The 288,358-nt window shown below is 40.3% G+C and overlaps 5 protein-coding genes, 1 long non-coding RNA gene, 1 other non-coding gene and 1 pseudogene across 8 annotated transcripts; 2 read left to right on the top strand and 6 right to left on the bottom strand.

The window, feature by feature from the left end:
• Window positions 1–4,666: 4,666 nt before the first annotated feature.
• On the bottom strand, window positions 4,667–6,986 carry LOC127209843 (disintegrin and metalloproteinase domain-containing protein 24-like). The gene is made up of 2 exons (XM_051169477.1): window positions 4,931–6,986; window positions 4,667–4,755 (listed from the first exon to the last, which is right to left on the bottom strand). Exons 1-2 carry the CDS (start codon window positions 6,984–6,986, stop codon window positions 4,667–4,669), a joined length of 2,145 nt encoding a protein of 714 aa, XP_051025434.1.
• Window positions 6,987–53,067: 46,081 nt separating this feature from the next.
• On the top strand, window positions 53,068–134,635 carry Mtmr7 (myotubularin related protein 7). Its single transcript, XM_051169560.1, is given in 15 exon segments — window positions 53,068–53,175; window positions 79,383–79,505; window positions 81,216–81,378; window positions 89,699–89,856; window positions 98,299–98,427; window positions 103,056–103,160; window positions 103,162–103,191; window positions 111,320–111,452; window positions 125,869–125,978; window positions 126,814–126,939; window positions 128,571–128,620; window positions 129,368–129,568; window positions 131,391–131,531; window positions 132,149–132,275; window positions 134,273–134,635. Coding segments are annotated over 15 exon segments (1,983 nt in total). The 5' UTR covers window positions 53,068–53,151.
• LOC127209916 (uncharacterized) lies at window positions 129,390–133,975 on the bottom strand. The gene is made up of 3 exons (XR_007833253.1): window positions 133,800–133,975; window positions 132,025–132,266; window positions 129,390–129,533 (listed from the first exon to the last, which is right to left on the bottom strand). It is a non-coding gene; the product is annotated as an uncharacterized LOC127209916 (long non-coding RNA).
• A 4,707-nt stretch (window positions 134,636–139,342) lies between the features above and the next one.
• Window positions 139,343–173,492, bottom strand: Vps37a (VPS37A subunit of ESCRT-I). The gene is made up of 12 exons (XM_051169518.1): window positions 173,242–173,492; window positions 157,049–157,123; window positions 155,481–155,595; window positions 154,676–154,776; window positions 150,019–150,244; window positions 148,271–148,341; window positions 146,959–147,086; window positions 146,818–146,876; window positions 146,672–146,740; window positions 142,333–142,476; window positions 141,277–141,357; window positions 139,343–139,942 (listed from the first exon to the last, which is right to left on the bottom strand). The coding sequence occupies exons 1-11, from the start codon at window positions 173,364–173,366 to the stop codon at window positions 141,277–141,279; spliced, it is 1,194 nt and encodes a 397-aa protein (XP_051025475.1). The 5' UTR covers window positions 173,367–173,492; the 3' UTR covers window positions 139,343–139,942.
• A 238-nt stretch (window positions 173,493–173,730) lies between these two features.
• Window positions 173,731–192,531, top strand: Cnot7 (CCR4-NOT transcription complex subunit 7). Of its 2 annotated transcripts, none has more exons than XM_051169368.1 (7): window positions 173,731–173,941; window positions 175,283–175,494; window positions 177,446–177,639; window positions 184,237–184,398; window positions 187,139–187,283; window positions 190,064–190,174; window positions 191,830–192,531. In XM_051169368.1, exons 2-7 carry the CDS (start codon window positions 175,378–175,380, stop codon window positions 191,956–191,958), a joined length of 858 nt encoding a protein of 285 aa, XP_051025325.1. In that variant the 5' UTR covers window positions 173,731–173,941; window positions 175,283–175,377; the 3' UTR covers window positions 191,959–192,531. The 2 variants fall into 2 exon arrangements, with proteins under 2 accessions (XP_051025325.1, XP_051025326.1); XM_051169369.1 differs by lacking the exon at window positions 173,731–173,941 and adding an exon at window positions 174,144–174,371.
• Window positions 192,532–202,464: 9,933 nt separating this feature from the next.
• On the bottom strand, window positions 202,465–262,003 carry Zdhhc2 (zinc finger DHHC-type palmitoyltransferase 2). The gene is made up of 13 exons (XM_051169607.1): window positions 261,823–262,003; window positions 233,959–233,985; window positions 232,625–232,719; window positions 223,969–224,089; window positions 222,514–222,583; window positions 221,775–221,807; window positions 216,447–216,567; window positions 214,213–214,345; window positions 211,845–211,971; window positions 211,350–211,442; window positions 206,613–206,725; window positions 204,703–204,775; window positions 202,465–202,904 (listed from the first exon to the last, which is right to left on the bottom strand). The coding sequence occupies exons 1-12, from the start codon at window positions 261,947–261,949 to the stop codon at window positions 204,735–204,737; spliced, it is 1,101 nt and encodes a 366-aa protein (XP_051025564.1). The 5' UTR covers window positions 261,950–262,003; the 3' UTR covers window positions 202,465–202,904; window positions 204,703–204,734.
• Window positions 262,004–264,991: 2,988 nt separating this feature from the next.
• LOC127209842 (peptidyl-prolyl cis-trans isomerase A-like) lies at window positions 264,992–280,141 on the bottom strand (annotated as a pseudogene).
• LOC127210352 (small nucleolar RNA SNORA17) lies at window positions 274,183–274,311 on the bottom strand. The gene has a single exon (XR_007833272.1). It is a non-coding gene; the product is annotated as a small nucleolar RNA SNORA17 (small nucleolar RNA).
• Window positions 280,142–288,358: the final 8,217 nt, after the last annotated feature.

Here is a 288,358-nt window from a genome sequence, read left to right as displayed (position 1 = left end):
AGCATGGTATTGGCACAAAAATAGATATTTAGAGCAAAGGAACAAAACTTAAGACTGAACCATGAGTACACATAACTGCTGCCATCTGATGTTTAACAAAGATGACAAAAGCATATGCTGGAGAAAAGACATATTTTCAAAAATAGTGCTGGGAAATTGGAAAACTAGATGCCCATATGCAGAAAAATAGAATTAGACTTGAAGCTCTCAGTTAACGCAAAAACTGATTCCAAAGGGGTCAAAGACCTCAATGTAAAACCAGAAACACTGAAACTGCTAGAATAAAACTTAAGCAGTGCCTGAGGACAGAGATGCAGAAAGGGACATTCTAAATACAACTCTATTTGCCCATAAGTTAAATAAAGCCAACAATTAACAAGAGGGAACTTCATAAACTGAAAAGTTTCTGCACATCTGGAAGCTCAAGGAATGATAGCTCAGCAGCATCTCTGAAATACACCAAATTCTGCAATTCTAACATAAAGAAAACTAATTGACATAAAAGAAAACTGAGGACCCAAAATATTATGAATTTAGTGTGGAGTAAGTATTTAGAGGAATTGGCTTCTTGTATCTCTGGGCAAGAGTCCTCTTCTCTGTCTGAGCTAAATCCTACTCTCAGCTCACATGCAGTGTCAGTGAGTGTACCAGGGAAATGAGTGGCAGGCAAAACTATTTCAAAATGGTTTCTTATATATAAAATATAAAATATAAGTTAATCTGGTAATCCATTTTATCACAGCTCTCCCCTGCCTTTGCAATACGGTTTTTAAAGTTTGTTTAAAAGGTGGGGATTTTATTTGCAGAGGAAATATTTCTCAAGCTTCTGGACAAATTCAAATTCAAAAGCAAGTAGTGTTCTAATAGTGAAACTAAACGTACTTGATACAGGTGCACTTTTAGTGTGTGCTGTATTTAGGATATGACAAGAATTATGAAAATATTCACTCAAAAGGGGAAATAGAATAGACAGTGGAAGTGGTTGAATAGAGGAACAAAATAAGAGTGGGAGCAAGAGAGAAATGATGGTAGAAATCAGACCGGAACGGGGGTTGGGGAGGGCAGGAGGACAGAGGTATAGGGAGTCTTGTGGAAAAGTAGGGGAATAATCGAAGGACCTGGAAGTGACAGGAGCTCCATAAGAAGACCAATAGAGCCAACAAGCCAGGGCCCAGCTTTTGAAGACTGAAGCAGAGACTTTCTGCATAGACTGGACCTAGGTACCATACACAGATGTAGCCAATGGGCAGCCCAGGCCTCATGTGGGAGTAGTAAGGGGAGTGGAGGATGTCTCTGACATAGACTCTGTTGCCTGTTTTTTTTTTTTTTTTTAATCACTCCCACCTTTCAGGGCTGCCTCGCCAGGCCACAGAGGAAGAGGGCACACTCAGTCCTGATGTAACTTGATGAGGGGGGGTTGGTTTTGGGGAACTACCCTTCTCTGAGAAACAGGGGAGGGAGTATGGGGGAAAGGGAGGAATTGTGATACCTGGAGGAGAGGAGGGAGGGGGCTACAATCAGGATATAAAGTGAATAAATAAACTAATTTTTAAAAGCAGAAAACCACTACTATAGTTAAAATTACATATTGACTCTAACACTGTGATAGTGGGGACTTCAAAACTTTACTCTTGCCAATAGACAAGTCATCCATACAAAAACCAGAGAAATGGTAGAGTCAATTATTGTCTTAAGTCAAATGAACATAACAGAATCTACAGAACATTCCACCCAACATTAAAGAATATACATTGTTCTCAGAAACCCTTGGATCCTTCTTCAAATTTGACTACATATAAATAGATGTAAAGAGATGAAAAAGAAAGCATTGCAATAGACACTGAGAAAATCCAGAGAATTTTAAAGACATACTTTAAAATTCTGCACTCCACTGAACTGAAAATAGATTAATTTCTTTATATACATGATGCACTAATATTAAATAAACAACTTAAATAGACTTATAACCCCTTACTGAAACAGAAGCAGGACACAAAGTCTCAACAGTTATAAAAAAATGAAATAATACTTCGCATTTTATCTGACCATCATGAGTTAAAGCTGGATATTAACAACAATAAAAATAGCTGAGTGTCAGGTGCAGTGCCACACACCCATGATCCCAAACTCAGGGAGGCAGAGGCAGGTAGATCTCTGTGAGTTCAAGGCCAGCTTGGTCTACAAAGCAAGTCCAGGATAGTAAAGGTGAAACAGAGAAACCCTATCTAAAAAACGAACAAACACACAAAACAAATAAAAATAAAAAAAAGAAAAAAGAAATGACAGAAAGTATACAAACTCATAGAGACTGAACAACTAACTACTGAATTAAAAATGAGTCAAGATAGAAATCAATAATAATATTAAAAATATTTTAGAATTGAATGAAAATAAAAACATAACATACTTAAACAAATGGGACACAATGAGAGCAGTTCTAAGAAGCAAGTTTATAGCAGTAAGTGTCAACATAAAACTCTGGAGAAATTTCATTATAATAACTTGAAAGCTTTAGAAAAACAAGAAGAAATGATGCCCAAAAAAAGTAGATGTAAAAAGTCATCAAACTCAGGGCTAAAATAAATGAAATTGAAACAAACAAACAACGGTGATGGCAGCAATAGCAACAACAAAATACAACAAGAAATCTAATGAAATGAAGACTTGATTTTTTTGAGAAAATCAAAAGGATTCACAACTCTTTAGCCAGGTGAACGAAAAGATGGAGAAAGAAGATCCAAATTAATAAAATTAGAGATGGAAAAGGAGGCATACAGACACTGAGGAAATCCAGAGAATTATAGATGCTTTAAAATTCTACAGTCCACCAAACTGGAAAGAGATTCATTTCTTGGTAAATATAATATACAAAAGTAAATAAACAATTCAAATAGACACAACCCCTTGCTGAAACAGAAACAGTAACTAAAAATCTCCCATCACCACCACTACCCACCCCCCCAAAAAAATTCCAGAACCATAAGGATTCAGCACAATTATACAAGACCACTAAAGAAGTAGCGATGCTAATACTCCTCAAATTATCTCACAAAATAAGTGGTATCTTGAGCAATAGGGTCTTACTATTAGAATGTGGAGCACAACCAATAGATTTTGCAATAATAGGCTGTAATACTTTGAAGGCTGTATGGAATCCCCTTTGACAATGACTTAATAAGACTTAACCCATAAAGTTTTTAATTATAAAAGTAAATAAATTAAATGAAAAGTTGAAATAAAGTACCTAAACTTCTTCAGATTATGAAAAGTAAGAATGTGGTAGTTCTTATCTTTATTGAATGATAAAAGTGTATTGTTCTGACCCATTATAGATTGCTGGGATCTTCAATCAGTTGTTCATAAAAGACAGACAATAGAATTTCTCCCACCAGGACACTAAACATTTCTTTTATTTTTGGTTGTAAGCGTAGCCTTTAACGGCTGAGCCATCTCTCCAGCCTGACACTAAACATTTCTATGTGGGAAATTTCATTAAATTTTAAAGATTATTTTCATTAGATTGTTCTATTCTGTGCTAGCTGAAGCTGAAGAAGATGAAGTTGTTGAAATTGAGATGCTACTCTCTTCTTTCTCCTGTGGTGGTTTTACTCTCTTCTTTCTCCTGTGGTGGTTTTACTCTCTTCTTTCTCCTGTGGTGGTTTAGCCTCTTCTTTCTCCTGTGGTGGTTTTAGTCTCTTCTTTCTCCTGTGGTGGTTTTACTCTCTTCTTTCTCCTGTGGTGGTTTAGCCTCTTCTTTCTCCTGTGGTGGTTTTAGTCTCTTCTTTCTCCTGTGGTGGTTTTAGCCTCTTCTTTCTCCTGTGGTGGTTTTAGTCTCTTCTTTCTCCTGAGGTGGTTTTAGCCTCTTCTTTCTCCTGAGGTGGTTTTAGCCTCTTCTTTCTCCTGAGGTGGTTTTAGTCTCTTCTTTCTCCTGAGGTGGTTTTAGCCTCTTCTTTCTCCTGTGGTGGTTTTAGCCTCTTCTTTCTCCTGTGGTGGTTTTAGCCTCTTCTTTCTCCTGTGGTGGTTTTAGTCTCTTCTTTCTCCTATGGTGGTTTTAGCCTCTTCTTTCTCCTGTCGTGGTTTTAGCCTCTTCTTTCTCCTGTGGTGGTTTTACTCTCTTCTTTCTCCTGTGGTGGTTTTACTCTCTTCTTTCTCCTGTGGTGGTTTAGCCTCTTCTTTCTCCTGTGGTGGTTTTACTCTCTTCTTTCTCCTGTGGTGGTTTTAGCCTCTTCTTTCTCCTGAGGTGGTTTTAGCCTCTTCTTTCTCCTGAGGTGGTTTTAGCCTCTTCTTTCTCCTGAGGTGGTTTTAGTCTCTTCTTTCTCCTGAGGTGGTTTTAGCCTCTTCTTTCTCCTGTGGTGGTTTTAGCCTCTTCTTTCTCCTGTGGTGGTTTTAGCCTCTTCTTTCTCCTGTGGTGGTTTTAGTCTCTTCTTTCTCCTATGGTGGTTTTAGCCTCTTCTTTCTCCTGTCGTGGTTTTAGCCTCTTCTTTCTCCTGTCGTGGTTTTACTCTCTTCTTTCTCCTGTGGTGGTTTTAGTCTCTTCTTTCTCCTGTGGTGGTTTTACTCTCTTCTTTCTCCTGTGGTGGTTTTAGTCTCTTCTTTCTCCTGTGGTGGTTTTAGTCTCTTCTTTCTCCTGTGGTGGTTTTAGTCTCTTCTTTCTCCTGTGGTGGTTTTAGTCTCTTCTTTCTCCTGTCGTGGTTTTACTCTCTTCTTTCTCCTGTGGTGGTTTTAGTCTCTTCTTTCTCATGTGATGGTTCAGTGCTTTCAAACAAGCAAAAAAATAAAAGTAAAAGTAAAACTGCAAAAGAAATAGCAAATATCCAACTTATTAAGCTATTTTTCTGTTGCTCCTTCTTCTCCTTCTCATTCCCCATCTCCTTTTCCTTCTCCTTGTCCTTTCTTCCTCCGTCCCACACCTCCACCACATTCTTATTACCCGATTCCTTCTTTTTGTCTCCAGAAGACGGACCACTGTCAATACTCCCTCCATTGCCAGTTACCTTGCAGTATGGTGGGCCCCAGCCAGCATCGCAATGGCAGTGATGCTTATTATTGCAGACTCCTTTCATGTTGCAAGTCTTTGCTGAACAATCACTTTTCCAAATCCTCATATCGACACACTCCCTGTTAATGCACACATGCCCTTGACCACACTCTGTGCCATCTTTTATTTCACCAAGGTCAGGGATGCTCATCCCAATATGGTACTCAATAGTCCAGCAGGGAACACTATTGAAATGAGTCCAATGTGCACTATAATGACCTCTCCAAAAGGGAAGCTTGTTAACTCCTTTACATTGAATTCTTCCACAGAGGATGTTTGAGCTATTACATCTCACATATGCATTGTTTGTGATTCCACAGTTACCAAAACGGTCACCACGCGTGTTCATTTCCTGGTAGCAACTGTCAGATGCTTTGTTGGCATCCTTGCCAAAAACTCTCTGGCAGTGTAAATCACGGCTGTTACATCTTTTATTATAGCAGTAACCTTCATCACGGCAAGAGCTCCCATCCTGCTTAAACACATCTTCAGGGCACTCATTTGAAGTCCCATTGCACCATTCTGGAAGGTCACATTCATTCTCCTTTTGTCTACATAGAGTGCCAGAGGGCAGGATTTTGCACAGGTGGCTGCAGCATCGACCAGTATCACAGTTAGTACCAAACCTCAGAGTACAGTCAGACATACAACAGAGACTGTATTCACAGGCTTCCGAGGATCCACAGTCACACTGCTCGCCTTCATCAACCACCCCATTCCCACAGAGCTTCAGTGGGTGGGTATCCAAAGGGCTGGGCTTACTGTGTAAGCAACCTGTTCTGGCTGTGTTGGCCCACATCACTGCATAACTACAGTTGCTGAATTTTCTTGACGTGTTTGTTGTAGCAGCCATAAAACATGATCCCCCTCCACATGTGCAAAGTTTCCCATCATGCGGTATGCCCAAATTGTGACTTATCTCATGTGCCACAATGTGACCAACGGTAAAGAAACTATCCCCCAAGAGGCTATCAACTCCGCAACCAAATGTCTTATTGCATACAGTTCCCACATAGGCTATGCCAAAATAGTTAGTAAAATTATATTTCACAAAGAGATGTGCAATATCATGCGATACTTGAGACTTAATGTTTTCTCTCTTCCACTTACAAAATGCTGGCAAGAGAGTATATAAATCTTTCACTGGTATGGGGTTTTCCTTAGTCCAGATATAGAGTCCAATTAGAGCCACATTAATATTCACAGGCAATAAAAAGACATTTAGCCCATTCATAATGTTGAATACATCTTTTATCACAAGAGAAGAATTGCTTTTTCGATAAAGGAATTGTTCATGGTCTATAACCAGTGCCAGTTTAATATACCTTCTGTGAGCCCACCAGCCCCCATAGTAGTTTCGCATTAGAGAGGACGTATCATTTTCTTGAAGTCTCAGTTGCCCTGCTATTTCTTCATCTGTTAATCCACATTTCATGGGGAGTAATTGAGTTTCTTCCAAGTCTATCTTGTAAACCAGATGTTCGAATGTGGAAGAAGGGCTCTTGGGTTTGATTTCATAGGTGGTGTCATTTATCTGTAGTGTTCCTTGGAAGCCCCCAAAACAGGTATTAAGAGCTACTATGGATTCTGGGTTTCCATCCACAAAACCAAGGTAGTAACAGTCATTCTGGACAAAAGGTTTGTCCTCAAAGAGGTCGCCTTGGTCATTGTGTGTGAACACAGAGAGCTGTCTGGATATCAAAAAATTACTGGATTTCACGGAGATAATGTGTCTCTGGCCTCCAAAGTACAGGCTATAGGACATCCAGCCTCCAAGACTCTTGTCTCTATTGGAGACAGTGACCCTCAAGGGTGTCACTACTTCTGGAAGGCTTTTGTACTCAACACACCAAATCAGGGGCCATACAGAAGGAAAGAACAGCATCTTCAACCAGATATGCAGGAGAGTCATCTTTGCATGTACCAGGGCCTCACTCATAGCCACCATGTCCTACTGGAGGGAGCAAAGGGAGATGGGATGTGGTACAGCTGCCCATGTACTTCCTTCGTCTTGATCTCATGCAGCACTGACCCTTAACAGTCTGTCTTCTGGAAGAGTGGATCCACCAGAGCAGGAGGACTTTAATAAATAGGAAAAAGAAAGCAGAGATAAGAGTGGGATCATTATGAGTTGACTGAAATAGAAGCCTTTGTATTAATATGGCTTAGCATTTGGATAAAGGCATGACTTCATACTGTGCATTTAATTTGCTTTTTAATTTTGATGAGGTAAAGCCACACACTGGGTGTTCAGAAGCATCATAGTTGGTCCCAGGGTGATAATGTCAGACCTTGATGGACACACGGATTCACTGTATCATTCCCTAAATACATACACACACTGAGACTATATTTATATTAATGTCTAAATCAAAATTATGCTAGTACAAATGTAAGGAATCCACTTGCTTTGTAAAGAGAATTTCTATTTATACCATCAAAAATACTATTTACCCCACTTTTTAGTGATAACTTATATACACTTCTTAGCAAACTTGTATGAAAGAATATTCTGCCATATTAAGTGCATGACCGTTAACATGCACTCCCATATGACACATCAGCACCTGTTCTGTCTTGCTCTAGTTCTATCAAGTTGCAGAGTGAAAGCATTGGAATCTCCCGTGATGAGTATCTTCATGTGATAAACCAATAAACAATAGTACAAAATTAGGTGTGCTGATTTGATGGGTGTTTCTCAAGTGCATTTATATTTGACTCTACTTAGGAAAGGAGTATGTTTTTATTGAAAATAGATTCTTTTCTCACATACTATATCCTAATTATAGTTTCTCTTCCCTTTACTCCTCCCAGTTCTTCCCCTCCTCCCCTCCCCTCCAGATCCAGTCCCTCTCCCTCTCTATATAGAAAAGAACAGGCTTCAAGGAGAAAGCAACCAAACATGAAAAAGTAAAGTATAATAAGATGAAGCAAGAACTTTCATATCAAGGTGGGACGAAGCAGCCCCAATGGAGGAAATGAGTTCTAAGAACAGGCAAAAGAGTCAGGGACCTACTCGTTCTCCCAGTTACGAGTCACATAAAGATACTAAGCTAGTAGCTATAATATCAAAAGCGTACCTGGTACACACTCATGTAAGGCCCCGTGCTTGCTGCTTCAGTCTCTGTGGGCTTATGTGTGCCTTGCTTAGTTGATTCAGAGGGCTGTATTCTCCTGGTGTTCTCCATCCTCTCCGATTCCTAACAATCTTACTGCCTCCTCTTCTGGGGGGGGGGGGGGGGGGTGGCGATTCCCTGAACTCTGAGGGGAAGGATTTTCTGGATAATTCTAATTGAGACTCTCTCTACCCTCCGGCTCTGAGTCTCTGCATCTGCTATTACAGGATGCTTTTCTGATGATGAATGGATAAGGCACTGATCTATGTATACGGCAGAATATCACTCAGAATCATTTTATTGATTTATTATTTTTTCATATCAGTCATGTTTGGTTTTCACCCTAGGTCTCTAGGCTATCTAGTCTCTGGTTCTTGGTCACCCAAGCACTGTTGGGTATGGATTCCTTCTTGTGGAGTGGGCCTTAAGTCAAATCAGACATTGATTGTTTATTCCCATAGGATCGGTGCTACTTTTGCTCTACCATATTTTGCAGGCAGGACAGATTGCTGTTGGTCAAAGGCTTTGTGCCTGGGTTGGTGTCCATATTTCTCTTTTGGTAACCTGCAGAGTACCTTCCTGCACAAAATAGACTATAACATGGGTGTGGCATGCCCCATGTAGGCATCAGCTTAAACCTCCCCATGTTCAATGAGTTGTACCACTATTGTCCTCAGGAATGGGGTCCTTATGTCAGTTTTCCGAGAGCAACCCTTTGTCTTAGCATCAGCTTGAGACCTCCTTGACCAACAACTCGATTGAATTTTACCCAGTCCCTCCACAGAAAGCTTTGCCTGGCTATGAGAGATGGTCAACTGAAATTCCATACTCCCCATTACTAGAAGTCCTCATTAGGATCATGTTCATTGATTGCTCGATTTTCACTGCACTAGGTTTCCTAACGACCTTCAAAGCCCCTCCCAATTCCAGCCATCTCTCCCTCATACTTTCTACTCTGTCTCACCCCTCTCACACATGATTCCTCCCACTCTCATCTCTACCTGCCCCTGGTTCCCTTAAAATCTATTCTACTTCCCCTTCCCAGGGAGATCCATGCATCCCACCTTGAGCCCTCCTGATTACCTAACCACTCTGAGTCTGTGGATTGTAGCTTGATTGTCTTTTACTTAGTGGCTAATACCCACTTACAAGTTAACACATAATGTAATTGTCTTTCTGGGTCTGAGTTACCTCACTTGGGATGATTTTTTCTAGTTCCATCCATTTGCCTACAAATTTCTTGATGTCTTTTTTTTTTTTTTATACTCCACTTAGTAATATTCCATTGTGTAAATGTAACAAATTTTTTATCCATTCTTCAGTTGAGGGCCATCTAAATTGTTTCCAGGTTCTGGCTATTAGGAATAGAGCTACAATGAACATGGCAGAGCAAGTTTCATTTTGGTAGGATGGAATGTCCTTTGAGTATATGCCCAAGAGTTGTATCGCTGGTCTTGAGGTAGTTTTATTCTCAAATTTCTGAGGAACCACCATATTTATTTCCATAGTGACTATACAAGTTTTCACCCCTATCAGCAATGGGGGAGTATTTCACTTCCTCCACAGCCTCACCAGCATGAGATGTCACTTGTGTTATTGATCTTAACCATCTGACAGATGTCGGATGGAATCTCAAAGTAGCTTTAATTTCATTTTTCTAATGGCTAAGGATGTTGAAATTTTCTTTAAGTGTTTCTTAGCTTTTGGTTTTCCTCTATTGAGAGTTCTATGTTTGGGATCTACATTTGGGTTTTTTTAGTTGGATTATTTGGTTTTTTTATATCCAGTTTCTTGAGTTCTTTATATATTTTACATATTTTAATATATTTATATATATTCTATATATGTATTTCTTTTGTGGAGTCAGTAAAAATCATTTTCTCATTCTGTGGTCTGCTTTTTCTTGACTGATTGATTGATGGCATCTTTTGCCTTACAGAAGCTTTTCAGTTTCATGAGGTCCCATTTATTAATTGTTCATCTTAGTACCTGCACTATCAATGATCTGTTCAGAAAGTTTTCTCTTATGTCAATGCATTCAAGATTATTCCCAAATGTCTCTTCTGTTAGGTTCAATGTATCTAGTTTTATGTTGAGGTCTTTGATTCACTTGGACTTGAATTTTGTGCAGAGTAATAAATATTCATCTCTTTCTATTCTGTTACATGTAGACATACAGTTAGACCAGCACCATTTGTTAAAGATTGGGTTTTGGTTTTTTGTTTGTTTGTTTGTTTTTTAGTGTGTATTGTTTAGTGTGTGTTCATAGGTATTAAAATTTATGTCTGAGTCTTCAATTTGATTCCATTGATCAACATGTCTGGTTTTGTGCCAATACCACACGGTTTTTATTACAGTTTTTATTACGATTTGAAATTGGGACAGTGAGACCTCTAGAAGTTCAGGTTGTTATAGCTATTCTGGGTTATTTGTTTTTCCATATGAAGCTGAGAATTGTCCTTTTAGGGTCTGTAAATTGTGTTTGAATTCTTATGGGGATTGCATTGAATGTGTAGAATGCTGTTGGTAGGATGGCTGTTTTCATTATGTAAGTCCTACTGATCCGTGAGCATGGGAAATCTTTCCATCTTCTGATACCCTCTTCAATTTTTCTCTTTAAAGACTTGAAGTTTTTTTTTGTTTGTTTGTTTGTTTTTTAATCACCCACGTCTTTCATTTGTGAGGTGGTTTGAATAGGAACAGCCCTTATAGACTCATGTGTTGACTGCTTGCCCCAGTGAGAGTGGCATTATTAGGAGGTGTAAATCTGTTAGAGGAAGTGTGTCACTGTGAGGGTGGGCTTCGAGGTCCCCTAGCTCAAGCTATGCCTAATGTGACACACAGTCTTCCTCTGCTGCTGTCAGACCAAGATGTAGAACTCTCAGCTCCTTCTCCATCATCATGTCTGTCTGCATAATGCATGTTTCTTACCATAACAATAATAGACTAAACCTCTGAAACTGTAAGGCAGCCCCAACTAAATGTTTTTCTTTATAAGAGTTGCCACAGTCTTGGTGTCTTCTCTTCACAGCAATAGAAAGTCCTAAGACAACGTGCTTGGTTAGAGTTTACCACCCCCCCCCCAAGATATTTTATATTATTTAAGCCAATTGTGAGAGCTATTATTTCCCTCATTATTTCTTTACCAGTCCCTATATCCTCTGTATTTCCACAGTGCCTCTCCACCAAGGGACAGTGATCAAATCTCTGACACTAGAGTTCATGTTGGAGGCAGTCCCTGATCTCTGCACCCCTTCTCCATGTGGAGAATGAGCTTTCCATTGGCTACATCTGAACAAGGGGTCTAGGTTCACTGCTTGCAATGTCTTTGGTTGGTGCATAAGTCTGTGCAGATCCCATGGGTCCAGATCCACCAACCTTGATAGTTTCCTTGTGGAGCTCCTGACAACCCCTCCCCTTCCTTCTATGCCCCGACTCTTTCATACAGCTGACAGGGCTTTGCCCAGAGTCCGGCTATGAGTCCTAGTATCTGTCCCAATCCCCTGCTGGGTAGAGTCTCTCAGAGGACATCTATGTTGGCCTAGCATCCCCATATTTGCCTCGCTTTTAGCAGCTGAATAGTATTGCATTGTGTAAATGTACCACAGTTTCTTTATCCATTCTTCTATTGAGGGACATCTAGGTTGTTTCCAGATTCTGGCTATTACAAATAAAGCAGCTATGAACATACTCGAGCAAATGTCCTTGTTGTATTGTGAAGCATCTTTCAGGCATATGCCCAGGAGTGGTATTGCTGGGTCTTGAGGTAACACTATTCCCAATTTTCTGAGAAAGCACCAGATAGATTTCCAAAGTGGTTGTACCAGTTTGCACTCCCCCCAGCAATGGAGGAGTGTTCCCCTTTGTCCACATCCTCGCCAGCATGTGCTGTCACTTGAGTTTTTTATCTTAGCCGTTCTGATAGGTGTGAGATGGAATCTCAGAGTCATTTTGAACTGCATTTCCCTCATGACTAGAGACGTTGACCATTTCTTTAAGTGTTTCTCAGCCATTCAATATTCTTCTGTTGAGAATTTTCTGTTTAGCTTTGTATTCCACTTTTAAAATTGGGTTATTTGATTTGATGGTGTTTAATTACTTGAGTTCTTTATATACTTTAGACATTAGCCCTTTGTCAGATGTATGGATGGTGAAAATCTTTTCCCCATCTGTAGGCTGTCATTTTGTTCTGTTGACAGTGTCCTTGCCTTACGGAACCTTTTTAGTTTCATGAGGTCCCATTTATTAATTGTTGATCTTAGGTCATGAGCTATTGGTGTTCTGTTCAAGAAATTGTCTCATGTGCCAATTATTTCAAGGCTCTTCTATACTTTTTCTACTAACAGACTTAGTGTATCTGGTTTTATGTTGAGATCTTTAATCCACTTGGACTCCAGTTTTGTGCAGAGTGATAAATATGGATCTATTTGGATTTTTCTACATGTAAGTGTCCAATTAGACCAGCACCATTTGTTGAAAATCGGTATCTTTTGACATCGCGTTGCTTTGTGTCCATAGGTGTGAGGATTCCACTGATCAGCTAGCCTATTTCTATACCAGTCGCATGTTCTTTTTATTACTGTTGCTCTACAGTATGGCTTGAGATCCAGAATGGAATTTCCTCCAGAAGATTGTTTATTGTATAAGAATGTTTTTAGCTATTCTGGGTTTCTTGTTTTTCCATATGAAGTTGAGAATTGATCTTTCAAGATCTATAAAGAACTGTGTAGGTATTTTGATGGAAATTGCATTGAATCTGTAGATTGCTTTTGGTAAGATGGCTGTTTTTACTATGTTGATTCTCCTGATCCATGAGCATGGGAGATCTTTCCATCTTCTGATACGTTCTTCAATTTCTTTTTTTTTTTTCCAGAGACGAAGTTATTTTCATACAAGTCTTTAACTTGCTTGGTTAGAGTTACACCAAGACACTTTATATTATTTGTGTCTATTGTGAAGGGTGTAGTTTCCCTAAATTCTTTCTCAGTCTGTTTATCAATTGTATACTATTGATTTTTTTAGTTGATTTTGTATCCAGCCATTTTGCTGAAGGTGTTTCTTGGTTGTAAGAAAACTCTAGAACAAAGGGAGTAGACAGTAAAAAATAAACCCAGAGCTGAAATCAAATGTTCTATAAATATCTGTTAGGCCCATTTGCTTTATAACATTTGTTAGCTTTAGTATTTATCTACTTAGTTTTTGTCTAGATGACCTTTCTGTTGGCAAGAGTGAGTTTTTAAGTTCTCCACTATCAATATGTGAGGGTCAATGTGTAATTTAAGCTTTAGTAATGTTTCTTTTTATAAATGTCCTTGCCCTTGGGGCATAGAAGTTAAGCATCGAAATATCATATTGGTCTATTTTTTTCTTTGATGAGTATGCTATGTCTTTCCTAAACTATTTTGATTAATTTCTGTTTGGGTCTATTTTGTTAAATATTAAAATGGTTATGTAAGCTTGCTTATTAGGTCCATTTGCTTGATATAATTTTCAACCCTTTACTCTGAGGTAATATCCATCTTTGACAGTCAGGTGTGTATCTTGTATACAATAGAAGGGTGGATCCCATTTTCACATTCATTCTCTTAGTCCGTGTCTTTTTATTGAGGGATTGAGACCATTGATATTAGGAAATATCAACTACCATTGATTGTTGATTCATGTTGTTGTTGTAATTATCATCATCATTATTATTATTTTATTATTACTATTATTATTATTATTATTATTATTATTATTATTATTATTATTATTATTATTTTGGTGGTGCTGGTAATGCTGATGTGTGTGTGTGTGTGTGTGTGTGTGTATGTATGTGAGTGTGTGTTCCCTTATTTTCATTTTGCTGGTGTGAGATTATTTATTTCCTGTTTTTTTGTGGATGTAGTTAATTAGGTTGGAGTTTTTCTAGCATTTTCTTGTAGGGCTGAGTTAGTAGATAGATATTGTTTAAATTTGACTTTAACATGGACTATCTCATTTTCCCCATTTATGGTGATTGAAGTTTTTGCTGGGTATACTAGGCTGCTCTGGCTTTTGTGGCCCCTTAGAGTCTGCAGCACATCTCTCCAGGACTTTGGCCTTTTAGACTCTCCATTGAGGCATCAGGTATAATTCTAATAGGTCTCCCTTTATATGTTACTTACTCCTTTTTCCCTTGCAGCTTTTAGTATTCCTTTTTTGTTCCATATGTTTAGTATTTTTATTATTAGGTTGTGATGGGACTTTCTTTCCTAGCCCAATCTATTTGATCTTCGATATGCTTCTTGAAATTTTATAGGCATCTCCCTCTTTAGGTTAAATTTTTTTCTTCTATTATTTTGTTGAAAATATTTTCTGGACCTTTGACCTGATATTTTTCTCCTTCCTCTATTCCTATTATTCATACACTTGGTTTTTTTCATAGTGTCTGAGATTGCCTAGCTATTTTGTGTCAGGAAATTTTTAGATTCTTTGATACATCCACTTCTTCTAGAATCTCTTTAATGCCTGAGATGCTCTCTTCTATCTCTTGTATTCTGTTGGTGAAGCTCACCTTTGTAGTTCATGTTTAAATTTTGAAATTTTTCATTTCCAGAATTTTCGGTGTTTTCCTTACTGCTTCTATTTCCAGTTTCAGGTCTTCAGCAATTATATTTGTTTCCTTCAACTGTTTGCATTTTCTTTGCTTTATTTAAGGGATTTATTCATTTGTTCCAATTATTTGTTTGTGTTTTCCAATTTTTCTTTGTTTTCTCTTAAGGGCCTCTATTACCTCATATAGTTGGTTTTAAGGTCTTTTCTTGGGCTTCAGCTATGTTGGAATATTCAAGGCCTGCTGTGGTAGGATAGCTGGGCTCTAGTGGAGACAGTATGTGTTGGTGTCTAGGCATATTATGGTGTCTAGACATGTGTGTTTGGGATAATTATAGGTCTAGGTGCTGATTTCTGGGCTTGTCAGTGTTGGGTGAGTGTTTTCTCCCTTGGTTTCTGTTTTCCCTCTGGATTGTCAGAGTGTGATGGCTGCATTTTGTCTGTTTTACTGAACTGGTCAGAGGGTGTGTTCACAGGGAATGCCTCGTGGTGTATGAAGGTGGTGTAAAATGATCAGTGTGGGAGAGGAAGGTTAGGAGATGATGATCTGTTGGATCTATAGGAGACATGGATGGGGAGGGGAGGAGTTGCAGTACTAGGATCAAGACTGAAGGATTCAAAAGGAGTACATGTGAAAGTTCCATTGTCATATAGGATGAAAAAGAACTAAATGACCTGGGAGTTTTATAATTGTACATAAGAAAATACTGAGGAAAACCCATTTTTAGAAATAAAAAGGAAATCAAGGAATTTCAGAAAGAATAAAAGATTCAGGAAGGCAATTTGGTGCCATTGATAACAAAAGATCCACAAATTCCTGACTTACAAGTTAAAAATTCCTAATGATAGAAGATGGTGGCACCTATCACACACTATGATTGATCAGCAGGACAGAAGTGACTGCACAGAAATGAGAGGACCAAACTGAAAGCTCTAAAACACCAGTGCTGGCATTTCCCAGATGACAGGGGACCACACAGATGCGTCTAATCTCAGGTCATCTGGCTAATCCACAGAAAAGTCTCTGGGTCACTGCAGGCATGCGTTCAGTCTCTAGTGTCTAGACACATACCGGGGCACAGCACACAGTGCTCAGTGTCCCAAACTGATCTGGGTCTCTCGGCCAAGTGGCGACCCGATGGAGTGGGTCACAAGTAGAACTGACTCCAGATCACTTGGCTAACTCACGGAAAAGTTTCTGGGTACTGGCAAGCATGCATTCTCCAGTGCCTAGCCACACACCAGCACACATGGGCCCATTGTATCAGACTGAACCGTGAGCCACAAAACACCAGTGTCTGGGGCTGCCAGCCCAGAGGAGATCCACGTTATAGAAAACAAGTGGATCTGACCTCAGGCCACACAGCCAATCCATGGAAAGTCCCTGGGTAGACAAACCCTTAGCCAAATTAACTAAAAGGCAGAGGGAGAGTATTCAAATCAACAAAATCAGAAACAAAAAGGGAGACATGGTAACAGACACTGAGGAAATCCTAAGAAGCATTAGAACTTACTTCAAAAGCTTGTACGCCACAAAATTTGAAAATTTAACTGAAATGGACAATTTTCTTGATAGATGCCATGTACCAAAGTTGAATCAAGATGAGGTAAACAAATTAAATAGTGCTATTTATTCTTATGTGGAAATAGAAACAGTCACCAAAGGTCTCCCAACCAAAAAATGCCCAGGGCCAGGTGGTTTCAATGAAGGATTCTACCAGGCCTTCAAAGAAGAGAATTGTCAACAGAGGAATATTGACTGGCTGAGAAGCACATAAAGAAATGCTCAACGTCCCTAGTCATCAGGGAAATGCAAAGCAAAATGACTCTGAGGTTCTATCTTACACCTATCAGAATGGCTAAGATCAAAAACTCAAGTGACAGCACATGCTGGCGAGGATGTGGAGAAAGGGGAACACTCCTCCATTGCTGGGGGGAGTGTAAACTGGTACAACCACTTTGGAAGTCAATCTGGCGCTTTCTCAGAAAATTGGGAATAGTGTTACCCAGTTATATCACTCCTGGGCATATGCCTGAAAGATGCTCCACCTTACAACAAAGGACATTTTCTCAACTCTGTTCATAGCAGCTTTATTTGTAATAGCCAGAATCTGGAAACAACTTAGATGTCCCTCAATAGAAGAATGGATAAAGAAACTGTGGTACATTTACACAATGGAATGCTACTCAGCTATTAAAAACAAGGAAATCTTGAAATTTTCAAGGAAATGGATGGATCTAGAAATTATCATACTGAGTGTGGTAACCCAGACCCAGAAAGACACACATTGTATATACTCCTTATAAGAGCATATTAGCCCCAAATAGATGTCCTCTGAGAGACTTCATCCAGTGGGGGAATCAGGACAGATTCTGGGACTCGCAGAAGAAGTCTGTGCAGAGTGCTGAGAGTTGTATGGAAGAATGGAGGTATGGAAGGACCCAGAGGTGTCAGGAGCTCCACAAGAAGACCATCAAGGTCAGTGGATCTGGACCGGAGGTGGGGGTGGTGTACAAACTAATGCACCATCCAAGGACAACGCATGCAGAGAACCTAGACCCCTGTTCTGATGTAGCCAATGGAAAGCTCATTTTCTGTGTGTGGTGTGTGTGAGTGAGTGTGTGTGTGTGTGTGTGTGTGTGTGTGTGTGTATGCTGCTTCTGACATGAACTCTAGTACAGGCGATTTGATCACTTCCTTGGTAGGCAGCCTTTTGGGCATACAGAGGAAGAGGATGCAGGCTATACTTTTGAGATTTGATAGGCTACGGTCAGGGGATAGGGGAGAAGGGCCCTTGTCATAACCCTAGAGGAGGGTAATAGGGCAGAAGAGGAAGGGAGAGTGGGAAAGGGAAGATACAAGCAAGGGAATAACAATAGGAATGTAATGTGAATAAATTATAATAAAAATTAAATTTAAAAATTGCCAAAAATCAATTTTAAAATAGACATATCTGATAAGCTTTTAAATTCCTGTACCTATTTCACATATAAATACAAATATTGAAAAATTTACCTCAGCTAGGCATGGTGGTGCACACCTGTAACCCCAGAACTCAGGGAGGCAGAGGCAGGAGGATTTCTGTGAGTTCGAGGACAGCCTGGTCTACAAAGTGAGTCCAGACCAGTGACTAAACAGAGAAACCTGGTCTTAAAAAAAAAAAAAAATCTCCCTCAACAAAACTGGTAATGAGAACCTTGTAGTAGCAGAGTACCTGGCCTCCAATAACAACTAATTGTTTTTTTATTGTAAAACCATGTTAATAATTTCCATAAAATGTAGATAGCACAGTATACACTTGGGATATATAAATGGATGGTATGGGCCTTAATGCTGTAGGTGGCTGAAACAATGATAGTAATAATAATGGTCTGCACTGTGTGTAGAGTTGTAGGAGCAAGATGTATTCAAGCCTTTGTCACTATGCATTGAGTATTGCACATTTAAACTGCCCAATTTTATTGACAAATGAAAACATCTACAAGGTCTGTGAGATCATTACAATGACGAGGCTCAGAATTATTAGTCTGATAGGTTGATCTCCACACACTGGCCACAAGGGCTCGGCTGCACAACTCTTGGAACATGAGGAAGTTGCTCTGGTGTCTACATAGACACCTCCACTCCCGTGTTCTAGTGTCTCTGACATGGAAAGGTACTACTCTGCAGGCTGCCAAAAGACGAAAGTTAAACAGCAACTCAACCGCTAAACCTTTGATCTACAATCTGTTCTGCCTGCAAAATACCCTAGGACAACGGTGGCACAATCTTGTGGGAGTAACCAATCGATATCAGAGGACAACCTGTGGGAGTTGATTCTCTCCTTCCACCACGTGAGCCTACTACGCGCTTCACCTTTCCCCTGATTTTGTGTTTAGCAATTATGTGAACAATCCCTACTGCACCTGCTGTTCCATTTTACTCTTGATACTCATCCTCAAATATCATTAGCTATAGGCTAGTAGTCATGCGCTGTATCATGATATGACCTTCTACAATATTAGCCACATTTTGCCTTGAATTAAAACTTACTCTTCTACTCAGGGAAGTCTACAATAATGGTATTTTTGCCTGACCCATTTTGCAAGTTCTCGTCATTATCCCTTCTGTTCACACATAAAATCTAGGCCCCCATCAGTTCAGTAACCACTTATCAAATCACTCAACCTATGTAGCTTCGTTTATTTTCCAGCTCCTGATGCTTCTATAAAATGCTAACAATCTTTCTGGAAATATGAATCACAAAATCCCCAACTGAGTGGGTTAGGGGAAGATGAGGAAACACAAAATCCCAGTAAGATAGCCAGATTCTTCAGCCCTCAGTTTAAAGTCATAATGGAAGATTTTTCCCCTTTAAGTAGCTTCATAGTAATAACTTCTGATTTATTGTCCGTGGTCTTTCTTTTTCTTCAAGACAGGGTTTCTATGTGTAGCCTTGACTGTCTTGGACTCACTTTGTAGACCAGGCTGGCCTTGAACTCACAGAGATCCTCCTGATTCTGCCTCACTGTGTGCTGGGATTACAGGCATGTACCATCACACTTGGCTCACAGTAGTTATTAAATTTTTGATATTGCACATTTTCTCAACAATATGAAGGACTCCTGTTTGAAAGTCATCATTTTTTCAAAATGTTATTATTGACCTTATACCATAGTGTTTTAAATTTTAAAAAGTAATCATATTTAATATTTAATACCTCCTAAGCTTAAAATGAGATATTTTCTTAGTCTTTGGTTTGTCATTGCACATCAGTGGCAGGATATTTATTTTGGGGAGAACTGATAAATGTAACAAGAATGTTTTCAGTGCTTGGAGAAAATAATCAGGTAGAATAGAAGGCTTCCTTTATGAAACGCTCAGAACACCACATGAGAAAGCAAAATCAATAACAGGAATCTTTGAGGATATTATGTAGAACCTATGAGTAAATTCCAACATGCTGATTCTTTGTTTATGCCTTGATATATATGTGTGCACATATATACATATATATCAATTGTATGTGTATTTTGTTTATATATTTTGTGATGGAAAGATTGATTTACTATATTGTTGATAAGCTTAACCCATACAAAATTATGAGAGTTCATCCCTAAGACCTCATCTTGCAAGCAGGTCACTGGCAAACAAAGCTGAGCCGTTTACTCACATCTTACATTATTTTAGACAGTGAGTAAAGAGGCTGCAGATCCTAAAGAATTGTAATATTTTCAACTAGAACAACTTGCCAGCGAGGCTCAGTGGGTATGAGTGGTTTTGTTTCAAGCTTGATAACCTGCATTTGACCCTGGAAATGTGTAGTAGAAGGAAAGAAGCAATTCTTGAAAGTTGTTCTCTGATTTTCACACCATTCTCAGTCACCCACCCCAACTCTCTCTCTTACACACACACACATGATCATAAGCACATACACACAATGATGATAATGATGTCAATAAATTTATAAAAAAACCTGTAGTGCCATATTAATACAGAACACTCAACACTGTCTCCAGTATCTCCAATATGCAGTTTCATCAAACCCATAAGTATGTGTATCTTAATCATCATCTACCCCTCACCATCATTTATAGTCTAATTCAATATTTTATAAATATGAATAGCAACAACACATTAAAAAACAGTTTATCCCAATCAAATAAACAGAAGGGAATTTGAAATAATCAGTCACTAGTTCTTCCCAAGATCAACTGGAAAAGGTGTGTGTGTGTGTGTGTGTGTGTGTGTGTGTGTGTGTGTGTGTGCGTGCGTGCGTGTGCGCACGCGCACACACGCGCTCACGGGTTTCTGTCCTTTTGACCTAATGTCTTGAGTGACTTACCAGGAGATGTACTAGTGATTTCTTGGTGTAGTTCTAGTCATAATTCATTTGTAAGAACCATTTTATAAGAAAAGATTTCTACTTGAGAACTCACATGACAAATAGAACATAAATCCTTTCTCTCATTGTCTCTCATTGGATTAGCTTCTAGATCCAGTTGCCTAGCAACAAGAGGTTCCAGGCTCTAGGGCCTGGGAGTTGGTCTCCCCAGTGCGCCTCCAATCTCAACCAAATCTTATTTCTTTTTATCACTCAGTCTGAGTAAGTCTGCCTTCCTTACCCACATTTCTTGTGCTCTAGTAGCCTTGTGATATAAACAGATCTTTCTGTTCTGCAAATGTGTATGCCCCTCACTCACAGCATGAACACCTTGCCTTCTGAAATCTTTCTCATATGGATATCCTTATACCAGGTTATTTCTTCAACATTCAGCCATTTCATGGAGCACTTGAAGCACTTTAGGTTCCAATGAAAAGTTTAAACCCTTCTCAAAATTCCTTTAATCCAGACATTAGTAACCATCTGTACCTTCCTTCAATTTGATGAATGATTCAGAGGCATTTTATATTTGCATGTAAATATGCCTTATCTACTATGATAAGATTTTAACCTATCAAAGGAGACAGAATATAGAAGAAGATAGGTGATAGATAAAAATACCATGTAAACAAATTTCATAGTTAAGTATCTGGCAGTTTAAAAAATATCATGAGAATAGAATGCGTTTAATAAGTTGGCTAGAGTCAATCACAAAAACAAAATTAGCTGTTTATTATCTTTGAGCAGCCAGAGTAGGATAGCGTGAGTTTGTTAATATCTGTTTCTTGTCTCCCATGTCTGTTTTTATGTTGTTGTTATTTTTTGTTTTGTTTTTAGGGTTTTTTGTTTGTTTGCTTGCTTGCTTGCTTGCTTCGTTGGTTTGGGTTTTTTTGTTTATTTCTTTGATTTTTGTTTTTGTTTTTGTTTTTGGAGACAGGGTTTCTCTGTGTAGCCTTGGCTGTCCTGGACTCACTTTGTAGACCAGGCTGGCCTTGAACTAACAGCAATCCACCTACCTCTGCCTCCCAAGTGCTGAGATTAAAGGCGTGCACCACCGTGCCCGGCCCCATGTCTGTTGTTACCTTGCACGTCCTTTGTATGTGTAGCTCTGCATCATTTGCCATATTCAACTTTCTTACTTTTCCCAACTTTCAATATGACTTTTTAAAGAAGACTACATTTCAGAGTTTCCAATCTTTCCGTTTCATATGTTTGCTATCACAATGTAACACAAAGTAAATTGCTCAACTATAAATTTATCTCATGACATCTTTAGGGTGTTGGAAATCTGCTATCAGGAACACCACGTTCCCTGAATTTACTAAGGAAAACTTTGTTTAAGATTTCTTTCAGATTCTAGTCATTCCATATTTATAGACGCATACTTGGAATCTTTCTGTTGCTCTTTTAAGTCTATGATTTCCACCCTACAGAAACACTTAAGTGTGTGTGTGTGTGTGTGTGTGTGTGTGTGTGTGTGTGTGTGTGTGTGTTTAAGTTAAATAATGCCACTGTGGGCGATGAAGGTTTTTATGTAATGCTAAAAGTTTATCAGAAAGCGATACAGCTTTGAATCTATGTGCATTAAATTTCAGAACACCCAGGTATGTGAAAAAATGAATGGACTTAAAAGGGAAAACAGGAATATAATAATAGTAGGAAACTTTAATACTCATTTTTACTAGTGGTTCTAATGTCTACATGACTAATATGTAACATGTTTGGCCAACACTCTATTGTAAATAGTTATCAAGCATATATAGAGTGGGCCATACAATAAGAGTAAAGCTTATTTTCTTCCCAACTAGGCACACGTATTCCTCAGTATTGATCATTTTTTTATACCATAGACTTTCAGAAACATTTCAAAAGATTAAAATTGTGCCAAGTATCTCTTCTAAGTTGAAAGTAACTAAACGAAAAATTAGTGACGAGGGAAGTTAGAACCATTCACAAGTGTGTTTAAGACAAACAATAAGCTCTTGAATAGCCAACTGAGCAGATAAGATAAAATAGAAACAAACAAACAAACAGAAACCAGGGCCCAATCAAAAACAAAAGCAAGACATTCCAAAATGAATGGGATTCAAGGAAAATAGTACTAAAGAGGCTATGAACAGCAATAACCAACACAGAACTGAAAAGATAATTAATTAAGCGTACACTGGAGAGATGATGGTTCAGTGTATTACAATGCCTTCCACAGCCACGTCCAGCCTTGAGATGATGGTTTGTGCCTAGTCTTATTGTGTCATGTTATGTTGTGTTCATTTGGTATCACAGAGAGGGGAGGTGGGGAGGAACTGGCAGAAGAGGAGGGAAAGGAAGCTGCAGTCAGGCTCTATTGTAAGAGAGAAGAATAAAGAAAAAGGAAATAATTTGTGCAGAAGGCCTGCTTAAAAAATAAGTGTGGGCCTGGAGAGACTGCTTAATGGTTAAGTGTACTGGCTACTCTTCCAGAGGATCTGGGTTCAATCCCCAGCACCCACAGAGCAGCTCACAACTGTCTGTAACTCCAGTTCCAGGGGATCTGGTACCTTCACAGTCATACCTGCAGGCCAAACACCAGTACGTAAAAAAGAAAATGAAAGTAAAATGTTTAAAAAGGGCCTGCTGCACAAGCCCTAAGCTTTACAGTGAAAGGAGAGATTCAACTCCTGAAAACTGTGTGCTGGTCTCCACACTCACACTCATACCACAGTGTGTTCCCACGTATGAGCATATTCATCACCATCATCATCATCATGAAAGAGAAAACCATGTATTGAAATTGATTTATTATAATTATTAAAGTGTAATAATTATACAAATGAATGGGATTCACCATGATATTCCCATACGTGTGTATATTATGCATTGATCCTGTCCATATCTACCTCTGTCCCCACCTCGCCTTCCCACTACTTGTCTCTTCCCAAGCTAACCACTTGGGATTGGCCAAACTATTAGGGAGATTATCCCTGGAGGCCACAAACTTTCCCTCTCTCTGCCTCTATTGATTGCCAGTAGCTCTTCATCTAGCAGCGGGACCTTGCGAATTTTTTTCCTATTCCATATTGGCGTGCTAAGTCACTATATAGATCTTGTTTAAGCAACTCTACTGTTGAGATTCATGGACACAGCTTCCTGCTACATCTGAAAGACACTATCTGGCTGCAGCCATCTTTGTCTTCTGGCTCTTATAATCTTTCCCCTCCCTCTTTCCATGAGTTCCCTTAAGCTTTAGGTGTAGAGGTTGTGTTACCAGCGTATAAACTGGGGCTGAGAACCCAATGGATGCTTATTCTTTGCACGTTGACGAGTTCCAGCACTCTTTAATAGTCTCTATATTTTGCAAAAAAAAAAAAAAAAGCTTATTTGATGAGGGGTGAGAGATACACTTATCTATGTGTATCAGGATAAATATCTACAGTACAGTTAGAAATTATATTAGTTTGAGAGAATGGTAGTAATAAGTTCTCCTCTACGGATGATGACCTCTCCAGTCACAAGTGGTTGGCTAGGTTTACAATACCAGGCAAGAGTGGCCTTTTATTGAATGGACCCTAGGTACAATTAGACAACTGTTGGTTGCCCCCAAGATAAAAGTGCCACGATTGTATCTCTGAGTCTATCATTGTCGTGGTTCATAGCTGTCTCATCTAAGTAGAACTAGCGATTGATTTTTTTTTTTCTTTTACAGTTGCACAGTACCTTCTAATACCATGAGCTCTTGTCCTCAGGTAGATTTTCCAGGCCACTTCAAGCCTCCTGTGTCTGATGTGTGTGGTGTCTTTAGTAACAGAGTCTTAGATTCAAGTCATTCACTTGAAAGTAATATAAAAAAGACTGAGTAGGAAAGTTAATGGGAACTACTCATATTTTAAGAGTCTGACTAGCTACTCAAGAACAGAAAAATACTGAGAAATCTCTCCAATCTTATCTGGTTCTTACTCTTTTCTATATCCTTAGCATATGCAATCATATTTTCTAGTTATTTGAGTTTTGAAAACACAAACTTCCAAAGGGTCTTAGCTTGGTGTTCTCTCTCTCTCTCTCTCTCTCTCTCTCTCTCTCTCTCTCTCTCTCTCTCTCTCTCTTTCTCTCTCTCACACACACACACACGTTACTAAACAGTCTTCTTTCTTACTTTTTCAATTATTATATGCACTAGTAAAGTCAAAGAGAATAATTTCCAAATAACTGACGATGTCCAATAACTGTTTTAAATATATGGAAAGATTCACCTGTGGTTCTTCTCCAAGAAAAAGAGCAGTTTCAATCGATCCATTCATCAGTGTCATCTCCAGATTTTATTTTTCTTCTTAGTTTTCTAAAATCGTCTACATCTAGAGTTTTTATATACTGTTGATCACTCACAATTTGTTATAATTAGCATGGAAATAATGTTAACACTGACTCTGGACAGTCAGTCTGATTTGATATTGGAGTAAGGTAGAAGATTATGAATTCTACAGCTTCTTCAACATTTAAGGACCCATTAAAAGAGGTGCTTTTTAAAAGTCTTATCCAAGGAAACATGGTTGCACTCAGGCAGTCTTGATGCTGGAAAGGTAGCTGGAAGTTCTGCTTTTGTATCTGCAGATAGCAAGATGAGACATTGAGCCACTAAGCCTGGATTGAACTTCTGGAACCTCAATGCTCACCTCACCAAGGACATTATTCCACCAGCAAAGCCACACTCACTCCAACAAGATTGGACACCTCATAATCTTCCACTCCCTATGGGCCCATGGGGGCCATTTTTATTCAAACCACCACGGTTTCATTGCCAATCTGATGGTTATCTGCAAAGGAAAGATTTGGTTCTGCTTATTTCTACCATCTGTTTCTCTATACAGCCAAACTTCTGTGCACCCTCGAACTTGTCCCAGACTTTAAGGCAGTGGCAGGTGACTAACCATGGAAAAAAAAAACACAGGCTTGGTGGCCAAGTGGCTCACTGGTCAGAAGGCAAATCCATATTCATGCACTTACCATTGAGTGTTGTCCTAACCCTGCCCACCCTAAGTGGTTGAATATTGATCTCTGAAACCTCAACCTGAGAATCTAACAGGTGGTCCTGCCCAGCTACAAGGAATGAAAATTTGTAATAACTTCTTATGACAAGTGACCAAAGAACCCATCCAGACATTCTTTCCAAATGTGCATTATTGCAGAGTGCTGTGCCAGACTGTGTAGCACAGACAGCAATCTCACCACCCAGAACCCCATTAAAAAGCTTTCCCAACTGGACCTTGGTCTAAGAAGGCCTGTCTCTGTGCTCACCACAAACCAGCCTAAACACAGTTCTACACTAAAAAGAAAGGCCCTTCCACTCCCAAGGAATGGCAAAAACTGCTGTAAGGGGTGACCATGTCCTCAAACACTAGGCATACAAAGGCCTTGGGAAATTACCAAAGTGTGAAACAACCAAAATAAATATGTTCTAATAATGAGCTCTGCAAAAGTGGATGTCTATGAAGTGACTGACAAAGAGTTTATAATAAGCCTCAATAAGAAAACATTGACAGAGAAAATGATCAAACAGAAGAAAGAATATGTAAACCCAAAGGGACACTTGACATTACTTAGTCAAAAGAGTGAAATGTAAAATAGTAATAATAGCAATAATGATAATAAAGTCCAATTACAATTATGATATTCCTTTAACCTATGGATTGCTTGTCCCATCTGGCAGCCTGGTGATTAGCAATGTCAGGGGTGTGTGTGGAGGGGTGTGGCTGGCAATCTGTCAGCATTGCTTTCTATCTGGTGTTGACATGAGTGTCAAAAGCCTGTTGTCGAGTTTGATATGTTGGGCAATCTTTGTGATAACTTAGTTCTTAGGCAACCACATGAAAAAACAAACTGCCAATATCTACTGGCTGGTTGGTCTGGAGACTGATAAGAATTTTCTCCTTAACATAAAGGTAGCCAGGGTGAAATAGTGCAATGTAATAGATCTTTCTTGTCAGTGGCCCATCCAGGACACAGTCTTTGTGCCAGATAGTTAATAGGATGTTGATAAAATCCTGAAAAATCAGTGTTAGACTACTAATAAATAATGTCTCTAGGAGCATAAATAAATGTTGTAGTATTCCGACTCTTCATTTACATAGCAAATACCTTAAAGAAAGGAAAGAAGGAAAGAAAGAAGGAAGGAAGATTGAGACTGTGTGTGGTTGGGTAGACCTGTTGCTTTGGGCCTGGAGTGAGGGAAGAGAACATTGTGAAGGCTGGAGTACATGCCAGAATACCAGAGGCTTATCTCATGGCATCCAGGGAGCAGAAAAGAATGATGGGAAGATACAGGGAGGAAGACATATCCATAGAGACCCATTTCCTTCAACTAGGCCCTCCCTTCCATGTCACCTCCCCATAGATATTATGTTCAGATTCTGAATCCATTAATGGATTAAATCGCTGATTAGGTCAGAAGGCCTGTTCTTTGTGCACTAGAAGAATGCCCGCAGGATCTGTGATCAATATATTTTAAGTTGTCGTGATTGAAAATAATATGCCTGTGTAATAGTAATTCCAATATTGGGCTTTTAGAATATTTAAAATATTTTAACTTCTTAGGTTATTGTTTTATAAATGCTAAGTTTGGAAGGACTTTTGTCCTTTGAAGTACTTCTTATCAGTAATTTATTCAGGAGCACAAAGGGACAAACTAACAGGATAGGGTGAACAGTAGGTGGTGCTGGGTTGGCCACATCTTCTAACTTTAGAGAGTCATAGATTGGCCTCCAAGGTAGCTGTATTGCCGATGAAATTGCAGATTTCAGGAGCACTTCCAAATGAAAAATTTATTGCACTTATTACCATGCCTTCAGAAAAATCCCGCTCTGCCCTCCAAGCACGCTCTGCCTCTGAGCAGTGCTTTGAATAGCTGGTCTCACCCTGTTATCTTTTGAGTGCTTACTGGTGGTGACAGGGCTCAGGACTCTATAAAATATGTAATTTTCAGTTCAGCCTTTTTTCTTTTGAAATCTTCCCTAGATGAACCTGGGGGAAGGTTTTATCAGTAGGTTTTTTTTTTTTTCTTAGTTTGACATAAGATAAAAGTGAGATAGAAGAAGAAACCAAATATTTGTAGTTAAAGAGACCCTGCTTTTAAAATGACCTATGAAAACAGCACAACCTCTCTGAACTTCAATTTTTTATTTCAATAGCCACTAAAAAATAGTTTGAGGGTGATAATATGAATTATGTGTGAAAATAAGCATTTCACCTAGCACATAAAACATTCTCAAGAATATTATACTTTCCACTTCCATAATCAGAGGGACATTGATTTTATTATTTCATTACATATTTGTAAGGTACCAACTTTTAGCTGGTTGTCCTCTTGGGGTACCAAGCTGAGTGGGGGAAAGAATTAAATTATTATACAAATGAATGTGCATTTACAAATTCTAAGATAAATGTGAAAGGAGAGCATTGTGCTCACTGTTACTGCTGTACACACGTCTCCTGGTGAGCCACTCTTTTCTAGGCAAGTATCAGGGTTAATAACTACCCAACACATTTGCATCACCCTAGCTGTAGTTTAATGCAATGCTTTCAAGTCATTTTTTACTTTTATGAAATGGGAAAAGACCAGCACTTGTTTTATAAGATGTAGAAAACACACATAAATGCTTATTAAGAAACTGCCAATTTCAATATCAATTGATATGCTAACGCATATCCCACCCTTAGACAAAAAAACTACCACTATTGGCAGACTCTTTCCCAGTGAGGAACATCTCCTGATTAGCCAAAACAAATAGCCTGCCTTGAAATCAAATATGTTATTAGCTACTAATAATTATTACTTATTAATCTTAATCTCTGACTTAATTAGCTTTAACCATCAGCTTAACACAGCCTCGAGTCACCTGAGAAGGCAGTTTCAATTGAAGGACTTCTCCCGTCAGACTGACCTGTGGAGGATTCTCTTGAGTGCTAATTGATGTAGGGAGACGCAGCCTATTGTGGTAGCACCAGAACCATTCTCTGAGAAAGCATTCCCGCACGCGGATGAGCGTGCGTGCACATGCACACGTGTATACACACACACACACACACACACACACACACACATCAGTGAGTGAGGCATCAAGTAGCAGCCTCTTGTTTTCTCTAGCACTGTGTAGACAGTGTGTGAGTTTGTAGGCCGTGTGTGCGTGAGTTCCCGGGTTAAAGACAATGCTTGGTCAAATAGTAGGCTTGCTGTCAAGTCCGCGCTTCAGCTCATACCCTGACTCCCTACAGCGGTGGACAGTGACCTGGAAGTATAAGCTCCCTGCATTTCGATCTTCATGAGCATCTTTGAAGCTGCCTCTTCCGGTCCACAGTGTGATGGCTTCTGCTTTCATCCTGGGAAGTAAGGTCTGGGGCAGAAAAATGCTTCATATTTCCCCAGGCAAAGAGAGCGCACTAAGCTGAAAGGTCACTCAGTGCTTAGTCATTCCTTAAGTCAATATTTCCTAAGCATCTCTGGGGATAAGAACCCAAAGGCCACTAGCTGAAAATGCCAATTCCTTGTCTGTGTCTTTGGAGAGTCTGCTGCTATCATCTCAGGGCGTCATCCGCGGGCTTTCTTGTTTATTTCCTGCTGCCGGGTTGTTATCATTGGGGTATCAGGGAGACTATTGAATGAATATGGGCTTTCACGAGTTGTTCTTCATGAATCACCTTTTTAAAAGTCGAGGTCGTGTGTGTCATGCTCTGCTTCGCCATCGTGGTGGAATCTGGACCGAAATCCGACCATCTCTGACAGCTTGAACATAACTCACTGGCAAAAACATGCTGGGGAGAGAAGCAGCAGAGACTTTCTGTCTGATCTGCCCGGGAGTACCATTTTCTATGTGCCACCGTACCACCCCTCCACCACCTCCACCACCACCCACTCTGTTACATAAGGGTTAGTGTTTGGCTCTGTGAAGAAGCATATTCATGGTGCCCAGTGCTTGTTTATAAATAGACACCAGAGGCAAAGGTCTTGGGACTTGGTGGACCCAAAGAACTCTAGACTTCTGTACAAATCTTATCTGCACAAAGTCCTGGGCTCCACATTCAGATCTGTTGAAACAGGACCTGCAGATTAGTTGTATTTGGTTTGTTTTATTATTATTGGTGGTGATGGTGATAGCCAGGATCTTATATGTTCAAGGGAAGACCTCCACCAATGAGTGGCATCCCTAGCCATCGGCTTATATCTACACCTGTTAACTGTGGGAATTGAACCTGGGTCATTTGGAAGAGCAGCCAATGCTCTTAACCACTGAGTCATCTTTCTAGCCACCTCTGTAGATTTTTTTAAAGGTCTATGAACCCAACGAATGTTTTGTCCTGTACCTGCTACACTGATTTCCAAGCATTGATTCCCTGTAGCCTTTCCTCCCCACATCCCTGATCTCACCACCAGATTGGTCATTAGCCACCCAGAGTATTTTAGTCTCATCCAACCTTAGTGCAGGCACATGCCCTCAAGATATCCTGGCTTCTTTCTATGGAGCAAACAGATCCCCTTTACACCCACCGTGGATGAAGCACTATGCAGGCTGCACAAGTTCAGCTTATGAGGAACAGATTTGTTTTTAAGTGGGTTTTTCTTGTTGTTGTTTACTCTTTCCTTCAGTTCTCTCAATTAGCTGTTGCTTGACTCGTCTTAGTGGAAAACATTTCACAGGGTGGTCTCTGACAACCTGCAGGAAAGAGACAGAGGAAAAAGCAGCAAAATTGAGATACACTCCAAAATTTACCAAACTTCAGATTTGCCCATTGGGATTTAAACACAATTTTCTTTAGCTTTTCTTATGGCAATTGTTATGGTTTGAATTGTCTTTTGAGTTTATATTTGAAATCCTCACCCTACCACCCCACCCCTTGATTTCTGTTTTCTCAAACAGGTAACAGTGACAGAGGTTTTCATGTACAGCCACTACAACAAACAAGAAATGACTTTCCTGTTTGTTTTTTTTTTTTTTTTTTTCTTCATTTGATTGGCTGATGTCTTGGCTAGCAGTAAAATCTCTCTCTCTCTCTCTCTCTCTCTCTCTCTCTCTCTGTCTCTCTCTCTCTCTCTCTCTCTCTCTCTCTCTCACACACACACACACACACACACACACCCTATAGTTTAAATACTGTATCCATGTGTCTGGGAAGTAGGACATTTCACTCATTAAAGGATTAGAATTTATTCTTATAAGAGAAGTCTATATAGCACAATGGAAAATTCTTCAGTAATTTAAAATAGCTTTTTAAGGTATGAAAGAGCCTCAGTTTGGAGGAAATCCCTAGGGAAGGGATGAAAAACACCAACGAGCCTAGAAGAAACCCTGTTATCATTGGATAAGATCAAAGTATTGTTATTACCCCATGATAATTAGAAAACAATTATTTATAATAGTAAAGGGACACACACCATTGAATGTTACTAACAAGATGTACAATCTTCTACAATATAAAATAAAAACCCATTTTATAAAGCAACGTCCTTGTCCCTAGAATTTTCCCCCCAGAAAAAAAGTTAGCCAAGCTGGCTTTCCACATGACTCAACTGGACTTGAATAATCATTGTTGACTTGACTTGAAGTGTCAAACATCTTGTGACACAGGTGTCCTGGAAAGCTTTGTCCCTTGACGCACTTCCAGTGGCCTTGGGTATGGAGATCAATGAGGGAAAACAAACTCTTAAAGTGACTTTCCCTTGGAACACAAGCACCTGACCCTAGACAGGCGAGGTTATACACACAGCAAAGTGATGCACTCCCTCAACAAGAGCGACACATGGGGGTGGGGGGGGGGTAACTCCATGGACGGAGAGGAAATGCACGCTACAGCTGGCTGCAGTGTGGCATCGTCATCAAAGAGGGGTGACTGACGTGCTGCTTGCTAAATGTCATTCTGCGTGACCACACTGTTTTCTGTCACCTGTATCTTTCCTTACGTTGTATATCTGTTTATGCAGAAAACACACCATGCAAAGAAACCTTACCTCTTAATCACAGCATATGGGGGCACCCACTCCAACTAGATGCCATGGGAAATATTGAAACGCTGCATGACATCGTGGCCCTTTGGGTTAAGGAGAAAGAACACCAGGAAGTTGTGAAGCCAGGAGGGCTGGAGAGGGATTCTGGCTCCTGGTATCCATGTTATACATTGTGTTGCATCTTGGAGAGAAACTAAATTGGGACTCTAAAATTATCTTTAAAAACTAGGACTTAGGAGGTGAAAGCTTTAGGAAGTTGCCCTGTTACCTGTCTTGTTTGTTTAAAGGAGAGAGAGGAGGTAGGTGAGAATGTTTGGGAGCATTTTGCCAGTGTAGTGAGTAGGCTTGGTTTCATTTTGTTTTGTTTTTTACATTTTAGGGCATCTCAAATCTCAGGGGATGCAGAGAGTTACACAATGGTGTGCCATGCTTCACGCAGATAAGACCCAGGGATCCCAATAGGCTCATAAATATCTGCGATCCGCCAAAGTTACCTGATAAGATGACTTAGTGGTTCAGAGGACACGTTGCTCTCGGGGAGGATCCAAGTCCAGTTTGTGGCACCCATGTTGGGCAGCTCACAACTGCCTGCCTGTCACTCGGGCACCAGGGAAGCTAACGTATCTTCTGACAGATAGATCTCTAGAACTGAATCAATGGATGCATGTGAGCTCCAGTATGGGTGATGGCAATTGGTCCCAGATCCCTTTGGAAGAACGAACAATGCTCTTATCTTCTAAGCAATCTATATCTCTAGCCCATCCTTTAGTATTCTCAAATCATTGTCTCCATAGGTTTCAAGTAGTTACTAATATCATTTTGTTAATTTGCTTGGCATGTAATTTTAATATAGCTTTCTTTCTGACTATTTTTACATGTGTTCTAGTAAATTCAAATACATGTATGCCCACTCTGGGGCTGGTAACGCCATGAAGGAAACAAACATATGAAAATCCCCTAACTGAAGTCAAATCATTTGTAGAAGAAATAAGATAACAGATAAGAAGAATTTCTGGTGTGGCTATAGATACAGATATTCAAATGTTATATTCTTTTTATGTTTCTGGAGGAAAAAACCAGTAGCATTCTCTATGGGAACATATGCCTTACCTCTATAGGAAATTAGAAAACAAAATTTTAAATGAATATGCTCTCTGAATTAACAGAGGAAAAATAGATATAAAATCTGTCTTCTGTGCTTTTTCCCAGGGAACATCTATTTACTGTAATAAGGAATTGCATATTTTAATACTTGAAGTGTATAGGGAAAATTTGATACTTAAGCAGAAATTTCAAAGCCAGACTCTCTGAGCTCTGAGCCTTTTTCCATTCACTACACTGAGGTTTGACTTCAGGGCACCTATGACTGGCAATTACCAAGCTTTTGGGTTTGAGTTTTACCCAAAGATCTTTCCAGCATTTCTAGTAATCTCTAGTCTCTGACAGGTTAGTGGTTTACTTCCATAAAGGATGGATATCTGCTGTCATTTGCTTCATTTTAAATAGACAGAGAGATAGTGGACAGAGCAAACAGGAAGCCCATGCTGGGGCCTGATGTCACAGCAAGGGTGATTTATCAGAAATGCCAGCAAGAGTTCCCTGAGTAAATAGCTCCGAATTTACCACTGGATTGAAACATGTGAACAGAGCTAATGATATATAAATTAAATTTAAAGATTTGGCATCTTGTACTTGCTGCCCCTTAGTGACGCATGGTGGGCTTGGCTTTAGCCTTAGTCCCTAAAATTCTGAATGTGAGATCCTCATCCCCACTTTTCTGCATGGACACTGGGTGCATATGGGGCATGCACATCCTTGTGGAGGCTAGAGGCTCGCCTCTACCTCCCAGACTAGGATCACAAGTGTTTGGTGTTTGTGCATCAGTTTTTTAAAATGTATGTTCAGGATCAAACTGGGTACATCCTGCTTTCATAGTAAGTATTTTACTAATTAATCTATCCCATCATCCCTTGATGTTTGATATTACATAAGAATAAGAATACTGAGCCAGGTGGTAGTGGCACACACCTTTAATTCCAGGACTTGGGAGGCAAAGGCAATCAAATCTCTGTCAGTTTGAGGCCAGCCTGGCCTACAGATTGAGATCAGGATAGCCAGGATAGCTAGGGTTTCACAGAGAAACCTTGTCATGAAAAACTAAAAAAAAAAAAAAAAAGAAAGAAAAAAGAAAAGAAAAGAAAAGAAAAAAGAATGAAAGAATGAAAGGGGTCTGGAAAGAAAGCTCAGTGGTTAAGAGCACTTACAGAGGACCCAGGTTTGATTCTCAGCACCAGCATGGTAGCCCACAACTGTCTATAACTCCAGTTCCAGGGGAATCTGACACCCTCACACAAATATACATGCAGGAAAAACACCAATGCACATAAAAGTAGATAAACCTTAAGAAAAAAGAATAAGAGAACCACAAAGTGTAAAAACAATTGTAAAGCTAAATCACGCATAGACAACAAAGAACCAAAAAAAAAAAAACCAAAAAACAAAAAACAAAAAAAACTTCACACAAAATAAAAAGACAGACATAAGCAGGTTGTTATTATTATTATTATTATTATTATTATTATTATTATTATTATTATTTTACTTTAAATTAACAGAGCCCAGTGGTTAAAATTTTTCTGAGTTGAATTCTAAATGACTTTCTATGCTTTGAATTTGATGAATAGTAGGTTGTGCTTAATAATCTATTCAACACGTATTAAAGACTTTTAAAAAATAAACACCCATTCTAAACTTAGTTTATTTTCTAAAAGACACAAGGCCTAAAATTATTATTCAAGTAATGATTTCAACTTAGATGTGAATCCAACCTGAGAATGTGTTACCATTAAGGGGGTTGCAGGGATATTCTGGATGGTCACCTGATCAATAGTTGTTAATCGTTGAATAAATCAGAGGCAGACACCAGGATAGGTGATTAGATCTGTAAAATTAGGGGAGGACTTGTAACAGAATACCGTAACACACAATAGCAAGCCTGTGGTAAGAGTCCTGGCTGAGGTCTCCGGGAAAGCATGAGGTCAGGACACAGTGCTGCCTCAGAAAATTGGGAAAGCCTTGGTATGTGAGGAGACTTTGAACTGGGTTTTGAAAGATGAGCAGACAATTTCCCGAGAAGGAAGAACTGGCCATTCCAGCTCTCCTGAGCTACCCCTCCAAGATACAGAGTTCTAATTTGACCGAATCTTTCACTCACAGCTAAGTGTTGAGTATTTCGTGTGGATGTGAATACTCGGTAGGAGACAGACATGTTGGGTTGATTCTCCTAAAGGCTCTCAGAGTTCCCATGATCCTGTGAATTTCAGGGGCGGGAGGGATCTGCTCTTAGTTGGAAGAAAAGAATTCTTGGCTTGAACAGGGTGTGGGACTGCTTCCACAGGAAGATCTTTCAGCTGCCTCTCACAGCTACGTTAAACAGCAAGAGACGCTTTCTTCTATTCTTAGCACGCTTTCTTGGCACGTGCATCCGGGCTTGGAAGGATAAAGACGGTTTACTCCAGTCGTAGATGTTGCCTCTTGGTTTCTTTTACCAGCCCTTCCTCAGCAACCAGAAGGCTTTTTCCCTGTCTCATTCTGTGGCAGAAAAGTGTGTTTTTAAACCAAGCAATGGACTTCTAGGAAAAGACATTCCTGCTTATTGTCTTTTAACTGCAGATAAGCAACATGCCGAAAACCCAAGGCTCACTTCCGCTTAGAGCAGCGGTTCTCAGCCTTCCTAACGCCGCGGCCCTTTAATACAGGCCCTCACGTCGTGGCAACCACCAATCATAGCATTACTTTGTTTCTACTTCATAACTGCAATTTTGCTACTGTTATGAAAGGGAGTGTAAATGTCTGCTATGCGGGCCCTGTGAAAGGGTCGTTCAAACCCTACGGGTTGAGAACAAGTGAAGTGCAGTGCTTGGTACCAAAGCTTCAGAAAACTAAGTGGCCTCTGAGTTACTGGACTGAATCCCATGACTGACTGATAGACAGCCAGTGAGTGAAAGAGAAGCAAAAAAGGCAACTAACTCCACAATACACAGTCTCAACCAAAAACCTAAAAAGCGAAAGATGTAAGCTGGCCTTAGACACAAAGACACACAGGGAGTTCTGATTTTTTAGCGTTGTCACATTGAAAACTCAGTCATGAAGGAAAAAGGTAAGTTGTTGATAATTTAAGTAATTTAGCATTTACTTATAAGCAGTGTTTGGAATTATGCTTTAAACTTTAAATCCTAGTCAAAACTCTAGGAAAACGTAATTGCTCGTCCAAATGTTATTTATTTTTTTAAAGATTTTTTAAAAAATCATTGTGGTGTGTGTGTGCGTGTGTGTGTGTGTGTGTGTGTGTGTAAAACCATGGGAGCTAAACTTCATGCTATCATGTGTGCTTTTAAAGGACAACTAGAGGGAACTAGTTCTTGTCCTGAGTATAAAACCTAGGTCATGAGAGTTGGGGACAGGCACCTTTACCCACACAGCTATCTCACTATCCTTTTGTAGGTTCTTTAGAATGAAGTTTTACTAAGCAGTTAAAAGAAAAATCACAAAAAGAAATGATCAGATTTTTAACTTGCTATTTATTTATTTATTTATTTATTTGGTCTTCAAGGTCTCAGAGAGTCCTTAAGATTTCTTTATTTATTATTTATCAGTGGGATTGGACCCAGGGACCTGCTGGGCAACCATGCCATCCTAAGCTCTGCCTCCAGTCCTCCAACTTGCTGCTTTGATATTTGTAACTAAAGGTCAAATTGCTCTGGTCTAAGCAACTTCATCTCAGACATCCCGTGCATGAACTGGACAACTGGCCTCCCACACAGATAGCTTTCATGTTTCCCTGCTCTGAGTTGTTGAGGGGAGGCCTCCCTCAAACTTTTTTCCATCCATCCAAGGGTTTAGCCACTCTTTAAGGCTAGATTGAGATCATCTTATCCATAAACAATTCACTTGATCAGCTCTCATGGAATGGCGGTTTTCTGCTATGAAACTTTTTGCTTTCTGTTACCCATCATTGAACCCGGCAATTACTTGTCTTTATTACTGCCCCAAACTCTTACATAGTCAGCTTTTGGTGCTCAGATGTCCGTGTTGATTTTCCGCCGTGAGGTCATTGACTCCTGAGAACAAGCCCTTTCCTTCCTGAAGCCTCCATGGAGGTTAGTTCAGCAAATATTTGTTGATTTGAATAATTGGTTAATTCAACAAACATTTACCGGGCAGCCACCATGTGAAATGAACTTACCTAGACCCTGGCTCTTTCCCTATGATTCTCTTAGTGGCTGCCAGCAAACTCCAAGTAACTTAGATTTGAAAATCTTAAGCCTTACTCATGAGGCAATTATTTCTGTAAGCTAATCATTTGAGAATTTTTATTTGGCATAAAGGAAGAGTGGAGGAGAAAGAAAGGGAGAAGACATGGAAACTGTTATGTGATTTTAAAAATTCTGGATATTTGGATGTTTCTCCCTTATTTGATACTCTCCCTATGTTGTAATTTACTACTAACGTCAGCTACTCCTACTGTGACGTAAATCACTATAAATGTTGTCATTTCACGGATGCGAATGATCTCCATGGAGTCAGGACTTGGACACCTCCCTTGGCCCTCTAACAAGTCATGAACCCTTGCCTGAAGAAGTCCAATGAACTACGTGATGGCAATCAGACCGCGTCAGCATGGGCAGTGACACCACGCCCTTACCGACAAGCTGGTGGAAGGACAGGACCTGGCAATTTAAGTTAGATAGCATGGGGTGGTGGTGGCACATACTTTTAATCCAAGCACTCAGGAGGCACAGGCAGACAGAGCTCTGTGAGTTCAAGGCCAGCCTGTTCTTCAGGGAGAGTTCTAGGACAGCTGAGAAACCCTGTCTCAAAAAACCAAGAGAGAGAGAGAGAGAGAGAGAGAGAGAGAGAGAGAGAGAGAGAGAGAGAGAGAGAGGTTAGATGGTGCTTTTCTGAGAGTCATTATGAAAATAGAACATCGGTAAGCTATTTAAGAGTACATAGAGTTACTGATTATGATTACAAATTTCATGTTGCCACTTAGTCCTCCTCAATTCACTTGACAAGTTTTTTAAAATTTATTTTAGAATTATTTATTTTATGTGTATGATGTTTTTGCCTGCACCTTTGTAGACTTTACCAGGTAGGGGAAGTTTTTTCCTCCTGAGTTGCTGAGAGACATTTTTTAAATTAGGAATAAATATTATAGTTTGTGAGATGACTTTTCTGCATCTGTTAAGAAGATGATACCTATTTGTTTTAGCCACTGTATTGCCAATCCTCTATTAGTCTAATACTATGATGAATTGTACCTATATTATGTTCTTTTAAATTAGATGTATTTATTTTATCTTATATGTATGAGTGTTTTGCTTGTGTGCCTATATTTGTTTCATGTATGTCTGATACCTTCAGAGTCAGAAGAAGACATTGGATCCTTCCACTGGGAACTAGAATTATGGATGATTGTGACCTGGGACCTGAGCTTATATCTTCAGCAAGAATAAGGACTCCTGCTTAACTGCTGAGTCACATCTCCAGATCATATAGTTTATTGTTAAACCAACCTGTACTAGTGGCATAAGAAAAAGGTTTTCAATTGAAGTTTATCAAATTGGATTTGAATTTAATATTCCTTACTGCTCAGTGGTAGTTGCTAAAAACAAACAAACAAACAAACAAAAAAAACAAAAAAACCCCACACATTGTTTTTAAAGGTATTTTTTTTAGAAGTAATCAAATTTGTAATGAAATGCTTTAAAAATATACAATTTGAAACAAGAATTAGCTTGTGAGGGTTGAAGGCAACGTGCATGTGACCTTTTTAGTAACAAGAACATATTGAAATGTCTATTTTTTAAGTGGTAAGAACGCTGATATAATAATTGCTTCACTGAGGGCAAGTATTTTGTAATTCTGGCTGTTTATATATTTTCTCCCCTCTTTTGTGAGAACACTGGAAATATCATATGGAACAAATCCCTTGGAAAAGCGTCTCCCCAGAGAACGTTGGGAGCCCATGGTATCCACATGGGGTGGTGAATCTAAAATGTTGGATGGTAACATTGCATAACAATACAGTTCTCAAAGAGATGTGCAGGATTAGAATTTAGTTTAAACTCTGGGCAGGAAATGACTGTTGTCACCAAAGGCCAATTACAAGATTCCCCCAGGCTTCAGCAAGCAGTAAGCAGCTGAGTAGACTGATCAGGGTGCCAAATAAGAAAGCAGATAATTGCCTCTTACTGTACCAGGACAGAGCCAGCCGTCGGTTGTTTCATTAACCAGTGAAATGGGTTAAGCAGATCGGAAGAAATTCAAACCTCCAGATGAAAAGAAAGGGTCAAGAGATAGTGTGCAAGGCTGTTAATAACACATAAGCAAAGGCTTAGAGGATTTGCAAGACAGTGGCCAATATTAAAGCATTTTGAAATAAGGGTACAAACAGCTGAGTTTCTTAGACTCATTACTTATTTTCCGTTCGGTTTTCTTGTTGACCTACTGAATTTTATTAGTAGATAGATGTCTTAGGGTCACTATTGCTGTGATAAAATACCATGACCAAAGCATCTTGGGGAGGAAAGGGTTTATTTCACTCACAGTTCCATGTAACATAACAACTCATTATCAAAAGCAGGATGGATGGGAACTCAAGCAGAGTAGAAACCTGGAGGCAGGTGCTGATGCTGAGGACATGAAGGAGTGCTGCTTGCTGGCTTGACTCTCATGGCTTGCTCAGCAGGCTTTCTTATAGAACCCAGGACCACCAGTCCAGTAACAGCACTACCCATAATGGCTGGGGCTCCCCCATTGATCACTAATTATGCAAATGCCTTACAGCCAGATTTTCTGGAGATTATTTTCTCAATTGAGGCCCCCTCCTCTCTGATGACTCCAGCTTGTGTAAAGCTGACATAAAACTAGCCAGTATAAATGACCCCTTGTCCACATGATACACAAACATCATTTTTCAATAATAATCTCCCTTTCTCATTTATCCCCAAGATGTAAAGTTAATAGAAACATCACCCTATATAAACACATATAACTTTAAAAGTCTCACAGTCCTTACAAAATAAAAAAATAATAAAAGTTCAGTCTCTTTAAAATAATCAATCTCTTTTTTAAAAAATCTAATTAAAAAAAATTTTAAAGACTTTTAGCTGTGGATGACTATAAAAAATAAAAAAAAAATAAGTTAAATGTTTTCTTCAAGAGGATAGAACTAGGGTACAGTCACAATGAAGAAAAAAAACAAACTCCAACTGTAAATAGCTCAGTATCCAATGTCTGAGGTCCACTTGCAGTATTATGGGTTCTTCGAAAGGGCTTGAGTCACTTTTCTGCAGCACACACAGTTTGTCTGGTAGGCTCCAGCTGGCTCTACCCCACTGCCTCTGCTGTTCTTGGTGGCGTTGTGTCTCTTCCCAGCAATAGAAACCCTAACCGAGACAGCAGATAGAAATAAGACGGCCAGCACATTGCTGAGTCACACGTATTAGCAGAAAATGGCACTCTTTGCATGGGTCACTTTTTCTCACTGCTGTGACAAATACCTGAGAAAAGTAGCTTAAGGAAGGGTTCACTGTTTGTGGGTGCAGGCTGTCATGGTAGGCAAGGCATAACAGCAGGCATACATGGCACTGGGTTCCACAGTGAAGAAGAGAAATCAATGCTCTGTGATTTGTCCTCTTTAGTCCAAGATCCCAGTGCATGGGATTGGTGCCACCTACATCAGGATGGGTCCTTCCCTACTCAGTGAAACCTCAGTGAAGGGACTGGAGATATGGCTCATCAGTTAAGAACACTGGTGGCCCTTCCAGAAGCCCTAGGGTCACTTCCTAGCACTAACATGGTGGGTCACAAGAGCCTGTAATTCCAGTTCCTGAGGATCCCACACCCTCCTCTGGCCTCTCTAGGCACTGGATAAATGTGGTGCACACACTCAGCTCACCCTTAAGTCTTTGCAGACATAAAATTGACCATGAAGGGCCGGGTATAGTGGCATATACCTTTAATCCCAGCACTCAGGAGGCAGAGGCAAGCAGATCGCTGTGGGTTCGAGGCCAGCCTTGTCTACAAAGTGAGTCCAGGACAGACAAGGCTAACACAGAGAAACTCTGACTCGAACAAAACAGAACAAACCAAACTAAAACAAACAAAACAAAAACAATTGACCATGAAGATCAACTGCCACACTCATCATAACCCTTAAAGGTTCTAAGAAAGGATGCATTCAGCAGATGCATGTGCCATACTGAAGGTGTAATAGGTTTGCATGCGGACAGAGGAGCAGCTGGAGGAATCTCTAAGGTTAAATGAAGAGAGAAGTAAACACAGGTGAAGAAAAGCTGAATGAGACCAATAAACTCACTTGTGGGTGCGGACAGAAGACCGGCTTTCAACAGTAGGAATATATCAGTTGTGAGTAGATATTGCTGGTGCCTTTCACTCACACTGCATGTTGCAGGAATGGAACATTGAAGTTTCCTTTCTATATAGTTGAAGCTGATTTCAAGTCCTTCCTTTATGTGGTGGTGACAAAGGTAATGTTCTGATTCACAGATCACTCAGGGCTTAATAAAGGTTATCATGCCTATATATATATATGTGTGTGTGTGTGTGTGTGTGTGTGTGTGTGTGTGTGTGTGTGTGTGTGTATACATATATACACACACATATATATATATTCCCCTCAGCATTTCCCTCCCTTCTGCCAAGGAGGTGACACAAGTTTCACAGTGAAGGTAATTTAACTAACATTTAGGTCAGGACAAGATGACACTGGCTCTTGGATTATCTTGAGTTCTTCTCTGGCAGTTTGTAAATCTATCTCTTCAGGCCCCAGGGCTTATGGACTGATACATACCAAGAAATGGCCACAGTCCTCCCGAACCCCCTGATTATTCACCCATTTAAGCGACTCAATTAGGGTTATTACTGATGTGATGAAACACCATGACTGAAAGCTGCCTGGGAAGGAAAGGGTCTACTCAGCTTACACTTCCACACCATAGTCCATCCCTGAAGGAAGCTGGATGCAGGAGCTGATGTGGACGGCCATGAAGATGCAGAGGCCGCGGAGGACTAATGCTTAGTGGCTTGCTCAGCCTTCTTTCTTATAGAGCCCAGGACCACCAGCCCAGAGATGGCACCACCTACAATGGGCTGGGCCCTCCCCCATCAATCACTAATTAAGAACTTGTCCTAAGTCTTGCCCATAGCCCAATCTTTTTCTTTTATTTTTTATTGTTTATATTTTTAATTATTAATTTTTTATTAATTCATTCATATTACATCTCAATTGTTATCCCATCCCTTGTATCCTCCCATTCCTCTCTCCCTCCCACTTTCACCCTATTCCCCTCCCCTATGACTGTGACTGAGGGGGACCTCTTCCCCCTGTATATGCTCATAGGGTATCAAGTCTCTTTTTGGTAGCCTGCTATCCTTCCTCTGAGTGCCACCAGACCTCCCCATCAAGGAGATGTGGTCAAAACCATAGCCCAATCTTATGGAGGATTGGGGCTCCCCCTTGATAGATGAATATAGCCTTTGTCAAGTTAGCATGGAATTTGCCAGCTGGCTACTCTGGGACTCCCCCTCTCCAGGTTTAGACGTCTGAATCTTTAGTGTCCTCCGGCTGTGTTTTCATCCACATCCTTTTAGGATTTATAGAAATGTCCTGCCATTCTCCTTGGTGAGGAGCTTTCTTTGGGCCTGCTTTCTGGATGCCTCTCTTAAAGACTGCTGGCCAGGATGGATGCAGATTTCCTCCAAATCTTACAATATCCTGAAGTAAATCTGGAGAGACAAGGCTTTGCCCATTTTGGCTTTCCAGGTATTTTCTGCACCTGGACTCTTCTAAAGGGGAAGTAAGGCAAGACCCAGAGCCCTCATACATGTTTTTGCTTTCTTCTCCCTCTTGATGTTGTTTTTTTCCTTTATCTTCCTGTGTGGCTAAGCTAAATGAGCTTTTCATTTTTCTCCCTCCCAGAAGAAGTGCATATAAACTCTGGCTTCTTCCCTTACATCCTGGCTCTTAGTAATTAAATCCATGCTGTAGGAATTCAGAAGGCACCGCCTTTCTCAGGTGTCTCATCTCAACGGTTGATGCTCGAGGCTCCCTGGCTACAGTTTATGTCTGGCTTCTTCTTTGTATGAGTGAACGTATCAGAACTGCTGGAGCGGTAGGAGGAAAAATAATGGGAAAAGAAAACCAAGAGGAAGGAACTTCAGTTGGTAATTCAAATATCCATCATGCTAATTGTTTTGTTGTTGTCTGTTTTTCTGTTTTTGTTTTAGATTGGTGATATTTTGTCAGGTGAAGAAACACTTTCACAGAGCCTGAAAGTTTTTAGCACAGTTATTGTGGTCAATTACTTCAAATTTCTTTAACTCAAAGCAATGATTTTGAAAGTCGGACTTGTCAGCTAAACTGAAATGTACTCATTTTTCTCAGTTCTTCAGAAAAAGGAAATACATATATCCATCTAAATTTTTTTCCTATACATTTTCCTAATATCCTTTATGTTCAAAATTTCTAATACCAAACTGAATAAACAAATGCTTATGAATTGAACTTTGAAGTTTAGAAGCAGCTCTCTAATTAAGTAGGTAATTCATCAACACATTAGTGTTATTATTGTATTCTACTTATGGCTATAAAATCATCAGTATATTTTTCTACGTCTTTCGCAGTCTATAAAGATTATGGTATCTAAAAATCTCAGACAGCAGAAAACTAGGATTCCAATTCTGCTATTCATGTTCAAGAATATCTCTGCATGGCTGTGATAGCCTGTGGATGCCGCTGAATCCAAATGCTGATATAGTGGCCCTCAGCAAGTTACATGCATCAAATTCTGATGTTTCTTCACTGCTTTGAAGAGCCTTATTCACTGGTTTTGTTTGTAAAACATCCTCCCTGCCAAAGAATGAAAGGAAGAGTTCTCCTGCAGAGCCAATATTTGGAATGACTCATTAGCTCCCCAAGAAACCCTCCTACAACTCAAGAATAACACTGATAAGAGCTTGTCAGAAATCTCAAAGTGGTATGCTGACAAAAATTCATATTTATACATGGTTCTCAGTTTTTAGCATCTTCAACTAAGTTAAAAGAAGTGTGGGGTTTGGGTAAGACATAATTATATATTAAAAACTTATTTTAGTTATTCCATTTCTTAAATACTAAAGACATTTTGTGTTTGTAAATAAGAGTTGAGGTGATGTGAAATACTTTTTTTAAAATTTTTTATTATTAATTTATTCTTGTTACATCTCAGTGGTTATCCCATCCCTTGTGTCCTCCCATTCTTCCCTCCCTCCCCTTTTCCCCTTATTCCTCTCCCCTATGACTATTCCTGAAGGGGATTACCTCCCCCTGTATATGCTCACAGGGTATCAAGTCTCTTCTTGGCAACCTGCTGTCCTTCCACTGAGTGCCACCAGGTCTCCCCCTCCAGGGGACATGGTCAAATGTGAGGCACCAGAGTACGTGAGAAAGTCATATCCCACTCTCCACTCAAGTGTGGAGACTGTTCTGACCATTGACTAGATCTGGGTAGGGGTTTAAAGTTTACCACCTCTGTTGTCCTTGGCTGGTGTGAAATACTTTTTAATAGAACACTGGTGACAAAACACAATGCAATGTCCCCTCAAACCAGGTTGGATTTTGTAGAATGCTTTTATTAGTTGTAAAAATCATAAGTGACAAGAATAGTAGCATAAAAGCTGAGGACAGCCCTTTTCTTTTTTTTTTTTTTTCTCAGCTATGGTTATGTGCTATAAATATGCCAATAAAACTTGTTGAGTCTGTGACGTGTTTGCTTGTTTTATTGATTTCAGGGCTGACCACCTTGTATTGGATGACCAATTAGGGGGTTCATTCCTAAGAAATAGTAATTCTCCCTCTTTCATCAGTTACTAGATGCCTGCAGTTCTTTTTATAGAGGTGGAACTCCATGAGGTTTCTCTTTGATGCATTAGCATGTCTGTTAGTATCATCATGGTTTAGGTCTTACATAGGCAGCCATATTACTGAGGTATCATGAGGATGGCTTCCACATCATTTCTAGAAGATGCAACCTCAATGGACTCCCTGATCCTCTGGCTCTTAAGATCCCTCCTCCCTTTTTTACTGTTCCCTGAGCCTTGGGTGCAGGGGTTGTGTGGTCAATGGAGTCACTGGGGCTGAGCCCTCCATGATCAGTTGATCTCTGAATTATGACCAGTTGTGGTTTTCTGTAATGGTCTCCATTTGCTGTAAAGACAGGTTTATTTGATGAGACATCAGAGCTACAGCTATCTGTAGGTATAAAGATAAACACTTAAAATGCAGTTAGGAATTATGCTGGTCTATTAAAGTGATAGTGGTAGGTTCTTCTCAAAGACGCATGACCTCATCAGGTCTAGATAGTTGGTAAGTTTCCAGTATCAGGCATGATTAGTCCCTCCTGTTGAGCAGGCCTTAGCTACTGGCTACCATCAAGATGTAAATAAGCCCTATTTATATATACACTATCGTACCTTTAGGGACATACGACCACTGCTGTGGTTCCTAAGTATCACAGCTAGATAGGACTATTGATCTATTTCTTCCCTTGGCAGCTTGCAAGCTTGCATTGCACCTTCTGGTACTATAAAAGCTAGATCACAGGAAGAAGGAAGTTTTCAGGTTACATCTTGCTCAAATTTCCAAGTCCTTTTCAGAAATGTGCTATGTCTTCAGCGATAGAGATTAATCTCCAACCTCCATTAGGCAATCAAGGACAACAGCAATCGCCTATATTATTTTGGGAGCCACTTAGACTAAGCTGAGCAGCAACTCAAATGGAGGTTTCTCATGTCTATAACAGGGATTTCTTTTTGTTAGTCTATGGCTTTTATAAGGAGCATTGTCAGCCCAAGTACTGTAATTTCATCAAGACACACACACACACACACACACACACACACACACACACACACCTTATATGTGTTATGTATAATTTAACCATAAAATAATATGATTCCTTGAGGCTTTATAAAACATCTCCTATGTTGCTTCCCAACTAAAGCACTCCTCCGCATGTGCCCCATTTCTCCTTTCTTATCACACGTGTGCTGCTATTCCCCACTCAAGTCCCAACCACTTTTTTTTTAACCTTTCCTTATTTCTGAGGCTACTCCAGGTTAAACACTCTTATCTCAAGGTAGTTATGAACCACAGATGAGGAAGAACGGGTGGCATTTGTCTTCATGGGTCTGGATTAACCTTTTCAAGTTCCCTCTATTTGCCTGAAATTTTCATGAATTGATTTTTCTTTATAGATGAATAGTATTCCATGTTGTAATGGGTTTAATTACCCATTCACCTGTGGAAGACATTTAAAATGTCTCCATTTCCTAGCTATTGTGAGTAGAGTAGCAATAAACATGGTGCATGCCAAGGAGTAATAGAGCTGGGACATGTGGTAGATATATTTTTAGTTTTTTGAGAGTTATCCACAGTGATTTACACAGAGTGGCTGGAACAGTTTGCAATCCTACCAACAGTGAATGAGGGTTCCCTTTCTTCATATCTTTTCCAGCATTTGCTGTCAGTTATTTTGTTGATCTTAGCTGTTCTGTCTGGGGTGAGATGACAATTCAAAGTTGGTAGCAGTGGCAGTGGTTAACCGTGATAGATAAGAGGTGGTAGGACAGTGACTGAATGAAGCCATTGATTTTATCGTCATCACGGGGTAAGGGAAAAGAAAAGAAAATATGCTTTTGGAATGTGAGAGGCTGGCATTGTTAGATTGGGAAATCCTCTTAAACTCGGTGCAAGTTTGACTTTTTAATCAGACCCTTTGGCAGACTGCAGCTTTCTCAGCATCATGAGCAGCACGTGCCCTGCACATTTTGTCTTATTGGACCTCCCTGCAGCTGAATCAAGAGCCATGAAGCCAGTCAGACTAGTGTGTGCTAGCTTGCATGCTTGTTTCCAGCAAGGAATCTCTGTGAACATGGAGGTACAGGGAGAGGAGATCTGAGTAATATAGTCGCGTGAGCACCTTTGTCCTCGTAAGTTTAGAAACAGTGAAATATTCAGGCTTTTCATAAGCTATATTTATAATAAACATCTCAATCAGATTGGGATGAATATAAGGACCTAAGCCCACTAAATAGTTATACTAGTCAGCTGTCATAACAAAACCCCACAGACTGAGTGTTGGAGTCTGTATGTTCAAGATAAAGGTCTGTTAGAATGTAGCTATTTCTCAGGGCTTTCTTTGTGGGGTTACCGACATGTACTTTCTCTTTGTGAAATGAGAGAGGGAGAAAGAAGGGAGGGAGGGAGAGAGAGAGTGGGAACTTTTGTTCCTTTCTTAGCATAGGGTAGTAGTTATATTTGATTAGGGAATCAGCTTTGTGATTTTATTTAACCTTTATTACTTTCTAGTAGGCCATGCCTTCAGATATAGTCATATTTGGAGTTGGGGGTTTTGACTTCAATATAGGGTTTCATGGGGGAGGGGGAGACACGAACATTCACTCCACAGTAGTGTTTGAAGCTAACAGAATTTAATGCAAAGGGCTTACAAACTTAGCAGAAAAGGAAGAAGAAAAGTAGGAAGAAAGGAAAAAGCAGGTTTACTAAGTGGCATCATAGATGTCCGTGTCCTTGTGGTGGCTAAGAGTGTCACTCCCACTGAAGTGAATACTGTGCAATGACTGTTTTCAAAGGACACAAGTGACTTCGCACTGCGAGCCCGTTCGGAGACACCAAGCCAGAAATATTTTTATTAGCTTTTCGTCACCAGCATCCAGTGTTGTTCCAATTCCCTGACATTTGAGCAAAATGAGGCCACTCACCCAAAACTGGCATCAGTCTGTACATCTGTCATTCATCCTTCAGGGCGCATGAACTTTCCAGAAAACTGCAGGGATTTGCCCAGTGAGAGAATTATCTTTCCTCCACCTTTTGGTTGCACAGCACTGTGAATGTACATGATACCAATGGACTGGACCCTTAAAATGGGGGAAAAAAAGCAAATTTTATGCTATTTTTAAATTATAAATTAAATAAATAAAATCAGCACAAACGCACAACCAACTGTGGAGGGCCATGCCCATAATCTATGGCATTCATAGTTGGGGTTTGCTGGGGCTCCACAGAGTAATATCCGTCTTCTCAGACACCTTGAGAGTATATGAGTCTGTTCAGGTCAAAAGTCTATAGTGCTAGGTTGGTATTCACTACAACCTAAGCACTCTGAAGAGCCTTTTATTGCTCTGGGCCCCACAGGGGGCTGATAACTCCACTGAATAGGTTAGTAATATATTACCTTGGAGAGTGGTAAGAGCACAGTGGGAAACAACTTGCCCTTCTGGTGAAAAAAACTTTTCCCACACATTCCAGACTACTGAAGACCCCTAGAAAATTCACTGTGATGCCAGGAGCCCAGATGACTCTGGAATTTAGCCTTCATTCTGTGGTGCATGTGTGCTTACTTGGGCCTCTCCTACTTCCTGCTTACTAGATACAGTGAAAAAAATATTATTGCTGAGATCCTTGACATAGTCTACTAACCAAGGTCCTGTGGGTAAGCTGTGACAGAGAGAGGCAGACAATTATATTTCTGGATGGAAATAAACTGCTTTTGATGATCTTTCCCTAATTCAAGGAACAAACTCAAGTCACTCTGGAAGAACTACATCTGGCAGATGTTCATAAGAATTTGAAATGACCCTCAATGGGTTTGATAGAGAACCACAGACACAAGCATGTAGAGATAAGCAAACACAAGCTGCAGAAGGGAGTTGGTTGATAATTGATAGAAATCTTTGCTGGGTCCAGTGACTGACCTGACCAAGTTTGTAAGAGACAGCAGTATGAGCCCAGATGAGCCTGGGCCATACAAAACAGAATAAGGAGATGGTCCAGACAACACACCACTTAAAGGTTTTAAGCTGCAGAGTTATAATGATGAGACTCACATTTTATGAAGATTAATTTGGCAGCAGATAGCGGCATCCCAGCCAGGAAGAAATAATAAGGCTCTGAAGTTGAGTAACAACAACAGTGAAAAAAAAAGAAAAAGATGCAATGAAGAAGAGTCTTGATGTGGATCCAGTAAGGGACAAAGCCAAGAACATCTCCAAGCCCACTGGGCTTTAAAAATAAACAAGAGTCACAAGACAGTCAGGGGGTGACTTGGTATTAGGTGAATGGATTAGCTAGGTTTTCACATTGCTTTAACGGAAGACATGCCATAAACACGCAAAAGGAGAGAAATACCTTGGAACGTGGCTTTGGAGGTGTGCACACACAGTTGTTTAGCTCCATGTGTGAGAAGTATGTGGAGCAGAAGCTGTTCACCTCAAGGTTGGCAGGAAGCAGAGTGACAGGAAGAGACTCAGGGCCACGTCTAACCCTCAGAGGCATGCTCCCCAGTGAATCGCTTCTTCCAGCTAGGCCCCCGTCTCCTGGGGTTTCCACCATCTCCCCCAGATAGTCAACACAGAAAGCTGGGGAAAATATTTACTAATCAAATTTATAACATAGAGCTAATATATTAATAAGATATAAATAAAAAATGAAATATATTAAATAATATGTAACATATAAAAACAATAGCTAATGATACTAGACCTTGAAGGCAGGGATTGTGGTTGTTCTCATATATACTATAGTCCTAGGACTTGGAGTAAAATGATCCCTTAATAATGGCATTTTTTGCAAAATGTGTTATGCATTTGAGCTTGTGGAATTTACATGATTACCCTAAAGGAGGTATAATTAAGCCATATTTTCATACTAACTACTTTTTACATTTGACCAACCTTATGCATATATAAAATAGAGAATATTATAATAAGTATACACCACCCACACATACCCATCTGCTCAGCATGATAAAGAGATCTTTGTAATATCTGTCTTACACTGCTTTGGCTTTGGCACTCAAAACTACTATAAACTGAGTGGCCTATAAACAACAGAAATCTGTTTCTCACCAATCTAGAGGCTGGAAAGTTCAAAATAAAGGTATCGGGCCACTTGTGCCTGGTGAAGACCCACTTCCTGGTTCACAGATGGCTGTCTGCCCACTGTAACTTCCTTAATGGGAGAGATGAGGGGTTTCCTAATGGAGCCTGCTCCTATTCGTGACAGTGGCTAGTCAGTCCTAAAGGTTCTGCCTCCTCAAATTCCCACTTCTAATATCACTGCCTCGGGGCTTCAAGTCTTGACTTTGAAGGAGCACAGCTATTCACTCCATTGCATCATCATCATACACTTTTTATAGACAAGAGGCCTGAAACTGGGAGTGGCAAAATAACCTAATCAAGGTTACAGAGCTAATATAGGTAAGAGTTGTGATTTGAATAAAAGCCGGTGTCCTTTAAGCGCCCAAGTACTTAGCCACATCTGGTTTGCGACAAGTGGATTATTAGAGAGAGAGAGAGAGAGAGAGAGAGAGAGAGGGAGAGGGAGAGAGAGGAAGAAGAAGAAGAAGAAGAAGAAGAAGAAGAAGAAGAAGAAGAAGAAGAAGAAGAAGAGAAGAGAGAAGAGAGACCAGAGAGCGATCTCAGGTGTTGTTCCCAAGGAGCCATGCATACTAGTTTTTTGAAATGTGGTCTGTGGCTTACTGCACCAGACCAGGATAGCTGATCAGTGGGCCCCGAGCACCCACTTGTCTCTGCTTTTCCAGTGCTGAGATAGCAAGCATTTCTTTCATCATACTTTTATATAAGCTCTATCCAAACTCAGGCCCTCCTGTAATGTGGCAAGCACTTTACCAACTGAGCTATGCTCCAGCCTGCAAAGGACATCCAAGGGGCTCGCAATGAGGAGGCAAATAGAACTGTATATTGAAGGAGAGAATTCAGGGCTGGAAATACCAAGAGGGAAATGGCATGTATTAAAGTAGTGATTGAAGGGATGGAAGTGAAAATGAATAAGTGATCCAAGTTGTCTGAGGACACAGATTTGGCTTAAGCCCTGCGTCTTCCTGGAGAGAGAACAGAGAGAGAGAGAGAGAGAGAGAGAGAGAGAGAGAGAGAGAGAGAGAGAGAATTTAAAAATAAATCCTGCCTCCTCACAGAGTTAAGTGCTCTTTTTGGCTGCCCTGATGTTTCCCTTCTGGTTTCTGGAAAAAGGACAGAGCTGTCTACAGTCCACTGCGTGTTTTTTCTCTATATCTTTGGTACAGGACAAGCCAAAGAAGACATGATAGTCCACACTATCAACTTTATTTTAACCATGAGGGTGGGAATGTCATTTTTTTCCCGACAAGACAAAACCCCCAAATGTATCTCTGACCTTCTCCTATTGGTGCCTAATAACATTTTCTATCTGGACCTGTTTGGAGACATGTGCAATCTTCTACATGTTGCATGGGCTATTAGGGTCTAATAGTGCTGTGTAGTGGATGTACACATGTTTTTATTTTGATCCCAAGTGTGGGCTTGGTTTTTTTCAGCTGAAACACATCTTAGTACAGACTCTATGAGAATATATATATATATATATATATATACACACACACATACATACATACGTACATATTATTGTTTGGCTGTTCATCATTCCACTTTGAGACTCTCCTAGAGAGAACTGCTCCAGAGAATGCTTTGCTTTGGGGCTCCGGGTTCAGTCTGCTGTTCCACGTTCTAGCAGCAACTTTGGTTGAATCACTGGTCTGTTGAAATCCTGCCGGCTACGCCAGGGTAATCGGTCCCATGAACTGAGTCCAAAAAGGTCTACTCTTCCTGTTCCCATTAACCTCTTTTCTCTCCAATCTACGGTAGGTGGGTCGGAAGGGAGGTGTAAGCATTAAAGAACCTCAAATAAAGTAGGTTTGTAAAGGGTCAGAGCCTACAGTGTTGACTTGGGTTTTATTGAATGTTCTACCATTAGTCACACTAGTCCCCAAGGAAACACTTTTTGGTATCACTGGCAGATCAGAAATTTGAGTTGTCCTGGGAGAAATCTAACTATTCCAGAAAGACTTATAAGTGTTTGGCGTGTTTCCAAATCTCTTCAGGCCACTGAAGTTCACAGGGCATTGGGAAAAGTCCCCAGTTTATATCATTTGTATATAAAAATCCTTCCAGCAACATCAAACTTTAAGAACTAAGTATCCAATTCTAATTATATCCACTGAGTTTTTTGTAAGTAATAGCAAAAAGGGTTGAAGTACAAATTATTTTTTTGTGGGGGGGGGGGGTTCCTTAGGCATTTTCATATGCTTTGAGAGCATCTTAGTGGATTTACTGACACTTGCATGGTGTTAACAATATCACATTTCTAACTTAGTATTCTCATCTGCGTAATCTATCAATCTTTTAGCATCTGCTGTGATACTCTGAGTATGAATTGTTTAAATAATGACAGTGTCTCTTCAGTAGATGATTATTCATCTTTATCCCCTGTGCAGGATGAACTTTAGGCATTTCATGAATAGAGACATACTGAAATTAGGCAATTCAATAATATACATTGTTCCTTCACCTTGCTACTTTAAGCTTCCTTCTACCGAACAAAACCAGAAACTTTTGGTCTCTTCTGTTCTACTTGTTGGTGAGTACTGAAAGCTGTGAGCCTGAGGGACATACAGCAGTATTGTAAGTAGTGGAACGGTCCTGTGGTTACTGATGTTTTGTTTTTTAAGTCTTTAGCTCCTCTCGGAAGCTTAAAGGTACCTCATAATGGAGGCTTTGTGTCTCTAGCTTCTGTTTAGTTAGAGCTAGGTAACGAGGGCCAATGTGTACTTAGCACAGGGTAAAAAGGGCTTTCACATCCCTACTAAAGAGAGTTCCAACAGTGAAGTCGCTTGGAGATGTGAGATGTCTTGACTTGACAGCAAACTTATTAAGGCACAAACAGTGTTGGTATTAATCTCATTTTCATTCCAAATACTCTGCTAGCTGAGCGTGTGCCAGAATACAGCCAGAACCCAGCCAGAACCCACTAGCATCAAGGTGCTTGTGCAGTCATTTTTTCCACCTAGCACCACGCTGAAACGCCACCTATCCTGGGATGCTCTGGAATATGCAGCCAATGAGGGTGTAAAGCTGCCTTTACTCATTCGCATCTCTCCAAGAAGCCACACCCAATGTAAGGCCCTCTTTGTGCCTAAGGAAACAGCAGTGTCATAGTATTAACATATTATGCTGGCTGCCCCTCTTTGGTTTTGTTTGTTTTGTTTTTTTGTTTGGGATGTCTCTCTCTTGCTGGTTCCAAGCTTGTGCCTCAGACTCCTGAGTGACTGGGATTACAGACAAGCGCCACCAAGACCGGCTTGAGAATGCCCATCTTGAAATACACATAGCGGCTTGGGCAGAGAGATCCCCCTGGGCCTGGGAGGCGAGGCGGGAGGGAAAGCAAAGTCCAAGGGTGAGACCCGCAGGTAGGAGCAGGCGCAGAGCCACGCTCTGAGGTCCGCGCAGGCGCCCAAGGGCGCGCGCATCCCGGCGCACCTGGAGGCGGAGTCAAGCCTGTGGCCCGCCCACGCCCGCTCCCGCCGAAGCCCCCTCCCCGCCCTTCCCATTGCGCCGCACGCGCGCGCAGGTGCGTGAGGCCGCGCCTGCGGGGGACCCTGCAGACGCGGGCCCGCCATGGAGCATATCCGCACGCCCAAGGTTGGTGGCTCGGGCGAGGAGGGAGGGATGCTAAGCGCACCGGGTTGCCCTGGCCGGAGCTGGACCGCCCTGGCTAGAGCTGGACCGCGAGCAAGGGAGGAGCTAGCGGCGTCCTAGCATCTCCCAGAGCCCTGCGAGGCCGGTCTTTCTCTTGCTGGCTCACAGGCCTAGCTGGAGCTAACCTCTTGTCCTTGGGGGGTGCGCAGTGGATGCCGGGATGGGCAGGAGGGAATGAGCCCCAATTGTCTGTTGAGTATCAGGGTGCTGATAAACGGTTTTTCTACTTGCCTAGTTCTAGGCTTTTACAGTTTTCATTGAAAAGAGGTGTCGGTAGCTCTAAGCAGTTGAAAGGGAAGCAAGCTCTTGAACAGCAGGTGCAAAGAAAGCGCATTATAAACAGATGGTTTGAATGAACTTGGAAGCTTGTTGAAACTACGGAATCAGACTCACTCGATGCATCCTTTACCGTTCTGTGATGGGAGCTGCTAGGGACCTTCCGCGGAGCCTAGGATCCATACTTGGTATAACTGAATGATGGCGTATTATTCTGTTTCCACTGTTTGGTTCATCAGGAAGAAAGATTCTGCGTACAGATTTGTCTGTGGGTGTGTGTTAAACACAACGGCGTTTGCTACTGAACTGTTTCCCGATTATCCAGTTAAATAAGCCTTGGCCATTGTACCAAACCTTAACACTCTTTCTTGTAATTTAGAGTGAAAATAATGATCGAAGTTCCTATCTGATTTTTGAAAACCCTGGGAGGAGATACTTTTAAAAATCCTGTTGTTTATCTCTTGTTGCCACAGTATTTTCAGAATCTTCTTGTATTTAAAATCTAGGCCCCTGACAGACTTAGGTCAAAATTATATCTGAGTGAACACAACTCACATGGTCCCAGGGATATTATCATATCATGGGAACATAAATGTAGTTACTTTGCTGTTTATCTAGCAAGAGTTTATTCCTACATTCTGAAATGGTTGCCCATACCTCTTAGTAAAAGCCTCTTTAATATGTTAGTGGAAGAATCAGTCTTCTACCTTGCTGGAGAACGTCAGTTTCAATGGTAAATTTAAATTGTATTGATGTTGCACTGTGGAGTTAAATTGTTGCTTTACAACCAGGAAATTGTAAACTTAGAAGACAGTGCCATAAACCACAAGATAGGTGGCCCAAGGCTTTCAGGGCTTAAGTGCTATTAAATAATTTATTTGAGAATGATGTATTTGACCCATGGATGCTTCACTTTGTCTCTTGTCAAGGGCGTTCTTGTACCATTATGAAGAGGCCCTTTATAACAGGTAGTGCCTTACGTTGATGTCCACAGCACGGATGGTGGAATCTTTGCAGTTTCTCTTACTTAGTGTGAACTTGCTAGAGTGAAGTTGTTTTCTGAACCTTACTCTGTTTCACCACAGGGGGAAAAAAAAGCCATATATCTAAACCTGACCAACGAAAAGCATTCTTTAAATTGCTTTTCATCAGCACTGCACAGGCAGTGTAGTTCTTCAAGTTAGATTCCTCTGTCTAGAAATGGAAAGAAATTGGCGGTTGGGATAGAGAAGTCACTGAGTTGTCTTTGTGGTACAGGTCCCCTAGCCTTAGAGGAACAAGTTGTAGCAATAAAGCAAACAAAACTCTGAACTTACACAGAGAAGGCAGATGAGACTCGTTTATCTGTTTCATTCCACAAGCATTTAAGAGTTATTTATAATGCTCATGGTGAAATGCATGGAGTACCATACACGCAGGAAGGAACTCATATCCTGCATGGGGTGCCAGTTGTGAGCATGGCCTTATAGGACTGAGACGTAGGCTTGCAAAGTGGGGAGTTGATGGAGTGTGAGTCACTACATAGTCCTGTGGGTTTCTCTACCCACTGTGTTATGTGTGTATTGCCATGAGAAGATGAGAAAAGCCTTTTTTTTTTTTTTTTTTAAAGCAGAGTTGACTGTTACCGTAGACTGAGTTGATGCTCAGGAGCATTTGAGGCAGCTGTCACACAATTCTTTAAATTTACATAGTAGCTATTGGTTGTGACCTCAAAGAATCTGAAAACCATGATGCTGCTGAAAGAGAACAGTTGCATGAGAAGAAAAATAGCATCCTTTGTCTTAACATTTTTAAGTTCAAAATTAACTTTCACCGTTCAGGGGTGTCCAACCCATAGCCATGGGCCTATGTGCCTACGGGTAGTTGAGAATTTAGCCCAACACAAAAGAGTAAACAGTATGAGATGAAATAACTCATTTGCAAGATACAAGATGACGAAGTCATGGTAGTAGCATCAAAAGGTTGAATATGTTGTGCTCAGGAGATGGCTCAGGGAGTAAAGTGATTGTTGCACAAGTATGGGGGGGGCTGAGTCCTGATCCCCAGCATCCGTGTAAAAGCTGGGTGTGATGGCACACACCTGTAACCCCAGCACTGAGGGGTGGGTGGAGAAAACAAGATTGCCAGTGCTCACCGGCCAGCCAGTCTAGTCAAAACAGCAAGCTCCAGGTTTCGTTAGAGAGACCCTGTATCAAAAATAAGGTGGACAGTGGTAGAACAATGGAAGGGGCCCCCCAGTGTCCAGCTCTAGCCTCTAGGGGTGCATACACCACACACACACACACACACACACACACACACACACACACTCACACACACACTGTAAACAGTGAAGGTTGCATATGCCCGAAGGAAAGATGTACAGGTACTTCTACTCTGTCACCTGTGTGTGGTTGTTAGCTGTCATATTCATGCTTATACTTGATGCTTCTGTTATAGTCTCAGGAAACGGAACGGGGAGTTCTTCCTTGATTTCATAGTTTTACGTCTTGGGTTTTTATATACAAAGTTTGCTTAACCAACCCACTGTTCGTTTGGTGCAGTATTTACCAGGATGTAAATGGATTTGTTTTGAGGCAGATAAGTGAATGCATGTATGATATGTAGGTGCTTCCTTGTTGACAATATGTCACTGATTTGCTCAATGAAAATTGTAATATTTGTCGCAGCCCATGCTCTGGAGGGCAGTTGAAGAAGATACATATGAATACTTAGGTGTGCCTTGTATATATTTCTTTTTCTTATGTGTGTGCACCGTGTGTACACTTTACTAAAGCTTTTAATCGAGGCTCTGCTAAACAGAATGCAGAATATTCCCCCGCAAGGAAGAAAATACTCTTAAGAACAAGCAGCTTTGCAGCTGAGTGGAAGGAGGCCACTCAGTATGACTCGTACTCCTCACAGTGGAGATCGGGGTTTCTGCTTCGCTGTTGGCCTTCTTTTACCACCCAGAAAACTCTCCAGTGAGAAGTTGTGCTTTTGGAAGCTTAGTAATTACTTGATCTCAAGTAATACTTATACCAAAAGGCTTCCAAGTTCCTAGAAACAGCTTGAATTGTTGGTAGGATTTCATTTGGTTGACTGGGGTCTGGCCGAGTAATCTTCAGAATGGCATCTCTTCCACATCTGTAAATTTGAGTTATTAATGGAATATGTGATCATCTCTAATACAGACCTTGAAATGCTTCCTCTTCCTTGTGACTCCCACTCCTTAGTCTGAGCCGTTATTGTAAAGCCTCCTCATGGTCTGTTTTCTTCTTTCCTGGCTAATTCTGTTACGACAGAGTATGGTCACACATTACTTGTTTTAATTTTCTTACAGCGGCCGCCAAATACGCGGCAAAAGCAACTCAAGGTGGGCACAGTTTACTTTGGCTCACAGTTTGAGGGGTTACAGTCCATCATGGAGGGAAGGCCATGATGGTGGAAGACTTGGTCCTTGGTGCTCACTAGAAGGCAGAGAAAGGAGAATGACGTGGCTGAGTTATTTCCCCCTCTTTCCCATTTTTCATCTAGTTTGGGATCCCAATCCTTGGGCTGGTGCTGCCCATACTCATGGTGACATTTTCCTCCTTGGTTAAAACTCTGTGGAAACCTTCACATGGACACACCCCAACTGTTCCTCATTAATAAGTCCTAGGGGTTTTGTTTTGTTCTTAGTCAATCAATTGAAATCAGCCATCCTACTTTGTCAAAGTTTTTGAGTGAATTTTTTTTCTGAACCTAGATACAAAACAAGTATCCCCAGAGATTCTAGGGCTTTGTGCAACTGACCTGTCCTACCTACCCTTACCCCCACCCCCAGTTTTATTTAGTGATCATTTCCTGACCAGGGCACTGGCCTTGGTAAGCTTATCAAGTATGACAGGTCCTTTTGTATCTCAGAACTTGTGCACTGTCATGCCACTGTAGGAAGTATGGGGAAACAACCCACGCTAATCTTTTCTTCACCAGGCTAAATTTCTTACAGTTTCAATGTAAATGTAATCTCAGGCTATTGCCCATGCCCTTCATCTAAATTAAACTTAAACACACACACGTGTGTGTGTGTGTGTGTGTGTGTGTGTGTGTGTGTGTGTGTGTTTTTAAAAGAACCACTTGTTTTTATTTTATGTTCCTCATTATGACTATTGCATTCATTTGAGTGGTATTTGTTGAATGTTAAGCTTCCTTTCTTAACTGGGAGTCTCATGGATGAAGTCACCCCTCATCCGCAACACTTCACGCAATGCTTGGTACCAAGTAGGCATGCATTAAATACATGATAACTGAAGCAATGATAAATGATAAATGATAAATGATAAATGAAGCAATGAAGTTCTTTAGTTCAGAACTTCATTTTTTAGACTAGACGTTAGTAATCCAGGTATCATAAGCATTATACCTATAACTTGATTGTATTGTTGGTCCTCATAGATGCTATATAAATATATATGTAGTGCACAGTGATTACATTTAGTGGAGAGAAGAGGCGCAGACCCCTTTGCTTCTCCCAGATGGTTGGGATTCTTTTGGGCAGTACTAATCTCTATCAACAGCAAACACGTGGCAAGCTGTTTCCTCTGAGCTGCTGTGTTGAAATGTTTCTCTCCGTCTACCTCCAAGCTGCCACACTGTCCCTCTCTGGTCTCTCCCAACTGCTGCTACATGTCACACTTCCTCCAGGCTCTCCTATTTTTCTTCCCCAAAGTCCTAGACCACGCCCCTCCCCTCCCCTTTACCAGCTGCCAAAGACCACACCCTGTATGAGACAGTTATCAGCGGTGGACAAACTAAAGCCCACACTAAAATCCCACACTTGGGATTAAAACAAAAACCCATCTACATAACATAACCGAGTTCATGAAGAAACCAAAACTTCCATTACAGTGAAGTGTTGTGCAAGCTTCATCGTTATTCCGTTCCAGAACATGTTCATCATGTCCGGAGAAATCACTGGTTAGCTTTGGTTCATAATATCTTGAACTTACATGAATCATTTTTCTTGTTGTTTTTGTTGTTTGCTTGTTTTCCATTGAATTTAGCCTTTTGCTTTGGATCCTTACATTCATCTTCTTGTACTCTCAGTTTGGTACCATGTACTATATATTGTGCTTAGTTTTTACCTTGTTCCTCATCCAAGATAAGCTAGGGTGTATGCCTTCTTCGCAGTTGACGCTGTTTGCTTATTTCTTAGGGCCTTGACCTTTGTAACTTCACTAGGTCTTTTAGCCCATCCTCCGTCACTCCTCTAAATAGTTCATCCGAGAAAGAAGGGAAGTACAGCCTCTTGAAATGGTGACTGAGGGAATCTTGATGTTCCCGATGACTGATGGTTTCCTTTTTTAGGCTGAAACAGAGTTCCATTAAGTAACTAATTTTAGAATCTTGCCTAGAATTAATGTCAAGCTGACCAATTTGACTGCATCCTCCTCTTGGGAATAGTAATCTCACTTGCCAGTTCTCTGTTCGACGTTGCGATTTGGGATCTTCTCTCTCTTTGCCATCATCATCGTGTCATTGGCACTGGGGCTTTCTCTTTTATTTAGTGAATTTTCTAGAAATTCTAGAAATACGGCTCCGTGGGTTTTTAAACTTGATTTCTAGATTTGCCCAAGATGTAGTGTTACTGCTTTCTGGCTAATGTTAAATACTTCCACTATGAGCTTGTGTGTATGGATGTTTAATGTATCCCCATGTTTCAGTTTTCTTAAGAATCTCTTTTCTCTAAGAGTAGAATTGCTAAATTATTAGAAACTTTGCTTAGCATGTTAAGGACTTTTCTAAATTGTCTAAAGTGGCTGTACCACGTATACGCCCCACCAACAATGTCTACTACTGCAGGTTTTGTTTCTTCACCAACTTCTACTAGCTATCTTTTTTGTTTTAGTCTCCTGTGTTGGTTAATATGACAGCGTATCAGAGGATGGGCTACTTTTGGCTCACAGTTTCAGAGGGCTTGGTTCGTCATTGCTTGGCCTAGCTTGGTTGGGTTGAACATCATGGCAGTGGGCACATGAGATAGAGGAGGTTCCTCATGGTGGATAGGAAACAGGAGTCTGAGTGGGTGTAATCTTCACACCCATGCCCCCAGTGACCTGCTTCCTTTTAGGACCCACTTCTAAAGTTCCCAGCACCTCCCCACATAGTGCTGCCAGAAGGAGCCCAAGTGTTTAACACATGAATTAAGTGCTGACCTGGTTGGTGTAAAGTGGGTTCTCTTCTGTGTTTTTCCAGTTGTATCCCCTAGTGACCAAAGGTGTTAAGTGTTTTCTCATGCGCTTATTAACCATTTATGTATTTTCTTTGGATAACTCTATTTAAATTCATTGCTTATTTTGAAATTGAATTTTACCATATTTTTTCAGACAATAAGACACACTTTTCCCCCAAAAGTAGGGGGAGGGGGAATTAGGGTGCGCCTTATGGTCCAATCGCTGTTTTAACTGTTTTTCTTGTTTTACTGCTCTAAAAACTGGGTGCGTCTTATGGTCAGTTGCATCTTATAGTCCGAAAAATACGGTAATGTCTTTTCCCAGATTCTTTAAAGAAAAAAATTTTTTGAAGTTACAATGCATGTTAATAGTACCCACTAATGGATATCACTGTGAAGTTTACATGGACATGTGTGTCCTGCTGTGGTCATGTCCTCCTGCCCATGCATCTTCTCCTAGTCTCTCTTTCCTCCCGTCCCCCTCTTATCTTTTTATTTGTTGAGTTGTGAGAGTTCTGGATATACATTTCCAGTCAGATGTCTCAGTTGTCAGTGTTGTCTCCCGTTCTGGAGACTGTTCTTTCATTGTTTTGATAGTGATTTTTGTTTTGCATTTTTGGCTTTGAGACAGTCCTGTGTATCTCAGGCTGGCCTTGAACTTGCCCTGTAGGCAAGATGACCTTAAATATCTGATCTTACCTGCTCCACCTTCTAAATGCTGGGATGATGGGCACATGCCACCATGCCCGGTTTAAGTGATGCTGGCCAGTGGGGATCCAAACCAGGGCTTCTTGCATTGCCAGGAGGTGCAAGCCAAGTCAGTGTAGTGCAGTGTCAGCCTCCCACCCGAGCTGCATCTCCAGCCTTTGTGAGTATCATTTGACACACAAGAGGTTTAATGTTATTGACCCAGGTGTTCATAGTTGGTTTGTTTGTTTGTTTCTTTTTTTGGGGGAGGGGGAGGCAATTATGGTTTTGGTGTGACGTCTGTATTTTTTAAAGTTGTTGTTTCCAAGTATCAAGGTAATGTCAGACAGTTAGTTGGAAAAGCAGAACGAGAACAAAATGATAACCTCACCACCCGGGGAGAGGGTAGGGGAACTACCTCTATGTATAATAATATCATCCTTTTCTTTGTGTTGAGTAGAAATGAAATTTAAAACATAATTGGGTCTACATCCTCTCTGTTTGCATGTTCTTTTTTATTGAATATTCTTCTAAAAATGGCTTTTAATAACCTTGTAGACTATAATTATAGTCTGTGGTTAAACCCTGAGTTATTTAGGGAGACGGTACTCTTGGGAGTTTGCATTTCATGCTTTGGTTCTGCACTATCTGAAGGGTGCTGTGTAGTGAACAGCTTAGTTTTTCTCTCTCTATCTCTATCTCTCTTTCTTCTGAAAGGCATTTCTATCTAAGTGACTTGATTCTTCCCCCACCATTAGAAATACAGTGTTTTCCTTGGAGGCAAAAGCTCCTCAAGTTTGCTGGCAGCCTACTTAATATGACTTGATGCTTTTATAAATTCTGAGCTTGAAAGCTCCCTGACTGTGACACAGATCTTACTCTGTACATTGACTGTGTGGACAGCTCGATATTGGCTCCTGGACACAGTGAGGAGGCAGGCTGAGGAGCCGGTGGTGTGATTGTGAGCTCGTGGTGTGAATGTGAGCCCGTGGTGTGATCGTGAGCCTGTGGTGTGAATGTGAGCTCGTGGTGTGAATGTGAGCTCGTGGTGTGATCGTGAGCTCGTGGTGTGAACGTGAGCTCGTGGTGTGATCGTGAGCCCGTGGTGTGATCGTGAGCCCGTGGTGTGAACGTGAGCTCGTGGTGTGAACATGAGCTCACGGTGTGCAGGGAACAACAACGCCTTGTGTTTCTCATCCAGAAGTCTTGTATCTATAGGAAATCCTGGGAGGTCGCTTGTTACGTTGTAAGCAGTCAAAAGTCTCAGGGACTTAATCATTCTTAGGATAAACATGTAATATCTAATTTATCCCCATTTTGTCACTAATAAATAACCACAGTAAACATCAGTATATTTAAAATCATTGTGCAGAGGTTTTTGTTTTTAAACATTTTCTTCTTGAATTTTGTGTAGCAGATTTTTTTTTTTAAATTAATCCTTGGTGACATGTGATTTATTGATTTGTGCAGATTTTTAAAAATTAAATCTTGGTGGCATGTGATTTGTTGATTTATGTTTCTTTGCTTACTGGTCAGATTTAGCTTATCTTGTGGCTGTTTCTAAGTGCACTAATTCAATAGTCTGATGACAGCCGCCCTGTAGAGCACTGTGGCCTTTGTACTGAGTGCTGTTCTACAGCTGTCCACGTGATACTCACTTAGTGGATTTAAATCAGTCTCACTTTCAGGTGAATGCCATTGTCAGCCCTACTGTAAAACAAAGGAAACTGAGATGAAACAGGGCTTTCAGCTAACAGAGGCAGAATGAGGTTCAGAGTGAGGCAGAATGTGACTCCAAATTTTACATGCTTTACAGGTACACTAATTTTCATTGTAGTTTTGAGAATGAAGTGAAAGGGCAGCTTGGGAGCTGGGTGCTAGGTAGGCCTCCCGCTGCCTGATTGTAGCTCTACCCGGGCACATGGTTAGCAATTTGCATTCGTATGATTAAACATATGGCCACTTTTCCTTTATATTGCAACTTGATTTTACCAAAAGAGCCAGTGCAACATTGTGTTTTCATCTAGATATGCACAGCGTTTCCCTTTGTTCTACACAGCTTCAGAGTAGATACTCTGTGGAATCACACGTGGTCTCTCATGCCTCAGAGGCCAGGTGGGTTCATTTGTTGAGATGAATCCATCCACTTTAAAAAAGTATAACTGTCACAAGTGACATTTTCTTTCGTTTTCAGAAAGGCAAGTCCTCACAGAAGATGTATTAAACGTTCCTCTTTTTTGTTCTTGTTTTTGTTTTTTTGTTTTGTTTTGTTTTTGAGACAGGATTTCTCCGTGTAGCCTTGGCTGTACTGGACTCAGCTTTGTAGACCAGGCTGGCCTTGAACTCACAGAAATCCATCTGCCTCTGCCTCCTGAGTGCTGGGGTTATAGGCATGCACCACCACGCCCGGCATTCCTCAAAAATCCTCCGCACTTAAGGCTGGAGAGATGGCCCAGTGGTGAGTGTTCTCTGCCTCAAGCATGAGGCCCTGAATCCCATCCAAAGCTCCCATGTGAAACGCAGGGGCCGGTTGCAAGTGAGGGTGGGGCGGGATGGGGGTGGGGGTTGGGGGTGGATTGTGAGACAGCAGGATCACCAGTTCCTGGTTCAGTGTTAGACCCTATCTCAAGAGAATAAGGCACAGAGTGATGGAAGAGGGCGTCTGATGTCCTCATATGACACACACACACTCGCACGCACACGCACGCGCGCAGTGCATGCACAGGAATACGTGTTTATTGAAATCCTCCCTTTTAATATGTTTAGCAATACTTGGATGAGGTCTTGCTGTCCTGTGCCAGCCTTTACTATTTACGGCACGTGGTCTGTCATAGAGCTAAATAAATTCTTCATTCTTGAATTGTATTTTTATTCGTTTATATAGTGTAGAGTGCAGCTAGTTGCCAATACCTTTTTAAGTAGCTGGATAAAGACTGTGTGACTATGTTGGCATGTGTGCATGTTGTGGGAGAACTCTGAGAAGACAGATGGCTGGGAGTCAGTTATATTATTCTTCATACATGACAGTAATGTCTTCCAGGTAAAATGACTGTACAGAAACCTAATTTTCAAACAGTTTTAAACCCAAGCATGTCCCAAAATGAAACTTTGTGTATGTTAGCGGTTATTTTCCCCCATTGTCTCTCCCTTTGATACAGACATCGTCTATTCTGCTTTCTGTCTTACAAATTTGCTTTTTCTGGACATCTTCTAGAAATGGCATTATATGTTATTAATTGTGCCTAACTTCTTTCAGTTAGTGTAATGTTTTAGGGGTCATATAATTTTTTAGCATATATTGCTAAATAATATTCTTGTTTTGAGACAGGGTTCCTGCCTCAAATTGGCATATACTGGCTAAGAGAATGATCGTGAACTTCCTTCTGCTGATGCCTTCTCAGTGCGGGCATTACAAGCACACCCCTCCACACACGGTTTTCCTAGTTGCAGGCTTGAGCCTATGTCCTGAGCTACACCTAGTAGCTATTGCCTGTTAATATGGTATTGTGGGTGTATCCAAGGCTGTTTGCCCATTTATTAATTGATGGGTAGTTGGGTTATTTCTAAGTTTTTCATTTATGAGTAGTGCTTCCTTAAACATTTATGTCCAAGTGTTCTTGGGAACCCATGTTTTCCAGATCTCTTGAGTGTATAATCAGGAGTCTCTTGGCTCATAAGTTTTTCAGAGATACTGCACCATTTTACATTCCTAATAAAGATGATCATTTTAATTGTACTGCTTCCTCTGTAAAGGGCAGGGAGCAGTTCCTCCTGAGGGTGGGTCCCTCTTCCCTGAGAGATAAATTATCTTGACTACTTTTCTTATGTGTGTTGACTATATCTCATCTGGATACATATCTGTTTAAACCATTTGCTTGTTTTTGCTTGTTGTCTGCCTTTCCTTTGTGAGCTCTAAGTGATCTTCATAGATTGTGCTCATGACCCTGATGTCTTCCATCCCATGAGATGTCTTTTCTCTTTCTTGGTGTTGACCTTTGACACATTAAAGTTTTTAGTTTTGATGGGAGTCCAGATTACTATGTTTTCTTAGTGCTTTCCCTGCTGCTTTGTTCTCTGTAAACCATTTTGTCTAACATAAGCTCACAGAAACTTAGATGTTTAGGTTTCCAATCCACTCGGAATCAAGCTTTGTATGTTGTGTGAGGTAGAAGGCTTTGGCTGTGGGATCGCAGCTGTCCTGACCCAGCTTGGTCCAATCTGCTTCAGCACAGATGTGTGGGCTTTCTCCACTCAGGTCTGTTCCTTTAATCTTTGCGCCCTTCTGTGGTCCAGACTACCACTAGGTATACGGTCTCCAGGAGTCCCTGAGAGCTCTCCAAACTTGGCTTCCTAGTCTTTGCCTTTTACAGACCAGACAGAGAATATATTTGCAACACTTAACAATAAGGCTGGTGGTATTTCTTAGCACTTTTTATTGTTTTTATTACTCTCATTGCAAAAGAAGTTTGACGCCAGGTTTGTATGCTGAGAAAACGTCCATGCAATGTGAGAATAAAAGAAATTTTCTCGACCCAGTTGTTTAATTTGACTCACTCACTCACTTCCACAGCTCACAATGGGTTTAAATATTTTCTCTCCTGGAGGCAATCTACAAAGAGTGACTTTGTGTAACCTAACTCTAGTTCACACCCATGCTTTCAGAGCTTGTTCTTCCTCAATAAAAACATTAATCTCTGCAAGCTCATAGATTTTAGGAAAGGATCCAGTTTTGCTCAGGGAGCTTCTGCAGAAAGGCCTGTGTGGTAAAGCCCAGATTCCTGAGGGAGGGTCTTTTTGGAGTGGATGGGTGGAAGAGAAAAAGGAGGACATAACTCTGTGGTGAAGAAAAGTACCATTTTCTGCACGGGAAAGGAATTCAGTTTGAGCACTTGTTATGTATATAGATGCATTTGCATGCTTGACTGATGGAGACAGGGAACTCCGGCAGCCTTTGCTGTCTTTCCTTACTTCTTGGTAAATTTTAGTCTTTTCTCAGTGGAGTCACATGAGTTTTCATCGCTTCTGCCCATCTCTACAGCCACAGCAGTGTCTGGGATGCTTCATTTTACAGATCAGATTTGCATAGGTTTTTCTCATCCTGACGTGACTTTAAACTTATTTTTATTGTTGCTTTTTCCACTTTGAATAGGACAAGCTGTGAAAGTATGTATGAAATTAAACCTCTTGACCGGACACCCAAAATCCCGTGACCGCATGTGCTGGCTCAGCTTTGTGCTCTTGCTCTGTACTCAGAGGGCCTGCGAGCAGCTCATTTTGTACCATATTTCTTAGGCCAGGAACAGTCGAAACTTAGAATTTTTTTTCTAGTGCCCTTTCCCCTGGTGGACAGCTAGTTGAAGCCTTTGGGAATAAGAGTACTTCCCAGGACATAGACCCAACCCTTCCTCCCACAGCCATTTAAAATAGCTTAAAAATAGCATTCACTTAAAGCTTCGTGTCAGGCCATGACAACTTCATAAAAATTGTATATTTACTTTTCTCCTCATTTCTGCTTATTAAAATGCGCTTATCACAGATTCCCGGAGAAATAAATTTATTGCCAAGCTATGAAAGAAAGAAAGTTGTATTCCTCTGGGCATCCTGCTAAGCACAAGTTATTTAGAATGTTCGAGGTACATACGGTTCAACCAGCTTGAGCAGTGATGGTTTAAGAAAGGGAATCCTGCCTTTTAAGCTAAGCAGCTGGCTTGAAGAGCCTGTGTATGCATTTGTTTGTTGACTTGCATGCTTCCTGGATGGTAGATCCGTGCAAAGGCCTGGATCTCCGCTGGATTAACAAGACTGACAGCCTAGTTTCATGGAATTTACATTGTCATTTGGAATTAGACAAGCATATTGTAGTTGTTTTATACACCATATTTGAGGTCTCTGTATGGAAAACCTTTTCATTTCTAGACGTTTTCTTTCCCAGGCCCTGTTCCCTTTCCCCTGTAATCTTTCTGGTGGCTCTTCACCACACTCAGTGTCAAAAGTGAATTTATATCGTGGTCTGTCTCTGTACCCTATGGCACCTCCTGTTCCTCCTCACCTTGACTTGCTCTGAGGAGCCATTCCCACAGCCTGAGTGTTTATAGCTACTCTGCCTCTGTATTTTCTTCCCCCTTCTTACAGTGTTCCTTACCCGCGTCCTGCCTCACTTCATTGGTTCGCTCTTGAAACAGCTCACCATTTTACTAGAGAAGCGTTTCCTGAGCAGACCACCGTCTCCACCAGTGTGTTTCTCTGCTTTAGTTTCCTCCCTCAGATCTTGGATGGTCTAACATAAACGTGAGTGCGCATGCATGTTGTTTTATTTGGCCATCTAATGTAGTGTCTGTTTCTTGCCCACACATCCCCAAGTAGAATGCAGGCAGGGACTTTACCTCGACTGTTTATGTATCCTCAGTATCCAAGACACTGTCTGGCACTAGGGTGCGGAGCCCACAGACTGTTGAATGAATGGAGAATAGGGTTTCATGTAGCTTTGTGTCCAGCGTCAAGGCCTTTCAGTGGCCTTGTTTCTTATTACCGTCCTTCAGGATTGTCTAGTTTTAGCTATAGGACTTGAGTTCTCTTCTCATTTATTATTCTTGTTCTTTGTTCCCTCTACTCCTAATGTAGCCCATAATAGAATAGTCCTCTTTAGCTTGTCTGAAAACTCAGATTCAGTAAAAAGCACCTTCTCCTTAATCATACCCAGCTCTACCTACAAGCTCTCATATTCTTTGTTTTTAACCAAAGTGTTATTAATTTTCATCCATTAGACAAGTATTTTAGCACATCTGCCAGGTGTCAGTGTGCAAAGATGAAAAAAATTGTCATATCCATCCCCAGGGATCCTACAGTTGAGGGTGGTTGAGCTGCACTTGTTACAGTTTGGTTCTTCAGGAACCCAATAATGTCTGCAGAAAGTGTGTGCTGCAGGATGAAGCACAAGGTAACTGGTGCGTTCCTTGAGGTTAGAGTCTAAGCAGCACTGCAAGAATAGCCTGCATTAAGGCAGTGCATGGTCAGTATAAAGTACGTGTCAATTACCAGAGGTAGCATAGCATCTTAAAGGATAGAATGGCCACTACGTGGAGTGCTTGAGTAGGAAGGTGTTAATGGGTGGGCCTGGTTATTAGGATGTGCTGAGCATGCCACCACACTGTGATGGGGAACTCAGAAGAGGCCTCCTATTTTTGTGCCTGTGGGATGTTTAGCTTTACACTCATTTCATAGAAAGGGCTCAGTGCGTCTCTTGAGGGCTCCACTGTAAGAGGAGGGACAGAACGTGGTATGATTGTGCAGTCTGTCTTTCAGGGCTTCAGCACCAGGACTACAGCATGGGTGTACACCTGGAGTGTAGACACGTGCAGCCTGGCTTTCCTCTGAATGGATGGCCTCTACTCTTCCATCTCTAGGAGCTGGTGGGAGGGGCTAAGGCTTGCCTTCAGTGCTGAGACTGTCTCTTCTCCTTGAACCACAGTAAGTTCCATTTGGTTCAGGTTGGCCTTGGAAAAAAATTTTTTTTCATAGTTTCCAAAGAACTTTGTAAGTAAAGATTTTATTTAGTCTTTTATTGACTAATTAATGCTCTTGTCAGAAATATATTGAATTCAGACAGATTTTAGAAAAGTAGAAATATTTATTAGAAGAATGCATCATTATCATAAAACAACCCTTAGCATTCTGTACTGATTAACTGCAAGGTCTTGTGAGATTCCAGTTGGCTTGGCTAGCCATCTTAACAATAGCGTTGGTCCCCTAGGCTCCATCTCCACCCTGCCCTCTTTACTGGCTCCATCCCTCCCTACTTGGAATTTACTACCTCAGACCCCCATTCACCTAAAATGTCACCTATTGTTAGCCTAACCACAGTTGCTGAGTTCGCTTCTGTAAAGGGTATTTAAATCCTCTGCTTTTACAGAACGAGGTCTTCCATTTCCTCGGAGGTTGGTGGACCCTGGCTTGTCAGCTTAATAAAATTCCTTTGCTTTTGCATCGACTCTGGACTCTGTCTCTCATTCGGGTTTCCAGGGATAGACTTAGACCACCTGAGTCTAGCAGTCTTTTTCTTTTAAAACGACTTAATTTAAAAAAAAAAATGACTTTATTCTTTTTAACCCATTTGTCATTAATAGATTGCTCCAAACACTTAGTATTTGAATTATATCAGGCCCAGCATCTGTTCTTAATTTATTTTCTTTTTAACATTTAACATCTCTTTCTCTTAGTTATGCTTGCAGAATATGGTGTTTTTGGTTGAGGTTATTTTAAGATGGCACTGAAATAAATCCAGGGCCTGTTCTTTTGTTCAGCGGCACATGTTCCTTTGAGGCTACGTATCCAGGGTCATCCTAGCAAATTAACTCCTATAGCCCCACGTAAATCTCTCAAGTGTTGGCGGTGTACGCGGGCCAGCTTCTGGGCTCCTGGCAGGATGTCCGCGTGAGCCCCCAGCCACACACAGGGCCTTCCTCCTGCCTTTCCCCAGAGTTCCCGGCACCCTTGCTTCTTCAGCTGCCGTTGCTCTGTGTCACCATTTTAACTTCATTATCTACCTCAGAGGAATTTTAAAATTTGGTTAAATGTCAGTCAAATCTGATCTCTTAGTGAGTAAACAGTTAGATTGAGCAGCGCCCCGGCTAGTGTGTAAAACATCCGAGTCTACTCACAATTGTCAAGCTACTTTCCTTGTTTTGACCTAAGTCAGGTAGGAGAGTTTTAATACAGAGGATGGGGGTCTGTTTTATTTATTTATTTTTCCTCTCATTTTAAAAGAAAAATTCTCAACTCCTTGTTTTCACAGATGGACTATGACTACACAATTATTTGAGAATGTGTATGTAGCTCACAAATCTTGAGAAATGTGCGCATCCAGTTCCAGTTTCACATGTGTTAGAAGGACTTAAAAATTCCCAGCAAACTGAGAAATGCGTTGCTTATTTACTTTGAAATGTGATCCACTAAAAGAATCCTAACATGCATGAAATTCAAGATCTTAACATCTTTTGTGAATGTAGCCAGGCCAGACTGTACCTTTCTGCCCTTCTCCTGGGAGTTTTGGAAAACGTATTAAGATTACAGAGGTGGATTTCTCCTGTCTAGTGTGGGTCTGTCTAATCGCCAGACTGTAGGTCTGCTTCTGACCAGCGTGTGGACTCTCCCAATCTAAGCCCCCTACTTCAGCTAATGCTGATGGACCCAGCCTTGTCCAGAGAAAAGTTTGTGTTTAAGGAGGTGAAGTTGAAAACTTGGGCTAAATAGCTCTTGCTAGAAAAGGAAGAGGCTGAAAGGCTTGGCTTTGACTATCCATGAAAGGAAGGATGTGTTGAGCAGACGAGGTAGGGCTGCATTGTGGAAAGCCCAGCAGCAGTAGCAGAGGGAAGCCCGTATGGCTCAGAGTGACCCCATGGTGGTGCGTAGATGGATGACTGTTTCAGTAGAAGTTGGGGAAGATTTTTCTGTTAGGTGTGTACTGATTCATTGTCGTCGGTCTCCTTGGCTCTGAAGATGTTTGCTCAGTTTGTATGCAGATTGGGTGTCCTGCACCACCAAACCTTGCTCTCAGATTGCGTTATCATGTGGCCCAGGGAACTGCAGTGCTGATGGAGTGTCTGATAACTTCACTGTCCCTGGATGAGGTTGATGGTAAGGCTGGAGCTGCTGCAGTGGTCAGGAGCAGAGAACCCAGGGCACGCAGGGAGGATGTGCCCAGAAGTTGGTATAGGAGGACTGGATGTCCTGAGTCGCTTGCCAGCCCGAAGCCAGGGTTACCAGTGACCTTTGTAGATACATGATGTAGTAACTTCTCTCTGGTCTGTACTATGCGAGGATGAGATTCTTTTTTCTTGTGGAAGGTCTGTAACAGAGGTAGATGGAGTCAAATAATCTGTGCCTACTTACTCTTTGGGAACCTTTGATAAACTGTCTGGGTCCCTGGCACACAATAGGCATTCAACAAGTTAGCATAACTAAATAATAAGCTTATAAATTGAAAAAAATTATTGGAGACCGACTTCGATGATACCACAGGGTAAACTGAGTCAGGGTGCAGAGCTATGGCTGGCTGGTCACCCTGCAGACTTTCTCCAAGGGCTACTTCCCAGGCGGGAACTGATTGTTACCAGCAGTGGCTTCCATTAATAGTGCAACTTGAGGGGCCAGGATTAAATAGCTCTCTGGCATGGGCTTAGACCTACTATGGTAAGTGTGGGCTAGAGTTGTTGGTTCCTATTGGGGGGGTGGTTTCCACTGGTAGTGGCAAAGCATCTAAAAAAGAAAGGGAAGGAGAGGAAAGGAGCACACACACAGGGACTCCAAAAAGCTTTTCTACAAACTTCTCTAACTTTACTCCTAGACATACATACATGCATGCATACACACACATATGTACATTCATACATACATACGCACTTGTACACACATTCACATTTTGGGTGGAAGGAAACAGATTCCAACAACCTTGCACACATGCGTGTTCATACACACACATCCTAGTGTATGGAGCAAGCTTTGTAGAGCGAGTTCCAACAACTTTATTCATTTTCCCACATTTTATATATTCTACCAGCATCTTTCAAGTAGTACAAAATTTACAGTGTGGTTACATTCTATTATTCTTTAAGTGAATGATTACAATGAGTTACGTAAGAAAAACATGTTCCTCAGTACTTTCACATGATCAAATGTTTTACATATTATGGGTGAGAAACAAATGTGAAAAACAAGTTATTCCCAAGAACTGGTATACATTTGTAACTAAGCAATTTGTTATGTATTAACAGAGTATGAACAAGCAAGGTAACTTCTCAGCCAGTTTCTCTTTTATTGGCAGGCTGCAGTTTGTGACTACAAAGATGGAATCAGTTATCTTAAAAAGTAATATAATAAAAAAATCTTAAAAGAACCACAAGTCTAAACTACTATATAAAAAATAAGCAGCCATTTCTACTTTAAATCCTAAAGGTACGCATCTGTTCATTAGTATTTTTTATTAAATCATATCAGGAAGCTGAGGGTAAAAAGAGAATAAGGAAATCAATTGTCATCTCAGCCACTGGTCCAGATTGAAAGAATCATGTCAAGCATTGTTACTATGGACCATTGTTCTTGGTCACACCAACCTCAAAGAGTCCCTCGCTTTGCTGTTAAGTTCTTGTTCTTTCTTTACTTCAAATTATTCTCTAAGATTTTCTGCATTAGAGCCAATAGCAAAAAACATCTTTACCTAACTTTGCTAAGCAACTTATTTTTCGCTAAAATTTTCTGCATCAGAGCCACTGACAAAAGCATCTTAACCTGACCTTACTAAACTATCTTTCCCAAATTCTTTCTGAGGGTAATAATGGTCATTGTCAGCAGTGTACATCTGCAGATTCTTTAAAAGGATGATGGTTGAATCTTTAATCTGCTCCAGCAGCAATGCTCGAAAGAGATCAGGCATTGTTACTGTGAGTGCCATATACACTGCCCAGTGAGGGGCTGGAAGCCCCCTTAGAGTTCTCATACAGCTCATTCATATGTTATGAGGGATGTGGTGACTGCAAGGACAGCAAGCAGAGCTGTGCTCCATAACAGCATGGAGTCCTCAGGACATGGAGACCTCGGGTTATACCTTTCTGAGGCACCCATCGTGGTTATGGTAACCAGTGGGCCGCATTCCATGAGGTCTGGAGCTGTTTTGCTGTTCCTCCTGCACAACCCTTGACAAAAATCTTAAACTGATAGGGCTCTGCTGTCTAATTTTCAATGAGTTCATTCGCAGGTGCCATGCCTATTAACTGTGCTTTTGAAATAATTTAGTTGCACAGCAGTGTGTATTTTCAAGAGTTGGCTTTTAAAGGCCCTTCTCATGCAGGCCGTTAAGGGTTTCCTGAAGGGCAGAATCTTCTTTTGGTTACATGGCGTGTGTTTCCTTGGACTGTGCTTTGTGATTTTTGCCCTTCCTTTAGTTCTTCTTCTGTCGCTGACCTTTGAATAAAATGGTCCTGGGAACAGACTTTCATTGGTTTTATAGTTTTGAACAGTTTAAATCTGCCTTTGGGGAAAGGATTGATGTTCATGAGTTTTCTACCAAAAGGCTAGACTGGGAAACCCTTGAAACTTTGTGATTACTGCTCTTTTTTTTTTTTTTTTGGTTATGCAATCTTATATAAGAAGGAAAAAAAAAGAGCTTCCTTTTTAAATTAGAAAAATTTACCCTCCCCTTCCCCATAATTATAAGATTATAGCAATCCTGAATGGTCTGAAGAATTTGTTTTTGCTTCAGTTCTTCTTCTTATGTGTCAGGGTGCTGCTTTGCCAACTATAATTGAGTATATCTTGGGTACCACTTCTTTAACAAGGGAACTAACTGTGTTATAGTATAGATGTGAGTGCTCAGGCAGAGGAAGAAGTGAAACGTTAGTCTCTGTTATGGGTTAACTTAATAATGGTTACTGTTGTTGCGAACCGCTGAGAAGTACACCATGCTCGTTGCACTCCTTTCTCTCTCTCTCTCTCTCTCTCTCTCTCTCTCTCTCCTCTTCATCTCCCTCCATCTCTACGTTCTCTCCCCCATCTCTCTCACTCACCCCATCTGTCTCACTACTCTGAGTGGAACTATTGATAATTCAGCTTTGGACTACCTGAAACATCATAGCAGCTGTTATGCAGATAGTGACAGCTTCCATAAACAAAACCACTCTGGGATTTCCAGTTATCTGGACCAATTAAGCATCACAACTAGTGGATGATTATTAATTGCCAACCTGACGGACTCTAGAGTCCCTTGGAGACAGGTCTCTGAGCATGGCTGTGAGGGGCTAATTGATGTGTTGAGACCCATCTTTTTAGTTACAAAATGTTTTCATGTATATGGGTGTTTTGCCTATATGTATATCTGTGTACCATATGTATGCTTGGTGTCCACAGAGGCCGCAAAAAGTTGTTGGATCCTTCCGGAACTAGATAGAGTGAGTGATGGTTGTGAGCTGCCATGTGGGTGCTGGGAGTTGAGTTCCAGCTGTCTGGAAGAGCATCTAATGATTTTATAAACACTGGGCCATTTCTGGGCAGAACCATTTCCTGGGAAGGGAAATCCTGGATTGTGTACAGTAGACAAAGTAAGCCGGGCATGCATTTGTCTCTCTCTGTTTCTTGACTGTACACGCAATGTGACCAGCTCACGGATGCTCCCAACACTCTGAATCACGTGCTCTGGAACTGTGAACTGGAGGAACCCTTTCTTTAAGTTGTTTTTGTCAGAGTATTTCCTACCATAGCAACAAGAAAAGATACTAAGATGGAAGTATTAAGACTTGGCTCATGAAATATCTCTCCTTGGTTGTAGGAGAGCCTCCCAGCTCATGGTGGGATATGCACCATTGCAGACCTCAAGACATTGCCATGGACCACAGGACAATCAGGAAGTTAGGCCATTCAGATTGGACATGGGGAACATGGGGGGTTGCCCTGTCAAGCAAGAGAGCAGATGAGTCTCAGATGGCTGGCCAACCTGCTTGTCACTTCTCCAGCTTCATCAGGCCTTTTCACATGTGCATAGAGTCTGATTGGAGTTTCCAGGAAACTGGAGGTTGGAGTTTTGATCCCTGATGCTTTCCTGGTTTTACAATATTAGAGTCCTGTGATTGAACTCACATCTTTTCTACTGACCTTGCTTTATTTTTAATAAGACCATCAATTCAGACTAAAAACCAACTTATAATTATGGTAGGTAGAAATAACTTTGGAAACCTTTCAAATCCTCTAGCATTTGGCCAGTCTTTTCCTAACTTACCAAGAAAGGAAAATGCGAGAAGGTTGTAAGGGAGGGAGGTGGTCAGCCTGAAGACTAGGAAGGTGTGTGTGGCTGTGTGTGGGGTGTTCATGGCTTCACTTTGTGTGTAAGAAGTTGTGATGAGCGGTGCAGCTTCTCCACTGGGTCAGGTATTGCTGTAGCAGAGGCCGTACCTTGCTTTCCTGAGAAAGCTGGAAAAGTTTGCTGTTGGCACGTGGATGAGTTTATGGAAGTTTCAATACTCAGCGACTACCATGCACACTTTTTACAGTGGCCGTCTTGTGTTCTGGGCAGTCTCTAAAGTACCATCAAGGCAGAGCTAGAGCATCCTAGAGTGGAGGGAGATGTTAGGGACCCTTAGGTTCTTCCTGCAGGTTAGAAGCAGAGAGTTCAACTGACTCTGCTCAGCAGTCCCATTTCAGAACCAGCTCCAGAGCCTAGGCCTCTTGACTTGTGAATACTTTTCTTTTCATGTTGGTAGAGTCAGAAAATGTCACGATACCAAATTTAGCATAGTGAACTATTTACTTAGCTGCTTTTCTTAGATTAGAACATAAACTTGTCTTAGGTTTTGGCTGCTGCAGACATTTTTATTTCTCTCTGTTCAAAAGTCTCTGGATCTCTTCCCCTGTGTGATTGACAGTGACCTTTAGCCTAGTTTATGTAGCATCGAAGACTTGGTATTTTGCCAGGAGTACTTGGTGGCCACTGCTATTGGTCCTTCTTCCATCCTTTTCAGTGAACGGTAACTCTACCTGTGAATTCCTTGTCCTGCAGGACAGCTGTAGTCTTATGATTCTGGAACCCAGGACGTTCACGAGTCCCATATCTGACCTGCAGGGTGAAAAGCAACATCCGCTTAGAGTGTGATTAGCAGATGGCAGCGTGGTGAGAATTGCTGGAGAGAGGTCTTGTCTCTTGGTGATTTATATGCTCCACCTCCTGACTCCCAGGCAGCCATTGAAAGAGGAAGGATGCTCTTATGCAGCCAGGGTGTCTGCTTTCAGAACTGGCAGTGGGAGCTGGAGCCCTGCTGTTCTCAGCAAGCTTTGTAGCTCTGTCTTAGAAAAGCTCAAACAAACAAACAAACAAACCAACAACAAAACCCCTTTATTCCCCTCAGCCTGGACCCAGCAGAGAAGGGATGGGAATGCAAAGGGATGTTAAACTGTTGTAGTCCTTCGCATTGAATCTGTAATGGCTGGAGGACTCTGGCTGTCATACCCAGTTTGTTTTTCCTTAGCACCTAGGGCAGTGCTGCATGCCAGCAGCTTGTTGAGTACAATCACATGTTTACTGTTTGCTGTTCTATTAGTTCTGAGGATCCTGAAAGTCTGTCTGGGCCAGCGTTCAGCCTCTTGTTTACGATTGCCAAGTGTCTGTCTTTGGATTTATCTCAAAGAATAATGTCTGGATGGTGTTTGTGAATATAGTTTTTCAGTGTAATTTTACCTAAATAAATCACGTTGTTTACAGAACCCCAAGAGGGTTAAGTGAGGTCGGATATGCAAAGTGATAGTACACAGTGCAATACAAGAACACATCTCAAAGGGTTTGTTTTTTGTTTTTTTCCTTTATCACTGGTGGTTATTTTGGTCATTTTTATAAGGACCATGACAGCTTGGGTTGGGGCTAATATGTGAGATGTTTCCAGGGTTACTTAATACCTCTGTCCTTTGGAAATCTGAAGCTGTCCTGAGAATGCCTGCCAGCTTCCATGAGGTCTAGACTTTCTTTCTTCTCTCAGCTATTTCCAGTTGTTTTAGCATCTATTATTCATCTTTACTCCCTGATGCAGCTATACATGGGAACTCCCTCTTCCTTAATGGCACTCCAGGTCTCCAAAATATCAAGGCGTGTATGTCTGGACAGTTTTGGCTAAGGCTGGGTTGATGCTGCAGTGAAGCAGACAGGCTGGGTTCCTTCCTACCGGCTTTGCTGGGAATTTTTCCTCCAGCACCTCTGTACCTAGTAAAAACCACTTACCGACGAGGCGGCAGAGATGTTTCCCACAGTACGCTAAGAGGATAACACTGCTTGTGCTTGGGTTATGCTTCTAGGCATGACTTCTTCCACACTGCAGGATTGTTAGAAACATTACATGAATCAGTATCATAAATAAGTCCTGCTCTGTGATCCCTGTGACCTTTTCTAGTCCTTTAAAGTGTATGACCCCAGCAGCCTCACAAACACCTCCCAATGGATTCAGTTAACACCTGTGTCACAAGCACTGGGCTCTTGTGGGCAGTAGATGGTTTGCCGAGGCGGACTGTAAGTCTCAAGCAATGGACAACTTCATTCCAAGCACTGGCAATTTGTACTCTTGAGGGTTAAGAAATGTCACCCAAGTCGAGTGCACAGTCACAGTGACAAGCTCCATGGGGCTAAGACAAGTTTTTCCACAGAGGCCTATGAATAACAACCCTTGAAGTAAACTCACCCCTACCCGGTACACCTGGAGGAGTTCGAAAGCACATTTCAAGAACAGTTCTGAATTGTTGAAGAAACTGGGGTCACAGTTTCTTGGAACTTTCTCACAAACACTCAGAATTCCCCTCGCAGAGAGTAGATGCTGTTCTTTAAAATGTCCTTGGCTGTCTGTCTTTGAGGTGGAGTCTGGATGATTAGCACTGCCTCCGGCCTCTGTCTCATCATACCCTCACTTTCGTGTGAGCAGAGGTTTTGCGTCTTTAGCACTTATGAGCTCATGCCTCTGGCAGCTTTGTATAGCTTCCAGTCTCCGAGTACCCACCCAGCCTCATCTTCCTAGAGGACTAGTGTCCACCATGTTACAGACTCGAGTTCTGCCCTATTCGTGTCCCAACAGCAGCTTTGCTTCCTGACAGTAAAATGTATTACTTAACGGCATCCTACCTGACGGTTCCTGTGTGTACTTTCCACGCTGTTCTCTCTGAGAACTTTAAACATAGTTATTTCCTCAGATGTCTTCTTTCCCCGTGTGACATACTCTGCAGGGCTACCCTCTTCCAGTCCCATGACGTCAACATTTCATATAATGTCAGAGTCTACAAATTTACTGCGTTTGAGCAAATCTCAGACATCAGTAATAAGAGGCATCACAATTTTACATCTCACAAAGGGAGAGAAGAATGACACCAAGTAAATAACACCGGTGTGCTATCCGTTAATCATATAGATGGATCTCATTTCAAAAATGTCAGATTTGTGGTAAATGCACAACCCGGAATTAATGATTATAATTTCTTAGCAGACATTAAAAGCTGTTTCCAGAGTATGAACCCACGTGTATCATAAGTAGCCTTCTCAGGAACAGGCAAAACAAGTTGGGATAACTTTGTTCAAGAAGTGAGTAGGTTCCCAAGTTCCTATCTTCAGTTATGAGAAGCCTCACTGCTGTGTAGATGAAATAGCCTTGAGTTAACTGAGCAATGAAGCAGACCTACTAGGTCGTCAGGACGGTGCCAGGATTTGGAGGATTTACTGCGTTTCAGCTTGCTCCAGCTACTGTGAAGTGGCCCCTGAACATTGTTGTTTTCACACACTTTGCCCAATGATAGAATTGTCATGTTCATTACCCACTTCTTGTATTGTTAAATGTGCCGGTAAATCATTTTGGTGTTTTTCTCTTGTTTATTTTCTTCTTCTTTTTCTTTTCCTTCTCCTTCTCCTCCTTCTCCTTCTCCTTCTTCTTCTTCTTCCTCCTCCTCCTCCTCCTCCTCCTCCTCCTCTTCCTCCTCCTCTCCCTCCTCTCCTCCTCCTCCTTCTGCTTCAGCTTCAGAATTGCTTTTGACAGCTCGGGGACCTGTAAGAGTGACTGCCAGACTTTGAAATGTAGTGTTCCTGCAGCACCATCCAAAGTTAACAAAAAGAAATGGGAATAATTCCATTAAGTCTTCCCATCTGCCAACATCTATGTACCCCACTCTGTTCTTTTGGGATTTCTAAAAATACTTTTAAGTGGTATAGCTCCTTTCATTTCTATGGGGAGAATATTCCATACTGAATATTTTTACCTTAAAATATTATTAGTTCAATATGGTAGAATAAAGTTGAGTTTAACTAGGCCTAAAGGCAGAAAAATGATTTGTATTTCATTTTTACATATTGTTAATTAGTATACTGACCATACATAATTTACCTATTATATACCTTTAAACAGCCAAATTATTTTTCCCAGAGAAATGCTATAAAAATAATGTCTTTATTTTTCTCCTTCCATAGCTGTTTCATGATCTTTCTTAAACTTAGTTCAAAATAGAATGTTTGATAAGTTAGGTACAACCGTATGATAAAATATGTTCCTTAAATTAGTTTTGAGTCAAAGAGGTAAAACCTACAATGCTAGACTTAATTTAGTGGAAAAAGGGAGCTGTGTTTCATGAAGTTAAAGAGAGCTTAGCACCTAAAAGTGTATTCTTCCCTTTCCAAGGTCTTGTGGCTCACATCAACTTGTAAATTCAGCTCCAGGATACCCAGTGCCCTCTTCTTGCCTGCTAGGCACATGCACTTAGATGCACAAGCCACACACTTACACATGACTGAACACACAACAAACCTTAACATAAGGAGGGGCTGTTTCACTGAAGAGGTCACTGTGCTTTGGTCTCCACAGAGCTGGGACAGGTTGTTTTCACCCTTCCTGTGGTATGTCATGTGACAAGACCCGCTGCACTACTCCTGAAATTGCTCTGCATAAAAATAAACAAATACTTGATAAAACTTACCAGAGAATGAGTGTAGGTCCCAGCCTTTAGGGCTTCCTTATCTACTTTCTCTGATACCTTTTCTTCCCGTTTGCATCTTTATGTTACTCACTATAGTAGCTTATGTGAAAAAAAAATTCATATGCCATGTCTTCAGCTCTACAAACACATGGAAAAGCGTAGTGGTTTTTGTTTTTGATTTTGTTTTTTTTTTGATAGAAGATAGTTCATAGTCATACACAGTCATTATGTAAATGCAGGGCTTTAATGCATATATGTGCTGGCATAATGTGAAATTTTGTATAGCTGCAATGAAGTAAAAACACTGACCTGTTCAAAATTCAAGGAAAGAATACAGCCTGTGTTTTGAGGCACATTTAAAGTCATATTTTCATAATTGGTATTTTATTATTTAATATACATTATCATAGTCTTCCCTGAATTGAGGGGCGTATTTGGTTTAATTATTGGAGACATTCTGAAATGTAAGTTTTAGAGTAAATATAAGGTGGTTGAATATTTTGTTTTTTTTATCAAATTTCTCTAGGTTGAAAATGTCCGCTTGGTAGATCGAGTGTCTTGTAAGAAAGCATCACTGGGAACTTTATATCTGACGGCCACTCATGTCATATTCGTGGAAAATGCACCGGACACAAGGAAGGAAACCTGGGTATGGTGTCCACATTTTTGGCCTTAGGTTGGGACACATGGACTATCTCGGGCACTTTGGAGACAATTTCTGGGGTGTGTTAGAAAAGGAATGTCTGTCTGAAATCACGGTCATATCTACTTGATGTGCTTACATACTAAACACTGATTATTTAGATATCATCAAAGATAGACCTAGCAGTGGCCTGGAGCTGCTGGAGCTTCATGCATAGCTATGAAGAAGAGCTTCAGCCATGCCAGTTGTAGCATGCTCTGGTGCCTGATTTGGCAGAACTATTATTTGCAGGTTGTTTTGAAAGTTTTATACATTCATACAATGCGTATTGATCATATGCATCCTCCACTTCTAGGCCCCATCCTCTCTCACCATCATTTCCTCATTTTTGTTATTAATAATGCCCTGAGTCCAGTTAGGACTGTCTGGATGCACATGGTTACAGCGTTACCCACTGGGTCCATGTCCTCAAAGGAGAGTGCCTCTCCCTTGCTCAACAGCTCTCAATGACCATAGCTTCTCCAATAAGGGCCCCTCTCTTTTGCAGGATCTTATAAATTATCTGTTCTATTAATTTATTATGTTGAAGAGAACAGGAAAGCTAGAGAGCTGTCCCATCATCAGGTATTTTGTGCATAGTCATTAAACCATTAGACATTTCTGACATCCACCAGCACAAACGTGACTTTATAACCCACAGCCAACATCTTGACTTGTAGATTCCAGTCACATACCCCAGAGAGGGCTACACTTAGCAGAAGGTAGCCAGTACCACACAGTGGACAGGAACTTTATGGAGGGATGCCTTTAAGGACAGAACGTAGATCTCTTCACAGACCAGGGAGACACAGTCCAGAAAGGTTTATTTTCTTATCAGCCTGTTTTCTTAGTGGAATGACGGTTGCAGAGGCTGTAGATGAGGCAAGGAGGAAGGGAACAGGGAGTTACCGATCAGAGGTACAGCATTTCAGAAAGACCACAGGACTAGGCTTTGAGACAGAGCTATGATATACATCATAATGGATTACATATTTCAAAATATCTTTAGTAAATTTCAAGTGTATCTATCACCATAAAAATGATAGCTCAGGAAGTTGATGACATATATCATATATAGTATATATTAGCTTGATTTAATCATTGCACATTATATGTGTGTGTGTGTGTGTGTGTGTGTGTGTGTGTGTGTGTGTGTATCAGAACAACATACTGCACTAGGATCTGCCCATTAAAATAACCAACAGTGAGAAAGTGAAATATTTTCTTCTGCAGACTGCCTGACCACCAACAGCTTAGAGAACAAGTGGCCATTGAACTTGAGCGTCCCATGTGGAGTTAAGGAGCATGGTGGCACCTCCCAGTGGAGCTGGCTCTAACTTTTGTTGATTGCAAACGTTTATTTTACTAGCTTCCCATGACCTTACTTAATTTTAGCTATTAAATGCATCCAGCATTTGACTCCCCAAATGTTTCCTACCTGGAGCTGTGTAAATGCAATAATTGTGGAAATCAGAAAGTTTGGTAAGGAAAACTAAAGTTGCAGATTTTTATAGTTGATTCTTACTTAGAACCTCCCAGTGTTTGTAACCAGAGTACAGGTGTTAAAATGAGACAAGTTTTGAGGAGTGTTTCTTTGTCTGTGTGGCTCAGCCTCGCCTGTCCTTGTCATTTTTGTTTCTTACTCATATTTACCGTACGCATTAACTTCGGCCCTAGATTCTTCACAGTCAGATCTCCACCATTGAAAAGCAGGCAACAACCGCGACCGGCTGTCCTCTCCTTATTCGCTGCAAGAACTTTCAGATCGTCCAACTTGTCATCCCACAGGAGAGAGACTGCCACGATGTGTACATCTCTCTGATACGCCTTGCACGGCCAGGTAGGCAAAAAACGAGAGGCATCTGCTGTGTGACTTCGGAGGGAAGGCACAAACCATGGTAAAGAATTTGTATTATGCTTAGGAATGAGAAAATGCTTTTCTTTTGTTGCTTTGAGAGAGGGTTTCACTACGTAGCCTTGAGTGGCCTAAAATTCACAGAGATGTCCCTGTCACTGCTTCCCTAGGGCCGGAATTACCTTCTTGACTCACTGTGAGGCTTGTGTGAACTTGCTTCAAGGAAGCACACTTCCAGGTTTTTATAGTAAATAGACATCATCAAGCTAGAACTCAAGTGCCCTATGGAAGGCATCAGTAAGGAGAATAGAATATGTGCTTATAGTTTCTTAGCCAAATGATGAGAAGTTTGTGATCTTTGCAAGACACTGGGTTGGGTTCTGACTTCCCGACCACAGGACTATAGCATTTGGCTTCCAGCCAGTGTTACTTAATGGAGACGATGCCTGGGAATTCTCACAGTCTTGGTTTTGACTTTGCTTTGTTCTTCTTTCAAGGCATTTGGTTGAGACCTTTCCCCACCTCCGAGCGTGTTAAGAATAACTGCAGAGTAAGCCAGAAGAGCGGTTGAACTTTTTGGAGGGTGCTCTATAATTGGAGCAGCGGTTCTGGGAAGATGTAGGCTAGGCCGCATGCAGCAGAGCTTGCAAGAGGGGTTCTGTGCCAGCAATTTCTGTGTCACTGACTAATGGATGTGCATGGTAATAAATGTGCTCTGACCGGATTAATGGGATTTAGGAATAGCTGGAGAGCTGGGAAGGGCTGATTAGCTGTGAGAGCAGCTCCAAGGGCGAGGAAGGCTGTGGTGGGAGCAGAAAGTGCTAGGACTTATTGTGAGGGTATGGTTAAAAATGAGTGTTTTTTTTTAAAAAGGTGACATTTTGGTCATTAGATATTAGATGGAGCCAAAGACCCAATTGACCTCCTTTTCCCTAAAAGAAAACATAGTAATTAATTGAATCAAAACTATCACCTGAGTGGATTTAAAATGTCTCTAGCGTTTTTGAAACACTGGCTTTAGAGATGTCAAGTTATATAACACACAGTGTTTTAATAAGTGTGGGAAGACAGGACAAACCCCAGGCAGTCCTAAAGCATGCTGCTAAATGCAGTCCTGAACTTATGTCCCGGTGCCGGCTATCATCCTGAAGGCGGGACTGGAATCAGGAAGGGCAAGAAGAAGTAGAGGGCTTCACACGCAAAGCAGTGGCACTGTACCGGGAGCAGGCATGGTCACTGCGGATGACAATGCATCATCATTCCCCCACAGTCGTCAGGGTAAGGAGGGAAGGGAGAGAGCACCCTGGGTGAAGGAAATGCTCAGGGCGGGGCCCTTCATCAGCTTAGGTTTTTCTGGTCACCAACATGGATCACGCATTTCATCTCTATGGATAAAGCTAATTGCAAAGTGCTACAGAGTCTTTTTAAAGAAAATTTTTTTTAAACAAAGGAAATAATGTTTGGGAGTTCAAGACCTATGAAGGAGGTAGTTTCTTTTTTTAAATTTTGTTTTATTAATTTATTCATATTACATCTCAATTGTTAGCCCCTGAAAGAGATAATTTCTAAGCTTCGTAGGTCCTTAGGACTTCTGGGACTACTAAGAATTGGAAGAGATTTTATTGGTATGTACTTCATGTAAACTAAGATGGATAATAAAAGGTCCCAGCATAAGACAATTCACTTAAGAGAAAGGTTGGACCCAGATGAGAAAATACATTAACTGGGTGGGTCTGAAATTCTCTGATTAAAAATGCCGGTTTCTCAGACAGTTCTGCTTTCCCATGTGCTCTCCTTATCCTGTCTTCTAATTTGCCTCTGCTATTTATTTTTGTATCAGTTATCTTGTGTACTGTAGTGTTTATGTGTTCTTCAATACTTAAATGACTTCTCATGCTTATTTTCCCTTTTTTTAAAAACCAAACTTCAGCCATTTAAGGTCATCCTAATTCCCAGTTCTTCTGTCTATTTTTCCCTTTTGGTGGTGGAAATTGAACCTAGGATCTTACCCGCATAAAGCACTGACTTCCACTGAGCTACACCCTCAGCTTTCTATATTTACTATGGTTTTCAAAAATCTTATGATTGAGGTTGTCTCATTGGCTTAATTTGAATCTTTTAAGTTGTCTAATACATCATTAATGGTTGAGCAAGCTTTCACTGGCGTTTATTTTTGTCTGTGTAGGTATATATATTCGTGTGTGTGTGTGTGTGTGTGTGTGTGTGTGTGGTTGCACATGTGTTTATGTGTGTGGAGGCTAGAGAACATCTTCAAGTATTGTTCGAGAGCGCACCTTTAAACTTTTAGAAAAATTTTAGTTTGTATTTTATTGTTTTATGTGTATGAGTATTTGTGTCTGCACCACATGTATGCAATTCCTGAAGAAGCCAGACGAGGGCATCAGATCACCTGGGACTGGAGTTACAAGCTGCATGTGGTGCTGGTAATCGAACCTGTTCTCTGGAAGAGCAGCCATTGCTTTTAACCACTGGGGCATCTCTCCGGACAGCATCTTGTGTTTTGAGAGGAAGTCTCTTCCCTGCCTGAATCACAGTAAGCAGGCATGGGTGATAGGCCAGCATTGCTTCCAGTGCAGAGATTACAAGTGTGAGCCCCACCATGCCTGGCTGGTTCTTAATGCCAGTACCAGGACTTGAACTTAGGCCCTCATGTTTTCAAGGTAACTGCTTTCTCAACTCTTCCATTTCCTCACCCTGATAATTGCTTTTTTTTAAATTGATGATAACTCATCTGACTCTGTGGTCCTCTTCCATGACATTAGCTTCCACAGTCCTAATCTTTAAACTTTGACTTGTGTAGCATACACACCGAAGATGAGACACCCGTATCGTTTTATTTTAGGAGCGCAAATCTGGTAACAGGCGGTGCTATCTCCTTACTGTTCTCTGATGGGCTGTCCATGCCATTTACTTTGAGTTGTCTAAATTCAGTGGAATGTCAAAGGCCGTTGGCTTTCAGTACTCAACTTCTGGTCCTAAAACTCCACAGTTCCGTACCCTGAGGGTAGCTGGTGGCCTTCTCACGCCTTTCATTTTTCTTTGAATTTTAAAAAAGTACTTCTAACATTAAACTACCCTCTGTTTACTCCAACTAACTCTACAATAGGGTCAAATCTCTTCTTCTTCTTCTTCTTTTTTTTTTTTTCCCTAAATACTCTCTTCTTAAAACTTCTGCTGATTGCTGCAAAACAAGTTATTTTCCTTCTTCCCCAGTGTTTCCCTTGTAACCCTCAGCTCTGAATGTCAGCCAGGTGAGAGATGACACCCCCTTCTCAGATGTGAGAGAGCAAAGGGTCAGTGACAGGTTCCACACTGGGGCCTTTACACGTGATGAAGTCGTGCTTCTTCTAGGAAATTCAGTTTCCTGAGAAAGAAGACAATGGGGAGAGAAGGAAGTTGAGCTGGTATGGCGTGACCCCTTCTTCCCAGTGAACAATAGTACTACAATAGTGAACGCTCACTTCTCTCAGAGCTGTGGAGATCAGTGAGCTATAGAGCCAAACACTGAAACCATACCTCTATGTTCCATTTTTATTATGCTTTTGCCTGAAATACCAGTCAGGCTTTCCAGAAGTATTCATGCTTAACTAATTTCATATAATGTTTTATGAATTCTCAGTTTGCTTTTCTGGATAGAAAAACATTCACGTCTGCCTTTGTTAAGCTAATTATGTCTCAGTAGGTAGGATGCCATAATGTATTAACAGAGTTTGTAACTTTCTGTGATTTAAAAGCAAGTTTTAAAATTACACGCGCATCTTGGGTTACCCCTGTAGTTCAGAAGCTCAGTTTTGTTAATTTGCTTTTCATTGTTGTTGTTTTGTTTTGCTTTTGCTTTTCATAGGAACAGGTCCAGTGTGCCCTCCTAGTAAGGACACCGAGGATGAGGCCCTCGCTACCCATCACTGCAGCAAAAGTTGTTTCGTTGCATGTGGTGGCACAGACTTACAGATAGGAAAAGTCTGAGGAATATTCATTATGCCTGTTTTAAAAGAGGTGACTCAGCCGAGGGAGGTGGCTGATGGTTCAAAGTTAAAGTTTTCTGTATGGTGCAAAGCCTATGTACAACAGAAGAAATAGGTCATGGCCTGCATATTGATGGGATTTGTAACACCTTCATCTGATAAGGGGTTGATTTCAAACTGTGTAAGGAACTTACATTCTCTGTGAAGAAAACTCACAACCCAGGTAAGAACAACAAGGATCAACTAGACACTTCTAAATAGAAGATCTGAGTGGGGAGCAGGGGAGAAGCTCAGCGTCACAAATCATTAGGGAGATTAAAAAACAAAACAGAACACATTGAATACTGCTTCTCACCCCTTAGGGTGGCTAGCTAACGTGGAAAGGAAAAAAAGACTTTCAGATCAGAAAGGATATATGAAAAAGAACTCCTGTGTACTGTGAGAATATAAGTGAGTACAGCTGATATTAAAAACACTTTGGACATTCCTAAAAAACAAAACAAAAACAAAAACAAAAAAAAAAACCCAAAAAACAAAGCACGGAGCTACTGTCCAATTCATTACATTGAAGAGGCGTCCCCTTCCGTGTTCACTGTACCAGTATCCACAGTAACACAGCTGTCAGCCTGTGTGCCTGTCAGCTGATGGGTGGATGAAGAAAACCTTCGATGTGTACAGGTGTTAGTTACTTTTCTATTGCTTGGATTAAGATATTAGCAAAGGCAGCTTATAGGAAAGAAGTGTTTATTTGGGTTTGGAGCTGCAGGTGGTGGGAGTCCAGAAGACAGCTGGCACTGGACGCTTCGCTCTCACATCTTCAGCCACACCCAGAAAGCCGCAAGAACAAATCTGAAGTGGGTTGAGGCTTTAACACTCTCAAAGCCCTCCCTAGATGTGCGCTTCCTCCAGCAGAGCTCTACATCCCATAGATGCCACGACGTCAAGTAGCACCAATAGGAGAGCAAGCATTTAAATACACAAGCTTGTGGCAGCCACCTCACATTCATTCCAATCCCTGCAGTACACAGTGAATTACTTTTAAGCTTTGAAAATGAAAAAAAAAAAAAAAAAAGTCTTTCATTTGCAGAAGTATGGATGCAAATAGAGAACCATGTGCTAAATAAGTTAAAGGAAGATCTGCTCTGCATACATGTGCTGAGATGTGGACTCCTAGAAGTGGAAAGGGAATGATGGACAAGCAAGAGTGAGAGTAGAGGGGCAGGAAGGTGTTACCTAGGAGTCCAAAGCCCCGTTAGGAAGAATAAGCCAGATTTCATTTTATTTGTTTTTTTAGTCTGTTCCACAGCATGACAAGCCTAGCTGTTAATGAGTATCATACCTTGCAGTGCTGCTAAGACTTAAAACACTCTCGTTACAAAACTGTTTATTATTTCAAGTTAATTACCTTGATTTATTCTTTCCATATTGTATTTAAAAAAAATTTTAACAGGACTTGCAGTGTCACCCAGCCGTTTAAATTGCTTGCTGTGCAAGCTTGATGCCCTGAGTCTGATCTTCAGATCCCATTGCGGAAGGAATCAACACCTGAAAGTTGTTGTCAAACCACCATGCCTGTGCCATGGCGTGCGCACGCGCGCGCGCACACACACACACACACACACACACACACACACTCACACACACACACAAATAGTCTCAAACACCACATTGAACCTCATAAATAGATTAACACCTAGAATTTGTCAATATACAAATTAAAAAAAAATGTAAACAGAATACTCCTAAACATTTCCTTTGTTTTTTTTTTTTTGTTTTTTTTTTTTAATGTTACTTCCATGGTGACTGTTAAAATTTGTGCCATATTTTATGATACGCATTGGAGTGGGAAGAAGAAAACAATTATAAAATGGGAGTTATCCTGTGAAATTTACGTCTGTGCTATGGTACTTTTTAATTTGTCAAATTATGCAGTCCCCAGTGCACAGTGTAGCCTGGCTTCTGAGTAAAAGGCTTACCCACAGTACATTAGCAAGATCCAGGTTTGGCCAACAATAACAACAAAGTGGAGGCTTTCTTACCCTCTTATAGAAATGTGCTTAAAATTGGGCCTGAGGATTAATCATTCCTTTTTATAAAAATATCCGAAAGAAAATAATGTTATAATTTCAATGTAGGCCCAGTGTAATGTCCTCCAACCCCACGACGGGCTTCCTGTCCACTGTGCTTTGTCCCGGACAGTTTGGCTGTTCCACATCAGCGCGCATACAGACAGCTGCCAGGCAAGGAGTGGTTTGCTCTTCCTGCCTTTAAACCTATTTGTAAACACTTAACATGGAAGCTTAACTTCCATTATCACCCCCAGGGAGCTGAAGGCTTCTCAAGAGATCCTTTTGGCATCTCCGACAGATTGCATTTGCGGTTATCGTTATTGTAGCAGAAGTCTGAGTCATGAAAATGGTCCCCAGTAATGGAAAAGATAGGTCAGTGTTGAACCAGCTGTTCCCAGAGCAGGAGCTCAATCTTCTGAGCTTTCCCCATTAGCTCATATGTCAGACACCGCTTTTACTGGTCGTGTCTGGTCTGTGTGAGTGTGCCTGTGTATCTTTCCTACCTGATCCACAGCCAGTGTCCTGTTGTAAAGTTTAGAAAGCTGATACCAAGAAGACCGAAGTGGAACACAATCTGTGTAGTTGTGCCTCTTACACGTCCCCTGAAAAGATGTAGTCCTTGCAAATGCCCTTATCTTTCTTCAGAACAGGACCAGTCTCTTTCTTCTTTCATGTGGGTGAGTCATCTTAATAGCAGTCAAAACAAGCTTACAGCTGAGTTTTCCTTGGCTTCTTGCTGGTGGCCAGATCCTTTATACGGCCTCCTCCAATCATGCGTAGAAGCATTAAATTGTCTGCATAGAGGGCTGTTAGCGAGCTGAGCACTAAGGGCGGGCCCGGGAAAACTGAGGATGTAGGCGCACATTGGAGAGAGACAGGGTGATTATCATGAAAGAAGGGAAGAGCTGAGAGCTACTATGAGGAGCTTGGGGCACAGTGGTGCTGTGCGCCTGTAGCCAGTCTGTCTCTCTGTCTAGATCCCCCCCTTTACCAGCTGCACAACCCTGTGTGAGCGCTGTTCCTCAGCCGCCTTTGCCCCCACTTTTCTCATCTTTGAAGTGAGGATCAGCATTGGTGCATATGAGCTGGATGGATCGGTTTGTTAGAAAAAAACAAGAACTCATTTTTTCTGAGGAATAGGGGAGTGGGGAGGGGGAAGGGAGGGTAGGACTGGGAGGAGAGGAGGGAGGGGGCTATGACTGGGATATGAAGTGAGTAAATAAATTAATTAAAAAATAAAATTCTTAAGTCTTCTACTTCCAGTATGGTAGCCACTGGCCACAGTTGCCCACCCAGCACTTTGAAATGTAGCTGCCTCTGAACTGAGCTGTAATGCATGTGGTGTCCCCAAATTGGATTAAACTATTACTAAATCAATTCCACTGTTTCCTTTCCTTTTTTAATGTGGCAACAGGAACTTTTGTAATGACCATGTAGCTTAGCACTACATTTCTGTTGGCTAGTGCTGAATTGTATACTTTCCTTATATGGCAAGACCAGAGCAAAAAGAGGCAAATGTTGCATTTTATTGGGAAAAGGGAAAGAGTGAGGCTCTGAGGCGTGAGATCACAAGCCTGAAGGATAAAAATGTCCTGGCAGAGCTGAAGGCAGCTTTCATGGTATATCCCATGGTTTGGGCTCCATGCACGGGCTGCTGTGTGTTATGAACTGATTTTTATTAACTATTCCTATAAATATCTTAAGAATACTACGGTCGTCTTATGCACGTAGTTGTTAAAAATACATGTTTTTAGCTGGAACATACAACATAATCTGTAGCTTTTGCAACTATTTTGTTTTTGATCTCTTAATATTGTGAGCATCAAATTATGTCTTTGGTAGAATCCATTCAAAATCCAAACAACCATAGATGTCTGATGGATCCCTGCATTATTAATTACTTTTGTGCTCTGTATTTTATGTGTTTTGGAACACACATTCACTTTTAAGTGGTACTTACAACAAATCTGCTAGTAACAAGGAACACCCCGCTTTCTATAGGGAAGGAGGCTCTTGCACAGTTGCGTCCGGATGCTCCAAGGTCTTGTCATTGCAGGGAGGGATTTGTGTGACACTGTCCATAGCAACAGGGTGCCCTCGTCCCAGTGCCAGGGTTGGGAGGCCGGGGTGGTGAACTCCAGCTGGGACAGAATGTTTTGGGGCCAGTTTGGCTTTGGCTTTGGCTTCGTTTGATTTGGCGTTGTTCTCTCTCTCTCTCTCTCTCTCTCTCTCTCTCTCTCTCTCTTTCAGTGAAATACGAGGAGTTATACTGCTTTTCCTTCAATCCCAAGCTGGATAAGGAAGAACGAGAGCAGGGCTGGTTGCTGATTGATCTCAGGGAAGAATACAAGCGAATGGGCCTCCCTGACAACCATTGGCAGCTCAGCGACGTCAATAGAGACTACAGAGTGAGTGGTGCCATTTTAGTGGAATTCAAACACGCAGTGACAGTTAGCGTGGGATAGCTTTGATCTCCTCCAAATTCTGCAGCTCTCTGTAGATGAAGTCTGAGGATTCCCAAGTCTCTTTCCAGTTGCTGGTTTCCTGCCCACTCCAGTACTAGGCATTGAACCCAGGATTTTGTGCGTGCTACACACGTGGCCAGCCACTGGAACTGTATCCCCAGCTCATTTTGGCTTTCTTTTTTTAACTGCGCCTAGAACTAGCCCCTCAAGACCATCCCTGCATATCCTTCTTTTAAGGAAGGCCCAGCGGAGACTCTGTGGCCAGACAGTTGATGGGAGAGCTGGCTGGGACCTCATTCTCCCATCACGTCTTTTTATAGAACAGGGGACGATTCGTGTGGCAATCAGAGGGACCTTGATGGCAGTTTGGCACCAGCCTCTTGATGTGCTCACTGGATTTTCAATTGGTACATAAGGTCACCAAGAGGCTCCCTAGGGATATGTGAAAAAAAAAAATGTGCCTATACTTCCAGAAAGGAGTATGGAGAAAGAGAAGAGAGCCAAGTGAACCTCTTGTCCCCTCCAGTGATGAGCTCATATATCAGTATTGGCTTCAATATTAATTCCTGGTGCTCCAGGGAGTTAGCAAGAGATGAGGGCGGGGTGGGGGGTGGGGGGGGTGGGAGGAGAGAGAGAGAGAGAGAGAGAGAGAGAGAGAGAGAGAGAGAGAGAGAGAGAGAGAGAGAGAGAGAGAGAGAGAGAGAGGGGTATCATTTCTTTGGTTTAACTCTTGTGGGTATGTATGCAGAAGCTTAAAATGCCATACCACTGAGATATACTCCAAGCTCACTCTTCTATCTTATTTTTTTTTCTTTGTTCATAATTACATACTTACATAACCTCTTTTCTTATTTCAGTAGTGCTTGTGTTTATTGGCCATTCCTAGTGACTCCTTGAATTGCCTTGTAACTAGACCTTTTCACTGTTTATTGGGTTCTTTTTCCTACCTCCCTACACTACCCCATCCCTTCCTACCCCCAACACTAGGTGGGCGAGAAAGAAGGTTAGAGAGGTTAGATACTTCCTGCTGATTTGGGATGTGGGGTGTCAAGTTCCTTGAGGAAAATTTGATCTTGCTCATCAGAATATCTCCAGCCAGCAGTCAGCAAACAACAAACAGTAACAGCAGCAGGGGGAGTAGCCACCCCCTCCCCCAATCTCAGGGCTCTAGCATTTAAATACCCTCTGAAGAGTCCCCAAGATTCCAAATGTAAACTATCTGTAGCTGGCAAAATCGTGCCTCTGCTAGGGCACGCGACAGATCATCGCCTGCCTCTGTGGTCCGTCTGAAGCAGCCCCATATCCCACACCTGGGATATAAACAAAAACACATTCCCGTTACATTTCTATGTTTTCTCCTCATTATTTTATTTATACATTACTGTGGGTTTTTCTTTTTAAACAAACTAAGATTTTCACTACATTGCCTCTTGCATTCTAGAATATTGCCTTGGTGTATATTTACAGATATTGTTTTGCTTTGCATAATTGTTATCATTCCTGTACCTATTACAGATAACTTTCAGCATGTTTCCTGGTCTTCAGAACTTGTGATTCATGGGTGGTTTTATTTTTGTTTTGTTTTTGAGACAGTCTCAAGCTCACCGTATAGCTAAGGATGCTATACTCTTGAACCTCCTGCCTCTGCATGTAAAGTGCTGCGGGATAGATTATGCTTCTATGCATGATTTATGGAATTTGAACCCAGAACTTCTTGCATGCTAGGCTAACACTCTACCGTCTGAGCTACATCTCAGATCTAATTGCTATTTATGCTTTCATATATTGTTAATATTTGTCCAAATTTGACAGTGTGTAAGATCTACAACTACAATTAACATTTTTACTATGATTGTTATAGTTTGATACTAAATCTTTTCCTAAAATTGGGTGGTTCTGCACTATTGTCTAGAATATCTCGATATAGAGATGACTTTAGATATAGTCAGTTACTTATGATACTGAATCTTCTTTATAATTATGCTTAAATTCAGTAATGATATCTTACTTAATCTTTGTGAAGAATTGGGTTAATATAATTAGACCAGATTATCCTCTTACTAAAGTCAACTTTTGCACCAAATGTTTTAGTCTAAAGATGAGAAAATGAAGGGAAACCCAACTTTAGTAAAGGAAGTTGGATGTCTTTATTTTTAAAATAGTTGTCTAACTGTCCTTGAGCAAGGAAGAAAATAAAGTGAACCATATCCAGTGAGTATTTTTTGAAAATACGGTTCTTTTTTCTTTTTGATGATTTTCTCACAAAAATATGACTCAGACATATTAAGCGGTGTCCTGCATTACACAGACTAAAAAGCATGTATCACTCATTTTCTTTTCCAGAATAACACATAGCAAAACAAGCCTGGCCATTCAAAGAATGACGTGACAGAAAAGGTGAAAACCTCGGGGATTTTCTGATTTGAGAAATATCACGGAAATATCTTTATTTACTGCAGTGTAGAAATAGAACAAAAATTGTCTAACATAGTAAGGTCTAACTAGTCATCTACTCAGAAATTTTCTTCTTAATCCACTTCTTACGAAATTGAATTTATGACAGAGAAATATACATATCTTTTCCTCTTGCCTTTGAGTTAGTTTATACTCCTTTTGAGTGGGTGGGGTGAAAGAAACTTGCCAGCGGCAGAGAAGATGTCAGGTGAGTTTGTGTGGTTGTGGACAGGTTACTAGTTGTCACTGAGACATCAGTTAGGACACCTGTTGCTAATGGCAGACAACTGTCTCAGCTTGTGCCTCATTTTATACACAATCCTGAGATTACCTCTGTTCAGATAAAGTAGCTGGTGACTGTTACAAGGGTAACATTTCACTGTGCTCTGTGATAGCACACTTGACTAGCACTCAGGGCCCAGGTTCAGTCCCTGGAAATGGGAAAAATTGCTCAGTCTTTATTGCAATGTAACTTAAAATATGATCAAAACCATGTGTTTAATTAGACTTGTTTTTTAATTTAGATTTTAAATTTAATTTGAACTTCAGTTCCTACAGCTACATCTTCCCATATTATATTTTATAAATTGCTTTACATTGCTCATATCCTCATTGTCATAAATTCCTTGAAATGAGTTCTAGGACCTAAATATTTAAAAATGATGTTTTTGTGTAGATGTATCTCAGTTCCTGTAAATACATTACTGGAAGGTCCTACCCAGGGCAGCAGAGAGTAGTTTTGCCTGGTCTAACGTCTTCATAGCCTCCATCTCTGCTACTGATTGCTGCCCATGGTCCAACAGCAATTCCTGTAATAAAGTAAGGACTTGCTAACAGCTTACTGAATGAGTGCAGGGATTAATAAGGTTCCTGAGAGCAGTACCCCACCAAGACACATGAGCCTTTAGGGCAGGCTAATTTATTGAGTGAGGACAAAAAGTAATATTTTTAAGTTCATAAACAATAGCCAGTTACTTTCATTACAAAGCCAAATGAGAAGGAAAAAGCAACAGAAAAATGTTTTTCACTGTTGTGAGTGCTTCCCATTCTCTCTGAGTTTTCCCTTTTGATTTTCAAAATGAGACAAAAATCTCCGGTGGTTCCTGAGGAATTGGAAAATGTAGTAGCATAAATTACATTGTGTGGCGCATTCTTCCTTACCAGGATTTTGGTCACAAGCCCATGAACTAGTTATGAAAGAGACAGCAGTGGGGTTTTTAAGATTGGCGCATTTCTTTTCTTTTGATTGGCGTAACCCGCTTAAACCATATAGTCTTTCCATGAAGACCTGCTTCTGTTCCTAGCATGACTGCGGCTCCTCTGCCAACACCAGCTGCCACTCTTAGCACATCCGAAGCCATTTTGCCTCCAAATCTCCATTTTGATCATAAGATGAAATTAAGTTCATGTTCTCAGACTCTACCTGCCTGGGAGCTTGAACAGCCTTTTACTCACAATTCAATACTTGTTGAACATTCTGCTTGAATTAATGATTTATGTTCTACTTAAACACACAATCCCCTGCTATGCTCCTTTCTCCTGGAACAGTGGGGAACTGGAAGTCCCCAAGCCTATATCCTAGCCAATCAGCCTAAATTGCTTTGTCTAGCTACCTGGACATTGTGGTCACAACAAAATCGATTCTTCTTGTGTTTAGCTAATCAAAATGATGTAATGCCGCCCTCCCCCTTGCTCCCCACCTGGCTACCTAGTTGTTACCTGGTTACAATTTTTCTTATAAAAAGACTGGCTCTTGGGCCCAGATTATGCCTTTGGCCACGGTCAGTCTTGGGGTTCTAATAAACCATCAATATCTCACTGAGATTGGTGCTCCTGTGGTTTTTGTGCCTATTCTTATATTGTAACATGATAAAAATACAGAACCAAATTTGATGTCTTCATCATTTTTAAGTGTGTGGGGTTTAGAATAATTCACTATGCCGCATTGCTGTGCAATTGAACTCTAGAACTCCTCTTGCAAAGCTGAAACTTTGTGTCCATTAAACAGTCATTCTCCCCCTTTCCCCTTATGCTCAGCCTGGTATTAGCATTCAACTTTCTGTTTCTGTGAATTAGACTCCTTCAGATACTGCGTATAAATACAGTTGTGCAATGCTGTCTCATTCTGCAGAACTTACTTTCATTTTCAGGGTGAATAATATCCCGGTGTGAATCGAAAGCACTGTGTTCATTCCTAGGGGGATGGTGTTTGTTTTGTTTCTTGGCTGTCAGGAACAGTACTACATCTAGCAAGGCTGTGTGAATACCTCTTTGCAAGTCCACTTACTCTTGTGGTGATTTACCCAGACTGAGGTTCCTGGATCAGGTAGTAATTGTATTTTAGAAGCTGTGAAGGACTTTTGTACTGTTTTCCACTGTGCGTGCGTTGCTTCACGGTCTCACCAGCATGCAGAAGGTTCTGGTTTCTCTGCGTCTTTGCCAACCCTTGTTTTTGGCTTTGTTTTCATGGTGACCAGCCTAACAGCTGTGAGATGATTTCTTAGTGTAGTTAATTCTCATTTCACTGACAGTTTAGTGATGCTGAACTTCTTTTCATGTGTGTGCCGACTGTGAACATGTTTGGGGATATTCAAGTCTTTGTTTTCTGTCAAGCTATTTGCTTTTGTTGACGTGATGTTCTTTATGTATTCTAGATAGTAAATGCATAAAGAACAAGTGATTTGAAAATAATGTTCTTCCATTTTTAGGTACCTTTACATTCTTTTAGTTGCTCCTTGGGTACATAAAAGTTACGTTCAATATAGCCTCATTCTTTTTTCCAACACTTGTACATTTGACATTGTCCGTAAGAAATCAAAGCCAGAATTAATATGAAGCTTTTCCTCGTGTATTTTTGGGAGGTTGCATCCTTCATTTACAGCTTTAACCCACACTGAGTTAATCTTTGTGTAGGGTCTAAGGATTCACCTTTTCCCTTTGGGTGTGGATTTCCAGTTTTCTCAGTAACTAGGTAAGATCCATCCTTTTCCAAGAGCAGGTTTGGTACCTAAGCTGGGGTTACTCAGCTGCACGTAGGTTTATCTGTGGACTCTCCATTCTGTTGGTCTGTTTGTCTTTATGTCAGTGTCACTCTTTGGTTACACATGGCCTAGGTAACGTGCCTTGAAATTAGGACGTATGAATCCCCAACTTTGTTCTTTAGGGAAAAAATGTTTTGAGTATATGGAGTCACTTGAGAATTCATACTAGTTTTCAGATAAATTTTGTATTTCTGGAAAAATGGCCACTGAGACTTTGATAGGATTTGCCTTGAGTCTGTTGGTTGCTTTGAGTAGGGAACATGGTAGCCATATTGGATCGCTCCATTTCTTTCTCCTTCAGTCTCTTCAAAAGTATTTGTGGGTTTCAGGGTAGGACTCCTAGTTTTCTTGTTTGTTTTGCTTTTCAAAACAGTTTCTCTATGTAACAGTCCTGACTATCCTGGGAACTCGCTCTGTAGACCAGGCTGGCTTCCCAAGTGCTGGGATTAAAGACGTGCACCACCACCGCCCAGTGGATTCCTAGTTTTCACTCGAGAGTGTTGCCTACTTTGAAAGGAGGATAAATGTCAATATTTCAGCTCCACAAACAGCTGTTTACTAGAACTCAAGTTAAATGACGCTGCGCGCCGGAAGGTGTAATCGTTATCATCATTATCAGCATTAATGGATTTAACAGGTGCTTCAGCTTCTTAGCGACTCTACTGGAAGATGCTCAGAGTGAGTGCCATATACTTCAGCCTTGGCTGGTCGGCTGGGCTCAGTGCTCTGAAGAAGCAGGAGCCCTTTAATAGAGTTGTATTCAAGAGAGAAGGCCGTGCCAGCCAGCCCGCAAGCCTGAGCATTGTTATCTGGGCCCGGGTAGGGGAGCTTTGGCCTCTGCGTTGGCTGAGCCATGAAGGTCCCTATTCTCCTCTGGAGAGTGATAAGTCTGGTGTTACAGAAGGTAGCGACTGTCTTTCACAGAGGTGAGTGACGAGGGCTGTGTGTGCAGAGACATCAGTACAGCCTCTGAGTTGGGCTTTGAGTGTGAAAGAGGCTTCCAAATATTTTCCCTTCTCTACTCTCATTTCAGTCATGGTATACACAATGGTGTGGCCTGGACCACGCTGGCCGCTTTCTGGCCTTGGGAAACTCTCAGAGGGCCTGGCAGAAGCTGCAGAATCCTTTATTTTTCTCTTAATTTTCAGAAGCTTACGGGCAGTATTTTGGAAAGTCTTCCCTAGTACAGATTGGTATTTCACTTAGCCGTAAAACATTTCAGTTTCTTTGTCTTGCTGTTATCAGGAGCGGTATAGGCAATCCTCAGTTTACTTCCTTCAAGAGCTGCCTATTTTCAGCACATGCAATCTGGTGCAGTGACCACGTGTCTTTGACCCTTGGGCCTGTAGGAGTGGTGTGTGTGTGTGTGTGTGTGTGTGTGTGTGTGTGTGTGTGTTAATGTTCTAGTAATTTGCTTGCTTGAGACAGATTCAGACACAGGGCTGCAATCAGGAAGGAAGTGCAGTGTCATGGGGCCTCGTTCTGGCTGTCTGGGTCCAAGTGAGCTGGGCTCTGCGCTCCTGGAACAGGAGTTCCCTTCAGCGTCCCCAAGCCCACAAGAGACCGCAGCTATGCTTTGGGCCTGTAATCATCTCTTCTATGGCCTTTTCCTCTCTTGCTCCATGATTTTTAGCAGTCTTGTTAGGGGAGGCAGGCAGAGAGGGAGAGCACTATGGCAAAACTATTTGCAGACAGGAGGCTTGTGGTTTCTTGTTCCCTTCAGTGGCAACTTGCAGTGTGGTAAGGTTGGGTGGAGATGGCCAAAGAATAAATATTACCCCCCTATTGCTACACCCATGTGGATTCTGTTGCTATGACCCCACAGATGCTTGACTTCCAGGAAATAAACAGTTGTTTAATGAAGTCCAGGAAACTGCCGTCTGATGGATTGACTGATGGGCAGCCAGCAGCAGTCACCGTTGCCAAGGGCTGGCATTTCTTTTGCCTCTGATGGTTTATAAAGTGCTCTGTCATGGGTGTTGTTTGATTTTTTTTTTTTTTCTCTCTCTCTATCCACTCCCTAAAATATTATTACTAAACTGTCAGTTTTGGAGATTAGAAAACCAAAATACGCAGTGTAGTTCGGCTCCCTTGAGGTTGCAGAGCTGCAGACTCCACAGCACGTCTTGAGCAAGCAGCCGGTTTCTGATTCTCACCCTTTAGATCCTCTCAGGGCACCAGGTCTCCCTGCGGCACTTCCTGCCAGAAGGAGCAAATCTTTTCACACTACTTTACAAAATCAACACGGTGGACTCACAGATAAAGCTGGCACATTGTGTGGTAATGGGAGGCCCACCGTGAAATTCTATCTAGAAATCTTCCTGGGGGAGGACCCGGGAGGAGACTTCCTGAGGAAGGTGGGACTGGGCAGGCTGGGGAGGCATGGAAGAAACTGGAGAGACCCAGGGCCAGGGTTGTTCAGAGAAGGCTAAAGAAGTACCCCGTGTGCCAAGGACACAGAGGTGATCTGAGGATGTAAGGACTGTGGTTACATTTTAGGAAATGGTCCCCACATAGGCTGCCAGTCAAACACAGGCAGCTGTTATTTCTTCAGCCACTAGCATGCAGAATTAGTTTTTCCCATTTTGGTAGGAGGAAGACTCAATGGTCACTGTCTTCCCCCACATAAAGAGCCTTTGGAGAGAAGGGACAGCACACAATGACAGGTCGTTAGTGGTTACGGTGCTGTCCTTCAGAACTATGTCACAGAATCTGCAGTGCTTCATTTCTCTGAGTGGCTTCAGGTTCCCTCGAAACAGCCCCACCCTGTAACTTGATCAGGAAAGCTAAGACCCACAACCTTTTAAGTATGTCGAAATGGGATTTCTGGTGGCAAATTGCAGTGTAATGCTTGGTTGCCTCAACATACCTTTGTGTCTTTCGGTGACAGGTTTGTGACTCGTACCCCACAGAACTGTACGTCCCCAAATCGGCCACAGCACACATCATCGTGGGGAGTTCCAAGTTCCGGAGCAGACGGCGATTTCCTGCTCTCTCCTACTACTGTAGAGAAAGTCATGTATGTCTCAAAGCAAGCCTTTGTTTCACACTTCGCTTTTATGTTTTATCCTAAATGCAGATTTTTCTACCCCCTGTGTGTGTGTGTGTGTGTGTGTGTGTGTGTGTGTCTGTGTGTGTGTGTCTGTCTGTCTGTCTTTGTCTTTCTTTTTTCTGTGTATATTAATTTGAATTCTTAATGCCACATATATCCTGTGAATGGTGAGAGACAGTCTAGTTCCATGTAGAAACTCACTTACCTTCTATGTATGTTTGCTAATAACCTAATAGTAGGCTCAGACAGTACCTAAGTGTAATCAGCTGCCGTGCTGTTTTAGAGGCAAAGAATCCAGTGACTCTTTTTTAAAAATAGCATTTAGTAAGGTTGTGAGATTTCCTGGTACTATACTTTAAATCGGGATGCCAGTGAACTCACCCAGCAACTAAGTCTATTATGAAGTTGGTGATCCTCTCTCTGCATTGAGTTTTAGCTGTTCTTGAAAAGGTGTCAGATAGACATGACTTGAAGCATCACTTCATGATATTGTTACTCTAGGGAAACACTGTATGGGCACTTCAGCTCCCATTTTCCCATCTGTGTACACACTGAGATCTGAATTGCAGGTGGAATAATAGTCATATTTGCGTTTTTGTAACAGTATTTGTATTCTGGTATCATGCTTAACTGTATCGGTGCCTCTGGGTGAGGGCACTTCCTTAAGGAAGTATTACTGCTGAACGTGGGTTTCTGTGAGTATGTGGAAATCGGATGACATAGCCTTTTGGTTTCCCATGCTTTTATTGCTCATTTAACCCATCCATAGACTAAGAAGGGCCGTGTTGAGGTTGTAATGGGAGCAGTGAAAACCAGGTACTACGGGAATCAGGCCTTTCATCATGATGAGTGGGAGGTCATCCCTGATCCTGCAGGACCAGGACCCTTACCTGTGGCAGCAGGGTGAGAGAGAGCTTGGATCAGGGCCTCTTGGCTTTACCAGATATCAAGGCACCTGTAACATTAACTTTAAGCCTGTTTCTGTACATGAGCCTTGTTCCCCATCCCCACCCCAACTCCCTTTGGGATCAAACAGCTTTGCAGGTCATGCTTAGAGACTTTTTACCTATGAACAGCGCTCTGGGTATGCTTGTTATTGAGAGGCACTTTATTGTTTATTCTTTGTTATTATGTTAGGTTTTTTTTTTTTTTTAATTGTGTAAAACATGGTCTCCTAGATTCATAGCATACATTGCTAGGGGGAAAACGCCTCGTAAATTATTTCTATTAAGACAGATTTTCTTATACAGTACAGGCTTTTAGTTCTGCTTATCATTTTGTTTATTGAAAAGTCACCAAGGTTCTGCATAGTTCTAGGACTGTTATAGGATTGTATTCCATTAATTTTAATTACTACCAGTAATACTCATTTAATTATTACTTTTATACATGAAGAAGCTGAGATGCTGAGAAGGTACGTAATTGACTCCGGATCATATAGTGCAAGAAAACTAAGATTCAAGTCAGATTTTCTCAAATACTACTCCTAGAGATGTGTCATACTGCCTGACTTCCTGTTGATTCAGGGCCTGGATGTGTGAGAGTCTGTAAATCACTCTCCTACCATGCACAATGCCCAGGGTTCAGTCCCCTGTACTGAATAAACCAACTGGGTATGGTGTTGTACCCTGAAATCCTAGCATTCTGGAGGCTCAAAAATTCAAGGTCATCCTTAGTTATACTGTGAGTTTGAGACCAGCCTGAGTTATATGAGACCTTGTCTCAAAACCAAAACAAACAAGAAAACGAGAGGCGTCTCTGTTAGTGAGGTGCTGCCAGTTAGTGGCGAGATTCTCTCCAGGATCTGACACTCAGGGTTGCGTGTAGGACCCACAGAAATATGCACAGACTACTTTGCTTCCATTCAAAATGGAGCAAAACTGGGGACAAAAGCATGAGTGAGTGAAGAGTTTCATTTGGATCACTTCGTTGAACAATAGAATAACAACATCTAGTCTAAATGTGTGGCTTAGTGGCCACAGTTCATAGTGTATCCCTATAGCAGTCACTCTTAGCTAAGGTTTCTTTAACCTAGATAAAGAAGGTTTTTAAAGCTTAGATAAAGATAGATAAACTGTGAAGACTGTTCCAAAACCCCCTCAGAGCAGAGTGCAGACCCTGGCCCTATACTTATTCGCTTGGTCAGGCCTGAGGATTAGACCTGGGGCTTTATGCATGCTGGGCAGGTGCTTAGCCAGTGCACTCTACCTCCGGTCCTGTTCTGTCTTTTATTTTGAGACAAGGTCTCACCAAGTTGTCTTCAATTCACCTTGTACTTCAGACTAGCCTTGAACTTGTCATCCTCGTGCCCCAACCGCCCAAGTATCTAGAATTTCAGGCCAGTGTACCTACCATGCCTGGCTGCTTATCACTCTTTTAAGACCAAAGGAAGTATTCTCTCCTTAGTCCCTTGTGATGGTTTCTTTGCAATGGGCTCAGTTTACAGCTGCTCCAAACCCTTAGGTCCTTCCTGTCATATCTGCTTGCTTCTGGGTCTGGCTGCAGCTTGCTGTCTCATTTCCCTTTCCTATGCTCTGACCTGCTGGTCCCTTTTTCCTCTCTACCTACTTCCTGTGAATTTGAAGATTGCTTTGCTGAACTGTGCGCCCGGCTATAGGTCCCAGTTTCCTTGAACCCCGTCAGTAATTGCTCATCTGCTCCTGAGCTGTTCTAGAGTCCTCATCTAATTTCCAAGCTCTTCACAGCACAGTTCTGGGTCTTTAGACTCAGAGAGGGGCTGGGTGTGGGGGTGCACGCCTTTAATCTCAGTACTCAGGACGCAAAGGCAGTTGGAGCTCTGTGGCGTCCAGGCTAGTCAGGTTTATAAAGCGAGTTCTAGGCCAGCCGGAGCTATATAGTGAGACTCTGTACCTTCTCCAATGACAGCACTGAAGTGCACATTTTTTTTTCCTGGAGAATTTAGGCCAAGGCCAATTTGTTGGGCTGGTGTCCTTATTTGCTGCTTCTTCTTCTTGTTGTTGGAAAACACTGACCAAAACCAACTTGGGGAGAGAGGTGCTTATATGGTTCATCATTGGGGGAAGCCAAAGCAGGACCCTGGAGGCAGGAACTGAGACAGGCCACAGGGGAAAGCGGTTTCCTGGCTTGCTGCCCATGGTTTGTTGAATTTGCTTTCTTATACAATCCAGGAATACTTGTCCAGGCATGGCACCATGCATAATTCTCCCACATTAATTGTTAATCAAGAAAACGCCCCATAGGCGTGTCCACAGGACAGTCCCTTGAAGGCAGCTCCTCACTTGAGATCCCTCTTCCCCGATATGTCTAGGCTTCTGTCAGGGTGACAGAGGCTAACCAGCATGATTGAGAAGGCAAGAAAGCCGAGTTTGAACTCAGAGATGATTCCCTCAGGTGAGCAGACCCTAAGCAAGTGATAGTACGATGGGACTATTGGTGAGGCCTTCCTTCCCAGCTCACTTAGGGTGGTTCCATCTTCTACTGACTGTGGCTCCTTGCATCCTTCCACCACGCAGGTCACACAGTGATTGGGGTGCTGTTGAGCTTTTCAAGTTGTCTGACATGTGAATTAAATGTCAGCAGCACTATTTTAAAAAAGAACACAAGGGAATAAAAACATAACCTAGGAAGGAGAAAATAGATGACTAGCTCAAGTCAACTTAAAAGCAAACCCGTCGGTCTGCACCTACAGAGTCAGTGTAGGCTTGCTTAGTCATCACACATCTCATCAAGAGATTTATATGTATTTCAATGGTAGAAGCTAAGCCCACAGAAATATTTTTCATGAAAGCCGTGTTTAAAGTCATGCGTTTATCTACCCTCACTTACTTATGGCTATTCTATATATCACCCACGAGTGCGGTATCAAGTCCTCCATGCTGTCCGTGGGGATGGGTCTCAGAGTTCCCCCTAGGAGCCAGTGTCTCCACATGTGCCAGCCCCTCACGTAAAACGGTAGTGTGTGTTTGTACCCGGTTCACATCCTCCTGCATACTTTACATCAACTCTTGATTGCTTAAAATCCCCAATCAAGGCAAATACTTGAAATTATGGGTTATTTGGGGGAAAGGCAACAATAAGAAAAATCTCAGTGTATTCAATACACAGTCAGTACTTTTACTTGAATACCTTTGATCCATGCTTGTTTAAAGCCACAGCTAGTTAAACCCACGGGTGCAGGACCTGGCAAATGGAAATGGAAAGATGGCTCTATGATGTTGGAGGGCAGGAAAATGGCAGGACACACTGAGATGAGGGCTGAAGAAATCCCTTATTTCTAAACACTGTTAACAGAGCAAACCTAGCTGGAACATGGGCTTTCGTTACTGTGGAAATGTGACGCTTGGGTTTGATTTTGGGTGCTCATGATTCTTTTAAATAGAATAGTATAAAAAAATTGACAAAAAACACTAAAATGTTTTCCCTAGTCATGCCATTAGTAGTGCTCTGTAAGTTTCAGGAGGGTAGTATTCTACCTTCAAACACAACTTGATTTCCACAAAACCCAATTCCGTTTTCCTATGTTGGTGCAGGGTGCAGCCTAACCAAAGGCCTGATTCTGGGCAAGTTCCCAAAGGATCTCTGATAGTATGTGATTCTGTGGTCTCTTCCCACAGGCCTCCATCTGCAGGAGCAGCCAGCCCCTTTCTGGCTTCAGTGCTAGGTGCCTGGAGGACGAGCAGATGCTTCAAGCCATCAGGAAAGCCAATCCTGGAAGTGACTTTCATATACGTCGTGGACACAAGGCCTAAAGTAAGTGTCAACGCTTTCATACATGTCTTGTAGGCCTGAGTCCCGAGGCTGGAGAGAACCAAAGCTTAACTGGTAACATTCCTTGCTCTGGTTGCTTCATCTGAAAAGAGCTGTTCTTGGCGTGATCAGCCCACGAGGACACCAAGGGGCAGCTCTCTCCTGACACTCAGCTCCTGGAAAGGCTAAGTGTGTCGAGTACATTGTTTTTAACCTTGTTTTTAACCCTGAGCTGGTTGCACGGTAAATGGGTGATGTCACATTTTACAAGTTGTGTGATGTGTGAATTAAATGTCAGGCAGGCTATCAAAAAAGAACACGGGAATAAAGACATGACATAGGAAAGAGAAAACAAACTAATAGCTCAAGGCAGTTTACAAGTCAAACCATTAAGAATAGGCACTTAGTGGCATAGACATAGGTATTTATAGACATAGTCTTTAGCTGTCTTGCTACATCATACATAATGGGTCTCTGCCTTCCTAGTAAACGTTCAGCTGCACAACACTGATCAAATCTTTAAGCCAGGAATAAAAATATTGTCCAGATGGGAGGTCTGCACTTGAAAGATGTGAAAAAGTCTTTAACTTAAAAAAAAAAAAAAAAAAAAAAAATTTATTTATTTATCCATCCACTTTACATCCAAACTGTAGCCCCCTCCCTCACGGTCCTACCCTCTTTCCCCTATCACCTCTCCCCTGCACCTAAGAAAAGGGGAGCCCCCATTCACCCCAGCATATCAAGTTGCATTAGGACTGAGTGCTTCCTTTTCCCCTGTGTCCTGGTGAGGTGACACCGCCAGGAGGAAGTAATCCAAAAGCAGGCAACAGAGTCTATGCCATAGATAGCCCCTGCACCCCTTACTAGAGGACCCAGATGAAGCCTGAGCTGCCCATTGGGTACATCTTTGTAGGGGGCCTAAGTCCAGTCCATGCATGGTTCTTGGTTGGTGCCTCCGTCTCTGCGAGTACCCCGAAGCCCAGGTTAGTTGGCTCTGTTGATCTTGTGGAGCTCCTGTCACCACAAGGTATTTCTGTCCTTCGTCTCCTCTTTTCCACAAGGCTCCCTGCACCCTGCCCAGCGTTTGACTGTGAGTCTCGGCATTCGTTTTGATCCTCTGCTGGGTGGAGTCTCTCAGAGAACAACTATGCTAGGCTCCCATCTGTAAGCATAACAAGAGTGTTGTTAGTAGTATCAGGTGTTGGGTCATTCCCAATGGGTGGGTCTCAGGTTGGGCCAGGCATTGGTTGGACATTCCCTCCATCCTGAGTGAGGTAACCCAGACCCAGAAAGACACACATGGTATGTACTCACTTATAAGTGGATATTAGCCATATAGTACAGGATGACCATGCTACACTCCACAAACCCAAAGAAGCCAAGTAACAAGGAGGTCCCAAGGGAGGATGCTTGAATCTCACTCAGAAGGGGAAATAGAATGGACAGTGGAAGTGGTTGAAGAGAGGGAGCAGGATAGGAGAGAGAGTGCTGAGGGAAATGAGAGTGGGGACCAGATATGGTGGGAGAGGAGGTGGGGGGGTTGGGAGGTGGAAGGACAGAGGGCTTGCAGAGAGAAGAGAAACTGTGGGCCGGGGCCATCTCTGAGACAACTGGAGACCTACAATAGGGTAGGCTCTTGGAAGGATGCGGGGGTGACTCTAGCTGAGACCCCTAGTAGCGGTGGTCATGGAGACTGAAGTGGCCATCTTCTAACCAGATAGGACTCAGTGGAGGGAGGAGAACACGAACCCACCCACAAAACCGTCAACCCAAAATTTACCCTGCTTATAAGATGTGCAGGGATAAAGGTAGTGTAAAGCCTTACCTTCTGTTGTTGTGTCTGTTTGTGCTTCTGAGCCCCTTTCTTCTGCCCTGCCTGCCCTCCTCCTCCGTGTACCGTTTGTGTAAGGTAGAGCTGTTCTGTATTTTCTGGCAGTTTTGTGCTTTTTACAGGATATTCTGTCTACAGACAAACTCAGATGGGAAGGCAAGACAGGGCTTTACTGAGTGAAGGCTGGAAACCATTTTCCTACCCCACTTTTCTAACAGAGAGCAACCATTGGCCTCCTAATGTAAGAAATAGTGACCCAAGTTGGCTCTGTGTACTGTGAGCCTTCCCTAGAATGTGGCAGCTGCAAGGCCAGGCTAGTCCATGTTTAGAGCCAATTAAGAGTACACTGTGTTTACTCTTAAGTGGTAAGAAGTTTGACTCTGATCCATTAAGTAAAGTGGAGGTCCCTTCTCTCATATTTATCCAGGGCCATTCACGTGGTCTCCAAACTGTTGGCCTGAAGCTTGCTTGCTTGCCTTTTTAAAAAGACCATAATCAGGTTGGTTGGTTTCCCCTACCTCACCCTTCCTAGGTGGCCAGGAAACTAAGTAGATGTTTGTCCTCAGTCCTTGCCCCCTGCAGCCAGATTGACTCCCTAGTACCATTAAAGAGCAAGGCGTAGGAGGCAGCTTGGAGGCTCCTGGTCCTTGGCCTTGAGTCCACACAAGGGCTTCCCAACCTATCCCCTCAGACGACCTTCTGAATTGTTCACGGTATAAGATGAAGGGCCGCAGAGGCGGTGGCATTCCCAAGTACACATTGAGAAAAGTCTGCTTGGTCACACGCTGGTGCTAGAGGTTGATGCATTGAAAAATGACAATGTGTGAGAACAGTGTCTGCTGGGGTCTGAGACAGGGAGTGTCGTCATAGTTCAACCTTGCCTGCAGCTTTATCACATGTTCTGGGACTTGGCTGACCTTGCAAAAATGCTAAGCACTTTCTCGTTTCATTCTTGTAAGAATCCTGCAGGTTAGAGTTTTTTTTTTTTTTCCTTTTTCTGGGTGCAGGTTTAGTTTTAAAGAGTTAAGTAATTTCCACATTGAAATACTGGATTATTTGACCTCAAAGCCAGTATTTTTTCTGTTACCATAAACATCTCTAGGGAACCTTGTCTCCACTTCCAGACTCTAGAAGGTTGATCATACACCCCGTGGATCAACAAAAATCACTTCAAGGCTAAAGGAGCAGGAAGGGCTCTGAGCTATGTGTTGCTATGGAGGGAGTGTGAGTCCTGAAGGCAGGGGTGAAGTGAAGACTGTCACCTGCTTAAGCTATGGAGGGGGTCTGAGTCCTGAAGGCAGGGGTGAGGTTGAGGCTGTCACCTGCATAAGCTATGGAGGGGTTGTGAGTCCTGAAGGCAGGGGTGAGGTTGAGGCTGTCACCTGCATAAGCTATGGAGGGAGTGTGAGTCCTGAAGGCAGGGGTGAGGTTGAGGCTGTCACCTGCATAAGCTATGGAAGGGGTGTGAGTCCTGGAGGCAGGGGTGAGGTTGAGGCTATCACCTGCTTAAGCTATGGAGGGAGTATGAGTCCTGAAGGCAGGGGTGAGTTTGAGGCTGTCACCTGCATAAGCTATGGAGGGGGTGTGAGTCCTGGAGGCAGGGTGGGGTTGAGGCTGTCGCCTGCTTCAGTAGATGACTGGCCCTTGTCATGCTCCAGTTCCAAGGATTGCTTTGTGGTTACGGCCTTAAGATCACAACATCAGTGGTTGTCTCATTGTGTAACAGGAAGTCATGGGGTATGTCTCTTGTTCTCTGGTAATGAGGTAGTATCTGTTCGCTGGGTCCCATGCAGGTGGCATCCTCAAAATACAGCTATGAAGATCCAGGGTGTCTAAAAAGTGGGAACCCGAGATCTTATTTCCTGGTTATACATGCATTAAACTTGCAGGTGGCCATCGGCAGAAGGAGAATGGGAGAGAGACATTTGTGTTTCATGGCAAGCTGGGCGGGGGACAGTCTTCACTGCTGCTCTTTGTCAGTGCAAGCATGGAGAAATATCTTTTGGCTCAGGTTGGACCGGAACAAACTTGATAAAACCTTGCTAACAGCTTATCTACACTGAAGGTTTGTCAGTGACGGGTGTCAGGCAAGTATGTGGCCAAGGCTGCTGGAGTAGGCTCATGCCACATGCGAGCTCCCATGTGAGTGAACCAGACACATTCTACCTCTGGGAGCCTACATGTGTGCCTTAGGAAAGTCACCCTTTAGATACCTATGCAGAGAAGGCGTAGAGACGGTCAATTAGTATTTATCAGAGAAGCCTGTCAGTAAGACAACTGCAATTGCCTAGCTTCCTTCCCTGTGGCCCCTTCTACCAACTACACAGAAGAGCTGAGCCTGGTAGAAACCATAGGAGGGGAAAGTTCTGGAGAAACCGCTCATCAGTCCACACAGCCTGTCGAGAGGGAGAGACCATTGAACACCTTATGTGGATTGAAAATGTAAAATAACCTGGCCTGAGATTTCCTACTAGAATATAATCCTGGTATTCTTAAATATGCGCAAGATGTCTCTAGATGAGGACAGGGAGATTCTGACAGGCCCCTTTGTAGATAGTACTTGTAGGCACTAAGATCATCTAGTGTTCACATGGTGTGCCCGTGGTTAGAGCTCATAGGCCGTAGCAAGATAAGGAGAGGAAGGGACCATCCTTTGACAACCTCTGTTAGGCTCTGGCTCAGTTCTCCTGCTAACGCCAGCTTTGCTGTTCAACACTGTCAGATCAGGCCTTGTCATGATTCATAAAATGTATCTGGTACGATCCTAGATTCCAAGGCCAGGACAGGAACCAGGCCTTCTTTCAGCTTGATCTCAAGACCAACCCTCACTGGGGGTTCATGGGTATGATGGGCCCAGGGGTGGTACAGAACCTGCTTCTGTTTTTTGTAGTCTTGGCTTGATTACCTTGTAGGCTCATTCTTTTATATAGTCATGTGGCCAGTTGGTCAGCTGGTCATTCGTTCTGTGTGTGAACAGCATGGCCATAGGTGAGGTGTAGAGATGTGGCGGTCAGTGACGAGGCTCCTGGGGGCACACACTCTTTCCCTCTTCAGTGCTGATTTTTTTTTTCCAGCGCTGAGCACTGGGACTAGGGCTTCACGCATGGGCAAGTGCTCTACCATGGAGCTGCATCCCTAGTCTCTGTTCACTGTCTGTTTGGGGACTGGGTCTTACTAAGCTGCCAAGGCTGCCCTTGAACTTGTACTGTTGTCCCATTCTCAGCCGGCAGGGTAGCTCGGATTACAGGCCTCTGCCACGAGGCCTGGCTTAGTGATGAATTTTTAAATGTCCACCACTGGCCATGTTCTCCCGTGTAGTCGACCTTCTCTGTCACCAGCTCTAAATCAATATCTACTTTTCCCATTAGAGATAGTCAGAATGACTCAGCAGCTGCTCACCACCACAGAGCTTAAATTCTGTAGTTAGTCAAGGCTGTCTGTAGAGGACCCTAAATGTGTTTGAGCCCCTCTTGGGCCTCTGCCCCTTTTTTCCTTTACTGGTATTACCATAGCAACCTGTCGCTCATCCCCACCCCTACCCCACCCCTAGTAAACCCCAACTGTCGCTCTGTTCTCGCCTGGGGAAGGGACGCTCCAGGTTCCAACTCTTCCAGGTCCTGCTGTTCACTTGGCCCCTCCCAGGCTAGGTGGGGATTACCAGCTCCCATTGGGCACCAGCTCCATGTGTCTCCCTTCCCATATTCAGTCATGTTCCTACGACATCAGGAACACCTTCATCTGTGCATCTGTCCATCCCAGCCAGGGACGCTTTGTTTGTTCTATGGGGGTTTCTGAGTGGATTCTCCAACCCCTGCTTCTCAAGCAGAACTAGAAACTGGGACACACTCATCTTTATGGCTCTGTCTACTTGGGAATTCTTAAAAATTTGAAGCCAGTATCTTTATTTAATTATGAACTGGAGTTCTCAGCCAAAGGACGACCCACATTAGACATGCTAATAAAGCATTCTCTCTCTCTCTCTCTCTCTCTCTCTCTCTCTCTCTCTCTCTCTCTCTCTCTCTCTCTCTCTCTCTCAAAATTATATTTCTGCTTTGACAGTTCAGCTTTTGCCACATAAAATAAGTGGAGCTCCTGAAAGAATTGTCTACATGACTGATAGGTTAAATATTGCCACCTTCTGTTCATTATATGAAGTGCACATCGGCTTTCTGGAAGTTTTCTCCTGTGTGCTTTCAAGGAAAACTGCCAATCAGTTTCCCCACTGTAGCTTCTAAGTCATTTCAAATGCGAGCATATGTTATATGTATAATAACTGTAGTAGTGACTATATTTTGCTTGCTACGTGCTCCACATGGTTAGTGGAGGAGGAGGGGGCATGGTGAGGAGGCTTGCCTTGAAGTCAAATGCAGAATCAGTCCATAATTTGTGTAATAGAAGGCTTTTTGTATAGATCCTGTCAATTTGTTATAGTTTATGAGGCTTATTACAAAGGTTTAGCCACAGCAGACCTTAAAACAATGGTGTGAAGCATTGGTTTTTATAGTACACAGTTCCATGAGAGCAGTACCTATATATAATTTCTGGAAGAAAAAAGACCCCTCAAAATATTAGAATCCTTTAAAGGGTGAACATACAGTATCCTTAAAATATATTATTAAATTTTTTCTTGATCACAGCTAAAGCATTTGTTCTTAAGTCTGGTGACTTGCTTTTGTAGAGTGGGGTCAGTCTCCTGAATTAGTGACAGCTCCCACAGATATCAGAGAAGCTGAGCTGAGGAACAGGAACTGCTTGTTCTTGAAGTGGCTGATCCCGTGCCAGTGGCTTGCTCTTAGCTGCACTGTGTGAATTCTTGATTGTCCCATTCTTATGAGTTATAGTCCAAACTTAATATACACGTCTTGTAACAGTGAAAGGCTACAAGAGTATCTGAAGTAATGTTGATAATACTGTCCTACAACTTATCACTCCCTGTTCTTCTGGTGAAATTGTTATCACATTGGCATAGTCTTCAATAATTTTAATTCTTCTTAATGAATGTAAAGAAATACGGCAGTGTGTTTCTTAACAATGGGTGGTTGCATGAACATGCTCTAGCTTACATATATGTACATATAGATATGTAGAATTTAAACTCTGTGGTGGTGAGTCATTCTGACTATCTCTAATGGGAAAAGTAGATACTGATTTATAGTTGATGACAGAAAAGGTCTACTACATGGGAGAACATGGCAAGTGGTGGACATTTAAATTCCAGGGCATAGCTATGCCATGGTTTATCCTCTTAACGCTCCCATGAGATATTCATAGACTTGCAGCTTTCGTGTTTATAAAAACATTGTGACTAACATTCCTATCTATATGTGTGGGGACCTTTAATTTTGTGAGGTTTCCAGAACTCGAAGATCTAGGCCAAAGTATTTTTAACTTAACAGCTTTTTAAATTTAACTATTTGATGGACTACCTTGTACTATACACTTAAAAGCAACCATCCTCTGCTCCCTACCCCCATACCACCAATTTGGCTACTCTCCAAACTTTGTGGCCTGAGGAAGAGAATGACTAAGTAACAGTCTGCTTAGTTAGGCTACAAGGGAGGAACATCCCCAGCCATATATCCTTGTGATTAATCTGCTTTTCCAGCAAGGCAGGGCTCGTCTGTTGATTGTGCTCTCAGGTCAGAGCAGTTTGACCTTAATGAATTTTGTCAGCATCCATTAGCATTGAACCCAGTTTACACTGAAATTCCGAAGTCTTATCTACAAAATTATGGGTTTGAAAGTGACAAAGCCCCCAGTTAGGCATCTAGATTTGAAGAAGGCAGATGGAAGAAGCGTCTTGAAGCGTGAAGCAGCATTCTCTCTTTAGTGATTCCTGCTGAAGGCTCCATTGGGCAAATTACAAGGAATGTCCCCAACCGAAGACTAGTTTCTTCATGTTATGGTTGAGGCAGATAATGTGACTTACACAGCCTTATGTTGATGGCTCTCTGTGGCTATTCTTCTGCCAGTCACCCAGAATGGTGTTAAACTGGCTCTGCCACACGCTGCCATGTCGGGTCAGCACCGCTGTCAGAACTGGCAGAGGGATCTCCAGGAGGATTAACAGAATGTATCCCACTAAGAAAATGCTACCCAGGCCAGCACGTGTGTGCTGGTGACCGTAAGCTCAGCCTTGTGCTTGCAGCTATGAGCGCTCAGGATGTGTTCCAGGGATGTAAACCACGTTGTGTGTCAACATGTCTTTGCAATGTTTTTATTAAGCGTCCAACAAATGTCTTGGTTGTTCCATGTCCTGAATTGTAACTGATGACCATTTTGTTTCACTGACCACTGCAGCTTAATGCCATGGCAAATCGTGCTGCAGGGAAAGGCTATGAGAATGAAGACAATTATTCCAACATCAAGTTTCAGTTTATCGGGATAGAGAACATTCATGTTATGAGGAACAGTCTTCAGAAAATGCTGGAAGGTAAACCATTTTGTTATGCACACGATTACAAGAATAGTTACGTATTTTGATGCCAAGATGGAATAAGATAGTCTTTTGATTTATTTTTTTTCCCAATGATAATATTAAACAAGTGTGGTAATGGGAAAATATATTTCAGTTGGGAAAATCATCATGTTACAGTGACTCTCTAAACATGTTAACAGCCTTCTGGTTTCAGTCACATAGTGGTATCAAGTGCATTGATCATTTGGCAGTTAGGAGCCAGGTACTCTACATTGGTACTTGAATATCCTAGGTAAAAGTACAGAGGGAGGGGAACTTCCTTCCTTCCTTCTTCCTATCTTTCCTTCCATCCATCCGTCCTTCCATTCTTCACTTTCTTTCGTTCAAGGATATTTGGAGAGAAAGTAGTCCTACCTTTAAAGCAGTAATCCCCAGTGTTCCTGTGTGGAAATCAGGTCCACAAGCTGTCCCCACATTGCTGAGTGGCTGATAGATGGAAGGGTGATGGAATTCAGGGATCCTTATGTCTGCAGGAACTGTGAGAGCGCACATGTACGCACCACCCCCATCCTAACAGAGCAGTGAACGCTGTGGGGATGCACCAGAGCTTACATCCTCGTGTGGAGAGAAATGAAGAGATGGGCATGTGATTTGGAAGAACTGTTCTTGTGTCTTGCATTTCATGCAGAGGTTGCCTCATTACTGCTTATGCTCTTCCTGATCATGAAGTCCCATGGAGGGATCCTGCTGCATCCAGAGGCAACTGAAGAAGAGGAAGATGCCGGGATCACAGTGCCACGTCTTGCCTATGAACCCTAGAATGTCTTTGAGAAGAATGTGGAGGGATGGGGTGGAACCTAGGGAAGTCAGTTGTCTCAGTGGGAACTGTGGAGTCTGAGATGAAGAGAGACAAGGAAGGAGCTGAATTGTTTGGGGGGATGCACCTTTGCCCTCGGTTACTTACCCAGTTCTCTGTTCCATCAGGACAGCACAGTGTGGTCCACCGGGGGACCTAATCTCTCTCTCCTGGACCTCCCAGGTGACCTTAGTCATTGTGGGGCTTTGAACACATTAGTTGTTTCTTTAGGAATCGGGGAAATGAGAGGATTCAATTAATAACTTATCCAGGTTGTGGCAGTTGTGGTGGTTTTTTTTTCCTGCATGGCAGTTTGGTGCCCCTGGTTGTAACAATTTAAAATTGGACTGAAGACTGTGGGTCTAGCTCAGTAATATAAGGCATTGGGTTCGGTTCTCAGCACTGGGCTAGATAAATGAGCAATTAAAGAATTAGAAGAAGCCAATTCCTGCATCTGAGACAGCAATGTTCACCATATTTTGACACAGTTTGTTGTGTCTTAGGTCAAGTTCTAACAATTGAGGTATGGGTATTTGAGGTTCTTAAGCATCTAGAGATGTGGAAGACAGGTGGCTTAGCCTGGCTCTGTTGTTGAGAAGACACTCTTGAGTGTAAGATGTGCTCAGCATTGTTACTGTCATCAGGGAAACTTCATGTTGACACACTTTTACAGTTTGCATTCAACAGTTTTCTAAGACAGCCTTCCACATCATAACTTTCCCTCTGTACAGAAAATTGTTCCTGGGAATATTTATAACATAGGCCTCTGCCTTTGGTTTCTGAGCTACCCTGTATTTGACTTTTCAACCCTTGTCCTCTGGTCTGTCTCACTGCTTTTTCTAGAGGCCAAGCAAATGGACAGAGTTCGGGAGGGCAGCTCTGTTTCACAAGGGATCACGATGCTGCTGCATAACTCTGCCATGTGTGGTTGTAAGCAAAGGCAGCTTTCCGGATGCTCTTCTGGGGTCTTGACCAATGTTTGACTACCTGTTTTTCCTGAGTAAATTATAACCCACTGATGGAGGCTCAGCCAATAAAGTGATGCACCCAGTAAGACCCACCTTCCCAGGGCACTCTACTTCACACGGGGTTCTTGGCATCCCAGCCTAGCAGGCAGGACTAGTGGAGTTCCCCATGACTCTGACTTCCTTCAAATTTGCTAAACCATGGATTGGGATTTTACCAGAAGGGATTATGAAATGGAAAGTGGAACTTGTGTTACGGCTTCCTGTGTCTAGTACAGTGAGTCTGTGAGTAGGAGCCCCAGGACATTTCATTAGAAACAGAAATTTAGGAATGAGTTCACATCCTCTGTAGGTCCCTTCACTGGGGTCAACAGAGGTCAACTTAAACTTTAACTTTTTAGGTTGTAAATCACCTACAGAAAACACGAAAGCTATGTTTCTGGTACACAACAGTTTTGTAACTGTTAGTTAGTCAACTTAAACTTTTAACTTTTTAGGTTGTAAATCACCTACAGAGAACATGAAAGCTATGCTTCTGGTGCACAACAGTTTTGTAACTTAATTGCTTTTTGTGGTAGTTCCCCTTTCTCTCACACAGATAATTGCTTTCTTCTCAAAGAATAAAAGATCACTGACTTCTCTTTGTTGTAAGAACAGTGGCTAGAAGAGCCTAGAGTGCACTCTTTGAGGCAGTTCTCTCTAGCAGTGGAATTTGACTGGCATGCATCCTTGGTACTTGGTGAAAATGCCATCTGCCTTTTGTATGAAGAACAAGGCATGTAGTGTACATAGAAGTGTTTATTGTCACAGCTTGGTGAGGTGGCCCAAAAGCCTGAACCCTCTTTGTGTAGTTTGTCCTCAAACAAGGCCTTTGGGGAAAGATATGGCAGAGGCAGTTTTTCCTTTTCTATCCAGTGTGCCATCTTTTGGATGTTGCCTAGAGTTTCCCCATCTCCCGCCTCCTCCCTCCTGTCTTTGTCAGTTCTATTACTTGCATTCCACAGAAATCTTGTTTTGGTGTCTATTCTATGTCTGTGTAGCTTACTACTTAGTCGTGTAAATAAAATGTAGATGTCAGGCTGGTGCTGGGTGGCGTGGGGCGCTGTTCCTCCTCCTCCTCCTCCTCTTTTTCTTCATCCTCCTTCCTTTTTCCTCTTCTTTCACTCTTTTTGTTGGAAATAGGCTCCCACTATGTAGCTCAAAGGAGATCTTTTTATACTTCTGCCCTGAGTACTGAGATTACCGTCATGCAAGCATCCTCACTTAAAGGACTGTACTTGGTTTGTACGGTAGTGTTATATAATGAGCGACATCTCTGGAAATAAAGAACGAGCTTCTTAGGCCAGACAGTTGAAGATAAAACTAAGTTGAAAAAGTAATAAAATATTTGAATTTGCTCTGATAAATTTCAAATAATCATTTCTCAGTTAAAAAAATAAAATACGAACACTACAAAGAAGGTGATAAGATGAGTGCTGAGTGTTTCTATAGCATTGAATTGGCTGGGGGGTGGGGGGTACACACTGCTTAGTGATAGATAATTTTTTTTTTTTTTTTTTAATGTGCATTGGTGAGAGGCTGTCAGAACTGAGAGTTACAGACAGTTGTGAGCTGCCATGTGGGTGCTCTTCCTTTGGAAGAGCAAGCAGTGCTCTTAACCACTGAGCCATCTCTCCAGCCCCAGATATATAATTTCTTACAAGATTTCATCCTCTTATGGACTAATCTAGAATACGGCTTTAAGCAAGCCCACACCGATAGCAGTGTTTCACTTAGGATAGTAGAACTTTGGAAGCCAGATATATATATATATATATATATATGTCTTGTAATAGTAAATGATGAAATAATTTTGGTCCACGTTCTTGATCGAAATGTAGGTGAAATAAGAAAACAAGGCTGGTAGTCAGAGATCTCCAGGTTCAGGGAAAGCCTTCTTCAATATGCAAGGTGGAAAGTGATCAAGGAGGACACATGATGTCTATAGGTGGCATGCCTGGTTGCGTGCATGCATGTGTATTGAGTGTGTATTCGCACACTCACTCAGGTCACGTCTGGGTAGGCAGTTTCTGTTCATCCTAGGAAAAGGAGATTATTATAGTTTTCCTCGTACAGATTTCTCTGCTCAGGGTTTAGCCTTTGTCAGAGTCATGTAATAGAAGATGCCCGCATCCCTTGCTAGTTTGTGGTTCTCAAGCCAGAAGGGCTCACAGAAAGCCTCTGCATGGCAATGGTGACATAATATTTGGGGAGCTGACTAAACTTTTGACACTAACGTTTAAAGATACATTTGCTCGAGTAAATTATTGTGACCTTACTGAGGCCATCTTGTGGCTGCTCTTCTTACACCTCTGTGACAGAAGAGGAAATGGAGGCACAGAGGCTAAGTGACTCCTGCAGCCTCCCCATGGTAAGTGGTGGAAACATGGCTTCCGCTCATTAGCATAAGCCCAGCGCCACACTCTTGGCCACTCAGATTTCTTGCCTCAAGGGGAAAGGAGGTTGATATAGAAAGAGCCCAGGCCTAAGTGGGCGAGAGTCCCAGGTTTGGGTTCCCAATTTACGTGGAGTAAAATTGGGGAGATCTCTATTCCTGTATGTGTAAGGTAATGTAAATTATATATTTCCTTGTGAGTCATAACATTAAAAAGATGTCTTATAGATTATCAAGTGTTTCCCAGCATAAGGCCCATTCTACTTTCTCTTGGTGAGCAATACTGTACTTTAAACTAAGCTCTGAGATGGGATGGATAGGTTAATCCTGTCAACTGGGTATTTGATAGGTCCTGTGCCTTCCTATGGGTCAGTTTTCTTAATTTCCTTATTCGAAAGACAAATTTTAGAGGCATGTATGTGCCTGCCTAATAATATAGTCTATGTCCACTCAGGGTAAGTGCATCAAAAATAATTTAACAGACACAGCAGGCCTAGTGTAGATTCTCCCAGTGAGTTGTTCCATAGAGCTAGAAATCTCTTTAATAGCAAACCACACGGGGCGTAGGTCTAGAAGTCATGGAACACAGGTGTGGGGTCAGTCAACCGTCCTGGCTCTGCACAGGGAAGTGTTGGCTGAAGGGAGATGGGGTGGAGAGTGTTTACTTCATCTAGATTGAAGAGTGCCCACGTCACAGGTTCAAATTACATACATAATAATTATATGGGAACTCTTGTGGCAAAATCAGGTGACCTTGGATGGAGACCATGATCTACCTTGACACTGTTTCTCAGAATTTAGCTCTGTGGCATGGTTTCCATGTGGAAAGCCCACATTCTCAGCTGGGTTATTTCCTGTGCTATCATGGACAGAGTGAACCTCTCAAGCCACTCTTTACAATATGGTGGCTTCACTCAGACACAGCAACCTCAGACATTTTAAAATAGTTTTCTCCTGAGCCAGGGTCTGTCCTTTACTGGTTATCACTTCCTGGCATTGAGGAGGAACACAGTGGATCAAGAGCGTGTACTTTTACTCTGTGTAGTGTTGTGTGAGGATTTAGAATTTAAGCAGGCCACCCCCATCCCACAGTACTCTCCCACTTTTTTTTTTCTGTTTCATATTGTATTGTGATGGTAAGATTCGGGCAATTAGGACATTCCCTAAAAGGAATAAACAAAGAAGCAAATGTCTGAGGTGGAATGAAAGACTGACAGTTAGGGCTGTTTGCCTTGAGACTGTTGTCAGGGCTTGTCAGTTGGTGTTTGTTTGCTAGTGACAGTGTGATCTCAGATTTGCTGATTGCTTGGTCCCTTGGAGCCTTTGCACCATGGTGGGAGTATGGAATCCCCAGCGTCCTCTCTCACCTTTTTAGTTGTACCCCCAACATGATCCCAGAGCCTACTCCTTCCCCTTGCTTTCAAAGTTTCCTATATGTTTTGAGTCTGTGAATCATATACACAATTCACTGGTGAAGCTATCAAAAGCCAGCAGGCATCTCTCATGTGACCCTGCCATCTGGTGGTCTTCAGGTCAGTGTTTAGTTAGTGTTTGTGTGGCTATGTATTTGCATATGCGTGTGCATGGTTGTTACCTGGTATACCGGTGTGTTTGCACTGTTTCCTTTGCTACCAGCTCAGGCATTGTAATACAGATGCACAGAATATAGATTTAACTGCACCATATCATGTAGTACTGTATTCTTTTAAAGAAAACAAGACTCTTCAAAAAAAAATGGTAGTATTGTTTAGAGATTACAGAAAGTATAATTGTGAATAAAAGTAGAAGTGTTTTGAAGAATAGTCTTTGGTCTTGTTGGTGCTCCAGGGAGAATCTCTCCAGCTGGTGAAAAGTTCCTTTCAAATGACCAGTGTAGCTGGTGAGGCTAAGGGAGGGTGTAGTGTTGACAGTATCAGCTTAAATACAATTCAGAAGTTTACTCTGAGTCTCAATAAAAGAGGGAGGTGGCCAAGCTGATTTGACTAAACAGTTCCCTTCTTCAGACTCCACTTATGTCCTTGAATAGAACCACTTCCTATGCTGTCCAGGTAAGGGAGGGTGTTCTTATTACACTACACATTTGAAGACTGTCTAAATAGTCTTGGCCACTTGACTGCAAAAAGGAAACGTGATAAAGCCAAGAGCAGCACTTCCAAACTGCTTCAACCACAGCATGCTTCAAGATGGCTAACAGGGAAAGAACGTCCTCACTTCCGCTTTGGGTACTAGTGGGTGTGGAATGACCAATCCCATGCCCCTTTCTTTGAGTTCTCCCTCACCCTGCCCAGCATTTGCACAGGAGAAAGTAAACTGATTCAGTAAGCGTGTGGGGAAGACCAGGCAATGCTGCCTTTCTTCTAAGTAACTTTTTCATACTTCTTGAGTTTGAAAATACACACCTTATGTTGGCTTCTGTTTCTTTGCAGTGTTTCACATGCTTATACAGTAGAAATGCCCTGTTAAATAAAATAGTATCACGATACCTAGCATCCAGCTCCAGCCTGCCAAGTAAAATTCTCTGCAATCTGTGGCATATGTGTCTGATGTCAGCTGACATGAACTTTGTTCAGCAAAATGGTTTGTAAATATTGGTTTGGGTTTGGCAACAAGAATGAACAAATCAGTATTTCTGCCATATCCTGGGTTTATCCAAACACAACATTTTCGTATTTAAAAGCCTGGGCACTAATTGTTTCAGTTTCAAGTGTAGCCCCATCTGTTACGTGTGTTAATCATCTACCGAGCTATTTGCTTTGAATGAAGCCACTGGCCATTAGGGGAAGACAACCTCTCAGCTGTCATCTTGCCCAAAGTCCTGATGTGATTATTTTCCCAAGCATGTGCAATTTCAGTGTTCCTGACCGCAGAACTGTTACCCAAGAGGCGTTCTCAGTGTGGAAGCAATGAGCTGACATGGCAGGAGCCCAGAAGCCCATCCCTCCCCTGCCAAGCGACAGGTGCTGCTGCTCTCTCACCTTGCTTTCAGTTGTCTCTCCCATTTCTCTGTTAGCACAAGCTATCTCCAGGTCAGCTGCAGAGCTTGGCCACTTTAGGTTTAAACTTGTACCCGATGGGAAGAGGGGACTGAGCTACAATTTTGAATGCTCAGATATTCTTTAGGCCTGCTAGATTTTTCTGAAGTGAATATACATGCTAACCAGCCTACAGCCAGTACCAGCCTGAGTGTTGCCTCTTAACTGAAGTAACTTCAAGACAGTTTTCTATGGAAGACTTAACAGAATCAGCTGAATCTGGTGACCTCCTCCTTAGAATGTGTGTATTTTAGGATTAAATTGAGCCCTTTGGGTCACGACCTGAGGTTGGATGTTGGAAGTACCAGGCATCTAGGGAGTACTACAAATGCATTGAGTGTGCTAGAATTTGCACCACTTCCTGATGGGCTGTGTCTTTGGGCAGTGTCCACAAGCAGAGGTGAGCTTGCCACATGGAGGGCCCTTGAATATGCTAGGCCAAGTGCTTACTGGCCACCCGGGCCTGGCATTTGGCATTTGTATCAGCTTCCACTCTTTCTAAATGACTGTTCTCTGAACTCAGGAAAACTTCCTGAGGTGCACAGTGGCTGCATCGATTTCTGGGAGTCGTTGAGCATGAACTTTTCTATGGCTTGTTTCCTAAGTCAGCTTTCTTCCAAGCATCCTTTCTAAGTGACTTTTCTCTTACAATTTATTTTAAAGAGTGAACTTCCTGAGCAACCTAAATCACTATTGTCCACAGAAATAGAATGCAAGTCTTAGCTATGAGCAATATTATAATATTAAGTTATCTGGTGGTTAAAATTTAAAAATAGTAAAAAGTGTAGATTATTTTTTGTTTGAGAATTTCATACATGTGTATAGTGTGTTTGAAACCCTCTGCTAGTATCTGCTTTGACACCACCATACGCTATAGACATCTCATTCAGGGCTGAGCACACCACAGTATCTTGTATTCTGGATATCTAACCAGCTGTTAATTGCAATCTACTACATAAAGTGTCTGTGATGGGGGCTGAGAGATTCATTAGCCCTCTGCCAGATGTACACCGGCAAAGGCTTTTTCCCGTTCTGTAGGCTGCCTCTTTACTTGAATGATGATGTTCTCTGCTATTCAGCAATATTTTAGTTTCATGCTCTCATTTATCAGGTCTATGCTACCGGAGCCTTGGTCAGAAATTCCCAATTTTCTCCTTCACAGATTCAAGGTACCTTAGATATTATATGGAAATGTTTGTGTCATTTCGAATTGAGTTTGTACACGGTAAGAGGTAAGGATGTAGGTTCACTTTTCTATGTGTAACTATCCAGTTTGACCAGCACCATTTGTTGAAGATGTTGTCTTTTCTCCAATGTGTACTGCTGGTGTCTTTGTCAAAATAAGAGTGTGGGCTTATAAGTGGATCTTTAATTCCATTCCATTGGTCTACTTGTCAGACAGTGAGGGGGTGGAGTCATGAGAGCAGTGGGGAGCAGTATGTCAGGGCAGGGCTCAGGACATGTGGTCCTGAGGAGAGCCTCTACTGGCTCACATTTGAATTATGAAGCACATCTGCAACTGAGCAATGAAGAAGACCACATGGTCAGAGTCAGACTATCCAGCCTCCTGTGCCATCTCAACTGGCAGAGTGGACCAAGTCCACACTTCTTTGCATTGCTTCCCACATGTAACACAGGAGACTAATACCAGCGCCTTCCCCATCGTTAGAATGGGAAAACTCTTTACGATACTTAGAAAAGCATGTGGCATCTGGTATTTCAGTTTTTCTATGGTTCCTATTTCTACGAGAGCCTTACCAGCGTAGCCATGCTGTGGTGGCAAAGACTATGGGTTTGCTCATCAGAACACTCGTTTGTAAGATTTTTCTGTCAGTGATGACTTTGTGTTTTGACTTCTTGGGATATTTTCACTATGCTGCCATTCTACAAGCATTACCTTGATTTGAGAAAAATACATTTTCTACCTTTTACATTTAAAACAGCCAAGCTGACGGCAGGTAGCTCCTGGCTGCAGGGTTAGGTGGGGAAGAACTGAAGTTTACGCACAAGAGTGCTTGGCAGCTTAGTTCACACAAAACACAGACCGTAGGTTAAACTAATGTGAAACTCTTCCAGATGAAGAAGAAAGACACTTGCAATTATAAACAGATTTAACAGATTTGTGCTTAAAGTTGAGTGTAACTTAACTTGGGAGAAGAATCATGGTGAGATACAGTTTTCCATCCAGAAGAGGCGGCGTGATGGCAGAGGCGGAGTAGCGTGTTGGGAAGGATGCAGAGGAGTCGGCCTCCTTAGTTGCTGGTGGGAGCACAGATTGCTGTAATTTCTGTGCACAAAAAAATACTTTCTTTCTGTTCCTCAAGTAGTTAAAAATAGAATTATGCTGTGATCCAGAGATTTAACTCCTAGATGGAATCCATGAAAGAAAAAAGAAGTATGTTTTCAAAAGGGTTGTGCATGAACATACGTAACAGCTTTATTCAAAGTAACAAGGAAGCAGGAAGCAACTCAAATGTCTGTTGCTGAACAGATTTGTTTAGATTTGATTTTAAAAGAGTTGAGATAAGGACACTGTGATGGGAATGAAACTTGACCACATGCTAAGTGAAAGAAGTCAGTCCTGACAGGACATATGTTGACTAATTTCAATTTATGGCATGTGAAATGCCTAAAATGGGTAAGTCTAAAGAGACAGAGAATAGACCCGTGCCTGTGGGCGCGGAATACAGAACTGAAGTTGGCTGCCAAGCACGGATGGGGGCTTGGGGTAATATCAGTGTTCCTGGAGTTGATCTGAGTTTCAGATACACAAAGCATGCTACAAACCCATTGAACACATTAAGTGAATGAATTGAATGTCGATGAATTAAGCTAAAAAAGAAAGCAGGAAGAAGAGTGCCACAAGGTTTGTGCTTACAAACGATCTCAGTCTTGTGAAGTATTAAGAGAGTGGGACGGCAGGGTGGAGACACCTGCCTGGGCTTCTCTTTGTTGATCAGTGCTTCCAGCGTGCGTGCGTGGCGGAGGGGGCTTCCCTGGTGGTTCCTGCTGGATGATATGTCTGATAATATATTACCTATTTGCTGCTTGTTGGTTTTTTTATTTTATTTTATTCCTGCTTGCTATATGTTTAATAGACTGATTTTAAAATTTTTAAAAAAGAAGAGGGCGGGAAGCTATTTTTTACAGAATGGAGGACTTTCCAGGGTGATAAGGCCTGAGCAAGGTCTTTAGACTGAAGCTCAGTGATGGCATTGCTGCTGGCTTTATGGGAAGCAGGAGAGGCCAGGTAACATGCAGACGCATAGGCTCCCACTCTAAGCATGTGAGGTGCCCTTCAGAGCTGGCTAGCAGGGCCAGAGGCAGAGCCCTAAGCTTAGCTCAGACTTGCCAGCCAGAATAAACCTCTGCTACAGAGTAGCCTGCCCCAGTTACTTGATTACAGTTGCAGAGTTAGGCTAAGGCAGTGTAAATCTCTAGGTATAGGAAGGGATGTATGTTACAACTTGAGCTTTTTCTACAGTGGAGGCCTAGAGATGGGTGTGGTTAAAAAGGACCTCAAATTTTGATTTTTAATAAAATTCTCACTTATAGAAAAAATTCTAAATCCTATGTGTTTACAACAAGCCAGCAGCAAATTTGTAGTTTTTATGTCTGCTACTCCTTTATCACAAGGCTTCTCCCACCCCCTCTCTGCTTTCTGTAATCTTAGGCCCGGGTGACTCAGTTTCTGAGATCCCTTATTCTCTTCACAAGGTCTGTTTCGAGTACTCTCTGATCGGGCCATGCGGGGCGTGCCTTCCTTCTGCGTCTCACAATTCACCGCTTCTTACCCAGCGTGCACATCACCTGTCTTATTCTATAGTGCCACTTGGGGCTGAGGCTAATAACTCAGGTTATATTACTTTTCCAGTATTAATATGTTCTCCCAGGCATTTCAGTTTTTGCTTGCATGAGTCACACCACGCAGCACCATTGTGTTTGATTCTGGAAGATGGATGACCAACTTGAGTGGTTAGAGTAGGGGGTTTTGTTGTTAGGAGGTTGGAGGCAGGAGAAAGGCTCAGATGAAGGCATGCAAAGTAGAGCTCCAGATGATGCTCAGGAAGGCTGTATTTCCTGTGATGGGTGGACGGTTCAGGGCAGGAAGGCTGGATGGGAGGCAGGGCTGTGTGGTTAGGCTGAGACAGCACAGACCATTTGCAACTGTGCCTTGGACCCTGCAGCATGTGACTCCCTTTGCTTGTTTTCCTTTGTCTGGGCATCTTGGCAAAGTGGGATCTGGAACCACTCAGACCGGACTGCGTGAAGTCTGGCTACAATGCTGGTCCTCCCCCATGTTGTGACAAGTGTGAATCAAGACATCAGGAAAGCGATGCGTCTTGTTCCCTTCCTGTGCTCCAGTTTAGATGCGTTAAATCCTGTTGTGGATCATTGTCATATTGCATCATGTTCCCTGTGCCACCCCTGCATCTTCTGTCTGCATTTATTGGCTGTGCCTTGGTCGCTCATATTGGAAACAAGTCTTCTGGAGTTCATGGGACTCCCCAGTGTTCTCCTGAGCTAGTATTGGTTTGTGCTTCCTTTCCAGAGTAGTCATTTCAGCACAGACTTCTGTGTGCAGAAGAGTGAGAGTTGGAATTCCAGAGATGAGTGTAAACCACAGTTTCAACATCTCAGGGTAGATTTTATTTTATTTCCCCGGTGGAGTTCAGACAGACACTGGTCTTTTGGTCATCGCCCTGGATGCATGAATAGATTTTTGTTTATTTAATGACTCAGTTTGATATAAAGAGACTTGGTTCAAGCTACTACCCCACCCCAGCACAATTTGGTCTCTTATTTCTCTTCCAGTTAAAAACAACATACTTTCCTACTTCTTCCTGGTTCCCCCACTAAAATGATCATGAAATAGTTTTCAATAAAAAGGCAAAAATACAAAAGTATTAGAGCATAGAAGAGGTGGCGGCAGCAACATAAACATGGCCCCGGAAATAGGTGGGTGAGGATTGGTGTCTGCGAAGACTGAGTCAGATGACGCTGGTGGAGGGGTGTGAAACTGGAAGCTGGGCCAGATGGAGCTGTAGTCGTAGGCATTAAGGACTAACCCTTTCCACATGGGTAACTGTTATCCTCATCTTACCCTTGAGAAAACTGAGAGGAAACCTAAGTAGCAGGTCCAAGCTTACAAGCTTCTCAGTAAGTACTGAAAAGATAAAAACACATTTCCAAGTAACAATGTTAGAACAAAGGGAAGAACTGGGTGGGCGAACATTTTCTTTAAGAGAGATTTGAAGCAGTGTGGTCATCGTTTTTTAAAGGTTTGTTGTTGTTATTGTTTTGGGTTTCTTTTCTTTATTCTAGCATTTGTAGGTTCCCAGCAAAGCTAAGCAGTGGATAGATTTCTGTATAGCCACCCACAAGAATAGCCTTGAACATGCATAGCCTTCCCATGTGCATAGACTTCCCAAATACATATCTTCCCCACATGTATCTCTTGCTACATGCATACCATCCCCACATGTACATCCTCCCAGCTTGAAAACCACCCTTTTCGCAAAGTCCTGCACCAGAGGGCATATCTGTTATAATCTTTGTACCTACACTGACACTTTCTGAGCTGGGAGACACATTTGTTAACAATCTGTGTACTTAAACTGACACATTATTAGCACTTACAGCTCAAAGTTTCCATTGGGTTCAGCGCTGTGTACATTCTGTGGTTTTGTCTAAATGTTTAACAGCATGTATTCCGCTGTTGTACAGAGTAGCTTCACTGTCCACACAGTGCTTGTGTCCTGATGAGCCATCCCGTCTGACCTAACCACTGGAAACCATTGGCCTTTTGCTCTCTCCACAGTTTTGTTTTTTCCTAACACGTAGGAAGCTCTTTCCTGTAGTTTCACACATGAGGTTCCTCCTTGTCTTTTCATGGCGCAGTAGCTCATTTATTTCTGCTTTTGTTTATTATGTATGTAGTGCGTTACATGTATGGTGCATCTGCATGCACATGTGCACATGTTCGGAGCTCAGATGTCAACACTGGATATCTTCTTCTAGTACTCTTCACTTTATTTTTTGAGACAGTCTCTCACTGAACCCAGGCTCACCAGTTGGCTGGAGTAAGTAACTGGTCAGTAAGTTCCAGGAACCCTTCTTTCTCTTCCCTTTCCCCTGAGTGCCAGGGCTACAGACATGCACCAACATGCCCAGGTTTTAATTCAGGTACTAGTGACTGAACTCAGGTCCTTAGGCTTGTGAGGCAGGGACTCTCCTGATTAAGCCTTCTCCCTGGGCTCCAATGAAATTGCTTTCTCAATGAATGTCTGTGCTTGGAATCTCAGGGTTATTTCTTTCATCTTTATCTCTGTGTGAACTAGAGTTTAAATGCTGATGGTTTTTCTGTATGGCTTTTTTTTTTTTTTTTCAGGAAGTCAGAATGAAACTTTTATCTGATATATGGCAGGAAGCATCTATGGAATTAAATGCTGTCATTAACAATATCCATGTGCTCCCATATGCACATGTAATTTCAAGCACTTACAATTGTAGGAGTTTAGCTTTGAAAGTATATCTCTGTTTTGACATACACCTAAGGTTCAGGAACATTGCAGAAGAGGAACAGAAAGATTGTAAGAGCCTGAGGATCAAGAAGTTGCTGCTTTCTGCACACAAGTTTCACTCTCACCTAGTAGACTGCTGCAAAAGGAGCTATATCCTTTCCATGTAAGGAATGCTTTCAGGGTCTCACTTTTGTGTTCTTATAACAGCCCTAGTAGGAAGCATTGAGGTGATGGAGCGTTCTGACTGGATAATTGCCAGAGTCAACATTGTGATGGTTTCCTCCATAGTATTCTTAGGTCAAGTGCTCCTTAGCTGCACAATTTTAATACGTACACCAAAAGGTGAGTAGATGTCTGTGCTGGACTTTTCCAATGGCAACAGTCAAAGATTTCATCAATATTTAGGATTCTTGTAAGTAGATTCAGTATCTCCTATGATAAGGGGAAAAATTTAAAAAGCCTTATTTGAAGTGACTCAGTAGAGTCTAGTTGTATAAACTTGGCTGTGTATTGACTTAAGTAGATTGTATCTACTAAAGTCAACAAACCGCTTTAAAATATGGTCATTTACACTGAGAGATTGCCTTAGTTTCACTTTTGTAACATGCTTTTTCTTGTAGTGTGTGAACTTAAATCTCCCTCTATGAGTGATTTCCTGTGGGGGCTAGAGAACTCAGGCTGGCTAAGGCACATCAAAGCCATCATGGATGCTGGGATCTTCATTGCAAAGGTTTGTGAAGGCACAGAAAAAAGTGAACGGGTTAGACATGACGCTAGCATAACCTCAAAACATGGCTCGTCTTCTTCCTATTGGCTCTCCTGTACCCACTGCATGGGTAGCAGGCTTTGCAGACCTCTATATGGTGAAAATGATTTTGTGAAAGAGTACAGTGCCCAGATAACTAATTGTTAACACAGAATATTCTTGTGTTAGATTTAATTCTGGGTAAAGGGTAAAGGAACGAATTTTCTATAGGAGACTGTACAGCTCCATGGACTCACCACAGTGATAGGGGCTTGGGTTGTATCCTGTAGCTCCTACTGTAGTCATGACTTAAGCAAAAGCTAGCAAGTGGATTCCATTCTACATTCTACATCTTGCTGGAACTTGGATGTGTATGTTTTTATATAGTGTTTAATAATTCTATTATGCTATTGGGTGTTTTCTGTAAATTCCTTTTAGTTTCTGATATAGTCTTTACTTCTTCCCTTGGACATATTACTTGGCCCTTCTTTTATCTGTAACTTCATAACTTGCTAAATTAGAATTCTTGTGCCTTTCCTTTTTAGAAACGGCTTATAGCAACCCGAGAATTTCAGTAAAAGGCTTAACTTGGCTTGCATGTGAGCTGGGGACATGTCATGAGGTGTATTGCATAGTGCACATACTTGTATTTGGTACATTTGTTAAGTTGTGGGGATTTGAATGGTGGCTTTTATACGTAATGAGTAAGAAAGCAAAGCTTTGGCCACTAGTTCTAAGAATGCTGGGCCTAAGTGCTAACTCCCGAGTTCTGTTAATCTATACCAGATCTCACAGTCACAGTGATTCTTTGCCATTTCAGGCAGTTTCCGAAGAAGGGGCAAGTGTGCTTGTCCACTGTTCTGACGGCTGGGACAGGACAGCTCAGGTGTGTTCAGTGGCAAGCCTTCTGCTCGACCCTTACTATCGGACAGTGAAGGGATTCATGGTGAGTCTGGTGACAACCTTCCTGAGAGAACCAAAGCCTTGACTAGCAGAGCACTTCATTTTTAGAATCTTGGGACTTTTTTTTCTAATCAGCATTATTCTTCTCTTAGTAGGATCAGCAAGGTTGATCAAAGGGCAGAAATCAAAGCAGGCTTGAAGTAGATTAATATTGAGGATGTTGAAACTAGTTTAGTTCAGTGTCCTAGGTGTGAATTTGGGAGCAATATAAAATATATTTAAAAGTTCGGAAAACTTATTTCTATACATACTTTGCTCAAGTTGGGACAGAGTATGACAACACAACAGGAAACTTGAGAAAAATATTTGGAAAAAGTTCTGCATCGTACATATAAATAGCTCTTGGGAAGGGACAACAAACACCGTTCACTTTAAGTTTCTATTTTTTAACTGGTCCTTCACAGAACTTGAGAGTATTGATTCGTGTGTTCATCTTTGCTGGAAACAGGAACACATCTGTGAGAGCTAGAGCCTTCTGTGTGTGCATCAGTTTGACTTTGACTCCAGCTGCAGTTGCCTGGGATATGATGTTATAGCTGAGCTGATACAATTCCTTCAAATGAATGTAGGGGCTTTCTGGTGACTAGGTGACCTGGTACCTGCCTCTTGAATCATAATTTGATGGGCAGTGCTTTGGTGGATCCTGAATCTATGCTTGCGATAGAGGCTGTCAGGAGGTCCACAAGTAGTCCATAACACTGGCCTGTTGTTAGTCATGTCAGCTGTCACCCTGAGGACAAAGCAGTAAGAGGCAGGCTACTTCCTCAGAACATATAATTTCAGATAGTTGAGATTTGTGTGCTCCCGTGTCAGTATTTACCTGAGCAGGCTGCATTCAGTCCTTCCTTTAGATGGAAAACAGGCTTCCTAGGTATATACTGCCATGTGTCTTTTTCTTTACTACAGAGAAATGTTTCCACATTAAGCCATTAAATGTATAAAATGTACTTACAGTTGTCAAGGCCAGACATCAGGCCATTCATGTATTACTAAAGAATTAAATTATCCCATATTATTTAACTATGCATTAAACAGACAGACCAAAAACCCAGCATTACGTGTTGGTTAACAGATGAAGTTAGGCACAGAGACGTACGATATGAAGTACTCCCTAAGACCATGATCTTTGCAGACTATTCCATCTGTATTTGCTTTTTTTATAATTTCATCTATATTCCCTTTTTAAAAAATGCCTGTCAGACAGCCAAGATGACATATAAAGCAGTGTGCACTGTGCCTGGCACAGGGGGACTCTGGGTCGAGCTACTGCAGTCTCACAGACACCTTTTAGTTTTCATATAGCAGGCCTTCATCCTGGGTACATTCTGAATAACGTCATTCTTTTAAGATTTATTTACTATTGTTTTATATAAGGGGATTTCCTTGCAAGTACGAATGTGTGCACCACGTGCACGTGACCTGGAGTTATGCACAGTTGTAAGTAGCCATATGTGGGTGCTGAGGCCTGAAACTGGGTCCTCTAAAGAGCATCACATACTCATAAACTAATGAGCCCTCTCCAGGCCGATGGCATATTCTCTAGTTTGGTTCTCTTAAAGAGTTCCCTCAGAAGCTTCCATGATATTTATATTCTTTGTGTGTGTGTCTGTGTAGGTATTAATCGAAAAGGACTGGATTTCTTTTGGACATAAATTTAATCATAGGTAAGCAATATATTTTTCTTGTATAGAAACTAGATTTTTGAATACACTATATCCTAATTATGGCCCTCTCTCGACTCCTCTCTGTCCTTCCCAACATCCCTGCCATCTGGATCTAACCCCTTTCTACCTCTCATTAGAAAACAAAAAAGCATCTAAGGGATAATAAAATAAAATAAAAACACACTGGAATTGTATAAAACAAAGGCAAACAGCCTACGAACGGGCATAAGAAATATAGACACAGATCCATTCACTTACAAACCCAGGAATCCTATAAAAACAGAAAACCAGTATCCATAGTATATACCATCTGTACAGTAAAAACAATCTAAGAAAAAATTAAAGGGATAAAAGCGTTGGCCACCTACTGCTGGACGTGTAGCCTCCATTTAAGAGTAGATTATTTCCCTATGAGACTCCCATGGATGAAACTAAATTTTCATTTGTAAGTGGTTCTTCATCGGAGGTAACTTCTGGGTTAGGGATGGGAGCGCATGTCCACTTCTCCTTTCAGCTCTAGGGCCCCTTCTGGTGTAGGCTGCCTCAGTTTCTGTCAGCTCACATGCACCATATTGATTTAGAGGCCTTGTTTTCTTGGTGTCCTCCTTCCATCCCCTCTGGCATACGTTTGTAAGATTGATTTAGGAATTAAGGTTGCTTTTATGATAGCCTTTGCATTTATAGCTTTTTAATTAAAACAAATTCAAACCACTTAAGATCTAAAGTTTAAAATACTTTGTTTTATAGATATGGCAATTTAGATGGTGACCCTAAAGAAATCTCTCCAGTAATCGACCAGTTCATTGAGTGTGTCTGGCAGTTAATGGAACAGTTCCCTTGCGCCTTTGAGTTCAACGAGAGGTTTCTGATTCACATTCAGCACCACGTTTACTCCTGCCAGTTTGGAAACTTCCTGTGTAATAGCCAGAAGGAGAGACAGGAACTCAAGTAAGTTTTGGTATCCAATATTGAATGATTTTAGCAATTGGTAATTTCATATAGTTTTCCTAAATTTGAAAATTACATGAGTAACAAAACTATTCTATATTCTTTTCCCATTCCTGACATTTTTGAAAGTGGTTTAAATGTTACCAGCTGACAGAAATATGTAGAGTTATTTTTTCCAGTGAGTTCTGTCTGAATAGAACAGGTTGGAAGACTTGACACTAATATTTAAGGAAAACTGTTGTAATAAATGTAATTTTGCCTTTAAAAAATTGTGAGACATATTTGATAGAAAAACTTCAAATTAATTAGAAAAGCATATTTGAAACTGAGGCCACTGGGTTTTTAAGTTCAATTTTTTATTGCATATATTCATTGCACATAGCTGATGAGTGTCATTATAAATACATTTTCATTTAAGTAGATCATAAACATATGTGTGTGTGTGTTTTTTCCCCTTCCCTGTCAATTTGCTTTTGAGATGGAGCATCACAGTATAGCCTAGACTGTCCTAGAACTCACGACACACTTGACAATAACCAGCCAGGTTAGATTAAAACTGTTGCAGCATTAGTCAAGGCTAACTAACAGCATTTGAAATGTGGACTCTAAAATACCATTGAAAATTGAGGTGATTTAAGAAGTGCAAATAGAAGAACTTTTTGAGGTACTAATAGCATAAAATGATTTTAGCTGTGTTATGTATGACATCCAGTTCAATTGTGGGAAAAATCAGTTTAAATAAAGTAGATTTTAGTAGGCTTGTGCCATCTGGAGTAGGATAGAAAACTTTTTCTGGAGGATTCTGATTTCTTCTCTCCATGGAACTTCAAGTATTATTTCTGCAGAGTACAGGTTTGTTCATAGAGTGGTTCCTGTGTAAACATGGGGACATAATCTCAATCCCCAGAACTCATATTTCAGAATAAAACAAAACCAAAACTCCATGCGGCAGCATGCTTATAGAAGATTTATCACTTTTATTTTAGGTTTGTGTTTTGCCTGAATGTAAGAATATGCCCTGCATGTATGCCTGGGACATGCAGAGGTCAGAAGTCAGTGCTGGATGGTTGTATGCCACTAGTGGGTGCTAGGAACCGAACCTGTGTCCTCTGAAAGAACTGCTGAGCCATCAATCAATTACCCCCAGAGTAGCAGGCTGGTGAACTGTGAGGTAGGGTTTCAGAGGGCCTGCCTTAATGAGTAAGGTTGAACAATTAGGAATGATTCTTGACATCAACTACAGGCCTCCACATGTACACGTGTACCCACATATATGCCACACACATGCATGCATACTCACAACCTCCGCCCTTGCTCCATACACAGTGGGAATGGGAAAAGGCTCGCAGTTCCTGAAGAAGTAGTCCTGAGGTGGAACTCTGGCCTCTGACTGCAGCACAGCACACATGGGTGAGAATGAACACAGCAGATTGTATCCTTAGTCTCAGTTGTTTCTCTTGATAGTCTGTGCTCTGTTGTACTAGGGTAGCTAATCCTAATGCTGTCTGCTTGGCTTTTAATACTGGCTTTTCTATTGCAATCTGGGGTTTGGAGTTATTTGTAGAATAAATAAAAACATGATGTATTTTGCATAGTGCTTGAAAAGTTAAGTATCCAATAACTATTTGGAGATAAAAACTGAAAGACACAATAACCAAACATTCTGTCAGGGCTGGTACAGACAGCAGTGGAGACTGTCAGGAGATGTCACTGCTATACAGTAAGAATGCTTCAGAGAACACTTGTGTGTTCCCAGCTTTAATATACTTGTTATTCAGAAGAGCCAAGATTTGTCATTTCTTGCCTTTCTTTGAGATAACAGGATTCAAGAAAGAACCTACTCTTTGTGGTCTCACCTGTGGAAGAATCGGGCTGACTACCTCAATCCTCTGTTTAGAGCTGACCACAGTCAGACCCAGGGGAGCCTTCACCTGCCTGCAGCTCCATGCAACTTCACGTATAAGTATGTTGGTCTTTAGGAGCTTACCAGATGTGGTTTGCAGCTGTCATGATTTAACATTCAGAGGCCAAAGTATGTGAAACACAGGCTTCAAGGCTATGCTAGACATAAAACCGACCAGAGAAAATACCCACCCAACGGTGGCATTTCTGGCAGTGCGATTTCTCTCTCCACTGCATTACATGTGAAATTCCCTTTAGAAATTGATGTTTTATAATAAGATCTTTAAAAATATAAGTTCCCTCATGATAGCTGAAGTGCAAGAAAGAGGGAGAAAAGAGAAAATCAAGTCCCATAGAAGTAGAATTGGAAGCTCAAGTTTGGTGGAATTATTTGTCCATGGAAACCATTGAGTTTTAAGATGTTGCTGGGGCGAGGAGAGCAAGGCAGCCTTTACAGGTTCTAGTTAAGATACTGAATGTGTGCTGCGTGCCTGCGTGCTCTCCTTTGGAGAAGTTAACCACCGTAGAAAAAAGAATCAACCTGAAATTGTTACCTTTAGCAGTTGCTTTTCAAGCCTGTAACTTGCTGTTGGTTATAATATTGTTGGGCTGTGATACTGAAGACGAGACTTGAGACTGTGGGTTTCAGATGGGACGTGTCGTATCCTTCCTTCCCAGGTTTTGGAGTGGGATGTATAACCGCTTTGAAAAGGGGATGCAGCCTCGACAGTCTGTTACAGATTATCTCATGGCCGTGAAGGAGGAGTCTCAGCAGCTGGAGGAAGAACTGGAGGCCCTAGAAGAAGTAAGAATCTTGCTATTGTTTATATTTCTTCTGCACCTATCTCTTGAGTATTACCTTGAGGAAGACCCTTAAGATCTAGACACTAAAAAGTAGCACCAGTCATTTCTTTTTAGTCAGTGGCTAAGAGTCTCATTCGGATAAACACCAAAATAAAGCCCAAACCAAACCCTCTTTAGTCATCTGTGTTATTTTCTGGCTCACTTCAGTTTGTTGAAATACCTTAATGGTCAGTACATTTTATTTTTTTCCATCTTTTTTTTAAGCTTTAAAAAGGGGGGGAGTGGTGCATGGAAATGCGAAAAGGCAAAAAATTGGATATATTCAACTAAAAGCCTGCTGCTCCACTTTTTAAAAGTGCATGTGAATAGCTGAGATTGAGTATATACATGGTATAATTTGTGCGTGCATAATTTCCATTATTGGGCAGAGATATACATAAATGTGTTTCCTGCTTGCATTTCTTCATCTTCAGTGAGTGCTACCATTCTGCCTTACTCATCCTAAACTGTACTTAACCATTCATTTGCTCATGAATTGGCAATAAATTCCTAATTTTGGAACCTGTATTTTCAAGTGAGAATGTTTAGAATAAAATGAGACTGGGCTGGAGATGGCTTAGGAGTTAAGAGACTCTCAACAAGGATCTGGGTTTGGTTCTCAGTGGGGACTCAGAACCACAGGTAACTAGTTCCAAGGAATTGACTGCCTCTTTTAATCTCCACGGACATTGGATACATGTGGTGCACACACTCCTACACATAACTCTGTGCAGCAAGATCACTACTTTGTAAGGAGTCCTGGTGCTTTAGCATCATGCCTAGAAATCCATGCACATGTTCACATGATCCAGATGACAGAGGTATGGCGTACAGCTGAGACCTTGGACTCAAAAAATAAACTCAGCTAAAGTAAGCTGCAGATTAAACTTAGTTTTGGAGGCATCTTAGACCTTTCATAAATGCATCCAGCTTTCTAAATCTTAAATATTACTTATAACATTCTTTTGGTTGAACACTTGTAAAATTTAGAAACAAAATATGTAGATGCTCTGCTCTTTCCCTGGAGACCGTCTTACCTTTCTAAGTGGCTATGAGAACGCTGCCTGTGGGTTTTAATACCCAGGGTGTTCTGTGGCTGCTTCTGGATTCATCTGTGTTCCTTCTATGGCACTGCATAGTGCTTCTGCACTAAAACTAGAAACAGGCAGGAATGCTTCTGAGTATGTAATGCTTGGTGTTCGCATACTCCCCTACTGATATTTATTAAAGGATACAGTGAAGTAAAATGTATTTGGAATGGCCAAAAATGATCTGCTGGGGTATAATGATTCATAAGCATAACGGATCCACAAGAAGCGGTGAATTACTGACACATGAACACAGTGCTCATCAAGAGCAGACCAAACATAAAAAGAACACATATTACAAGAGATGTGATACAAAATGCCAATCTAGGGAGGGGAAATTAAATTATATACATTTTTGAGGGAGTCCTATTTTGATGAGATAAATACCTCATTCTTACCTTAAAAAAATTTAGGGGCTGGAGAAGTAGCTCAGCAGCTAAGAGCACTGAAAACTCTTCCATTGGACCCAGGTTCAATTCCTAGGACTTAAATGGCCCCTGACATTGTCTGTACCTCTCATTCCAAGGGATCCAATGGCTTCTTTTGACTAACATATGCAGAAAATAAATGTTTTAAATTTAAAAAATTTAGAGTTAATATGGTAAAATAATTATGTCAAATTGTATAGTCATGAAAAAGGGGGAGGGGGAACGGCCACTTACTTCCAGGTTCTTCAACTGTATTCCATTGCTCACATTATGCAGAATCGTCAAGGCACTTATCCTTCTATTGGACATTTTGTTTAAGTTCATGACCTCTGGTTTTCAACAAAGATAAGACTCTTGTCCTTAATGTTACCCTCAACTGGGAGACAGTAAATAAGACATGCACATGTATAAGAATAAATTGCTTGTTGTTATTTATTTTTTAGAGGCTGGAAAAAATTCAGAAAGTCCACTTAAATGGCACAAAAATGAAGAGTAAGCAAAGTGAACCCAGCAAACACTCGGGATTTTCTACCTCAGACAACAGCACAGCCAACACTCCTCAGGATTACAGTGGGAACATGAAGTCTTTCCCATCAAGGAGCCCTTCCCAGGGTGATGAAGATTCTGCTCTGATTCTAACTCAAGACAATTTGAAAAGCTCAGATCCCGATCTGTCAGTGAACAGTGATCAAGAGTCAGGGGTGGAGGATTTGAGCTGTCGATCTCCAAGTGGTGGTGAGCACGCACCGAGTGAAGACAGTGGCAAGGATCGCGACTCGGATGAGGCTGTATTCCTCATGGCCTGAAGTGTCCCTTTGGAGTTCCAAAGTGAAAGACACAGAAACACTTCTAGGTTAAGGGGACAGTGCAATTCATAATAAAAATGTGTTGAGAAATGGTACATTTCATCCAGAACAATAAAATTACAGCTATGAAAATGAAAATAATACACTCTCAGCAGCCAGTTCTTTTATCAAACCAAAATGAAGACTGCTCACCATGTTAGACTATGAAAGTTATATTCACTACGTAGAAACCATCACCACCTAAGCTTGCCCATGCCAGTCTTCCCCGGCATAACATGCCACTGCTGATAAAGCCCTCCTCTCCTTCATGCCTGTAAATGGCTGCAGTTTTATTTCATTTCCAGATAGTTTGCTTTCTGAAACACCTGACATTTCCTCTGTCTTTATCAAGACTTTTAGAAATAAGTACTGAAAGTATACTTTCTTTTGTTAATATCTTCTTAAAGAGCTTTGAAATTAATATTCTAGGTAGGATAATCATTTTATTTCCCCCTCTACTTTTCTTCATCACTTAAAAATGTATGTCTGTCTTTAACATGGATGTCGTACCTAATAAAGCAGAAGTCTCCCTCATTTTCTCTATGTCAAATATGAATCCAAGTATCAGCTCTTGGCAGCCTTTCACTGCTACTTCAGAGATTGCACCTACTAAAGCTGAGCCATACCAACCTGCTAGGGGTTTTGCTTATGTCTCTTAGTTACTTCTCTTTTGTGGTAAGACACCACAACCAAAGAAGCTAGAATAAATCATTTATTTGGGGCTTACACTTTCAGAGGGCAGAGAGCATGGCAACAGGCGGGCACTGGAGCAAAAGCAGCTTACAACTTGAGACAGAACCAAGAGGCGCTGCGAACTAATTGGTAATGGGCTTTTTGAAAACTGTAAGGGCAACGCCCAGTGGCACCCCTTCTAGTCCTCCTTAAACAGTTCCACTAACTGGGATCCAAACACTCAAAATACATGAGCCTTTGAGGGCCATTCCTCAAACCTCACATCATAGCTATTAAGCATGGAGTAAAGATGAAAGCACTTTTCACTTTAAAATCATATAGCAAACAATGTTTTCTGTAACATCATCAATATTTCATGAAATGGACTGCTGAATGTCATTTCTGAAGTTTCTGTTAAAATGCATATTTAAAGCAGGGTCATTCCCATCTTATGCTTAAAAAAAAAAAAAAAGAGGATTTGTATTAAGCTTTTGATCTGAAAACTCTTAACAGAGAAATGTCACTGTTTAACACACTGAAACGTTCTTATTGTATGATTTGCAATACTAGTACATTAATAAAGAGATAAATTTAATTTAAAATTTTATAACGGCATTTTAAAGTGAAAGTTTTTATCAGATAATGTATTACATTTTGTGGAAGTAGAAGTACAATAATACAAAAAAGGAAAAGAGACTGAAGACCTCTCAAGTCAGTTATACACACATATCACAATGTAATACAGTATAACAGTGTTCATATTTGAAGACAGAACAACTTTAATATACTAAAGGCCTGTAATATAAAAATATTGTTAATATAAAAATAAAGCAAGTATAATTCCTTAGATGTTAAATATGAGCATTTTTTGTTGGGAAGTTCCCCAGTTAAGCGTAAGGAGTATTTACTCATTTTCTATAGTGTATCTAATAGCTAGTGAACACGTGGGATGTAGTGGGGATGGCTTTTTACAGCTTTACACAGCTCACTTTGTTTTACTGTTACTGTTTTGTTTTTGAGATGGCATCTTAACTGTAGACCTGGCTGACCTCTGGGATCTGCCTGCTTTTGCCTCCTAAGTGCTGGCATTATAGGTGTGTTATCATGCCTGACTTGCCATTTCTGTAGTGCCCACTCTTAGAAATACTGCTGCCTAATTTCTTACGGTTCTCAACAACAGAAAAGAAAAACCAGCATCTATGCCAAACTGGGCTGTGTTTTTTAAAGTTTTAATGTTTAATGTGATGCCTTCACCATCAGAGCCACACTGTTTGCTCCTTTCATCCTTTCACAAGGCTTAATTTAAACATGTTCACCAAGTTGTTTTACAAATTAACCTGACATTACATACATGCTTATGGTAGCCTGTCCTTTCAGAGACCCTGAATAAATCATGGTCAGTTCAACCAAAAGTCTCTAGTGCTACATATTCTAAATCAAACTTCAGTCACGAAGTGTTTTAGTAGTTAAGGTGGAGTTCCAGGGAAGACTTCAATATATTACTGGTTCAAGACACATTCCTTCCTAACCAGTAATGCTTACAGCGCGCGCGCACACACACACACACACACAAAAAGAACCTTCAGTGGTGAAATGAGAGGAGAACAGAACCAAGGCCCAGTCCTTGCCTTCAACCTTGTTTGCAGCCATTCTGTCCACCACACAAGCTGGTCTGCACAGCCTCCTCTCTTATGTAGGAGTAATAGAATTACAGGTTCTACCATATGTCAGGTTTTTATGTAGGTTCTGAGGATTTGAACTCGGGTCCTCATGCTTGCCTGACAAGCACTGTGCCACTTCCTCAGCCCAAGTTTTCATGCCTTAAGAAGATGCAGGTCACCTGGTAGAGTGCCTGCCTCATACATAAGCGCTGCATACAGGCCCAAGCATCACATGAGCTGGGCTTGGTGATCCATGCTCATGATCCTAGTACTCAGGAGATGGAGGATCAGAGAGGCAAGGTCATCCTCAGCTACATCACAAGCTAGAGGGCAGTCTAGGTAGAGACCCTGCCTTAAAAAACAAAGCAAAAGTTTAATTCTTTCTCCTACAACAGAATCATAGCTGTCCTCTAATTTAAATACATAAACTGTGGTCAATCTCAGTTTTGTATTCTGATATTAGTTCTCCAGTGTTAATTTATTCTGAAAAATTCACCGAAATTAGACCTCATTGACTTGGTACCGACCCCCTTTAAATAGCCATGACAAATTTTACACTGGGTAGTTTGGAAAAGCCTAAGCTTTCCTTTACAGTCTTCTATATTATAAAGTAAAATTAGAGTATTTTCTTTGGTATTCATATCTGTAGCCATTTTTTTTTACAAAAAAGAAATATGGCCATAAAATTCAACCATGTAATTCTGAAAGTACAGAATTCACATTCATACTGGCATATTCAAATATTCATCCCAAGTAACAAACACCTGAACAAGTTTATCAACTTGTTAAATACAAGTAACTGTGGTCAAATGTCTCAGTCTAGTTATTGGATTGTAAAAAGGGTCTCTGAACTTTGAAGGAGAAAGTATGCTTCCTTAACTAACAATGAAACTTAAATAATACAAGTTTTAAGAAAAATTGTAGCTGTATAAACAACATGTCCTGGGTAAGCGGGCGCGCGCGCGCGCGTGTGTGTGTGTGTGAGAGAGAGAAAGAGAGAGAGAGGGGCAGACAGACAGACAGACAGATAGAACGTGGAAGGGAGAGAAGCACCTAGACACATCACATTGTCTCTGGGTAGTCTTTCTATAGTTCTAGAGGTGTTTAGCAGATACTTAATAAGACAGATAAATGAATCAATGTTCTAGAAGGCCCGCAGTCTGCTGGTTTCCTGTTCTTGGATATGCCTGTTTTTTTAAAGAAAGCAAGTAGACTGCAACTGGTAAGTTCTCTACTGACTACAGTGACTGAAGGAATGTTAAATACCAACACCAGTGCAGTATAGGAGATGTCTGAATGCCCCCAAGTTAGTCACAAATTTGAAAAATCACTACATCAGTTACCTCACCTATGAATCCATATCAGGAGTAACAGGTTTACCCCTCATCAGCCATTTTGAGGATTAAATAGCATGCCATTAGCAATAGTGCTAGGAAGATATGGGTCTTTTAGTCTATGTGAATATGTCTTCCACATATGTTTCAATAAGAAAATGTTTTTGTTTTTCTAAAACTCCATTGCCAAAAATATGTAGAGTAAGAAGACAATCCATAACATATGCAGGCTTTGGAATATGAGGAGGGTATTTAATGGTTTAGATCCTACCTTACCAAACCTCAGATATGGAGTTATTCACTGTCTTCTTTATGTGGTTTAATGGGTTCTGTGATAAAATATAGAAACAAATTGCTGAATACATCTACAAATTAGAAAATTAAATTCATTAAAATTATGACTAAACATTTATTTATTATTACAAAGCTTCCCCCCCACAGGAAAAATAATACTTGAAAAAGATTAAGTCACAGTAAGTATTAAATTGTCACTGACGTTTTTGTCCAGATTAACCATTTAGCAAAAGGATATTTTTTAACATTTGGAATATAGAAAAAATACCTAGATACTTATTCTTTAAATTAGCATGAAAGTCTATTGTATTGGTTTAAGTGAAAGGCAGTTTTTTTGTTTGTTTGTTTTGTTTTGTTTTTTTGATTTTTTGAGACAGAGCTTCTCTGTGTAGCCTTGGCTGTCCTTGAACTCGCAGTGATCCGCTTTTAATCCCAAGTTTTGGGATTAAAGGTATGCACTACCATGCCTGGCATGAAAGGCAGTTTTTAAATTATTATCATCTGCTTATAAGATGAGGGGCACCTGCCTATAATACCAATACTTGGGGAAGAGAAGCACAAGTTTGAGGCTAGCGTGGGCTACAAAGTGAGACCCTGTTCCAGAACAAAACAAAACCAATATATTAAGTTGTATTGCACTCTAAATGCATCTTTAGCTTGAAAATAAACTATTAAGAGAGCAGATTCTTCACTCTGATTTACTGCAGGTATTACAGGTTGCTTTCTTGAGATGGCACATTGGCAGGACTGCTGTTTCCTGACACTGAATATCTGAACACAAACTGCCCCAGACAGTTTTATAATCTAACGCCGTGTGTGTGTGTGTGTGTGTATGTGTGTGTGTGTGTGTGTCTGATGGTAGGGTGAGTGACTTTTCCACAGCTGAAAATAGGTTTTGAAAGAAGGCTGACAGGAAGAGAATATGGATATAAGTAGTAACCATTTTTGATGAAGAGATGAGGCAGCTTCAAGTTAAAACTAAAAATGTAAATCAGTAGTTTTATAAAATATTAAAAATAGCTAGAATTACATGCATAGATGTTTAATCAGGAATAGCAGAGGAACTTAAATACAGGATCTGTCAACAATAAACATTTTTAGTGCAAATAGTGCAGAAAATTATCTCAAAACAAATATAGCAATCATTCTAATCTATACAAAATCAGTCTCAGTTGTGTATACAATCTATAGTGCATCTGGATTTCAGCCATGGTCATGAAATGCCAATTCGTAAGTCATGAATATAAAACAATGTGCTTAGTTTTGTGTCCCATTTCTTTCTTGGTAGTTCATGTTTTCAGGAAAATCTGAAATGAAAAAATTTTTAAACTTAAAATTTATTTTAAGATTATAAACATTCCTTTACACTGTCTTCCTGATTAGATTACTATAACTTGTCTGGGAAGGAACTGGGTCAGGAAAAGATTTCAGTATGTTTCTATTGATAATCTATTTCCTATATTTTGGCTTGGGGGAGGGTGGACACAACACAGTATATAAAAATGAGCTCATTGCAGAAAATAAAGCAAGTCAGTGTTGGTAGTAATGCAATTAGAGCTAGAGATAAGAACTGCATGTCACGTCTCCCCTTTTCAAAGGATGCCCCATGCTCCTCCTTAAAGTGTACTCCTTCAACAGGGATGGCTGTGTGCAGGTAATTTATCCATCTCTCCTAGGGACTGGTATTGCAGGGAGACTCTCAGCAGTCTACACCAGCTACTGTGAGCAGTAATGGTTAATGGGTGACTAAGAAAACAGGGCTGGTGATACAGGTCAGCTCTAGACTGCTTGCTGAACACATGGAAACAATGGATCTGATCCCAGTAATATAAAAACAAAAACCAGACTCAATGCAGAAACGAGACACAGCTAGGCCAAAAAAGAAGAGCTGTTTTGGTTACTGATGGCTTTAAGTGCGTCTCAGAACCTGGGCTGTGCTTTCCTCATTCCTGCTCTGTGGTATCGCTGTGTTGTCCTCCAGTAACAAGCTTTGTGGGGTTTGTGGTGGCTGAATGGGAAGTGACCCCACAGGCCTGGGTATCTGAGCACTTGGTGCTGCAGCTTGCCAGTAACTCACTTTGGGTGGGCACAGACCAACGTACTAATAGTTTGCTCTTGGCTTCGTGTTTGTGGTTGAAGGTGTGACCCATTAGCTTCCTGCTCTAGCTGCCTTGCTCACCATTACGGACTCTCCCTCACAAACCATAAACAAAAACTCTTCCAGCTATAGGTTGCCTTGGTCATGGTACTTTATCACAGCAATACGACTAATACAAGGCAGCATTTTCTTTTTTAAACAAAACACTCCTAAAAACAAGTGGATAAGAGAAAGAAAGGAGCTTGATGGCTCCCAGAACATGGATGAGAAGGTAATGGTAGAAGGAAGAACATGACAAGGTAAGCTAACCTTAGGGGGAAATGCAAACTTTTATTAAGGACACCATCATACTGAAAAAAATATCTAAAAGGCTTCTACTGGTTATAGGCTTACTCACACAGTGGTGAGGCTAATGCAAAAGTGTCAGCATTGTGTAACAAACAACAACGGTTATGACAGAGTCAGGCTTATAACACAGTGACCAGGCACCGTTAAAGAACATTTGTATAACAGCCTTGAAATACCAGCTGCAGATGCATTTACCTATAGAGGAGCATGAAATTGGCTGTGCATTGCTATCGCCTGGTGAAGCTTCTCTTCTTTAGCTCTTCTACAATGGCAAACCTAGAAGATAAATTGTTTAAAATACCAGTTACTTTTCCAACTACTTCCTACATTATGACACAATTCCAAATAAGAATGCTGTAATTTACTAACATTTTTAAACTTTTTAACATTTAAGGTGCCTAATAATTCCACAGAATTTAGGAATCTAAAACATTAAGCTTTGATTAAAAATAATCTTTGGTTACAAATTTTCCTAATGTTCAACTCTGATCATTTATTCTCTGATTATTTAATTTCAAATGTCTGCTTTTAAGAACACAGAACTAAACCAACAGAAACTTCAATGTGGAAGTAACAGGGAAAAAAGAAAAGAGAAAAAGAAAATAAGTCTTAAACGTAGCTGTATAGAATAGAGAGGATTGGAAAGCAATTTCTTACTAATATTATAAACACAGGCAAATTGCCAACCATCTCATGAAAAATGGAGCTCATAAAATCTGCCCTGTCTTCATTAACAGGGCACACACACACACAAGTATACATTCACCCAAACACCTACCCCCACAAAACATTGTATAAAATTTACTAGATAATGAATATGATTGTTTCAGAAATACTGGGTAAATATTCAGGACTATATTTGACACCATAAGAGAAGCTGCTCTAGAAAGTTCTGAAAAGTATTTGAGTTGTTATTATTTTTTAACGTCTATAGGTTGTTCTCTATTTAAGCAGCTTGTAAAACAGGTGTTTTCAGAAGAATACTGTAGGTGATTTACCAGCCCCTACACAATGCCGCAGATACTACCGTTCAGAAGAGAACTATCATTTGATTTACCTGCTGTGTCCTCAGAACTAACAGGGTTAAAGTGACAGTAGAGCGCTGCTATCCTTTCCCAAAGAAGCTTTTCAGATTCCGCTCAGTACTCAAAACTCCAGCTTGGTTATGTGCTAATGATTTTTACTTATGAACACAATTAAAAATTTTGATATTATGTTGTCACTCATCCTCAATTGAAGAGCTTTACATACTGTTCTCTTTTCCTTGAAGCTAGTGAGAAAATCATCTATTTCAGTTTTTCCTTCCAAGAAATCTTCGGCAATATTATCAGACTCTTCCTCAGCTTCGTGTGCAGCTACTTTCAATCTTGCCTGCAGGGCACTTGCACTACAACTCTGTGAACAAACAAACAAATCAGACATTGTATTAGTCTCAGGTAAATATAGAGGGGGAAAAGGAGGCAGACATGAAAAGCAATGCCCACATAGGTCTTCAGCTTTGGGCGCTTGTATAGAGACACTGCCTTAGTTAGGGTTTCTTCTACTGCTGTGATGAAATACCATGACAAGAAGCATACTGCGATGAAAGAGTTTACTTGCCTTACACTTCCACATCACTGTTTATCTCTGGAGAAAGTTAGGACAGGAACTCAAGCAGGGTAGAAACTTAGAGGCAGGAGCTGATGTGGCCATGGTGGAATGCTGCTTTTGGCTTGTTCCTCATGGCTTGTTCAACCTGCTTTCTTATAGAGGCCAGGGACTGCACGCCCACAATGGACTAGGCCCTCACCCATCAATCACTAATTAAGAAGATGTATTGCAGGCCTGTGTACAGCCCAATCTTATGCAGGTATTTTCTCAATTGGGGCTCCCTCCTCTCTTATAGCTATAGCTTGTGTCAACTTGACATAAAATTACTAAGAACGGATACTAAACACAAAAGAAACCAAATCACAAGCTGTGAATTGCTTAAATGAGAAAGTGATAAACCACCAATCTGTCCTGGATATTTTGAAATTAAATTAGTGTGAGAATACCTACTCAGATAACCCACTGACCCCATCTCCTTGTACTCCTGTTCTTGTGTATCCTTGTTAGTGTTTGGGCTAGATATAATAATTCATTTCAAACAGCCCAAACGTGACAAAATAAAGGGATTTAAGTATAACCATAGAAGCAGACAGTGTGCACATTGAAAATTATAACACACTGCTGAAAAAACCCTGAAGATACAAGTGGTCATAGCTTGAAAGATGTAATATTGTTATGAAAATGCTAACTCAAAATTGATAAAATTTCATAAAATTCAAGAGTTCTTTTTATTTTAAGAAAAATATCCTAACATTCCTGACATCCCATCTAGGCTGACAGTGTTCCCTCAAAGAGTGAGTGATCACCTAACAAAAACCCAGCACCAGGCAGGAGAATCCTTTTCTGATCTGCTGGTCAGAGGTGTCCAACAGACCCCCCAAACACTACAGGCTTTTACTACTGCCTTTGGTTGCCATCCAGAAACAGAAGGTCAGTCATTATTGATGAAGACACCTTGCACTTCAGACAGAAGGCCTCAAGGTCCCTAAGCTGGAAACAGACTTGAATGTTCCACCATGAAGACTAGCTTGCATGGTATGAGAAGGCACCACACAATCTTCCAGAGGAAAGGACTAAGCAGTCCTGCCCAGCGGTGACGTCAGTGAAGCAGAGCAGTGAAGCAGAGCAGTAACGAGCTCGCCATGGTGACTCACACGTGCAGTAGTGGCGTGCATGCTTTTGGCAGTAACCACCACCTTCTAATTGGATGTGAGAGCCGCTTAACGAGTAGGGAGATCATGCCTGTTTTTGGGAACCTGGTAAAGTCCTAGTTCCTGAAGAACCTACAGCCACCAGGTTACTACACCAGCATAAGCCGTAATCCATAGATAAGTGCAGTCCTCACCCCTCATGAAGGAAACTTCTCTTCTCAGTACAAAAAGACCATTACAGAAAACCACAACTAATCAAAATACAGAGTTGTGGAAGCCAGTCCACACAGACCACAAAGCATCTCAGGCAGCTAAGGCTCAGGGAACATTGTAAGAGCCAGGGAATCAGGAGTTTGCTGTGAGATGTGTTTCGTAGTGATGTCAGAAGATACTCCATAAAGCCTCGCCAACATAACTACTGGTTTTCTGAGAGAGGTTTCTGCAGTCCTGGTCATCCTGGAACTCACTCTGTAGACCAGGCCAGCCTCACATCCCTAGAGAGGAACCAGCCTCTGCCTCCAGAGTAAGGGGATTAAAGGTGTGTGACACCACCTCAGATTTCTAAGTATTTCAAGAATCACTTCAGGCAGTTCTTACAAAAATGTCCAGGGTCGAGGGAAAAAATGTTAAAGCTGAACTGTGTTGGTGGCAGGGATGCAACTGAGGTCTTACATGCTCAGTAAAGCCTTACTAATGTTCTATGTCTTCTGCCAAAAGCAAAATTCTTTGAGACATTTGTTTTCTCTTAGTTGAGTTTCCTACTTTCTTGTTTGTTCTTTATTATCCACTGGCAATATCTGTGTTATCTATATTACAGACAATCCTTAAAAACAAACAAACAAAAAATTTCACCTTTAATGTTTTTAGTACATCTAAATTTTGATTTATTATATTTAAATATGAACATTTCCCCTCTATGCTCTTGCTTTCTATTATAATTAGAAAATGAAGTGGTTTTTTTTTCCACATAAAAAATCTTTAAAAAAAAATAAAGCTCCTAGGAATTAACTAGTTTTTATAGCTTCTATTGAAGCTATATGTGTAATATCTTTCTATAAGTTTGTATGATATGATCTTTATGAGGTTTGATATAAAGGATTAAGCCTATTTCTGATTGGATACTAAACCAATAAACAATTATATAATTTTTTGAATCTGAAGGCTTCCCAATTATCACTCATATACATGAATCTATTTTGGAGCTGTAGCCTGCTCCATACAACTATTTTCCATCTTCCTACAAAACTACTGCATCATTTAAAATGAGATTTAACAGTATATTTTGCTATTGATGACGGCTTGTTTTTCTTATCCTTTTTTGTTGTTGTTGCTGCTCATCTCCTTTCTGACTAATTCATTCAGGCTTTAAAAAAAACCTGTTAAAAATTCAAAACACATTTGGGAGAGAAAATATTGAACATTGAAGTCATAGTCCAAAGAATCAAATCTTACTAATACTCTTTCAGTCCATCGATAATCTATGTTGTTCTAACTAGAGAATATAAGTATACTTTTATGTTATTTAGCAATTTCCTAACTTACATCAGCTGGTTCTAAGTACTTTACAATTCCATTTCTATTGTAAATGAAGGTTTGTGTTTTTCTATGCCTTGTTCTACAACAGTAGGTGCTGAAATGTATGAGAAAAATTTTCTTGTTTCTCTAACTCTGTTTTCTTTTGGTAACAATAGCTTACTTGTTCTTCACAATGTGTGTCTTTCCCCCTTACTGCAGTGCTACGTACATCCCAAGCCATGACAGGCACCAGGCAGGGTGCTTCCAACATCACTGACTGTGGTGTCCACTGGTGGTTTCTAATGCTTCTTATTAAAATAAGTAAAAGAATACTAAATAGGAGCAGTACTTTTAGGTACTAAGGGCTAGTTTCACGGGGTTTTAGCTCCCGTGAAAAGGCTTTCAGCACTCACTAAGCTCCTGTGTGTTGTCCTGAGTGTTTCAGGTGTTCAGAGAGAGGAATGGACAGCTTGGGTTCACTTTCCAGCACCAACCCTTCCTATCCACATAACCACAAAAAAAACCTATTTAACCTGATGTGATTCAATTTCCAGCACCAACCCTTCCTATCCACATAACCACAAAAAAAAACCTATTTAACCTGATGTGATTCAATTTCCAGCACCAACCCTTCCTATCCACATAACCACAAAAAAAACCTATTTAACCTGATGTGATTCAATTTCCAGCACCAACCCTTCCTATCCACATAACCACAAAAAAAACCTATTTAACCTGATGTGATTCAATTTCCTCATCTGAGCAGTAGAAATAATATTGGGTAGTAGTTTCCCCACAGAGCTTGGGGTAACCCTGAGTAAATATGTGTAAATGATTTCAGGACCAGACATATACTAATTGATCAATATTAACTTTCCTTGTATTTATTTTAAAAGAGGGTTGTATACAAAGCTCATTATACATTTTTGTTCTCCTTTACTGTTTTATAATATACTGACTTTACCTTCCAAAATTCAGTTTTAAGCAAAATAGATTAACTTCTTAATTAATCTCTTACTGCAATGAGCTATAAGTATTACATCTTCCACTTTTATTTTTAAAAAGTATTTTTTCATGAGTGTAAGTCTAATCTTTTAAAACGTACTTCACTTAAAGTGTCTTTTTGTTACTTGGTTTTATAAGTCATATTACTTTCCTAATTTTCTGGGGCGGGGGTTTCTTATGAGCTTTGGAACTAGAGAAACTCTTGCATGAGCACTATTGCTGTATTTACAGGTAAAAACTATTTCTGATGAAGTGAAAGCAAGGGAAGGGGCCACGCACCAGCAGATTGGTAGCTCCTCTGAGGAACAGGAAGAGCTAGTCAGTCATACCTCACTGAGTTCATGTTGCCTCTGCATCTTCTTTTCAAAGGTAGATTTCATTTGGATAAGCAATTCATACTAAAAGAAAACATAACATTGTTGTTTAATTTGATTTCTGAGTTGTAAAGATATTTTCACAATGACCAGTAACTCACCTTATCTAAAACAGTTTGTCTTTTGGTTTCCAAGCTATGCTCCAAAAGGAGGTTTTTTCCTGTAAGATAAATTTCTGGCTTATTTCCCAACACAGATCACATTTTTCTCAGGAATTATGAATTAAAGTAAGGGAAACATACTTGCTAATTCCTCGATACTTTTTACTAGGTCTTCTTTGTCAGTAATAATTTGTTTCAGTTGAGGCAACATCAGAAACTGTTCTAGTAATACCTCCTCCTGCTCATTCATGTCTGTGAGCTGTGACACACTAAAGACACAAGGGAATAAGCAAACTGTTAATAATTATCAGTCATCTAGCTTTTCTCCATGACAATAAATGTTTACAATTTTCCACCTTGACTTGCGTGATGGCTAGTTTCATGGGACACAAGCTGGAGTCAAAGAGGAGGAAAGCTAAATTGAGAATATGCCCCTGTAAGACTAGGTTACAGATTGTCCTATAGGGCATTTTCTCAATTAGTGACTGATGTGGGAGGGTCTAGTCCACTGTAGGCACTAAAAACAAAAACAAACAAACAAGCAAAAACCCTCAGCAATCCTGAGGCCTATGCACAGTTACCCAACAGAGCTAGACAAAAGGCAATGAGAAGCAAGTAAAGAGAGACCCAAGTGGATGATAGAAATATGGAGGCTAATTATACTACTTCATTCCTCTTTTTGTAGTTTTGATGTTTTCACAAGTTTTTGTAGTAGGTAAATTTTTAAAAAGGAGAAAAGAATATATTTTATAAAATAGCTGTATTTCTTGGTACTTGAGCTTTTAAAAGCATATTGAACCCTTAAGATATATGCAATACATCTCTTCTGTTCTGGAACTTCATTCTTTAAAAATAAGTTGATGCTTATCCACGAACCTAAAATACTGAATCAAATGAAGTCAAACTTTATTTTTTTAATTACAGGATTGTTCACAGGCTTTAATCTGTAATAATCCTGGAAAAATATATTCTGAAGACAAAATTATAGATAATTCTAAATTGTATTCAATGGTCTTAATAGCAGTAGCCTTTGGACATTATAAAAGGAGAGACCATAAGATGCTTTCTTCATCGCACACCTTATGCTCCATGAGAAACAGCGCCTTAAAACTTGGATCCTGACACCTTATCTGCTATGTTTGAATAAAATTTTAGCTCTAAAATTAGTTTTCTAATATAGTATAACTTAGTCTACTCATCTATACACAACATTCATCTACTAACGACTGCTAACCACATGAGAGAAAAGAACTTTTGTTAGCTTGGTAGCCATTACGTCATTCTTGGCATCTAGAGCAATCCGTAAGTACAGACTAGTCATGTAACAAAGCTGATTCATGCTACCAAGACAACCACAGTAAAGGAACTGAAAAACCTAAATCATTTTACTTAATTTGAATACAAAACTATACATAAAATAGACAAGTCCATCTTTTCACTTTAAGTTCTTTACCTTAGTTCTGAAAGCTCTGGAAATGCATCAGGGATATCCGGCATCTTATAACCAAAACCATTTTGGTTAATCTAAAGAAGAATTTTAAAGAGGATTAAATCTCAGCTATACTTCTGATTGGTCCCATTTATCTTTTAGAAATAACTGTAAGGTAGTTCATTTAGTAGTCTTTTCACTATCCATCAACCTTCCTTTTTGCACATCACATGTACACATTATTTCCTCCCCATCAGTCAGTTTTTCAGGGATACTTTTATAGACAGAGTTTACATTTTTCGATTGGGAGGCGAAGTAGGTATTAGTGTGTGTGGAAGTATGGTTTTGCAAGTATCTGCAACAGATATAGAGAATTATCTGTGGATTTCTTAGATGTAAATGACTGTACTTCTTTCAGGTAAAGACATTAAGCATAAATTAGTAAATTGCCAGCACTCTGAGTAGTTACATATTTAAGTTACATAAAGTAGGGTAGATGAAGAACACATTACCAGTTTGCATGTTTATGACATTTATGTATTAGAACACTCCAAAATTTCCCCAAAACTTTAAAAAAAATTGGCAAAGGCAGGCAGATCTATGTAAGTGCAAGGCCAGCCTGGTGTACATAGTTAAGTTCCAGGACAGACACAGCTCACTGAGACCCTGTCTCAAAAAATCAAATAAGTAACAATTTGTTCATAATGTTTACTAACACAATAATGGAAGACTTTTGGGAAAAACAAAATCCATTCAGATTTCTAGTTTTAATTATTATAAACTGTAAAATTGGTAATATTGAACATAATGTATATGCATGTACATATTTATATATATACATTGTATGTGTTTGTGTGTGTGCATATTGTGAGTACAAGTGCAGGTGTGTAGGGGGGCCAGAGTTTGACAGTGGGTGTCTTTTTTGGGGGGTGGGCAGGGTTTCTCACTCAACTAAGAACTCATTCTTTGGCTAGGCTGGATGGGTAGCAAACTCTAAGACATCTTGTGTCTATCTCTCCAGTGCTAGGATTATATGTATGAATTACCATGCCTCGATCTTTATTGAGGGTGTTAGGGATCTGAATTTAGTTCCTTTTGCTTGCCCAACAAATACTTTAATGCCTTAACCATTATGCTAGCCTCCAAATCTACAGATAAATTTATGTTTGTCTCGGGGTCTCCCTCTCCGCCCCCCCCCCCCCAATATCTTATACAAGAACAGCTACCAGCCTTATTTATGAATATAAATTTTAAGCCAATAAAATGCTGGCAGCCTTCTGCATCCTGCAATAGATGCTCTTTGATCGGATACTTGCTTCTCCTGTATAATCCCATCTTGTGCCTTGTCCAGTATATCCTACATGACAATCAGAGAGATTTATTACAGGCAACTTTACAAACATGTCACCTGACATATAGTGCAAGGCCTCTGTCAATGCTTTCAAATCGCATAGTGTTTTATGTACCCTCTCATTATCCTCAACATTTTATAAACATCTTAAAATATCTGGCCCTAAGCACAAATTCATCCATTTATTTATCTACCTCATTTTCACTGAGCAACTACTATGTGCACAGTATGAAGCACTGCTTGGTCTCTGGGGGCAGTGACCTCAGTTATCTCCCATAACTCTGGACTATCTCTAGAAACTCTGTATTTGCAAGTTTTATTGGTTACCTTTTTGAGTTTGCTAATAGATGGGCATAACAAATGCTAGCTGACCGAATACCTATTTCATAGAAATAGAATACAGACTCCTGAAGACACCAACCGAAGCTGAAGATTCTGTTGTGGGAACCGGTAATGGCAGACTTGAAAGGATGCCAAATGAAGGAGCCACCGGCTTGGCTGCGGTGTAACTTGTGGTTGAAGAAGAAACAGTGTCAGCTACAGACAAAGATGTGATACTCCTGTTAGGTTCTTGTGGAGGATATGGAGGAAGAAATGGAAAACCCTGAGAAGGGTAAGGAGGCATTCCACCTGGATTACCATAGAGGCTGAGGAGAGAAAGAAAACATCATTAGGTAGATATTAGGAGTCAAATTCCCCTTAAATTGTCTGAAAAAAACAAATGGTCATGCATTTCCACACATGCAAATTTCTTTTGGCAAGTGATTTTATAATTAAGTCATATAAATGATAAACTATAAACACCTCAGGAAAAAGTGTAGTTTCTATGAAAAGAAGAATGCTCTAGAAAGCAAAGATTCCATTTTTCTCTGTAAAAGTCTATCAGAAATCATTATTCAGTTTTTAGTATTCCAGTGACATCATTTAGTTTTCTTTCTTTCTTTTTTTGGGGGGAGGAGGTTGATTTTTTTCGAGACAGGAATTCTCTGTATACCTCTGGCTATGCTGGAACTTACTCTGTGGACCAGGCTGGCCTAATAGATTTAATCCAGAAAATTTACTAAAGTGGAAGTTGTTAAGTGGCTTTCAATGTTGGGAACATCTACCTTAAAATTAAGACTGTTTTTCTAGAGATTTTAAAAGAAAACAAATATACAGATGAGCTATTAGAATGTTAGAAACATTGCAAACAAACTCATATATAAACACAAATGAATATTTTATTTGTTTTTGTTTGTTTGGTTGGTTTTTAGTTTTCAAAGACAGGGTTTCTCTGTGTAGCCTTGACTGTCCTGGACTTGCTTTGTAGACCAGGGTGGCCTCGAACTCACAGAGACACACCTGCCTCTGCCTCTGCAAGTGCTGGGATTGCAGGAGTGCACCACGGTACCAGGCTAACAAATGAATATTTTAAAGAGCAGCAAATCATTATTTACCTAGAACTTAATTAGACAATAAGTTAGTGAATATTTATTTTAGCCTTAACATTTTTCCTCCCCAGAAAGTGAGAAAAAGCTGACCTCAATGGCCCACACCTTTAATCCCAGCACTAGGTAGAAGCAAAAAGATTTCTGAGTTCAAGACCATCATTTCTGCACAGTGAGTTGCAGGCCAGCCAGGCCATAGGGAGAACTTGTCTCAAAAACTAAAGAAACAAAAAATTAAGGAAAAAAATCACATTATAAAATAAGGAGTACTTCAGCCAAAATGAACACTGAAAAAATAATATAAATATAAAATTTTGAGCTAATAAGATGATTCGTCACTCTCATCTAAGGAAAAGGGACTTATAGGAATGTTTTGGAGAAAATGCTAGCTACTAAAACATTTCACTTTATAAATTATATAAGTTAACTTTTGCAGGACTACTATAATCTCATTTAGTGGTAGAAATTAGCCTGAGTTGGAAACTTTATTAAAAGTTTTGAGGTATTTGGATTTTTGAGGTATTTTTCAGTGACACTAAACATTTACATGAAAAATATTCAAGAAAGAAAGAAAAAACTCTGGATAAGAAGGATAAAGATACTGCCTCTTCCATTCAGAAAAATGTATTATACAACAGTAGTTTAAATATTAATACATAGTATTTGGTGAATGGGTAGGAAGATTAATTTAAATAAATATAAAATATGGAAAATTTGTTCAACCTAAAGTATAAACAGATCAGTTGAAAAACAATATTGTAATATTTGGCAAAAAGTAAGAGCCAAATGCTTATGCTCATAATAGGCTAAACACTAATAGAAAAAAAAAAAAGAACCAAAAAACTAATAGTTACACAGTTTTAAAAATCTTGAACCAAAAGAAATATTTGGACTATTTTAACCTTAAAGTGGGAAGGTATGAAGGGATTTCTGAAATTCCAAATTCAAAAGTTATTTTTAAAAGATAAATTTGACACCAGTAAAACAAAACAAAACAAAAGGCCCTGCAGGGCACACTAGAGCATTTCCCAGCAGGCCCATAGCTCTGAGTTCTATCCCCAGCACCACGAACTAGCTAACTAACAAAAACTGAGGTAGAAGCAGTTAAAAGTCATATCATACACAGAAGGATAATTTCTCTAATACATAAAGAATTCCCAACAACTTAACTAACAGCAAGTAGAGGACAGAATAGTGTGTACCTTCCATAAAATAGAGAATCTATAAAACAGGAGATGATGTATAATTAAACTGTTGGATAACAAATAAATACTTTTTTATGCATACAAAATGGGCACAGATCTATTTTTGACAATATGCCATACTAGAAAAGGATAAATGGGCATCGTATATAAAGACTGGTATAACTATGTTAGAGGGCAATTTTTCAGTATTTGTCAACGTACTATTTCTAGAAGATATGAAAATATTAAAATGCATAATAAGAAAACCAGATAGCTCTCAGAGATACAAGAAATTTCATAAAGAACAAAGAGTGAGTTAGGGTCACAGCTCAGTGGTAAAGTCAGCATTGCATACACAGACCTTGGGATCAATTCCCAGCACGCACAGAAAAAACAGTGCGCCTATTTTTGCTAGTGATTTTTTTTTCCACCTGCTTCCCCCCCCCTGTGTCTCTCTCACACACACACACACACACACACACACACGTATTAGTTAATGACCAGATTCGAGGGAAGAAAACAGGCCTTTCTTCTTGATGGAAAAATGGCAAGGCTTGAAAGGCATGTGGAATTAGAAATTTTAATAGGCCATTTTTGGAAAATATAATTTATCTCGGGAAATTTTGAGACTTAAAAAATGATAAACTGCTTCAATATGCCCTCACACTAGGTAATCAGCACATTTCAAGTTTTAGATTGTACTTTCTTGGAAACACTGCCTCTTTTCTTTACATGTACTCTAGAGTCTAAGGTCATTAACATATTGGCTGGCTGGCTTTGTTAGATGGCCCAGTCCTACGTGTTTGAGAACAAGCATGAGAACGTAAGTGGGCATTCCTAGCACCTGCTTAACAGTTGGGCACAGAGACACACGCCTGTAACCCTAACCCTGAGGGACAGGTCACAGATGAAGACGAGGGTCCCTGAAGCTGACTGCCACCTCGCCTCGCCAACTGAAGAGCTCAGGGTTCAGTGAGAAACTCGGAATCAAAAGTAGTCTATACTACAGCGAACCATGGAAGCTCTTGTGAGAAGGCGAATATGGTTTTGCAAATAGGATATAGGTGATTCTTGTAATCAGAGCTGTGGCAGACTGTATTTTTAAAAATAGCTATTACAAGATTTCCCGTATACACTTCCCACAAACACATACTTTTAGTAAATTCTGCTACCCTGGTGAGAGATGGAATCTACTTCTCCCTTTTCAGACACAATGGACTTAGTGGCTAACAAAAATTGCCAGACAAGAGAATTAAGTGAGTTTTCGCCTCATTTAATCATACTTCTTAAAGCCATGCTAACTTAAAAAAAAAAAAAAAAATAGGGCTGGAGAGATGGCTCAGAGGTTAAGAGCACTGTCTGTTCTTCCAGAGGTCCTGAGTTCAATTCCTAGTAACCACAAGGTGACTCACACCATCTATCATGAAATCTGTTGCCCTCTTCTGGCATGCAAGTGTACATGCAGGCAGAACATTGTATATATAATAAATAAATCTTTAAAAAGAAAAAAAGAAAGAAAGAAAAAAGTTACCACCAGCACCTAACCAAACTAGAGATGCATAAAGAAAAATGTCTAAGCATGGTGGCATATGCCTATAATTCTAGCTAAGCAGGAGGCCAAGGCAAAGATCACTACTTCAACAAGCTCTGCTGGCTAACTGAGTGTGAGCCTGTCTTAAAATAAAACATTGAAATGTACCAGGATGGCATTCAATGGCAAAATCCTTGCTTGGCATGTGCAGGGCTACAAACTCAGGCCTCAAATCCCTATGATGCATATCCACTGTAAGTTCTAGTATAATTTATGTTAATGCTTTAGTCAGGAAATTATTGGAAGATAGTAAACAAAGAAAGTGAAAGACAACCTTAAAAAGATAACTATAAGACCTAAGAAACAAAGGATCCAATATATAAAACCAGCAAAGGAAAACAACAGGAAATTATTGGATGAGATCTGTGACAGAAATGGGGTAACTAATAAGGAAAAGGGGGGAGACAAAACAAACAAACAAAGCCCAACCAACCAAGTACAGAACCCAAAAATTACCTGCCTGTTATGTCATTAGCAAAAAATGTGCTATAAAGAATACTTTGGCTCAGCAATGGCTAATATTTACAATCATGTAACAAAAATATCAATTAGACTTATATAGAAATCACAATATAATTTCACTAAGAGGAGGAGGGAATTTTGCATACAGCTAAAATCTCATCTATTGTAGTAAGAGGCCAATAAGTAATAGTCAAAATGAAATTCGAGAATAGCACAAAGAAGGTGGGTGAATAAATAGGTACAAAAGAAACACACAGCACCTCTGAAAACTGTGGCCTTTATGGGCATGAAGGTGAGTATGAGGCAATTAGAAAGCTGCCTTTGATTTGATCATCATTTCAATTTCTTTAAACTACAACTTAATTATGATAAATGAAAATATGTGCTAAAGTTACATAATATAAATATACTTACTATGGAAATGCTGTTGAAGTAGGAGCTAAAACTGGTGGATTCTTCCAGAACTCATCCAAAAGACTTTGAATAATTTTTCCAAGATCTGAGTGCATTGTAAACTGAAAGTAACAGTAATACATAATGATAAAAGTACTCTCAAAAAAGGATGACAAAATTTCATGGGAATAAATGTCATTCTAAATCTTAACCAATGTTTGAGGCAATAATACATAGAAAAGGAGGCTGGAGTGATGGCTCAGTGGATAAGAGTACTTAATGTTTCTGCAGAGGCCCCAGGGTCAGTTCCTAGCACCCACATGGTAGCTCACAACGTCACCAGTTCTAGGTGATCTGACACCCCCTCTGGCCTCTGTGGGCACTGCACGTATGTGGTGCACTTGCATGAAGGCACAACACTCATACACATAAAGCACAAATAAAGAAAGAATAGAAAAACAAAGAGCACTGTCTCAACATGACTTACAACACTTTCTGATAGGATCAGTACTATAAACATTTGATAATTAGCAAATCAGGTTAAAAGTTTTCAATTAGTAATGGAGCTAAAGCATTCCTACATTTCACCCTTTACAATAACTTGATTATTCATTAGTTTTCAAGGTATATTTAAGTTTTACCTTGTCACATTAATCAACCACATTGTATCCAAAGGCTTTATGTCATAGTGTTAAGTAACTAGTACTGTCCAAGGAAACTTTTAAGATTACTACTTTGAAAAAAAAATTCAGTATACATTTTTAGAGTAATAACAACGTAATAAATGTATTATATGACTCTGAAATAAACTAAAATATATACGTACATTGCTTACTAATGGAGAGGTAACATATAATCCTTGATTATCCATTAAGGGATGTCTTATTGGTGGATAAACACTGATCACCGGTTTTTCCTGAGGAAATTGTGGAGGAAGTAATCTAGTAAAGGGATAACACGCATGTAAAAAGAAACAAATGGAAAAAATTAAATCATATGACTACAATTCTAAAAGTTATTTTAAAGAAAATTAAGTTTCCACATTGACTCATATGGATTAATCCATTTGTAGTAAGTACCTTATTATAGATTTTGAGCAGACTGAAAATATACAAAAGGCTATGCTTTGGCAGTAAAATAACATACTAATTCAATACAAAAGATTCTTTTTAATGTGAAATATGGACACCATGTGCTATAGAACAATCTTTTTAGCAGATCAACAAAATTGATTTTGAAGATAATATAACTTGTTGAATAAAAAATTTCAGCTAAAAATTAGACTGCACATTGGTATCAAGATAATTAAACAAAACCCCATCCAGCTCCATTAGTAGATAATGGGTCTCGTGTGTGTGTGTGTGTGTGTGTGTGTGTGTGTGTGTGTGTGTGTGTGTGTGTGTGTGTGTGTGTTTCACTTGTAAAATTCTGCCTAGAATTATTCAGCATGTATGTAGTACTAAAGAGAAAAAGGGATAGGAAGGCAGGTAACTGGGATTGCACTATGGCCAAGCCTTTATTTATCTAACTCCTAAATCCTTCACTAACACCTCTTTCCTCATGCTGAAGTGAAATCGCGTAGTCTGAAATAAGAAAAAGTTCTTAATCTAAAAATTAGCAGAAACTTTAAGCCTTTTAAGCACTACGAAATTAGTTTATGTAATATTTTAATAGAAGTTTATTACGTATAGAACTCTGTTTTCCAAGTTTTGAAAACTCTGAATATTTCCTTTTAAACTTCTCTGCTCGTATATTGCTAAGGAAATTGTTGACAGTGTTATAAAAGAAACAAACAAAACCTGCAATTTTGTTGGTCTCTCTTACCTACCTCTACCAGAGCACTGGATGGGAAATAAAAATGAATGAATTTATAAAGCTAAAGGTTTGTTTCTGTTTTTTTGTTAACAGCTAAAGATTTTTCAATTATTTTTGTAAAGGAGGAAATGTATGGCCTCTGGAGCTAAGCAATCTGAGTTCATGTTGTAGGCATTCATTAAGTGTGTATAATCTACCTTAATTTGTAAAATGTTATATAGATTCATAAAGCTCATATTTGTCGAATGAATATATTTTAATGTTTACCAGCACTATATACCCATATTCAAATTTGTTCAGAGGACCAATACTTAATAAGGCCTCGTATGCCCATGTGTTAAGCAATGAGCCATGAAAGTTATTTTACTAATGTGGTCACTATTTTATGTTACAGTTACTCTGAATAGGCTTACTTAAACATCTTATTTCTGATATTAACTAGGAGACAAAACAAAAATAGTTAGTTCCCATTACATAAAATATAAACTTATAATTCTATTCACACATGAATATTGTCAGGCTTTAAGACATAAAGCAAAAAATAAAATCTAATAAAAACCAGAAACCAGTTCTACTTACATATTAATGTTAATTGTCAGGTTGTTTACTGTGAATGGCAATCTGTACTCTACATCTTTTTGTATTTCAGCTATACTGTAAGAGAAAATTTGGAAAAAGAAAAAAAAGAGATCAATGCTATAAAGCCATTAATATTAAAACCAAATGTTAAATTCTGTAGCTATAACTGATAGCTGATATAACTTGTATCTAGAAATAAAGTATCCAAAGGGTAAGGGAAGGATGCTGAGGAAAACATATAATGGAAAACTCAAATTAATCATAGATTGATTTAATATAACTTTATTCAAGTTATCATTAGTAGAAGCCACTACCAGCTTTCTGAGTAATACAGGTCAACAAGCATGTGAGTTCTGATAACTCTGCCTCCATCCAGCTTTACTGGCAGCTGGGGATGTCTGGGTCTTAAGAGCTTAAACTAAGTCCGGATGAGTGCCTCTAGAAACTGCAACTAATGGCTGCTGGCTGCTTTCCACATTTCCTCCTCTTCCACAAAGAAGCCTGATTTTATTCTGAGTAGCCACACTCTAGTCTTTCTTGTAACTGGCAGTTGTTAAAGACTTTACATTCCAGACAATAAAAATATAGGTTAGTAGTGCAGTAGATTTCCAGGGAAGTCGCTTATAGTGCAATTGAAAGAACAGGAAACTACTAGAAGCTTTCTGCTTTCCCCCCTTCTTTCTACCTCCTGGATGTCAGGCTTGCATAGTAACAGCCACTTTGAGCCGTGAGTGACCCTATAAATGGGCAGCAGGCACTACACAGCAGTACAACAAGTGGCTGGGGACTGTTATGAGGATGAAATTGCCAGACCCTTGATTTTTGTTTGCTTGTTGTTGTTTTAGGTTTCGGGGGGGGGGGTTGTTTTGTTTTCCCATTTGAGGAAGTCTAACTATAAAGCCTTGAGAGTCTTGGAACTCCCAATGTAGACTAGACTGGTCTTGATTTCACAGAGGTCCATCTGCCCCTGCCCCCAAGTTCTGAGATTTAGAACAAGTGTCACTATGCCTGCCTTAGTTTCTCTCACATGAGGTCAAAATACGTTTGTATCTTGTTTGAGCTACTGCTTTAGAAGTCTCTGTTATCACTATCAGAGCAGAGGTCCCAATATAAAGCCCTTATAATTTCACATCCTACAAGCAGCTTATCTTATTACTGCCTGTAAGGAAGTTTACAACTAAAATCTACTAAGAAACACGGAGCCTTGGGGAGCTCACTAGAAACGTTAACATTTATAGTGGTTCTAAAGGGAAACACACTAAGTAGTACTTAGTAGTAGATACAGTAGAGGACAATTAATATGTAAGAACCTTTGAATGACCTAGTAAATGTGGAATGACTTATTTCTGGTTCTTTTAGTTATTTCAAACTAATAATAGCATTTAGAAAGCTTATTTATTTTTCTAGTTTTTGGACTAATATATTTTCTAGGCTTTAATAAAAACCTAGCCCTCAAATATGTAAATCTTCTGTGCTTTGGAAGGTTCCTAAGTATTGGCTTCTCAGTTACTTTTCTATTGTTGTGAATCAGCACCATGACCAAGTCAATTTATAAAAGAACACACTTAAATGGGGCCTTGTTCATAGTTTCAGATGGTTAACCATCAACCATCACGGCACGTAGGCAGGCCCAGTGCTGTATCTGTAGCTGAGAGCTTACAAGTGATCCACGAGCAGGAGGCTGAGAGAAACTGGCCCTGGCGTGGATTGTGAAACCTCAAATCCTCATTCCAGTGACACACCTCTTAGCACAGTCATTCTCAATCTTCCTAATGCTGTGACCTTTTAATACAGTTCCAGTTCCATATGTCGTGGTAACCCCAACCATACAATTATTTTTGTTGTTATTTTATGACTGTAATTTTGCTAATATTATGAACTATAATGTAAATATCTGTTTTCTGATCTTCTTAGGTGACCTCTGTGAAAGGGTCATTCCAACCCCGAAGGGGTTGTGACCCACAGGTTGAGAAACACGGTCTACAACAAGGCCATATCTCCTAACTCTTCCAAAAATGGTTCCACCAGCTGGGGACCAAGTATTCACTTATATGAGCCTATGAGAGCCATTCTCATTTAAACAACCACAGTTGGGATGAAGCTAAGGACAATCCTAGATGTAAATAAGCTTTTTCCTCTAATACCCGCCTGGAATGAGGCTGTCATTAATAAGATATAGGTAAGAAATTTGATGGCTACCTTTCTCCTTCCACTGCATTTGTAGCATCTTTCAGTGATAGGAAAGTTGACCATAAGGGATGAAGCTTCCAGGTCAGAATCAGCTCAGTTTGTCTTTGTTCTATGACTCAAGTACATGGCATCTTCACCAACAGGTATTGGGAGCCAGGGTGATTCAATGCTTTTCCTGGGGTCCTGATTCTCATATTCATATATTCTTTCTTTCTTTCTTACTTTCTTTCTTTCTCTTTCTCTCTCTCTGATACACACACACACACACACACACACACACACACACACACACACACACACACAGAGGAATGAAGTTCCTCGTCTAAAACCAGGAATATGTTTGGCAAAGCCAATGATGGCCTGAAGCCAGGGCCTTAGGAGAGCTGCAACTTCTAACCCTGGGAACCTAACTCCTTAAAGGACTATGGTTATCAGCTCCATGGCCATTCTGTGCTCAGTCTATGACACACTCGAGATATCCTGACTTTGTCCCATTGGGATAGCTTTCTGATGATTCTGCCCACCCCGTGCCCACCCTCGTACGCCCACCACTTGCAAACTGTAAGATGCTGTATTTAATAAACTTGCTTGGTCTAAGGCAGAAAGACAGCTGATCCAGGCTGATAGGGTGCTACCATCAAATTCTGGTTAGAGGAGAAAAGTATCAGTTTTTATCCATCTATGAATCCTGAAAGCTACAATGATAACCGGCCAGCAAGGCATGTGTACTGGTGTAATAGAGGCACAAACAGAATGGAGAACCTACCACCTTAAGGATTGTATTTACAGCCCTCCCCACAGCATGATAGCACATTACAGGGACAGGAACTGCAGCTAGGCAGGTCACAGGGCTAGGAGAGAACAGTGAAATGATACAGAAGTAAACTGACTCTAAGTGACTTGGTGTTATACACACAGAGTAATGCACCTCTCACGTTTGTTGAATGATTATTAATATTTAATACTGAATCATTATTTTAGTAAAACCAGCGATTAATCTTTAACCAGGTATATAGCCAAATAACCACTCAGAGAAACTAGGATCTATTTAATTAACTTATAGCACAATGCTGTGCAATAATTACTCCATCCTAAAGCACCAAGGTATTATAGCTTTCTCCCATTCTGACTTCCCATTGTATACTTGCTTTTAATTTATATCCTAGGTCTGGCACATTCCTCCTGGTGCTTTCCTGGTCCTCTCCATGTGTGTATCCCTCCTCTCCTTCCTGCTCTTTCTCCTCCCCTCACCGGCCCAGGATGTCCCGCCCTATTCTGTTATTACTCAGAAAAGCTTCTATTTGTAATAGATGGTGATTTAAAAAAAAACATACAACTGGCCAAGGTATAGAGAATAAGAGACTAAGCAATGTTCAGTCCTAAATGGGGCATCTATATAAAATCCTCTTCTCCCAAGGCTCAGGGACCATTGTGAAAGAGGGGAGAAAAAAGGACTGTAAGAGCTAGAGGTGGTTGATAAATACAAGGAAATAATATCCTCCAGATACAGCAAGGCAGCTGTACATACGGATTCATAGCAATTGTAACGACGTGTTGGGGGCACCGAGGTCCTTGTACTCATAAAGAAGCTCTAAGAGAACGAAGAATGCTAATCATGCAGGGGTGTCTCCTCAATGGAGGAGACCTCACCCAAATTCACCAAAGTAATTATCTCCGACTCTTTCATCCCTCTTAGGGGAAATGTCACACATAGCCTGCTGACCTGTATGCTGTCAGTCAGAGACCACTCTAGATTCTAGGCCCTTTAGCTATACAACCCAACTTCATGGTCATGAACACTTTGTAAAAGAGTCTGTATGTAGTCACACCTTAAGCTTTAATGTGCACCTGGAAATGGACTGACTGACTGATGCCTGGAAATCTTTTCCCAAAATGTACTGTTTTAAATATGTTGACAATGAACTGTTTGGCATTAGATTCTTCAAGTCTGATCAAGGTTGATGAAGTCAGCCTGCACTGGGTTTTTCCTTCTCATCTCTTCACATGGTTCCCTTCCCTGCCAGGATACCTGCAGGGAGCCCCTTGTATGCACAAGCCACATACCAGCTTAAGTCTCAGCCCTGGCTGAGGAGCCACTGGCAATTGATAGCTGCTGGGAGAGGGGAAATCAGCTTTCTGTAAGAGCATCACTTATGCTAAGCTGGCCATCCTCTGACGGAAGGCCACACACACAAGAATATACGGACAGCACAAACTGGATTTGATGTTTAAAAAAAAAGAAGAAGAAAAAAGAGGACATAAAGTAAGTGTCTAGGGAAAGAGGGTGGACCGAGGAGGAGTATGGAGGAAATGAATATGAGCAAAGCACACTGTACATCAAGTTGTATTAGGACTAAGCCCCACCTCATCCACGGAGGCCAGGCAAACAGCCCCGTTAGGGAGAAGTGATTGACAACAGGCGACAGAGGCCACGTCATAGACAGCACCCATTCAACTTCATTAATGCTCTCAGGGCTTGGCTCTCTCTGGTTAGTCATGCCCCAGTCTCTATCTTTATCTCTGTGCATCGTGTAGGCAGGGTACGATGTGCTTGGGTGAGTACGGGGTGGCCTCCCCTTTTCTGCCGACAAGGGGATGGGTGAGGGGAAAAGAGAGTGGAAAGACAGGATTGGGAGGAGAGGAGGGGCTACGATTGGGATGTAAAGTGAACATATAAATTAAAATTAAATTTAAGAAACATATTATATAGAACTCTCAAAAAAAATTAATGATGATGATGATGAAGAAAGAAAGAAATAGCTAAGGCAGATTCAAACAGATAAACACTATCAGAATTTACATTTTTATGAAAGCTTCTCTTTGGAAACAGGGGTTAAGCTGAAACCATCCTCCCATCTATGAATACAACATAATTAAAACAAAATCCTAACTTTATTTATTCTTCCAATTACCAAGATGTCACTGTTCAAGGAATGAATAGTGAAGAATCTTCCATCAGTTCAAGTCAAGTAGAGCACTTCAGTGACTGAAAGCAAGGCTTATTAAAGACAGACTTCCTGGGTTCAAATCCCACACAGACCATTTTACTTGGTGTGCTGGTCTGATAAGACTGAACCCCTTGGGCTCACATATTTGAATGCTTAATCATCAGGTAGCAGAACTCTTTGAGAAGAATTAGGAGGTGTGGCCTTGTTTGAGTAGGTGTGGCCTGGTTGGAGGAAGTATGTCACTGGGGGTAGGATTTGAGGTTTCCAAAGCCCATGCTAGGCCCAACTTTCTCACTTGCCTGGCAGATCAACTACAGCTACAGCACCATGCATGCTGTCATGATGATAATGAACTAAACCTCTGAAACTGCAAGCAAGTCCCCAATTAAATACTTTCTTTTATAAGAGTTGCTTTGGACCCGTTGTCTCTTCACATCAACAAAAGAGTGATAAAGACATTTGGTAGGGGATCAAATAAGTCACCTAACCTTTTTTTCTAATGAGAGATGGTGATATTAAAAGCATCCATCTGCCTTGTGATGCTGTCTGATTAATTAAGATTATGTATGTAAAAGCTTCAGAAGATTACAAGACAAATAACTGCTTAAGTGTGGTATTTAAAAATAATGTGTTATTTTTTAAAAAAGCATTTAGAAAATTCACTTCAGTTGTACATTCTCAGATTTGTGGTAGTAAAAATCTAACTCAGCAAAATTTTGAGTTATTGTCTTAATTTTTATTTTGAAAAATCACAGTAAACATATTAAAATACAAGCTGCTAATGCAGGGAAACAATCAATAGTCCTGCCCGTCTGTGACACTTATAAACCATAATAATGACCAGCATGTCAAGATATCCTTAAGAGTGCAATGGTGGCATTTGTACCCTGGCACTAACCAACAGCTGTCTAAGTAGACCTAAGGCCTGCACAATACCAGAGAAATCATGCCTGGTACTGGAAACCTGGCAACTACCCAGGTTAATGATGTCATAGATTTTGGTGGAGGACCTACTACCTCCACTTTACTAAGCCACGATAATTACTTAATTGCATTCTAAATACTTATCCTTATGCCCACACCTAAGTGTAGCCCTCACACCTCATCAGAGAGGCTTCTGTTTGCAATAGACTTAGACTATTGGAGAAACCCGTAACTGGTTAAAATACAGGGGACGAGTGGTCAGGCTCAGGAAATGTCTTGGAAGAGGGAGCAAGAAGATTGTAAGAGCCAGAGTACCATTAAATCTGCTGTGAGGTGTGACTCCTAGAAATGACAGGGAAGCTTCTCTCACAACACTAGAACAATCTGGCTAACCAAGAAGTTAACAAAGACAGCGCCAGTAGACATGCTAGTGTAGAAAGAGGAAAACTCATAGGGCCTTGCATATATTAGGCAGTGCCTTACCACTCAAGTTTTACTTTGGAGCTATATAAATATAGACTATAAAATGTTTGGGTCTGGAGAGATGGCTCAGCAGTTAAGAGTACTTGTTCCTCCTATAGAGGGCCTGGGTTCAGTTCCCAGCATCCACATGGTAGCACACAGCCATCTGTAACTCTAGTTCCAGGGAATCTCACCGTAAACACCACATGCACATACATGCAGGTAAACACTCATATATATAAAATAAATAAACTTGAAGGCAAAACATGTGTAGCTATGGTTAAAACTTATCTTTAAATATTAAACAGTTATTTATTGTTTGATCTCTATTTACTGTTAATAAGGAGTTCTTCAAATACAATGAAATTGAACATATACTATGTACCCAACAATTTTCAGGATAATGGGAATACTGAAATGGTTATTTCTCTGTAGGAGCACACAACTTGATGGGAAAGTGCAGTGACTTGGAAAGAACAGTTCAAGATGAAGAGACCATGTATATTCCTATAGCTCTAGGTAATTCAAATTATCATTCATGAGTAAACCCCTTAAAGGACTCAATTTTCCTTTCACATCTAAAAAATGTTTTCTAAAAAAAACAAAAAAAAAAAATCAATAACAGCACTGAAAAACAAACATGGAAATCTGAGGAAGCCTGTAAGATAAAAGATGAGAGGCAGGCAGTGGTGCATGCCTGTAAATGTCAATATTTAGGGCATAGGAGGAGGACCATCGCCACAGTCAAGGCCAGCCTGATTTATATAGTGACTCCCAGGCCAGACAGGGCTACACAGTGAACATTTTTTAAAGGACAAAAGATGAGATATGACTGAAAGCACAGAAAAATAAAAAGAAAGTACCTCCACTTCAAATATGTGACCAACGCAAAGTGCGGAGTCCTGTGAGGGTCCTCTAAGTCCTGTAACCCAGTCCACGCAGAAAAGAACGTGCAGGCACAAGGGAGTTAGTTCCTTTCTCTTTTTCCTGCTTGTTCATATGTAAACAGTAAGGATAGCTGCACTGAGAAGAACGTAGTGAGATGGACGCCAAAGAGGCAGTGCTGTGGGAAGCTATTGATTGCTGCCCTGTATAGAACTAATCATCCTTTTCCCTTCATTATCACAGGCAAGTTACAGTAAACCAATAAAGAAACCACAAACAAGTACAGAGAAATAAGAACATCAAAAAGCTTTCAAAGGGGCAAAAAGTATTAAAAGGCAGGCACCTAACTCAACAAACCAAAAAAAAAAAAAAAAAAAAAAGAAACCAAACCCCAAAACCAAACCCAAAAAAACCAACCAACCAAACTCAAGGAAACACCATATAGAAGACTTCAAATTTGTATGATTAGTATCTTCAGACTAATAAGCATGTATACTTATCTACATATATATATAGATATGCAGTTGATAAGAAAATAAAAAACTAAAATTTAAAATAAATAACAAGTAAATGGTCTATGTTATTGGAAAATACTTCGGCCTAAATCAGTCTCTTGGAAAACACTGGTGTAAGAAAGTCTAAAGTAAACTGCTTGGTTTTGTTTGTTTTCAGCAGCTGTGTGACATGCACCACGTATTATTTCATAATACCTTCACAGCAGTGTTCTAATGAACAGATGGGATAATGACTCTGATTATGGGAAGAGTCGCAGAAACACAGAAAAAAATGATGGAGAACTGAGGAGACACTTCATCTGAAGTACATTTAAAAGTCAAGCGAGGCTTAGCAACTAGGAAAAGGGAATCAGAGAGGAGACTCTTAAAGAAGCTCCAGATGCAAAACAAAACAGGGATCCTGCTACAGTTTTGGCCAGAAATGTTCTTCACAGGCCTGAGTGACAAGGTTTGGTCCTGACATAGGTACTACTGGAAAAAAGTGAAGGTTACAAGGTGGCCCACTAAATGAGGGATTTAGGTAACTAGAAGCATGTGCTTTAAAGAAGATTAGAGGACCAAGGTTTCTTATTCCTTTTTAAATCTTGCTGTCCAGCAAACAGCTGTGCAGTATGCTGCTGCCACAATGTGCTGCCCCACAGCAGGCCTTAAAACAGGGCGAACTAGTGAGACAGAAACCTCCTACTGTCCCAGTGAACAACACTTGGATTTATTTTCTTTAATGAGGTTAATCTCTTTAAGAACCAAACCTTGACCACATTTCATTTGTACTCTTGAAAAGAAATTTTGCCATGTTTTCTAGGCAGGCGTTAAACTATGTAGTTTGTCGATACTAACCTTAAAAGTATGATGTTCCTGCCTCTGTCTGCAGAGAGCTGGAACTACCACCATGTGTGCCAGCTTTCTGTTACACACCTTTAAACATGCTTCTTTTCTGGCTAGTTTCAAAGTTTTCTGCATCTAGCCTTCCAGATTTGTTTGCTCTAAGAGCCTCTATGCTACTGCCTGAATGCTGTGCTGTTTTGAAATTTCCTGCATTAAAAAATTACTCCATTAGCCTGCCATAAAGTCTCCAGAAAAGTGTTAATTAGTACAGCCCAGTTTCTGCTTGGTGATGGCCCATGGGCTATTTAGCCCACAGTTCTTAGCTCATCAACTTGACTTTTACTATCTACATTTTTCTTTCACCAGTCTGGTCTGAGTGCCCACCAAGATTGCCCACTAAGCCCTAGCATCCTAGCCTTTCATAAAGTCTTTGCTCCAACTTTTTCCAGACCAGTTCCAGTGGCTCTCCCTCATCGTCTCAGAACAGCCACAGCACAAACTCTACTTCGCAGTAGCAGTTTTATGTGCTATTCATCCTTCACTAACTGTAACAAATACCTACATGCATTAGCTTTTAAAGGAAAAAAGCTTAATTTTGGCTCACAGTTGTTGAGATTTCAGCTCATGATTGGCTGACCCCTTTTGAGGAAGGCCTATGGGGAGCTCAGCATCTCCTCATCCCTCTTATAAAACTTTTTATTGTAACAAGTTAATCTCAAATACCTATAGTAGCTAGGTAATGCATATGAATGTACAGCACCTTGTACAATAGAGAATGGTTAAAATGAGATGTGGGCGGCCTAGCACAAGGGACATGTGTTCTTAGCTTACAGTAAATGTTGTTATATGGAAATTGTTGCCAGATGTTCCTCTTTTTGAAAGAAAAGTTAGAAGAGTCATGATGGGGCGCGGGTGGCAGGCATTATGCCTTATGTATAATTTTTCTGCTTCAAAAATAAAGTCTATTAAAAGAAAACTGAAGATTTGGATAGTTTGGCATAAATCTCAGCTTTAAATACTGAATATGACTCCTTTAATAAAAATAATAGATTAAGTTAAAAGATAAAATATACTCTCCCATTACAAGTTTTTTATGGTTCATTACTTATGAGTTTTATGAACTGAGACTAAAATCTGTAGACTTACTCAGAAACCAGTGAGTTGAAGGGTGACAGCCTTATATTATAAACAAAGAATACAGCTTAAGGCTGTTAAGTCAAGAACTATACGAAAGTTTATTCTCCGAAGAAGTTATATTGCTTAGGTTTGAATAATCAAAAAGGACTCTGTGATCCATGGAATAGCAGCAAAACAGAGTACCAAAAAATGTTTTAAAGACTGAAGACTGGCATTGCTATAGTTTTGTTCCAGGCTTAGATCTTGAATGGCTGCCAAAGGCACATGTACTGAAAGCTTTGATCATAGCTTGTGCTGCTATTTGGGTCACAAGACAACTTTAAGAGGGGCCTAACAGAAGGAAGCTGGGTAACTTGGGCATATATTTGAAGGAGATATTTGGGCTCTAGTCTTTCATCTCCTCCTGCCTCCTAGCTTTCATAGCAGAATTAATTTCCTCTGTCATGCATTACTACCATGATGTATTATTTCAGCCACAGGCTGAAAACCCAGCAAGAGCAAGCAACACCTTAGCTTAAGCCTCTGAATCTGTGATATTAAAATAAGTCTTCCTTCTTTTTGTGTGTGCTTGGGTACACAGCATGCACCTGTATATGAAGGTGAAACACTGATATTGTTCCTAAGGACAGCAGTCTACCTTGTGTTTTGAGGCAGGGCCTCTGTCTGAACTTGGAGCTCCCTGAGGAGGCTAAGCTGACTAGCCAGGGACCCACAGGGTCCTTCTGACCCACATCCCTAGGACTGGGATTATATGGGGAAACACTGTGCTCAGCTGCTTATACAGCCCCAGGCACTGGACTCAAGTCCATTACCAACTGAGCTATCTCCCACACATCTCTCCTCTTCATAGGTTGTGTATCTCAGGAGTTTTCTCAGTGATGGAAGGCTGACTGACACAGACACTAATACTTTTAAGACTAAGAATAAAGTAACAATGGCCACTTACAGAGTGTACTTATTGTGTATTAAACAATACTCCAGATTCTTTAGCGTCCTTGGACTTTAAACCACTCTAATTAGAACACCTCACTTATGAGTTAGCTAACTCTCCTGAATAAACGTGTTTCTAGATGGAGAGTCAGGAAGAGGCCTGCCAAAGACAAATGAGGTGTAGGTAGGATTGTTAAAGATGCATAAACAATAAGTTGGAGAGAAACATTTAGATTAAGAAGCAATGGTTTTAGGCACACTGGTTCTAGGGAGTACAAAATGGCATGTAATTTGTCAATGCCTGCTGTGATCCAGTTATTACTCTAAATGTTTCTATGTAGTATTCAAATATCAAGACTACTACATGCGAAGGAGGGAGGTAACTCAGTGGCAGAGCACTTGCCTCATACCCTCAAGGCTCTGGGCTCTATCTCCTCTCCAGCACCTCCCCATCTCTAAAATTTCACATAAGAATCATAATTCTTAACTTTACAGGCAGAAAACAGAAAACTGGAATATCTGGATGTTTTACTAAGGGACTGTGTAGCTAGTATGCATTAGAACTGGAGTCCAGTACAATTTCATGACAAGGCTTCAATTCCAGTGGTTCTCAACCTGTTGGTCTTAATCCCTTTGGGAATTGAATGACCCTGTCACGGAGACTGCCTAAGATCATCAGGAAACACAGAGACTTACATTACAATTCATAACAGTAGCAAAATTACAGTTATGAAGTAGCAACAAAAATTACTTTATGGTTCAGGATCATCACAACACATTAGGAAGATTGAGAACCACTGTTCTTTTCTTGTGTGCGCCCCCTACAGGTCTACAATGCTCTTACTCATTTTGTTTTCTGAGTTTAAGAATATCATTACATTGACAGAATTTTTAAAAAATCAACTGACTTTCTTGGCTGAGCAAAAAGCTATCACGCAATCAATCCTTTCAGTTCATTGGTCATATGTAAACATTACAGGTAAGTTAATATGTCTTCCATCTGTATCTCCTGATTTCTTGGATCAGAGATTCTTTTACTAGAAGTCTATTAGTTGTTCAATGGTACAAAAGAAAAATACAGTTCTGTATGTCATCACAACCAACTTAACATGCTCTTGTTAAATATGGAAACAAAACAGCACTCCCATTATTATAGAATTGGTTAGTATTAAAATAAAGGCAGAAGCCTTTTACCTGGGAGATCTAGGAAAAGATAATAATAATGATAATGATGATGGCTTATTACTTGTATAACTTTGAATTTATGTGGTTAATATAAATAATTATCATTCAATAACACAGCTTTATCATTTTGAGATAAAGAGGCTACTTAACTCTAGATGTTGAGAAAAAAGAGACCTGATTAGAACAGTCACTGTTAACTCATCCAATTGTAGTATTTTCTACCTGTGGGCGCAACACAGAGAAATTCTCCTGAGTAGCTTCATTTCTGGAGACTTTAAGTATTAGCCTGAAAAACAGGGCAAAAGTCCCTTCACCAGCGAGGAATTATTTATCGTAAACACTAAGTACCACAAAGGAAAGAAATCAGCTCCCGAGCTGCTTAATTTAGCAGGAAAATCTTGGCCTTCTGTCTTACATTCGTTTTCTTCCCAGACAGCTCTTTATATTATTGAAAAAACCTGGACTTCCCCTCCAACTTCTGTCTACCAAGAGTCCTACCTCCCAGCACTGTGCAAGCAGAGGTAGACAGCTCCCTGTGAGTTCAAGGGCTCCAAAAATAAATAAATGAATAAATAAATATATAAATGAGAAGAAGCAGCCAGGCGTGGTAGCACACTCCTTTAATCCCAGCACTCAGGAGGCAGAGGTAGACAGATCATTGTGAGTTCGAGGCCAGCCTGGTCTACAAAGCAAGTGCAAGGCAGCCAAGGCTACACAGAGAAACCCTGTCTTGAAAAACCAAAATAAATAAATAAATAAGAGAGAAGAAGAATGAAGATGAAGAAGAAAAGATGAAAAAGAGGAGTCCTACTCCCATGACAAAAGTGGTTAGAGTTAGCCTTAGGATCATCACTGACTATGTACACCTCCTGGGGTTGAAAACACCTCCACTATGTCTATGGTCCTGCAGATTGTAAACAGCAAAAACAGGTGTTCTTTAAAGAAATCAGAGGAAACGGACCTGGACAGGAAAGCAAGTGTGTCTTCTGAAATAAACTTTTTCAAGGAGTTAGAAGAATTTGTTTTTCTACATATGAATTCAAAAGTTTTCAGCAGCAATTCTCAACCTGTGGGTGGTGACCCCTTTGGGGCTTGAATGACCCTTTCACAAGGGTCGTATATCAGATACTTAGATTATGATTCATAACAGCAGCAAAATTACAGTTATGAAGTAGCAACAAAAAATAGTTTTATGGTTGGGGGGTCACATGAGGAGCTGTATTAAAGGGCCACAGTGTTATGGAGGTTGAGAACCACTGTTTAGTGGTAAACTGAATAGTGTGATTATTTTTATTTAGAAGATTAGTTGAATCCACGCTATATACCTTCCACTTTTCATTCTCCTAACAGACTTAAATGTGTCCTTGTGCTTTGGCTAAACCCTTTTAGTCTTTTATAACAGGGTTAGACTTGTTCCTGCAGGGTATCATCCATTTAAAAAAAAAAAAGTAGCCATAAAATTCACCCAACGTTTTGGAAAAGGTAAGAATTTGTTAAAGTGTTTAAGAGATTCTTAAACTTACTCATATCTAATTTGTAAGTTAGAAGTATTTCAATTAAAAATCAAATCAAATAAGGTTGTATGGTCTACAATGTATGTAGATAATATTACCTATCCAAATTTTCTAGTTTAAAGAGTAGCACACAAAATAGTTCTTGCATTCATTTAAGGTACTTACTGATCCTCTTTTAAACCAACTCCAGAATTCCTTCAATGAACAATTACCGCTTTAGTTGAGGCCAAAACACAAATTTCAGGCCACTCTCCCCACTTCCTAGCCTTAGCAGTGTTTCAAAGGTTCTCTCTTTTGGAGGTTCCTGCCTCCAACAATACAAAATCACCAGCACTACTAACAGAAAAGTGTAAAGGCTAACAAATTATTAAGCAGTATTTCTGCAATAGTAGTACTGACATAGTCTACAATTTTCCAAGGTGACATTCACCAGGCTGGCCTCGAACTCACAGAGATCAACCTGCCTCTGCCTTCCCATTGCTGGGTTCAAAGGCGTGTGCCACCATACCCAGATGCAAGGGGACATTCTAAAGGGGAAACTTTTGTTGTGTTTCTTAAAAGTTAGTCACCTCATTTTACACAATCTTCCAAGTGTAACTCTTGAAGGTTATTTTTAAAAAGGACCAATTAGAGTAAGACTGACTTGTGCTGGAGTTCAGAAATTGCTACTGTCATGTCATTAAGAACTAAGAGAGACTTGAAGGCGTCTGAAGCAAATTCTGCTATCTTCCTATCTCTCTCCCACCTTTTCCTCTGAAAGTAGTCATGAGTTTCCTTTCCTCAAAAGGGTGATTAACAAACAAACAAACAAATCCTAACACCTAGAAAGGCTAATTCCTTCCTTAGAAGATTCTCTAGACGAGTTCTGGGATGTAACAGGGTGGGCAGAGATAAGAGTAAGGAGACTGGCGCCAGGAATTGGGCATGGAGATGCACACCTTTAATCCCAGCACTTGGAGGCAGAGGCAGGCAAATCTGAGTGTAAGAGGCCAGATACAGATAGAGCTACGAAACATAGTCTAAGACAGCTAGTGCAACACAAAGAAAACCTGCTTCAGAAAAATAAAAACAAACAACAAACAAGAACCACAACACACGACTTGCTAGCTTTCTCCATTTCAGTCAGCTACCATTAGACCATGCCCTTTTGTCCACACACTTTCCTCCTCATTTGCCTACTCCTAAGTAGAAGAATAGGTTTCCCTGGGATGCTGGGTCATTTCTGACAACTCCATGCCATATAAAATTTTGCTTAAATAAATCTATTATGTTTCTCTATCACCAACGTAAAGCTTGAAGAGCACAGATTATGACCTTCTTACTGTGACTGGGGTAAAGCTATCACACCTGACTTCAGCTATACTTGAAGGAACTTTATGAATTTAATTTTCCACAATGAAACTACCAATAAAGGCTTTATTTTCTATGTAAAAAGACATTGAATGACTTTTTGAAACTTTCCTACAACCAAGAATAAACGAGTCAACCAAGAAACTCAGTTCAGTCATAAACAGGCTTTTGTTTATGTAGTGAATTTTTCTTTTGACAATTTCACTTAAAATGACTGGAGATTGGCTGGGCATGGTGGTGCACGCCTTTAATCCTGGCACTCGGGAGGCAGAGGCAGGGGGATTGCTGTGAGTTCAAGGCCAGCCTGGTCTACAAAGTGAGTCCAGGACAGCTAAGGCTACCCACAGAGAAAGCCTGTCTCGAAAAACCAAAACCAAACCAAACCAAAAAAAATGACTGGAGATTATAACTTACTAGCTTGGGAAAAAAATAATGGGTAACATAAAAATAGTACCTGATAGTGTGCTGAATAATATAATACGGTAAAAAAAAAATCATATTACATATTATAATGTGACAAAGTTTTGAAAGTCTAGAGTTTAACCACGATGGCTTCCTCTATACATAAAGTATGCTGTGAGCCTTTTAAATAATTGGAAAACTCATATATCATGAAGCAGTTCTGATAAGACATACCTAATTAAAAAAAAAAAGACTACAGCAAACGAATTTACAGCTTTAAAAAAAAGGCGAAATAGTCTGAATTCCTGTATTTCTAGTTTGACTATGGTAAAATAAGCAAACTCAAAAGACAACAGATAATCCAGATATAAGGCAATTCCTAAATGTGGGGCCAAATACAAGAAAGTGAAAGTGTGAAGATTAACAGTTGCAAGGCTAAGATTATTGGAACAAGGTGAGCTTTAACTACAAACTCAAAAGGATTATCACCAGGACAGAGTTAGCTGGGAACACTGGCTTCCCTTCCCTTCGACGCTGCAACAGTTTAGTTTTTCCTTTTGTAAAACTTGGGAATTACCCTTCCCATTTCCCAGCTGCCTTTAGCCAAGTGTTAGCATGTTAACAATTCAAAGACAATGCTACAACCAGGCGTATTAAAGGGAAAATTAGCATACTAGTTAGGGATACTCAATTTAGATCAAGAGAGATGAATCCGTTGTGTCCGTGGACACGAGCAATTCAGTAGAGGAGCTGAGGAGGGGTAGGGCGGCAGGGACCCACTTGGGGAGCAAGGGCATAACCCACAGACAGGCAGGACTATCAACAAGAGGCAGCTGGCGGAGACGCCTGCGGAGCTGCACCGGTGTTTGCAGGCAGCCCGCCCTCCCGCCCTACTTTTCCCTGGGTCAAAGCCACCAGACAGTCACCTGGAATGGGAGTTCCGGAGCGACTCGATCAGCCGCTGCTTCTGCTGTTGGAGACTGGTGAGGCCGGCTGAGGACCCGGCCCCGGAGGATGACGCGCTCTTGGCCAGGGGAAAGAGCCAGCTCATCCTCCTCCGGTCCCCGGGCCCGAGGCCCTAGAAGGTTCCGGCCTGCTCCTCCTCGCTTAGTCCAACCGTTCCCGGCGACCCAGCACTGCCGGGACTCCGGGAGCCGCGCCTTCTCCCCCCCCGCCCCACGCCGAGCTCGCGAGTCCCTGGCTCCGGCGGGACAGGCTAGCACTGCGGGCTTCTGGAAAAAGGGCGACGCGCCGGGTGGACGGATAGACCCCGGTACGCTCGCGGTCAACACCACCGGGTCAGTTAGCTAAGGCCGGCCGCCCTAGCCCGGAGCTCCACCACTGCCGGGAGTCAGTCACCTGCCCGCTCCACCTCCCGAGAGCCCCGCCTACTCGGCGCCCTGCGTCATCATGCCGCGCCCTCGCCGGGACGTGCGAGGAGCGACGTCGCAGCGCCGGGCAGAGCACAGCTCCAGCTCCCCTTTCCCCTTTGCAGGGCGAGAGGTGTCTATGGGGCACACGCTGCTGCTGCCGCCGCCGCCACCGCCGGTACCGCCACTGCCGCCGCCGCCCGGTGCTATCTCTATGGCGAGGAGGAGGAGGAGGAGCGCGAGCTCAGAGACACGAGTAAGTCCGGCTGGGCTCGGGCGTTGCTGGGGCAAATGATAAAGGGGCGGGAGTGGGAACCTACGAGGGCGCGCGATGGCGGCCGCTAAAGCGCGGCCGTGGCGGACGGAGCTGGCAGATGGGGGGGACGTAGGGGGGCGGGTAACGGGCCGGCGAGGGGGCGGCTGTCAGGAGCGCGGCGCGCAGTGATGACGCCACCGCTTTGTACCTGGGACTTCGTTGTGGGAAGGAAATTGAGAGTGGAGGGCGGTGGCCTGTTTCTGAACTGCTAGGTTCTCTTCGCGGTGCTTGGGAGACCATTTGGCTCGAGGAAAATGCGCTCTGCACCTCCACCCTGGCTGTCTGCCGGAGAAGAGAGTTATCATTGACATGAGGGCGTCTGTGCTTTCTTCACGCTGCTCTGGGAGCCCACGGATGACATGCGACCTCAGTAATGAGAAGGCCTTTGGTGCTTCTTCGGGGCTCCCCGAGACCGCAGTAGAGAGGGAGGGGGGTGGTGGAGGAAAGCCGTGTTAAATTACAGTGTTTCTGCAGTGTGTGTGTGTGTGTGTGTGTGTGTGTGTGTGTGTGTGTGTAGGTACTTGTGGTAGCAAGGAGAAGAATGAGAAAGAAGGCGTGTCCAGTATCACCTTTGGTTTCTGAGATTTCTCCAGATTACATTCACGAGTTTAGGACACGAGGCCACCCTCTTAACTCTTTGTTTTGTTGGGGGTTTTGTTTGTTTGTCCCCGCTTGTCTGTACCATCTCCCCATTGTATACCGTGAACCTTGTGTTTATGGCAGAAACATGAGGCCCCTCTTTGGTAATCAGGGGAAATGGCCGTTGCTTTGAAATTAGAAAACTTTCAAGGCACACCTTTTATTGCATTCTTTCTTTCTCCCTCCCGCTATATGAACTTTGATTTCTGAGATTGCCTGATGCTGTTTCAGAACAACTAAATTTTTCTTGATGTTTTCCTGTAATTGGTTTGAATGAGCAACAATATTGCGATTGCAGAGTTTTTTAATCAAGTAAGATTTTAAATGTTTTGTTGGAAAAATAAAAGCAAGCACTACTTTTCTTATGAAACTCTTGATTTTTGTTTATTTTATTTTATTTTTTTAGCTTGAAATGGATCATAGTTTTGTGTGTCGTGAATTGAACTGGGAGCAGATCTTAGTGAAATTTATATCCAAATGGGAAATTGGAGTTGTGGTGCTTTTATTCTCTATATATTAGCTGTGTACCATAAGAAAAGTAATTTTGTTATGAACCATGAACTTTGAATAAGCAACCTTAGGCTTATACCAGTCCAATTTTATAATTCGCATTCATGATATAGTTGGTTTTTATTTCAACAGGTACACAAGTAAAGGGTAAAGTATTTTTATGAAACAAATCTTCAATCAAGTATAACATTTTGATGCTTGGCATCTAGACACCTTCTGCTGTCACTATGCCAGCAGCAACTGTAGATCATAGCCAAAGAATTTGTGAAGTTTGGGCTTGTAACCTGGATGAAGAGATGAAGAAAATTCGTCAAGTTATCCGAAAATATAATTATGTTGCTATGGTATGCACATGACTAAATCTTTAAAATGCCTTTTAAGGGTGAAATGGGAAGTGTGTGAGTGTGGGGGGGGGAGAAGGAGGAGGAGAGAGGAGGGAGGGGAGACCTACTGACTGACTTGTTCTTTCACTGGCCTGGGCCCCAGCTTGCTGATTAAGCAAGGCTGACTGGCCAGGAAGCCCCAGGGATCCACCTGTCCCTGCTTTCCAAGCACTTAAATTACAGGCACATGGACTATGCACTTTTTAAGCATAGATTCTAGGGATCAAACTCCAGTCCTCACACTTGCATGACAAGTACTTTACCAAATGAACTGTCTTCCCAGGCTCTGAAGTGAGATTTAAAAACCTTGAACTAAACCTTTTACGTTGATATTTAGGGATTAATTTATTCATGAAAAAATTTCCTGCTGTAAAGCCCATCAGAAACAAGTTGTAACCTGACAAGTTGAGTTCGTTACTGTTTGCATTAATCAACAGAGGACTAAGTCATGGGCATTTGAATAAAAGTGTTGGAAGTACTTTAGAATTTCGGCTTTGGTCAGGTGGTTTTGAGGACTTAAGGGTCTAGGCTTTGCTGTGGATTGCATGCTTTCAGGAAGCCGTGGTGTACCCCCTGGGTTCCTACTGAGTCTTAGCTGCTGGGTAGTACCAACACTGCAGAGGTGAGTCACTCATTTAGCTAGGATGAGAAATTTATTTAGGCTTTGTCCTTTTTCTTCTGGGACATGGTTACAGAATGTACTTGTCTGATGACTAAATCCTGTGAAACTGATACATTCAATTGGAGAACACTAGAGCCTGTCTAAGAATGTCAGCTCAGTTCTAAGCAAGCCTAAGGTCATGATACCAGTTCCAGATAAGCTTTCAGAAGCCAGTAAATTCCAGGACATCTTTCCAAACAAACAAAACCCAAATTAGATCTTTTAGGAAAACATTGCTAAGGCTCCAGAAACACACTAGGTCATTGTATAGCTCTACTCTTTGGAGGTGGTATTCAAATAAGTATCTTTCTGCTTTGTTGTGTGTATTTGTTAGAGCTAGTCTTTTGCTTTCTAGATCTACATGATTACTAGCTCTAGAAGGCAGTATTTTAATGTCTTACACATCTATTCCCAGTGCCCCTCAAGTCTAGCATAATGCTTATAGCATCTAGTAATTGGCTTGTACTAAATTCAAGAATATTATTTTTTAACTGTTCCATATTGACTATTTCTTTTGTTTGGTTAGTTTGGTTTGGTTTGGTTTTGGCTAGCCTTAATTTGAATTCTCATGCTAAACTAATAACAATTTTCTTAGTATCATAAGTTAAAAACAAACAAGTTCATCTCTAAGAACGGGCAAGATGCTTGCTTACTATAGGAATGTCTGTACAGAGATAGCATTCCATTCAATAAAGGTGCACTTGTCCGTTATTGGAGCCGAAATTTTCTTTTTAGGCAGTAGAATTGTCTAGTGGTCATTTATATTTTGGATAATAAGGAATAGCTTCATTACAGGAATAATAACAGCCTTTAAGAGGGATTGGGAATATTGGCATGCTTTCTGTGACTTAATACAGACAGTACTAGGCACAGTATATATTCTACTTTTTAATCAATCCTTCATTAGTTTGAATTTAATAAGGGAATGCTATAAGGAGAGTTTCGTATTCATACTCCTTAGGAATGAGTTCATGATTTTCTTTTCCTTGGATGTGGAGCAAATATTTGCTTGAGTTTGTCATGAGTTATTTGTATAGGATAATAATTTATTAATTTAAAATGTAAGTTATAAAAGTTTGGGGTCTAATAAGTAATGCTCTTCATACTTACAGAATGCCTTACCATTGAGTATGAACATACAGAATGTCATTGTGATAGAATTCTCTGGCTTGCGTCAAAAATTTTCTGAGAGTTTTATCGATTGTTTTTATGACCATTTAGTAAATAAAGAATCTTAAAATTATTTTGCAGGACACCGAGTTTCCAGGTGTTGTTGCAAGGCCCATTGGCGAATTCAGGAGCAACGCTGACTATCAGTACCAACTATTGCGGTGTAATGTAGACTTATTAAAGATAATTCAGCTAGGACTGACATTTATGAATGAGCAAGGAGAATACCCTCCAGGAACATCAACTTGGCAGTTTAATTTTAAATTTAATTTGACGTAAGTTGGAAATAAATATATAACCCCAACTTTTTGTTTCTAGTGTAATTTTAGAGATTGAATTTGAATATAGTGAAATTCTAAGTGAATTCGCTATTGTTTGCCTGGAAATTTAGTAAATACAGAAATTCACGTGCTTAGGCTTATTATGAGGCAATTGAGATAATAAAAACTTCTAACTTCAAAGACTTTAGTTATAGAGATATTATTTCTAGAATACGACGGCTGTTTTTCTGGAAAGTTGTGAAACTATTTTTGTTACAATTTTTTGCTGTGTTTGTCATTGTTTAAGGTGCAGATTAAACCTGGGTTCCTAAGACATGACTGTTAGGGTATTGATTTTACTATTACATTTTGTTGTTGTTGTTGTTGTTTTGTTTCTTTGAGACAGGGTCTCATTACATAGCCCAGACTGGCTTGGATCTCTGTATAGACAGTGCTGGCCTCAAATGCCCGGAGGTCCGTTGCTTCTGCCTCCCTCCCACGTGCTGGAGTTAAAAGCATGTGCCACTGTACCTAGAACTGTAACATTTTCATACGACTGTGGTAGTACTGACTAAGCAAGCCGGAACCCTTCAGCTACAACCCCAGTCCACTATAGACTTGTTAAGATGGTCATTGTTCCTGTGAAGAAATGTTTTCACAGTCATACTTTGCATTCTAAATACTTAGCACATGCAGTAAGTTTCTTGGAAAGTTGGGTATATTTTCAAATCCGTGTTATTGAAATGACTGTTCTCGTGTAATCCTCAAAACCTCTTATACTACATACAGGAAATATAAAGTATTGAACCTTAGATATATAGTAGAACCTGATTTCTAACTGAAATCTTGGGTGTACCTGTTTCCTTGGTTAAGATAGTCCTACATTACTTACTGTAGTCTTGATAGCTGAGGGAACTGCATGAAGGTGAGTTCAGTCTTTTGACATTACAACACAGTGTTGTCATTTGCAAAGTTCGTGCTCAAGATCCATGCAGTTGAGCTTTAAAAATTGTAAATATATATGTATATAATGTTTTGAGTAAGTTTACACTTTTGTGTTGGGTCGTATTCATAACTATTGTGGAATTCATGTATGTGATTTCTGAACTGTAGGTTGTAAGCACCTAGTAGGGGACAGGGGCATGCTATTTCTGTTAAGGTAAGGAAATAAAATGTACAATATGTTCTGCACTGTGTTACAATATATAGGTGCCTTTCTGTTTGGTAACCTGTATTTGTTTAAAGTGATCAAACATCTGGTTTGGAAAATAGCAACAGAAAACAATAAGAAAATGGATGCTAGTGTCAATGTAAGAGCTCTTCATTACTATTGTTTGTTGAACATGTTCTGTTTAACATGTAAGACCTAATGAATAGCAGGACTGATGATTTTAGAGAGTTATAGTGTCAGAGATGCAGTTGTGTATCTTAAAATGCATTGTGTTAATTCTAAATAATACTGATAGTATTTTAATGTTGAGTCCTATAGTAACAGTAGTCTCCTTAGACCCTATAAAAGCTAAAAGTGCTCGTTTTCACTGTAACCTTATAATGCTTTATAAGAACTACAGCTCTGGAACATATTGAAATTTGCCTTCCATCCTTTCCTCAAACAATGACTGTTTTCTTTAGCTTTTTTACTATTATATTTCTTCAAGGTCCTTTTTCCCCCTCAAACTGAGGTATTTAGTGTGTGAGTAGCAGCTAATACATCAGTGTATACACTGGTAAAACTGGTAATCTCCTTTGCTAGATAGTAATTTTTGTAGCAATGGCTTTTCTATTAGTCTCTGAGCAGCATTTTTTGGGTGCTTGTTTTTTTGGGGGGGTAGGGCTATTTTGGGAGGATTGAGATTTTTTTGGGGGCATTGGTTCTTGTTCAGACAAAACTAGTTCTATTGCCAATTTTGCTACTATTTATACTAATGCTAGTGTCATAGGATATGGTAAAGAAAAGAGTGTAAAGGCTGGTGAGATGGCTCAGTGCATAGGTGCCTGCTGCCATGCTTGATGCTCTAAGTTCATGCTCAGGACCCACATAGTAGGAGAGAACTGACCTTCACATGTGTCCTGTGATGGACATGTGTAGGCACAGACACAAAAATAAAATAAAAATTTAGTTAAAAAATTTTAAGAACATCATAGAGAAAAATATTAAGCAAAGCAAAAACCTTTGAGGAGATAAAAGTTATACTGCCTTATGTGAAAAACATAATAGCATCTTAGGCATGATGAAGAATGGTGAAAATTGACTTGTTGAATGCCTACAAAGTCTGTTTCACTGTGCTAGGCTCTACGGTACTGATGAACATTGATCAAAGCCATTATAACAGCATTTTCCATCTCTCCTCACTCTTGTCTATGCTTGTGATATTTTTGTTTAATTCTCACCCAAGTCAGGGTTCTTCTAGGTTTCCCAGTGTTCTTTCAAGTTTTACCATTAGCATCATAGGAGTAAATGCAAATCATTATTTATCAGGTGTACCTATAAAGATTTGTGGGAAGATATTTATGGTTATAGTATGTATTTCATTAAGCTTTGAATAGATACTTCAGATCACATACATATAAGAAATACCTGCAATCAGAAGAACACTGATTGCAAGTTTCAGTTATAAGTGTTATTTACATTCTCTGAATCCTGAAGATACAATTTGTAATATCTAAGTCAGTATTAATGTAACAAACACTTAGGAACAAATAATGTTTTCTATGTAAAAATGACTTTCTTTAGACATCTTGATATTTTATCACTGTAATTACTAATTGTGGGCTTGTAAGCAAACATATCTTTATTAATGTGTGTTTTAAGGCTAAGACAGTTTGCTTTCTTTATACAATGCTTGATAATTTTCTAACAGTAAAGAGTTTAACAGCCTTAACTAAGGAGCACAGTGGCTGCTATGGTGAGCTAAGCTTCAGTGTTAGGGAGTGAGCTGGTGTGGTCACTACTGTAAATATGGCCTAAAAACAGTTGACTTTGTAGTATTTTCTAGTAGTATTTTCTTGCCTTCTCATTATCTCCTCAGGCATGAAAGGTTGTTAATGAGGTAAACACATCTGCCCAGGGTGTATTTATCAACATGAGGGCTGGGTGTTATATTGAAGCATAAGTATTTTATACATAAAGAAAGAACATTTGACTGAAACTGTGTGAAGCAGTAGTTTATAAAGCATATTTGCTGACTTTTTTCTCTTTTGTGTACATAAATATCATGCTTTTTAAAGCTGGATAGTATTGAAAAGTTGAAACAACTATCACTAGTTATTCAACACTTCCTCCTGGTTATTTTGTACCTATTTTTACTATATTTTTGGTATATATTTTAAGTACATCCCATTTCTATGTGATACTGTTACTCAAAGCTCTGAATAATCATTTATTTGACCTTTTTGATTTTGGGTTTTTTGTTTGGGTTTTTTTATTGTTCTTGATTTTTGAGACAGGGTTTCTCTGTGTAGTCCTGGATGTCCTGGAACTTGCTCTGTAGACCAGGCTGGCCTTGAACTCAGAGATCTGCCAGCCTCTGCCTCTCAAGTAGATCTTTTTCTTAATATACTGTAATATATCTAACCATTTGCTGTGGTTGGATGACTAGGGTGTTTGCTTTATTTCCTTAATAAAACACTTTAATGATTCCTGACCTAAGATGTGTTCAGTAGATGAGACATTAAATTTTGAATTTTTATCTTTTTTTTGAGCAGCAATGTATAGTCTTATACAGTGTTGGGTACAGTAGTAAGCACTATCTCCCAGTTGGCGGCTCACTTGTATATAGACAATGGTATTTTGCATTGTACTTTGTTGCCAAGCTGTGATGCTTGGTTTCTTAGATGGTTTAATAATCCAGCGTTTGTTACGGTGTTTTTCTAACTTCTAGTGAGTTTATCAGGGCATAACATTAATCATAGAGTATTCTTAGGAAATTTTGTGGTTGCTTTTTGGAAATACAGATCTAAATCCAAAGATGAAAACATTATTAAGCTTCATTTATTCATTCAGAGAATGAATATTTAAATAAGTTTTAACTAGGCACATTTAACTGTGCATATTGAAAAGCAGGTAGGTGGGCTTGCTACTATTTTCTGGACATCATACTCCTTTGCAAGTTGGAAAGTCCTGTCCTGTTTCATATATCAAAATAGTAAATATTAGCATATTTTGAATAGCTTGCTAATTTGATTTGAGGGAATACTTTTTTTTTCTTCATAGTATTTGCAATTTTAGGGATATTTTTGTGTTATTAATTTATTTTAGTTTAATTAAAAACTAAAGGTAGCTAACTATCTGAATGACTACCTGCAGTCCACTTTATTTATATTTAAATATAAATAAATATATTTAGCATAAATTTTAATATGTTGGAATTTATGTTTTCATGAAAGCAAATTTAACTTGTAAAGGAAAGTCTGTGTGTAACAGTAAGTGACATTTGAAGAGGCCACCCTGTGTCTGGGAGGTGATTCAGAAGTTTAATATTGATCAGAACACGTGTAGAAGTGTGAGTTCTTACAGTAGCGTTTGTTCATATTATATAAATAGTAACTTTGTTACTTTTACATGGCTGAGTTGGTAGATCGTTGATCTTAGGATGTTAACTTAAGATAGCCACACACCTAGGCCTTTTGGGAAATGTTTAGAAATTTTACATGCCCTTCCCTCAGGTTCAGTCATAACTAGATACTTTGCTAACTTAAATCTTTAAGATATAATCTGAACAATGGATCTAACAGGTAGTAACCAACACCAGCTGAAATACTTACATTTTGACTAAACAATATAGTTTTTAAGATTAGTTTTAGTATTCTCCCCTTTATGGCTAGGAGTATTTGTGAGTAGAGAAGGCAAAATGTAGAACCTTTAAAATTGGTGTCATCAGAAAAGGACAGTGTACTGATTGGAACTGTGACTCATTGCTATGAAACTCACATCTCTATAGAATTTTCCTTCATCCTATCTAGACATGGACCTCAGCCAGATGGCTATGAATTGGGTATTACAAAGCATGAGATCTTTATTATAAGAGACTCGTTTCTGCGGAACTTAGACTAAGCTCCATGAACTCTGCAGAAGAGAGAGAAAGGGACTGTACATGTGTCTTTGTGTGCCAGTCTCACTTTATAAAACACCCGAGGTACTCCCTCCCAGTCTCTCACCTGGGAGCTGTGATTCAGTAGGTCTGGGACTGCATTGGGACCTGGGAATCCATATTTTTGGTAAGTTCCCCTGGTGATTATTATCACTGAGCAAGTTTGGGAAATAATGACTGAAATACAAGAATCACTGTCCTGCCTCTTTTATGTTTTATTTAACTTGATAATGGTTATTTAATGTTGAACATAATAAATAAGTTGAGCATGTGGCCAAAAGTAACATGAGCCTAGAGAACAGCTTGCTGTATTCCTGGTTGGATTTATTTGTTAAAATATGCTTCAGTGTGAGCCCATGGACCTGATGGTGAGATTCTCATCAAAGAGACATGTTTAATATAACAAAATATTGATTATTTAACTGGGGGGAAAACTGCATTGAATTTATTCTGATATTTTTCCTACAGGATTTTCCAAGAGAAACCATGATGTAAAGTGATGATTGTGGTTCATCTCTGATTTTAGACATTTCAGTTCTTAGCTTTGTTATTTAGTTCCTGATAGTCTGGGAACTATAAGTGACCTCAGAAATTGATTCCCAGAGAATAAGCTACAAAAATATATTTGGTCAAACATTTATTTTGGTTTTGTTCGTTTTATTAAAGTCTTTCATAGAAATTTTATTTTGCTAATGGTAGAAACCAGTGTTAAGGGTAAAGAAGTAAATTAAAATAAATGGTAAAAAGATACTTTTTCATGAATCCTCATTTTTAAAATTTAATCTTTTGAATACTCAACATATTTGTGCTTGTAAATTAGAGGTGGCTTTTTCTCTGGTATGAATAAAATTATGAAGGGCTGGTTTATAGTTAGGCTTCCTGGCTTGGTTTTAGAAGGTAGTCTAGGATTGTTAGCCTCTAAGAAAGTATGCAATTGGTAGAAGAAGACTCTGCTGTCATAACTAAGTCCTTAATTCTGATCAGTTCACTGCTTATTAGAGCCACTGAAAGGCTCCTCATTTGTGAGAGGAGGCATTTCCTTTTTCTTTAAGATGGAATGTAGTTTAACTCAGCTACAAGAGATGTTTGCCACTTGGTGTCTCCTTCCTGGTTCTGCTGAAAGCATGAGAGGTGTGCATAGTCCCTCATAGCTGTGGCTACAGCTCCATCTGGCAGCACTAAATAGCTGCAGAACCTGAGAGCCCCTGAAAAGAACATGTCTGAGGTAGCCTCTGGTGAGTAAAAGACCCTTTGTAAGCCCAGTGAAGTTTACATAATGTACAGAAGCTAATGAAATTGAGTTGGTGGTAAAGGTTAAAAACTCACCATTGGACTATTTTGAATAATCGTTTTCTTTTTGGATACTTTTAATTTCATTTTTTCTTGATAGTTATGAAACATTTGAGTAGTTGGACAGAAAGTAATCCTTTATCTTATTTCTGTACTTACTAGGTACAGGTGGGAGAACAACTGTTTAGGGTAATGGTATCTTTGAACATTTTTTTCTCTTTTTTCCTGCTAGGGAGGACATGTATGCTCAGGACTCTATAGAGCTACTAACAACATCTGGTATCCAGTTTAAAAAGCACGAGGAGGAAGGAATTGAGACCCAGTACTTTGCAGAACTTCTTATGACTTCAGGAGTGGTTCTTTGTGAAGGGGTCAAATGGTTATCATTTCATAGGTAAAAACAAACAAACAAACAACAACAAAAACAGATTGCAGTGTGCTTCTATCCTTTATCTGCCTTATGCCTGTTTGAGTCACTATGAGTAACTCTGTGCTCACTTCTAGAAAGAATTAACTCCATGAGTCTGTCTTATACCTCACTGAGAACAATGCTGTCTATTGTACCTTATAAGAAGGCATTTGTTTTAGGCTATGAGAGGTCATGTTTCCCAGTGGAAACAATATAAACAAACTAGAATATGGCAAAGCCATTGATGATTTGTGTTACACATAGTTCTTAACCATTTTTAAGTCTTAGTTTTTATGTTTATAGAAAGGAAGGCATTCATTTTTTTTAAATTTTGTGGTACTTTCCTGGTGTTAGCCACTGTGGTAAGACTCTAAAACTGAACAAAACAGACTAAAAATTTCCTCCATGTGTAGTTTCCATTCTGCTGAATGTAAACCAACTCTTTTTAAATGACCTAATTTCCACTGTGGCATATTACACAATAATAAGTTCTTTGAAGAATAACTGATCAACAAAAAGAATACCAAAACTGGATATTTCGGGGATTTCTAATTTTACTTCATTTTTTATATTTTGATGAGGTGATTGGGAAGGCTATCCTTAGGAAAAACACCTTGCAGATTTTTCTCAGGGGTTGATTGCAATCTATTTAAAGCATCTAGTATTTTATATACTCTGTACGTGATGACTTTTAATTCTTCATTATTATAAAAATAAAACTGGATAATTAATGAAGATTTATACAAGTTAATTCACTTTTATAAAAGTCAACTTAACTTACAGGTGTGAGAAAATGTTTTCTGGTGTAAATCAGCTGACTTGGCAGTTCTGGAGCTAAAAGGGTCCTTTAAATTAATTAAAAGGGCCTTTTTAATCTTTTTATTTGATAAAAGGGCTTCTGTCTGTCTTCTTAAGTTTTAAAAAAGTACTATGTTAATGGACATCGTAATACATGTCTTCAACTCCAGCACTCTGGAGGAACTCTGTGAGTTAAAAGGCCAGCCTGGTCTATAGTTCCAGGCCAGTCAGGGCTACACAATCAGACCCTTTCTCAAAAATAAAACAACAAAAAAAAAACTCCCCCACCATAAAACAAAAACCAAACCAAACAAGCACTGTGTTACTCAAGTCTTTGTGCTTTTAATCTGCTCTTCCCTGTTTTTTTTTTTTTTTTTTTTTTTTTTAAGGGGCTATGCACACCTCTCATGCTTTGAGCAGAACCATTGCACATGGATGACTAGTAATGTTGGGCTGAGGGGTGGGTAGGAAGGATAGAATTATAGCAAGATAGGCAAAACCAAGCAGGGTTTGTTTGTTTTTTTTTTTTCTTCAAGTTTTAGTCTAGATTAACATGGTATATTTAAATATGTAACAAACTATAGGATTATTCCATCAAACATCAAAAATTTTTTTCTTATTCTAATCTACTCTTTATTATTATTATTATTAGTCCTGCCAATCATGGTACTTAGGAGGCAGAGGGGCAGGTAGATCTCTTGAATTCAAGCCTAGCCAGAGCTACATAATAAAGGTCTATGAAAAATGAATGCTATTTATATAAATTTTAAACTATAATATCTTATTAGAAGTAAAAGCCATATTGCTATATTTTAGATAACTGGCAAGGTCACTTCCTTGGCAACCAATAACAAATTTAAGTTTCTGCTCTTGGGCACATGTGCCAAAGATCTTTCATGGTAAAACTGTTCCTCTTTCAAATTAAAAGTAAAATAGTATCATCAAGTAAAAGTATATTTTGTATCTCCTCCAAAAGATAGGTTCGGTAAGGTCATTTGCCAAAGATGAGTTCAAATTATATGTAAGAAAAATATATAACTGTGATTACTGTCCTTTAAGCCAGTGGAGAAAATCCATGTACTTAAAGGTTAGTACCAGCAAACATTTGTGCTATATATAGAGAGATATCTGGGAATTGTGCTCTTCAGGAAGGCTTGCTGTCACTGGCCCTTACTAGAAAATAGCGTCCAAGGAGTGGAATAGTGGAAGGAGTTAAGCAGCTGTAGAAAAAGTAGTGATAAGGATGTGGATTTGAGGCAGCACGAGGTGGTCTTGTATCATGTAAGAAAAACAATTCTCACTTTCCCTTAGTGCCTACCTTTCATGCTTAACTTCTCCATTGAAAGTATCTCTTGGAGAGTTATACTGAGGTAGAAACATGCTGATAAAGTCACAAGGAAAGTTAAATACTCTGTTAGGGATGTACTTGGAATTGGGAAGTGTCATCATCTTATAAATGGTGACAAGATTGTACACGATTTTTGCCTTTGAAATGTAAGTCTTGCTAGCTCTAACGTTTTTGTTCATCCTGGCAGCGACCTTACTGAACCTATCTTTTGGAGGTTTGCACTTGGATGTGTGTGGCACTGACATAACACCCAACTTTTACTTTGGTGCTAGGGATCAAACTCACATACTTTATGTTGGAATAGCATCTCCCTGCCAGAATTTTCTTAAGTATCAGAAAAATGTTATTTTGGTGACTGTAGAGGTGAATTAATAATTCTCTGAGCCATCACTGGTCTATAAACTGACAGCATTTCTGCATTGCAGTTGTGAGTGGGGCTCTCTTTCTTGCTCCTGTGTGCACATTTTTGTTGTTCCTTTTGCCTATAGCATGACTTGTTTAACTTTGTATCTGAAAAACTAACTTCATTGTATGGTATTGATGTATTTCTTTTTTGTATTCTTTTAATCATTTTATTAGTGGTTATGACTTTGGCTATTTAATCAAAATCCTGACGAACTCTAACTTGCCTGAAGAAGAACTTGATTTCTTTGAGATCCTTCGATTATTTTTTCCTGTTATTTATGATGTGAAGTACCTCATGAAGAGCTGCAAAAATCTCAAAGTAAGGCTTCAAATGACTTGTCTGGAACCAGCACATTAATTAGTGCAGCGATTCTCAGCCTGGGGTTGAACAGCCCTTTCACAGCGGTAGCCTAAGGCCATTGGAAAACACAGATGTTTACATTACATTTCCTAACAGTTGCAAAATTACAGTTGCAAAGCAACGAAAATAATTTTATGTTTGGGGCACACCACAACACAAAGAATTGTACTGAAGGGTCACAGCATTAGAAAGATGGAGAACCACTGATTGAAACCAAGTAACTTACATAATATCATAGGCCTGAATATCTTAAGCCATGTTAAAACATTATGTTAAAATGCAGTTAAATTATCTGGTCCTGCTCTAAACAGAAATAATAATGTATAGACAATCCCTCTTCATAGCTGCAATATCTGTCTTAGCAGATTTTATTGATTTTGATTTGTGTTTGTTTGGTTTTTGTTTATTTTATTTTATTTTATTATATATATATATGAGAGTATCTTGCCTGCATGTGTATCTGTGCACCAAGTGTGTGCCTGATGTCCGAGGAGGTCAGAAGAGGCCATCTGATCCCTTAAAATGTAGTTAAGGATGGTTGTGGACCCCCATGTGAGAGCTGGGATTGAACCTGGGTCCTCTACAAAAACAGCAAGTGCTCTTTTCTGCTGAGCCATCTTTCCAGTCCAGAATAAGGTGGCTTTTTTTTTTTAAAGAGGTGACAGAGGTTAGAAGAGGGTGTCACATCCCTCAGGAATTGGAGTTATATGTAGTGAGCCACTCAGTGGGTGCTGGGAACTGAACCTGGGTCTCCACAACAGCAGTTAAGTGCTCTTAGCTCCGAGAATAAATTTTTAACAAAAGTCAAGCTACAGGCCAGATTTTTATTATTGCTGCCAGATTGAAACGTTTCAGATGAACTGAATTGGAAGTGTGAGGTGTAGCATACTAACTGCGCCCATTACAGAGGTGCTCATACTCCCAGCAGGCAGAATTGTCATAAAGATGCAGATTGAGGTCAACCAGCAGCAGGCAGAAACATTCAAGAGTGTTCTAATAGTTCAGATTATCCTGATCAGAGACTCTCTCTTCTTTGTTGTTGAAATATGATGTTCTTGTGATTTAATTACATTAAGTAAAACTGACTAGACGTAAGTGCTCTAGTAAATGTGTAGGTTCTACCTAGAGAGGAGCTTGTTCTGATACTACTTAACATGTGTAACCATGTATTTTTAACCTTTGAACATTAATTTTATCAAAACACGTTTCCTGGTTAAAGAAAAGTACTCCTTCGGCTTAAGAGCAAATTCAACTGAGTTGGCACAGATCCCTGGCAATACAGTGAGTGGGTTTTTAGTTGCTGGGTTTTGGTGTGATGTTTAAGTTATAACTGAGGAAACAAATGTATTTAGGTACTGTGGTTTTTTTATAGTCAGTATTGCCCCTTCAATAAAACCAAGGTTGGTCAAGTTTTCCCTATCTACTTTTAGAAATGTAAAAATAGTTATACTTTTAGAGATGGTAAGGACTTTGAATTCTTCTTAAGCAGGAATAGAGGAATGCATGTGGGAGCTTTGATTTCAGCAAACGAGCTGAGAATTGTAGGGCATACACAGGTTATTTGCCTCCTATGTAGATGCGGTGCATATAACTAGGAAAAGTTTTAAGAAAGATTATTTTATGACTGCCAGCTGAAAGTAACTGAATTCTGTGTCATTTAAGGAGTCTCTTCATAAGTGAGCTACCAGCAAAATATTTGACTACTCATACAGATAGGTGTCTGGCATGTTGAGAATCCAAGGCTCCCATGTCTTGATCTGGCTCTGGGTGGTTTTTTAATTTTGTCTTTTGGTTTGGTTTTGGGTTTTTTGTTTTGTTTGGTTTTCTTCACAGCTTGGTGCAATAATAGTTTTCAGAAACAGTAGTAAAGTTTTACTCCATATATTCAGAAATGTATAAAAATATCATGTGTGTTGTGTGAGCTGCTTACTTTAAAAAGTTTGTTAGTGGCTAGATGTCGTTCATTCGTTTCTAGTCTGTTCCTCTGTTAGAAGCAGCTGCAAGTGATACATAGGGCACATGATGTTTTAGCACAGAAACAGTTGCTGCGCAAGGACCTATCAAGCTAGGATGCAAAGGTCTGTATTGTTAGTAAAGGTTTTATAACTTGAGGAAGCTCATTGTTTGTTAGAGTCTGCTTCTGTCCATCTTTTATTTCTTCTCTCTGTTTTCCTTTCATACTCATTTTCTCAGCCCTAGCTATATTAATATAAGCAGATCATAGCAAACCATTCTAAAAAGTTCATATTTGTGAAATTCTCTTCTTAGTTGAGAAAACTATAGTTATGTAGTAGAATGACAGTGATCTGAACACTCAGATGTCTTATTTTAAACAATTTAATGGATAGGTAGATATTTTAAAGAAAATGCCTATACTTGATACTGAACTTTTAAACGATTTGGCAGCTCATTACACTGAGTGTGGCTGATTACTGTTAGCCTCAATATGACCTACTTATCCTCCATAGCTTTCAAAATTATTTTGTCTGTCACATGCCTTAAAATGTATAATTAAGATAAAAATTTCCTACTAGAATTTTATTTTCTGGTAAAAAGATCTTTAAATTCCACAGATGTATGAGGAATTTAATTTTTATCAACCCCCTTACCATCTTTACAAGACTGTCATTACATATTAAAAATTCATTCTTTTTTTTTTTGTCAGTGTCTAAATTTATGATTGTTAATTTAAGTCTCAAAGTCTTTTCCATTTGACAAGCAGCCTTTCTTTTTTCTAGGGTGGATTACAGGAAGTTGCTGAACAGTTGGAGCTGGAGCGGATAGGACCTCAGCACCAGGCAGGATCTGACTCACTGCTTACAGGAATGGCCTTTTTCAAAATGAGAGAAGTATGAAGACATCAGTGCCTTTTTCTTGTTTGTTAGGTAGAGAACATTAAAAGTCTGATGACAAAAGTTTTGGGCATTAAGAACCTACTAAGTGAAGATAGAAATAGAAGTACTATGTAAGTTACATCCACCATATTTGAACAAAAGTGTTAAGTAAGTCCTCCTGAAATGTAATTCAAAAGGAAATAGAATAAAGAGCATTTTGTTTACTATACATGAAAGATGGTATTTATAGAGTTACAAGAAGTTTTGTGATTATAGAAATCATGTACGTATGAACATGTTACCTTTCAGATGAGCAAACAGATCAGATGCTAGTACCTTTATCTAAGCTCAGATGATACTGGTGAGAACTCTAGAGGCCTTTCTTAGACCCATAAGTGCCCTTCTAAGTCAGGGAATTTGTATCAGATTTTCCTCAATTATACCTTGCTCATGTCATTCTTAGTTGCTTTGAAGCTTTTATAAAGGAGAACTTAAAGTTTTTACTAAGTCTTAAAGGGTTTTTGAATTATAAGATACTAAATAAAGCTGAAGTTTGATACATAGTTGAATCAAAACTATATCAGGAATTCTCCTGTTAAGTACTTCAGGTATGAAATTGTTAGAAGTGGAAGGATGATGTTTAGTAAAGCTGAGTCTGTTTTTAGTGTATATAATTAGATGATAAGTATTGTAGTTACCTCATTGGTGGTAATTTTTTTTTAATTTTACCAAACCAAAATAGGATGGAGATACACTGACACAGACACACACACACATTATATATATGTATATATTTGCCTACAGAAGCATTTTTCTTTTTCAAAAATTTGCTGTGGAATTATTTTGAGTATGTTCTGTTGATAGAAGCATGCTAATTCTAGAAAGCATTTAATGTGTTTTGCCAGGTAGTATTGATTCAGAAGTTACTTGAATTGTCCACTCATGGCAAGAAAATAGTTTGTTTAGCTTCAATATAGAACCACCTTTTGCATTTTCATTTTCACAATGCCTTAATAGTTAGCTAATGGTGGATTTCTGGCACCAATTTGTTATCTATATTTTTCTTGGCTTCTTCAAGGACAGTAACGTAGTGAGAATGTTCAGATGTTTACAGCCCATAACATGTTTAGGATTTGGTTAGTTTTAGTCAATTCAGCCTTGCACATAGACTGAAAACAAGTTAACATCATGCAGCCTCCCTTCCCCTTCTGCCGTTATTTCCTGCCTTCTTTTTCAGTTTGTTAAATTAATAAAGTCTCCACTATGTTTCCATGCTCATAAATTCTCGTTAAAATGGTGTGAATGTTAATGAGAAAGACAGATTTATGCTTTTTAAAAAGTATCCATTAGGCCTGTAGTTAAGGACTTCAGTCAGTCTTATTTGTTAAATATGCAGTATATGTCCTCAAAGGAACATTACAGAAAAGAGTTGTTATACCTAGTTACTAGCAATTAGTGTTGAGATATGAACTGCAGTCTGGCACGAGTTGGTGCATGCCTGTAATCCCAACACTTGGGAGGCAGAGACAGGCCAACCAGGCCTACAGAGCAAGTCCAGGTCAGCCAGGGCTATACAGAGAAACCCTATCTCAAAAAACAAAAAAGGAGGGGTGGGGGGGGGGGAGAGAAACTTAAATGATTTTTTTTTTTCTTGCAAAATTTCTTTTCAGATGTTCTTTGAAGATCACATTGATGATGCCAAATACTGTGGTCATTTATATGGCTTAGGTTCTGGTTCATCCTATGTACAGAACGGCACAGGGAATGCATATGAAGAGGAAGCCAGCAAGCAGTCATGACAGGAAATAGTCTTCTTATTTTTATTTTATACGAGTTACACACATGCTTGTATATAGGTTTTATCTCTGGTTGAATCCCTTAAATAATAGGCAATACCTCCCCCTCCTTTTGTAGCCCTTCTTTTCTGCTTTCAGTACTAAATATGGTCTTTCCTAGCTGTGGTCTTAATAAATAAAAGTACATTCAGGTTAAATCTGGCCTTAATTTAATATACTTCTTATCAAGCTTGTGTGACAAAGCTACATTACTGGATAATTTGATAAACTTTGCCTACTTGAGCTTGGTTCTGTTTTTCCCTTTTCCTAAATTAACTAGCATTGACTGTAATTTATTTCCCTGTTCCATGCCTCTCCTTCTATTCTACAGTACTTATAGGTATTTAAGATTGTGGACCATCAAGTTTGCACTTTAGAGAGTGATTTCAATCCTCTATTTTATCAGAAATTGTACTTTTTCTTGCTCTTAGCTAGAAAAATGAGCATCTGCCACCTTTTTACAGTATTTGCTTGTTTTTGACATTCAGAGTACAGCACATGCATTGTACAAATTGTTGATTCAACAGGACTAACAGAGAAAGAAAAGGAACTACTGGCTATTGTTTCTGTGTGTAGTGTCTAACCTTCCAAGCACATCTCGTGTCTGTTGGTTTCTAATTGGCATGCATAGGCTGCTCTGTGACTGAAGAATATCAAACCAGCTTTACACCCTTCAGGAAGAAGCCCTTGTGATTGGATATTTACTATCTGCCAGAAAGCTGGCGTTCAAGATGTTAGAACTACAGTTTTGTGACAGCAACGCTTCCCTTAATCAGCTCACTTTTACCCTTATTGTTTTATTTTATAGGTATATTTATGATGTTCTTGATTTGTTGACTATACAAATCAATTTCACTAAAGTCCAAAGATAATAAATCTTTAGGTACATTTTATATCAAATTAAAAAAACAAAAAAATGTGATTTCATAGATGCTACAAAAATAAATAATGGAGAGATTTGGTGCAAAACAACAAAATGCAAAGTATATATATATATATATATAAATACACACACACACATCTAATAAAATTACCCGAGGAGTGTAATGCTTGTTTATTTTTTTGTGTATATCTTTGCAATCTATTTTATATATATTGACAAGAGACTGTGAAATATTTAGCCATGCAGAATATGTGACCAGACCAGAGCATGTGTTGGAAGATTTTGGTGATCATTAACTACCCTGAAGTGATGGACTACAACTTGTAATGTGTGTTATCTACACTTCAACCAATAATATTAGCAAGTCTCCAAGTGTCAGCGACAGTTCGTTTCCCTTGTACATTCTATATTCATGATACTAAAATGCTGTAACTGGGCGGTCCTTTTTAAACTAAACATTATTTGCAAAACAGAGGGTATTATTTGTTTTTAAAGCTTTTGTAAATAAAGGCTTCAGAAATGATTTCTTATATATTGGTGACTGGTGATTTTTGTTTTTGAAACACTTATTTAGAATGTTTAATGCTTGAGCTATTTACTTTGGGTAACAGGACTTGGTAGTCATGCTTCTCTAGCTGTAGGTAATTTTTATTTTGTTTTTATTTTTTTCAAACGATCATTCTGGTTTTTTATTGATGTTGATAGTTCCAGGAAGGAGAGCTGGTCCATAGGCCAGTTCTCCAATCTGGGGTCTGCATAAATCAAAGCATCCTGAGTACATCAACTGTGAGGTGTTTTTATTTTGGGGGTGGGGGTTGTTTTGTTTTTGCCATTTATAAGTACCTGAAGTGAATAATTAGGAATTTCTGGGTATGAAAGCTCACATCTGTAATCCTACTGTTGTAACTATTCTCTGAGTTAGGTATTCACTATCTTAGGGAGTTCAGCTGCACCCCCTTGCAAAAAGATCTTCACAAGTGGGCTTTATGACTGACTACACCCCATGAAGGAAGGGTGGGGAGGGTCACAATACCCTCACTTGAGCATCCAGCTCTTCTATACCATTATACATAGATCTTCCTTAATTGCACATGCTTAGGAAAGGCTAGAGAATATAGGCCTGGAACTTCAATGTATGCAGGAAGGGGAAGCCCTCCCTTCTTGATAAAGGCTTTCTACTTACTTAAAACTTGGCAGGGAGGAGTATCCATACACTGTACCTAGCCCGCACCTATGCTATGTAAGGAAACTCAAATCTGTTTGTTCAGGGTGAAGGTGAGCAGAATCATGCCTTTGTCCTTGGAACCCTAGGAGGATGGGTAAAATGGTTATGTCTCCCCAGGAACTTCAGCAACACCTAGGAACTGGGAGATGATGGGAGGATTATGAGGTTTGCACCCACTGTAACCTCTAGAAAGGACAGGAGAGTAAGAACAGTCATAGGGGAGGGGAATAAGAGGAAAATGGGAGGATACAAGGGATGGGATAACCATTGAGATGTAACAAGAATACATTAATTTTTTAAAAAAGGAAAAAAAAGATTCTCAGCTCAAAGGCCAAGAAAATATCTTCAACAAGATCATAGAAGAAAATGTCCTTAATGCAAAGAGATGATGATAAATGTACAAGAAAATATCAAAACACTTAAGTAGATTGAACAACAACAAAAATCCTGCAGCGTATAATAAACCACAAGGGATAATGGCCCAGTAACATGTAAAGGGAGACCTATTAGAATTACACCCAACTTCTCAACTGATGTTAAAAACCAGAAGAGCCTGGACAGATATCCTGCAGTCTGTAAGAGACCACAATGCCAGCCAAGACTACTATAAAATTTCCATCACTGTAGATGGAGAAACAAGATATTTCATGACAACCAAATTTAAGCAATATCCACGAATCCAGCCCTACAGAAGATACTAGAAGGAAAACTACAACTCAAGGAGATTAACTAAACCCAAGAAAACAGGAAATAATTCCACACTAGCAAAACCAAAAGAAAGGAAGCACACACACACACACACACACACACACACACACACACACACACACACGACTACCACCACTAACATCAAAATAACAAAGTAACAATCATTGGTCACTAATATCTCTCAACATCAATGGAATCAATTCCCCAATAAAAAGACATAGGCTAACAGAATGGATGTAAAAACAAGATCCATCATTCTATTGCATACAAGAAAGACATTACCTTAGAGGAAAGCCCTGGAAAAAGATTTTCCAAGCAAATGCACCCAAGAAGCAGGCTGGAATAGCCATTCTAATATTTAATAAAATAGATTTTCAATCATAATTAAGTAAAAGATATACTCATAAATGAAAAGCCCACCAAGATAACATCTCAATTCTAAGGATCTATGCCCCCATATGCAAGGGCACCCACATTTATAAAAGAAACATTACTAAAGCTTAAGTCACATATCAATACCCACAATTAATAGTGGGGGAGTTCAACACTCCACTCTCACCAATGAACAGGTTATCAAGACAGAAATCAACCAGAGAAATAATGAAACTAACAGACACTATGAATCACATGGACCTAATAGATAACTACAGAACATTTCACCCAAACACAAAAAAACATACCTTCTCAACACCTCATGGATATTCTCCAGCACAACCATATACTTGGCCACAAAGCAAGTTGCAACAGATAGATGAAAATTGAAATAACCCCCTGTATTTTATCATTCTCTTTTAGATTATAGCTGGACTTCAAAAACAACAGAAACAACAGAAAGCCTAAAAACTGATGGAAACGTAACAACATTCTACCCAGTAATCACTGAATAAAGAAAGAAATAAGAAAGAAAGACTTTCTAGAATTTAATGAAAATGAATGCACAACATACCTAAACTTATGGAACACAATGAAAACACTACTACGAGGATTTTATACCTCTAAGTGCCTTCATCAAGAAATTTGAAAGATTACATACTAGTAATAACAACACACCTGAAAGCTCTCAATAAAAATAAGCAAATACAACCAAGAAGAGTAGATGGCAGAAAATAATCAAACTCAGTGCTGATATCAATACATTAGAAACAAAGAGAAGAATATAAAGAATCAACAAAAGCAAGAGTTTTTTTTTTTTTTTAATTTAAGGAATTTATTCAGATTATAACTCAATTGTTATCTCCTCAATTATATCTTCCTATTCCTCCTCCCTCCCTCCCTCTTTCACCCTATTCCCCTCCCTTAGGTCTATGACAGAGCGGACCTCCTCTACTACCATGTGATCACAGCCTCTCAGGTCTCATCCTGGTAGCCTGCTTTACCCATCCTGAGTGCCACTAGGCCTCCCCACCAAGAGGAAGTGGTCAAATAGGGAGCACTAGAGTTCATGTCCAAGTCAGTTTCTGGTCTCCACACAACTGTGGAGAATGTGCTGTCCATTGGCTAGATCTGAATAGGGGTTCTAGGTTTATTGCATGCATTGTCCTCGGTTGGTATAGTAGTTTGAGCAGACCCCCTGGATCCAGATCTGCCAGCCTTGATGGTCTTGTAGGTTTCTAGGACCCGCTGGATCCTTCTATTTCCCCATTCTACCGTACCTCTCTCACCTGTAGTCCCAGTAAGAAGTCCTAGCATCTATCCCAATCAGCTAATAAGTGAAGACTTTCAGGAGACATCCTTGTTGGGCTAGTGACCAATTATAAGTGAGTATATACCATGTATATCTTTCTGGGTCTGGGTTAACTCACTCATTATGATCATTTCTAGTTCCATCCATTTGCCTGAAAATTTCAGGATTTCCTTGTTTTTAATAGCTGAGTAGTATTCCATAGAATAAATGTACCACAGTTTCTTTTCCATTCTTCAACTCAGGGACATCTAGGTTGTTTCCAGATTCTGGCTATTATCAATAAGGCTGCTATGAACATGGTTGAGCATATGTCTTTGTTGTGTTGTTTTTTTTTCTTTTAGAAAACAAAATAGACAAACCCTTAGTCAAGCTAACTAAAAAACAGATAGAAAATATCCAAATTAACAAAATCAGAAATAAAAAGGTAGACATAACAATAGACATCAAGGAAATCCAAAGAATCATTAGGTCTTACTTCAAAAACCTGTACACAATAAAATTGGAAATCCTAAAAGAAATGCATGATTTTCTTGATAGACACCTCTTACAAAAGTTAAATCAAGATCAGATGAACTACCTATAACTCCCAAGGAAATTGATGCAGTCATTAAAAGTCTTGCAACAAACAAACAAACAAACAAAAAACAGGGCCACATAGTTTTAGTGCCGAATTCTACCAGACTTTCAAAGAAGAGCTAATATCAATACTCCTTATATTGCCAAAATCATTCTATGAGGCCGCAGTCACCCTGATTTCTAAACTTCACACATACTCAACGAAGAGAATTTCTTGACCAATTTTCTGTATGAACATTGATGCAAAAAATACTCAAAAAAATACTCTAAAACCAAATCCAAGACCCCCCAAAAACATCATCCACTATGACCAAATACATGTCATCCCAGTGATGCAAAGATGATTCAACATATAAAATCCATCAATATAATCTACCATATAAATAAAGTGAAAGAAAACACACACACACACACACACACACACACACACACACACACAGGATCATCTCATTACATGCTGAAAAAAACCTTAAAGAAAATCCAACACTCCTTCATGATAAAAGTCTTGGACAGATCCTGAATACAATGATCACACCTAAACATAGTAAAGGCAATATACAGTAAGCCAATAGTCAACATCAAATTAAATGGAAAGCAACTTAAAGCAATTCCACTTAAACCAGAGACAAGACATGGCTGCCCACTCTCTCCATATCTATTCAATATAGTACTTGAAATTTTAGAGCAATGAGACAACTAAAGGAGATCAAAGGGATCCCCCTTTGATCCCTTTGCATACAAAATGGAAAGGAAGAAATCAAAGTATCAATATTCACAGATGTTATGATAGTATACATAAATGACCCCAAATATTCTACCAGAGAACTCCTACAACTGATTAAACATCTTCAACAATATTGCTGTGGAGGGGAAAAGGAGGGATCAAGTCTACGGAGGATGGAGGGAGAGAGAAATAATCAGTGGAGGGAGGTATCTCTGGAATGATCTAGAAAGCTAGAACAATGGAAACTCCCAGGAATCTATGAGGGTGTCTCTAACTGAGACTCCTAGTAATGAAGGATATGGAGCCTGAACTGGCCATTTCTTGTAACCAGGCAAAACTTCCAATGGAGGAATGGAAACATTAACCCAGCTACAAAACCTTCAACCCACAGGTTTTTTTCTGTGTATGAGGTAATGTAATTGAGGGTATGGCTAACCAAAGACTGGACAAACTTGAGACTCATGCTGACAGAGAAAGAAAGAGAGAAGAGAGGGGAAGGAAGAGAGAGAGAGGGAGGGAGGGAGGGAGGGAGGGAGAGAGGAGAGAGAGAGAGAGAGAGAGAGAGAGAGAGAGAGAGAGAGAGGAGAGGGAGAGAGAGAGAGAGAGAGAGAGAGAGAGAGAGAGAGAGAGAGAGAGAAGCTCAGAGTGGAGTGGAGCATGATCTTTGCAAGCTAGAAACAGGCTCCTGTGGCTCTGAGAGGGGCATGGCATTTGACAGCTGGAGATAGTTTAATTCTTAGGACTGAAAGAGAATATGAATACCAGAACCCAGAGAGAGAAAGGATGATGCCTCGACAAGATGGTAGGAAAAACACTCTAAGAGATCAGAGGGGAGAGGGAGACGGAGAAGGGGAGAGAGAGAGAGAAAGAAAGAGAGAGAGAGAGAGAGAGAGAGAGAGAGAGAGAGAGAGAGAGAGAGAGAGATGCTTAGAGAAGATAGAGAAGGAAGAAGACTGGACTGCTGGAATCCTAACGACAGAGATTGGCATTGCCCCAAAGAACCCAATGGCCCTAACCAGCTAAAAGTAGCTAAAGAGAACTCCATTCCCCTATCCCCACTAACCTTCTTTCTCTCCTAAAGTTGGGAGGGGGTTGGTGGAAGGGAGATAGGGATAGAAGAAACTCTTGAATATATAGTTTAAAAAATTAGCACCTACAGGCATTTGAGCAGCTGGTACAAGAGCAGCTGGAGGCTCAACATATAGAAGAGTCAGCTAGTCCATGGAATTCCCCTGTGTTTTTAAAAGAAATAAGTAAAATGGCAGGTGCTAACAGATTTAAGAGTGGTGGATGAGTAACTCAACCAATGGGTATATAACAGCCTTTAATTCCTTTACCTGCTTTACTTAAGTCATGGTCTATAATAATAATTGAATTAAAAGATTGCTTTTTCACAATCCTCTTGCATGAGCAAGACAGGGAAAAGTTTGCTTTCTCAGTACCTACTTATAATAATGGTGGGCCAATAAAAAGATATCATTGGAATGTTCCTCCACAGGGAATGTTAAATAGTCTAACTTTATGCCAATATTTTATACAACAGCCACTAAAAACAATGTGTAGGCAATTTTTCAACCCATTATCTGTCATTATGTAGATATTTTGTTGGTTGATTCTTATGCATAGAAAATGTTAAAGGAAACACACAAAATTCTGCCATAGTGAGTGTTACAGATTGCTCCTGAAAAATATACAGAGAGGAGATTCTATTAGATATTTCGGTAATAAAATAAGTAAAAAAAAAATTCAACCACAAAAGGTACAGATCTGTACAGATCAGTTGCAAACTCTTAATAATTTTCAAAATTATTGGGAGATATTCAATGGCTGCATATAATAGGTGATATTAGTTACAATTAACTAATATTAATTGTAAGAGTTAGTTACATGTTATCAGTTACTAGTAATAATAAATAGTGAGTAATTATTTGGGTTACTAACAGGAATATGGGGGATGGGTTACTTACAAAAGGTTACTCAGAAGTCCCTGCATTGAATAAAAAAGAAAACAAACAAACAACAATCCCCCAAACAAAACAAAAACCCCATTCCAACCTTCACCAAAGGGTGAAGACTCAGGAAAGCTGAGCTCTCTGTACAGTTGGCAGGCAGTTCAACCAATCAGAGTTTTCCTTCCTGCCCAACTCCTGCAGTCCTTTACTGTTTCTACAATGGCTGAGGAGGTGTCTTCAAGACTCTTGCAAATTTATGCTTTTCCAAACATGTTTTGTTTACCTCCAGCTTTCCCTCCATTTCTTACAGGAGAAAGTTTCTTACACTGTTATGCCTTCTGCCTAAGGTAATGTAAGCCACAGATCTTCGTGAGTCACAAAATAGTATGACCCTTTTGAGTAATGAGGAACTCTATAGGCTTTGAATCTTTTCTATACCTACTTTATTTGAGGTTCTTTAATGCTGATGCCTCCCTTCCAACCCACCTACCCTAGATAGGAGAGAAAAGAGGTTAATGAGAACAGGAAAAGTAGACCTTTTTGGACTCAGTTCCTGGGAGTGATTCCTCTGGCATAGTTGGCAGGATTTCAGCAGATCAGCAATTCAACAAAAGTTGCTGGTGGAACCTGAAACAGTAGCAGGAACCTGGACCTCCTGTAGTGTTCTCTGGAGTGGTTCTCTCTAGGAGCATCCCGAAGTGGAGTAATGAACAACCAAACAATATCAAGACCGAAAAAGCCCCCATCTCCTGTTTTGGATATATATATCCCTTCAGAGTCTATACTAAGATGCGTTTCAGCTGGCAAAAACAAAGCCCCCACACGAGGTGCTTGTTTCCTAGTAGATAAACATCACCTGTTCTCTGACAAGTCCGTTCCCCATCCCACACTTGGGATCAAAACAAAAACATGTTTACATCCATTACATATCTCACACTTGGGATCAAAACAAAAACATGTGTACATCCACTACACAACTCCTTAATTTTGTTGCCTATGCAGAGAGAGCTCTTCAAACAAGTAAAATGGAAATCAGTTTAAACACAATCAGGACTGTCGACGTGTAGATCTGTACAAATCTGATTTAAGCCATCACATCTTTTAAAGCAAAGGGTCTAAGATGTTGTAAAGGGTGCAGAGGTGCTTATCCGATGCTTGTCCACACAGGAAGATGGCAGTGCCCTTCTGATGAGACACACAGTCATTCCAAAACCATTCATCCCATTAGTCAGAACAACATGGCCAATAAACTTTAAAGATGAAACAACGTGATGGAAACAGAAGAAACCATTACAATGTACTGAAAAAAATTTTATTTTTTAAAGCTTCTTTCCAATTTGATTCTAAGATGAATAGGCTTAAGTATTTAAAATAAGTACATAACAACCTAAAGAGAGAAGAAATAACAGTATTCTAGCAGGGTAAAACTTAAGATCTCCCCGATCCCCACCTGCTTCCACTTTGATACAAGGACATGCCTAACAGACTCCAGTCCTGGAAAACAGAAAAAGGAGCACTGTGCTATCAGAAAAACCTGCTGCATAGATCTTCCTATACACCTCATGCTGCTGCCCAGTACTTCTGCAGGAGCTGTGGGCTCCAGTCTGGCACTTCTGGTAATAACAAATGACAAAAAACATGCTTGATGACAGAGGGGAAAGCATGCCGCATCCTCTGAGGCTTTCGAAGTGGATTGTCAGATCAAACTCTCTAGCTTGGAACATGTGAATGTGACCGTCACCCTCTCTCACAGAACTGCACCTAAGTAGACCACACAGTGAACTGGGCTGCCATCCGCTCTTCCCTAAACACACTACAACAGTTTAGCAAGGAGCAGTTGCAAGGAGCTTTCATTATTCGATTGTCTCCCAGTCTTTTAGTTTGTAGTGAATCCTTGCTTTCATCAATTATTTAGTTAACGTTTTTTTAAAGAAAAAAATCTAATCTATCCGAAATTCTTAAAATTAGTACCAAAAGAACCACACAGCTTATTAATGATTAATTTATAAAACTTAGTTCCCAGGTTGTTGTTGTTGTTTTTTTTTAATGAGACTTTTTTTTTTTTTTGTAAATAGTGCATACAAGGCACACGAGCTTCTGAGCATACTCACCGAGGCCAAATTTTTTGGCATCAAAACTCACATTATTTTAGTTTACCTTAAACTACACTTCAAAACAACATACTATTTAGTTCATGGTAAACTAAGCTTCCAAAAGTATATGATTTTTAAATGATTTGCATAATTTAATCTTGATAGGCAATTGAGGAAAATATATATATATATATTGACAGTTATAGTTTTGATGAAAGGACACAGCGATGACACAGGTGTAAAGGAGAGGGGCAATCCATTGATCCATCAAAAACGCTTAGAAACTTAGTAACCACAAAATAGAGTAAGTAGTTAAAAAGCAAGCAATCTTCATAAAACTTAGCACAAATCTCCTGATAGAAGTTCTTTGCTGGCACATCGTATTAGTTTTAACAGAAGTTTTTATCCAGTTGTTTTCAACAGTACCCTTTGGCTTCAGTGCTCATACTTATTTTCCAATGTGAGACAAAGTCTAGAATTAGGATTAAAGCCTTCCAGAAATGGATGATGACCTTCGGCTGTAGGTTACTTGACCTTCATAATGAACTCATAGCCAGTACAGCTCTCTTATCTGAAGCCAGTTTCCCAGCAGAAAGGATGCTTAAAAAAAAAAAAAAAAAAAAAAAAAAAAAAAAAAAAACCTGATCCCAAATACAGATTAGCATGATAAAGTGACTTAGAAATTTTTAAATCTTAAGATTTCCCTAAATTTTCTGAGACAGAATATCAAATGACTAATGGGATTATGTGATAAATTGGACAACCCAAATATATAAATAAAAACTTTCCCATGAACTCATTCTCAGTTTTTGGCAGAAAATATTTCCCTTTTAATGACTTAAAGGTTATTAGTAATGTGTATTAGTTACAGCAGTCTATATCCTGGACTATACTGTGTCTTGCTTTAAGCCTAAGTTTGGTGATTACTCAAAATTCTTCATACTGCTGGGTTTGATTTCCATCACTGAAGAAGAAATTTGCATATTTAGCCAAATAGATATAGGGACAATTGGCCAATGGTGCCTTCCTGTGGGAAGCCTGTCCATTCTTCCACAGCATTGGTACCTTAAAAGCAAACAAAAACCATGAAACTATGTTAAACGTAGAAAGTAAGTAACTTTTTCTCTATTTGTTACATGATCACCCATCCTCTGTTCAGAACCATGTCCTATGCTGCAAGGCGTGGTCGAGACATTCTTGAATGCACACCTCCAGATCTAACGTAAACACACAAGGGAGGCTTTTACTAAATGCACTGTCAATGTAGACTCTGATTCGGTAGTTCTGGGGCAATAAACAAGGTTCTGCATGACTATCTAGTTCCAGGAGATAAATTCTTTGTTCATCCCTCTGAGGCCAGTTGGAGATTAGGATTGGCTAAAGAGTGTAGGGAAGTTCAAGGATACTTATATGCATAACATCACAGTGCTCTTCTGTTTTGTTGTACAATAAGAAGGGTTGGACATACTAAAGTTAATGTTTTTAGCATCACAATGCATTTCAGAAAAAAATATAACTAAATGTGAAGTATGAACTGGGAAAGAAATCTATAAAAAGGCCAAAGATTAGGTGTGGGACTTAACTGAAAGGTAATGGTTATGGCATGGCATGGCATAGTATGGTGCTTATTTAGAATGCACAAGGCTCTGGGTATCTATCCATTCTCAATATCTAGCCCAAAGCCATGGAACATTTACTAATGTAGTTCAAAAAGACACAAATAGAAGATGCCATTTCATACTCTGAATTAGCTCCATTAACATCAGACACAATTCCATAACTATTTATTTTTATTATAGGTGCATTGGTGTTTTGCCTGCACATGTCTGTATGAGGGTGTTGGATACCCTGGAACTTCAGTTAGTTAATTACACACTTTATCAAGACCAAACAAAGTAAATTTTAAAATTCAATATTCACAATGATACAAATCATGTTATTTTGAACAGCAATCCCACATTTCCCTTAAAATTGAGGAGTTTAGATTGAAAAATAGAAAGTTGCATTTATAACATTTAATGTTCAGCATGGTTACATTGTGCTTCTTCTTTGTGTACTTGCTTTGAAGATAGTATCTTCCTATGTAGCCTTGGCCTGCCTGGAGCTCCTTATGCAGAACAAACTGGCTGTGTCCTTGTAGCAGTCCTCCTGCTTTTGCTTTCTGAGTGCTGAGATTGCAGGCATGCACACCTTATGTGGTATATGCTGCATCTATTCGACTATTGCATATACGGTTGGCTTTTTAGTAGGTGCACAGGGGTTTATTTCAAAAGCACTCTATACCATTCCATTGTGCTAACTACAAGCTTGTAAACAGAATAGGTTTTTAAGGAAACTTATGTGAAAGGACAAGTTTACTTGTTAATTACAATATAAGGAAAATGATCAAAAACAGCTATTAAAGATGACCTATAATGAGGTCCTATCATGAGTGAACCAAAAGGGGATGACAAAGGCTTGTGCTGACAAGGTTTAATCATCTAATACTTAGACTAGTTAAGAGTCTGCTAATAGACTATCAAAGATATGACAACAATAACCTTAAATGAGAAAAAAATTAATTCTACGATCCTGTAAAATGCAAGACAATGCTTGTTTTAGGACCCATCCTTGTCACTTAATGTATTACTATAACAGTAACTTTTCATCAGTTTATTTCTGTAGCTTGACAGGGTAACATGTATGCTGGCTAATACTCAAGCTAGGCCCATGTCCATGTCCAGCATGACTCACAGAATACCACAAGTCAAGTAAGATATCGTCAGAGTCATTCAAAATAAATATTGTTCATGAAAACCATTAACTCTTTGAAACTAGGAAGCTGTTAAAACTAAAAGGTAACAATAAAGCTCAAACATCTTACTTTATAAAAGTGATTTTATTTTGATTGTAGAATTAAGTCTCATTCTCCATAGTTAATGCAGGGTTGCTCATTCCTTAAAAGACATAAAAGAAGATTTTTTTTTTGGACTGTTTTGAACAAGTAGCAAAAGCATTTCTATTCACCTATAAAGCAGTCCTCTAGAAATAGTAACAAAAGAGATTTGTCTATCATATTCATATTTGACTTATAGAAATACATAGACATTCACACACTACACAGCGTTAGGCGTTATTGCAGTGTCTCCCTCTCCCTCTGTCCCCCCCACCCCCCCCCTCTCTCTCTCACACACACACACACACATACACACAGAGCTCAAGCAGAGGAAGCAGATGACCAGAGTGAAGAAATTGAAGAAAAGATATGATGGAGCAGGCACTGCATACACTCGGCTTCCTGACTTCCTGACTTCCTCCCTCTCTCATCTGATTACAGCAGTCCTTAAGGCCTTTGCCACCCTCCTCTTTTCATGTGCTTCTTACCTCCTTGACCTCACCCTTCAGCTTTTCAATTTAACAACTGAAATGAACATAAAAATCATTTTAACTACTAAATAATTAATAGCATATTTTAAAAAAAACAAGAAACCAACATTATGTCATCATGTACTGTAAGATGAAATAAACATACTTCCTGGAAGAAAAATTTGTGAGCCTCCCTGACAATTGCCCTTGCATCACTTCTTTGTTTCTATGGAAACTAGTGTTCAGAAGGCAAGTAAGTACCATCAATTATTGTATAGGTCATGCTTCATCCTTTCAACAGCCTGGAAAGCAAAGTACTATGCCTGAAAGTGGGAGAGGCCATACCATGAAGCAAATGTACTTTGAAAAAAAAAAAAAAAAAAAAACCTAAGATTTGTTAAAGGAAGCTTACATTTTAGGAGAATCAGCTAATTAGATGTTAAATAATAACTAAAACTTTGACACAGGACTGTTTTGTTTGAATTACCACTAAGTACCAAAGAGATTCCAAATAAATCGCTCAATACTTTAAGGTACAATGAGCCAGCATGAATATTTTGAAAATGAAAGGGAAGTAAGGTAAAAATAAGTAAAGGTTTAAATAAGGTTTATAACTGACCCGGTAATCTTCTAGCCAACAGAACCCTAATCACAGATTTGTGGTTTTGTACTCATTTGTTGGGACAACACACACACACACACACACACACACACACACACACGCACACACACACACATGCATGCACACACACATGCACAGACACGCACACACGCACACATGCACACATACACGGACACACACCCACACACCTATGTGCATTATAACCATTCTATGGCATTTAGCCCTTAAAAATAACCATACTGTAAATATAAAGAAACAAAATCTAAATGTCACTAAAAGACTGAGATTGGTAATCATTTCTGAGTTCAAGGCCTTGCCTGTTTTTTGTTAACAAACTACAGTGACTGAGGTAATAAAAAAAATAAATAAAGTTAACAAGCTACTCTGACTGAGGTAATAAAAAAAAAGATAGAATCATCACCAATAAGAGACAGTGTGAGTGACGTGAAGACCTCCAAAGCAGCTGAAGTTATGGTAAAATTGTGTAATCACCTTAGATATTATGAAACTCGATTGAATTCTTTAAGTAAAAGACATAATTGCAGAATTTAGCATCCTCCATTGCAGCTGTGTTTTTCAAATTTCTGGATTGTCTGCTTCCTTTCACCTTCTACACTTTGTATTTTTGATCACCTATCATTTTTACATCATGCAATAAATGTTCCGAGCAGAACAGACAGGAACTCTAAGGGTATGGTGGCCATCTGACTCATCAACAAGACATGAAGCTCCGCGCAGTGGACTTTCCCTCCTCTTTCACCTTTTAAGAGCTGAGGCTGTGAAAAGCCAAGCATGTGCACCCTTACCGGCTTTGCCTTTCCCAGGGTTTGAGCTGCTCTCTGTCCAGGTCTGAGAATCTGTTAGGAGGTGGCTCTGGGACTCTCTCAATGGTTTTGCAGGAAACTGATGGTTGTCAGGACTGACAAAAATAATCATGACCACAAGTTAACTCTCTTTTTTTTTAAATAAAAACATTTTTTTAAATTTTTAGATATACTTTTTTTCTTTTTTTATTAATTTATTCATACTACATTTCAATGGTTATCCCCTCCCTTGTATCCTCCCATTCCTCCCTCCTTCCCATTCTCCCCTTACTCCCCTCCCGTATGACTGTGACTGAGGGGGACCTCCTCCCCCTGTACATGCTCATAGGGTATCAAGTCTCTTCTTGGTAGTCTGCTCTAGATGAGACAAGTTAACTCTTAACAGCACTGTTGGGTATTTCTCAAAAGAATAAAATGAGGGACCTCTGATAATGCACGATGGTCTGAGGCGGGACCCAAGGTAACTGAGAACTGCGAGAGAAAGGCCTTAACCAGATTCTCCACACGAGAATCCTTCTGTTTGGTCTTCTTGAATTCCTGGTGATGCTAAGATGACAGTCCCCATCTCTGGGAAATGTCCATTTTGCATACAGAAAATGTTCTCAGACTCAAATAATGCTAAATTCCCTGTAGCATGCAATAGGATTTAGTTAAAATGCAATAGCAGCTATTTCATAATTGTGCATTAAGTTTTATTTATGCCAGTAACACTAGCTTCTCACGACAATGATATGAAGTTTGGCTTTTAAACAAGGTTGAGAGCTATCGACACTGCTCAGTGGGTAAAGCATTTGGCATGCAAGCATGAGAACCAGAGGTAAGATCCCTAGACCTGTGTAAATACAGGATGGGCATGGTGATACACCTGCAATGCCAGTGCTCGGTAAACTGAAAAATGGTTTCCCTGGAGCAAACAAGCTAGATAGGCTAGCCAAGATGATGAGCTCTAGAACCAATAGAAGGATCCTTAGCTTGATGAATAAGGTGGCAAAAGATCAAAGAAGACTACAGATGTCGCCTAGAGCCTACACATACACATGTACACATGCATGTGCATACACACACATATATGCATCTATATACATATATGCACTCACATACATGTGGAAATGCATATACATATGAAGCACATCCCACACGCACTACATTAAATTACCACATATATATATTAATTGGTATGTGTGTATGGAGGAAATATGAAAACGAAGGTAGGAAGGAAAGTCAAAGAAAAAATTGACTTGTGTTTGGCATGTGACACAAGTCAGCTTGAAATAAGCACTACTGTCCCTTTGTAAGTTAAACAAAGTTGAACCATATCTTACAGGAATTTTTAACACATCCAATATTATCAGGTCTCAGGGCCCTAATATACAATTTGGGAAGTAAAAGAATCTTGAAAACAGAATTTTATTTAAAAAAAAAAATAGTTAAACCTGCTACATAATAACATATTTGATGGCATAGAAAATAAACATAAAATACTACTTAATTTAGGGACACATATTAGCACAGGAACTCCTTTAGAGTACCCTCTTAAAATTAGAACAATGTTTTAAAAAAGAACTATCTTAAAATCTTTCCAAGGATAATTTCATGTTTCATTAATTATACTATTTCAAAGGCTATAAAGATCAGCTTTTGCACCATGATAGCTGCCTTGCTTTTAAAAAGTCTGAATACTTTAATTTCTTTCTTGTGGCTTCAACAGTTATTACCTTTTAAATTTTAATAATTTCATAAATCAATTAAAAAGAAGCAAATTTTGGGGGGTTTTTTGAGACAGCGTTTCTCTGTGTCATCTTGACTGTCCTGGACTCACTTTGTAGACCAGGCTGACCTCAAACTCACAGCAATCCACCTGCCTCTGTCTCCTGAGTGCTGGGACTAAAGGCATGCACCACCATGCCTGACCCTAAATAGAAGCAAATCTTTAAAAGACTATGCCCATACAGGCTTGCACCATTCATAAATATAACAGTACTTCTACTTTAATTCTTCTTATGCCTTGTGTAAGGAGTGATAGGACAAGCACAACATGATAGTTAACTAGTGGCTGAGGGAGTCCTTGAGAATTCAATTATTGCCAATATGATTACAACAAATCTAGTTATGTAACAATATTTATCACATATCTATTGTACCAAAGAATGACGCCTTCACAATCATGGAAATGTTATCATTAAAGAAGAAAGAATAATACACATACAATCAGGTGATAATAATAAACTCAATGACCTCCTATGCTTCTTCTTGCAATGAAATATTGTTATCCAAATGTTATTGGACATGGCCTCCTGTATACAGGGAAAGGTAACAGACAGCTACAATTCTAGCATTGGGGAATGAAGGGGAAGGAGTTTAAAGTCATCATTAGCTCCATAGTAACATGAAAGCCTGTCTAACTCTCAACCCTTCCCCCCTTTCCCCCATGATGGTTCTCAATGCTGTTGCTTGGGAGTAGAAGAGAATTGGCAAGTACAAAGGCACTAAATGCAATGTGTAGTGTGCAGAGTCTAGAAACGGAAGAAGATCTTTGTGTTTGTGGTGGAAATGGTGAGAAAATGAGAAGGAATGACATGAAAGAGGTTTCAAGGGCAGATATGAAACTGTCTAGCAGGCCAGGCACGCACATTTGTTAGCTTTTATGTCTATATCTATCTATATAATTTCTGCAGTGTTAAGGAATCAAACTTAGGGCCTTGCACATATAACAGGCTCGAGTTCTACCACTGAACTGTACCCCAGGCCTTTGATTTGAACCAGTCTCTCTATGTAGGCCAGTCTAGTCTTTAACTTGCTACATAGCCCAAGCTGGCCTTAAACTCAGGATGTCCCTTAGATGCTTAAATTCAGCCTCAACATTTAAACCAAAGAGAAGAATTGCCCATTGGGAACACATTCAAGTTCCCTTCGTAGGCTAATTCTGCCAGAATAACATTTTCCCCCAACAGGCTCTCAACCTGTGGAACACATTCCCTTTGGTGGTGGGGGTCGCATATCAGAATATCACACATTTACACTACAATTCAGAACAGTAGCAAAATCACACTTATGAAGTAGCGATGAAAATGATTTTATGATTGGGGGTCACCACAACACGAAGAACTGTATTAAAGGGTCAGAGCAGTAGGGAGGTTGAGAACCACTGTTATAGTACCGAGAAGACGGAGAAAATGGTGCTTCTAAAGCCTACGGATTCTTAAGGTACAAAAAGCACTTAACAGGGAGTCAATAATATTAATGTAATCTACTATTAAATTTTGCAAAACTTTGAAAACATATCCTAAATAATTTATTAGAATTCAGTTTATTTCTTTGATGTATAGGAGAATCCATTAACATTTAACTGTGTATACATTTCAAGCCAAAGCGCATATAGCTTGACTCGGGAAGTGACTGATGCCTTTGAGTGTCTCCACGAAATGCATCACAACAGCCTTTTCACTAATGGGTAGAATGGGTGACAAATATGTTTTAAGTCTTTTAAAAACTTTAATGTGATTTTGGAATGTTTGCCAGGATCACAGCCTTGAAAATAATTCTGGGAACATTCCAGAATCCATAGGGAAAAAGCACTGTAACCAATATGGAATATTTATAGGGTAAGTGGCCCTGTGCATCTGAAATTATAGGAATGAAGAAAATTTCTAAAATTTTATAAATAATGTTTATACTTTTGCCTTGACTTTATAATTTTGACTTTCGTTTTAAAGTCAGTATGTTGTTACTCATATAAACACATAAGATTAATATTTCAAACCATTGGAAATTCTTATATAGGGGTTGGAGAAGTGGCTCAGCAGTTAAGGGAATTCCAAGTATACATATGGTGGCTCACAACTGTCTGAAACTGCAATCACAGAGGACCTGACTCCCTTTTGAAACCTGTGGTACCAGGCAAGCATGTAGTGCATATGCATACATGCAGGCAACACACTTACGCACAAAAATAAAAATAAAATAAACACATCTCTTTTAAAAATTTCCAGCAAGGCATATGTACCCTTCTTTAAAAAAAAAGGGGGGAGGACATAGTTATTTTTCTTTTAAAAAAGAAAATTCCTATACAGCAAATTGATTGGTTTTGTACCTTTTTCCTTTCTCCAGTTAGTGAAAAGTCAGAATTAAACTTCAATCTTCATGTTGCTATTCTCAAATCCTTGATAGACTAAAACACATACATGCACACATGCACACTTGTACATGAGCTCAGGTAGGACTTAGAGCCTTTTCAGAGCCCCCTGAACCCTCAAATGGATGCCTGGGGTTCCTTTTGATCTCCAAAGATCCAATTCAAGGTATTTTCTTTAACGTTTATAAACATTACCTCAGAGGAAAGGCCCAGAGCGTGAGAGAGGAATTCTACCTTAACTTCTCAGAGGAGCAGAGGGCAACCAACTGTTTTTGACTTACATTATTTATTTAAATACTATTAATATTTTTGAACCATAATATATCTTGGGCTGGAGAGATGAATCAACCATTAAATGCTCTGCTTACAACCAAAAAATCATAATGTATTTTACTCAACTTAAATGCTTAGAGATTTAACACCTGTTGTCTTTACTCCCACCACTGTGGACAGAACTGTATGAATGTAACTGAAAAGATGTATCCTCCTGTTAAACCCCCACCTCCCACCATCGTTGCAAGTAAGACCCAACAGAATAAAATACATCACTTGGAAACAAAACAGGAAAAAAAGAAAGGCAGCATTACTTTTTAGCTGTTGAATTTAGTCCTGCAGGAGTGGACGGTTGTTCAGGATCCTGGTTAACAAGGCAAGTTGGAAAGGAACATCCATCACCTTGACTGTAATTAGAAAAAAACCACGTGGGTCAGTGTGTGAGTGGCTTTCCACACTCAACAGTGCACCCCTAAACAATACTCCAGAGCAGGGGTTCTCAACCTTCCTAATGGCGTGACTCTTTAACACAGTTCCACATACTGTGGTGACTCCCAACCATACGATTACTTCGTTGCTGCATCCTAGCTGTTAATTTTGCTGTTATAAATCATAATGTAAATACTTGATTCATAGGATATCTGATATTAGACCCCTGTGAGAGGGTCATTAAACACCCAAAAGGGATCATGACCCAGGTTGAGAACCACTGCTCTAGAAACCCACAGGAAGAAAAACAACAGACTTGACTCTGTCTTTTCTTTGCTTACTTTCATTAGTTTAATAAAAAACCATACAGAACAAAGTACCTTGAAAATATTGGTAGCAGCCAGTACTTCTTCTCATCACCAAAAACTTGTCGCATGTTTTTACTGAAACCCAAGCTGAATCCATTCTTATCAGTTCCATGTCTAAATACTGGATTTCTGAATGCCTCTAAAAGAAACAGAGAAGTTAACGCCATAGATACAGAATGCATATATTAGCATCCCTAATACCGAAACAAGTAGACTGAAGAAACACTAGCAACTGATGGGTAGTCTCTGAAGAGTACTCAAGAAGCTAGCCATAGCCCTGAAATATAGCTTGTCTATTCTGGTTTAAGGTACTAAATGAGTAGGTCTGTTTTAATTTTTTTATTATTATAAGAATACATGCGTACAAGAGAAAAGTAGAAAACACAAATGAGTGAATAAATTAAAACTTACATCTTTCAGGTTTTTGTTTTATTATTATTAGTGTATTTGCACGGAGAGGTCAGGGGACAACACTGTGAAAAGGGCTCCCCCACCTTAATGTAGGATATGGGGATTGAACTCAGATTATCAGCCTTTTTGGCAGGTTTTTTTTTTTTTAAACTACTGAGTTACTCTGCCATCCCACATTCTAGGTCTCTCAACTATAAATAGGTGGACAGACTGAACAATATTGAAATATTTAAATATACATTTTAACAAAATGTGACTATATTTTACATATACTTGATAACCTCTTTAAGTCAACTCCAATTTTTAACTTTATTGAAACTTTTATCCCATCATAACTTTTCCAGCTGATTTACAAGTGTACTTTACAGCCTGCTTGTCCAAACAAAAACCCAGTCTCCAAACAGAGATATCTGGCCATGTCCACTCTATGCATCAAAGCTGTGGTCCAAAAAGACGTTAGAATTGCCCACAGTCACATATCAGACAGATGCACTTGTGGAGCTTCATGATGGCAAGGCCATCAGCGTTCTTTTCACTGAGTAACGCTTTCCTCTTGTGTAACTGTGCAAAGAAAATTCTCAAATCTTAATTTTAGGATACAAACACATTTGGAGGCATAAAGACTTTGCCCATCATTTTGGAGACAAAAATCTAACCAGGGGAGAGTCAGATACTAAGAGAAATGCGATGTTATGAGATCTTAAGCCTTCTTTATTAGACAGGGTCTTGCCCGTGTGGCCCTGCTGTTTCTGCAGTCAGTTCGGTGCACTGCTTCTGGCCATTTTCCACCACCCCATTTCATGCAATCCTCTCAAGATCCTTCATGTGAAGTCGGCTATGCTGCTCCCTTGCTGCTCATTTTGGTAATAACTCTTACTTTTTTTTTTTTCCTAGTAAGCTTTGTCAAATTAGTTGTATTAAAGATAGCAGTTATTGGCTTCCTTTATTTTCTAACTTCCTTCCTATTATCGTCCGTATTCATATGTCTTTCCCTCTGCTTGCTTTGGGTTTCCACTCCATTCCTTTACCGGCTCATTACAGTATTCAGTTACCAGCTAAGATATTTCTTCCTTTTCAGTATGGGCATGTGCAGTTGTCCCTTTCCCTCGAAGGCCTGCTTAGTTTCTTATGTCTTCGTTTCTTTTCCTGGGAAAACTATTTTGATAAAAGCAACGTAAGGGAGAAAGAGTTTATTTGGTTCACAGTTGTACACTGCAGCCCACCATGGCAGGGAACCTGTTCGGGCAGGAACGTGGAGCTGGTAGATACATTATATTCACAGTCAGATGGAGAGAACAGTGAAGGCAGGCTGCTCTTCAGTCCCTTCCTCCACTTAGATGGCTCAGGATCCCAGCTAGAGAATGATGTCACCCACAGTAGGTGGGTCTTCTCACATCAGTTAAGGTAATTGAGATAATCCTGCCCCCTTATCTGAGGCATGCTCAGAGGCCCATCTCCCAGGCAAGTCTAGATTTTGTTTATCAATTAACACTATCTATCACTCCTTGTCTGTGGAGCTTTCTAACAGACTCTGTTCTGTAGCTACGATGCTCTGGATCTTTCTATGGTTAACTCTTCATGTCGAGTATTTCTTGGTGTGGTGAGGTCTTCTTTGACAAGTCATTCAAAATGGCACCATGTCCAGCCCTTCTGTCATACTTCATTGCCTGTTTGTTTCCTTCAAAGTACTCTGCATTTTATAATGGCTTTTATGTTTTTCCTTTGTGCTCCTTAATAGGCTGATTTTCCCTTGTTCTCCACTTATATAAATACTGCTTTGCACACCATTCACAGTCAATCAATGTACACAAAGAATGGGCACATCTATAGGACATAACAAAACACATGGCAAATAAGAAAAATTTCTTTGACAACTTTAAGACACATTGGTTACACTCACGTGAGAACTTTTAGGGAATGGCTGCATATGTATTTGAAGTTCTGTTCTCTGTAATAATTGGATACTCACCTAATGTAGATTTATTTTTGCTGACTAGCCAACAATGATAACCAAACAGAGAGGACAAGCTGACAGAAAACATAGCTGCAGCAAAGAATAAAAACATAATATGGAACTTGGCTTGAGTATCAGGCAGACCATTCTATAAGGAAAGGCAGAAAACAAAACATTTTGTCAAGAGGATGAATGGATATTCCCATACATTTATTAATTAGATAATACAATTGTCTTCTTTAAATAATTTAGAGATAGAAAATGATACATAACTTCATGCTAAATTTGAAGGAGAAGAGTAAATATACATTTCATAGTAAATTAAAGGCTTACTAGTATATGAACTATATATTCAGGAAAGATTAAAGTTGGAATATTTATTCTGCTTTGCATAACCAAATCAAGTCCTAGAAAAAAAAACATGGCAGCATAAACTATTCTTACTATAAACAAGATAAAAGAAACTATAAATTTGAGCTTTAAATTTACTGCCTGAACATGTGATTAGCATGCCACACATTCATAAATGTTTCAATTATTTCTAATTATAGTACCAGAAAAATATAGATTAATTGGCATAATTTAGTTCCTATTCTCACTGATACTTTAGATTACTATAAACAACAGCATCAAGTAAATGAATACAGGGGACACACCTCCACAATAACACTTTAGGTTCTGTTAATAGCATCACAGAAAAGATCCACATTGGTAAGGCCTGCCTGAAATAATGCCCATATTTGAAACTAGCCAGCTCTGCAAAACCTATTTGTCCCTGACTGTTTACAAATCCAAGAGGGATGTGTTGGCTCTAGAATGAGGGGCAGGGGGCCTGACATTCGGTTAAGCACCCGAGATGCCAGGGGCCTCCCGTTCTGACATGATCACAGTGTATCACTTCCCTACAGTGTTCGCCATTGACATAGGTGATGAGACCTCAACCGGCAGCTTTTGACAGTAAGGTCTGAACGACAGGAACTTTGGGCTGTCCTGTTCAGATGTAGTTGAGGTTTGGAATGGAAACTACCCACAGGAATGGAGGGCAGTGAGATGGCAGTCTGGAAGACATTTACTAGGGAGCAAGAGGACCCTGGAAGTATCTTTGAATGCTAGAAACACACCCACCTACATGTGTTTTTCTTAGCAATGGGACCAGCACAAAGTAAGCATTCAATAACTCCTTAGTATTAAATTTCATATAAATTACCCAGCAATTCAGAAATTCTTGCCACAGAAAAAAGATAACTTAATGAAAATAAAAGAAAATCCAGTGAGAAAGCAATTCTAGCAAGGAGTAGAATGCTTTCTTATCATCATTTCATGTTCACCAGGAATGTCTCTGGAGTGTTTACATACTCCATAGTTTTGTTTTGCCTTCATTTAGAATATATTGTTTAAAAAAAAAAACCCAAATGAATTACCTAAAGCTTATTAATGGAATATGTAATAAAACTTCAGGACATTGCAGACAGAACAGTTTAAACTTTAGCACATGTGGAGAAAACACTTCAATTTTTAAATACTGAGAAAAACATCTGCTTATCTAGTCAATTTTCATTATCCGCTGTAATTGTGCTGCATGAAATCACCTTGAACAATGGAACCCTGAGTATGGATCTCGGGGAAACAAGAGGTTGGTTTCCTCATGATGCCTTAGGCATATGCTGACCTATTCACAACCTTGTCTGGAGTTGGGTTCTGCCTGAATGCCCCTTATTTAATACATTGCGTTGACTTATTGATATGGAAATTCTGTACAACAGCACTACAATTACTGTCTGGATGAAGCATGTATTTTTCTCCATAAGACACATCAGTCTCGTTTTTACACACAATAGCCAGCACTTCATTAGTATGTATAAAGATAGTTTTGTGCTGTAAAAAAAAAAATTAACAAAAGGTAAAACAAAACACAAACAAACAAAAGCCCCCGACAACAAAACATGGAAGCAAACAGACCATGGGAGAACGTTATCTGTTTACAGGCTGTGGAGACGCAGATGGTACACCTCCAGCAGGAATATGCACGTGCACTGTGCAAATATGCCCGTGTCTAGAAACCGCTGAAGTACTGAAGTAGTTCTGAGTACATCACTTGGGAAGTAACAAATAAACTGTGAGAGGGTGAGTGTGCAAACATAGACTGTGAATCATGAGGACTGACTGCAAACAGAGTAACCCTAGAAAGTCAGGGTCTGAAATAACTCACTACTGAAGGTTTATGTGTAGAAAAGTCACTAAAGACTTACTGTCCAAAATCTGATAAAATACTGTAAATCTGTAGCAGCGATGAAAAGGCAGTACAGCAGAGAGTAAGCCAAGAAAAGGAGGAAGAACTTATAATTTGAAAATCCAACACAATTGTTCACCCTGCCAAGAAAACAAAAATAGTCTTAATGAGGTCCGTCTCCAGCCTAGGGATAAAAATGTTTCAACATAGCATGGGTTTGGGGTTTATGTTTATTTAAAACTCATTAGCATTTCATTCACAATGAGCCATAACTTTTTCTAACACATGGAAAAGGAAGTATTTTTGAGCTTAGATATTCAATATATGATACGTAATACTATTTTTTAAAATTTACTTATTTATTATGTATACAGTGTTCTGCCTACATGTACACCTGCTTAACAGAAGAGGGCACCAAATCTCATTATAGATGGTTGTGAGCCACCATGTAGTTGCTGGGAATTGAACTCATAACCTTTGGAAGAGCAGACAGTGCTCTTAAGCCTCTGTGCCATCTCTCTAGCCCCAATACTTAATACTGTTTTAATCAAGCACAGGGAATGTCTCTACACTGCATATACAAAGAATTACATAAATAAACACACATCTAAAGCTGGAGAGTTTGTGACAGACCTAACAAAGTCAAGCCGATTTGAGGAATTGACTAGGTCATCTCTGGATTCTGTTTCCAACTATGATTAAGTAGGTTAAAGTCTTTTAAGTTTCCCCAAACTGGATGAAGTCCCTCAATATTCCTTGTTGCATGCCAAATTATGGAGGCAACCGAATTAGCAAAGAATATAAAATGTTAGAATTAAGAAAAGGAGGAGTGGGAGCCAGCTAGGTAGAGCTTACATAATGCTCATTTGGTATTAGATAATTATGTGATTCTGGAGGTATGACCTAGCCTATTAGAATTTCATCTACTTTACTGGGAAATTAGTGCTCAGACAACTTCTGAGGTCAAGATCTACATTCTATGATTTTAAATATGAAAATTTCTAAATCCCAATTCCTATTCTAAGATCATTATAATGATGGGTTGGGGGAGGGTAGAATCACAGTTATAAATACCAACAACACAGAAATGAGTACATTTCAATGTGTAGCCATTTTCTCTGTTTTCCGTCTAACAAGGGCATGACTCCATGGTCCTCTGCAAATGTTCACAGCCTCCATGGCTAAACTAGTCATACACAAGATGGAGCTAACTCGCAGTTAGCTGGGATGACAAGCCTACTGCATAGAGTGTCAGCCACTGCTCCCTCTCCTTCAGTTCTTCTTCCCTCAAGTCCCTTTCCTTCCCCTTCTCTCTGTTTCCTCCTCCCCTCTCTGTCCACCTTGATAATAAAACAAAACATTTTTCCTTTCTTGATTAAAAAAAAACAACCTATGTTCTCCCAAACTCTGCTTTCATACATCAAAAACATAAGGAACAGCTGGAGATTTAGTAACTTTGAACTTAAAGGTCTTGTGCACGGAGAAGCAATTCACAAATAAGCTAAATTGCAGATACGTATTACTTGTTAATGGTTACGTCTGCAGCTTTAGAGGGTCCAGTGGGAATGCAAACAGATCTCAGAGATTGTTTTTTTATGGCACTGGAATAAAATAGTGGCAAGAAAGAATATTGGAAACAGTCCTGTACAGGCTTCCTCTAGTATGACCTCTCTCCAAAGAATGCAGGATAGTGCCTTTGTTTACTACCGTGGGTTTCAAGAGGCAGAGTGGATAAGTAAAGGTGGGATGCGGGCAGAGTGAGGTGAAGCAAGGGCACCTGTGAACTGAGTTACCATTGCTCCTCTTTCTGAAGGAATGCAAACAGAGGGCTTTTATTACATGATGAAGGATATCTTTTATAGAAAGCAGATCATTTTGATCATGTTTTAGTAAGACCTGATTCAATTTGTCATGGGAGACCCAAGAATAGAGAACATGGAATCAAAACCAAGTGTTTCACCATTTGATATATGTTCATAGAACCTTCTGGAAGGTACATTTCAAGAGGAATCAGAGGACGAGTATTTATATTGAATAATAACAACATGCTCTTTTCACAACAGCTCTTGGTTAGAGATTGTAACTGCCCATTGCAGGCTCACTTTAGCCCAATGAGGGTCAGGCTGTGTGCGCACAGGTATCTTCCAGGAAGGGTGGCAATGGTTTCATGCAAAAACAACACATTTCGGGTTATGGTGTTTGGTGTAAATCATAGCTGCCGGGCGTTTCACAGAAACTGCTATATAAACCTAGTCTGGAAAGAGACTATACTATTTTGGAAGTAAAGTAGCTTTTTAGACTCCCAGAAAAAAAAAAAAAAAAAAAACCAGCTATGTGACTTGGAGTCCACTCTTCAACTTTGCTGAGCCTCAGGACAAATAATTTCTATATCTTGCTATTATCGGTATACAAAGATAAATTTTTAAATGTATTGTCTTTAAAATACACTGGACATTCAATACGTTGAAGCTAAAAGTATTTACTTTTATTTGAGGAAGTTACTAGATAAGCCTGCCAAGTATTAAAAATAGTTAATTAGAAGTTTATGCTAAAAGTAAAATCATTCTTCCAATACAAAAACTGAATAAAATAAACACTACAGAAACTCTTATTTAGTTAAAATTATATGTCTGAGACTGATCTCCTAAATCCTAATGGGTAATTTTAAGTCCCCACACAGACCTGCAGATCTCTAAATACAAAACGGAGAGGCACTGTTTAATGTTCCAAATGCTCTGAGTTCAGAACCATATGCAAGACCTATACTGAAAGGCAGCTGTACAATCTGTTAATATCCTAAAATCCCCCTAACAAATTACACTCACAGAACAGCTGACCAGAGATTTTGATATACTGACGTGGAAACAGTCCCAGAATATTGTGAATGAAGAAATGAAACATATCCAATCTACCAACTCTGTAGCCATTTGTACTTTTTGAAAAACCACACACATATATGTGTGGGCAGTGTATACATGGATACATTTAGAGCTAAAGACTAGCCATGTCAATAGCAACAGTGTTTCTCTGTGATTAGGGACAAAGTAAAAACAGACCTGAGAAACTATGCTTTGTCTGTAATTTTGGGGAGGGGGCATACTGAAGCTGAGTTCCCGATTTCATCACATACTAAGCATGTACTCTACCACTGGGATACATGCCTAACCCTCTATATTTTTAAATTAAATTCTTAAATTTCTTTGTGGGCTAGAGATTAACATGGGGCCTCATGCTTGCTAGATCAGCACACAGCTTATTCTGTCTTAAAAAAAAAAAAAAAAGTCGCATTCTCCACTGATGTGACACCTGCTGAATACGAGACACGTGGCATCCAGTCACTCACATACTGACATACTGACAAAGCTGATTTCTGCAGGGGTGTGTGTGTGTGTGTGTGTGTGTGTGTGTGTGTGTGTGTGTGTGTGTGTGTGTGTGTAGGGAGGATGCTGTGGGAACAGAGGTAGCAGCAGCCTGGGGAATGTTAGTGCAGGAAACAGTACAATAAACTTGAGATCAAAGAAATTATGCTTCAGAAGCTTATGTCTTAATAGCTGCTGTCATCTAGCTATTCTTTCATACCTGCTTAATAGGATCTGTCAAAGTGTGAAAGACTGTTAAATTATCCTCAAGTTTCTTATTCTTCCATAATAACTGCTGGTTTAGAAAGACTGCTCTAATCCTGTCACTATTTTCTGTTTATGCATCTAACAATGGATGATAAGAGGAACGGTATGCACTGACTCGGGAGAAATCTGACTGTCCCAGCTCTCCATTCGTTATTATCACAAGTATTCCTTAAAATAGAAAAGAAAATCATATATGTTCTATGCCCTGATTATTTTGCTATTGGCAATCGTGTTTAGATCACAAGGAAATCTAGATAGGAGAATGCTCAACGTGAGTTTCCTCTAAGCAGATTCTGAGACAGCAGTTCTTCCTGAATCAGGCAGGTAGGTAGGTAGGTAGGTAGGTAGGTAAGCAGGCAGGCAGGTAGGTAGGTAGGTAGGTTTGTGTGTTCGTCTTTATGTAAAGAAAGTTAGAAGCACTGGAGATGCATCTTAGGGCAGAGAGCTTCCCTGACACATGCAAGGCCCAGGGTTTGACCCTGGCACCATAGAAAAGGGGGGGGGGGGATGTCAACAGCGTTGAGTTGTTAGTCAGGCCCTCGCTGGCTGAAGGCATGGTCCTGCAGGTGGTCACGTCCTGGCACTTTTGGGCTGACCATGCTGTGAGATGAGCAGCCTTAGTCAGGTAAAAGAAAGCCCTGATGGGGAGGTGAAGGAACACAGACAGGTTCCTGAGACTGAGGGATGCCATGAAACAGAGGAGCTGCCCACTCAAAGACAGCTCACATGGCACTGTCGAGGGCACTGGAAGATAGGGGAAAAGAGGACGAAAATCAGGGAAACTTGTAACTGAGGATACTGACTGGGTGGGAAAACATGCTGAGAGAAAACGGGGAGCAAAAGGACAAACGTAAAGAGGGACCAATAATACAGATTTTTAAAAAGAAGACCAACATCCTGATAGGAGTTGACTATCCTTAACATTTTCAAGCAAGAAATCTGCTGAAGAAAAGGGAGAAGTGTAATGGTAAGAGATCTAGACTGCATAAATCTCTAATCTTTCCCTGCGCTAATCTAATCTTCCGTACTGCAAACTGCCTAGTGTAGATTTATGAGCATTCATGTCTTCACTGTGTCATCCCTAGAAGAAGTAAAGTATGTGCGATAAGTATAATTAATGATTGAGTTCAGCCATGGCAACCTTAACATGATCAGCATGCACACTGCATGGAACATGGCAACACGAGTAGGAGAACCAACCGTCATTAACACATCTTTCTATGAAGTCATTTAGTAACTCAGAAGTAGGAAGAAAACCACAAGTAAGTTGTAATAGAAAATCTTATTTAACCATATCAGTGCATTTGTATGTTTACTATTCTACCCCTCAATGCAATTTCATTTAAAATAAGTTGTTAAAAGTTTATTATAAGCTTCTATTGAGGTATTGTGGCATATAATTAATATATAAATACTTAAATTTCTGGAAAGTATTTTAGGGCACCTGTGCTTATATATGTGCATAAAAGAATATCCCTTGTGCATATAAAACATATAAAATTAACTTTTATGCTATTGACACACTAGTTTTAAAATTATTTGATGGAAATTCTCCCAAATGAAGGCTCTTTGAAGCTAATTAAGGACTAGAAACTAACCCTGGAGTGCCTCCTAGGACAAGTACAGTAACTAAGTTATAAAAAGAATTGTAAAAAGTGACTCAATTTATATTAACTTAGTAACTGATACAAATTTTTTTTTAAGTATAGGTTCATACTCACCATGGGCAATGATGATCCATCTTCAAAATACATCTAAACACACCCCAAAAAACAAAATATGACACACTATGATGTCCATTATAATAATAAAATGCAAAATATTTCCAACAGTTGTGTCATGTAAAATACTACAGAGTTACTTATTTAAAAATAAAAATCCAGGAAGAGCAGACACTCTCATCTAAAACAGTATCTATAGCTGATTCTAGCTGGAATAATAAAACTTCAAAATATGCATTCCTTAAGATACAAATCAGTTTCTTTTTTTAAAGACTATTACACTAATACAATACTGCTTTGCATTAAAAAGTGCAAAACCTCTGTAGATTTACACAAAGTCTATGTAGAATTTGCTCTTGACTATCAATCTTTAGGACAAGTGCTACTATTTCTGTCCCATATCAAGAATACAACAATAAATATGTGAAGCCGATCAAGGTGTCTTTTTAAAGGTGGAAAGCACTCACAGAAGTAGCATTTGCTAAGCTGACCTTGCCACCCAAGAACTGCTTTAAAAAAAATGTGCACATTACATCACCATGAGCCTGGGGAAATGACACTAATTGTGGCATAAGCTACACACCGCTCTTAATACAAGGACTGATTCCACTCATGCATCTAAACAGTATTCTAGAAGGCACGAACGTGGGCTACAGCGATAGTCTGGAAAGCAGTAAGGCAAGCCTGAACAACACGACCACGAGCAATGCAGACATTAAAAAAGCAAAAGCTTTCTTACTTATCACAGACGGAACAGTGATGGCAGCGGTCTGGTTTTATAAGTTGGCATCTGTCACAGTATCGGATTGCTGGGAACAAAGAGTTCACTTAAGTCTTTAATTCACTGAAAATACAATTAGCCGTGTTTTAAGCATCACTCCAAATTTAAACTCTACGAAGCATACTGAATTTAAATTTGTTTTTTTTTTTTTTAAAGATGTTCAACCCATTTGAAACAGGAAGGATTAAAATATTTGCCTAGAGACAGACTTTTCTGTAGAGATTTCCCAAGACCAGGAGGCCTCCAGGGAAGGTGTGCTTACTTCTGCTGCTCAACAGAAAGTCGGCCTCAGCTAAACCAATGTATTCCTGTGTCTAACTGCGTGAGGACGCACCACAGAGACATATTCCAGAATATGTAAATGCACGCTGTTGGTTGCATAAACTGGAAAAGACCTCACATCTCTGTGAATTGTGGTCTCTGTTAATAAGTGTATAAACAAGCACTGAAGAAGCTTTTTCAATAGAAGATTTTAGTTCCTGGAGGTAACCATGGCATCTTTTCTTAAATAGTCCAGGCGGCACAGACTATCTGGATGACTGGTTCTGAGATGGTCCTTCTTTACCCAAACCTCACAGGGTACACTAGATTACAGAGAAAACTGTGTCAGACATAGACTCAATATGGTTCTAATGTGAGCTGAAAGCAAATGCAAATCATATAGGGACATTAAGGAAGCATCTTACATTTTCATTCTAAATCTTTGAAAGCATTTGTGTATCTTATATTTAAGAATTCTCACCTGGTCTAGCCATATGTTAAGTACTCAGCAGACAGCTGGGCTAATGCGTCATAATGGAGCAGGCAGAACTTTAAAGCTACAAAACATGTCTGGATAAGTCTTGGTAGTAATTATCTATAGTTCATGTGTCTTGGCTTTTTAAGACAATGACTTAATTAAGTGTTAAGTTACCTTAAATATAAGCTAAGCAGGCTTTCTATTAATTTATTTGTATAACAGTTTCCATTTAAAAGACAGCAATACCTAAATTATGTTTTGTATAATTCACACAATTACTGCTTTAATCTTATTTTTTTTTAACTTGCAAAAGTATTAGCTTTACATCCATTGCGGATATTGCTTCATTACACATAAATAGAAAGTTATAACTAAAGCTTTTAAAGCAAGCTTTCTGCTATAGATACAGACTTCAGCAGTCCTTACGTCATCACCAAGTTACGACAGAGTAGGAGGAACAGAATTGGAGCCGGTTCTGAGATCTCGGAGCCACCTGTGACTCATGGTTCTGTTCTGTTTTACGGAAATGTACTGGAAAGATTTAATAGCTACTCAAGAAATAGCAGCAGCATTTTCAAATGAGCGTTTGAAAGTTCGTGGACGTGAGCGTGGTTTCTGAGAGTTGCTGCACCTCACTTGGGTGCTCCTCCAACGTCTCCATTACCGTTGCTTACCTCCGGACATAGTCCTGGTATAGATAGGAAGGTCCTTGGCTGCTCGCCTCAGAACTTCCTGATGGGCTTCTCCTCGTGGCTCTCTCTCCAGCAATTCTTTCTCTGCATAAGAGAGATGGAACTGAGGAATAAATTTAAATTTTAATCAGTATTTTCAAAGGAATGACAACACATTTGTCTGCTCTATTATGCCTAAAGGTACTTATAAAATATTAATGGTATATAGTATATTCTGAGAGGTAGATAGAGTTTCAAATATGGACATGTCGCTTAACCTCACAGATAACTATTTTATGAATCTTAAAAAGAATGTGATGATAATATTAATAAGTATAACAATTATTATACTTATTTCCTTAAATGTTTTTAAATTTAAAGGGAACAGAATGTAGAAAATTGTTTATAAAAAGAAAATTATGTCAAGATATCAATTATATAATAGATAAGATGGCCCAATAAAGATGCATGGCTCAACAGATAAATTTTTTATTTAGATATCATTAGAAACAAAAGTAGATAAAGATAATCAATCAGATATATATTCTCATTTACAACCATTTGAAAATAGCCATAATTGTCTGTCACACAGGGTCTCCTCTGAAACTCAAATAACTAAGTATCCATTTTACAGCTTATATTGATAGCTTGGGTAAACTAATAATACTCATTTGAGAAAATCAAATTTTTATTTTGGTTCCTATTAGATAATCACATACACATACAAAAGCACCAAAGGTGGTGCTGTGTGGATCCCTAGGAAGGACGCCAGAAGGCGTGTGCAAGATCAGCCACAGTGTTGCTCTTTGAAATGAAAAAAATACAAACTATAATCCAGTGTCTACCAATGGTAGTGGGTAAATAAATTAGGACAAGATACATCTAAGCATACTACTGGTGGTTAATCATGAACTACAACCATCCGACAATGAAGGACCATATCTCACTCAATATCTTGCTGAAAACAGCAACAACAGATTACCTTAGAGAATAAGTTCTTTATAAAGTTTCAAAATCAAGAAGCTAAACAGCCACTGTATTATCAATAAGGGCAAAATTGTATATGATAAAATCATAAAAAAACAAGGGAAAAACTAAAATAAAATTCAGGATAGGTGTTTTTTCTTTGAGAGTACAGGGAAACAGAACTGTGAAGTGTATAGCAGATAGGAAAAATAAGTATGCTCTAGATATTGGATGAATATTTGCTTAGGCATTTTCCACTGAACATTCATAAATTGTACATTATATATGCTTTCTCTGGCAGTACTGGGAATTAAACCTAGAGCATCATATATAAAAGGGAACTTCTCCACCACTGAGCTAAATCCCCTGCCTTTATACACACATTTTATATTAAGAAGTACTCACAGGGGAGGAGTTACTAATGAACCTCTTAGAGAATAGACAGATAATTTTTAAAAGAATAATTAAGAACAACCTGGAGTTGGGTATGACACTGCTTGCCTGTAAGCTAAACACTTATGAGACTGAGGCAGGAGGATGGTGAGTTCAAGACCAACCTTGGCTGCCCAGAGAGTTTCTGCCTCTAAAAAAAAACAATTAAGGTGTCTTACATATGCCATTTATACAAAAATAAAATTAGGCCATGACATTGGCTTAAATCCCTCATATAAAATAAACTTAATTAACTTTTTTATAGCATACGAGCTTCACATTTGAACGCAGGTCTTCATGTTTGCAAAACAAGCATTCCCCCAGTTCTTCTCATTGCCATTTCTAAAATCAATTTGAAACATGGCATTATTAAAAAAAAAATAAATTTCTTTTATTCAAATGCAGTAAGAAAAATGATAATTTGATTCAGTTTTCTTATATTAATATTATTTCAAAATCTCAAAACTTCCATTAAATATATTGCCTATTCTGTATTTTCATGAATGAGAAGAAAAAATAAGTAAAATATTAAGTACAGTGAAGTAATGTTAAGGCCAATTTCAATTGCCTCCTTTAATATCATGTTATTATCATTAAAATATTATAGTAGCATTTTTACAGTAGCAGTCTGCAAATGTGAGTCTTATTTCCTCAGCAGTGTGTTCACTATTGGTTAGCAAAGTAGGCCATCCGATTAAATATATTACACATAGTATAGTGTCCACCTAAGAAGGCACAGTCTTAAATGCATAATAGAGAAGTGTATATAATTATAGATATTAACACACCACACCGAAACCTGAATAAACATGTCAGGATGTATGCAGTAAAAAATACTTTAAAATCATAAGACCCAGGCTCTGGAGAATCCCTTCTGTGTTTAAGGAGTGTAAAAATTCTTCACGAATCTGTTGAAGATTTTCCTTTCCTCCTAACCCAAGACAAGGAAGATGATAGTGGCATCTTAAAAATCTTAGGTAAAGGCATTAAGCTGACCACCCTAACTGATTATGAATTGCCAGTGAATTGGTTTATTAAAAGACTTTTTAGAATTGTCATGGGAATTGAAATAATCAACATTTCATGACTTTTCACCAAGTTTCTGGGTTTTTCACCTTAAGAGTAACTTCTGGGGAGTATTGGAAATGGAAGACCCTAGCATGTTTAATGCTTAAATTAATAAATTAACCAGACCACTTTGGGTCAGCTCCAATATGTCAAATTCAGGTTGGTGAATCTTTGTTTATATTAATGTAGATGTCAAAACTACATTTCTACCTTGGCATAGGGTAGAGCTATATGGTCCTTCCTTCACCACTTCCTCCTCCAGAACATTATGATATGCAAAGACCTGTGGGGTCCCAGATTAGTCGTTGCTATCTGCACAGACCTGAAGTTCTGAGCATCTTGAAACACAGAGCTGAAAACTCCTGATATAGTCTCCAGCCTCCAGATGTCACAGTTCTCTCTACATCCTAGTTTTTCTTCTGTTACACAAGTTTTATTTTATTTTTTAAAGGATACATTAGGTTTACTAAAAAATTGAGAAAACAGTATAAAATGTCTAACACTCTTATACAGCCCATCACTAATTCCCCATATTAATATCTTACAGTATCCTGGTACATTTAGCACTTTAATAAGTAATATTGATACATCACTAACTAAAGTGAATTGAATAAAGTTCAGCATAGATATTTATGTTTTCTGTTTTGGAATATCCTTTTCTGCTCCAGTACATATATATATATATATATATTCTCCATAACACAGGATTATGAAAAGATCATAATATTTTGAATTGCCACATCCCCTCAGTTTCATTTTTAGCCTCTGCAGTTTTTCAGATTTTCCTTCATTGTTTATGTTTTCCATTTCTTATTTCTTCTTCTTACCATGGTAATTCTGAGCACTACTGGTATTGTGCAGAGGGCCACTTAACTGCAACTTTTCGGATGTTTTCTCTCCTGGTGAGATTGGGTGTATGGATCTTTAGGAGGAAAACTGACATTGTCAGCAGGTCATAGTCACAGGCCTGGCCATAGCATGCTGACCTTGATCCTATAGTTAAAGGAGTGTTAAAATTTTTAAAGATTTATTTTGTGTGTATGCACGTATGTATACGTAGTGTGTGGATGTCTGGTGCTCTCAGAGGTCAGAAAATGGCATCATATCTCCCTGGAACTGGAGTAAGGGCCGGATGTAAGGTGCTATGTGAGTAGTGAAGACCGAAGAACCCAGGTTTTCTGGAAGAGCAAGTACTCCTAACCACTGAGCCACCTGTCCAGCTTCGGGGAGCTTTTTGTCAGGGGTTTCTACTGTAACCATCCTCAGTTCCTCTCCTCTTCCATCCTTACGCTTTGGAGGGAACAAGTTCATATGTAAGGAGTGGGGGTTTATGCCTCTACCCCTAACAAGTGAAGCGTTATCAGGAACTATTTAGAAGCCTTCTATTGGCCAGGTGTTTCTGTTCTATTGGTTATTTGTCAATTTACTCATTTCCTTATATAATTAGGTAGTCTCGAAGATGTTTACATCATAAGCAGAGACTTTTGCTGCTCAAATCATTTGACCATTTCCACTTGGCTTTCTTTCATTGGCTTCTGAGCATCTCTGACATATTCTCTTCTGTTTATTTTGTTTCTTATTTTCCAGCACTGGAAGGTACCTTTGACTCATCTTCATTATTCCTGCACAATCCTAAAAGTAATCATTTCTCCAAAACACCTACCTTCTTCTTACTGGTGAATGCAATAGGAACCAAGATCTGGGCTCCTCTATAGCTTCCCAATTAAAATAGAGAGTAACTTTAGCCATATACACAAAAGGAGATGATGATTTGTATTTTTAAAAACCAGAGAACTCACATGAATACATTTTCTTGTCTGCTGGTTGTCTTTCATGTAGGATGTATATATACCCTCACTAGAATCTAAATGTGGAAGTTAAAATGCAGAACATTTTTGTCTACTAAGTTGCTAACAGAATTTTTATACTAGCAAGCACTACCAAGAGTCCAACAGAACTGGTAGTATTGAAAATTACTGCACTCCTTTTGGGTAACAATTTGTCAAGCAACTGAAATTTCCTTAATCTAGTAATTCTATATCAAAGAATTTTTTCATGAAGCAAATAGCCTAAAATGTGGATAAAGTTCTACATATAAACACACTGATGCTAGTACTATCCATAATAAGAAGTTGGAGTTATCCTGAAATTTTTTAAATGAGGTGTTACTACATCAATCATTACATTTTCAACGAAAATATTATGCTACTATGACAATTAGAAATATGGGCTGACTTTGGAAATCTATCTGGTGCTACCTTAGAAAAATGAGAATAGGGCTTCCTCAAGACCCAGCTATTCCACTCCTTGGAATATACCCAGAAGATGCTCCAGCACACAACAAGAAAATTTGCTCAACCATGTTCATAGCAGCCTTATTCATAATAGCCAGAATATGGAAACAGCCTAAGTGTCCCTCAATAAAAGAATGGATAAAGAAACTGTGGTACATTTACACTATGGAATACTACTCAGCTATTAAAAACAAGGAATTCCCGAAATTTGTGGACAAATGGATTGAACTAGAAATGATCATAATGAGTGAGCTAACCCAGAAGCAGAGAGACTCAAATGGTATATACTCACTTATAACTGGACACTAGCCCAAGGGGCATGTCCCATGAAAATCTACACCTACCAGGAAAGTGGGATAAAGGTAAGAACATCCTATTGAGACTCTAGGTGAGAAAAATATAGGGGATAGGGAAGTAGTTGGATCCAGAGGGTCCTAGAAACCTACAAGAGGAGCATTATGATGGGTGGATCTGAGCCCAGGGGTTCTGCTTGATCAAAGGCACCAACCAAGGACAAAACGTGCAGCCATCATCAAACCCCTACCCAGATCTAACCAAGGGACAGAACATTCTCCACAGTTAAGTGGAGACTGGGGACTGACTTTCACAGGATCTCTGGTGCCCCATATTTGGCCATGTCCCTTTGTTGGGGAGGCCCAATGGCACTCGGAGGAAGGATAGCGGACTACCAAGAAGAAACTTGATACCATAGCACCATATTCAGGGGGAGGAGGTCCCCCTCAGTCACAGTCATAAGGAAGGGGGATTGGGGTGAAAGTGGGAGGGAGGGAGGAATGGGAGGATGTATGGGATGGGATAGAAAATGAGATGTAATATGAATTATTTTATTTTTCAATAAAAATGTGTTAAAAAAAAAAAAGAAATATGGGCTGGAGGGATGGCTCCTGCAGAATACCCAAGTTCAGTTCTTAGCACCCTTGGCAAGTGGTTCAAAAGCACCTGTAACCTCAGTTCCTGGGTATGTGACACCCTCTTTTGGACTCTGAGGGCACCTACACACACAGGAGTGCATATACACACATGTGAAAGGATATGAAATAATATCTATCTCACACAGTTACCTGAACACACATACATATACATGTGGTTTTATGTAAAACAATCACCCAGCAAAGCCATCACTTTCTATGCTTGCACTATGAGGCTTGCTATTTTCTATGGTGTAGTTACAGAAATCCTGAGCAAGACACTGCAAATATGTAAGAAAGAGATGATGATGTTGCTCAGAGTGGTGGTAAGAGAAGGCATGAGCTCACACTGTAGGCGTCGGCTAAAGTTATATCATGAAGCTTACATTGCTAATCTGATCTGGGATCGGGGAGGAAGGCTAGTCGAGGATGACTCCAATGCTTTTGGCCTGAAGAATGGAGGATGTAACTGGCATTGCTGAGATGGAAGCACTTTAATAATATGATTAGAAAATGGAGTAGGAGATCCAGATGTTTTCAGGTACGTTGACTTTGAAATTTTTGTCAGATGTCAGAGAGATAATTATTGATGTGTCTGGAGTTCAGGAGGATGAGAGTTATACCAATGGAATACTATCTAAAGTTATAAAATTACACAGGATCCCTAATGCAGATACATAAGAAAGAAGTCCAGAAACTGAAATTTTGGATAATTCCATGCCTAAGAATTTCAGGAGGGGCTGGAGAGATGGCTCAGAGCTTGGGAGCACTGGCTGCTCTTCCAGAGGTCCTGAGTTCAATTCCCAGCAACCAGAAGGTGGGTCACAACCATCCATAAGGAGATCTTCTGCCCTCTTCTGGCCTGAAGGCATACACATTAGCAGAATACTGTATAAATGATAAATAAATAGATCTTTAAGAAACAATTTCAGGAGATAACTGCTACTGGTGTGGATGCAAACTCTAAAAAGAAAGAATATTATATTTTATTATTATCAGGAATCTACACAAGTTAATCTTAGAAGAACGTAAAGCAGAAAGTCAGACTCAGACAAGGATAACCATTGCCAGGTAAGGGAGAAAGAATTTTTCCTATGGGGGTATATGCCATCACAGAACAGACACACAGAGCAGACAAAAGTGCTAAGATTTCCCTTGGTTGGAGCACTCCATTTCAAGGTGGAAGATGGAATTTTGCAGGGTTCTGGGAAGTGGGTATTTGTAAGACTTAAATACCAGGAAGACTATATTATGTCAGACTATGGAGATGGCACAGATGCTAAGATGGGGGACCAAAAGACAGAAGTAGGGGCTGGAGAGGAATTGGGGAGAAGCAAAGACATAGAGAGGGACAGAAAGACAGAGATAGAAAGATGGAGAGAGAGATAGAAACACAGAGAGAGACACACACACAGAGACAGAGACAGATGCCAGAATCTTGGCCTGCATTATCAGATGGATGGCAGAGACATTTACTAATATAAGTACCAGGCATGGTACTTAGTGAAGGACATGTCCTGAGTGAAGGACAAAATGGCGATCTCTGTTTTATAGTTTGTATTTAAGGGGTCAATGCACTGACCAAGGTGGAGTGTTTGACAGAGAGACACATATATGTTAGGCTCTCAGAAGAAGTCAGAACTGGGAATGGATGTGAAAAGTTTTCAATGCAGAGGTGGTTGGCAATCCACCTGAATGGGTGAGATCACTCACTTCGTTGATTGAACTCAGCATTTTCTTTCAGACCTACATAAAGGCCATGACACTATGAGAGAGATTATGATAAGGAAGTGAATATTGTATGAAGAAGGAAAAAACACACATACACACAGAAAAGGAAAAAAAAAGTGGAAAATCAAAGACAAAGGATGGTCTGTGACACACACCATTATTTCTGTGCAAATATATGTGGTTTGGGTTTTAACATTATTTCCAGGCCAAAAGCACAGTTTTTGACAACAGACTCAATTTCAAACTGATTGCTCTAGGGAATAACTTACCATGATGTCTTTTTTTTTTTTTTTTTATACTATGCACAGCAAGGTTTATTACAATTCAACAAACATGCGTTAGAGCAAATGCCAAGAACACAAAAGTGTGTAAAATACCATTTCTTGCTCTTAAATCATTTAACCAAACGAGAGACTCAGGGATGAGCAGAACAATAACCACTCCTGCCTCTAGTGGCTGACATGATCACTGAGGATAATAATTACATTTTCAGGCTTCCACGTGAGAAATGGCCCCATAATGAAGTCATCTAAATGCAAGTGGAAATGGAATCAGCAACTTGAAGAAAATGTCACTGAAGGGAAAGTGCACCGCTTTCCTACTGTCTATGGCTTGCTGGCTATCACATATTCATGACATCCGGAACCAGCCAAGAAGTGGCCCATGGAATCAAAATATGTGACGTAACAATAAGATAGAAGGAGTCTGGGTACATAAAAGCTGTGGACTACCTATGCATATCTTGAATCCAGAAAGCATTAAACCATCTCTTGTTGTTTCGGGTGATTGACAAACACCTAATGTGTGTTTACTATAGTAATTAGTGTATAAATGCTCCAAATAGTCTATCTATATATCTATCTACTTATCACTGATCTCTAACTGGTCCATCTGGGTCTACCTATCTACTGATCTATCTATCTATCTATCTATCTATCTATCTATCTATCTATCTATCTGTCACCTATCTCACTATCCATCTGGCTGCTTGACACTAAAGTAGAAAGGAATGCATAGAAGATTTGATAGAAAAAATAGAAAAAAAAAAGACGATTTGATATCAGATACAAAAGTAAAGATCTAGTGAAAATTCCAGTGTTTATACAGATTTTTTAAATCCGAAAACATTACTGTATTCAATACATTTGAAACAACTTATGAAAAACAGGAAATTCATTTTCAGAAATTAATATTGCAGATTGCTATATGTAGGATAATTTTACTATTGATTTAACTTACCTCTTTTGAAGGATTCATGGGCAATGTAAAAATGGTTTTCCAGTATGACCAGACGAACATTGCAAAAAGTAGATGATAAGCCATGAGGCACACAACTAAAATGGGAGAAACATAATTATCATTGTAATATGCAAAATTTTACTCAAATTATGGTATTCACAAAATATTCAATAATGATAAACTGTAAAATATTATTTATATCATATTCAAATAAGCACAAATCTTTGAATAACAGCCTAAAGTCAGGAAGATTTTTTAAATATCTCTGACTGTCTCATTATATCTATATCCACAAATAGAACCCCCCCGTCTGTACACAGGCCTATCTCTTTGCAAACTAGCTAATTAGACCTTCCCTAGGTTGTAAAAATAAGACAGTTACATAAGAGTAAACACAATATTAACCAAGTGCTCAGACGTTCTGGCTTTATGAATTTTGCTTAAGAGAGGCGGAGAAAGCAGTTCTCATCAGAGAAGCTGTTTGCCTATTTGCTTAGCTCGCGTTGACACTGGTGGCTCTCTTGGCTATGATGACAGCGTGTAAACAGGGACCATCTGGATGAAGTGATTTCTGCCCGTGGGGGTTCTACTGCTTGCTTTACTACACAGAACAACCGTTAAGAAAAGCATCCTGGGTACTTTTTTGTAGAGAATATAAACACACTTTGTATGTTCTTTTAAAGACTTCAAGTACTACCTGGCTCTAAATTATAATTCCATACTACTGATAATAATTCTGTCTGAATAATACATTAGCACAGGTCGGAAACAAACAGTTGCAGAAAATGAACCAATTCAGAATATAGACATGTTTGAGGGCTGGGGTGGTGGTGGAACAGAAGTGGAGTCCATTTCTAATGTGCACCGGCCCCTACTCCTCATGGAAACCAAATAAATACATAAGCAGAATCTGACATGTTTGATATCTTAAAATCTCACTAGCAATGTTTAATTTTTCTAAGGAATTATGATATTTGTACCTGTGGATCGCTTACAGTTTGGATTATCTACTATGGAACTTAAATTGACACAACTTTACTAGTGGCAGAATTTCATAAACTCTGTAAATAGAAAAGTAGTTACAGAGTAGCAGGCGAAGCTGAGACAGTAGATTGTTCATGTCCTGGTATTGTGGAGCTATAAAGACCTTGGACACGATGATGGCTGTTACAGGGTTCTTTGCCAAATGTGGGACAGAATTTAGTTTGGGAACTTGGAAAAATGATGTGTCATTTACTCTACCATATTACCATATTGTCAAGGCATATTCTCTTCATCCTAACCAAATACAATGAATACAGGTTGTTATATCTGCAGTCATAACAGTATTTTACCTTGTTCACCAATGTTCTCCATGGACACTAGAAATAGAAAAGATAGGGCACAGGTTATATGACGTTTATGTAAACAAAGGGTTCTGAAGACAAAAAGACATAAAAATGGATTAATAACTTGTCTTCCCTTCAAATCAGTATTCCTTAAATATTTGTTCAGCTTCCTGGAGAGGAGAGGCAAGCACTGTGGGCCAAGGGTCGAGAGGTGGGGCTGGCAGCTTCAGCCAGCAGTGCGGCAATGGGGCCCCTCACCCAGCAAAGCAGTGTTACCAAGCATGAGCCTGTGGGCCTCTGTAGATGATTAGCTTACTGGCCTTCAACTACAGAGTTCAGATGAAAATGGTGTCCTGCAGGCCCAAAACATTTCCTGAGCTACTTATTGGTCTTTATGAATGAGCAACCATATAGTCAAGCCTCCACGAAGAACCACATGTCCGTGCTTACAGCCCACATACTTCACATCCTAAGAACAGAAGTTCTCATGCCCATGGCTCTGATTGCTCCTCCAGCAACACTGAGGCCCAGACAAGGCATAAGGAACCACTATCCCTCAGGGGCTTCCTCTGGAGACAGCAGTTGAGTGAGGACAAGCCACAGACAATCTGAAACAGGCTGGAGCAAAAAACTGCATTCAGTAATTCACACAATTTCTTGACCCCTTGTGCAGTTTATTTATTTTGCTGTGACTGGCCTGTGTTGGTAATGATCTCTTTTAGAGTTTGGGTCTTTCTCGGTTGTACCAAGGGAAGGTTGCATTTCTCCTATGTGTATATATATATATATTTTTTTTTTCTACTCAGTTTTCATTACTCTTGAATGAAATGTCAGTGCCTTAAAATATGCTGCAATCTTGGAGTCATGTGTCAGATTTTTTTTGCAGTATCTCATGAAACCCACCTCTTTGCTAAATATTCCTCTTTCCTCCCCGCCCCCTTTCGGCCTCTTTCCCCTTCCTCCTTTCCTTCCCTGCATCTCTAGGTCTCTCCCCCTCTCTTCCTTCCCCCTTTCTTTCTTTTTCCAAGACAGGGTTTCTCTGTGTAGCCCTGGCTGTCCTGGATTCTCTTTGTAGACCAGGCTGGCCTCAAACTCACAGAGATCTGCCTGCCTCTGCCTTCCAGAGTGCTGGGATTACAGGGCATCACTGGGCCCTGCTCTCTCAAGTATTTTTAGAAGCAGCGATGGAGAATAACCTCTTACATTGCTGAATAGCTCTAAGAATGAAAACATAGCATGCTGGAGTTTGCTTCTGCTCAAAACTGATTGTAACCCTTTCCTATCTTCCAGTATAACTGATAAAAAACAATACAAAAGCAATTTGGATCCATGTGTGTATACGGCTGAGCGACCATTTCAGAGGTGCTGGGCTGTAAAGAGAAAAGACTTGCTACCCCATGACTGCAGTGGTCAAATGCCTCCTCTCCATCTCTACCACCTACTTCAGAGATCTAGTGAGAAAATGATCTCTGCCTACCGCTAATTTGCTCACAAGTGTGCAAGACAAAGCCATTTGTAAGCTAAACATTATGGTGCCTGTCTGGCTCGTACCGGACATGACAAAAGACAGCTCAGTAAAGTGCTTGCCTTGGAAGCATGGACACTTGGATTCAATCCCCAATATTCACATTAAAAAATACAGGTATGCACTTGTAAATGCAGTGCTAGGAGGCAGAGATGGGTTTGAAAGATTAAGGCATACAGCCAATGAAGAATAGTGTCAGAGGTTATCCTCTGGCCTCTACATGTACATGCACACACATGTACATGCACCTGCACACACATGAATGGACACCTACTCACTCATGCAAAAAGTACACACACACACACCTGTATGCATGTGCATGCACGCGCGTGCATGAGCACACACACACACAGAACACACACACACCACATGGAAAAACGTTTCCTACGTTCTCGAACCTGCCATTTAAGTTTGTTTACAAATGAGAGTCTAGCCAGAGTTCCCTATCCGAGCTGACAGCATAGGAAAGATTCAAGACTTAGCTTATCCTCTCTGTGTCTGAAGAGACTACCACACCCACCCATGTATTTTTCTATATGCCCAGACTTCTCTGCCCTCCCAAGGGCTCAAAACTGATTGTAACCTTTTCCTACCTTCCAATATAACTGATCAAAAACAATACAAAAGCATTTTGGATCCATGTGTGTATACTGCTGAGTGACCATTTCAGAGGTGCTGGGGCTGTAAAGAGAAAAGACTTGCTACCCCATGACTGCAGTGGTCAGAACTGAACATGGTAGAACAAAGACATTCAGAAAAATGAGTACAGCTCATGTGAAGTTTCTGTCCTGGAGCAGCACTCCATTAAGTGGATAACCAGTATTATTAATTACATTATTAACTTCACACACATAAGTCAGTCATACCTGTTTAAAAAGCTAACTCTTTTTTTTTTTTTTTTTTTACCAGCCATGGCTTGTACACCACCTCCCCACTCTAAATGTACTTCAAAAATCTACAAATGTTCTTTTATAATTCAACATGTTATATGTAGAGCCACATTTACAGCAAATTATTTCAATAACATTTATACACGTAACAGTCTCCAAAAGCCGTATTCAATTACACTAATATTATAGAGCTATCAAATTCCTTACAGCCATGAGTCTTTTTAATTTAGTCACCGTGATAGGCCAAAGGAAGGACTACTGTCTTAAAGGTGGGTCTCTCCGCATTGGGGGTGGCAGAGGCAGGAGGATAGACAATTCAAGGTTAGTCTGGGCAGCATCGTGAGACTCTGTGTTAGAGCATCTCACGGGTAAGGCAGATGCCTAGCATGTGAGACTCTGTGTTAGAGTGTCTCACGGGTAAGGCAGATGCCTAGCATGTGCAGGTCCTAGTTCAACCCCTAGCACCAAAACAAAGAAACAAAAAAGGTGTTTTAGTATTAACTTCCCTTATTACTAGTGAGGGTTAGTATTTTTTAAAAAATATAAGCATGGGTTTTCCTTATATTTTCTTGGTGAATTGTGACTTTCTTAATGGCCCACTTATCTTTTATTTATTGAGATCCTCTTGTATGCTCTGGACAGTAATCCCATATCTGTTTCACATATACTACAAATAAAGTCATTGTAACCAGTTTCAAATGATAAAACACCACTGATTAAACATCAATACTCAGACTTAGGGACCACACATTGTTCTATCTTTTTTGTTTGTTTGTTTGTTTTTTGTTTTTATTTATTTATTTATTTATTTTTTAAATTTTTTATTTTTATTTTTTTTACATTGTTCTATTTTTATGAAAGAAATGAATGTCCTCCCCAGAACATTTAGCAAATAATTCCATTAGTGCCTCATGTTTTGACAATTGAAGTTTAATGGCAGAGCCATGAAAATTTAAAATGTCTTTTTCCATTGTGTAAAACATGTTATTTTCCAGTATAGCTTTTTGTTACGATGTTCAAACAGGGTTTCTCTGTATAGCCCTCCACGGAAGTTACTCTGTAGGCCAGGCTGGCCTCGAACTCAGAGATCTATCTGCCTCTGCCTCCTGAGTGCTGGGGATAAAGGCATGTGCCACCACCAGGCTACTGGTATAGCTAATTAAGAAAAGGCCACTCTTTGGCTTTGAACATTTTTCTAATAGTATGTATGTGCACAAGTAGAATATATGGGAAACATAAATTAATTTTTTGAAAATTTGACTGGTAATCAAGTATAATTTGGTTACTTATATTGGCATAAGAATTAAACAGTGGGGCTGGGAGAGATGGAGTAGAGAGGTTAAGGATGCGTTCTTTGTCTAGTTCCTCACACCTACAATCAGAAGCTCACAAAGCAGCCCGACTGCTAAAGCTGTTATTACTGGTAAATCAACAACAGAACACTCCTTTTTTGATAAACTGAGCACAAATCATAGAGCTTAGGAAGAGCTAGTGTTGGGGGGAAACGGCTGATCCAGAAGTAACTTCCTGTCTTCATGGTTGCCAGAAGCCAGGTTGACTTTTCTGTCTTACAGGACTAGATACTTGCCTTTCTCCCTCTTTAGAGAAGCCTTGTCTTCCCTCTGGAGAAATAACACAGGTAGGGAACACAGAAAAGAGTCTCTCTCTCTCTCTCTCTCTCTCTCTCTCTCTCTCTCTCTCTCTCTCTCTCTCTCTCTCTCTCTCTCCCTCCCTCCCTCCCTCCCTCTCTCTCTCTCTCCCTCCCTCCCTTCCTTCCCCTCCCTCCCTCCTTCCCCCTCCTCCCTCTCTGAGAATGCGGAAATAGAAGGATCCAGAGGGTCCTAGAAACCTACAAGAACATTATGATGGGCAGATCTGGGCCCAAGGGTTCTGCTCAAACTATGGCACCAGCCAAGGACAATACGTGCAGTAAACTTCAAACCCCTACCCAGATCTAGCCAATGGACAGGACATTCTCCACCGTTGAGTGGAGATTGGGGACTGACTTTTACACAATCTCTGGTGCCCATATTTGATCATGTCCCCTGGATGGGGAGGCCTGGTGGCATTCAGAGGAAGGATAGCAGGCTACCAAGAAGAGACTTGATACCCTATGAGCATATACAGGGGGAGGAGGTCCTCCTCAGTCACAGACATAAGGGAGGGGAGTAGGGGGAAAGTGGGAGGGAGGGAGGAATGGGAGGATACAAGGGATGGGCTAACAATTGAGATGTAATGTGAATAAATTAATAAAATATTAAAAAAAAGAAGAGAGTGCTTTGTCAATTACTAGCTGTATTTCTTCATTGTGCTATGAGGACATAGTAAAGGCAACCACTTCCTTGAGTTATTCATACAAGTAAAAGAGAGACTTAACATTTCTCATATGTCTGCTTCAATACAATATTTAATGGGATTTAATGTAGTGGCTTCTTCCGTTTGTCTGGATCTGGTGGGACAGATATCCACTTAGTGAAGAATTAATTCTAATATGATACAATAAAACCCAAAGTTTTTCTCAACTGCATGAAGTTCTAAACTACAAGACAGATAATTTCTGAGCCAGATCCAATCCCTGCATGGATGTTTACTACTACGTCAAGCCAATCTGTTTCTGTTACTGAGTAAACTCCTTTTTTCCTTTAATGAAGACTGCCAACAACTGTGTGCATTTTAATAGTGGGCTTTAAAAGACCATGCTAAAATTACCTAGAAGATACATGGAGGAGGTTTTCCATGAGTCAGTTAGGAGTGTGATTTTTAAAGAGACCAAACTAAAATCCTAACACTGGCCCCTCCTCAAAAGCCCTGGGACTGACACTGGGACAAGTCACAGGACACCTGGATTCTAGTCCAGTCCTCCTATAAATGTAACTGGGATCACAGTATGTAGCTGACCCATGCTTTGTGAAGTTAATGATACAAGAAAATAATATTGTGTCACAAGTCAAAACCCATATTAAAACCTAATAGTTATTTTTGGAAGATGTATTACAAATATGTTCAGTATTATTTACTAATATAATTAAATAATATTTTATTAAAACACAAAAGCCATATTAAAACTTAATAGTTACTTTTGGAAGATACAATATAAATATGTTCAGCATTACTATTTAATTCATTAAAAATTTTGTTATTTTAAAATTTGTGACTGTGTGTTCAAGTGCATGTGTGTGCATAAACTACGGAAGCCAGAAGATGGCCCTGGATTACACACACTTATTTACCAGAAACAACAACAGTAAAATCGTACTCGTCTTGATGAGAACACTTATTATGATACTTGTGAGAGTGTTTCCTAAAAGTGAGAAGGTTTAGTTTGGATCTAACAGTTTAACTTAATAAACACAGACTCATTTTTTTTTAATGTGCTAGAAAGACTACTAAATCCTATATCCTCCTCAGATAAGACAAATATAATTTACTTGTTGGGGAGGGGGGTGGGGATGGTGGAGGTGGCAGGTAAGAGCACTCCCTCTGTTACACTAAAATGTTTACTAAACATATGCTGTAGTAACACTGTGGACCACATTCAAAATGCATTTGCCTAATTCTATTTTAAATGAGTAGAATATCTTCCTGGCCCATGTCCTACAATGATCTATTTTGCTCCACAGACTTTCACTCCTCTACTATGTCTCCAGGACTTAAAACTCTTCCCTGGCTAATTGTGGTACAGGAATGGCAGCCCTTTGTTGGCACGGGTGGGACACAGGAGAGCAGGAACAACACATGTTCACCACAGTTACTCAACTGTTCCTGTGTGCCAAGAGCAAAACCACGCCTTCCAGGAGTGACACCTTAGACCCCATCAGGCGGCAAGGCTAGGAGTTTGGATTCCAGACTGCCCACACCTCGTAGACTTGCTTCCTGTCTCAAACTGCCATTGCAGTGTCTTTGTTTTTGTTTGCTTGTCTTTTTAGCATTTTTCCAAGAAAACTGAATTTTAGCAATTATATCTGTATCATTCCCTCTATTACTACTGTCCTATTTTTCTTTGTTCACTCCCATTAGTCTTTCATAGCTAATTTCCCACTGTGACCACTTTTGATGAAGTCCCCCATGGCCTCTCCCTACTGCTAATTCTTTATGCTCAAATAACCCTAGCAGATCTAATTATGCTCATTCTGAGAAAGTGTGTCAAACTGACTGTGAGGTTTTCGTGGATAAATCCAGCCAGTGGAAGCCTCTTATAGCAGAACCCTTTGTCCTTTGCACTACTTTTTAAGAGGCTCGTCCCACAGGGTGTGGCACTATTAGGAGGTGTGGCCTTATTAAAGTAGAGGTGGGCTTTGAGGTCCCCTGGTGCTCAAGCTCCACCCAGTGGTGAATACTCTCTTCCTGGCTGCCTGCAGATCAGGATGTAGCACTCTGGGCCTCTCCAGCACCATGTGAGCTGCACATTGCCATGCTTCCCGCCATGATGATAATGGACTGAGCCTCTGAAACTCTAAGCCAGCTCCAATAAGATATTTTCCTTTATAAGAGTTGCCGAGGTCACCAGCCAAGGAGAATATAGGCAGTAAGCCTCGAACCCCTACCAAGACCTAGCCGACGAACAGGATATTCTCCACCGTTGAGTGGAGAGTGAGATCTGACTCTCACACGAACTCTGGTGCCCCTTTTCTGACCATGTCCCCTGGATGGGGAGGCCTGGTGGCACTCAGAGGAAGGATAGCAAGTTACCAAGAAGAGACTTGATATTCTAAGAGCATATATAGGGGGATGAGGTCTCCCTCAGTCACAGACATAGGGGAGGGGAGAAGGAGAGAAATGGGAGGGAGGGAAGAATGGGAGGAAAGAGGGGAAGGGCGAACAATCGAGATGTAATATGAATAAATTAATAAAATTAAAAAAAAAAAAAAGAGTTGCCGGGGTCATGGTGTCTCTTTATAGCAATGAAACCCTAAGACACCAAACACAGCTCAGCCGAGCTATAATTTTGTTGTTTAAGCAAACAGTTTTACTTTATCTTGAAGAGTCCTCCTACTCAAAAACTAAACTATTATCTTTTAATGTTTTCTGGAAAATACTGACTTAAAAACCTAGGTCAAAGGTGATCCTAAGAATTAAGTTGTCACTGGATTCATGTAGGAATCTGATCTGTGAATGACAGGGTAGTTGTTTCAGGGTAGAAACCAAGGGGAAGGATGAGGCTTCACTAGCATAGAACTTAAACGCCAAGTACACGGCTTCACACCTGGGTTACCATGGGAGCCAGTCCCCACTTACATACATACGTTACAAACATCCCTGACACTCTGTGCCCCACACAGCTTTAAAAAAAATCCCACCTGCCAATTAAAAGACAAACAAACCACATTTTCTACTAAAAAGTAAGCTAATGATGATATCATCTCCCTAAAAACCAGTCCAAGACTCGTGCTGCATTTAAAAGAAAACTACCATGTCCTTATATCATCCTTGAGATTACAGGTGGCCAGGATGTGGCCTGCCTCTCCTTTAAAATCACAGCTTTGCACCAGTCACCCTGTCTCCGAGGCCACCGTGCTTGTTTCTAGAACACAGGCTTGACTATGTTTGTTTGAATCTGAAAAGCTCATCTGACTCCAACCCTGTGCTCTTCACTGTCCTCCCATTCTTTCTCTTCACTCTTTATTTTTCTTTCTGGTTTCTCTCCTGGGTTGCTCACTGAGATTTGCATCCTGGCTCTTCAGCTTCACTGACATATTATCTTAGCTAGATCTTTTTTCTTTCTTTCTTTCTTTCTTTCTTTCTTTCTTTCTTTCTTTCTTTCTTATCTATCTTTCTTTCTAAACACCCAGCTCATCTCTCAGGACTGTTCAGGGAATTAAATTATAAGAAACAAAAGCACTTAGCACAGAACCTGGCGTGTATTAGGGGCTCTTAGTTGAATGTGGATACAGACATGGCCAGAAAAACGAGGAGGAGTGTTCTCTGGTGCAGTGCTAAGGGCTATACACACAAACACAGGCCAGCAGCACAGTAAATTTGTACTTTGATATGGGCTCAAAGCTGCTGTAGAGGGGAGTGGGGAATCCTTCCGGCTAGATTGAAGTAAGGGCTTTTAAGGTAAACATGAGAAGAAAATGTAACAAATCACATTTCACCTTGGGCAAGGATACAAAACAAGCTAAGTCAGGGGAAAGGGCAGGCTTTTCTGAATGTCACATTATGTTGCCTTGCTGAGTCTGCCCTCTCCCAGCATTCCCCCAGGAGCTGAGATTACAGGAGTCTGCCCACATGCCCAGCTTGGTGAGGGGTCACATATTTCATTACCCTACCCTTCTCTTCCTTCTGCCTTTCCCCTCTGCTTCAACCAAACAATGGCACGTGGTTACTTTATCAGAGATGTCATAAGAAAGTCCCAGTCTTGAGGTCCTTAAACAAAGGTGGCAAGAAAAACAAGAACAAGATGTCGGTGAGGTTAGTGGCCTACCACCTCTCTCTTTGGGTTACAGTGGCCATCACCTTTCCTTGTCTTTAGGTCGCCTTCCCTCTGTTACAGCCTGCTTTCAAATGTCCCTTTCTTATATGGACACCACACATAATGGGTTAGATGGTACCCCAGTGACTTCATTTTGACTTAATTTAATCTCTTTAAAGACTCTATCTGGCTATTATGAATAAGGCTGCTATGAACATGGTTGAGCAAATTTTCTTGTTGTGTGCTGGAGCATCTTCTAGGTATATTCCAAGGAGTGGAATACCTGGGTCTTGAGGAAGCCCTATTCCCATTTTTCTGAGATAGCACCAGATAGATTTCCAAAGTGGCTGTACTAGTTTGCATTCCCACCAGCAATGAAGGAGTGTTCCTCTCTCCCCACATCCTCGCCAGCATGTGGTGTTGCTTGAGTTTTTGATCTTAGCCATTCTGATGGGTGTAAGATGGAATCTCAGAGTTGTTTTGATTTGCATTTCCCTGATGACTAAGGAGGTTGAGCATTTCTTTAAGTGTTTCTCAGCCATTTGATACTCCTCTGTTGAGAATTCTCTGTTTAGTTCCAAGCCCCATTTCTCAATTGGGTTATTCGGTTTGGTGGTGTTTAATTTCTTGAGTTCTTTATATATTTTGGATATTAGACCTTTGTCAGATGTAGGGTTGGTGAAGATTTTTTCCCAGTCTGTAGGCTGTCGCTTTGTTCTCTTGACAGTGTCTCCTGCCTTACAGAAGCTTCTCAGCCTCATGAGGTCCCATTTATTAATGGTTGACATTAAGGCCTGGGCCGTTGGTGTTCTGTTCAGGAAGTTGTCTCCTGTGCCAATATGTTCCAGGCTCTTTCCCACTTTTTCCTCTAAGTGGCTTAGTGTCTCTGGTTTTATGTTGAGGTCTTTAATCCACTTGGATTTGAGTTTTGTGCAAGGTGACAAATATAGAACAATATGATAGGCAGATTTGGGCCCAGGGGTCCCGCTCAAACTAAGGCACCAGCCAAGGACAATACAGGAGGTAAACTTTAAACCCCTTCCCAGATCTAGCCAATGGTCAGAATATTCTCCACAGTTGAGTGGAGAGTGTGATACAACTTTCTCACGTACTCTGGTGCCTCACATTTGACCATGTCCCCTGGAGGGGGAGATCTGGTGGCACTCAGAGGAAGGACAGCAGGTAGCCAAGAAGAGACTTGATACCCTATGAGAATATACAGGGGGAGGTAATCCCCCTCAGGAACAGTCATAGGGGAGGGGAATAATGGGAAAATGGGGGGGGGAGGAATGGGAGGATACAAGGGATGGGATAAACATTGAGATGTAACAAGAATAAATTAATAAAAAAAAAGAAAAGAAAAAAAAAAAGACTCTATCTGCAAACACAGTCATATTACTGGTACCCTGAAGTTTGAAAAGCTAACCTAAGACTTTTGAATGGAAACATTATAGTTTACAATGTCCTCCAAAATCAGAGGTTACTTTGAAGAGAACAAAGGTTGGATGATGATGAGAGGGAATCTGGGATTACTGAGGGTCAGATGATAATGGTTATAACAAATGATTTTAAAAAGAAACAATTGGGGAGCAGGAGTGGAGAGATGGCTCAGTGGCTAAGAAAACTGTCTGATCTTCCAAAGTTCTTGAGTTCAATTCCCAGCAACTACATGGTGGCGCATAGCCATCCATAATGAGATCTGGTGCCCTCTTCTGGCCTGTAGCTGTACATGCAGGCAAAATACGGTGTATGTAATAAATAAATCTGTATAAAAAAGAAACATTTGTTGAATGCTTACTATCTGCAGGGAATTTGACCTAAAATCTTAAATGTTCATCTGATTTATACTTTATAGTAATCTGTGAGGAGGGTCATATTATAGTTTTAAAGATTCAGACTTTCAAGCTGGGCAGTGGTGGCACACACCTTTAATCCTAGCACTTGGGAGGTAGAGGTAGGCGGATCTTTGTGAGTTCGAAGTCAGCCTGGTCTACAGATTGAGTCCAGGACAGCTAGAGCTGTTACACAGAGAAATCCTGTCTTGAAAAGCCAGAAAGAAAAAAAAAAAAAAAAAAAAAAAAAAAACCTCAGACTTTCTTCCAGAAATAGGATAACTTTTTAACGCCATGCAGAGTATATGCAGTTGACATGTAACTATGTGCCTATTGACCCAAACATCTCTCAAAGATGTCTCATGGCCTCCTGGGACCTGTGACATCTGGTGTCTACTAGCCACACACCCCGCTAGGCTTCCTGGTCCTAGGTAGGTCCCTTCTGTGATTGCTTCCAATGTCAGTGACCTTCATTCTGACAATGTTTGATACCCATGTCACTTTGGTTACTTCTGGAGGAAGCATCAGCAAGCAGGTCATAAAAATTCCTCTACCACCCCTCCTCTTACATCCTGCTTAAACCATCTAGGAATAGATATTATGAACTTTAGCTACAGTTAAATTATTCCAATAACCTTATTTATGGTCACAGTGTGAGTTTACATTTTCCTGAGTGAATAAGAGCCATGTTGCTAGGGCAAGACTGGGTTGGTGGTGACAGAAAACCAGGGGTGTCCTAACCATTAGCCTCACCAATGCAGAGGAAAAAGGAATTTAAGCTGGCACATTTTGAGGGTCCATCCCTGCTTGGATAAGCTGCTAGTAAGGGGTACAGAACATGAGGCTACCCTGACTTAGATTCTCCAGTTCTTACATTTGTGAAAATATTAAAACCCAGTACTGCTTGGTGCGGTGGCACACGCCTGTAATCCCAGCACTCAGCAAGACAGAGGCAGGTGGCTCTCTGTGAGTTCCAGGCCAGCCTGGCCTATAAACGGAGTCCAGGATAGCCAAGGCTACACAGAGAAACCTTGTCTCAGAAAAACAAACAAACAAGAAAGAAAGAGAAAAAGGAAGGAAGGAAGGAAGGAAGGAAGGAAGGAAAAATGTAGAACTGTTTCTTTCCTGTACCTATAGCAGGAAAAGTCTCCATTTTTTTTTTTTAAATCACATACTCAGCTTAAAATCTGCCTCCTTTAAACATTTTAACTGCACAATACAGTAGTATTAGGTCTAAGCACAGAAACAGACAACAGATTCCTGGAGCCATCCAAGATGTCTGAAAACTACATCCTGGTGAGTGTAGTCCGCTATTCTTCTTTTCTTCCAGGTCCTGGAAAACACTAAACATTCGACTCAATCTTTCTCCAAGTTTGGCCATTTTGCATCCTTACAATCAGTGGAAGAAGTACACCTCCTGCACCGCCGCCACGACCGACTCATCTCACTCAGCATAGTGTTCTCCGGGTTCATCCACGCCACTACTGCACAGGGCAGATTTATCATCCTCGCTTCGGCAATTTGATGGTCCCCTGATTGCTCTAAGTATCTATGTAGCTCCATTCTAAGTTAACACTAGAAACGTATTCACTGCACTTAAATCATTAAGAATGGATTTTTTTCCAGTTTATTGTTCTGAGAAGGAAGAAAAAAAAAAAAGAGTATGTTATGGCTCACTGACACTTTATTTGTAAATTTAAAAAGGTGATTCCCAATTACTGGCTAATGAGTACTTTAGAAAAATGGGGAAATTGAATCTCTAGGCTAGTCTCTTGCTGTTAGCATTCTGGTTTTACTCAATGGAAGCCAATAGCCAAGATGGACAAGATTAGGGGCCAGCAAGACCACTCAGTTAGTAAAAGCACTTTCCTCAGAGTCTGATCCCTTGGACACACGTGATAAAAGGACATGCTCAAAAGTTGTTCTCTGACCTCCATCCACCCACTGTGACACATGCACACACATACGCATGTACACACACACAACAAATACTGAAATATATACAAAATATAAGCTTCTCAATGCCAGCAAGCTGTGCAGACTTGAGCGTGGGTACAGTTTATTTATACTGCGTACAGTGGTAGGGCCCTCCATTTTCAACACATGGCTACAACTCAACATCAAGTTGAAATGATCATGGAACCTTTTCAAGTCAAATCCTCTTCCTTCTCACCTTCAAATGTTTTTCCTTAAGGAAAACTAGAGGGGCCGTGAGAAATTTCTTTGAACCATAGACAATACAGTGGATGCTGGACTCTCACCAATTCTAGCTGGTTCCCATGTAGTGAGCTATCTCCTACCAAAAAGAAGGTCAAGAAGAATCCTGGGACATTTTCATCATTACAACCAAAATTTTATAACTGGAAAGACCAGGCTACTGGCATTGCCCAGTGTAATCATTCATCATCTGCTTGCCCATGCTTACATGGACATATTGTCTTAGTTACTTTCCATTGCTGTCATAATATCCCATGACCAAGACAACTTATAGAAGAGTTTATTATAGTTTCAGAGGGTGAGTCTGTGACCAGCATAGCAGCAGGCCATGAGGCACGGGACTGACGTGTAGCTTGATACACAAGAAGGCGGCATAGAGAGAGTAATTGGGAATGGCATATGCTTTTGAAACCTCAGAGCCTGCCCCCAGCAACATACCTCCTCCAATAAAGCCACACCTCCAAATCCTCCTTAAATAGTTCTACCAACTGGGAACCAAATAGTCAAAACATGAGCATATGGGGTTCATTCTTATTCAAACCACTGCATATATATATATATATATATATATATATATATATATATATTGCTATCAAAATTCCTGTTTCTATTTTAATTATCACTTTTGAAGTGTGTATTAACAAAACCAATTTTTGTCATTAAAAAAATGTCATTACATCAGTCTTTCATTATCTGGTATGGTGATAATTATCATGGAGGACAAAATATACTTTGTCTTTTTTCTCACTACCAAACATTATCTATTTTATACATCAAGATAAACAAACAAATGATGCTTATTCAAGGAAACACACAACTTCCTAAAATAACCCCCACTCCAAGTTATTAGCCGCCATGCAGAGTATCTATGACCAAAGAATACACACAACATATTTTAAAATTAAGCCACTATTTCTAGGTTCGCAGGAGTCACTTGACACTTAGGCAGCACTTTGCAGCTCTCCAGAGAAAGGAACTACACAAGGCTGTAATTCTAGTTGCTGTGTTCACAGTACTCACTGGAACGGAATTTACAAGGCTGCACTTGGAGAGACAAAGTGGGATGTAAAACAACGCTAGTTCCTGCTGCAGTTACAGCACTGGGTCACAGCCTCTGCTGAGCTTCAAGGGAACCAGGCATTAGCTAGCTCTTCAGTGCTGGACCACTGGGAATCTTGATCACCTTTGGAAACGTCCCTTTCAAATGGTCACAAAGTCCTTACATATCCTCTTTTTTGCATTATGTATGCTTTTTCTTTGGGTCTGGCTTCCATGACACAATGTCTGTCCCTTCTCAGTTATAGCAGATTGTTCCCTTACTCTGTGAATCCGTTTCCCTACAGCATTACCACGGTCTGCCTGGCAGTTACTGCTGTAAACAACGAACATTCACTTGAAGTCAGAGCAGATTTTGCATCCATCAATGCAGCTCACAGATGAAAGCCTGGGATTCCTACAGCAGAACCGGGAAATGCTACCCAAAAGCGCCAGGTTACATACTGGGTCTGTCCCTTAATATAAGTGGCAAGTTATAACACTGTTTTAAGGAAGGCAGTCATCAGTACTTGAGCTGGATTTCTTTTCTTTGCTCAGTGTGAGGGCTCTTCTCACTTCCTGCTGGGATAGATCTTCACTTTGGGTTTCTAGGACCATTCTCCCTCATCTCCAGCCCACAAGCACTATAGAAAGTCTGTCACTCATTCCTGAATCATGCTCAGGTTGTGGCGCAGGATCTGGGTCATAATTAATGTCTATATTATTAATTCAAGTGCATTGATTGCCACACTGCTCTCCACCAACTTGTGTTTACCCACTATCACAGTAAGCCAGCAGCAATTAAATTTTCTCCCTTGGGGATGCCTGGTGGCTAACATTTTCATGAGGGCATACAACTCAGTATAACAAAGGCTTCCCCATGGCTGAGCTGGGACTAGTCAGTCATCCTGAATATGAACTTGTTGCTGCATCATGAAAGGGCAGGCTAGGAAGATGCTGACACATCTCTAGGGAGCCCCTAGAAACTTTTACACTTGGACACCTATTATAAACACCTTTGGGATAATTTTCCACCAAAATTACCTTCTTTGGAAAACGTGTACAGTGATCTCTTAAAAAGTAACAGAGAGTGACCATACTATTAAGGAATTCTATTCCTAGATAGCGCAAAAGAATTAAGACCAAGAATGCAAACAGGTGTCTGTACACACTGCTGATGGCAGCATTATTCACAATAGCTAAAATAAAACAACTCAAATACCCACTGACAAACAGAATGTGGTATGCACATGCAACGGCATATTATCCAGTGTGTAAAAATGAAATTCAGCCAAATGTTACAACATGGATGAGCTTTGAAGACATCACACTAATGACACCAACCAGGAAAAGGTCAAATATCACATGTTTCCTTTCAGAGGAGGTCCCTAGAATGGTCAGACTCAGGGTCAGAAAGGTGGATGGTGATTGCCAAGGGTGGGGCTGTTATTGTTTAACTTGCAAATTTATCCTAGAGAGAGACGATGATTACGGGTAAAGCAATTCGAAGGCACTTAGCACTGAACTGTGTACACTTAGGAATAGTTGAAATAGTGGATTTTATGTTATACTTTACCCCAGTAAGAACAAACCTCACCCACTCCAGCGTCTATTCTCAACCACAAATAAATTAATACTGAACTTTAGCAGAATTGTTCTCTCTTAGCCTGGGAAGCAATCCCAGAGCGATAAGCAGAGAAACACAGCCAGGCCTCTCCGCGGGTGAAGTGGCTCATTCATGTGTCTGCCCTGGGTCCTCAGGGCCTGAGAATCAAAAGCATGCCCCGGCAAAGCAGCAAGCCCCACTCCCCTGTGACCTTTTTCCAGTCAATAGAAAATAAATTATGCTCAACACATTCTTAAGAAGGTTGGGGTAAGGAAAGGAAGGAACTGAAATATGTTTCGGAAAGTCACTTTCAAAATCTAAAGTGACTAACAATTTCAGTATTTTAAAGGGTAGATGTAGTTATCTGAGAACTATAAAAATGAACAAGGGGGTATCTGTGTAATGCTGACTCAGACTGTGTCCTTCCTGCAAATAAATTTTATTTTTTAAAATATATTTTATTAATTTATTCACATTACACCTCAATTGTTATCCCATCCCTTGTATCCTCCCATTCCTCCCTCCCTCCCATTTTCCCCTTACTCCCCTCCCGTATGACTATGACTGAGGGGGTCCTCCTCCCCCTGTATATGCTCATAGGGTATCAAGTCTCTTCTTGGTAGCCTGCTATCCTTCCTCTGAGTGCCACCAGGCATTTTATTTTATAGTGACCACTTCTCTAAGTATATTGGTTCTTCTAACTTAGTGTAAATTGTAATTACTATTATATATAAATGTTATTATACTGTATTGTCCTTTCAATTTTCAAATAATTGATATTTGAATTCAAATAACTCAAATACAGTTAATTCACCTAATTCCTTATTATACATAATTAAATCCAAAGTTCAGCAGGGAAAAGTTACTTATTTGCAACCCTAAGACTATGTGTATAAATATATGTAAGTAAATAGCAATATAAGCTCATTTATGGACATGAGTCGTCAAACAATAAAAGCTATCTTCTCACAAAGGACTTCACATTATTCCCTTCAAATGTCTACTGTTCTCACTGGGCTCAATTAAACAAACTCAGTGGACATCCCTCACGCATTCACTCCTTCCTGAAAGCTAATGGCCTGTTTTCCTTGCAGGAATGAAGACTCTCCCTATGGACACGCGAGACATGGTCACTGCCATGTCACTTCTGTATGCTGTTCCCAGATAGTAAGAGTTGACCGATCCTGCTTTGGAGCATTTTACAGATCTTTCCCTCTGTCTGAGGGGCTTTAGCACCTCTATGTCCTTCCATCGTACCTGAAATTGGGACTTTCCCTTTGCATTCTCAACCTTCTGGTATTTGTTGTTGTGGGGGTGGGGTGGGGTGGAGGGAGTGGGGCAGGGTGTTGTGGTGTTGTTTTCAGACAGGGTCTTGCCAAGTTGCCTAGCCTATCCTTGAACTTTCAATCCTCCTGTCTCTAATCACAAGTGCTGAGACTACAGGCAAATGCTAATATGCCCAGCACCCAATCCTTCCTGCTCCACTTTCATTTTTTGTCAATGACACTACCGCCCTCTGACATAGACTGTGCTGTTTGGTTTTTGTCAGTGTAACACAAGCCTAGCCACATCTGGAAAGAGAAAAAAAAAATTTTTTTTTAAGAGAAATCTTAGTTGAGAACATGCCTTCATTAGATTGGCCTAAACACAAGTCTCTGGGGTATGGTCTTGATTAATGATTGATGGGTGATGGCCCAGATCGGTGGAGGTGATTCTATTCCTTTGGTGGTCCTGGGTTGTATAAGAAAGCAGGCTGAGAAAGCCATGAGGGACAAGCCAGTAAGAAACACACCTCCATGGCTTCTGCTTCACTTCCTGCCTCCAGCTTCCTCCTATCATTTCCCTCAGTGATGGACTGTTGCCTGGCAGTGTGAGCTGTAATAAACTCTGTCCTCTCCAAGTTGTTTTTTGGTCATCATGTTTTAGGACAGCGATAGAAATTCCAACCAAGACAGAGACCAATCAATAGGTATTTTTGAATGAATAAATTATAGCTGTTCAGAATTTATGGGTGCTTGAAATGCATTTGATTCTTGGATTTTGAAGTTACTTATTAAAGGGTAAGTTTATGAAAACTGTAGTGAATCAGCACCATCTCTTGCTCTGGCTAACATAGAGCTCCCAGTCCTGAATGCCTTAGTTCTTAAAATGTACCTATTTCTGAAACTAATTGTATCTTGTGAAAAATGTGTCATAATGAAAGGCTTGATTAAGTCTCACTGGTCGCTACCCTTCATCTTTTCCTGTTCCCTAGCCTCCCAGGAGAAGCCCTGGATAATCAGTAGTCAGGGTTAAGTACACAAATCCCTGACAGCCTTTTTTCCTAATGCATGTTACATGGGGCTGCCACTCAGTAATGAACCAGATCGCACATTAGCCTTGCAATTCAGAGCAAGCTGGTGACTATCAGTTGGAGACTGGCAACTGAATTCGTTTTTTCCCCTCTCCTATAACTCATAGCAGTCTTCTCTCCTTACAGATCGACCAACTGTTTTTTCAGCAGGCTGCCTCTCCCACTCAAGTACCACTGATGTGAATTGCATGGTAGACAGCCTTGGAATCAAGCCATCTCTAGAAACCCAGTGAAAAGCCACTCTGCGGATGCAACTACACAGCTCTTGGGGAATGAGATAACCCATAAGGCCCCAAAAGAGTGGGGGTCATAGTCCAGGAGATCATGGATATAACCCAGTCTGGATTGTGTTATTTTAGTGTTGGGGAAAACCCTAGGTTTCAGACATGCTAAGCACACGCTGTACCACAAAACTAGGCTCCTACGCCCCAGTCTAGGTTTTAAGTCACTTTATTACCAAAACACACTTCCAATGCAATGAAAACTCATTCTATAAAGTGCACAAGAACGAAAAATGTTCTTTTAGCTGAATCACAAAGCATGTAAGGAACTACATGAAGTCTTCATACAAATTTTATATCTATTATAAGATGATCCTGGAGTTAATACCGATTCAAAGCTCTCAAGATTCTGTTTAAAAGGCTTATAACAAGGAGTTTCGCCTATTGCTTAGTGTTAGTTGCTGACAGACTCCCTGAGGGTATCTTGCTCCTCTTGGTGACAACATTAGTGATGAAAGCCAAAGAGGCCATTAACAACAAGTAATTAATTGTACAGTCCACGAAGGAAAAAGCAAACAAACAAACAAACCAACTTCGGGACACCAGGGACAAGCATTAGCAAAGTATATAGCCCAGCTAAGTATACAGGCACTTCATTTGCACTCTTTAATGTAATCAACAGTGTATCGATAATGAGCTACCTTCAGGTGTGCAGAAAAGTGATGAGATGGCAAATGCAGCCAGCGTTGATTCTTGCCTAAGAGTGTCTCTCAGACAAAAATGGATTTTGGAGGACAGGATGTTGGGAGGGAGATTATGATAAGGGGGTTCCCCAGTGGGGGTTGAAGTGGGAGGTGAGGAGGGGTATATAGAATCAAGATACACTGTATATGTGTATGAAACTTTCAAGTAGTAAACTAAAATTAAATATAGATTTTTATAGCACTTTAAAGCACTGCTATTATAAATTCAACTTAAGAGGCACAGTCAAAAATGTGGTTATAATTTTGAAAAGGGAATTGTCACGAATCACAGCTGGCTTGTTGCTATCATATGGTTTTTGAGAAATTAAAAGCAGTGGGGTGTGATAGCACACACTTTAATCCCAGGATTCGGGAGGCTGAGGAAGGAGCAAAGGCCCTTAGGCCAGGCTCACTTACAAGTGCTTTGACACTTTTTATGTGTAGAAGTTCTAACCACCTTTGGAATGTTGCTTTACCAGCAGACAGCATGAGGAAGCTCTGTCACGTTCTAATTTATCACTTTCAGGTTAGAGAAGACGGTCATTTCTACAGGCATTATAGACTGAGTGCTGCAATCTCAGGAGACCCCTGAACTTGCCTCTTTCTAAGGAAAAGAAGAGAAGCGATACAACTGTCAAAGCACAGGGAATCCACAGGATACTGTAACTATTAGTTCTCTGTGTGTCTCTTTCTGTTCTTTCTCTTTCTGTTCTCTCTCTCTGTGTCTCTGTCTCTGTCTCTCTGTCTCTGCCTCTCTCTCTCTCTCTCTCTGTCTCTCTGTCTCTGCCTCTGTCTCTCTCTCTCTCTCTCTGTGGGGTGTGGGGGTATTGTGTTGATGGAGACTGAACTTAGGACTCCACACAAGCTAGGCAGATGCTCTACCAGTTAACAAACCAGCACACTCCCAGCCCACATTCCATCCTTCTGAGAAAGTCACAAGAATTCCATAAAATAAAATAAAACAAATAAAAACCAACAAAGGATATTTCATTGAGAACTCATTCTAACACGCACTGTGTATACTTATCTCTGAGTAATTTTGTCTGCTTTTTAAATGTGTGTCTTAGTGGTGGCATTTCTCAGCACGAAAGTAAAAAAAAAAAAATCAAATGGCGATGTTTCTTGAACCACTTTGCTCCGTCCTCACCATGGGAACAACAGCCACAGCTCACCTTGTTTGTGCTCAGCCTTTAAGGTTGGGGCCATTTTTACTGGCACAACAGCATCTTCAGTGTACGACAGCTAACCACCAAGGCAGTGGCTCCTTCAGAAGCCCATCCCTCTGGCATACTGTTAGCTCTGCTCCGTCTGCCTTCTCTTGGATCCTGCGAATTTTCTAAGATATATTCTTCTTCAGTCTTCCCATAGGTCCCGAGAAATTATATTCATGAAATTCCTTGCCTGTTTTCACAGACTAAATTAGGGTGGAGTTAAAGTGATCCATCTCTCATGGAAGCAACAAGGAAGTTGAACCACCACTCAGTTCACAGCAGGAGCAAGAACATGTGGTCATAATCTGACTGTGAGATGCGCAGATGGAAACAGCATCGCATTTGAAGGCATCACAGCTGAGGCGCTCTCCCAGCATCTTTTCATCTTCTTCATTGATTATCCTTTCATGTGGGTCCAATGATCAATTTACAACTTCCTGGCAGTTCCCTGTTCCATTTCTGTAACCCTAACACCTGTTCTGTGTAGCTGGCAAGAGGAAGGCAGCCCTCTTTTCTCATGTACAAGCTGAAGGAGGTTTGTCTGGGTCTGCAGGCCCACAGTTTTTGGTGACTTTTGTGAAATATCTCCATTAAGTTCTGTAAATAATCTCTGAGCGGGAAATGCTTCCCAGGGAACCAGGGTTTGATGGCTGAACCTCCCTCAGCTTTGGACAATGATGACTTTTCTAACCTTTGTGTACACACACACACACACACACACACACACACACACACACACACACACACACACCACACCACACACACCTACCCCAGAGAAGTTTACCTTGACTTAGGAAACTGGTCTTTCAGCTTCTAGTGATGGGAAACACTTATGAAAATGTTAGGATATAGATGACAATCCCAGGAGGAGTCTAGAAGCAAACTTTTCTACAAGTTAGTTAAAATTGACTCCTAAAGGCTAGGATCTCTTCTCAGATTTATTTGTGTTTTTAATTGGATGTCCTCACATGAAAAAAAAAATAGGAAGTTAATTAAAAATCACACATTAGTTCCTTAAACACTTATCAATCATCTCTACATGTTAAGAAGGTCAACTGTTTTATTTGTGTTATTTCTAGTAAAAACTTAACGGCATTATCCTACAAACCAAAAGGTACAGGATGCTCTAACACATTAATGGAGCCAAGAAGAAATCAAGCCTTTTCTTTCCCCTTCTTACTCCCCTTCTTACTCGAACCATTATATTGAAATTAGATAGCGACAGATCCAGAATTTTAAACTTTTGAATTTTAGATTAAGACTTGTTAATGCTCTACTTTTCAAATATTTAATATTATCAAGAAAAAAAAATCTCACAGAGTGCATTTGCATTAATTAGATATGAAGCATTTTAAAGTATAGAGGTATCAAATGTTTTATGTCTCAACTTTTCATAGATTTTTTTTTTTTTTTTTTTTTTTTTTTTTTTTTTTTTTTTTTTTTAGGCATGGTTTCTGTGTAGCCTTGACTGTCCTGGACTCACTTTGTAAACCAGGCTGGCCTTGAACTCACAGCGATCTGTCTGCCTCTGCCTCCCAAATGCTAAAATTAAAGGCATGCGCCACCACCGCCCGGCTCACAGATGTATCTTTTATTTCATTTCAAGCTATCCTAATACTTAAGGATAGTAACATCTGTTCCCTAAATTATCTTTCTGATCTTTTTGTTAATTTTCTTTTTAGTTAATTAATATTTATATCCAGACCACACTTCCCCTTCCTCCTCTCCTCCCAGATCTTCCTCTGTCTCTTGGATCTTAAAAGACAAACAAATGTACTGTCCTAAATAGTTTATAAAGTGAAAACCAACAATAAGAATACATTTACTTATTTTTGTGTGGCTCAAATTACTTTCAAATTGGAAGGCAGTCTAGGGTCCTCAAGTTTCTGTCCTTGGGATTGCAGTGATGGTGGGCTCATGGAAGAACCAGAACTTAACAGAATCTAAAATGAGGGATGATATATTTTATCCTTATGGATATTTGTTTTTGTTTTTAAGGAACAGAAAGTAAGTCTACATAGTCTTATTACTGATCCCTAAATATGTGGGTTAATTCTGGCCTTTTCATTTGTCTCCTCTATTTGAGTACATAAATTGTACTCGTCTATTTTGGAGAGTTAACTGGGTCGCCCAGGCTGGCCTGAGACCCACAGTCCTCCTGCCGCTCTCTCTCCATGCTGGGTTATAGGTATGCATCACCACACTTGGCTTCTTCAAATTCTTAAACGTCTTCACTACATATTATGAAATGTAATAGGTTGCAATCATGGCTGAGGTGTGTGTGTGTGTGTGTGTGTGTGTGTGTGTGTGTGTGTGTGTACATGTATGCTAGTTAATGGAACACAGGGAGCATATTCAGAAGTCATTCCTCTTTACTAGCTCTTTACTTTGTTTTTTGAGGCAGGGTCTCTCTCATAAACCTAGAGTTCACCAATTAGGCTAGGCAGGCTAGCCAGTGGGCTCCTAGGAACCACCTGTCTTCATTTTTCCCAGCATTGGGATTACCAGTGTGCTACCATTTCTAGCTTTTTACACAGGTGTGAGGGATCAAACTCATGTCTTCACTCATGCACAGCAAACATTTACCAACTGAGTTACTCCCTTAGCCCCGGAACACCTGACCACCATGTAGCTGGGCTTTTGGCTACTTAATTGGGTTCTTTTACCCACCTCCCTACGCCACCCCTACCCCTTCCAATCTCCCAACACTAGGTAAGAAAGAAAGAAGTTAGAGGGGAAAGGGGGCATTGATACAGTTAGACTACTTTCTACTGATTAGGGGCATCAAGTTTTTGGGGGCCAGGGTTGATATTTGTCTTCGGGATATCTCCAACCAGCAATCCAGCAACCAATAGCAGCAGCAATCCCTGGCCCCCCACACCCTCAGCCTCTTGGGATCTGGTGTTAATTATACCCTCTGAAGAGTCCCTAGAATTCCAAACACAAACTATCTTCAGCTAGCAAAATCACACCTGTGCTAGAGCAGGAGGCAAAGCATAGTCAACTGCTGTGGACAATCTGAAGTAGGCCCACATCCCACACCTGGAATTAAAAAAAAAAATTCACATATTTCTATGTTAAAAAATAATTCTCCTTACACCACATGGTAGGATTCACAGGAAACACCTCCACTAGGACCCTTAGGGAGGGGGCATAGAATGTGGCAAATGTAGCATCCAACACTTCCTCTACAGTCAGGCTGGGGCTGACCCACACTACTTCTAAGCTTTGGAAACTGTCATAATTGCTTGAAGTTCCTTAAGTGAAACCACAAGGAAACTCAGAGTTGTGGGTGTAGAGTCTGGTACTAATTGTCTTGTAGACAGCCAGGAAAACATAGGAAATAATTTAGAAACCTTGGACCCTACTTATCTTGGGCTGAACATCCCTCTCGCCAGTGTAAGACTCTCAAGATATGCACAAACACCTCTCTCTGAATGCACTAAGTGACATGTAAGCAACATCAGGCTGCACTCATACTGCACGCCCCCCAAGCGAAAGAAGCTTCTCTTCCTCTTGAGAATTATCCAACTCAGACAGGTTGTGTTTAATCACACTCCCCTTATGTGCCAGTAGACATTTGGGAAGGTCACTTCAGCCTGAACTGATTCAGGGTACATACACAATAAAGAAAGACTATGTTCTCTTTAAAGAACACCTTTTGTTTATCGTCTTTTGCCTATGCATAAAAGGGCAGACATACAACTTAAATCAGATGCGTGATGGGAGAGGACAGGTGCAGTAGAAAAATGATTATTTAACCTAACCAACCAATCAAAATAGAGAACCACTCAAGCCACACCCCTTCTTAACAGATCCTCCCTCCTTTACACTTCATTAAAAAAGAGCCTAGGACATAATCACGGGGCTTCCAAGCATCTTCGCGCATGCAGTCGGCTTGCTCTCTTACGCGCATGCAGTCGGCTTGCTCTCTTACAACATATTCTGTCCTGCTGTAGCACTCTGCTTTGAATAAAGTTTCCTCACTCCTTTGCAATCTATGTGGGCTTCCATTTCATTAAAAAAAAAAGTCTCAAAGCCAGAAAAGTCCTGGCCTAGACCGTGAGCACAGCACATGCCCAAGGTGAAATCACGGCAGTGAGACATTTTAGGAAAAACAAGAGACCAAAATGGTTCAGCAATGGTATGTGTTCATCTCTTATGATAATCTTAGGAGCTTTTTGGTAAAATTGGAATTATAACAAGACAGAAGGCATAAAAACAGATAAATCCATTATAAGTGGTGGCACTTAAGAGGAACAAGTTCGATTGCCTCCTTCAACAAGCAATGTCTCCATATTAATTATCATGGTGGCTGTGTAAATCGCACAGACCAGGTCTGCCATATCCCCTGAATCACTTCCAAGGCTGCAGACACTCTTACTCCTCTGACTTTGCATCCTAAGTACACACCCTTATACTTTTTAGCCCTTGGAATGTGTTCCTATGTTACCATACAGAAAATGATATAGCTAATATTTGAATAGATCACAGATGGGTAAGACAAAAAAAGAAACAAGGGATGGAAATAGGGGCAAGAGGAAGAGAGAAATAAAAGCATGGCGAGGGATATGATAAAGGAGTTTTATTAACTAGCAGGCCATATAAACATATTCTAGATGATTACCCGTATAAGAGCCCGACTTTGTCTTTTATTGGCATAATTAGAAGCAATTTTACCTGAAATACTTGAATCTTAATAGCTCTACATGCCATATATTTCAGATATACATTCCAAAAGAGATGAGTTATTTTTGTATAAAATACAAACACCAAGCAAAAAATTATGCTCACTGAGAAAGTGCCTAGAGAGCCACATACATGCATGTTGTTAAATATAGAAACTAACTATAATGAGAATCATTATCTCCAGTTTCCAAGGATACCAGGATAAGCACTACTCCTAAATTGCAGTTCATTCAGCAAAGGGCATAGAGTAATTTATATTCAGGGTCATCACCGGCTGACAGCAGATGTGGAAAGAGGACCAGGGCAAATCACCCTGCTTGCTTAATTCTGTTTATTACCACTTCGCTTTTCAGTCCCTGACCCCTGTTCCTTTGGTTCCCAACACTGGCCAACATTTCATAGGAGAATTTTGAGGAATGCGGCTGTAAATAACAATTTCCAAGGGGGGGGGGGGAATCGTCAAAGGGCAGAAAAAGATGTGATTGATGTTAGACTGGGGGTGGGGACTGGCATTCTCATTTTCCTTGTTTGTGAAAAGCAGCAAAAGCTGTTTGTATGCATCAGTCACATTGGTCGCCATCTTTCCCTTTGCATAGACGAGAACTGTACAATTAACCTCAACTTCTCAGCCAACCAGGACTGCGTAATTTGAGGCCCTTGGAGAATACTACTGGCCAACTGCCATGATTTCCAAAATCAAACTCACCATCTTGGAATTTTACTTTCTTGCCTTTAGGATCTAGACTTTTTACAACACACCCATGCCCTTTGTATGAACATATTTAAAACTAGTTTCCAACGACTTTGGGGGTAACCTGGGCACCACTGACTTGTTTGTGATAGTCCGTATTTGATTGCTTTTACTATGGCAAGCATTTAGGTCACCGTAGGTGAGTAGTGACAAGGAGAGGTAGGACACTTTATTAGGTAAATATCAGTAAGAGGCCATGGGTCCTAGGGAGTTGTCCTTCTAAGTCAAACTGTCATTTATGAAAAGGTGATTCAGATTTTGCAGATACTTTATTTTAAAATTATGAAAATATACATAAAAATATATCTCAGGGGCTGGGGAGATGGCTCCATGGGTAAAGTGCTCGCTGTACAAGCATGAGGTCCTGAGTTCAGGCTCCCTCAGTCAGTTCAGGCTCCCTCAGACCCACATAAAAGCCGGCTGAGTGCATGCCTGCCATCCTGCTCTGAGAGGTGGAGCCAGGTCAAAAGTAGGGACTTGCTGGCCTGCCAGTCTAGCGGAAAAGGTGAGCTCCAGTTTCAGTGAGAGAATGCGGAGCCCCAACACTGACTTCTGGCTTCTACACCCACTAGCATGTGTGAGTGAACCCGCACACACATGCACGTATGCAAAGACTACAAAAAATACAACATGGACTTATAATAATAGCAATTTTTTTCTATTTAGTTCCTTGACCATCACCTATCCACTCAGAGAACTACAACCTCCCATGGAGCATCTGGAACCTTTTAATGTTGCTTCTTACTGGACATGAGCCATTATGCCAGGCTAAGCTTCTTAGTTTAATGGGATGATAAAGAACAAGCTGGCTATTTTGATAGTAAAGGCTTTCTAGGGCATTCCTCTTCTGCAACAAATGATACTGTTCACTAGTGAAGGAATAAAGCACAACATAAATTCCCAATTGCTATGTAATTCTATATCAATAGGCAATCTAGTTACAGATTAACTGTAAATACAGAGACTGCAATTTCTTTCTTTAACATTCTTCCTATACATTATACATGATTAAATATTACATATGTATATGCATTGTCATGAAGATGTCAGCATAGCCTTGTTTTTTTTTTTTTTTAATCAAAACAAATTCTTTGATTTGGGACTAAAAGGTGGGTTTCTGAATCTAGTCAAGAAAGTAGTAAAAGCAAATGTAAAGACTATGTGAATGGGAGGATTCCTCGATTATCTTGAAAATCATGTCAAAATTATTCTGGTGTGTCATTTTGACACCATTTCTCACAGGACCAACATTTGGAGATAAGATGGCTTCAGGTGAGATTTTGTGTTTCTTTCATGAAGCTGTTCAAGTTGCAAAGCTTTAAGGAAAGGGGACCTATTTACTCCTTGTCCCACCCAAGGCTAAGCACTTAATTAGAGCAAAGTATAGTACCATAAGTGCAGTGGTGGTGAACATCAGACAAAATATTCACAGGTCACTAGTAGAAAAGTCATCTCGTTTGGACATTTCTTCCTGATAACGTACATTAGCTTTCATGAAACATCCAAAGGCAGAAAGTTTACATTAAGTTTCATAACTGTTTTCCCTGTTTATGCATAATCAATCTAAAAAATATCTTCAGCAACTGAACGTGCTCCACCCAACAAGCTTTATCTTGGACTGGGGCCACTTGGCTCTCTGGATGTAAAAACCTCAGATGATGGGTTTCCCCGCCCCACTTTCTATTATCTCAGCATCTAAATTACAGTCCTGTATTTTGAAAAATACTTTCTAGTGGCTCACCCCCTCTGCCTCCTTTTGAATTAGAAAAGTGTCTAATTATCCTTAAACCATAAAGGCAGTTACAACGCTAGTGAGCCTTGACATGATTTTGTAAAAAGTGGGTCCATGTCCATCAGAAAAGAATCTGGCTCTGCCACCAGAAGCTAAGGCCAACAGTTCCCCTCACGGGTCTGGCAGAGCTCTGATTCTTGGCCCAGCTTCCAGCCCGCGGTCCTCCAGCGCAGCTTCCCTGGCCTCAGCTCTGCACTGAAGCTGCAGAGCTGGCCGACCACTGTGGTCTCAGTTTCAGTCCTGCCCAGAGAGGGGGTGTGGCTGGCGTGGCAGTGGGGAGCAAAAGGCAAAGAGGGTACTCCCGGCTGTGCGTCCTGGAGTGACCAGGTAACCTGAAAGCTGCCAGGGGAGGCCAGGGGAGTGACAGAGTGCATGGAGGTTTCCAAGAGGCTGGATAACATCCACTTGGGGTGTGGACCGGAAAGAGGGCGAGGGGTGAAGCAGACGTGCAAGTAGGGGCGAGTGCCCAGGGCGCGGTGGAGCCGGGCGGTTGCACAAAGTGGAGGCAATCGCGGAGCGGGGCAGCAGTCCCGGGATGGCGGGGGAGACATGAGGGACTGCGTGGTGGGTTCCGGCCCGGGGCACGCACTCACCTATGCACAGCTGGATAGCGTAGGCGTAGTAGGACCAGCCCAGCAGCAGGCTGATGAACACCACTGGGATCCAGTAGAGCACCCGCCGGCACCGTCGCCTCACGCCGCCCGGGCCCGAGGGCGCCATCTTCCAGCCGCACACACCTGCCCAGCTCCGTCGCCGCCGCCGCCCGCGGGCCTGACTCGGGGCCGGGCTTGGGGCTCCCGGAGCACCCGGCGGGACAGGCCCGGGGGCGGCGGCTGGCTGTGCTGCGGCCACTGCGGCCGCCGTGGCGCTAGCTCCCCATCCCGCGGCGGCGAGCGGGCGCCGCGGACACCGGCTGCTCAGCTCAGCTGAGGCGGTGGCTCTAAGGGGTGGGGAGTTGGGGGGGGGGGGAGGACGGAGGCGGCGAGGCGGCGGGAAGCTCCGCTCCGCCCCCGCCTGGTCCCCGCCCGGTCCCCGCCTCGCTGCCTCCCACTGCGCGGCGGGCTGCGCCCTCCGGACAGTGCGGGGGCTCTGGGCTCGGACTCCTACTGCGCCCCAGGGCTCTCCCCTCTCGCCCTTGCGCCGGGCCGCCACAGGGGCGCTAGAGGTGGCGACCCCGGTGCCCAGCTTGGCCCGCCGCCCCTTCACTTATCATTGGATCGCAGGACTGCTACGAGGAGTGACACTTGCTTTGGGTCACTCTGCCCAGCCGCAAGCCACTCCCAGGGCGCGGACCCTGATCAGAAGAGCCTGTGGCAGGAGGGAGGAGCGGCCCGGGGGGGGGGGAGGGGGGGGGGAAGGGGTGGAGGGCCAGGGGGACCGGACTCCAGGCAGCTGCTACCCTACTCCTCACCTGCCAGGCCCTGGAAGGACTGCGCCACCAAGTCCTCAGGCGCCCAGGCATCCTGCCTGGAAAATTTCGCTTCAACTTGTGGGTGCTGGTAAACTGACAGATAGCCGCCTAAGTGAGGCCAGTTTCTAGAACAGACCAGCGAAATAATGATGTTTGGGCATGTGGACGCCTAGCTAGGTGCTCAGATAGTTACCAAAGGGGGTTGTAGGAGGCCGCTTTCTGGCCTGAAGGGGCCAGCCAGAATGGGCAAATTGCATTTTACATTGTGAATCCACTGACAACTAGAGTTAGGCATGGCGGTTCTTTGCTTGGAGAAGATTCTCTTTTTGTGCGTGTTAAATTATTTGGTGATTTTAAGAGTAAAGTTTACTGCTATCCGCTCCCAAGAGTCCTTCTCTTCAGTCTTTCCCATCACATCCCGCCTAACAATGTTTTCTTTTGTGGTGGCAATTCTAGATTTAGCATATAGTAGAGTTTAAAGTGGTTGCCAAAACCACTGAAAAGGATCCTAGTGATAGAACAAACATCCCGCAGTTAACTGCTGGCAAATCAAAAAGGATACATGTTTCTGAGATTACCCCTTCCCCATTATATACATAATTAGTGAACACTATACTTGCACCACACAACCATATTAAATAAAATTATCGTGATAATCATAATCGTGATAAGAACACTGACGTGTAGAAATTCAACCCAAATTAAGTCCACCTGGTTTTTCAATGATCTCCCTTAGACTGGATTAAATAACAAGACAATCTCCCTGAAACAGCTGCTGCATCAATTCAGAAAAAAACTTCATTTCACTGGCATTCAAAAGTGCATAAGAAACGGTAGTCAGGCTTATATGGAACTTTGAGTCACTGAAATGTTCTATTCAGGTGAGTCACTTTATTTTGCTGTAGTGTTTTAAAAAATTCTTTTAAAAATATTTGTATGGTGGGCTAGAATGGAATCTTAACTTCCTCATTATCCTTAGCTCCTCCCATAGAAATTAACTTTATATTCTCAATCAGAATAAGGGAGTTTAAGCAAGTTTGTGACCCTGGGTTCAACATCCTCTACCAGCTTCCAATAAATAAAGTAATGAGACTAATAGGAGGAATTACGATTCCTATATCGTAACTGAGATGCCGAGATCCCTCATAAAAATGAACTAGCTGTTGGTGAAGATTAGTGGACGTTACTGAAGACTCAAAAGAAGTCAACCCCATTCCTCACCCCTGGGAGCCATGGAGAAAGTGCCACTTTGGATATCCAACAACACCTCTGTCATCTTCAACAGTTTTTCAGGGCTTGAAGTCAGGCCAGGAGGAGGAATCGTTCTACATAGATTTCAGTAACAGAAGTTTGCAGGTTTAGCATCTTTAGAGGCCACATTTTTATTACTTCTCTAAAACATCCATTGCTCACACTTATGACATTTGTGAAGTATTTTCATCTCTTTGCTACATCAAGGTTACTATTATTAACTGAGTTGCTGAGTGTTCACTGTTATCTCAAACTGTCTAGCACAGGAAGGCAGGAAGAATCATGTCTGAAGCCTCACAATGACAGGATTTATCTCTGCCTGGCCTCTAATTTGACAGGCATAAACACGCATGCACAAATGCAAGCTCTTTGGTCAGCAGCCAGTGCCAGACACCAGGTTTTCGTGAGCCTGGAAGAATAACTTTTATTCTCAGGAACAGACAGTCTTTGATCCCCCTTTTGACAGGAAAACAGTTTGAAGGCTGTACACAATTTACCAGAAACTTACTCTTCACAGAACCACATAGGTTTCAGCTCTAATTTTTATCTATCTTTTAAAAGATTTCAAGGAACTTTGGGTGAAGAAAGTCAGGCAGAAGGAGTTGAGGGGAAATTTTTTGTTTTGTTTTTGTTTTTGTTTGTTTGTTTTGAAAAGAACGGTCTATCCTGGTTGAAATAGCCAAAATAGCATCCCAGTAAGGCCTCTTCTGGAGTCTCCATCTGCTCAGAAGTTCATAAAATCCAGCACACACTTCAAAGACATTCACTTTTTTTGACATTCACTTTTAAAACTACAAAGTTTTCTGTGATTAGATTTTGGTTCTAGGAAAGATACTTCGAGAGAGAGAGAGAGAGAGAGAGAGAGAGAGAGAGAGAGAGAGAGAGAGAGAGAGAGAGATATTCAGTTTTTCCTATTCACTTTTTATGCATAATCATAATCTTAATTCTGCAATCCAGCTAAACTTGGAGGGGAATGAGGACAATATGGAATCCAAAGAACTTCAGTGAGAGTAGAGATTACAGGGGAGATGGGGTGGGGCCGATCTTCTGACCTACAGAAGGAATGGTCTGGTGGGTAAGATGCCCTCAAGTCAAAAGGATTAGAGTTGTCCACAGTTGGAAATGGTGATCTTTTTGCTGGCCTTGCCATCCCTGGACCCAAAGCACTCCATGGCTTCCATGATGCTCATGCCTTCTTTTACCTTCTCAAAGACCATATGCTTGCCAGCCAGCCACTCAGTCTTGGCAGTGCAGATAAACAACAACAACAAACTGGGAATCATTTGTGTTTGGTCCAGGATTTGCCATGGACAAGATGCCAGGACCTGTGTGCTTCAGGACGAAGTTCTCATCCTCAAATTTCTCCCCATAGATGGACCTGCCGCCAGTGCCATTGTGGTGTGTGAAGTCACCACCTTGGCACATGAATCCTGGAATAATTCTGTGAAAGGAGGGACCCTTATATCCAAATCCTTTCTCTCCAGTGCTGAGAGCACAAAAGTTTTCTGCTGTCTTTGGAACGTTGTCTGCAAACAGCTCGAAGGAGAAGCAGCCCAAGGGCAAGTGGCGACAGGTGACAGCGGCGTCTTCCTAGGAAGGTTCTTGATCACCATTGCCTCTGCATCACAGTCCCCTTGATTCCTCAGTCACTGACTGGTTAATACTGCAAATCTTGCTTCTGTTCTCAGATCCAGACTGAAATCTTCACCAAGTCTCTTGAAAAGTAAGTCTCAACAAGTCACCACACCAACCAAACCCAGAAGCCTGATTCCCCGAGTCTCTAAATTCCATTAACACTCATTAATTTTATCCAGCAGTAAATTCCATTAACACCCGTGTTAGCCTAATCTCACCTTCTCAACCAGTGCACCCACATTTATTGACTACCTGGGCACTTGCTCGATACTTCCTCTTTAGAGTATTCTTGGCAATTAATATTACAGTAAGAGAATATATTTGAAGCATATTTAGAACTTTATTTATTCACAGATATGTAAAAAAAATTGGTTGTATAGTTATCTATAAGATACACATGAGTATCATCTCCTGTTATGATGGTTAGAAAAAATGAGGCAGCAGTCTAATCTATTTTCATTGATTTTTGTTTTGCTTTGTTTTGTTTTGGTTTGGTTTGGTTTTTTGAAACAGAGTTTCTCTGTGTTGCCTTGGCTGTCCTGGGCTTGCTTTGTACACCAGGCTGGCCTCAAACTTATAGCGATCCGCCTGACTCTTCCTCCCGAGTGCTGGGATTAAAGGCATGCGCCACCACACCCGGCCTTTTATTGTTTTCTTAAATGAAGCTTATCAGTTTGGGGAGTGGGAGGCTGGATCAGAAAGCCACGGTGTTGGTGACTCCTAGATTATAGGCATGTTGAGAAGTAGCTGTGCTGTCTGGCTTTACATCAACTGGACACAAACTAGAGTCATCTGAGAGCACAGTCCCTCAATTGAGAAATGCCTCCAGGAGATCAGGCTGTAGGCAAGCCTGTAGGGCGTTTTCATAATTAGTGATTAATGGGAGAGGGCCCAGCCCGCTGTGGATGGGGCCATCCCTGGGCTGGTGGTCCTGGACCTTATACCAAACAGGCTGAGAAAGCTTTAAGGATCCAGCCAATAAGCAACACTCCTCCATAGCCTCTGCATCAGCTCCAGCGTCAGGTTCGTGACCTGTTTTGAGTTTTGTCCTGACTTCCTTCAGTAATGGACTAAGATATGGAAGTGTTAGCAAAATAAATAAGCCCTTTCCTCCTCAGCTTGCCTTTGGTGATGGTGTTTCATCACAGCAGTAGAAACCCTAGCTAGGAAAGTGGCAGAAATATTCACTGTGAGAGAAGAACACGCATGCATCAAACATGATGTTGTGGACACGTGTAAAAGAAAAGTGGTACGAGAGAAAGACCTTGCTTTAGGGAACACAGAAAATAAACAGTGCTTCGAAATTCATGCAGAAACCATCCTGGCCCTCAAAAGCTACGTTTTCAGTTGTTCTGGAATTGATTGCATAGAATGAAAGACAACCTCCACGACCTAAGGATGCTTCACTCTGTGAAAACACTGAGAAAACTGTAAATGGGTGAGAACTGGTCACGACCCCATGAAGCACTCCAGGATTCCTGTGCGTCTATTAACGTGTCTGGCCACTAGATGGCAGGAGCATACTAACAGTATCAGTCTCTAGGCATTTTCTTTGCAGATTAAATAGTGTGAAACATTAACTTAACCAATGCAATTATAAATTATGACTTAATGATCAATTACACATAATTATAACCGCTTTTAATTACAAAATTTCACGTTATAATTTAGTGGCTAATGAATAAAAATATTAACCTTACCTAGAAATTAGAAAGGCAAAAAATAATCTTTCAATACAGGAAATCACCTGGATTCTCCTTCCACTTCATGAAGTAAGAGTAATATCTGAAAAATTTTCATTTAAATAATTATTCTTGTCTGTACTGATCCCCTCTCTTGCCTGTAAATGTGAGAAAGCACAGCTCATTAACCCCAAAGGTGATCAAATGGCCCCCTTTAGGAATCAGCATCTCCAGCATGGATAGTTTAAAAATAAGTTTTCAATTTAATTTGTTAGTTGGAATACAGAATAATGGGTTTCACTATGACATTTCCCACCACACACACTGTACTTCGTTACACATTTGCTTCCCTTATCTCACCTCCTATCATTCCTTCTCATCCTCTCATGATTTTTCTTCCCTCCAGATAGTCCCTCTTTGTAATAAGAGCATGTGTGCATATACATGTTATGAAATAAAGACTCCAAGTAGGAAAGAAAATATAACACAGATTTTTTTTAAAGAGGTAAAACAATGGCACAAGTTCAATGGAAGAATCTGCAGTCTGTGAGTGACCAAAGGTCAGCCTACTGGCCAAAGGCAACAGAACCCTGTGGTGTGGTGGCAAGTGTCCCTGCGATGGCAAGGGTGGCAGTGGTGTTCTAGGCAGGCCTTCCCTTTTGGTGCCAGCATCTTGGCCATGTGCCAGTGTCCTTTCTGTAAGCTCAAGCTGCATGTGCTGTCTTCCAGCTGATTCTGCAGGTTCCTGTATACCTAGATATCTCTCTCTCTCTCTCTCTCTCTCTCTCTCTCTCTCTCTCTCTCTCTCTCTCTCTCTTTCTCTCTCTGTGTATATGTGTGTGTGTGTGTGTGTGTGTGTGTGTCTGTAAACATTCAGAGTTTATTTATGTTTACAGCTCTGTAACTGTCAGCATTTTAATTTCATTCTGCATCCCATTTATTAAAGGCTGTGTTAACAGTATTGAGATCTGGGGTGAGTATTTCCAAATTCTTGGCCTTTTATTCAAAGACCTGAAAACAAGGGCTCACGTTGTTTTGCAAAATTAGCCAGATAACTTTATTCCATGTGAAGCAAAGTACAGATTAAAGCGGTACACGGGCTTGGTTAAAATGGCTCAGTGGGTAACAGTGCTTTTCTACAAGCCTAAAAGCCCAAGTTCAGTTCTCAGAACCCACATGGTAGAAGCAGAGAACTGGCTCCCTCAGTGGTCCTCTGTTCTACACACACATTCTAACTTATGCACTTGTGTGTGAACACATACATATGTTTAAAATTTTTTAAAATAGGGATACGCTTTCAAGATTACCAAGGAGCCACGTGAGTGAAGGTATTCAAGGCCCCTGGGATACAGTCTTTTTATATGATATAAAGAAATATCTGGCTACTAAGGGGCATAATTTGGGTCGTTCCTCACTTTGATTGATAGATTAGGTAGATTAGAAAGATATATTATTTTTTACTACTGTACATGTCCCTTCCCACAATGTACTTGATTTTAATCATGTGCATATTCAATTATGCATAGGCATAAGGTGCTAAATAGTGTATTCTTGCAAAAAGTCCATTTGAAGGACACAGTTTTCCTTAACGAGAATGGACCCCAAACCAGTTCAGGCCCAATCAGCCTTTCCATTCTTCTTTCTTTAGTACATTGGAAATATATTTGTCTAAGTCTGATTATTGTAAGGAGGAGAGAAGCATATACTATTGTTCAGAAAAGGTTATATGTGGGGCTCAGTGAAGATCAGTGTTGAAAGTGGGTTCTCAGGTTGCTAGGCAACCTCATGGTTTGGAAAGGTGTGTGAGCATGTGTTTGTGTGTGTGTGTGTGTGTGTGTGTGTTAGTACATACAGGTAAAATTTATTTTTACCAAACACATCATTATAAAATGAAGATGTGCATAACATATACTTCAGTGCTGCTTCAGAACCATTCAGCTGAGAGACTGAGACACTCTGAGAAATAAGGATGAGGAAAGGAGGGACCAAGCCCATCCAGTTATATTCTCTGGTTCTGTAATACCCACTAGGCAGTCACCAACCATGTGTACTTATTCAAATTTTAAAAACCCTAAATTTAAATAAGATAAAATTCTCCCCCCCCCCCAAATATGGAGAGATGGCCAGTGGTTAAGAGTGCTGATTGTTCTTCCAGAGGACCTGGGTTCAATTCCCAGCAGCCACAGGTCAGTTCACAACTGTCTGTAACTCCAACTGACCCCCTCATAGAGACATACATGCAAGAAAAAAAAACCATTGCACATAAAATAAAATAAAATTCTCAGTTCCACAGTTAAGGAAGCCATCCTCCAGTGTTCAATAGCTTCACATGGGCAGCAATTCTATTGGACAGTACAGATGTAGGACAATTCCTTCACCACAGGCAATAATGTTGGACAGAAGGTGACATTTTATATTTTCTAAATATTCATGAGGCCAGCTTTATTTTTGTACTTGTAAGAAAGAAAAGGACTCCCTATCTAATCTTTACTGTTATACAGGGGGACAATGCAAAGTAATGGGGAGTTGACATTTTTAGGTCTGTATTAGGAACTTTTTCTTTTATTTGAAGATGAGTCTAAAGACTGAAGACCAGTTGGGGGACAATAGAGATGACATAGTCTTGGAACACAGACTTGTGTACAAATAATTACTTTGAAAATGTGTGTGAGAAACTTCTAAGAATCAAACAGCTACAGGAACTTTTAAAGGTAAACATTGGGTTTAAATGCCAAGCCAACAGTGCTGAGAGACACAGTCTCATTTCTGGGTAGCATGAGCCTTGGGGCACAGAATGGCCTACTTCCTCATCCAGGGACATCAGAATTCATTCTGTTTGGCTACTTAATGAGTTTGTCATAGAAGCATCTGAAAAAACAACTGGTTGAGTTTGGTGGCTTGTGGGTTCCCAAGCCAGATGACGGCCAGTAGAGAGTTGCCTATATTCCAGACTCCTCTCAGAGAGCATGGCAGGGGTGGTGCCGCTTCCTATCCTACCCAGATCAGGCCTGGGCCAACTCAACTCCATAGAGACAAAAGCCTTCTCGCATTAGAGTCAGTGAAGCTTGCTTCTGTGAACCCCCCAACTTCCCTCCTCCCCACCCTGCTTTGGCATTTGTTAACATTTGCCCATCTTCAATCAGGTCCTTATATGCAAATTAGGTGCATTTCCTCTCTTGTCCCTTTTTCTCCCCTACCCCTTGACTTGAACTATATAAGCTAGACCCATGATTTTAATAAAAAAGCTGCCCTCCACTTACCAGTTTTATTTTGGGACCCTGACCCTCAGCTCCTCTGCATCCTGAGACCTTCAGTGCGAGCAGATAGGGAGGCCACAGTGGCTCTGGAGTTGCAGGCTAGATTAGGGATACTGAGTTTATTTTATGGTAGATGTGGAAGGATGTGGGGTTACTGTGTAAACCCACTTGACTCTGGCTCAAGACACTTTCTCTTGGAAAAGGAAGGAAGTGAGGAAAGAAAAGAAAAACAACCAAAGTTCTCTCTATTAACTTTGAAAAAGTGTTTCATTTGAGTGAATATTTCCAAATATAGTCCAAGACCTAGATTGAACTTGAAGGCAAAGATCCTAATAGAAGTTATAATTGTGGAATTGGAGAGAACCTGAGCAGAGGTTTCTTCTGCCTCCTCACCCAGGCTTCTGAAAAGGGCAGGTAAATAAAGAATATTTAATGATGACATTTAACAAAAAAGCATGTTGACTTTGGATTGATGGTAAAAATAAGATGGTTTTCAGGGGTTCTCCCATCAGTTAGAATTTATGCCATGTAAATGACATCCTACAGCTTGGAGTTCTTGAGCCTGTAATTGGTTTCAACTGTTTACTTAGACATTCCATATTTTAAATAACTTTGTATTATTTTACTGGCTGATAAAGCCTTTCTGCCTTCTTATATTCCATCCAGTGTTTAATAACAGGTTATGCTATAAAATATTGCATTGGCAGTGGACAATCAAAGCCATGTATATATGGTATATGAGACATCATGGGTTTGAGGCTTTTTCAAGCATGCAGGCAGTGTAAGTGTTGAAGGCTCAGGAATGTTTAGAGATTTTGGATTTTGTGCATTGAACAAAATAATAATACATTTTCATTACCTTTGGTTTCCCCCCTGAATTCATTAAAATAATAAAGATTCAGTGAGAGATCATACCTTAAAAAATAAGGTGTGGAGTGAAGGAGGAAGACATCCCACTCTGACCTTTGGCCTCCACAACATTCCCCCATGGGCTCTTATAGGTGTACACATATATGTATTTACTCATAGATACAATACACACCAAAAAGGAAGGAAGGAAGGAAGAAGGGATGGAGGGAAGAAAGAGAAAAGATGTATAGCTGAATACTAAAACACAGCAGTATTTTTACTAAGATGATTACTTATTGTCTATGGCCTGGCTGAGCACTGCAGGTCACTCAGCACACCTGGTGTCTTTGCACATTAACTGGTTACGCCTTTCTTGGGTTTTGTGATAAACAAATATATTCTCTTCCCTTTTGAGGTTGAGGTGGAGATGGCTGGAAGTTTAGGAAGACATTATTAACTTCAAGATAACCACTGTTAGACTAAAGAATGCTGCCGAAGTTCCATCTTAGATAGATAGTGATTGGTGAGATTATTTTTTTTACCATAATGTTCCATTGTATAGAAAAATTATGTCAATGATATAATGGATCATTCTCATTTTAGAGGAACATAAATCTGTTTCTAGAGATATTGAAGAGAAGGCAAAGTATTGTCTTATTTGTCCTGCAACATCATATTTCAGACTAGATATTTAGGATAAACCAAAGTATCAGCATTAGAGTTTGGTTTTCCACCAAGTGTTGCTGTGAGGAGATCTGAGCCTGACTAAGGAATCAGCCATAGTGAAGGGCAAACACACACTGTGAAGCAAACAAGAAAAAAAGCATTCCAGTTTATGTTTTTTATTTGAATAGAGATGTTTATAGGGGTAGTCACTTGTATGTATATCATTAAAAGTGTCCTATTTATATTCTAAACTAAAATAAAACTTGGCATAAAATACACATTTCCAAGATTGGGAATCACTTTGAATCACTATGAACTAAAAGAGACATTTTGTGTCTAAAAGTAAAATTGTTCATAACTCACGTGATATCTGGGCATATTTCTATGAACATTTTGATGCCAACATATGTTTCTTAAAACTTGCTGATGTCCATTTTGAGGATAAAGGTGTAAATTATATGCAATGGCTTTGGAATCTTCTATAAGTAGAGCGCCTCCAGCTCTTTTGAATAATCCTCTGTGTTGGATATTTCCATTTGCTCATCCAGATCTACTCTGTGCCCTGATTCATATTATAGGAGGCTCATCTCCAATTCATCTCAGTGGACTTCTTTCCATTCTGGATTCTAGTTGACTCATTCATTAGGAGGAAGATTAGAGGGTCAGAAAATAGCCTAGGAGTGTCTGTTCCATCTCCTTTAGCTTGACACAAAAGATCATAGCTTATGGGAGATAATGGCCATGACTGCCTTTGCATGGACACTAATTACTGTACTACTTTTCTTTTTAATTTAAACAAAATTTAAAAATATTAAAACCTTTTTATTAGTTCTTTGTGACTTTTGCATCATGCACCCCAGTTCCACTCACCTCTCCCTCCATCCACCCTTGCAAACTCCCACCCAACAGAGAAAAACAACCTCATTGTGGAAGCTGTAGTGTGTCACAGCATGTCCCATAGTATTCCCTTTTCCCACACTTCTTTGCTTGCAAATGGTCTTTGCAATGACTTGTTGGTGTGGTACGAGGCCTCTGGCTTGTGTTATTCTATCAATATTGGAACCTCACTGCAAGCTCTCTCCCTAGGATATCCCATTGTTGCTTTGTGTCATGGAGATCCTCTAGTTTTGGATCTGTAGGACTGGCTCCTTCATGCACTCCAGCATCCATGGGGTAGATGTTGGGGAAAGCCAATTCAAATCTCTGGATCTGGGCGTGAGAGGTATCTGAGCTGGTTAACCCACCAGCTGTCCCACTCTCACACCCTTCGGGCCAGATCATCTGCAAACCCCACAAGCAGGGCCAGTTTTACCCTCCTGGCCAGGCGAGGTGCAGGGCCAGCTCTCCTGAGTGCTGCAGCTGGTGAGGGACATGGCCAGTTCTCCTGTCTGCCATAGATGGTGAGGGACCAGGGAGGGGAGGAGGGGGAGTCTCTCCTTCATCCACTGTACCACAGTGAGATGAGCAGTAGGGCCAGCTCTCTAATGCTCCTATACTGGGGCTGGATCATCGACAACTCTAGCACATTTGTGGTCCTCTCTCCTGCAGCTGGCTAGGGGTGGGGTCAGCTCTCCTACTGTCATGCTTCCAGGGCCAGCTCAACCAAGATGACTGGGTGAGGGGTGGGGCCAGTTCTGCACAGTCATAAGACATCAACATGTTCCCCAGTGGCAGCCCAGACTAGGGAAGTCCACCCGGCCTTTGGTAGTGACCAATCCTGCTACTGTAGGGCCAGGACCCCACCATGGTCCCAGGTAGCACCATGGGCTACTCACATCAGGCTGTTCCTCACCATCCTTGAGTCTCCAGTTCTGCCTCTCTTCATTGTGCCCACATCCTTCTGTTTTTTTCTCTTCCAGTTCTCCACCACTCACTTGCTCCTCTTAGCAACACAGGGTCTCAGAGGGTTTGGGGTGATCACAGGAGCGCTACGCCCCGCTGGTGCTTTATGGTCCAGCAGGGGTCATCTTGGGCATAGTCTATCCTGCCCTCCAGGCCTGTATGCCACCAGACTGGTTGTCATCTCAGGCTAGCTCCTTGTCCAGGCCCCACGGAGGTTGTCTCAGGCTCACTCCTTGCCAGACCAGCCTGACTGGCCCCTTGTGAGGGTTATCTGTCTCAGACACACTCCCATCTGCAACCAACAGTCCCAGGCATGGTTCTTCTAGTGGTCTTCTCAGGCTCTCCCCCCCCCCCCCAGGGAATGTTAGGCTACTGGTCATTCAAATGTTCACAGGTCAGAAAAGAGCACAGACGCAGACATATCCTCTCTGCCACCCACTGACCCACATGCCACACAGCAGCCGCACCTACAACGCCTCTAAGGGCAGGTATATCTTTATTTTTATTGCATGAGCATTTTGCCTGCTTGGATGCCTGCTTGTCATATGTACATCTGGTTCCTGTGTAGATGAGAGGAGGACACAAATCCCCTGGAAAAAGAGTTCAGACTGTTGTGAACCACCATGTGGGTGCTGGGAATTGAACTCTGTTCCTTTACAAAAGTAGCCAGTGCTCTTAACCGCTGAGCCATCATCTCTCTAGCCCCCTGTATTAGGTTTCTTGATGTTGTGACAAAATAGCGGGGAAAAAAAACAACTTAAAGGAGGAAGGACTTATTTTGGTTCCTGATTGTAGGGTCTATTCTATTCTATCATGGTGGAGAAGGCATGGTCAATGGTTACAGCCAATCCACTGTTAGGAAGCAAAAAACAAACAAACAAAAACAAAACAATACAAAAAAATACAATCCCCCCCAAAACAAAACAAAAAAACAAACCAACCAAACAAGAAACCATGGTGGTGGTGCTCAGTCTCTTTTCCTTTCTATTCTGCCAGGGGCTCCAGCCCATGGAATGGAGTTGTTCACATTAATGTCTGATTTTCCCCCTCAAGACAATCTAGAACCCTTCTCACAGACATGCCTACATATTGGTGGTCTCCTAGGCAATCCTTGATCCTGTGAGCTTGAGAATCAAAATTAAATATCATCATCACCAAACTAATCCAAGTGTCCATACTCTGTTTGCTTTCTTTAATTAAATTCTTCTCAATTATCAATTCTATTTGTCTTATTTCTGCTTCTTGTATTATCAATATAACAATCCAACCTATTTGTAAATCTAAGCATTAATTTTTGCTACAGAAAAATATATACATTTCTACTGAATTCTTATTTATAAAGTTTATATTTTCTTCATTATTTCTATTACAATAAAAATTTCACAACAGGACTATATGTTGTGGAATAATACATAACAGCTATATAACAGTAAATTTGGAAAGAGATAAAGATTAAAAACTTCATGTCATTTCAAGAACTAGCAGTACCAGTGCTGTTTAACTCTGCTTCTACTTGGTTTCCTTGCAATATTTGGTTAGAGTAGAAATGATAGCACACAGACACAAATTCTTTGACAGTCTTCAGGAAATGGAGGCTCACTGAGATTGTAGGCATATGCCTGTAATTCTAGCTCGCAGAAGGCCAAGGAAGAGAGACTCAGAATGGAAAGGCAACCCAATGGCTATGTGGTAAGACCTTGTCTCAAAAACAAAGCAAAGAAACAAAACCCCAAACAGAAACAACAAAAAACATCTAAACAAAAACCAAGATGTTGATGATGTGTTTTCTAGTGCTGGCTACTTTCTGTTTCTAGAAGGCATTTTTGGCCATATTCTCCAATTGGGCAAGGGACAAACAAGCTTTCTTTGGATTCCTTTAAAAAGGTCCTGACCCCATTAGGGCCTGACCACTACAGCCTAATCAACTCCTGATCTCCAACAGGTTCTACCTCCCAAAACATCACTTTGGATGCTAGGATTTCAGCATAGGCCGTCAACACATTCAGACCACAGAAGTCGGTGTCTCACCTTATCTATCAGAATAAACCAGAATTAATGTAATTTAAGATTAGGAAAAGCCATGTGACTTTCTTCTCTATCTCTCAGCCATGGATCGCCGAGAGCCTGGAAGCCACATCAGGAGCCTATAGCTCGCTGAGTAAGCAGTTCTGCAATTCCTGTTTCAGATGCCAAGGGTTTCATTTGGAAGTGAGTGCAATCTCATGAGCTAAACTAAACTGCTCCAGAATGAGACATTCTAGGAGGTACTTTTTCCTACTGCATCTTGGAATAATTTTTAATGCCTTAGTAGATATTACTGCAGCAAGCATTTGGTTCAGATATGAGGCATTGAGCAATCATCGAAACTCAAAGTAGTTAGTAAGTGATTGCCACTTAGAAGACAGCCAGCCGGGAAAACAGAGGAGAGAAAGGAGACAAAATAAATAAATGAGAGAAAAATGAATATTAGCAAGGGAGAAACACAGCAAAGGTGGCCATATTTTAGTTTACTCTGGACAAATCTCATTTTTAGTATTATTCCAACATAATCCTGAAGAGTCCCTTTTTACTTTCAAAAGTGACTTCATTTGGATGATAAATTATATAATAACCTAGGCTCATGGGAGTGTGTGCATGTGTGTGGATGAGTGTGTGTGTGTGTGTGTGTGTGTGTGTGTGTGTGTGTGTGTACACAAGGTATGCACACATGTGGCAGCCAAGGTCATCATTGGTGTTTTCCTCAGTTGCTCTTCAACATATTATTTTGAGATGAGGCCTCTCACTGAACCTGGGCCTCACTGACTTGGCTAGACTGTCAGGGCAGCCAGCCTTAGGGATCCTCCTCTCCATGGTCTCAGAGGCAGGATTCCAGACCAACTTTTAAAATAGGTTCTGGGGGTGTTGAACTCAACTACTTGTGCTTGCCCAGTGAGCACTTTACCGACTTAGACACCTCCTCAGTCCAACCCAGTGTTCTGCCTTACTACCTCACGTTTCCCAGAGCTTTGTGCCAAATCCATCCCTGCACCTGAGTACAGGCTCAGGCAACTCAACTTCCCACAGAGGCAAGACCTCTAGGAGCCCCTATTCACTCCGGTTCACTTGTCCTGCCCTTGCACTACATTAAGCAATCTATCACAAACAGTGAGAGCCTGCCTGGGCAAACAGGCAAACTTGGGGATGAGTATTGGTTTATAATCACTGATATATGACTTTTGGGGTGTTATTTGACTACTTTAAACTTCAAATACAAAGAATGTAATATGTAATCAATCCCTCAATAGGACTGTTGAGGATTTTGGTGATAGTATGTAGAGAAAATGTCTACCATTAGAGCATATATGTATGCATTGAGATTTTCACACATGTAATATTACAAACACACACACACACACACACACACACACACACACACACACACACAGACTGTCAGATACTATCAGTATTTACTGTCACAGAAGAAAAACTGCCTCCTTAACACTGGAACACCTGAGTTAGGTCATGGATTTTACTATGAAAACCTCAAGAATGGTAACTACATTTACAGTTTTAATATTAGAGCACAAATTAGTTTATGAAATGTGCCAAAGAGTTTAAAGGTCAGACTAAAATAGTATTTCCTGCTTCCCTCTTTTTTCCCTTCCTTCTTTCCTTCCTTTCTTCTTACATTAGATTCATTTAATCTTTCAAAGAAATTTATGTATCTATCAAATGCCAGGTACCTTGTAATGCACAGACTTGAATAATGGTTTTCAGAAGGAACAAAGCTTAATTTTCACTTCTGAAAGGAAAAATCTTAGATTAAACATAAAAAGTATGTGTGGCCATATTAATTAGAGATCTGAGGCCACATTAAAAATATAAGTAATATATATGTATATGGTTTTCATTGGTCAAATTTTATTTTAAATTAGCTTTAAGCAATAAAATTATTTTATGTTATAAAAGAAATTCCATTTAAACTTTTGACTTAATTTCTTTTTTTTAACAAAGAGAAAATAAAAATTTGTGTAACTGTATAATTTGAAAATTTTGATATTCCAGTGAAAACAGCTAACAGAAGACAGCTCACTTCTTTCTTTCTTTTTAATAGGCATTCTTCACCTTTGTTTTTAGGAACAAAAAAATCCTAGTGGATAGAAATAGAAATATTCCTGCATACATGAACTACATATTTTTACAAACACAGCATAAAGTATTCAATAAACTCAAGTGCCTAAAAGCCAGAGACTCCAATAAATAAAGGTGCCAATGTTCATTAAATTTATCATTTCCCCCTCACAGAACAGTATAACAGCAGTATTTACCCAATGAAACTGTTAACTTTTTCTTTTCATTGATTATATCCAATGTCAATAATGAGTATTACTTTACATCTGTAACAACTCATGACTTGTTTGCCTTTTTGTAATACTCAAGGCTGTGAGCACTGACTATGAATAAACTGACTTTATACGAACAGTCTTCTTCCAGAATAATACTATCATTTATTAAGTGTTCACCATGTGCTCCAGTTGCTGTTTTATGAGACTTTCCTGTCCAATTCTCACAGCGTCTTTGGACATGGCTGCTACTGTTACCGTCACATGTGACAATGCTGAGGCTACAAACTGTAAGAACCTGCGTCACTACCCTGTGATTAGTTCTTGGTGATGCCGGAGCTGCAATCTCAGGTCTTTGGGCTACAAAGGTGATCCCTGATTTTTATTTGGGGTTTTTACTTTTCTGGTGCTGAAAATCAAACCCCAGGCCTTCGGCATGCTAGTCATGCACTTACGTGGCTGGTGAATTGAATCCCAGCCCTACTGAGGTGGTTAGTGACACATGGGAAACCCGGACGTCCTCACTGTGCTCCGAAGATGGCTGGGTCAGAGCCAGGCCTGTTTGTGTGTTCTAATTATCCTCCTTTGAAACAGTTACATCTGTTGGATTTTAAACTTGCCCTACTTTCTCACTTCTCACCCAGGATCATTTAATTTTATAATTATGCAAATTTCTGCCTGTCTAAATGATATACTCACTCATTCATTTAGCTGAAAGGTAAAAACCAAATCCATTTAAAAAAAATGCCAGGAACCTAATTGAAAAATTTCATGAATCATCTTAATGGGAAATTGGTACCCGGAAATTTCAAGTTTCTTGAAGTGCTAATTAGCTCCATATTCATCTTGAGTGGAACTCCTCTCTGACAGTCCTTTGTCTAACAGCACTGTGCAGGCTGGGGGAAGCACCGCCAGGAATATCAGACATTTCTTCTGCTGTCCTTAAAGATGATGTGGATATTTATTACTAAACGGTGAGGTGACCAGCGTCTTCCTGGCATTGGATAAAGATGAATTGTCATCATTCTTTGTTGGTCCCTGCAGCTTTCTCTTCCTTTCCCCTTTTCTCCCTACCTGCCTCTCACCACTTCCTCCCATTCCTTATCCCAGCTGATCTGATACAGCCCTTTGCCCACAGCCAACAGTTCTGTTTGTTGAAACCCATTTTTTCAAATTCTATTCTTCATACTAGAAATATCACAGCAACTTGATATTAATTATTTCTTGTGAGTACTTTTCCTTAAGATCTTGCAAAAAATGTCAATACCCACCTCCGAATAGCATAAAATATTAATCTCTCCTTTATGTGCTTAAGACTTAGATCCACTCACATAATGACTCAAACTATCTTTCTTAATTTGTTTCCCGAGTTTTCTACAGTGCATACTGCATCATTGTTTCCTCTACTTATTCTCAAATTCATAATCTTTTAAATTATTATTGTTACACAGTATCATTGTGCGTATGTGTTATACACATACAGTCTACTTAGTCCATTTAGTGTTGCTTGTACGTATATATGTTTAGGCAAAACACTAAGAATGGATACCCTAAGCAGGGCTAAACCCTGTGAAAGACTGATTCCCCCTTTATTAGCAGCAGCTAATACCTGCCTATTGCAGTGTTTCTCACCTCCATCAAGTGGTCCTGGAACATGAACTCAGGTCCTGGGCATGGCAGCAGGTTTTACTTGCTGATCCATCTTTCTTCCCTGCCTGAAATGATATCTGGTGATATTCTGCTATGCCCTTAGAACAGTGCCTAGCCCAATTAGCATGAATTAGCTTCCTCTAAAAGTTGACGACCACAGGTACAGAAACACACAGAGAAACATTGGGTAGGGAACCCCACTAAAGAAGAGAGAAAGGACTGTAGAAGCAAAGGATTGAGAATACCAGGAGGACATGGCCCCACAGAATCAAGCAAGCAGGGCTCACAGAGACCGAAGCAGCACTCACGGTGCCTGCGTATGTCTGCACTAGGCCCTCTGCATGCATGCTGTGGCTCTTTAGCCTGGAATTTTTGTTGGACTCCAAAGAGTGGGAGTAGGGGTGTCCCTGACTCTTTTGCCTGATCTTGGGACCTGTTTCCTCCTGCTGAGTTGCCTTGTCTCACCTTGATATGAGGGTATGTCCAGTCTTATGGCATCTTTCTATGTTCTGAGTTTGGTTGTTATCACTGAGAGGCCTGCTCTTTTCTGAGGGGAAACAGAGGAGCATCAGATCTGAGGCAGAGGGTGGGGAATGGGAGGAGATGAGGCTGTGGTCAGGATGTATCATCTGAGAGAATAAAGAAAAATGAAAACAAAATGCCTATAGCTCTTCATCTAGGGGCAGAGCCTGTGAGACCCTAGGAATGTCAACTGGTGTCATTGAGCAAGCTTGTGTAAATGAACATATGTCTGAGATTTCATGGTGCAGCTTACCTGTCTTATATAGAAGACACTATTTTCCAACATATGCCCTTGTCTTCTGGCTCTTACAATCTTTTCACAGCCACTGTTCCCCCAGCCTTGGGCCACAGATGTATGAGTTGGTGTCGTGCGTCTGTCTGCTGTTCTCCGTGCGTCTGTCTGCTGTTCTCCGTGCGTCTGTCTGCTGTTCTCCGTGCGTCTGTCTGCTGTTCTCCGTGCGTCTGTCTGCTGTTCTCCGTGCGTCTGTCTGCTGTTCTCCGTGCGTCTGTCTGCTGTTCTCCGTGCGTCTGTCTGCTGTTCTCCGTGCGTCTGTCTGCTGTTCTCCGTGCGTCTGTCTGCTGTTCTCTGTATTTTGACTAGTTGTGGTTTTACTATAATGGTTTCCAGGAAAGGAAAAAGGGACCATGGTAGATGTGTGTGCGGTGCGGGGGGAGGAACTCTTAAAAAAAGAGACAGTAAGACACAGGTGCTATGAAGGGGAAAATGTAGGAGGGTATAAATGAGAAAGGGAGTCGGGTGGGCAACATGGCGGGGAGTATACAGCAATAAACTTGTTTAAAAAGAACCATAGACAATTGTACTATTTTATATTTACTTAGAAATACATTTATAGTTTTTATAGATGTGTATACATACATATTTGAATACAGTTTGGGTAAACTTATGCCACTTAGATGGTCACATTACCCCCAAGAGCCAAAAAAAAAAAAAAAAAAAAAAAAGAAACAAACAACAACAACAACAACAAAACCAAAAAAGCAACAGTAATGACAACAACAACAAAACCCAATGGGAACCCTTCTTTTGAGATGTTGGTCAGGGGAGTACAAGAGTCTCAAAACAACAACAACAACAACAACAACAACAACAACAACAACAAACTATAGGAAGTTGAGGGTAAGACTGCTGTTGAAGTTACCACACACTTTGGACACAAGACTTTGAGGACTCAAGCTGGAATGGAGGACTTAGCTTTCGTAGTAGCTGAGGCGCTGTGCAAGCTGCCAAGGGTCAAAAGCAGTGAATAGCATTCTCCCCTTGTAAAGCTATGACACATAACAGTCAGTAACCAGGCAAGACATCTCCAAGCGTATAATAATGGCATATATATTAGGGGTCCCCAGGAGCCCTCTGAGAACTTACTGTGTATACCAGGCTATTCTTCAACTTGTAACAATCCTCTTGCCTCAGCCTCCCAAATATACTGCCACATCTGGCTCCACATTTTGTTGACACATTCAAGTCTATTGGTTACTAACAATCATGATAATATTAGCTGTATGTACCCCATTTTCACACATTATGTGAGGTGCTTTATATGAATTACCTCATCCAATTCCTACATCATAAACAATAAAAACGTTGGCTCTGTTTTTTCCCAGCATGAGCAGACATAGGGAAATAAAATTTCCAATGCTAAGAAATTTTAAAAAATCTACTATGACTAGCATTTCTTAGAATGATGTAATGTGATTACCTTATTATTATAAGGTTTCCATAAAGAACACACACTTTCTTTGGAAGTCAATCTGGAAAACGATATGATTATATGCATGGGTGCTGACGTGCACTTGAGATTACTCAGGAATCATTTTTTTTCCTCCAAATTCCAGAGAACAAAGGATATTTCCTTTAGCACAATAAAGTATTGGTTTAACACCAACAGCCAATTTTTGACTTGAAACAGTGAAAAATCCTATTAAAACAGAAATTCAGAGTCCTGAAAGTCTCCCTCTGCTGAGAGTATCCAGACTCTCTGCTTGGGCAAGAGGCCAGACTTGGACATCAAAATCCCACACTGCAGCACATGTCAAGCACAAAGGTGTCAGTACCGCTTAGAGAAGGTGAAGAGGCACTGAATCATTTGATGAGCTGAACCGATAGAATTTGAAGATATTAAATTAGGTGACAGAGCAGTCTTTGCTATGTGTGTAGGCTTTGATATTTTAAAAATCTACTTTATTTGGGGTTCTTTAATGTCTCTACCTCCCTTCCAAACCATCTGCCCTAGATAGGATAGGAAGGAGGTTAATAGGGTCAGTGGAAGGAGACCTTTTTATACTCAATTCCTTGGGGGTAATTTCACTATTTATTTATTTATTTATTTATAATTTAGTCATATTACATCCCAATTGTTACCCCTCACTCAATCCTCTCGTACCAACTTTCCCTCCCACTTCTGCCCTATTCCCTTCCCCTAGTCCTTTGACAGGGGGTCCTCCTCCCCCACCATCTGACCACAGCCTAGCCAGTCTCAGGATAGCCTGCACCCACTTCCTCAGCCCACAAGGCTGCCCAGCCAAGGGGAAGTGATCAAATCCAGGCACCAGAGTTCTTATCAGAGGCAGTCCCCACTCCCCACCCCCATGTGGAGAATGAAGTGTCCATCTGCTACACCTGAACAGAGAGTCTAGGTTATCTGCATGCATTGTCCTTAGTTGGTGCATCAGTTTGTGCCCCCAGGGTCCAGATCCACTGGCCTTGATGGTTTCCTTGTTCCTGGTCTCCAGAGTTCCTGACCCTTCTGAATCCTCCCATCCCACCATGTTTTCAGAACTCTGCCTGAGTCCTGCTGCAAGCCCCAGCATCTATCCCAATCCCCCACTGGGTGGACTGTCTCAGGGGACATCTATGTTGGACTAATATCCACTTATATAAGTGAGTATATGCCATACCTGTCTTTCTGAGTCTGGGTAACCTCACTCAGGATATTTTCTAGTTTCATCCATTTGCCTGCAAGTTTCATGTTTCCCTTGTTTTTATGGCTGAGTACTATTCCATTGTGTAAATGTACATTTTCTGTATCCATTCTTCAGTTAAGGGACATCTAGGTTGTTCTCAGATTCTAGCTATTGCGAATAAAGCTGCCGTGAACATAGTTGAACAAATGTACTTGTTGTAAGGTGGAACATCTTTTGGGTATATGCCAAGGCGTGGTAGAGCTTGAGGTAAAGCTATTTCCAGTTTTCTGAGAAAGCACCAGGTTGATTTCCAAAGTGGTTGTACAACTTTGCACTTGCACCAGCAATGGAGGCATGTTCCCCTTTCTCCACATCCTCTCCAACCTGTGCTGACACTTGAGTAATTGATCTTAGCCATCCTGATGGGTGTAAGATTTGCATTTCCCTGATGACTAAGAACACTGAGCATTTCTTTAAGTGTTTTTTAGTCATTCGCTATTCCTCTCTTGAGAATTCTGTTTAGCTCTGTACTCCATTTTTAATTGAATTATTTGGTTTGCTGGTGTTTAGTTTCTTGATTCTTTATATATTTTGAATATTAGCCCTCTGTCAGATGTAGAGTTGGTGAAAACCTTTTCCCAGTCTGTAGATTGTGACTTTGGTCTGTTGACAGTGTCCTTTGCCTTACAGAAGCTTTTCAGTTTCATGAGGTCCCATTTATTATTTGTTGATCTTAGAGCCTTAACTGTTAGTGTTCTATTCAGGAAGTTGTCTCCTGTGCCAATGAGTTCAAGGCTCTTTCCCACTTTTTCTTCTAACAGATTTAGTGTTTCTGGTTTTATATAGAGATCTTTAATCCACTCGGACTTTAGTTTTGCACGGGGTGATAAATTTGGATCTATTTGCATTTTCTCCATGCAGGCATCTAATTAGACCAGCATCATTTGTTGAAGATGCTTTTTTTTTTTTTCATTGTATGGTTTTGGCTTCTTTGTCAAAAATCAAACGTCTATGGGTATGTGGGTTCATTTTGGGGTCTTCAATTCAATTTCATTGACCAACCAGCCTATTTATATACCAGTACCATGATGTTCTTTTTACTGTTGCTCTATAATACAGCTTGAGAGCAGGGATAGAGATTCCTATGGAAGGTCTTTTATTGTACAGGGTTGTTCTGGTTTTTTTTGTTGTTGTTGCTGTTTTTTTTTTTTTTTTGTATTTCCATTTGAAATTGAGAATTGACCTTTCAAGGTCTGTAAAGAATTGTGTAGATATTTTTATAGGGATTGGATTGGATTGGATTGAAACTGTAGATTGCTTTTGGTAGGATGGCCATTTTTACTGTTGATCCTCCTGATCCATGAGCATGGGAGATCTTTCCATGTTCTTATATATTCTTCATTTTTTCTTCATAAACTTGAAGGTTTTTTTTTTTTTTTTTTGATATAAGTCTTTCACTTGCTTGGTTAGAGTTATACCAAAATACTTTATATTATTTGTAGCTATTGTGAAGGGTATAATTTTCCAAATTTCTTTCTCAGCCTGTTTGTCTTTTGTATAAAGGATGGCTACCAATTTTTAAAAAATTAATTTTGGATCCAGCCACTTTACTAAAGGCATTATCAACTGTAGGAGTTCTCTGGTGGAATTCTGGGGGTCACTTATGTATACTACCATGTTACCCAACATCCATTCATTCATATTTAAAATCTTGGAGAGATCAAGGATATAAGGCACACACTTAAACATAATAAAAGCTATACATGGTTAGCTGATAGCCAACATCAAATTAAATGGAGAGAAACTCAAAGCTATTCCATTAAAATTAGGGACTAGACAAGGCTGCCCAATCTCTCCATATCTCATCTTCTCTTTCCTCAATTCCTATTATCCTTAGACCTTTGTCTTTTCATGGTGTCCTTGATTCCTTAGATGGTATGTTTCAGAAACTTTTTAGATTTAACATTTTCTTTGATGATTGCATCAAATTCTTCCATTTTATCTCCTACACCTGAGATTCTTTCTCCTCCATCTCTTGTATTCTGTACACGATGCTTACCTCTGCAGTTCCTGTTTCTTCTCTAAATTCTCTCTTTCTAGGATTTCCTCAGTTTGTGCTTTTATTATTGTTTCCATTTGCATCTTTACATCTTGAACCATTTTATTGATTTCTTTCACCTGGTTGTTTGCATTTTCCTGAATTTCTTCTGGTGATCTCATTTCCTCTCTATATACCTACCTCTGTCATAGCCTCTCTAAGGGCATCAATCTGTTTTTGGCTAATCTTTCTGTATTTGTTTATTGAGTTATTCATTTCTTCCATTATCATCTTTGAAAGGAAAGATTTGAGGTCATTTTCTTGTGTTTCAGTTGCATTTGCATGTCTAGGGATGATTGCTTTGGGATAACTGGGTTCTGGAGATGCCATATTACTTTGGCTTTTGTTGTTTGTGTTTTTATGCTGGCCTTTAGCCATCATGCTGTCTCTGGCATTGTGTGGTAGTTTCTGGAATCCTTCACTGGCATTTTAGAGCAGCTTGTAGGTGAGTGGCTATAGGCTGACACCCTGTGCTTGGGGTGGGGGGACAGGGAACCCCTCCATGGATCAGCAAGATGACCTGAGGTCAGACTCAGGAATTTTCTATGGATCAGCCAGGTGACCCGAGGTCAAATCTACATGTGTTCCACACCGTGGTGTCTCCTGTCAGCAGGGAGACCCAGATCCTTGTGTTTTATGGCCCACAGTTTTATGTATTCTTTTGTCTTTAATACTTATGTGAATTTACTAATCTTTTCCTTTCCCTTAGTTACACACAAGTTGCTAGAGGTTAACTTTGTAATTGAGTTTTTATGTAACAGACCAATTACTACAAATATTGTGTATTTTATTGGGCTGTGTATTTCATTTAGAGAAGGCAGCGAGGGGCTGTAGAGATGGCTCAGTGGTTAAGGGTGCTGACTCCTCTGCCAGAGGATCTGGTTTCAAATCCCAGCACCCACATGGCAATTCAAAACTCTTTGTAACTGCAAGATCTGACAATCTCACATAGACATACATGGAGGCAATAAATACCAATGCACATAAATAAAGGCAAATAAATTTTTAAAAAGAGAAGGCAGTGAGGATTCTGTTGGAGAAAGTAAAGGGCTGTTTATTGTTGTGAGGAATGCAACACATACACTGTGCAGGGTACATAAGGAGGATGAGAGGTAAAACGGGTGAAGTGTGATTGATGTTAATTGACTTATTTCCTCTTACTCTGTAATTACAAAGGTGGGCTTTGCAAGGACAATATAGGTGGTAAACTTTAAACCCCTACCCAGATCTAGCCAATGGTCAGAACATTCTCGACAGTTGAGTGGAGAGTGGGATATGACTTTCTCACGTACTCTGGTGCCTCATATTTGACCACATCCCCTGGAGGGGGAGACCTGATGGCACTCAGTGGAAGGATAGCAGGTTACCAAGAAGAGACTTGATACCCTATGAGCATATACAGGGGGAGGAAGTCCCCCTGAGGAACAGTTATAGGGGAGGGAAATAAGGGGAAAATGGGAGGGAGGGAAGAAAGGGAGGATACAAGGGATGGGATAACCATTGAGATGTAACAAGAATAAATTAATAAAAATTTTTTAAAAATTCAAAAAAATATTTAACACACACACACACACACAACAAAGGTGGGCTTTGCAAACATTTCTGTTGCTGAGTAGCTTGGTGTTAAACCTTGCAGGTAGAAGATTCTAGAGAGATTTTCTATTCCTGGTTTTGGTGTTTCTAGAGTCTTTCAGAGTGACCTTAAGTACTATTGCATATTTTTTGTGTGGTCTAGGTTCCTGCAGGTTGTAACATTCTCCAATGCTTCCTTCTACCTGGGATAGTGTATCCTAGATTACAAGACCATACGAAGGATTGTGCCAACCAAGGCCACTATTCCCCACACTTACTCTTGAGCTTCACTGTAGCAAAGACACCCTGCAAGTATTCTAGGCTCTTGCAAAAGAATGCATTCTCTATGGCATAGCTCTAGCAATGCCTAGCTATCAGCAGCTTCCTTGGTTCTTAACGAGTTCTGAGACCACGTTCAGGGCCTCTGATGATTGATGCTCCTTTTAAGGCAAGTATCCTCCCTGGCATCCTGGAGATTCTCAGCAAGTCTCAATTATGCTCCAACTTAGGAGACACCCATGGGACTTCTTCCTGACGCAGCAAACCAAAGCCATGACTTTCTCAAGGAATCTGGATCTCAACTCTAATAGTGGAAGTGTGACCTCAGGAGCCTTGCTTCCATCTTAACAGTGATGGTTGCTGTGATGTTATTTTCATTATGTGGATGAGATTTGGAATCCTCTCACAGACACAGAAAGTGTTTCCAGAGAGGTTTAACTGAGGATGGAAGACACAACCTGAGTGTGCATATCATCCTTCTACAGAATGGGATGCCTGACTAAATAGAATTTTTTTTAAAAAGGAGAAAATCAAAAAGGAAGATAAAATTAAAAAATAAAATTGGGGCAGAGAGCCAGCATTCATCTCTTGCTGCTTCCTGACTGATGAAATGTGACCAGCTGAGTCATGTTTCTGCCACAGCTACCCTCAACACTATGACTTCAGGCCATTGAGTACCTTCAAACTGCAGGCCAGAACAATTATTTTTTGGTCAGGTATCCTGTCACCGTGAAAAGTAACTAATAAAATTGTTCTTAGTAAGACATTCCTTTTTGTGGTTCCCTTCTATTTTCAATCTTAAGAGTGTTCCCGTACTCTTTTGTGATAAGTGAGGAATGTAAATCATTTTCCTGTTTAAACTGTTGTGACTACTGTCTTCTAAGGTTTAAACAAATGCATCTAGTGAGATTCCCTGCCTTGTTGTCTACTTTGTCTGAGGCCAGTATAACCACTTTAATTCCTTATTATAGTGGTTCTTTTCTACCATCTTCTGTGTACACTATGTCTTCATAAGCAAAGCATATCAGCACTAGACAGTAAATAATGTTCATTAAAAATTCAGCATTTAGGGGGTTGAAGAAATGGCTCAGCAGTTAATAGTGCTGAGTGTTATTCCAGAGGACCTGTGTACAATTCTCAGCACCAAATGATGGTTCACAGCCATCTTTAA

The sequence above is a fragment of the Acomys russatus genome, chromosome 27 (assembly GCF_903995435.1).
Source record: "Acomys russatus chromosome 27, mAcoRus1.1, whole genome shotgun sequence".
In the NCBI taxonomy this organism is placed as follows: Eukaryota; Metazoa; Chordata; class Mammalia; order Rodentia; family Muridae; genus Acomys; species Acomys russatus.
This window is presented reverse-complemented; position numbering and strand designations above follow the sequence as displayed.

Bases quoted from the DNA above. Each gene is read 5' to 3' on its own strand.
- LOC127209843 (XM_051169477.1), bottom strand. From the start codon at position 6,986: ATGGTGGCTATGAGTGAGGCCCTGGTACATGCAAAGATGACTCTCCTG. The intron at 4,756-4,930 runs GTAATAAGAATG...CTTGTTTGAAAG, and splicing joins AGACAAAAAGAAGGAATCGG to CACTGAACCATCACATGAGA.
- Cnot7 (XM_051169368.1), top strand. From the start codon at position 175,378: ATGCCAGCAGCAACTGTAGATCATAGCCAAAGAATTTGTGAAGTTTGG. The intron at 177,640-184,236 runs GTAAGTTGGAAA...TTTTCCTGCTAG, and splicing joins AATTTTAAATTTAATTTGAC to GGAGGACATGTATGCTCAGG. The intron at 190,175-191,829 runs GTATGAAGACAT...ATTTCTTTTCAG, and splicing joins CCTTTTTCAAAATGAGAGAA to ATGTTCTTTGAAGATCACAT.
- Zdhhc2 (XM_051169607.1), bottom strand. From the start codon at position 261,949: ATGGCGCCCTCGGGCCCGGGCGGCGTGAGGCGACGGTGCCGGCGGGTG. The intron at 232,720-233,958 runs GTAAAATACTGT...CTCCCATTTTAG, and splicing joins GGAGAACATTGGTGAACAAG to TTGTGTGCCTCATGGCTTAT. The intron at 216,568-221,774 runs GTGAGTATGAAC...TTTTCTTGGCAG, and splicing joins ATGGATCATCATTGCCCATG to GGTGAACAATTGTGTTGGAT.
- Vps37a (XM_051169518.1), bottom strand. From the start codon at position 173,366: ATGAGCTGGCTCTTTCCCCTGGCCAAGAGCGCGTCATCCTCCGGGGCC. The intron at 157,124-173,241 runs GTGACTGTCTGG...TTTCTCTTACAG, and splicing joins CTCCGGAACTCCCATTCCAG to TATAGCTGAAATACAAAAAG. The intron at 155,596-157,048 runs GTAAGTAGAACT...TCCCTTTACTAG, and splicing joins CTGACAATTAACATTAATAT to ATTACTTCCTCCACAATTTC.